At 37.2% G+C, this 288,358-nt stretch overlaps 2 protein-coding genes and 1 pseudogene across 2 annotated transcripts; 1 reads left to right on the plus strand and 2 right to left on the minus strand.

The window, feature by feature from the left end:
- Positions 1-8,413: 8,413 nt before the first annotated feature.
- On the minus strand, positions 8,414-49,684 carry Dhx36 (DEAH-box helicase 36). The gene is made up of 25 exons (XM_051198659.1): positions 49,378-49,684; positions 46,184-46,302; positions 45,122-45,356; positions 42,767-42,805; positions 41,392-41,562; positions 40,355-40,434; positions 39,411-39,485; positions 38,969-39,135; positions 37,348-37,429; positions 32,764-32,904; positions 32,406-32,508; positions 32,021-32,108; positions 31,022-31,077; positions 28,645-28,709; positions 27,434-27,577; positions 24,621-24,738; positions 23,684-23,782; positions 22,785-22,958; positions 22,532-22,618; positions 16,230-16,313; positions 13,911-14,010; positions 13,683-13,773; positions 9,839-9,959; positions 9,075-9,227; positions 8,414-8,645 (listed from the first exon to the last, which is right to left on the minus strand). The coding sequence occupies exons 1-25, from the start codon at positions 49,600-49,602 to the stop codon at positions 8,460-8,462; spliced, it is 3,003 nt and encodes a 1,000-aa protein (XP_051054616.1). The 5' UTR covers positions 49,603-49,684; the 3' UTR covers positions 8,414-8,459.
- An 8,148-nt stretch (positions 49,685-57,832) lies between these two features.
- LOC127232564 (histone H1.0-like) lies at positions 57,833-58,435 on the plus strand (annotated as a pseudogene).
- Positions 58,436-62,152: 3,717 nt separating this feature from the next.
- Gpr149 (G protein-coupled receptor 149) lies at positions 62,153-134,669 on the minus strand. Its single transcript, XM_051198664.1, has 4 exons — positions 133,283-134,669; positions 132,205-132,397; positions 120,504-120,952; positions 62,153-62,781 (listed from the first exon to the last, which is right to left on the minus strand). The coding sequence occupies exons 1-4, from the start codon at positions 134,258-134,260 to the stop codon at positions 62,212-62,214; spliced, it is 2,190 nt and encodes a 729-aa protein (XP_051054621.1). The 5' UTR covers positions 134,261-134,669; the 3' UTR covers positions 62,153-62,211.
- Positions 134,670-288,358: the final 153,689 nt, after the last annotated feature.

The raw sequence follows: 288,358 nt of genomic DNA on the forward strand, positions 1-288,358 counted from the left end.
CCGACATTACATAGAGTTAGAGACCTTGGGACTCTCAGCCTTAAATAGGAGGTCTCCATCAAATCCTCTCCCTCTCTCTCCCAGAGATCAGGGAGCCCTACAGAAGAGAAGGTACCACAGAGCTACAGGGGACAGAGGATTTAAAGAAAAGGCCTTCTAAATCAGTATGAGTAAAGTTCTTATCTCAAGAGACTGAAGCAGCAAGCACAGGGTCTACACAGGTCTGCAGCAGTCCTCTGCATATATAAACTTCCAGTGTAACATTTTGGTGTGATTCCCATGACTGCCAATGAGTAGGTCTCTGATCCTTGTGCCTTCTCCTGTGCTTTTTCTGATTGTCTTGTTCAATTTTGGTGTGATGGTTTTTATCTTATATTTTGTTGTATTTTTTAAAAAATGAATTAATGAATCACTGGACACTTAGCCACTAGGGTAAAGGTTAACAACTGAATTGTCACACCTGCTGGGACAGAGAAAGTCAGTTTTCCGCAATGAGTGACGTTGTGTATATCCACCACTACAGGACAGGCCTTATACTCAGTAGTTGACCAACATATAATGGACTTCACTTTTTTTGTGTGCTGTTTGTTGCAGTTTGGTGGTTTTTATTGTTTGTTTTGTTGGAGGGGGGTTATTCTGTTATCTTGGTTTGGGGGATATGTTATACTGGTGTTTTGATTGTTTTAGAAAGAATTTAGGTCGCTGGGCATTGGTGGTGCACACCTTTAATCCCAGCACTTGGGAGGCAGAGGCAGAGGCAGGCAGATGGATCTCTGTGAGTTCAAAACCAGCCTGGTCTACTGAGTTCCAGGACAGGCTCCAAAGCAATACAGAGAAACCCTTTCTCAAAAAAACCAAAAGGAAAGAAAGGAAGGAAGGATGAAAGAAAGAAAAAAAAAGGAAGGAAGGAAGGAAGAAAACTTGGTGGGTGTGGAGGAGAGGTTCTGGAAGGTTTTGGAAGGTAAACAATATGATCAAAATATACTTAATGTTAAAAAATGCTTTTAATAAAATATAAAGAAAAGTTTCATCTGAAATATACATGGAACTCAGATTTTAACTCAAAGATCAAAAATGATCTCAACTGTAAACAATGGCAAACATCTGAATAAGTCACCAGAGCTCACATAGAACATAAGCCTATGAAAAGACATTTGATGTCAGAGCTGCAGGAATCGTCAGACACAGTGAAATGATCAAAAGGGAGCCAGCCGGGATGTGGAACCCAATAATCCCAATCTCAGCATTGGCGAAGCAGACAGAAGTGGATCTCTCTGAGTACAAGGTTAAGACACATATAACCCTAAACCAAGAGGAGGAAACAAAAACAGGAACTGTTACTGCTGGTGGAAATACAGTAACCTCCTGGGAATGCAGTTTGGCAGTTTCTAAGAGAATCAAACATCTCTACCATATGACCCCACAATCACAGGCCTTGGGTTTTATCCAAGTTAGTTGAAAACACTCATTACAAAGAAATTGTGTATAAATGCTTGTAGCAGCTGTTTCCACAATCACCACAACTTGAAAGCTCAGTAAGTGAATGGATAAGCTCTGCAGACATCCATTCTTATCTTAAAGGAAAACAACTGACTTCCAAGAACTGAAAATAAAAAGAAAAAGGCTATTTTAAGAGGCTGACTGGAAGCTATGGCAAAGGGTAAGCAAAGAAATTTGGAAAATAATAGTTGACCCTAGAATAGCAATGTGCCGCATAGTTGACATAAGCTAGAGTCATTTGAAAGGGAACCTCAAATTGGGAAAATGCTACTGTAAGATCCAGCTGTAGGGCATTTTCTTAATGAGTGCTTGATGGGCAAGGGCCCAGCCCGTTTCCAGCAAGGAACCCAGCAAAGGTTCCATCCTTGTGCTGGTGGTCCTGGGTTCTATAAGAATGCAGAATGCACAGGCCATGGGGAACAAGCTAGTAAACGGTCCCCTTTCTTGGCCTCTGCAACAGTTTCTGCCTCTCTGTGAGTTCCTGTTCTGACTTCCTTCAATGATGGAGTACAATGTGGGATCACAATCAACTTAAATCCCTTCCTCCCTGACTTGCTTTTGGCCATGGTGTTTCATCACAGCAATAGTAACCCTAACTAAGTCAACCACCACAGTACAACTCTCAAGTTGAAAGTGTAAGTTTTAACATGCTCAGTCTTTACCCACTAGCAACCTGGGTTTTCTGGAAGCAAGCTCATCATAAGAGCCACCAGAAGTGACTGCAAGGTTGCCATAGTACAGCATTCTTTATTAGCATGATCCTACTAGTTTTTAAGGTAATACTCTACATTTCTCTGTACTCTAAAGTCTTAGTCTAAGTTTATATTAGATTTGTACATATTTTAATAATTATGTACATCTATTTTATGCATTGACATACTTTTTAATAAAACTTTCAAAAGTTCTAGGTCATAAAATGTGCACCTTTATCAAATCAAATCTTCCTGATGCCCTGACCTATGGGACCAGGCTGGTGGGAAAATCTGCTCATAACATAATGGCGCTGCAACATGGACCAGAGAACTTTCACTTAAAGCTTAACAAAAGCTTAAAAGGGGGTTTTATAAACAAAAGAACAAAGACAAGCAAGGCTTCTTGGTACCAGCATTTTTCTTGGTTGGACTCTGTTTTGCTGAAGACAAGCAGAGATTTGCACCTCCTTTAAGGGAGGTTTCCTGACTCCGCTTGTGGCAAAAAAAAAAAAAAAAAAAAAAAAAAAAAAACACACACACACTTTTAAAAAGCACTACTAACAATTCAATGGTGAGTATGAACATAAAAAGCACTACTAACAATTCAATGGTGAGTATGAACAGTTGGTTTAATAAATAAATAAGTAAATTAATTAATTAAAAAAGAGAGAGAGTAGCTGGGACATTGGTGACACACACATATGCCTTTAATTCCAACACTTGGGAGGCAGAGGCAAACCGATCTCTGTGATTTCAAAGAAAAACTAGTGTACAAAGTAAATTCCAGGGCAGCCAAAGTTACACAGAGAAACCCTGCATCAAAAAAAAAAAAAAAAAAAAAAAAAAAAGGTTACGCAGAGAAACCTAGACTCAATAAATGAAAAAATAAAATCTAAGTAAAAAAAGCCACATTAAGATGAAAAACACACAAAGAATCTGTCTTTAACTTACTCAATTGCTAAGGAAAAAGTAATTGCTACAATACACTTGATTATCAATGCTACTAAATTAACCCAATTTATATATTTTAAAAATGCTTTGACTTCCAAATTTACGACTAAGGACAAGTTACTGGGGAAAAGAATTTCTAGTTTTGTTTTCAAAAAAAAAAAAAAAAAAAAAAAAAGCTATGGATTCCTTCCATACTAACAGGGTTTGATCAATCCAGACCCCTTAAAACAGTGTTCCAGGTGATCCAACATTCAAAACAGCTGGGACAAGACAGCCTTACAGACCACTACAGCCATGATTTCTGCATCTTTTTAGTATCCCCATGACAGCGCCCCCTACCAGCAGGAAGCAGTTTGGAAAGAATATTGTTTATAAATATTTGTTTTCATTTAAATGGAGTTGGTTATAAATGACCACAACCAATCTTTTTAAAGGTAAAAAGGGGATTATGGTATAGATATGAATACTTTGCTTTTGGATGGATTTTTATTTATTGATACAATTTAAGGTCAATTTTGTGATATGCATTATTTCTCCTCTTGTTTAGGTATTGAGTTTATATAGCTCATTTAGAAATGTAGTATATAATTTAGTACAGATTATAGGTAGTTATTTATAAAAGTCAAAACTTACAGTGTTGTTTTTTAGATATACAGAGATGTATTTGAGATGAATAGGCATTCTTCAAACCTTTCAAGACCTATACAATATGGCATTTAAAATGGTTTAGGGTTTTTCTTAACAGTAGAGTCACAACTGTTCCTGGTAACACCACCTGCGTCAGAAAGGAAGATCGACATTAAAGAAGCACATTATGGGGTTTGCTTTCAATATGGCAAGACTAGCCATTTGGGCAAGATACTGCTCTTGTCTGGACTGTTTGACTTTATGCTGTATAAACTGGACATGCAGGACACACAGGAAAGTGTCGACTGATAGAAGATGGACATAGAGCTACAGGGTTCCTGCTTCATGCAACAGTCTGCAGGACACAGAGAAAAAGGACTGACAAACTGCTAACACAGGTGGGGCATTTTGAAATTTCTTGCTTTGCTGAGAAGTCTGCCAAGACACACAATGGCCTAGAGGCTGAAGATGGAACATTACAGAACTTCAGGTGACTGACCAGGTAATGAGATGTCTCTGTCACTTCTAGAGTTTATATATTATCCTTCTGTGGTCTTTGATGGGAGTTGAAAACAGATAGTTATGATTATAGTTTTCCTTAGGATTAAAGTCAAGTTACATATAGAACTTTAGACTCACAAAGATAGGATAAATGATGGAATATTTTCTTTAAATCCTGCTAAATATTAATGGACTAAATATTGTTAACTGTGGTTCTTATTTGGTAAATGTTTTGTTATATATTTTGCTATGTTAAAGTTAAAAAAGTTAAAAACTTTTTTTTTATTTAGACAGAAAAGAGATGATAGGAGATGTCATTCTGTAAATATGTTTCTCTTAGTGGTTAATGAATAAAGCACTGTTGGCCAATAGGAAAGCAAGATAGGTGGGACGAGGAGACAAGAATTCAGGGAAAGGTAGGAAGATTCAAAATATAGGACTGAGAACTCCGGACCCTCTCTCCGGTAAGATAAGACCTTGTGGAAATACTTAGATTAATAGAAATGGGTTAATATTTAAGACAGAGCTAACCAATAAGAAACACTAGTAACAGACTAAAAGCTTAATATCTAATCAGCGTCTTTGTGTGTTATTAGGCGCTGGCGTGGCTATGGGACCAGGCCGGTAGGAAAACCTGCTCATGACACTGATTCTCCAAGATAGGTCAGTGAATTCATCAAATTCTTCACACCCATGTTGTTCAAGGGTCAGCAATTCAGGGAGAATGCCTAGAAAAAGTCCCCAAAGCTCTGACTTGCCTATCCATGCTATCTTTGTTTTCAGAGAGAACTCACTCATTCCATCCTGAAATTAATTCATTCTATCTTGAAATTTACTCGAAAAGTCCTGACATGAGTCAAATTTAAGAACGAGAAAGTTTAAAAGATGTTCCTTCACTCGGCCACACTGGCTGGACTCCATTCACAGTGCAGAATGGTTGTGCGATGCTTCCAAAGCAGTTGCTCTCATGGTGTTTGCTACACCAAGTTTTATTCTCATTCTCTACCCTTCACCTCACTGTTGGTATCATTTTCTCCTGGCACACAAGATCAGTTTCAAGGCCAAGAAACAAGCACTAACAGCATACCTAAAGTGACTAATCTCCCTACACAGGAATACTTTAAATCCCATCATTTGACATGAGGTGAAGAAGCAAAACACTCCAAGTATAAGACAAAGAAGCAACTAAGCACATGGAAAGATGTTCACTACTAATCATAGAAGAAAAAAATGAATTAGAACATTCCACTAAATGTGAAAAATGAACTAAAAACCAATGGATCAATGGAAAATAACAAGTACAAACAAGACATTAGGCAAGCAGAAATGGTATAGCCACTTGAGGAAAGTTTGGTAGTTTCTTAAAGACACACTGTACCCAGGTGGCTGGAGAAATGACTCAGTTATCTGAGTAAGGGTTAAAAACCTTTACAGAAGACTTGAGTTCAGTTCCAGGCACCCACATGGTAGCTCACAATAACTATAATTTCAGCTCCAGGGGATCCAATGTCCTCTTTTGGCCTCCAAGGATATTTGCATACATGTGATGCATACAAACTTACATAGGCACATAATACACATGAATCAAAAAAAGGGGCACTGTACAATCTGATGTAACCATCTTAATCCAGGATATTTACATAGGAAGAGAAAACATGGAATCATATGACAACCGTATACACATTCAGAGCAGCTTTATTCATTAACAGCAAAAATGCTGAAAATACGTGAAATGTCCACCAAGTAGTAAATGGATACAATGACATAACCATAAAAGAGAACGCTAAACAATAAAAATTACTATATGTACAGTGGGTATATATGTTATCTTGATGCTTTATATTAAGTGAAAGAGGCTGGTCACACAAAGGCTGTGTGAATCCATTACTGGAAATCCTAGAAAAGGCAAAGCTATTGATAAAAAGCTGATCACTGGGTGCCACAGGGTAGAAGCAGGACAAGGGCAATTTTGTCTGCAAAAGCAACAAGAAAAAATTTTAGGTTGATGGGAATGTTCTACATCAAGACTGTGGTGCTGTTAGCTACATTATTTTTCACAGTAGATAAAATACACTAAAACTATAATCTTAAATTGGATAATTATCTATAATACCTTAAAGCTTAAAGAAGCTATGGAAATATATCAAAAACAAACTGGTAACATGATCTTTACTGGACACATTTTCAAATATTCTCCAGTCAATTTTTTTTTTAAATCAGAGCAAAAATGCTGTTTAACAAATAGGATTATTACAAATACACGGATATACAACATAATTATAGTTTCTTAAGAATAAATACAAGCTCACTGCTATGAATGAGGCGAAATGTGCCATCATTTACTTAGTCTGGGTACATGGATACTGAAATAATTTTAAAGTATACTTTGTTTTCACCAATGTGGCAAAATACAGTTGCAATTAACTTAAAATTATCTAGAGTTTTTTTTTGCTCTAGATCAGTTCATTAGGAAGGTATCATATGCATGTACTTAATGCTCTTAAAGTATTATGCAGCTGTGTATTTAATTTCTCTTAATAAGTTTTTCCGACTTATTTTTTGTTGTACAAAGTGATAAAACACACAGGCTTTCCTTCTTGATGACCTGTTTTTAAGACACTATAGAACATATCACTTTGAGGCTGGGATGCCTCTGTAGTCCTAGTATGACAGCAGGGTCTTCAGAGCACCTGCAGTTCACCCTCCACCCTGCCTGGCTGTGACAGACACATTAACAGGAAACAGTTCTGAAACATGATTCCATTGCTGTGGAGAATAAATACTGGCTTAAAACACACCTTGACTTTAGGAGCAAAACTAATATGCTATATAGTACTGACATCACCATTACTATAAGAGTTCAGGGAGCGACATAATTTTGGTGAGACAATCCAAAACAACCAATTTCAGATGGAGTACATTCAAATTTTTGTATACAGTGCCAGGTTACATACACTCAGACACAGGAGGAGTAGCTGAACCAGTGCAGTCAGCAAATCCATAACCATAGTATGCATATGTCCTAGTCATCTCACTACTTATGAGGGAAATAAGGCCAAACTTGATAATCTTACAACGAGAAAAGCAACATCATTAAGGTAGTGTTAGGGGCTCAAACAAGAAATCAAGAAGGAAGTCGAAACAGTAAAAATCAGCTGCTCTAACAAGCCTAAAAACAGCATGTTTTGTCACACCCCACGAAGAGTGTAAAGATGTGTAAGAATGTTATATTATAGGCTGGGGATGTGGCTCAGTAATCCAGCACGTTGTATAGCATGTGTGAGGAGGCTCTTGGTTCAACCATCTCCAGGATCCTCAGTATAAAACATAAATGGTAAGGTAGACTACTAGATATTAAAACTATTTAATTGACAATATTAGCAAAGCTATGTGAGGATTCTATGCATCAGACACTAAGTGTAAGTCCTTTACACGTATTAGCATGTTTATTCCTCACAACCTTTACCTGTCCTCCAGATAAGAAACCTCCATCATATCCAGACATGTGCTTAGTTGCTACATTGTGCTACACAGGGCAGTAAGGTGGTATAAGAACACTTTTAAAAAGGTAGAAAAGAAAAGAAACAAACAAAAATAACAACTAAGTGAGTCTAATGATAGGTAGAACTCCAGAAAACAAACCAAGAAGTTAGCTGAGATTTACACAGTGTACATTTTATTAAATACTGGGCTTTATTACAACAAATTTACTTGTAATAGAAGTTCATTTTAAAAAATGTGGTTTTATTAAAATTCTTACTTCATACTGCTTTTTGGCCAAATATTCTATTTTTACTGTCTCTAGACAGTCACTATGGACAGAGAATTAATTTTGCATAATGGCATAAAGGAATTTCTCAATATTACAACACTTAATATATGGAAGAAAATTCTCCCGAAGCATGAACATCTCTACAATAGAGTATATGATCAGAGAGCATACTGCTTTTTCCAGTGTCTTTACAGTAGCTAGACGACACTGTTTAAACATGCACATAACTCTTTACTACCCACTGAAAATTTTTATCTTACACACAAAACCAATTCATAACCCAAGGCTTGGCGTTTTTGCCAAAAACTAAAAAACAAAACAAAACAAAACAAAACAAAAAAAAAAAAAAAAAAAAAAAAAAAAAAAAACGAGAAACATGGACATCAGGATGAGTTTTTGGCCATCATGGAAAGCTGTCAGCTGTAATAGCCCTCCTGTGACCGTGGTGGCAAGTTCCTCTGAACAGCCTTTTCCTGTGTTTTGATCAAGTCTAGAATAGCTGACAGTACTGCACAGTCTCTGGACTTAGTATTGTTCCAGTCTACAGGGTGAGGGCATTCAATCTTCTCCTGCAGAAGGCTATCCAGTTCCTTTCTCAGCCCCTAAGGTTGAAAGAAGCAAACATGCTCATCAGGGAAGATGAATTTTTAGACATCAAATAATACAAATATAACTTTAGTGGCAAAAAAGATTTTCCTAAGCTATTAGAAAAAAGAGTAGTAAAATATCTGTAGAGCAAGCAACTAAAAGTATAGTTTAAAGATTCAAACTTTAATCCTTAAAAGCCTTTGGAAGAGTTTATTACTACATCAGAAAGAATTTGTAAAACTAAAATTGGTCAGCACTACTGAGTATTTTGCAACAGAGCAATAATCATTCTTTTTAAAATCATTTGTTTATCTTGGGGCCAAGGACAGTGCAGGTCATTGGGTCTTTATACTCAGCAGCAAGCTGCTTTACATGTTGAGCCAGCCACCTGGTGGCCCCCAAGACCACATATTGACTTGTTTACAACCATTAGTATCAGTCACCTTAACAAGATGGGCAATTCTTTCTGGAGACTGAAACACAATCCATTCATCTACAGCAATAACTTCCTGGCCATTATCTTTCTGGATGGAAATATCTCCCCCAAAAAACAATAGGCAGTATGGTGAAACTTCCGTACAGTCGTACAAGTAAATCTGAAAAAGAGAGTAAATGTAAATAAGTGATGAAGTAGGAAAGAACTGCTACCACATCAACTCAATGTCCTAGACATTGATGAGCTTCTTTCTAAAGTATTAGCTTGCTAACGAGACTCTGAAAATTAATTTTAAAGAAATAACATTTTAAATGAATCATTCTTTTTATTTATTTATTTAATTTGTTATTTTACATGTCAACCCCAGTTCCCTCTCCCTCCCTCAAATTTTATATTTTTATTGTAAAGCATATGATTTCCCTGGAACATGTTCTGAATGTCAAAACTAATGAAGCTTTATTTGTATATCAATATATAATACATAGAATTCCACTTACTAATCTGACCACTACTACACTTATTACGTAGATGGATATAGTGTGATACCAACAAATCTTTACACAGTGCAAACTCCTGAGAGCACTTCTTGAAAGCAGGTTCTCAGGAAAAACTACATAAACCAAGTAACTAATTACTTCATGAAAATATACAAAATACATATTAATCATAGAAAAATTTACCTCAGAGAAAAGAATAGAATTTTTAAAGAATAAAATTATAAAACTGTAATGCTGCCATTCAGATTTACAATTATGTTAAATGTTCACTCACACTGCTTGTCCTCATCTTCAGATGATAGATAAGCCAGTTATAATGGAAGTCTGTCTGCTCCACATTGACGGACTTAGGATGAATAGAAACTAGACCATCAGACTTTGTGTGAACTTTCACCCTGTAAAAAAGTTGTAATACAGTTAGTAAGTGTCTTCATGAATTCTTTTCTACATTATTATAAAAAATACTTTAAAAAATAATAGGTAGCTTAATAAAAATCAAACAAAGGAAGCAATCTTAAAAATTATACCACACGTGAGTTTAGTATATGTCTGCAATGTATGCACTTCAAAATCAGCTACTGAGAAAAGCAGCATTTTATTAAGGACAGGTGAAAGCATATGAGCAAAGTATAAACATTCCACACAATAAATCCAGTTAGAGTTTTAATAATTTAACACAGAAGATAGGTGGTAGACAATTCCCTAATGGTATTAGCACACAACACACAATGGAGGATAAAAAGGAAGCATGTGAAATGATTTGGAAGGATATTATTCTAAGAGTCTACACATCACTATGACCATCACCCACAACCTATACAGTATCTGAAATAATCAACTAAAAACTTCCATTGACACCCAGAAGAAAACAAAATTAAAAATTACAATATTTTGTAAGAGATTCTGCTAAAACTAATTTTTAAATTTCTTTTAAATTTATTTCATGTGTTTAGCCTGCATGTATACATGTACAGCACATGTGTGCTTAGTACCCACAGAGGCCAGAAGAGAACATTGAATCCCCTAAGACTGGAACTACAGACAGTTGTGAGTAGCCACATGGGTGTTGGTAATAAAACCTGGGTTACATGGAAGAAAGACAGTACTCTGTCAACCTACCTCTTCAGTCCCTTTAAAATATTTCTAAAAGCCTTCCATTCAATCAAATTTCTCAATTTCAAACTGTATATTTACTCTGAATTCTTAGGGGGCTTTCTTTTTTATTATAGTAGTTTATTTTGTGTGGGGGAGGGAGTGCATGTGTGATGGTGAGGTGACAAGGACTATTCTCTCCCTTTACTACATAAGTTTCAGGAACGGGGTATACAGAACTCAGGATGTCAGCCTTGGCAACAAGGGCCTGCCTACTAAGCCATCACTAAAATAAATCAGGGAACCATGAAGCAGAAAAAGTCCTCACTGCTATCTCCAACTGGTACTAAGGCTATGTGGACATAGATTCCACTTCTCCAAAGAGTGAAATTATAATTTCATTCAAATACCTGTAATAAAATATCCTTTTTTTTTAAAACAAGGAAACACACACACACACACGCGCAGTAATGACTGACATGTGAAATATTAGGATTAGTGTAAATGAAAATGCTGGATATCTTGTTATTATAAAAAGGGAAAATATCCTTCTGCTGCATACAAAAAACACACCTCAACTTCAAAGACAGATGTTACCTCAGAGTTGGGGTTCGGAAAAAATTTTCTAATCAAATGGACCTAAGAAACAAGCTGGTGTAGCGATTCTATTATCTAAAAAATTATACTTCAAACTAAAATTAAAGAGATGAAGAGGGTCATTTCATATTCATCACAAGGAGAAATCCATCAAGATGAAATCTTAATTCTGAACACCTAAACCCCAAATACAAAGGCACCCACATTTGTAAAAGAAACACTACCTAAAACTTTAAATCATACATAAAACCTCACACAACTAGAGTGGGAGAATTCAACACTCCACTCCACAGTCAACAGACAAAATGATAGCCTACAAAATGGGAAAAGATCTTCACCAACCCCATACCTGATAGAGGGCTGATATCCAAAATATACAAAGAACTGAAGAAACTAGTCACCAAAACACCAAACAATTCAATTAAAAAGTGGGGTACAGAACTAAATAGAGAATCCTCAATAGAGGAATCCAAAATGGCTGAAAGACACTTAAGAAAGTGCTCAACATCCTTAGCCATCAGGGAAATGCAAATCAAAACAAGTCTGAGATACCATCTTACTCCTGTCAGAATAGCTAAAATCAGAAACACCAATGACAGTTTATGCTGGAGAGGATATGGAGAAAGGAGAATACTTCCCCACTGCTGATGGGAGCCCAAACTTGTACAGACACTTTAGAAATCAGTATGGTGGTTCTTCAGGAAATTGGGAATCAATCTACTACAACATCCAGCAATTTGACTCTTAGACATATACCCAAAGGATGCACATTCATACAACAAGGACATCTGTTCAACTACATTCATAGCAGCATTATTTGAAATAGCCAGAACCTGGAAGCAACCTGGATGCCCCTGAACTGAAGAATGCATAAAGAAACACAATGGAGTACTGCTCAGTAGAAACAAACAATGGAATCTTGAAATTCGAAGATAAATGGATGGAACTAGAAGAAACCATCCCAAGTGAGGTAACACAAACAGAAAAAGACAAACATGGTGTACTCACTCATATATGAATTTTAAACATATAGCAAAGAATTACCAGCCTACAATCCACAACTCCAGAGAAGCTAGGTAACAAGGTCTCCCAGAGAAGGGGAAAGGGACAAGATCTCCTAAGCAAATTGGCAGCATGGGGGGGGGGTGGCGGGGAGGGAGAGGGAGTTAGGAGAAAGAGAAGGGGGGAAGAAGAGGGGGAAGGAAAACATGAGGGATCAGGAAAATTGAGGTGGTGGAAGAATATAGGAGAGCAAAAGATACCGTAATTGCGGGAGCCATTATATGTTTAAAGAGAAATCTGGCACTAGGGCAATGTCCAGAGATATACTAGGATGACCCCAACTAACAATCTAAGCAATAGGGGAGAGGCTATTTTAAATGCACTTCCCTTATCGTTATAGATTGATGACTACCTTATATGCCATCATAGAACTTTCATCTAGTAGCTGATGGAAACAGAAGCAAATGCCCACAGCTAAGCACTGAGCCGAATTCCTGGAATGTAGTTGTATAGAGGGAGGAGTGATGAACAAATGTGTTAAGACCATGCTGGGGAAACCTACAGAAACACCTGACCTGAACAACAGGAGTTCATGGACCCCAGACAGCTTGGAAACTAGTATAGGATGGAACCAAGGCCCCTGCACGTGGGTGACAGTTAGAAAGCCTGGGCAGTCTATGGGGACCTTGGTAATGGAACAGCATTTATACATAGTGTACAAATGGACATTGGGAGCCCACTCCCCATAGAGGGATACTCTCTCAGCCTGGACTCATGGAGTGGGTCCTAGGCTCTGCCCCAAATAATATTATAGACTTTGGTGATCCCACATGAAAGGCCTCACCCTTTCTATGGAGCAGAAGAGGGATGGGATGGGGGCCAGTAGGGGGATGGGGGCCAGTAGGGGGCATCGGAGAATGGGAGGAAGAAGGAACTGGCATATATAAAATAAGATTGTTTCTAATTTAAATTTAAAAAAATGCAAAACACAGACTGCCGAGAATGACCATCAATAGGATACCGTTTTAGGGTTGTGAATCTCAAAACATCTTTCTTTACAAGGAAAAGGAGGAAAAAAATACACACACACACACACACACACACACACACACACACACACACACACACACACAATCTATTCTAGTCAATTTCTCCTCTGGCATTGCTTTTCACACTACTTGGTCAGCTCAGCCTTTAATAGTTATAGAAGTTCCATGTTTTATTACCCTTGTTTTGTAAATGCGTGATCAGACAAGTGACTAAATCTGTGTTACGAGGGACAATTCCCTATGTTTCATCATCCTATGCATCTAAGTTATCAGGTAGCACAAAAAAAAAAAAAAAAAAATCAGCAACAAAAGTTGAAAATATGTTTCAAAGCTGAAGAAAGAGCTGCAAAGTAGTTCATAATAATCTTCAATGCTTACATTTTTCTTTTTTTACCCAAATTTAGTCGGATTTTAGCAACTTTGGGATATAAACCAGCACAGATGACAGCTTTAATTATCTTCTCATTATCTGTTGGGAATAGGAAAGAAGAGGAAGGAAAAAAGTAAAATACTAAGACAACAATTTACACTTTACACTGGTAAGTGATTTACACTGGTAAGTGATTTACACTGGTGTGTGTGTATGTGTGTGTTGCTTTGCTTTACCTGAATTTATATTAGCTTTTGGATCTTTAGGACTTCTACTGCTTACAAATCCAGCTCCAAGAAGATGCTCAGCAAACTGTCCCTTCATGTTATGCAGCATCTAGAGGGTAACAGTAACAAACAGCTAGAAAGCCTTTGTGCACAAAGCCTATAAATCATGCACACTTCAATTTAGTTTTCAACTTCTCCTGCTTTACAAAAACATCAGTACAAAAATGTGATGTATTTAAGATTTATTTTAATTATATGTATGTGTATATTTCATGTGTCTGTCCAGGTGCTGGTGGAAGCCTGAAGACTTCAGACTGACTTACAGCTGGAGTTAAGGCAGTTAAGAGCCACCAATGGCATGTGCTGGCAACCAACTTGGGTTTCTGCAGCAAGGACTTTTAACTGCTGAGCTCTCTCTCCAGCTCAGTTCTTCAATGTGATCATTCAAGGAGAGAACTGCTAAGCAACTTTCCGTAAATAAATTTTATTACAACACAACTATATTCTGTCTATTCTTTGTCATTGCTTTTGTACTCTAATAACAGAAATGAATGCCTTTTAAGATACATAGCCTGCAAGCCTAAATTATTATTTGATGGGGGAGGGGGACAAAAAAACTGTATAAGGGAAAAAAAAACCACTAACATTTAAAGAATTCATTTTTCAAGACACATGAGTTTCAGAACTGCCCTTTACTCTGTTGTTAAAAACAAGTAGAAACAACAATAAAAAACCAAAACAATTACCAAGATTAACTACTGTTAACATACTGGCACAAGAGTATTTTCTTAGTAGAAACCATGAGTTAAGCAGAAATGATGGGTGGCTCAGTACAGTGTGAGAAAAGTGTTTCCCACCTTAGTTATCCTCATATTTGGTAATATTGTACACATTTACTACGTATACACACCCAAGGAAGAAGGAAATAGAAGCATAGCTTAAGATGAAATTCGATTTGTTTTGTTTCTTACTTTTGTTTATTGGGATTTTGAAGGAGAGTTTCATACAGCCCAGGCTGACCTCACATTATGTATGAAGCTGGCTCTGTATTCCTGATTATCTTTGTGTGTCTTTTATCTCCTGAGTGCTAGGATTACAGGTGTGTCATACCACTTCCACCTTGAGATACATTAGCCTTGTGGTACAAGTCTGCAATCCAAGCAATTTGGGAATACCAGGACTGCCTGAGCTACAAACAAGACTGCTTCAAAAATAAGTTTTTATAAAGCAGAACTAACTTTAGCTCAAATTAAAGAAGTTTCAGAGAAATGAAAATGAATGGTACAGATGAATCTGTTTTTACAACCACAGAAATGTTTCCTAAGGAATTCCTTCAAGTTTAACAAAGAGATTATAAAACATAAAACTGGTTACATGCAAGTGTTTCTTGTGGCAAAAGGTGTAGCTTGGTTTCCCCATGTAATTCTTCTAAATGAATCTGATAGCAGCCACATCCTCCTGGTCAATAAATAGTATTATAATTTTAGGGAAACCACCTTTACATACAGCCCTCATTGTGTTCCTTTTGTATCTAAACAATTTCAGCATGCACTGTCAATCCTGGAACATACAAGCTCCACCTCTGAAATCTTCACTGATTCCTTGTCAGTAACTGCTTTCAGGAACTCAGAGGACAGAATTTCTTGAGGGCCTTGTCATACACTTGACATGTCTCAACGAGACATGCTATTCTCACAGATAACCTAGAGTTAGCCATCTTTCCATAACATAGAACATTTCATTTCTCCATTTCAGGGAAGAGTCACTGATAAGAGCCTGGGTAAGTCTCACTAACATAATTCCTATGCAGTGATACTCAGTGCACTGACGGATCAGTCTTGTTCTTAACATTCAGTTATCACTTAAATTTCATGATTTTCAGCTGAATCCATATCAAGAACACCTACAACTTACCTTTATGCCTATAATTTGCTTTCTACAAGTATCTGTTTTGTTGTGCTCTTTGGTTTTCAGTTTGGTTTATTAGCAGAGCCTATCCCTACCTCCCTCTCATCCCCCATTCACTATTACTGTCTCATTTTGTTTTCTTTGTTTTACTGAATGAATTATCTTTTCAGTAACCCTATACTATGAAACAGTTGTTAAGGTATTTCTACTGAAATATGCTATTTCCTTCATAGTTTTTGGCTGTTGCTGTCCTATCATGTTCCATTCTGCTCACTGGACATTTTTTTATTAGAATGTTAATTTCTTGACACACCTATTAGTCTTTGTATATAGTTAATTTTACTACAGATATAATTGGGCAAAACGGAAATATATATACTAATATACTATATATGATTAGTGCAAATCTTTCAGTATTACCTGTAGTGTGTTTGAAGACAGAAAATATTCCCAGCAGTAGTCTTTTTCATATCTGAAACCACGTCGCTTAGCTTCTTCCCAACCCTATTGAACAAAGAAATGACAAAACCACTTACATAGTTCTTTACACCAAAGACTACTTAGCAGTTTCCATCTTTATTTTATTAACAGTTTAATTCACTGATGGGCCATGTTCTCTGAAAAGATATTAAAGAACTTTTAAACTTATGACGAAAGATCCCAAGCTCTTTATCATCCCACTATCGAACACTGTTACTGACATAAAATTAGTACAAGTTATAATAACATATTATATATTTTACACAAAATCTTTACACTGTATATCAAGTATTCATCAAAAAAGAATATGAATAAATAAATTTCAATGTTATACATTTTCAATTTCAAAATCATAGGTTTTTTTTTTTATGTAGAATAAGAAGGGGGGGGGGAGAGACTGAGTGCTTAAGAGTACTGGCTGCTCTTCCAGAGGTCCTGAGTTCAATTCCCAATAATCATATGGTGGCTCAGTCACCTACAATGAGATCTGATGCCATATTATGGCACACAGGCATATATATACAGATACACATACACATAAAATGAATGAATGAATGAATCTTTAAAAAAAAAAAGAAGAGGCAAAGGGTTGTCAGCAAGATGGCTCAATAGGTAAGTCCTTGCATCTCAGCCTGACAACCAGAGTTAGATTCCTTGATTCCTACACTGTGAAAAGGGAGATGGAATTCTTATAAGGTGCCCTTTCTGTGCTTCCTGCATGCTGTAACAGGTGTACCAACATCACACTTCCCCAACAAAAATAAATAAAACTAAAGAAGGAAAAGAAAACAGATAGATTAAATGAGTTCTGGCCAAGCCAGATCCTGCATATCCTTTATGAGAATCTAGTCCATTTGACCTTGTCCCCCATATACTCTCCTCAAACCCCTAGACTGAGCACAGCCCTGGCCTAGTTTGACTACCACTCTTTGTGTGGCTCCCCAAACTCCAGAATCCAGGAGAGACATACTCATCCACCATCAACCTGCAGGCCCCATATATGTGCCAGGATCTAGTCTGTGAGTCTGCCCAATTCTTCCCTCTATGCACCCTCTCTGACCCCCAGGAGCTACACAACTCTAAGCCTGGGCTGGGACACATATCCTGCACTCCAACCCAGTCCCCAGTTATCAACCCAACTTAATTCCATCTACTGCACCAACATGCTTTGCCCACATCAGACACTTTACCAGCAAAAGAAGTCCACTTGCCTATATCTTATCACAAAAAACAAAACAAAACAAAAAAAAACAAACAATATGAAAGATCAAGGCAGTATCTTGTCCCTCAAATCCACCAGTCCTATAGAACCATTTGCTCATGAGATTTACCTACATGAACCCTAGGACACAGAGTTTAAAAGAACAATCGAAAATATTAAAGAACTTAAAGAATGTAAAGACTTAAGGAAAGTGCTCAAACTTACTAAGAAAACACAAACATCAGGCTGATGGAAATGACAAGACAATCTAGGACTTAAAAAATCATATTCAACAAAGAGAGAGAAATATTGGTTCAGGCTGAAATGAAATGTAAAATTGAAAACTCAATAACCCAACCAGCAAAGCCAAAGGAAAGCCTGACAAGCAGAATGAATCAAGAAGAAAACAGAAAGGCTAGAAAATAAAGCAGGATATAGACCAAATAAAAAATATGAAAAAAACTTTAAAAGCACAAAAAGGAACATGTAGGAAATGTGTGACACCATAAAATAGATCAAACCTTGGAACTATAGAAAAAGATGAGGGAGAATTCCAGGGCAGCTGCTAAAAAAGCAGATCATCAGCACGATCACAGAAAAAAACTTTCCCAAAACTAGGGAAAGAGACACACCCACACAGATCCAACAAGCACACTGAACACCAAAACAAGACTAAAAAAGAAGATCCCTAGGGTGTATCATAGATAAAACACTAAGCATACAGAACAAAGAAAGCATATTAAAAACAGCATGAAACAATTACAGAATTCATATATAAAGGAAAACCCTTCAGAATGACAGCTGTTTACTCAGTGGAAACTTTGAGAGTCAGATAAGCCTGTAACAGCAATACAGTCCACATTCTAAACGATTAAGACAGCAAATCTAGACTAATACACCCAGCAAAGTTAATCACCATAGATAAAGAAGGAAAAACTTTCCATGTCATCAACAGCCTAACTAAAAATGATACTGAGCAGACCAAACCAAGGAAAATACAGGAACCAATCTGTTGGGTTGAAGAGAGGAGTAAGCACAGCCAAGAGAAATCACTAAAGCAAAAACAGCACAACACCATTAAAAATTAAAAACACAACGGCTGTAATCAACACATACCTTTCGGTAATAACCATAAATATTAAACTATACTATTGGAATTAAAGGCACAGACTAACATCGATCCAATAATAGTAGGTGGTTTCAATACCCTACTTTTCCCAATAGATAGGTCATTTGGACAAAAAACACAATAGAATACATAAATACGGAAATAACTTCATGAATACTATCTGACCACAATGTTATCAAATTTAAAAATCTACTGTAAACAAATCTTTAATAAGTAAATAAGCTCATGATGATCAAACAAATCATTACTGAATGATGAATGGGTCAAAGAATCAAAAATTTCCTAGAATTAAATGAAAACGAAAACACAACATAACAAAACCCCTGGACACATGAAAAGCAGTTTTACAAGAAAAAAATTGCAGCTTGAACTGAGTACTTGAAAAAAATCTGAGCATAATCAAATGACTTGATGAAACAAAGTTTGAAAAACTAAAAACCAAATCTAGTTGATGACAAGGAAAAAAAAAATCAGGGACAACATTATAATGAAGAAGTAACAAAGAAAACAATACAAAGAACCAACAAATCTAAGAGATAGCTCTTTGAAAAGATAAAACTAAAAGATCATTTATTTGTCCAACTATCAAAGAGAGGACAAAAACTAAAAGAATCAGAAACGAACATTACCACAGACAACAAAGAAAGTCAGAATATTATAACAAAATATGTTAGAAATCTGATTTCACCAAATTGGAAAATCTAAAAGATACAAAGAATTTCTAGATCCAACAAGAACACCAAAATCAGGAAAAGCTCTACAACCTGTAACAAATGAAGATGAACAAAAACAGTAATTAAAAAGCCGTCCATCTAGAGAAGTCCAGGCCAAGATTAATTCACAGCAGAATTCTATTAGACTTGTAAACAAAATCTATAGTCTCCTTAAGTCATTAAAAATACAGAAACACAATGAGTATTCCCAAACTCCTTCATAGAGCCAGTTTCATGCTAATACCCAAACCAGGTAGGTAAAGGCTCAAAAGTAACAAAAAGACTCAGTAACCTCAGTAAAATACTTGCAAGCAAAATAAAGACATACATAAAAAAGATTACACCTCATGACCAAGTTGGCTTTATCCCTGAAATACATGGATAGTTCAACATATATGAGTCAATAAATATAATAAAGTATAAGAACGGACTTAATGACAAAAAGAAAATCACATGGTCATCACAACAGATCAGAAAGAGCTTTGAACAAAATCCAACGTCTTCACAATTAAAATCCTACCAAATATAGGACTAAGAAAAAAATACCTCAACATAATATAATCTACATATGAAGAACCCACAGCCAGCATCATCCTAAATGATGACTTTAAGTAATTCCACCAAAATCAGGAATGAGACGAGGCCTATTATCCTCACTCCCCACTTCTTTTCAATAGAGAGAAGTCAAATTATTCCTATTTGTGATGATATGATAGTATACATAATTGTTCCTAAATATTATAACAGGAAGCTTCTGGAAGCAATCATCAAGTTCAGCAATGTAACAGAATAAAGAATCAATATACAAAAATCAGTAACTTTTCAATAATATTTCTATACACCAGGAACAAACATTCAGAGAAAGAGATCATGGACACACTTGTATTCACAATAGTACCCAGGAAAATAAAATACTTAGGAATAACCCTAACCAAGGAGATGAAGGACCTCTACAATGAAAACTTTAAATCTCTGAAGAAAGAGAAAGATACTAGAAAATGGAAAGACATCTTGTGCTCATGGATTGGTGGAATTAACATTGTGATAATTACCATTCTACCAAAATTCTTTTGACAAATTTAATGCAATCCCAATCAAAATACTTAGCTAATTCAACATAAATAGAAAAGCCTCCACTAAAATTCATATGGAGCCACAAAAAAATCCTAAATAGCCGAAACAGTTGTGAGCACAGAGTCACAATAATAAAATATAGTACGAACAAAAAACCAGACATGTAGACCAAAGAAACAAAATTGAAGCCTTAAATATGAGTACATATAACTCCTGTCATTTAATATTCGACAAGATGTCAAAAACATAAGCTGGAGGAAAGAAACCATCTTCAGCAATTAGTGCTGAGACACCAGACTGGATGTCCACAGGCAGAAGAATGAAGGCCTGTATCTATCACTTTGCACAAAAACTAACCCTAAATGGATCAAAGACCTAAATGTGAAACCTGAAATGCTGAAACTATCAGAAGAAAACACAGCCTATATCCTACAGAATACAGGTGATGGAAAGGACTTTCTGAATAGGACCTTCTTTACTTAGGAACTGAGGCCACCTCATAAAGTTTAAAATTTGTAATTTAAAAATATGTGTGGTATTCATAAAAAAGGAGGGTAAAATAACCATTATAACAACAGTCAGAAGGTCATAAGGAAGCCTGTTATTTTTCTATCTAAAATTACACATAATACATATAAGCTGGTGTATACATATACATGTACAGTCTAAATAAAATTTATCACATAGGAAAACAAATGTTTTCCTCAGGAACCATAGTCTAACAAAACCCATCATAAGAAATATCACTTTGGGTTACTGATTAAGGCTGTCCAAAAGACTTTCAAGACAGACTATTGCTGGGTGGCCTCTAGGGGTTGAAGGTAAGCCCTCATCATTAAAGGCAACCATGTACTTTGGACAGAGAACCCAGGAGACTGCAACTGGTTCTGGACTGAATGAAAGCCTCTTCCCTGAGGGCTAGCTTTCATGGTATTATAAAGTGCTATGCAAGGTTCCAAGAGAGACAAGCAACCAAAAACTCTACCCAGCTATGATGCCTATGAACTGAAATAATGCATGGCACATATCTGCAAGATTGCAACAGTGGCATTCATACCTTGGTTGTAACCAATGCTCTCTAACTGAACTTATGTCTGATCAACAAGAGGGAAAACATGCCTGCTACTGGAAGCCTACCAGTGAAGTCATCGACCTGGAGGAGAACCTACAACCACCTCCTCAGCATAATTCCCACCTATATTATAAGTATTTATCTTTATACCCAAAAAGTATAGGTCTCATCAAAGAAAATGTCTCTTGTAAACAGAGACCATTACAGAAAACCACATACAATCAAAGGCAGAAAATAAAAGGTGGTGTGCCGCCCAATCTGATAAATCTACAAAATAATACCTGCGCCAACAGTTAAGAAATCATAGCAGAAGAGGGAAAATGATTATAAGAGCTGCAAGAACAGGAAATCTGCTGTGTGATTTTATTTCCTAGAAATGTCAGAGAAACTATGTCTATGAAGTCTCACCAAGGTTGCCTAAATAAGGTTGCCTGAACATGGATAACACCCATAGAGAAACATGGAAAGGCAAAATCTCACCGGTCCTCAAGCCCTAGACAAACAACTACAGGCAACTAAGGAATACTGAGAATGAGAGAAATAGTCTTCCCCAGTGAAAAGTCCCCAAATGGTTATCCAATACAAGTGGTCAGCCCTAAAAATCATATACGAATATATGTGTGTGTGTGTGTGTGTGTGTGTGTGTGTGTGTGTGTGTGTGTAACATTATGTAACCTGAGGTTGAATTTATACACACACACACTCTATACACACATATACATGATTTTGATATACTATCAAAAGGCTGTATCACTGACTGTAAGAGCAGAGTATTAACAGAGTGTCCTGAAGATAAGACAAAAACACAAACAACATTATATATGAAAGACAAAATAAAGTGATCATCTGTTTCAGTCTACTTTTTATTTAAGACTTTCCCCAAAAGATAAAAGATAAGCTATTGTATAACAGCAGAAGTTCATTTTTATAATACATTCACCAAATTTTAACCATTTCTAAACAATTTATTCCTAAGCTATAAATATACTCACAAGTATTTTAAAACATGCTCTTGAATAATCTTTTATAAGCAGAACAAGGTTCTTTTCTTACCTCAAATGCATTCACAACTGTCAGGTGATCACTTCTAGTTTCCTTTGCCAACTCCTTTCTTCTTGCATCTGCAATCTTTTCTTTTCCCTAAAAAACAAAACAAACAAACAAACAAAACAACAAAAAAAGTTGCTTAAGTGTTTCTCACATTATAATAATGATGATTATTTTACTGAAATTATAATGAAAAATACATGTGAGCAGTAAATAATTTTAGTATTAAAAATCCCAGCCTTTTTTCTGTCTTTCTTACCAGTGGAATGACAAAGGGATCTTTAAAGCTGAGGCTGGCAGCAATAGTGAGTACTGGATCTAAGCAACAGAATAAAGCTCCAAAAAGAATCATTTTTCCAATATGTGGCTCAACAGGTAATCTGGCTAAATGGACGCCAAGAGGTGTCAATTCTTCCTGTTTATCCAAAGCACTCTGAAAGGAAAGAAACTGCTCTTACAGTAGGCCTAGCAAAGCATTCCATCAAAAGCTACTGTAGCTAGCTGTAAAACATACAGGCCACTATTATTCTCTTAAGCCCCAATGCCCCAAGCATTGTTTTAGATACCTTCAATAAAAAAATAAATTCTAATGTCAGCAAAGGCTAGTGATTTATTCAAACAAACACAATTAATCTACAACTTGGAAATGTTATGCCAGAAAATTAGAAAAAAATCACTTGTGGTAAAGCAGTTATAAAAAGGCAACAAGTGGGTGAAATGCACAGTCCCTACAAGTGGGTGAAATGCACAGTCCCTAGAGTCTAGTTTAGGTGCTACAATGCAAAAGGAGGAGGATCATACATAGAAATGACTTCTCTTCCAATTCCCTGGGTAATCTGATTCAAATGAGGGCAGCTAAAAAGTATCCCGAGGATGCCAAGAAAATATAAGGGCACAATTGAACAATTTACAGTGCTATTTTAAGTAGTTTATTATTTAAAAAGCCCATCTCAGTGCTACAAAATCCAAATTCTTAAAAAATTGTTTACATGGATAGCTTCCAAACCTGTGATAAACAAAAAATCAGTCTTGCAATCTCTACACCAGAAAAGTGTCACATCAAATCTGATAGCGCCCTACTCTGGAGTAATAAAAGCTTTCAAGTAGCCAGTATACATACTGTAACATGCTAAATCCAAATACAAGAATCAAAATTACCAGTTCCATCAGGTGTTTTATGGAGAGCAATACTGCCTCATTGGATGGTGGATCCATTAACCTACTCAGAAAATAAGCAATTCCACCTAGCCTTAAAATCTGCAGAGACAAAAACAGTTAAATCAGAATCAAAAAGAAAATGTTTATATAACATTTTCTAAGAGCAAACTAGTGAGAAAAGAGATCAGATTAAAAAAAATATCTCAACAAGTTGATTACTGATTACCTTAGAAATAGGAGCACACACACACACACACACACATACACACACACACACACACACACACACACACATATATATATGTGCTCAACTACACACATATAAGATCTAACCAGTCAGGTCTGGTGGAACAGGACTATAATACCAGCTACACAGCAGGCTGAAGAAGGATGATCAACAATTCAGGGTCAGCTTGAGCCAATTACTGAGACCATCTCAAAGTTAAACAAGAAAACAAAAAATCCAAAATCAAACAAAAAAAAAAAAAAAAAAAAAAAAAAAAAAAAAAAAAAGGGGGGCTTCGAGAATGCAGTTAATTCAGTGGTGGAGAGCTTCTCTAGCAAAAAGACATGGGTTCAATCCTCTGACCCACAAAAATTAAGTAACAGTAACTAACATTTACTGACTATTATATGTCCAACACTGGTTTAAGAATTTTACACAGGAATTTTACATTAAGTTAAAATTCGGTTCAATGAAGCAGAACAATGTTTCCAGATAGAAAGTGAGAATCAAAGACAGGTCTCCTGATCCTAACATTAACAAGTGTTCGATACACATCAGAAATTGTTCAAGGAGTTTGTTTCTTCATGCAAGCAAAATGAAGTTCATAAAAAGCCCTTTTTGTAGGGTCATACTATACTTTCTTCTATTAAAAATGTTGAAAACTATAATACCACCCTCCATTTAGTTTGTTAATTTTCCCAACTAATATACCTTTATTTGCAAACAAAGTTCTTCCAAGGGAGTTCTCAAAATTTCTGGCAGTTGGTAGTCATCTAGAAGACTTGCTCTCAGGCCATTATACAGATGATAACAATGACCAGGCTGAACTCTTAAAAAGAAAAAAACATTAACAAAAACACAACTTTTAGAATGCCAAAGAAAGAACAGGAAGAGAAAGTACCCAGTATCCATTTCTTACAACCTGTTACACACAGAATTATTTCATGCTTCTTGTCTATTTAGAAAGACCCTAAACCCATGTTCAAATTTTACTTTGTTCGTGCTGTTCTGATTTCTCTTTTTTCAATTAATATATTAATAATTTTAAGTATAGAATAATATATTTGAATATATATATGTTCATTGATTAGATCAGTCCATTTGCATTTGTTATATAAGCCTTCAAGCACCTCTCTTAGTCCTTGTAAAGTATGTAATATATTACTCTGAAGTACAGTTGTCCCTTTGTACTACAAAATGCTAGAACTCATTTCTATGCCTTTGGGTAGCTCTTATGCTCCAGTTTTAGAAAGCAATGAAAGACAGTCCCATTTACAATTTGCTCCCTATTTCTGCAATCCCTCCAACCTTGCTCAAATTGCAGCAATCTACTCTTGTCAGATTTAGAGCTATAATACTAAATATACCTTATAAGCATCCTTTATAAAAAAAAAAAAAAAAACCTGCATTATGTTAGCCTGCATTTATTAATTAAAGAACACATTTAAATGTATTCTATCTAGTGAGCTCTCAGACATTGGAAATTCTTTTATGTTTGTGATTTAGTGCCATGACTGATTCAACAGAATTAATAAATTTCTAAACAGAATATTTCAAAAGGCTATGGCCAAGTTCTAAAACTTTCAGGGTTTTTTTTTTTTGCCTAACTCTACAAGACTCAGTATTTATTATCTAACATCTTTCTGGTATTACAGACCTAATACTATCTCTCACCTCATAGAAACTAATCATATTTCTAAAGGAGACCACATGGTACAATAGTATTTTTTTTTTTTTTTTTTTGGGTTTGTTTGTTTTCTGGGTCTCCAAAATAACCATCAATCTAACCAGGCTTTGAGAAGTATCAACTTCACAATACATGAAACTGTCTGAAAATTGGAAAATAGGGACAAACTGTAAAGGTTATTGCAAACAAGACAGAGTTTTATAGATTGAGCACACTTTTAAAACAAAGGGATGATATAAGGGCCAGGGAAGTTTTCTGCAACTTTCCTTTTCTAACATGAGTCCATAGGTAAGACCGGTGACTTTTTATTTATTTATTTTTACCTTTAAGAGGTAAAGGAAAAACTTTTTGCAACACCAGACATTATTCTGTTACCAACATGAGTAAAGTATGAATCAAAAAAAAAAAAAAAAAAAAAAAAAAAAGCAGGAAGCACAACTATGTGTAAAGTTCAAGGCAAATACTGTTCTTATCACTAAACAGATGTTTTCATTTCTTATTACCACACCGATGGAGAAAACATGCTTCCCTTGGGTTTTCACTGGTGATTAATGGTCAGAATCAGTACTGCTTAAAAGGACAATGAACAGAAGCACAGATAGCAGAGCTAGGCTGCTTGGATTCAAATTCCGTCTCTACTATGTACACAGCTCTGGGACTCTGAAGGAGTTATTCAATTTCTCTATAATTCAATTTCCTTATTCTTAAAACACGCAGTTGATACCTCAGCTATGAGGTAAGAATTAAGCATATACAGCATTTAAGAGAGGAGCTGACACTCAGTTACTATTAGGTAACATATGCTTTAAGGACATGGGAAAAAACTGTATGTAACAAATACAGTCTATTAATCTTAATTAACTAGACTAGGTTGTTGGAGAAAACATACATGAAATAAAAACTTGGCAAAAATTTTCCAAAAAAGTATGAAAAAAATTATTTTCTTATTTAAAAAATGTGTTGTTGCAATAGGTCGACATGGGAAAATGCAAACACAATCTACACTGAGATCTCATCCCACCTCCTCATAATAGTTAACATCAGAAAACAGATGTTAGTGAGATGTGGGAAATGAAAAGGAGCACTCAGGACACAAAGCAAACAAATAGGAAGGGTTCTCAAAAAACTACAGAGAACTACCACATGACACAACTGCGCTATTACACACACACACACACACACACACACACACACACACACACACACACACACACACGGAATCTAAGTCAGAATGCAACAGAGGTACTCGAATAGCCTACTGAGTGCAGCTTTTATCATGATAGCCAAGATACACAATAAGACCAACTCAACAGATGAACTGATAAAGAAAATGTACACACATATGCAATAGAATTTGACCACTGTAAAGATGAAATTATGATACCTGTTAGGTCAGCCATTCAGAAAGGCAAATACCAAATGATCTCCCTATACAGAACCTATATGTAAATGTATATATGCACAAGTTAGATGATGGTTAGACAGGTAGGTGGATGGTCATATGAAAATATAAAAGGGATGGTGAGTAGTAAGAAGGAAGAAGTCTAAATGCAACAGGCATGGGAAAAAAGAGAAGAGGGTATATATTATATGGAAAAGGAACTATCCGAGTAAAGGAAAAGGATAAGGGGGAAGTATAAGCATACAACTGCATAAAAATTATACAAACTGATTATTTTATATGCTAATTAAAATCAAATACCGTCGCTCCAAAAGTGTTGAGTTCAATATAATATACAAGGAAACTCTCCTATTAAAACTTCTACATCATAGCATTATAATTTGCTCACATATTTTTCCCATGTTCTCAAGGTTCTGGACAGCATTTGCATCTTACCTTCCCGCTCTTCCTTTCCGCTGTTTGGCATTAGCTTTACTAACCCACTCAGCAGACATGGTACTGATGTTGTTTTGTGTGTCAAAGTGCGTCTCTTTAATTTTTCCTCCATCTATTACGTAAACCACATCATCTATGGTGATGCTGTTTGGAAAATATACATAAAATATCAGAAGGACATCAAGAGGATTACTAACTTATACCAAGCCTATAGATAGGTTTTTAATACTTTTAAATTTATTTAAAATACTTTTTACTGGATCAAATAGGGTTTTAGTAGCTCAGGACTCTCACTACTCTTCTTACATTTTCCAGTGTTCTAGTACTCAAGCACCTATAGTAGGCAGCGTCAGGATGTAAGCTGTAGTACAGTGATTCGATTACTTGCTACATTCTTATCTAGCCATAGCCATGTTCTTAGCATTTCTACTTCCTTATGAGAGCCCTAAAGGCCTAGGGTTTAACAGTAAATTTGTTTCAGCAACTGAGCTATATGAATTTCCAACAGAGCATTAAAAATATTTAAGGCTGCATGCAATTAATTAAAATCATATTATCCCTAAGTGGAGAACAGACAAAAGGACTAAACCTATATCAGCTCCCATGATTCTTTAGAGAAATTTTGAAAAACATCTTTTAAAAAAAAAAAAAAAAAAAAAAAAAAAAAAAAAACAAAACAAAACTTTTTTTTGAAACAGGGTTTCTCTGTGTAGCTTTGTAAACCAGGCTGGCCTCAAACTCAAAGAGATCCACCTGCCTGTGCCTCCCTGGTGCTGCGCAACCACAACCCAGAGAAAAACAACTTTTTAAAAAAATTTATTTACTTATTTTTATTACATATACAGTATTCTGTCTGCATATTTGCCTGCACACCAGAAGAGGGTGCCAGATCTCATGATAAATGGTTATGAGCCACTATGTGGTTGCTAGGAATCAAACTCAGGACCTCTGGAAGAGCAGTCAATGCTCTCAACCTCTGAGCCTACTCTCCAGCCTAAAGGTCCACTTTGAAAAAGAGAACTAAAAACAGTAGAACAGCTTTAAAAAACCCAAAACTAGTTTATATTGCCACTATGACTAATGTTAAAAAGTAAATTTCTAAAAAAGGGATTACAAAGTATCTTATAGAACAAAGGTTTAACTATGCTAATAATGTATGGGGCTCAAAACTTATATAAACACTAATAGCTGATATTTAAAATAGTTTTTACCTAGTCTCTGCAATGTTGGTAGCAATTACTATTTTCCGAACGCCAGGAGGAGTTTTTTTAAATACCTGTAAGAATAAATACATCGACAGTATACTAATTTCTGACATACTTTTACAATGCTACTTCTTGAGATAGTGTGGTCAATTTTAGCATTTGTTTCTTTAATAATGCATGTTCCTGTTTATAGGTCTATCATTAACATACACATTTTCCACATGAGAAAATCCTCCTTTGGCAAATCAGCTCCCACAGATATTACAAGTCAAACAGAGTCACTCCAACTTAGCACATCCATAACAAAAGCTGAAGAACATAAAGTAAAGGAAAACGCTTTAATTGAGGACAAGATTTACAAGGCCAAACAAAGAAGTATCAACCAAGGCAGAAATCCTGCCCTCAGAATGGAGTCAAGTGCTGCAGCATGGTAGACTAGCTTGAGATGAGACTGGAGTAAAACAGCCTCTTCAAATGCCAAATACTACAAATAGCTCTATCCCTACCACGGTGGAAGGAAGAGAGAGAGAAGCAGTCAAAAACCACTGCTACAACGCATACACATACCCAAAAGAATGAATTTATCCTTGACATATAAAAAACAGAAACCAGTAAGTAGTAGGCACATATTGTCTAGCAAATATATGCATACTCTACTAGGTTAGGGTGTCAAAGACAGAAGAACCTTCATATTAGATACACTTTATCAATTATTCAATAATAAAAGTTCAGTCTTCCTCATTTTCTTCCATTGCACAGCATTCTTCTAATACAACAGGCTGAATTTTCCATCAAATTATCACCACACAGATTGAAAGAGTCATAGTATTTTCTTATTATAAAAAAAGAAAGAAAGAAAGAAAGAAAGAAAGAAAGAAAGAAAGAAAGAAAGAAAACTGGAAGGAAAGAAAGGTAGATTTTGATCTACTTCATTTTATTCTACTAAGGTCTGAAGACACTGTAGTATCAGAAATTATCATTCTCATTAAGAAAACCCTGGATCTGACAGAGCCAGAACAGTTGTAAAACATTAGGTAAAACAGGAAATCTGTTTCTACCCTAATTGTGAAATCAAAATCTCAAACACCAACATACACTACAGAGTCACTTCTAGGTTGGATTTTTTTTTTTTTTAAAGTGGTATTAATATGCTTTTCTCTTTGATTAAGGAAACCTAAACAAGTTACTGATGAAGCCACTTTTCAAACTTTCCTAACTAACAAAACTAATCTGATTGGTAATTTATCCTAGTTAAGTTTATGTAAATCATTCTCCAAAGTAACGGTTCTTTATAAGTATTTTTAAAAACATGGATCATTACTTTGAAGGCAAATGACATAATACAATAAGCTTCTGAAAACATACCTATAGTTTAAATGAAATTTTATCATATGGGATGACAATGCTACCCCCCACCCCAACACACACACCAATCCCCAGAGACATAGACGTCAACTCGGGTCTTAGAAAACCTCTTTTTGTTTTGAGTTGCTAGTCAGGTCAGATCTGTCTAAGAGACTCCACTATTGTCTTGTCCTTGCTTTCTCCCAAAGACTGAAGTAGGTACCTACTGTTGAAGACACCATGTACTTCAGACACAGAACCCAGAGGACTATAGCTGGTTTGGACCTGAAACCCTCCTCCCTGACAACTAGCTTGCATGGTACCAGAAGACACCATCCAGCTTCCAAGGGAGAAAGAAAGGGAAAGTTCTACCCAATAAGATGCCTATAAACTAGCACAGTCCCAATTGTTACATCTACAACACAATTCTTCCTCCTAAGCTTCATAGATCATAGCTGAAAATGGGGTGGAAAGATTATAAGAGTCAGAGGAACAGGAAATTAGCTGTGACTTTCATCTCCTAGAAATGTCAAAGAAGCAACACTTCTCAAATCTCATCAAGAGACTAACAAGACCTGATGAAGGGCAACATCAATAGACATGCAAACACCAAAAGGGGAAAGGACTTGAGGTCCCAACCCTAGAAAGAGAACCGGAGGCACCTAATGAATACTGAGAGAAGGAGAAAGAGCTATTCCTCAGGGAATAGCACACCAGTGGATTAACCAATACCAAGTGGTTAGCCATAAAAACTCCACATACATATAAGTAACATTATATGAACTCAGCAGGTTATATTTATATATTTAAGAATGTATGTGCACATACACACACTACCAACAACAACACAGAAATAGAGGTCATGAATTTGAAAAGAGCAGTTTACATGTGGTGCACAGGAAGGGTTGGAGGAAGGAAAGGGAAGGGGTTGGGGGTGGGGAACAATGTAGACACATTTTAATTTCAAAAATAGACAATACACAGTTAAGTACTTATAAATTTTGCCTTAATCCAAGACTGAACAAATTTAGAAACATACCTGTGTCTGGTTTACTGTAGGCATCAGTGAATGTAAAGGTATAATAATAAACTTATCTGAAAATTAAAAAGAAAACTAAATTAATGATCTATTAAACATACATGTACATGTATGGAACAATATATTCAGCTGCTGAATCACACACTTCTTAATTTATATTTCTACATAGACCCAAACTGAGTTTTTCTACAATTGTTTTCTGAGCATTCCAATGAGTTCCAGTTAACACTGTGTTAATCTATTTTATATTGATAAGCTTGCTTAAATTGAGTTTTTCTACAATTGTTTTCTGAGCATTCCAATGAGTTCCAGTTAACACTGTGTTAATCTATTTTATATTGATATCCTTGCTTATCAATTCTTTTCAAAATTAAAACTTTTTCTATTTATGTATGTGTTTCTATGCGTATGCCATGTGTATGGGTGCTGTAAGGGCCAGAACACTGAGATGGATGCCCTGGAACTAGAGTGAGAAGCAGCTATCAGTCACCTGATGTGGAGCAGTGGGAACTGAACCCAGATCCTCTGGAAAAGCAGCAAGCATTCCTAACCACTGAGCCAGGATTCCAGCCCCTGCCCAAATTCTTAGAATTTATAGTGGTAGGAGTCATCACTCTAAATCACATTCCTATGAAGCCATTAACTCCGCTCTGACTATTAATTAAATTTCCAATGGGGGCGGGGGGACTGAAAGTCCCTAAATACCGATATTTTAATTTTAAAGTTCAATCTTATTAAGGAAGCTCAGAGAAGGGGTAAAATAATACTCATAAAATTAAAAAGCTTTGCAATGTATGTCCCATCTTCACTTACGATTCAGAGCTTCTAGAAAACATTCAGTTTCTTAAAATAAAAAACCCAACAGGCCTTAGCCAAATCCTATGCCAACCTAGCCCCATAAGTAACAACTTCTTCTAATTAAAAAGGGAGAGGAAAACACATACTAAATGAACTCAAGTAGCAGTCTTGGAATTATAGTATAATACATTTATAGAATACCTGATTTAAACATCACTTGTGACATCAAGAGATCATGTAAGGTACTGATATTGTCCCAGCCTGGTAGAAAGACCAGTATTGCACCATCCTATATAGACAGGAGATCAATAATCACACCAACAATCAATTCTATGCACACTTAAATCCTCACTAAAATTAAGTAGCTTTGAATTTTAGCTACCATTTCTATGAATACAGGTCCCCTTAAAAATTCAGATTTACAATCAAGAAATAATTTGTTCAGTCTTTTAAGAGGTTAAATCCTTAACTATGTTATTTTGAGTTTTTCCCCTAGTCCACTTTTTAAAAAGCATTTAGGAAAGTGAGTTTTTCATGGCTCTGATATGTTAATAAAATTAAAAAAGAAAAACTAAACAAAACTAACCTCTTCTTCCAAAACAATGTATCGAATAAGGGCAGCAATCAAATTCAGATCAACTTTATCATCATCCATCCTTTCCAAAACATCTACGGTACTTGCAGAGTATCTACCAAGATTACACAGAAAGTCATGAAATGGTTGGTAAATTTTCTATGGCTTAATCAGCTATAAAAACTTAAAGTTAACTCAGCTTGCATATGAACAAACAATCTATAGATAAGAGAAAGTTAAAATTATTGGGATAATAAATAACAGGTAAGCCAAATCAGCAGTGTTCAGGTAGAATGAGGTTCTCTCCTTTCAAGTACATTCTCAGTTTAGCAATTCAGCCACTGTGTTCTTGCCTCAAGCACACACTTACCTTGTTCGCAGTTCCTTTATATAAGCTGGCCAGCGTTCTTTATAGATTGCCTCTTTTTCTTCTTTCTCTTGTCTATTTACATGGCCCTGCATGAAACCCCTCTTGAACTGGGATCTATGTTCTTTTTGTTCTGGAACATATCTAAAATAAAAGAGTATTATGTATTTTTCCACATATGAAACATTATGGCTTTACGTATATCTGATTGTTTTACATTGGAGATTTCAAACTAGATTCTAAGAATGTATTTTCCCACATTTGAAACATTATGGCTTTACATAATACTTGATTGTTTTACACTGGAGATTTCAAACCAGATTCTAAGAATATTTTCACTATAGTTTCCAGCAAAATACTAACTCACTTTGTTAATACTAAAACTTCACATTTAAGATAAAAAGTATTCCCCATTAAAGCATATAAGATCTATGTGCCATCTAAACAACCTAAATGAAAAATGATTTCTGAGCTAACTTTTATCTTTAATTTTAAGCTTGCTCCAAAATAAATTTTAATAGAAGGGCCAAGTAAGCTTAAGAAAACAACCTGGACTTTGAAAAATTTTCCAAACAAAATTGAACAGAAAGTAAGAGCATATAAAGATTCCTAAAATGCTAGCAGTATGATTTAACCCCAATAACTTGAATTATAAACTCCATGAGTATTGGAACCATGCTAACTGCATAGTTCTGATGTCACAGTTACAGCAAAAGGGAGAGCCAGTATGTGTCCTGTCTAGTGCTATAGTGACACCATGGTGTTGTAGCCATGGAAGTACATGTGTCCAAGAAGTGTTCACTTGCATTGTGAACTCAAGAGGCAAAGGAAAACCGAAGCTACCTTAACCCCAAGGGCTCTCAGAGTTCAGAGGGAGGATACTGTCTAGATGGCCTGGGAGAATGAATGGAGTCAGACAGAAACCATGCCCAGTACTGCCACTGACAAGTTGTGGTCTTTCAGAAGGTATTGACCTTCCAGGCTCTAGTCAGATTTGTACAGTTCATACTCTAACCACATTACTAGCATGAGACTCTAAAAAGGGTGATAAAATGCCTGGCATACAGTAAATACCAAAATGTGGTAATCGTCTTTCCTATTCAGTACCATTGTCCAGGGTCTCCCTAAGTCTTTAATACACACACATAAAGGCATCAACTTGAGGTACAGTAACATGAGACTGACAAAGATCCTGATTGGAAGCATATGAAGAGAGTTGGTCCCCTCCCCTGTATCTTCATAAGATCAGAGGTAACCTTCAACTCACAGTGCAGTCACAGCCCTCCACATCCCTCTGTCTTATTCTTCACTTAGCTGTTGTGATTCATCCCTCTTATTTTCCTGCTGTGCTTCCTTCTCACGGAAGGAAGCAACCTGGGATTCTGACAAAAATCTCTACCCAAAAGACCATCCTCCTTCAGCTCCCCAGATACTGAAGCTGGCAGAGGATGGCGACTGCACAGAAACCTTTTTGTAATATCAGTCCCTTCTCTAGAGTTCCTTGATCTTTTCTGCCTTCCAGCAACCTTAAGAAAACAATTCATTACCAGACATAAAGCAAAGTAGAACCAGCCTACAATCCACAACTGCAAAGAAGCTAGACCCTCTTCCAGAAAGAGAAGGGAGCAGGTGTGGGGATCCACAACTAACCATTGAGCCAATCTCCCAGAGTACAATCCAAGTGAGGGAGGAGCAATGAATATGAACAAAGGAGTCAAGACCATGATTGGGAAACCCAGAGAATCAGCTGACCTGAGCTAGTGAGAGATCACTGACTCCCCACTGTCAACTGAGAAACTGGCATAGGACTGAAATAGGACACCTGAATACAGATGACAATGGTATGGCTGGGAAAATTTATAAAGCCACTGGCAGTGGGACCAATACCTAACTATAATGCATAAACTGACTTTACAGAGCCCATTCTCTATGGAGAGATACCTTCCTCAGCCTAGACATGAGGGTGGGGGAGCATCTTGGTCCTGCCTCAAGGAGGATGGGACAGACTTAGCTGACATCCCGGGAGACCTTATCCTCTCCGAGGAGCAGATGGGAAGTGGGATGTGAGGAAGAAGGGGAGAGCAGGAAGACAGGAGGGAGGGGAACTGGGATTGAAATGCAAATAAATAAATAAATAAATAAATAAAATTAATTAGTTAATTAATTAATTAATTAATTAAAAGTAGAAAGCAATTCATTATGAAATGTAGATTGCTGACACTCCATCATTTTAACATTGTCAAGCTGTTGTATATTATTTCTTACAAAGTAACTGATAAATATAGCATGGTAGAAACTAGACAGCAAGAAACTGAGATGCAATTAAGTGCATAAAATGCTTATGGCCAGACCACAAAACCAAAACACAGAAGACAACTGTTCTGTCTCCCTTTAGAACATTCCATCTTCCCTCTAAAATATACTTTCCTTCCTTTCTACCAACTTTCACGGCTTCCCTCACCTGCCAAATCTAAATACAATATGGCATCTCATTTCTTACACTTTATCCCCCATACTTTACATAACAGCTTTACCTCTGCCAAAACACAAATTTAAAGGGCGTACAAATATCAGGTCTTCCCTTTTTTTGTTAATACTCACAAGGTGAAGTGTAGGCTTAATGTATATTAAGTAAATGTCTAGCCAAAATTTAGCTGACTTTTCCTCATGTAAAATAAATTGTAGATCTTTACTCTTTCCATTCCACTATCAATTTTAGTTTTAATTAACAAGTGGGGGGATAAAGTCTTCAAAAAAAATTTACAAGTATATCTACATCTATCATTTGCTTATTTATCTATGTGTGTATTATAAGCTAGGCACTGTGGTGTACAAATTATCAAGATGAGTCAGACAAAATCCTTGATTTTAAAAACTTCAAAATCAGCCCGGCACTGGTGGCACACACCTTTAATCCCAGCACTCGGGAGGCAGAGGCAGATGGATCTCTGTGAGTCTGGGGCCAGCCTGGTCTACAGAGCGAGTTCCAGGACAGGCTCCACAGAAATACAGCGAAACCCTGACTGAAAAATAAATAAATAAGTATCTTGTGCAAGAGGCAAATACACACTACAGTCATGATAGCCAATGTACAAGTTATAATATAAATAGTGGGAGATGTGAGGAAATTGGGATTTTTCTTACTTAATGATTTACAGATAAAATTAAAAAGAAAGTATCAAATAAAATCTGAAAGAAGTAACATTAACATATAAAGTCATGAAGAAACAGCCTTGATTGGCTAATAGGAATAATACATTTAGTAAACTATAGGAAACACACCACAAGGAAATGACACTAAAAACAAGAGGCAGGATAATGACTAAGCATCTGGAAGCCTGTGCTTTCCTAGCCCTTTCCCATTAATGAACACATACAACTTAGTTCAGTTTGCTAAAGGGTATTGCTGGCAGCTTAATGGCTGGTACTGGTTCTCAGAGAGTACTGAGAGGCAATAAAATGTGGGCTACTTGAGGCACTCTGGTATACAACCTAGTCAGACTTTTCTCAGAGAAGTTTCACATGAAAAGATATCCTGTGGGGGGATTTCACATGGTAAGATTTGTGAAGACAAAGTAAAAAGTATCACAATACCCAAACAAGCCATTCCAATCAAGCTGACAGTAAGACCCACTTATACAGAGAAGAATGAGAAGACATTTGGGACACAGCTCACAGAAGCTAGATGTGTCAGGGAGCAGGCACAAAATGTGGTATAAGCTGGTCACTCAGCACAGAAAGGAAATTATTGCCATATTGACAAAGACTATCTTCTCAGATTTACAATCTAGCAAACTAGGTAGAAGATTCTCATTAAGCATGAGAAATATTTGGCAAGACACACTGTTTTATTTGTGCTGGTGGTAAACTGTCAGTAATCAAAAATAAGAATGATTTCAGTTTGGAATCTCTCCGATATAAGGTGTCTATGGGAATATTCCGGATTAAAGAACTGCTTGAGAGTTTAGGAAGTGTTGTAGCTACAGTACTCAGATGTGAAAATATAGAACTATGGCCAGAGAAACAGACAAGATTATACAATGAAAATATTAAAAACTGGGAAAAGTCAGACATGGTATCAGATACCTTTATGCCCAGCACTGGAGAGGCAAAGGCAAGACAATTTGAGTTCGAAGCTAGACTGATCCGCATGGTGAATTCCAGGCTAGCCAGGGCTGTATAGTAAGATCTTGTTGAAAAGAAACAACAACAAAAAACCTGGGAAAAGCACAAGAACCTTAGTGGGAAATCTGTTTAAAAGATGGGCAACAAGCTAGAAAAGAATGAAAACCAGGCCGGAGACTAAAAGAAAGGTTCAAGCACTACAGAGAAAACCAAACCTTACTGTCCAAGGATCTTTAAAAAAACCATCCACACTTGGAATTATTAGTAAAATACAGAGGACAAATGACAAATCTGGATTTTTTAAGACATCAAGTTATTTTCATTTGTGGCCAAGTTTAGCAATCCATGATAAGTAGACTTAGGAGGATTTTACTTTGCCAATGACAAATGATAAGAATAAATCTGACACAAGAAGAGTGGTATGTTAGTATTTTTTAACTAATTTTACTGCCTAATGTTTACCTTATTTTTTCAATGATATCTTCCAAAAGATATTCCACAACTGGAAAAGTAAAACCAGGTATATGTATCATTGGACAGTTACCTATAATAGACAAAAACATAATCATGACTTTGTACCCAATATTCAAAATTAAAAATCAACACATTACCATTAAAACAACACAATAAGAAACAGTTCTGCACTATATCTTCTACTTTTCCTACCCAACTTAAAAACAGTCTACTTTTAGTAGTTATTTTACTTCTACAATCTATAAAAAATGCTCATAGTTCTAAACAATAACACTGTATAATAAACAGAACCATTTTAGATTGAACTCAAAATACATTAAAAATCTATTCAAGATTGTAAAACGATAAATCCTAGTTTTACTGACAAACTAAACAAAAAGCATTACTCTTTGTGACACTCAGAATGGGGGTTGATAGAAAGTTAAAACAGGAACTAATCAAAAATTAAACTGTTTCCATCTTAAGCTCACTAACAATTATCTCTGCCAGTGAAATGCTATTTGTCTCCCATAATAAATCAAGTACACAATAAACAAACGCCAAGCAGCACCAGAGATCAGAGGACCTGAGCTACTGCCCTTGCTGTATATCTCACCTGTATTAACACTGACTTATTCACACCAAATCTAGGTACCTTATTAACAACCAGAAAGGCAATACCTGCCCCAACTATATCATAATGCTATGAAGAATGAACTGGGATAGATTTTATAAGCATTTTTAAAAACAAAATAATTAAGAATGCTGATACTACATTTCAATTTCTTGTCCTTCCCCAAAATAGTTCTGTTATTATTATAAGGAGGAAAGACACTGAGGAATATTCTACAGAATGCCTTTTTTTGGAGTAGTCAAGTCCAGTTCCAGAATCTTAATTATGCAATGATAATCCCTGTTAATTATGCAGCCTTGGATAAGTTACATAACAGTTCTGTGGCTGTATTGTCATTTGCAAAGCTGAAGCAATAACAGCATCCACCTGAAAGATTTTACAAAAAATAGTGAAGACAGACTAACTACTACCTAGCACACTGACATCACTTCCTAAGGGAGCACTCTTATTTATCATTAGCAAACTGTAAACCTAGCCTGTGACAGTACATAAATACCACAGAGGATTTGCATGCACAAACACAGAAAAGTAAAGTTAAAAAAAAATTCGCCAGGTGTTGGTGGCGTACGCCTTTAATCCCAGCACTCGGGAGGCAGAGGCAGGCAGATCTCTGTGAGTTCGAGGCCAGCCTGATCTATAGAGTGAGCTCCAGGACAGGCTCTAAAGCAATACAGAGAAACCCTGCCTCAAAAAACCAAAAAAAGGAAAACAAGAAAAAATTACATCCCTACAGTTTGATTTCAATGATGCCACCTCATTGTCTGGTGACAGCACCAAGAAACTAGATATCTTAATAGTGAAAGAAAAGTGATGCTACTATTTTTAAAAAGCAGGCTTAGGTCTTTCATCTAGAAAACTAGAATATACAGTTAAAATACAGCAAATTAGTAGACATTCAATTTTATTATAACTGGTACTATGAACATTTTTTTTTTTTTTGTTTTGAAGTTACCTTTTCTGATACCTTTTCTAGCATAGTTACCAAATTTTACTCACCAAAATATTCTGAAAATTTCTCAGCATTCAACGTTGCACTCATCAATATTACTTTCAGGTCAGATCGAAAATTGAGAAGATCTTTAATAATAGTCATTAAAACATCTGACTGTAAATTCCTTTCATGAATTTCATCAAGTACAATATGGCTAACACTGGACAAACGCCTAGAAGACAAATGTGAAATTTGTGATTCAGTTTAAAAGTGAAAACAACCATTTTTAACAACACAGTCATGTTTAACAACTACATCTTTGGGTATCTGTGAAGTGTCTGTGTTCATGTAACTTTGAAGATGGGTGAGAAAGTCCCTCATGTAGCCAAGGCTGGATGTGAGTTCCTGAGCCTCCCATCTTCACCTCTCAAGCACTGCGGTTATAAGTGTAAACTAGTACTCAGTTCTTTGCTAACATTTTTTATTTCTTTAGTGAAACATACTCACGAGTCTGACTGGAGCCACTGGAGAATGATTCCTGTTGTGCAGTATAAGATAGAGCCCTGTTTCCTTGGCAACCGACTGTGAACAAAGATACAAGTTATTAATTCTTGGTTTTCCTTTCTAAGAAAGTACTGAGTTCAACAAAAGTTTGAGAACAATCTTTATACTTAGTTTTTAATTATAATGGCATCTACCACAATGAAGTAAAGGGAAAAACTACCCTTAAATTTACTTTGATGCTAAAATTATTTCTTTTTCACAGGTATAACCTTTAACATTCAAAGGTTCAATGAATTTATGGGCCCTAAGTTTCTGGTTCGGTAAAGAGAATTCTGTTCATTTAAACAGATTAAGCAACTTCAGTTCTAGGAAAGGACTAAAGAAGTTTAGCAGAGAGAGATAATGGAGTTATTGACACAAATATCATTAGTAGAATCTATACAGGGTTAGACAAGTGGTACAGGACACCAGCTCATTTAATGGGAATAATGATCCCCTACTAAACATTCCTTAATGTGAAAACACATTTTAAAAAATGGTACTTTTAGGGTTCAAAGATAAGTTTATGGTAGCAAGCTAACTAATATGGAAACTGCTTTAAACATTAATTCTAGGGGAACTCATTTTCTAATCCTCAACCACCTACACCATAAGTGTCCTTCAAACACTTATGAAGGGGTCTGTGGACCCTAGTTCAATCCCCAAGACTCAGATGGTAAACAGAACTGACTCTTGCATGTTTGTCTTCTGAAAGACACACATACACACCACATGCCATGGTACATATACACATGCATACATACAAATAAATATAATTTACAATATTAAAATACATGTCAATTCTAATAACAAGAATCAACATATAAGAGAGGGGAAAAACTCTCAATTTCAACACTTCACTAAAATCTACCTGTATACAAAATGTGAACCAAAGAAACACTGTTTACCTCTGGAGACGAATCTGGTATCCAGTACTATTACCATTGCCGCAAGACTCTGCCCTTTCTGCAGCTACTCTCTCAGCAACCTTTAATTAAAACATAGTTGTAAATAAAATACAAATTCCTTTAAACAGATGTACTTAACTGTCATGAAAATCTGGGGTTGTTAAAAAGTAGCTGATTTTCAAATGAGGTTAGAAACTAGACATTTATTGATGTCCTAGGTACCTAAAACCATGTGGTGTTTTCTTTGAGCATGGTACACTACCAACTTCTTTTGTTTAGTTCTCATTTATCCTTATAAAGACCTTCAAGACCAAATTCTTTCTCATTTCATCATCATTTTTCAAACATCTTTCTTTCCATGAGATCCTCCAATTACTTTCTTTTTGACTTGTCTGCAATAGTTGAAGACCACAGTTCAAATTTGAAAATTGTAATTTAAAATCAAGTACACACTGATAATTTACTTATTTTTCTATTTATTGTTCTTTTATGAGCAACAGGTGTCTAAATCCTAGTCCTTGGCTGGTTATTTTCAAAGGTCATGACTACCAAAAACAAAATGGAAAATGAAACAGAATTATAATCATTGCTAACTTCTATCACTTCCTGCAATAGTAGGCTAACAGATTATCTATGCTAAGCAATAGGGCAACAAAAGAGACATCTGAAACAATGTCTATTTCCACCCTGATATGCTTCCTCTCTAAATGCTGACGGAACAGACCACTGAAAAGAACCCTAAGTTAAAGCATCCCATGAAGAAGACTGTTCGCAGCATCTCGTCAAGTCTATAAACATTTTGTTGGCTTTTCACTGTTTAGATTCGTATTGGAACTAATTAATCTTGAGCTTGTGAGCATCTACTATTGATGAAAGAGATATCATCCACTCTTTAGGTATTCATTACCAAATATTACTAATTAAGCATTTGCTCTCATGGGGACACTTCCTAAGTATAATAAAGAATCATTGCAAATCTTAAAAGCCAGTTAAGTTCAATCAAAATTCCTTAGAGGAGAGAGTGAGAGTTTACTTACTGAAATGGCACTAATCCTTCTTGGCTGAGTACACACTATTCTGCAGGCAGACCCTTTTCCTCTTTCAATGTAGTTATCCAAGATGAACTGTGTAACCTGAGTGGTTTTGCCACAGCCGGTTTCACCACTTATTACTGTTACCTGGTGGTTATTGATTAAATTTACCAGCTCCTAGTGCAAAAGAGAAATAAAAATGAAGAGCAGCACATACTGACAAGTCCGAAAAGTAAAATTCTCTCCAACTGAAGTAAAGATAAGGCAAATAGCAAATTATGTATTAGAGAAACTAAATCTTAAAGATGTACATTAACATTGTTCATACTAATAATTCACTGTATTAACAAAACTGTCACCCTACTATGTTAAGAATGTTATATATTTTAATGTAAATTTTTAATACAGATTAAAATATTAATTTAAATATTTCCTATCTATTCTAACAATGTATATATATCATGAGAAAAGTTTCAAGTTTAAACACTAAAATAGCTGGTAAACATTTGATCCTCAAAACCCATGGCTCTTGCATCTATAGAAAAGCACAGATGCAAAGTTTTTGAAGAGAAATTACATCTATAATGAACTTGTCATAATTGCTTAAAGAATATAGTGTATTACTATACAGCATTTACATATATTATTAGAGGTATTGTGGGTAATCTAGAGATGATTTAAACCATAAAGAAGATTGTGTATAGCTTATATGAAAATATAACAACATTTTATATAAAGTACTTGGAACATCTGAGGGTTGTGGTACCCAAAGGGCCTAGAACCCATCCCAACAGAGGGAATATGCTCAGCAATGAAATGTAACTCATTCATTCAACAAATAGTTTCTGGTTGCCAATTTATCAGCAGGTGTTGTTCCAAGTTAAGAGATACAGATAAAACAAAACACACCCTGACCTCAAAAACTTACATTAGACTAGGAGGGGAACACACACAGATGTCAGGTGGTAATAGGTGCTATGAAAAGCAAAGGAAAAAAAAATAATAAATAAAGTTGGGAGGACACAGCCAGATAAAGGACTGTGTTATCCTATGAAGGGGGTGTGTGATGAAATGGGATCAATCCATTATAGCACCATTCTTGGTAGTTCCTCAATTTTAACTCAAGTGCTTGGTATTCAGTTAAGTGCACCATAATCTTTCAGAGACACACGGAAATTCTACTTTTTAGACTCCAAACAATTTAATAGTCTTTGGACAATAACAGAAAACTGCTTCATATATTTTTTAAGAGCTCTAAAGCATTCATTTAACGGCCCCATGGAAGAAGGTTCACTAACTTTTATTCCTTCTCAATGTGGAGCTTTTTTTTAAAAATATGGTTAACTTTTGTGCAAATCAAAGAGTACAAAGTATTTTTTACCTTTTGCATTCCATATGAAGGCAATTTTTTTCTGAAATGCTGAAATTTAAACAAAAAAACATTCTCAGAATAAACATCACCAAATTATAATCAGGACAGATCATAGGTAAATGTGTTAGACAAAGAATATTTTAATTATTTTATAGTATATGTGAAATACTATGACTTACAAAGAATCACAAGACATTTACTAGAAGTGTGTTCTTCAAGGTTAGAAAATGCTTCATGACCCATGACCTAGTAATACAGTAACAACCTCTAAATTCTTTTATCACATTAATCCTATTTGTATTCTAATAGTCATCATAGATTTGATGTCTCAATCATTCTTTTCCCTATTTATTCATACACTATTTACTAATGCAACAGGCACTAGATACAATGATCATGATCATAGAAAAGCTAGTATTTTATTTTATTTTATTTTTTTTAAACAGAGTTTCTCTGTGTAGCTTTGTAGACCAAGCAGACCTCAAACTCACAGAGATCCAGTGCTGGGATTAAAGACATGTGCCACCATCACCTGGCCAGAAGTGTAATTTTTGTTAGTCGATTTCTGAGCATCAACACCTCATGGGTTATATTTCATAGGGTTGCCACAGAGCACATTGATAAATCTTTATAAATATAAAAGTAAGTTTTTTTACACACACAGCTTCTTGAAAAATCTGGTACATAGCAAGCAGATTATCAAAAAGAGCAAATTATTTGATTAGTGTGTATTTTCTTGTGAATTTCCAAAACTATTCTGAACCCTATATTCATACTAAGAAGTACCAGAATTTATGTTCAAATAAATGCATCTGGCAATAGGGACAACAACTTCAGCAGCATAGAAACAAGGTAGTTTCAACATCTTTGTGATTGAAAAACAAGAGGCTTTAATTTAAAAACTAGTATTTGTCCAATGGTGGCACATGAGTTTAATCCCAGCACTCAGGAGGCAGAGGGAAGATGATCTTTGTGAGTTCAAGGCCAGCCTGGTCTACAGCATGAGTTCCAGGACAGGCCCTAATGCTACACAGAGAAACACTATCTCAAAAAAACCAAAACACTAGTATCAATACATAATAATTAAAGTTGGTAATGTTCTAGGTAATTAAGGACATTATTAACACATTTATGGTACGGGTTTTTTTCAGTCAATGTGATGGATTAAAATTTTCAGCTCAAGAGAACACCACGCCCTTTTTTAGCCGCCATGGGCACCTGCACTCACAAGCCCTGGTGCTGCCTACAGACATTCTCATTCTCTCTGATACACACAAATAAATCTTCAGAGCATTTTAAGAACTAGGGGAATAACTCCAGTATAGGTAAAGTGCTTGCCTTGCCAACATGAAGACCTGCAGTTAACCCCCAAAACCAACATTAGAAACAAGAGCCAGGTGTGCTGTGCTAACATTAAGGAATAAATGGGCTTACTGGCCTGCCAATCTAGCTTACTTGATGAACTGTAAAACAGTGGGAGACCCTTTTTTAAAAAGGCCAAAGTGCTGAATTTTAAATACAGCTAATTTTTAATAGAAATGAAACATTTATTAGTGATTGGGAAAGAAGATTCTTTTTCTTTTTTTTTAAAAGCTAAAACAGTCATCTGTCTAAATTGTGTGCCTTATACAATGGAAAGAGAGACAGTAACCAAACAACTACACAATTTGGACCCCAGAAATTACCTTGATCAAAGCAGCCAATGGGTTAATAATGCTTTCTCACAGATTTTTGATAGTGTGCTTTCTCAAAATGGCAATATATATTTAGAAGATATGAACCCCAGGATACCCTTGATATCTCTCTAAATATGTATTGTGCACATTTGAAGATTTTATCATATCTATATCTAGAACACCCAGAAATCATAGCTTTATGTATTGATTGGGGTAGGGGACTGTAAATAGCTTGTCTGACACAAATAATTCGTACAACTTCAGTCCCTTTTGCAGCAGTACAGTTAAATGCTAGTAAATATAAAAGGATCTAGTTTTTGAAAATTAAAATTTTATGATCTATAAAAGGAAGGCATCCAGAGCTGGAAGAAATGTCACAATTCTGACATTTTAACTGTCTGAATTCACATTTCTCACTAGACTGGCCTAGAAGACTGTGTTCCCAAAGGCATTAGATTATCAAGCATTTCCTCTCAACACATATGCATCTGTGAATGAGATACACCACCATGGGTTGTATGGAATTTCTACCCTGTTTTTTTCTGCTACTAAAGAAAGTCTTGGCACAGAGGTATCTTGTTGAGGAATGGCACTCAACCACACCAAGGACTCAACCTTCAACCATAATCCCACTTCTCTCAAGGGAGGGACAACAATGACTAATGTTCCACCATTGGTTTTCCATTACCTGCATCTCTATATACCGAGGATCAGTTTTTTTCTTTTGTAAATCTTCCAATAATTGCTGGTCTAAGCCTACATTTGGCTCATTTTCTTGCAATAAGTACTCAGAATCTCGGTCAATGTATGATTTGTCTGTGATCCTAAAAGTCTTTTTTTCTTGGTTCAGTGATTTCTTTTCCTGGTTGTCAAATTTCTTTTCTGAGTTAACCTTTTTCTCCGAAGACACCTCTGTACCATACCTATAACAACAGAATAAAGAGCAAAAGGACCAGATGAAGAGCAACTCAGGGCCTGGAACAAAACAAAGCATTATGATCTCCAAATACTTCAAAATCTCCAACACTGAAAGCAAAACAATGTTGTTATGAAATAAGCTGAAATCTTATAATACATTTGGACTTTTCCCTATCTTTACATGTATTATTACCAGATAATTAATTCCCTGAGATACTTAAGAAATTAAAATCCACACCGTCATTCATTCTTTGCAGTCATTTCTACTGTTTTTCTTTTCTTGATTTTTCAAGGCTTTGGTTTATTTTACAACTTCTTTTTTTGCCTGTTGCCCTTTCTGAAATGTAAATGAAAGGCTAAAGTACATAGTTTCCAAAATACTTCTAATTTTTCCTATAAATAGTATGGTTTGACAACCATCTGAAACAGCAGCAATTTAACTCTATGTAGATCTGTCCCACAGGAAGGAAACACAAGTAACAATATCTCACTCTAAAATTTCTCTTTTTTGGAGTCAGGTGTAGGAGCATACACCTTTATTCCCAGCACTCAGGAAGAAGCAGCAGGCACTCTCTGAGTTCAAGCCTATCCTGAACTACAGAGTGAGTTTCAAGACAGCCAAGGCCACACTGAGAAATTCTGTCTCAAATAAAACAACAAATCATTTTTGTCTTTCTTCAAATCTATTTGCAACACATTTAAAAAGACTAAATGTGACTCAGGGAAAAGACTAAAGATGGTAGTTTTCTTTTTCTTTCTTTTCTTTTGTCTAGCCAGTGCTATAACAAATTTTTACTCTTTGCTATTCTTTATGAGAACATGTTTATTTTACCCATGATCCTCAGGAGCAAACCAGGATATCTCTGAATCTTTATCATTCTTAGCTTGTACGGAATTCAGCAACTGCACAATTTGCTCTTCTCGTCGTTCATCCATGTGTACTACAGCTCTCTATTTTGTAAAAAAAGAAATTGTTATCTCTTAATACAAACATAAAATTACATCTAATCCTAGGCCAAATTTACAGAAATATTTTTGTGTGTCCCTCTAGACCTTTTGGCTTACCATATGTCTATAAAATCAGCTCTAAAGATGGCTAGCAAGAAGAGCATGTTTGTGTCTTACTCTCAGGTCCCAAACAGAAAGAAAATAAACAGTCTTTAATGCTCAATCTCATCACCAAAAATAAAAAGTAAAAGCATCACTTCAATTTTTCCACTCCTAAAGCTAATGTTCTAGTTTTCCTTCTTTCCAACAAACCTGCTGCCAAATGCTTCATTTCTTTATTCTTCCATTTCTCAACGCCCTACTGCAATGTCTTACTAACCCATCTCCACAGCTGGCTTTCATTAATATCTTTATGACACCCATGCACTGCCTGCCACTTTCAATTTATATACTCTTCTTCACACCTCTGGATATTCCACCTCTGATTTTTTTCCCCCAGCCTTCTCTTCTCCTAATTATCAGTGTCACACATGTTACAGACCAGCAGTACAGCATCATTTGGAGTCCTGTTAACAAAGCAGACTCTTTCAGGCCCTGTCTCAATCATATATTTTGACTGGGTACCAGGTGAACCCCATGTCTATTCAAGCTTAAGAACCAAGATCTGTGAACTTCAGAACTAAGTGTTCTTTTCATTATGTACCCCCACTTCAATAATATCCATGGGTGCTTGTACTGCCAAATGGTAACTCTAATCCCCAATATTTCCCTAGGTCAATGGTTCTAAACCAATGGGTCTCAACCCCTGGAGTCCAAAAACCCTTTGACAGGGGTTACCTAAGACCACCAGAAAATAGACATTTACGTTATGATTCTTAACAGTTATGAAGTAGCAATGAAAATAACTTTATGGTTGGGGGGGTCACCACAACATGAGGGATTTGTATTAAAGTGTCACAGCATTAGGGATGTTGAGAACCACTGCTCTGAGTTATCAGAGCCATCCTGAAATCCTCATTTGTATGCCTACTATCATCAAACTGTCTCTTTTAAGATTCTTTCATTTGAATACAAAGTCCATATTCTCTATATACTAACAATGTATTCTGTCTATGGCCCCTAGACACTTCTCCCTCTCTGTAAATTGGGTACTATATATTATGAACATTATGACTAAGACATCAGTTCATAAAAATTAATTTACATATCTGCTGAAAGAATAATGAAGCTCCACTGGAGTATTTTCATTTTGTAAGTACTAGGTTGTTGTTGTTTTTAAACATAAAATATACAACTATAACAAGCTGAATCTGGTGAAAAGAAGAATTACACAACTGAAAAACACATTTAAGGATAATCATAAAAATTAATTTACATATCTGCTGAAAGAATAATGAAGCTCCACTGGAGTATTTTCATTTTGTAAGTACTAGGTTGTTGTTGTTTTTAAACATAAAATATACAACTATAACAAGCTGAATCTGGTGAAAAGAAGAATTACACAACTGAAAAACACATTTAAGGATAACTCAATGACATATTTTAGAGAGCAGAATAGTATAAAACTTAATAAAGAGCAGAAACAAAAATGTTAATGGGACCATGATTATATCAGACTCAGCTTGAGCTAAGAATGATCAACTCAAGGAGCTATGTTAAACCCATATTCCCAGGATTCCCAGAAAACACCAATGAGCAAATGGCAGAGGTAGCATGGCTTCAATGATCAAGTTGCAAAGTAAAGAATAAAATGACCTAAAGGTCCCTTTTAAGAGACCACCTGTGTGTGTGTGTGTGGGGGGGAAGGGGATATAATTCAAAGAGTAGTTTAGAGGCTATGGAAAGAAAACAAAATACTGATCAAACCCAGAAAGCAGAGCAAACAGATCTGCCAAAAGTAAAGACAAAAGTCAATATTCAATTCCAGCTGACAAGTGGATAAACGGCACTGAGATTTGCTAAAATGGAAGTTTGGGAATGGGGTCTGAGTCAAGAGTTTCACTAAATAAAAGCCCAGCTCTGAGACTCACACACATGAAATCCCAGCAATTGGGTCAGCCTGCACTACATATTAATATCCAATGCATATAAGTTCAGTGCATCCTTCGTACATATGGAAGAAAATAACTTTCACTTATTTAACTTACTTGTTTATGTATTTCTTTCCTGCTATTAGAATGTGCTATTAGAATGTGTCCCGCTCCCCATAGCAGCATTCAAAAACCATGTATGCAACAGGGTCCAAAAAAAAAAAAAAAAAAAAAAGCTTGTTCTTCAAATAGAAGAATGTAAAAAGGTATTAAGATAAATTTTAAAAGTCCCAAGAAACCTATAAAAATGAGGTTATTAAGGGGAAGAATAAAATAGTTTATGTTTTAATTATATTTCCTATCTATTATAACTGGAGCTTCTCATTAAGTCACTAAAATGCCATCCCAAAAGCTTCTCTGCAATGATTTATTTCTTTCACGATAACAGGTCATTCAAAAAACATGATGCTTCCTATACTACAGATCTACAAATCAAACTGACAATCCCCTTATGAGATGAGTGAAATACTGCCCTACAGAGTCTTCCTTTCAGGGACGGTAAGTTTCCCTCCTAAAGAGCAGCTACTATTCAACAGAAAATTCAGATACAGAAATGAAAACAAAAGAAAAGAAAACAAAACAAACAAACAAACAAAAAAGACGAGCATGTGATGCATTTGAATGCTAATACTACTACTAGGTAAACTACTTTTTCCTCGGAGATCTACATTTTAAGAGCGTGTTACTGCTTTTGTTGACCGCTCCACGCAAGGAACGTAAAAGTGACAGTGAGTCTTCTAAAGGAAATGATGACATCCCCAATAAAGTCGGCTTCGGCTGGAATCTGAAGTTAGCATCCATGCCCAGTTCTCAAGCCCTTAAGCAGAGCGTGCATGCACCAGGGCTGCAGGAGTGATGGCTCGGGTTAGGAAGCCGCACACCCGTTACCGGAGGCTCGGCTGAGGCTGCACCTAGCTCGAGCAACCGCAGCCAAGGGTCGGGCTCGGCGGGAGCAGCGGGCAAACGCGCCCCGCCTCGACCTCCATACCTCCTGCCTCTCAGCCTCCTTGTTCTTCTGCGTCTGCTTCTTGGCGTACCACAGGCCGATCTCGCGACCCTTCAGGTGTCCGGGATGCCGTCCCCGACCACCGCGGCCCCCTCCGCCTCCTCCGCCGCCGGGGCCCCGGCTCCCTCCGCCGCCGCCGCCAGAGCCCTGGCCGGAGCCCCGCGGCCCCGCGTCGCGGCTCCAGCTCTGATGGTATTCGTAGCTCATCGTCCCGGCCGACCACTAGCCCTAGCAAAAAGCAACCGCTGAAAATGGCGTCCGGGCCCGGAAGCGGGCGCACATTCGCGTCTGCTTTGCTTCCGGCGCCCAGCGCGAGAGGGCGGGCCGTTGAGAGTCACAAGCAGGCATTTCCGGTGACGCCATGGACAGATAAGGGAGGAGAGTAGCGCTCGCGTAATAGTTTTGTGTATGGTTCTCCTTGGATGACGGGCGGGCGGCCCGGAGATGGCGGGGTATTTAACTTGGCCTGGAGAAGTGCGGAAACTTGAGTAATTTTTATTCCTTTTGCAAAGGGTTAGTTTGAAAAGCTGTGGATAGTAAATGCATACCCAACAAAACCGTGAACCAATGTGTACCCTTCCTCAAAGACCAAAGAGGTTCATCACCTGTCTTAGAAACTGCCCGGCACTTCTTTCAGTCATGTTAGTATGCACACGAATCTGCTTTCTTTAAAGAATCTTCAATACAGGGTGTCACCTCATTTGATAAGAGTGCCTGCCTGGCTTGCAGGAAGCCCACAGTGTAAATGGTGTGATGTTGGCCTGTAATCTCAGAAATGAGGAGGTGGAAAGAGAGGGATCAAAAGTTCAATGCCATTCTTAGCTACTAATGAGTTTGAGGGCAACTTAGGATATCTCTGTCTACTAATGATAGTAATAATTATGGTCTTTATTTACTACTTTACCTGTAGTATAAAATAAGTATATGTCTCGGGATTCAAGGCAGAGCACTTGAGAAATGCAAATCACAGTTGAAAATTCACAAACTAATTTGAAGCCATATGCTGCTTGTTAACAAGGCTAGTCAGTGCTTTGTGCCACTTACTATAAAGTAAGGAAGTAAATGAGCCATGAGGTTTATAACTAGAGGTTCTCTAATTTGTTTAGACCTCTGAGTTAAAGGTCACAGATATATTTGGCCAAAAACAAAAATCATAAAATTCAAGGTATATATGAGTTTTTAATTGCTTGATTGTTTTCTTTGAAGGAAAGAATAATAAACTTAGAAAGAGAAATTTTATGCTGATAATAATAAAATAATAATAATCCACTATGACCTAATTTTTTTTGAGTAAATACATTTGAGTTCTCTTATTATGTAAAGGCAAACCTCCCAAAGAAAAGGATTATGAATGGGAAAGGTTTAAGAGGGTGTGCAACAAGATTCCTGCCCTTTACTTCCTATGGCTCTTAGTTCATCAGGACAGGATGATTGATGGCTTTGGAGTGCTTGTGTTCAAGGAGCCATTATTTAACTTAATAATGACTCCTTCCCATAATGACTACCATAGTAATTGTGATAAAAATACATAACCAAAAGGGAGGCTTGAAGTGTTTAATTTAAAAAGAAAAAGTGAAAGCCCTTGGTTTGATAAGAAAATTATATGCAGAGATTGCTAAGATAAATGATAAAAAAAAATCTATCTGTGAAATTGTGAAAAAGGGAAAACATTCATGATAATTTTGCTATTGTACTTCAAGCTTTGTATTATGGCCACAGTACAAGATAAGCTCTTAATTAAGATGTAAAAGGCATCACATTTACATATGGAAGATAGGAACAGAAAACATGTTCTGATTGACCAGAATGTAATAGGCCAAACACATTGAGCCATTCTTTCAGGAAGCTATTCTGAGAAAGAAGGAAGAAGACTGGGAGAAACACATTCACATAAAAATAATTACACTTTTATTTATGTGTGTGTACATGAGTGGAAATTAGAGGACAACTTGGAGGAGTCAGTTCTCTTCTTCCATTAAGTGGAGTCAGGATATAGAACTCATGTTGTCAGTCTTGGCAGCAAACACTTTATCCATTGAGCCATTTCACAGGTCTCCACATTCACATACTTTTAGAAGGTTTTATTGGTTGTTTATTAATATCTTATTGTGTCTACTTTGTTAATTAAACTTTTTATATGAACATTTGAATGGGAAATATCAGTTTATAAAGGTTCAATGATATCTGGAGTGTCAGGCATCCATAGGTATTTTGGAATATATCATACACAATGGGGGCACAATGGTCAAAGTCTCAAATTCGACCCACCTCCTCAAGTCACTTTCCACCCCTCTAAATTTTATGTGATGCAATTATGTGCATCTTTTTTTGTTTCTTATCCATATTGTCACTTTAATCTGCATGTCATCAAGTACTGAACAAAGAAGATTTAGAAACTGTTTCTTTTTTTTAATAACTATGAGATGTTACAGAAAATAAAACATAATTGGCAATAAGTAAAATTTGGTATCCAGGATAATGGGTTTGAAAGAGAGTGTTATACTAATATGTTTTCAACAGCCTACAGTGCCATCCTTCTCAAATGCTGTCTTTACTGTTCACAGGATAGGGCATGGATGCATAAATACTGTATTCAAAATGACAATATCTGGTGTCTACTTCCACAAACATCTAACCTCCACATCCTTTACTCACTAATTAAAATGTAGCAAGAGTGGGTCACAGAGAATCACAGGATACAGTAATAATTGACACTACATAGTTGAGTTGGTGTCAGGAAATCTGGCATGTTCCATAATCTTTATAACAACACACCAACCCATTTTTTCACATTGACATGAAGGCCCAGGAGTAGGGTTTATTCTTAGCATTCTCCTTGAAAATCAGAACCCTTAATTTTCTTCTTTCAGGTCATTATGAGGTTTTACTGTTAGGCTTTCCTTCTTTTTAAGATAAGACTTTATGCAAGAGATCTGGGAGATTTGTTACTGTAGAAAATAGTCCTTGCACGTGTGTTTTAATCTCTAAAAGTTGCTCGTTTGATATCATATTTAGGCTCATTAACAAAATATATGATAGTGAATCCTTGACTATCAGAGTCCATTGAGTGTGTCCAACTAATTCATCCTTGTTTCAGCAACTGGTGTTATGACTGTCGTTTCTTGTCAGCTTACTGGCATAAATTTCACTTGACTTTAGCTGTATGGGTACTTGACTCCATCCCAGTAATTTCTGTGCCACCGAGCAACATCTCTTCCCTCCTTTTCTCCTGTGTGGTATAGAGGATCATCTGCAAACTTTCTGAACTGTTAAAGAGTTGAGGAAAGTTTTGTTTTTACAATTTGTATTAGGGAGTTTTGTGTCAACCTGATACAAGCTAGAGTCATTTGGGAAGTAGGAACATCCATTGAAACAAATGTCCTCTTCAGATTGGCTAGTTAGGCAATACTGTGAGGCATTTTCTTGATTGATGATTGATGTGGGAGGATCCAGCATCTTGTGGGTGGTGCCACTCCTGGGCTGCTGATCTTGGGTTCTATGAAAAAACAGGCTGGTTTATTCATAGTAGCCAGAAGCTGGAAACAACCTAGCTGCCCCTCATCTGAAGAACAGGTAAAGAAAATATGGTACATGTACACAATGGAGTATTACTCAACTGTTAAAAACAATGACATCAAGAACCTTGCTGGCAAATGGATGGAACTAGAAAATATCATCCACAGTGAGGTAACCCAGACCCAGAAAGACAAATATGACATGTATTCACTCATATGCACATATTAATCATAAAGATAACCATGATACAACCTACAGACCCAGAGAAGCTAAGTATCAAGTATGGCAAGAAAAGGATGCATGAAGAGCACTGAAGAGAAATAGAAAGGGCATTACCAGTGGATGGGAGGAGAGATCTAGAAGGAGGAAAGGGAATGGGAACAATAGGGATCAGGTGGGGAGAGGATGGAAGGAGAGAGTTCTGGGAGAGACAACTGGAATCTGGGTGCATATCTGAGATGAGCTAGAAACCCAGAGCAATGGAAAGTCCCAGGAATATATGAGAGTGACTCCTAGCATTTGGGGACATGGAGCCTGAACCAGCCATCTCCTGTAATCAGGCAAGACTTCCAGTCAGGGGTCTGGGACACCAATCCAGCCACAAACCATTCAGCCTACAATTTGTCCTGCCTACATGATGTGCTAGGGGTAAAGATGGCCCAGAAACTGTTAGAGTGACCAACTGATGACAGGCACAGTTGGAGACCCATACACTGAGAGGGACCCCACCTACTGAGAGAGTAAGGACCCAGAAGTGGGATACCCCAGAAACCCAGGATAGAACAAAACACGAATGGCAAAAAAAAAGTCAATGAAATGACTCCTAGTGATCATATTGGTGCCTAGCCCAACTGAGAGAGGCTTCACATAGCAACTGATGGAAACAGATACAGAGACCCACAGCCAAACATTAGGTGGGGCTCTAGAAAGCCTGCATAAGAGTTGGAGAAAGGATTGTAAGACCCAGTAGTGTCAAGAGCATCATAATAAAACCCACAGAACCAACTAACTTGGGATCATAACAGCTTACAGTGACTGAACCGACAAGGGAACCTATGTGGGCCCAACCTAGGTCCTCTGCATATATGTTATAGTTGTGTGATTTGGTATTCACATGGGAGTCCTAGCAGTGAGAATAGTGTCTTTGACTCTGACTTTGTTGCCTGATTTTGGGACCCATTCCTCCTGCCTGATTGTCCAACCTTAGTGAACCATGAGAGAGGCTTCAGGAGGAAAAAATAAAAAGCAGAGGGCTTTTACTTTAGGTGCATTTGTCCTGGGATTGTTCTTGGATCTGATGCCTTGTCTCCTATGACAAACATTGACATCCAACTTTTAAGACATGCTTATTCTTTCTGGGTGTCACAACATAGCTATAGAACCCAATCTAATTAGTTTGCCCTGAATCTAGATATGGCCCTTGCGCCTTGCTTTCATGCATTCCCAGATACAGTCTATAGTACATGTCAGGCAAATGTGGTTCAATTGGTCTGTCCTGAGAAAGTCCTGGGAAAGGACTGCTCTGTTAATATTTAATATGTGCTTATTGACATTTATGTTTTCCTGATCATGTGTTGCTGATCCTGTTGTTTTGAACTCCAACAACCTTCCTTGAATCTTTACTCTCTTCCTTACAGCCGTGTATGAAAGTACACTAAAATTAAAGTAAGGCTGTGTACAGCATTAGACTGTAGTTGGCCCTGTTCTTTCAGGTCCTCTAATCCCGGTCTCAAAGTCAGAGCTACATAGGTAAACAAAAGTTGACAGTATCTGTTATTTGAGCAATTGTACAGTCATGGCTACAGTTTGTTTCATGGAAAAATGCACATTAAAATCAGCCAAGGACATTTATGGCTGTTGGGATGTGGGGAGTCACTTTCCTTTGGGGATGTAGTTGCTGCTGTTGCCCATGCACCAATGGATGTACCCACATCAATAATTGTACACAGTGGATTTTTATTTTTAAAGAAAACATGGAAATGGGAGGTGATGTATTGAAGAGGCTCTGTGGGACATGTGATGGGGGAAATTGGAGGTGGTTATGAACAAGATGTGGTATACATACCCAAGTATGAAATTTTCAAAGAACTAAATATAAATTTAAAAAATAGGATGAAAATTAAAACAGGAGAAAAGTACACAAATAGAATCAGCCAGGGGAATAAATGAATAGAACAAACTCCAGGAAAAGTTCCAAGTATGAAATTGTTATTGTACTTTTCTCATGGAGTCATGAACAGCATTCCCTTTCTATGTGTGACAACACACACATGGGGAAACCTTGTCGAGCGCTATTGCCTTGCCTGCAAGAACGACACTCAACAACAGGATTCTTCTGCAGCTATGTTTATTGCGCAGCTTATTACAGAAAGTTGAGGGAAGACCCCGAGGAGGAAAAAGGGCTCTGCTTATATATGCTCAGAGGAGCCGTGTCCGTTACTGACAGTTGCAGCCCGCAACGCTTGTAACAGTCACCCCATGACATGGATGGCGCATCTGCGCCTTGCTGGCTTATGGACAGGAAACCGGTGCCATCTTCGGGAATGGCACCAGTGGCTCTCTACAAAACCTCATTTGAATGTTCATTCTGGCTCCATCATAGGAAGAACAGAATTGGGTCTGATAGGTTGTTCAATTGACAGATGCAAGTTTCTAGTCATTAGGTGGTCATGCTGATGAGAAGACCCAAAAACTCTCATTACAAACCAGTTTGTTCAGGACCAGAGAAAAGGGAGACAGTGAGATACAAGTAATAGAATGTACCTATACATTATATGACTCTGTCTGATGGATTGTGGGACCTGACAGCAATTCAGAGAATCTTCTCAGCATAAAATTGGTATTAGGGATGAGGCAATGTTATATGAACATATTCACTAACTTTATACTTGGCTTAAATTGTCACATGTATACTTGTATATGTGTTTTGTTTTACTTACACTTTTAATTCCAAGTAGTTAGAACAGTTTATGGTATACAATAGTCACCAATTATAATGAAAAATGAATCAAATAAGCTGAAAGATATGAGTCAGAGAAAATGTTTATGAAATCTAATGTCAGACGAATTTATCAGAAGTTATGAAATAATGCACAGGCCAGTTCCCCTTTCCCCTTGTGTTCTGAGAAATGCAACATGCTTTCCTGCTTTACAATGAATTGCCTCTGCCAAGATCAGCTGTCAGAAGTATGAGGGATTATATAGTAGAATGTATTTAAATTATTTGATTTTTCCAGGCACTGTACATCTGCAGTTGGTAGAAGTCACCACCAGATGGTGACACTAACAAGGAACCCGTTTTTTATCTTCAGGTGTATGTTTACAGACAAAAAGAGATAAACTATGCCTAACTTAGTATCCATTAATATTGAGAAATTTACAACTTTATCTTACAAGGATAACTTAAGACATTTAGATATAGTACAAAATATCAAGATATTTCCTGTGTTAAAAGAGGAGTCATACAGGGCTCATGGTTAGAATCACTAAAGAGTAAATAAACTTGAGAAGGTGTATGTAATTACATCTTCCCTCTTGTTACAAGGATTTGCAGGTGATATTTATGCTTCTTCGTATGTAATTACATCTTCCCTCTTGTTACAAGGATTTACAGATGATATTTATGCTTCTTCGTGTCCCAATTTGTGCTTTGTTTTTTTTTTTTTTATCAATTCAATACAGATGGCTCAGAATGCTGTTATACTTTACTTTTAAATTTGTTGTGTATAGGTGTTTTGCTGTCATGTATAGCTCTGTACCACATGTGCAAGCCGTGTCTGAAGAAGCCAAAAGACAGACAGCATCAGGTCCTCTGGAATCGGGTGTGGGTGCTGAGAATTCAACCCAGGTCTCTGCAAAAGCAGTCAGTGCGCTTAATCACTGAGCCACCTCTCCAGCCCATGTGTGACGAATTTTTAACATTCCTATTAGCCTTTTAAATTACGTCTCAGATGATTAACCCCAGTACTCTTTAATACAGAGAGTGTATAAAGTATAGCCCTTGTAAGAAACAAGGATAGCTAAATAGGGTTATACTTTATTTTTTACTTTTTGGTTCTCCCAGCCTAGTTTATCCGTTGAAAAGAAAATGGAAGATAATAACACATCCAGATATTACTGTCTTCTAATCTTCTAAGCCTTGATTTCTAACATCTCATTAAAGGCTCCATCCTATCAAAAGGATTTGTGTACATTCAAATCTTTATTGTGTTCTTTTTAAAATATCCATATAGCCAGAAATTATATTTAAGATGGATGTAAGCCCTTCTCCTTAAGAAAACTAGACGTCTAGATTTAGCAAAAAAAAAAAAAAAAAAAAAAGTCTCTTCTGAAGCACCGTTGGAATGCTCTGTTTGATCTTGCTTGCTCGCTCTCCTTCATTGCTTCTTCTTCTTCTATTTTGAGGACAGGGTTTCATTATGTAGCCCTGGCTGGCCTGGTACTTGCTTTGTAGAACAGGCTGGCCTCCAATTCTGCCTCTGGCATTTTGGGATTAAAGGGGCGTGTCACCACACCCATCTCAGTTTTTCTTTCTTAGGAAAACTTCTTTCTTTGTACACAGGATCTCATGTATAACAAGGTTGGCCTCAAACTCCAGGGAGTAGGGAATGACACATACTGGGAAAGATTCTACCAATCCTGCTGCATGCTAAGCAGACAGATATGCCCAACTGCCACTGTGTTCAATAGCTCTCAAAAACAGTTTTTGATAAAACTTGTTTTTAAAAAAGTAAAATATATTTGTAATAAAAATTTCTCCAGGGATAACAGGAGCCACGTGTCACCTGCATCTCCGCAGCCACATTTTTGTCTGGCCTGCTAGTCGAGCAGGAGAACAAATCCTGAGTCGGGTTGTGCACAGCCACCTATGAGGGGCTGGCCTTAGAAAGGCTCCTTCAACTGCAGGAGCAGGCCGGCCACCATGACCTAGAACTCCACACCCACCCCTGCAGCGAAGCCCAAACGGGACAAGGCCTCCAAGAAGTTCACAGGACAATCCCAAGTATCCAGATATGATCGTGGCTGCCATCCAGGCAGAGAAAAACAGTACTGGGTCCTCGCACCAGTCCATCCAAAAGTATATCAAGAGCCACTACAAGGTGGGTGAGAACGCCGACTCCCAGATCAAGTTGTCCATCAAGCGCCTGGTGACCACCGGTGTACTCAAGCAAACCAGAGGGGTGAGTGCCTCGGGCTCTTACAGGCTGGCCAAGGGTGAAGAGCCCAAGAGGTTGGTGGCTTTCAAGAAGACCAAGAAGGAAGTCAAGAAAGTGGACACTCCAAAGAAGGCAGACAAACCCAAGAAGGCTGCCGCCAAAGCCCCAAGCAAGAAACCCAAAGGCACCCCTGTCAAGAAGGCCAAGAAGCTGGCTGCCACGCCCAAGAAAGCAAAAAAAAAAAAAAAAAAAAAAAAAAAAAAACCAAGATTGTCAAAGCCAAGCCGGTCAAGACAACCAAACCCAAGAAGGCCAAACCTGTGAAGCCCAAAGCCAAGTCCAGTGCCAGGAGGGCCAGCAAGAAGTGATAATTTCTGCTGTGACACTCTTCCTCCTGTTTTCTGTAAATACATTTCTCTCTTGATCTCATCTGCAACCCTTTGCCCTATTCTATTCTGACTTTACAGAAAGGATAGTTTGGATTCCTCTGACAGACATTGTGGAACGACTCTCTTTTCCTTAACCCATTGTGCAAAGACAGCCTCAGATATTATCTTTGTAATGATGAAGATGTACCTTTTTTCTTGATTTGATATTTAACCTTATGGGGTTGGGATATGTGTTTCATTGGGTGGTTTGTTTACTATGAAAGCAAATGGAACTGATAAAGTTCTGGCTAGATGAGGGGACCTAGGAACTGAAGTTTGCCTTTTTAAGGCTTTAAGTTGCTCATCTATCCCTTGTGAGAGCTTCAAAACTGTTGGTGCAGAGCAGAGGGTGACACCCCACCTAGCTGCCAGGGAGGGAGGAAAATCCCTGGGCTGCCCTCAGCAGTGGTGAGCAGTTGGGGACCTGGGGTTTCCTTTTCACTTATGCCCTAGTGTCTCCCCATTGTCTAGAAGGGGAAAGGGGTCCAAGTGACAGCTGGTTAGAAAAACCATTGCTTCTTACAATCAGGATCTAGCCATTGGGGAAAAGGGGGGGGTGCTTTTCAGCAGTCTCTTGTTAAATGGGAGTGGACTTAGTGGGAGGGTGGGGGAGTCAGCCAAGTGTGCCCATGGAAGCTTGTTTTTTTTTTTTTTTTTTTTCCCACACGATTGATGAGTTGTGTCCTAGGAGGTCTTGTTCCTTCCTTTTTCCTTCCTGTATAAGATGTGGCTTTGCTTGGTGTGGCTTCTCTTCAATCAACTGCCACATGAAACCCCTCCAATTGCTTTTACTTTTTGAATCTTTTCTAAGTAGCTGAGGAGGAGGAGTGGCAGGGAGTGGACAATAAGGTTGATTTGAATTTGCTAGGTATCTTTAGAGAGCCAGGGTTGTGTGCTTATGTGTTATGTATACATCCATATCTAAGACTAGTACTTAGTCTCACTTTGGGCGCTGGGAGAAAAAAAACCTGTACAGTTGTCTTTCTCTTATTTTAATAAAATAATAGGAAACTTTAGCCCTTTTCCCCCTTTTAAACAATTGTTATAATTGCCGGGAAAAAGTTGCTGTGGTTATAACTTTAAACTTTAAAATAATAAAACTGGAAAAAAAATTTCTGTGAGTTTAAATTTATATGCTATGCCTTGTTATAGGCTTGCTCTAAAAACATAAGTTTCTTAAATTTAGACAATGAGATATTGAGTAGTTATGAGAGGTGGAAAAAGATCATTGAGATCATTTCATTAGGATTTTATGATTGTTCTGACAATAAAATAGTAACTAATTAATATTTTAGGCAGGGTCTTACTCAATAGTCTAGGTGCCTGAAACTCTCTGCAGAGTACGGGCTTGATCAAATTTGCACCTCTCCTCTGGTTTCTCCCAAATGCTGGAGATTAAAGGCATGAGCTGTCACAGTCACCACTTATTTATTTAGAGGTACTCATTTTCCAAGTGTCTTTTCTTGATGACAAATACTCTCCAGAGAACAAAACAATATAAAAGCACAGGTGAAGTAAATCCTAAGACTTTTGATGCAGTATAATGAAACAGAAACCAATATAATTAATCTGTAAATAATATACATTCGTGCCATATAGGCTTATACAATCTCAGAGCACATAATACAACAATGACTTTGTAAATTAATAAATATTTAGGTAACATATTTAGTATGTATATAGAAAGATTAGAATAAAATAATTTTTAAAAGCTCAGAGTTGTTGAAATATACATCGGTGGCGTGCTGATAAAGTGATTTGGAAAAATTAATCTTGCCTGTATTTCTCTAATGAAGTACATGTTTGAGATAATAGATTGATTGCCTTTAGGGAAGAAATCTTAAGGTTCTTAATCTTAAAAAAAAATTTTTTTTTATGCTTCCAGAATGGCAAAGCAAGTTTGCACGCAGGTGCAAAGGACCCCTTTAAAAGAAATTTCCCTTCCTACTTATGTTCTTTCCCTCCCCTCTTTCCCGCTGTCCCCCTGGGGCAGACAGGACTGTTCCTGACCTCTCTCTGGGTGTCTCTTTACCACTTTTCTCTCTTTTCCCTTTGACTTTCTAATAAAACTTCTCACTAAGCTCTGTCTGCCTGGTATGTTTGTCCCTCCACCTCCGTCACCCTTGCCTGCCATGGGATTCGCCAAGGTTCTCCTCACGCTTTATCATAACAGATATGATTATGACTGGCTATAATTTAGACCCACAGGTTAATGTCACAAGTCATTGTCCCAGGAGAAGGGTAAATGGAGGTGGGGCCAAGTAGGAATGCCTTTAGGTCAGGGGAACATGTTCTAAAAGAGATTATGAAACACCTTGGTCCCTTTCATTTGCTCTCAAAAGGTGAGAGATTGTGTTCTGCCCTGTAGCATTCCATCATATGACACTTTGCCACAGCCCCAGAATCAACAGATTGGACAGATCATGAGTGTTGTTTTTACTCTTTTGGGGGGGGGGTCCTGCCTCCAAGCTGTTAAATAATCACATTTGGAGACTTATTATTACTTAAAAAATGTCCAGCCTTAGCTTGGCTTCTTTCTAGCCAACTTTTTAAAACTAATTATCCCATCTATCTTTTGCCTCTGGGCCTTTACCTTTATATATATATATACCTGTTTATACATCTTACTCAGTAGCTTGCTGTGTAGCTGGGTGGCTGGTCATTGATGTACTACTCTCCTCCTCCTTTTCTTATTCCTTGATCTCTTCCAAGATTTCTCCTATTTATTCTCTCTGCCTGCTAGCCCTGCCTATCCTTTCTCCTGCCTAGCTATTAACCTTCAGCTCTTTATTAGACCATTCAGGTGTTTTAGACAGGCAAAGTAACAAAAGTTTCACAGAGTTAAACAAATGGAACAGGAAAGAATACAACACATCTTTGCATCATTAATCAAATGTTTCACAGCATAAACAAATGTAGCACATCTTCAACTAATATTATGCAACAGGTGAGTACAAATAAAGCACATCCCAGTTATTTGTTGGGGGAAAAGAAACCCAACAAGAAGCTTTTCCCAGAGATGTTTGAGTTAAAGATTACTTCAAATGCCACTTCAATATACAGAATATTTAAGAATGATCTTCATACCCTGGAAAGGGAAAGAAACACTTCTGATATATTCAAGAAACACAAACAGGACTACTCACAAAATTACTCATATTTTTATAACAACAAATGAAATAACAAGAGGCCAGGGCTACACATATTTCTAAATGTCCATGTTAGAAGCTAATTTGCCTCAAGACACAGGAAAAAAATCCTAGGCCACTGAAGGGCTAAAGCAGCAACTGAAAGATACTTGTTTGGCTAGACACATGTAGGTAAATATGTATTCAAATACAACTTAGAATTTTGGTGCATATTTTTTTCCTATTTCTACAACATCTCTTGTAATAAAAAGCAGTATGTATGCAGAAACCCATGCACAAGAAAAGCATATTCTTTTCCTAAATAAGAAAAATATTAGCAAACTAGGTCAAGATTTGGTTTAGAAAAACTAGACTATGTTGTTCAATTACCACAGTGTATGATCTGTAAGTAGTGCACAGAATGCACTTTATGTATGAGCTATAGCAAGTCACTCCCAAAAAATAATAAGCAGGAAAGCTTATGTAAGCCTATGATTAGAAGAGAGTGGGAAATTCGTCTCAACACTAGGGCAAGTTTTGCAGTTCCAGGCTGCAGAACTGTTCTGGCCATGTTAGAGCAGGAATTCACTAATTACCTTCACTTTGTGCCTCTCTTTTCCTGTAGGCTTTGTTTAACAGCTGGATCTCTTCCTGGTAGCCTTCCCTGTCCTGATGCTGCCGCTTACTGTTCTGTCTGTGTGCCTCTACAGTGTCTGGAATGGAGATGTTGATGTCACCATCAGGATCACTTGTGGGTAAGAACAGGGAGTATGAGGCAGTTTCTCCTAAATCGCAGGAAACGAATCTGTTTTCCTTCCGCGAGTAGCGCAAAGAAGGAGACCTGACTTTCGTAGAAGACTGGCTGATGTTGCTGATGATGGACACAGTGTCCAATGCCTCATCGTTGTCACAGATTTCAAGAACCTCCAAGTGTATTTTCACACTGGTGTCCGCAAACGTGGAGGGAGACTCCTCTGAGTTCGGTTCATGGCCAACACTTTTCGATCGATAGACTTCTATTTTCTTAGAGGCCGGGGTTATCTTTTGCCCTTCTGCACTGACCTCATAAGTAGAAAGAGAGAGGGTTTTCCCAGTAGGTGCTTGGAGAGACACGGTTCCCTGGAATGCACATAAAGGAATAGCCAGCCCACTGGAACGCTGGGGACAGAAACAAAATGGTTATATTATTGAAATCAACATATAGAAATTCATTTTATGCAACAGAATGTTAAGTTTTCTACTTCTGATTTCCCTGGAAACTATTTACAGATTAATGAGATTTTGCTTCTGTCACTGAGTTTCTCTGAAATCAAATATACCTAAAAGAGTGCAGTCACTTAAGAGAAGGCAAAAGGTATTTCCAGAGTTGAAAGAGAAATGATTGCACTGATCGGAAGCAATAAGATGCAGGTTCCTTTCCAAGGGTAGGACTTGGGCATAAATTAAATGCATATTTGCAGTGTGGAATTTCTTTTATGTTTCTCCTACTTATTCAGTTAAATTTCAAAGCGTACATAGATCATCAAAAATGGAGATTGTGTTGTCAGCATGCAGTTTCTTCTCATTGGTGTATCTAACAGAGAAAATGGTTATTGCAAAGCTATGATGCAAATTAAACGCAGAGGATATTTCAGCTGTTAGTTCCTAAGAGGAACCAATTGTCACCAGTGAATTTGCTTCCCACTGAGAGACAGTCATTAAGATAAACACAATTATAGAGAACCCTATTGCTCTAGAAATATCTTCCCCAAAGTATAGACCTCTTTCTATGAAGCATCATTGAGAAACACTTAAATAAAAAAAGAAAACTGATCCTCAAACGGTCTATAATCTTTATTGCACTTTCATACTTTCAACTGACCCCTTTTCTGCTTCCATGTTAATGTTGGAAGGACATGGTAATATATAAATACTCAGAACTCTCCACAACAGATCACATCAACATTATCCAGGAGCTTGAAGGAGGTAGCAGATTTCTAAGCTCTACCCTGGAGTTAGCCAAGAAGAAAGTCACTTAGTAAGACTCATGCTGAATCCACTGTATGGTAAAGTTTGAAATGCATTGCTCTAATTAAAGCATGTTGTAGTCCATAAAAATAAGGGGAGGAACCAGGCGGTGGTGGTACATGCCTTTAATCCCAGTACTCAGGAAGCAGAGGCAGGAGGATCAATGTGAATTCAAGGCCAGCCTTGTCTTCAGAGTGAGTTCCAGTACAGCTAGGGCTGTTACACAGAGAAGCTCTGTCATGAAAAACAAACAAAAAAGCAAACAAAAAAGCAAATTAAAAACGGGAGGGGCAGCTGGGTGTTGGTGGCACAAGCCTTTAATCCCAGGACTCAGGAGGCAGAGACAGGCGGATCTCTGTGAGTTTGAGGTCAGCCTGGTCTACAGAGCTAGTTCCAGGACAGGCTCCAAAACAATACAGGGAAACTGATGGGAGATGTCATTCTGTAAATATATTTCTCTTATTGGTTAATGAATAGGAAAGCAAGATTAGCGGGATTAGGAGACAAGGAGGATTCGAGGAGAGGTAGGAAGAGATTCAACATGTAGAGACTTGAGAGAGCAGAACTCCGGACCCTCTCTCCTGAAATATAAGACTATGTGGAAATACTTAGATTGATAGAAATGGGTTAATATTTAAGACAGAGCTAGCCAATAAGAAATGCTAGTCACAGGCCAACAGCTTTATATCTAATACAGTGTGTCTGTGTGTCATTTGGGGCTGACGAAGCTCTGGGACAAGGCTGTCGGGAAAACTGGCCACAACAAGAAACCCTGTCTCGAAAAACAAAAAAAGAGGGGGGCCAACTTGACAGATAATTTCATACATGCACCTATGGAAAAAGACTGGAGTTACCTAGCTGTATTTCTAGGTTTGCTTCTGTGTGCTTTATCAGTTCAAGATGGCCAGACTTCTTAGTTTTCCTGAGCCCATCTCAGTTTTAGCATTGAAAAAGTTTCACATCCCAGAACATTTCTAATTTCCAGGAAAACTGTAATGGAGGGATGAACCCAGGGCTGTATTCCCACTCTTGGAGAACAATGTGGATTCTCTTCTATTTAGACAAAAAATTGTAACCAAATATTTCAAATAGCTCAGCATTTTTCAGTGTTTTTAAAAAATATTAATTTTTTAATCTTATGAGTACTTGCTTACGTGTGTGTATGTACATCATAAGAATGTCTGGTGCCTAAAGAAGCCAGAAGAGGGTATCAAATATTCTAGAACTAGGATTACACCTAGTGTAAGCTTTGTGGATGCTAGGAACTGTATACTAGTCCTCTGCAAGAACAGCAAGTATTCTAAACTGATGAGCTATTTCTCTAGCCCATAGTTAGAGACTTTTTAATGAGAATAAATTATAAACTTCATGGGAGTAGGTTTTTTTAGTTGCCTTTAAATATTAATATGTTTTGTTTTTTAAACATTAATAATTTTGTTATTTAACAATTTCATACATAGGTACAATAAATATTGTTACTGTCTCCTCTCTCTTTGTTCCCTCCCACTGTTGTTAATCTCCTTTATTCCTCACAAGTCTCTTTCCCATATTTATGGCTTTGTTTTGTGTCCTTTAGTGTTGAAGGTCATCTGTGAGACCATGAGTATGGAACTATCCGTCCAGTAGATTAACAATTAGATACATTCCTCTCCCACATCTGTTAGTCACCAGTAGTTCAATAAGTAGATAGAGCCCAAAGCCCTTGACATTGGAGTTGTTTTATGCTCCACTTTTCCTTAAATTTAAGGACCATGAAAAATAAAGCCTAAGATATGTGAGACATTCCTGCATAAATTATTCTTGATGGAGGAATATTGACTTCTGTTTCTACATAAAAGTACCTGGGATGCTAACTTCAGGGGTCTGCATTCTAGTGGGCCTAGAATCTTGAAAAGTTGCACTGTAAAATTCAATTTAGCTATTTATGGAGGCAAATAATATCCTCAATTTTACATGATGTCCATAGCCTGTGTTTCTGTGACTGGTCATAGGAACTATGCATGTTGAAATCTGAGAGTCATGTTGAACCACACACCTTTCACTGTTTCTGAGATGGCTGGCTCTGTCTTTCCTTGGATACTGCAGCAAGAGAGCTGGCCCTACCCCCCATGGGAGAGTTGCCTCCCACACTTGGGAGAGATGGCCAGATTCCATACCAGGGGCATGGTAGAGCTGGCTCCTATGACATAGGCCTAGAAGAACTGACTCCAAACCACACCTGAGGGGGGCATTTCCAATGGCTGGGACCAACCAGCTCAGCTACCACTCTGACTCACATCCTAGGCCTAGGGTTGATCCACCCTAACATCTACCACATCTATGACCTGCTGGAGTTCATGAAGATACTGGTCTTGAGGAATTATAACTACAATATCTCCATGACTCAGGGCAAAGCAGGGTATCCAAGAGAAGTTTCAGTGTGGGTCCAGTAATAATGGTGTGCTAGAGGACTTGATCAACACAAATGACTCATTGCAATGAACATTTTGTGGGTGGGGCTGATTGGACACAAGGGTGTACTGTGTGACACACTGTAGCTCCCAATGCCAATAGGATAAATAAGAGGTGTTGGAAAGATGGAGGAGAGAGGTGGGTTTTGTTTTGTTTTTAATTGAATTTGGGGGGGGAGAGGTTTTCTTTGGGGAGATGCTGTGGGGTGAGAGAAGGATATGAAGGGACTGAGAGGTGAGCAGGATTGGGGTACAAGATGTGAAAGTCCCAAAGAATCAATAAACAATTATGTTTAAAAATAATAAGTAAATAAAAGACATGGCTCCCTGTCTTTTTTTTTGTATTCTAAAAAGTAGCTCATCTGAAAGCTGAATTCCTTTAAATTATGATTTATTATAAGAAAAATGCCCTACCCTATTTCTTCAATAAATCACTTCTAAGGTATTTTATTTGACATCTTACATTTTACCACCAAAATGCTGTGTATTATACTAATTTAAAACAACAAAAATCATGAGAAAACTGAGTTATCAAACAGATCAAATTGATATAAGCATGCTTATATAAAGAGACATTTAATTGTATTTCCACATGCAACAATGCTACCACTGATAGTAGTTCATATGAAGCAGATGAGGGTTCAATGGATCAACACATAAAGGCATTAACCTTGCAAGTCAAGTGACCTGTGTTTGCTCCCTGGAACTCACATAGTGGATGGAGAAAACATACCCCTCCTGTAAGTCATTTTATAATCTCTGTACACAAGCCATGCCGTAAGCACATGACACCAAACCTCCAAAATCAATCATAAAAGTTAAAGAGGTTAAGAACACTTGCTGCTCTCAAAGAGGATCCAGGTTTAGCTCCTAGCACATGGAGGCTCAAAACTGCATGTAATTGCAGTTCCATGGACCTCTGTGGGCACCAGGGATACATGTGGTATGATGCATACATGCATGGAAGCAGTCATACATACAAAATAAAGATAAATCTTCAAAAATATTTAAAGTGAATGAGGTTGGGAGCCTTTCTTCACCGCTCTGTCAGGAAGACATACTGCAGATGTCTTTAGCTTCCCTGCATGAACCTTACCACCATATGAATGGTCGTTATTGAGTTAGCGGAGGACCGCTCAATTCAAACTGACATTTGAGAATTACATATTACTAGAGTGTGGCTGAATATGAAGACTGATTTTTTTTTCTGAAATAGCACACAAAGTACTGGGTTATTAAAACAATTTTTCAAACATTTCTATTTTAATAGATAGTCTACAATTGAGAGCTACAAGAGCAAAAACAGAGATAAAAAAAAAATCAGCCTGACTAATGTGCAAAGAACCTGAACAGGGTTTCTTTCTTCCTTCCTTCCTTTCTTCCTTTCTTCCTTTCTTCCTTCCTTCTTTCCTTCCTTCCTTCCTTCCTTCCTTCCTTTCTTTCTTTCTCTTTTTTTTTAAAGATGCACATGTGTCCAGAAATGCACATGGCAAGATGCTCAGCATCACTCATACAGCAGCACAAGTCAAACGTCCAATGAGATTCCACTCCATTGGGGCACTACTGTGAAAATACATAGTAGAAGGGCAGGTTAGCTGGTCTCCAACAGTGAGTAAAGAAGCACTCACACTTTAAGAGCACACGAACTACAGATCCATTCAATCTTGTAAGCAAGAGTAGTACATATGATAGCCAATGTTGGACTCAGGGCTATCGTGGGAAGGGATACTTAGCCTAGGATCAAGCATGGCAAAGAGAGACCCGAAAACCTTCCTAAATCAGGACTACATCTTCAAAGATGGTGGAACTTTCTGGCATCCAATATATCCAGCTCTGCTCTGAAGGTCCTTGCTGGGTGGCCATGCAGAAAAAGAAATAAGAAGCATAAACACTGAATAGGAAGGAACAAGGATAAACAACTAACTGATGAATGCAAGTGTTTCCTATCTAGACATTCTAGAGAAAACAAATCTAAGAGAGAACTAATGACAGAATCTAGTAAGGTGGACGAATTCTAAGTAAAACTAAGAACATGGTAGCTTCTGCCAATCAAAATGTGTTTTGTAAAAGTTCCCATTCCAGAGTCTAGAGAAATGGCTCAGGCTCAGCAGTTAAGATCACTTGCTGCTCTTACAGAAGACCCAGGTTTGGTTCCCAACATCTGCATAGTGACTCAAAACTATCCATCCCTAACTCCAGTCCAAGGGAATATGATTTGATGCTATCTCCTGGGCCTTCACAGATGGGCACCAGACATGGACATAGAGCACAGACACATATCAGGCAAAACATTTGGACACATAAATCTTTAAAAATCATCTTTAAAGTAAAGAAGGTTTTATATCAAGCAAGAGTTCTATTGTAAAACCTGACAAGACAATGCTGCTATAATAAAAACAGCAAAGACAAACAGAAGACAAGAGAAGTAATATTTTATTTAAGGAAGATGCATTGAAAATCTGATCATTTTCTTATATTTATTATTTAATATATTTTTTAAATAAAATTCTCCTTTGTAACAAGAAAATTTTATAAGCTTGTGAATAAGCAAAAAAAAAATATGGAAACATACTAGTGTAGTAAAATTCTAAACATTAAAGCTAGAGTAATTCATTCCAGATGTTAATGGACAGTTGAAAACCAGGTACTGTATATGATTAAGGTGTCATTTCAAAATAAGTAGGGTAGCTGAGGCTGATGACACAGACCTGTAATCTCAGCACTCAGAAGGTAGAGGAATAAAGATCGTGACCATGAGGTCAGTGTGGTTTACAAAGCAAGACCCTGGCTCAAAACAGCTACAGATTAACAAGAGCAATAACAAAATATGGGGTAACTGCATCTTAAAAGCAAAGTAGTATTATTGTTCAGTATATATTTTTGCCTTTTGATTGTGCTGTGTAAGAGGTGTCAGTTATAAGTGCATGGGGCAATCTTCCCAGCATTTTCTTTGCTAAAACTAAAATGTATGGACTTAATTAGACATCAACTTTATTGCACGATCAGAATAATCCATTTAAATAACATGAGGCTACTCATTTCATAATCTATGCTTTCCATTTTAAAGTCAACGACTTAGCATTTGCCTGGGAATAATGATAGCCCATTATTTCAGTATACTCAGAAGTGTAGGTGGTTGGGAGATTTCTTTCTTTCTTTCTTTCTTTCTTTCTTTCTTTCTTTTTTTTTTTTTTTAATGAAAAGCATTTCTGAACCCTCACAAATACTTCAGGAGAAGAGAGCTTGCCACGGTAAACACATTAGCACAAATAATCTGTGATAATTGATTCAAACTTGATGACCTTGGATATACCGAATGCCTTTTATTTTTTCACAGTAAGCTGCTAGGTGAATTCGGGGTGAAATTATAATATAAAAAGAGTCTCTCAAGATGATTATCCTAACAAGGCAAAGCTTTCTGTTGCTTGTGTGAATTATTCAACTTAAGCAAGGCATATTACAGCGGGAAGGATCATCATTTTACCCAAGGCCACAGTTTGTCATGAACTCTCTGCACTGGAAGCTGGAATGTACCATTAACTCCTGAATTTCAAAGTGAATGGCAAGTTTAAAAAATTCTCATTTTGATTACTTTTCAGTGACTTTTGTCCTTTAAAAGTATATACACTAAAGAGCATAAATCCAGCAAGACTTAGAGCAATTTGGAGAAGATGGAATAGACACACTATCTAGGCAATAAAAACCAAAGGGGGGGGGAAGAAACTAGTGAGAAAACTAAAAATTAAAAAGAAAATTGCTTTTGGGCAATTCAGTCATTACAAAGGCTACATAGTTTCACATATTCAGCTCATCGGGTCATTTGTCCCACCATGTCCTCTTTGTATGATTAGTGAACCAAAGTATAACGACACACAAGAACTGATCAAGACAAGAAAAATCTGGGAAAGGAAATAAAGACCTTTAATAAAAGACTTTCACATGAAAAGATGTGTGGCAAAGTTTTCTCTCCGACTCCCAGCCTGTGCCTCATATCTTTTCTTTTTCTTTTAACTTGGATGTGTGTGTGTGTGTGTGGCAAAGGCAGCTTATGTGTGCACAGGTGGAGGCCAGCAGTAGATCTTTCTCAACCACTTTTCCTTCATTTTTTTTGGACAGGATTGAAGCCTCACTATTTTGACTACATTGGCTGGCCACAGCAATCCTACTCCTACTCCGGGAGCACTAGGGATTACAAATGTCTTTGAGTACAGCTTTTTACGTGGGTTCTGGCTCTCCATACTCAGGTTTCAGGCTTGCACAGCAAGTATTTTAATCACTGATCCATCTCCTCATCCCAGGACTTCTTACTGGTGAAAATCTAACCATGAAGACTGATACTCATTATGACAAATACTGATCCTGCTCAGCATGAACCACACTTCCTGGTGGGTATTTTCATTTCCACACTTAATATTCATGTTAACTTGATAAAATGAAGGCCCTAATTATCAAAAACTTACAGATGATATAATTGAGTTGTGGGAGGTAGCACAAGTAAGTGTAAATCACAAATCAAGTGCAACATCACCCATCTCATGCCCTTTGTTCTTAGTGTTCTTCTACTCCAAGGCAGAGTGGAACATGTTACTCTGTTTACATGTCACTCTGCCCATTTTCTTGCAACCCTGAAGTAAACAAGGCTAACATTTCACTCTCCTAATTTGGGCATAATCTACATATTCGAGGGAGAAGGATTTCTTCACATTAGCAACTAAAAGAGTATTTAGAGAAGCAACTGTAACACAAAGGCTTTTAAATGGACCCTGCATGGATTATTTTAATAGGAATAAAAAATGGGGACAGTGTGTTCCAGGAGTATAACAAACAGGTGGGTCCATGAATAGAGGAAACCAAGCTGACAGAGGTTACATTCAGGTCCAATAGCCCTCAACACCAAGATCACCTTTTTAGTTTTGTGCCTCATAGGCAAGAGGAAATGCTGACTTTTATTTCTATAACTCTGAAGGAGAAGAGAATGAAGATATGTAGAATATCCACTGTGTAGACACAGTACCGGGCTCTTTACACTTGAAATTTAGTTTAGGATAATCATGAAGATAGGGAAATTGTTAACATTTTACAGACAAATGTCAAGGTCTACAGAGCTATATCCATTTACTCAGGTTACATAGGAAGGTGGGGTTGCACTCCAAACTCAGCTCAGATTCCAGGTCCTTGTGCTGATGTATTATTTATGATTTAATAAAGCATCAGAAAGCCTTGAGTATCAGAAAGCAAAGGCAGCCACATTAGTTAGCTGTAGAAGCTGTGCAGTAGTGGCACGCACCTTTAATAATCCCCGGACTCAGGAGATAGGCAGATGGATCTCTCTGAGTTCAAGGCCACTATGGCCTACACAAGAGTGAAGAGTAACAGCACCTGGATCACATGCCTTTAATCCCAGCACTAGGGAGGTAGAGACAGGAGTGATATGGCTTGTTGGAGAAAGAAATCAAAGGAGGAGGAGATAGGAACTAAGAGCTTTTATCTCTAAGAATTTGTGGAGACAGGATTTTCATTTAGCTTGGCAGAGGTAAGAGCTACTGGCTTGGCTGCTTTGCTTCACTGGTCTTCAGCTTGAAGCTTGAACCCTAATATCTGTCTCTGGGATTTTATTTTGTGTTACAGATTCTCTCAACTTTGCTACTCAAATGTTGGACAGATGGATTGAAAGAAAGTGAGTGAGGTGCCAGGGAAAGCAAATAAGAGCTGGTTTAAAATCGTATGTGCAGAAGAAAGAAGACTTGAACTTGAGTGCTCATGCAGGAAGCGGCAGACAAGGAACTGAGGGATACATAGACAATTCTATGGCAAAACTTTAAGTTCTTATCAGGACTTGGGAAATAGAGCTCAGGAAGATGTAGAAAGTTCAATGATTTGTCTACATTTTATCTCCATATGAGACTATTCCTTCAAAGTACTCTGTGTGGAAGAACTAAAACAGCCCTCAAGAGAGCCAGAGAGTGACAAGTGGATTAAAAGTAACTACATTATGCAATGTCTTTAAAAGACTTCAGCTATAATGGGATGAATACATTAAAACAGATAGATTAAAACATATATGCCAAAAAAAATAAATAAAGGAAAAAGTAGCTATATTAGTAGTGAAAAATACAGGTTTTGTGAGCTAGAGGGTGGCCCCATGGTTAAGAGTGCTTACTGCTTTTGTTGAGGACCTATATTCAGTTCCCAGCACCTGTGTGGTAGCTCACAACTATCTGTAACTCTAGTTCTGGGGTATTTAGTGTCCTCTTCTGACCTCAAAAAGTTCTTGTACTCGTGTGATACACATACAATCACGTAGGAACACACATATACATATAAAAAATGAATCTTTACTGTATTTAGACTTTCCAGTGTCAGGAAAGATTATTACATGGTCACAAAAGGATCAATCCACCAAGAAGAAACAGCAGTCTTAAAATGTACACAGCAAACCACAGAGCTGGACAATACATGAAGCAAGACTGATAATACTGAAAGGAAAAATTATCCATACAGGTGGCAATGTCCACACTGTATCAACAGCTGAGAACTAAGCAAGAAATCAAGAATAAGAAAACCTACCATCGATCAACGGAATCTATTCAATCTGTCAACAATTTTAAGAAAATTTCACCCAAACACAGCAGAATAATATTTTCTTCAAATGTTAGTGAAATGTGCACAAAAATAACCAATATCTGGGCCATTGAACAATGCAGTGTTACATTTTTTTTATTAAAATATTTTTTGAAACCCCATCCCCAAGACAACTCTAGGCCGACCTCTGAGCAAAATTAATAATGTCCATTAAGATCTTTTAAGACTATCTACTTAACCATCTCTACCATTGTGCACTCAGCCTATTTAAATTTAAACTGCCTTTAAGAGAACAATGTAACCAACATGACTTCCCTTGGATTTTCCATACAACCAAGCTTGTAAACCTAAGATAAATGCCAAGATTTATCTTAAATTCTGTACTCTTCCTTGATCCTGATTCGGATTAATGTATGTGTGTGCTGTGATAATCATTAGCTGTAACATCCAACAAGGTAAAGCATCAACTTTAAAGCATGTATCCATCATAAGTATTGAAAACAAACATAGATATAGCTTATCATCTACTTATAGGGTTGTCTGCTGTTCTGAGTCAGATGGGATCAGTCAAGTTTCTTCCATTGAGAACTCTGCTACGGGTTTCTATATAGAATCTCCATCACTTTCTGTGCTATGTTTTCCATGATGTTCAATAAATACAGGGCAAAGTCCTTTTTTGTGGACAGACACAGGGATGGGCAGATTCAGACACGAACATTCAGAGACAGGTGGGACAAGGACAGAGCAGACTCACAAAACAAAGAGCTCACACATAGGTCAGTAACCATGGACTACAGACTAACAGAAGGCCTAGGTAGATTAGAGAATTCGAACATGAGCTCAGTCTTGGTCCCATCAATCCAAGAGGAAGTGGCTTTGTTTTCATTTCTTAATGTGATAAGGATGCATTTTAGTATTCTCTGAGGTTATCTTTAATTTATTAAGTGACTCATAAGAAACTGAAATACATTAAAAAGGAATAAAATTATACAGAGTATTTTTCTCTCTGTGATATCAGGGTAATTAGAATACAATCAGAACATTTCCAAACCCTTACTTCCAAACTAAGCAAACACCATGAAGCAGTCCTCGACTCAAAGAAGAAATGTTGGGGGAAATAAAAGCACATTGAGCTGAATTAAAATAAATGCAGCATATCAAAATCTGTGCTAAAGCAGCACTGAGAGGAATTGAAAGCACTAAATCCATGTATTAGAAGACAGAAGCAGTCTCAACTCTAAGCTTTCAACAAGATTTATTTTAGAAAAGCAAAAACAAAATAATCCAAAGCAGTAATGAAGGAGAAAAATAAGAGAATAGAAATCATGTAAATGAAAGCAACAGAGAAAGTCAGTGCAAAAAAGTTTTATTTTTAACAGACCATAACATTGACAAGTCTCTTGAAGCACTGACAAAGGAAAGGGAGAAGATACAGATGACCTTCATCAGGAAGGAACAGGAGATAACCACGGGTACCAGGAGAATGCTGAGGCATGATACACAAATCACACACTTGAAGTCAACATCTTACATGAAACACACTAATTCCCTGAAAGCACAAAAACTACCACAGTGCATCTAAAATTAAACAAGGATTGAAGTCCACTGAAACTACCAAGGCATTTGAAACCATAATTTCGAATGTCAAAGGAGAAATGCCTTAAGGCCTGGATAATTTCACTGGAGAAATCTACCAACTTAGAGTTGAACTAATAAAAACCCATTTTCTTGCAGGAAGTAAAAGAGTGAAGACCATTTTATTTCAAATATTTGCTTTTGATCTACTACCAAAACTAGACTGATAGTATCAGGAAGCCTTACAGATTGGTATCACTCATAAATACAGGCGCAAAGATCTTGAACAAATATTGATAAGTAGAATTCAGTCATCAATAAAAAATTATACACTATGACCTAGTAAAGTTTCTTACAGAAATGATAGGCTGGTTTAGGATTCGAAAACTGATTAATATAATTCACCACAGTTAAGGCAGACAAATTTCATGATTGTGCTGGCAAATTTTATGTCAACGTGACACAAGCTAAATTAATCTGAGAAGAGTCAACCTCAGTAAGAAAATGCCTCCATAAGAACAGGCCGCTATCAAGCCTGTAAGCCATTTTCTTAGTTATTGGTGGGTGAGTATTCAGCCCATTGTGAGTGGTGCCATCTCTGGGCATGGTCATGGGTTCTATAAAATAATGTAGGCTAAGAAAGCCATAGGGAGCAAGTCAGTAAGCAGCACCCTTCCATGGCCTCTGCATCAGCTCCTGTCTCCAAGCTCAAGGCTTACTTGAGTTCCTATCCTGACTTCCTTCAATGATGCACTACAAATGTGGAAGTGTCAGTGAAATCAGTGCTTTCCTCCCCAACTTCATTTTTGGTCATGGTGTTTTATCACAGCCACAGAAACCATAACTAAAAAAATGATCATATTAACTGCTGCAGAAAAAAATTAGTTTTCAAAATCAAATATCCATTTATGATTAAACAATATGAAAGGAGAGATGAAAGAAATTCTCCTCACTTTGGTAGAATCTGAGCTGTATAGCTCCCTGCATTTGATGGACAAGGAAACTTTTCTCCCAAAAGCTGTTCTGGTATGTTCAGCACTGTTTTAGCATGGCTTAAAGTGAAGAAAGGGAACAAAAATTATATAACCAGAAAGGGAGACATAAAACTGTGGTTTGTAGGTGACATGATTAATTCCTACAAAAATCATAAAAAAAACCCCTCAAGATTGATCAGAGATCTAAATAAGATTGTAAGATAAAAGATAAATGTGCAAGATCATTGGTGGTTTTTTAAAAAATACTAACAATGGATATGTGCCCAGAAAAAAACTGAAAATATACTAGCATGTACAATTGCTCATTAAGTTAAATATTAAGATATAAATCTCATATATACAAACTTCTAAATGAGCAACTGATAAGATATTCAAAGAAACCAAATATCATGGGATCTCAGTGGTCATCAGGCACACATATGGTACACATACATACATGCATGCATATAAAACATTTAAGTGTGTAAATAAAATTAAAAATAATTTTTTAAAAGAAGAGACACTTATTGAGTACCAAGTAGCAGTAAAAGAACATATGGAATCCTGCATATAGGTGGGTGGTTACATAAGTATATGTATATGTTTATTACATATTTCTGCTTATAATGATAGTGTTTATAAATTTGTAATTTCTTTTTTCTGATGGTAAAATACTACATTACTCATCATTTTTAACTGAAATAATTTTAGTTTATAAAGCAAAATATCTTTATTCATCAATGATGATGCAATTTAGAATTATAACATACAGTAAAAACCAAGTTTTCAAATTTCTGAAATTCTGCTTTATGAGATTCATGGACAATGCGTCAGATTGTTAGAACTATGCTTAAAATACCATAATTTTGAAGACCCTGAGAATACATGAGAATCCTAATCTATCATTCTTGAATCATAAAGAGTAACATTAAATAATAATTTGAGGAGTTGGAATATGCAGCAAGCATTCCTTTGGTTAAAGCACATTAAGGATGACTTCTACTTCCATGTGACTATAGCATTAAATGTCTTTATCTCTATGGTTAAAAAAAGATTCATCTCTAAAATCTATAAGAATCTATATGGTTCATCTGTAGAGTCTATATGTGTTATCTAAATAAATGAAATCTTTTCTCTTTTCCTTTTGCAAAATTAACCTTGCAAAACAGAGAGAACTTCTTGGCATCTTGTAATCTATGAGACCTATTTCATAAAGCTAACACTGGCGGCATCTAAAAGGCATTATGCTCAGATGGTTTGCACTTTGCTTAAATGAAATGGAAATCATCCTTCCATAATCCCCTTCCTTGTTTGCTTCTAGAATAGAATTGGGCAAGAGAAGAATTTGTGTGACATGTGGAAATTGGACACAATATAGAGTCCAGAATTCCATGGAGATCTTTTTTATGGATAGTCAGGGACAGACAGAAGAATATGCATGGTAGAGGCTGTAATGTTATTCTTCTCCACAGTTCTTTTGGAGTACTGGTCTTTGTGGTCAACTGTGGCCTTAGCTCTATGTGTAAAGTTTAGCTATGAATTCAAAGAGGCTGTTATTATTCGGAGATATTGTTTTCTCTTCTTTATATTTTTAGATTTATTTTGTGTGTATGAATGTTTTTCCTACATGTATGTATATGCATCTGGTACCCTCAAAGGTCAGAAAAGGGCTTTGGATCTCCTGGGACTAACATTACAGATGGTTGTAAGATGCCCTGTTGGTGCTGGGAATAAAATCTGGGTCCTTTGCAAGAGTAACCATTGATTTTAACCTCAGATCCATCTCTCCAACCCCTCAAATAAACTTTTCATAGACAACTCCACAATTCCTCTTCATTGTATGACTTTTGTGTCTAGGAACACTTGGATTCTCAGAATGAGAAAACAGAACTCAATCTCTAACCCTCCAAATTATCTTGAAGACTCACTTTCCAGATGTCCAAAGAATTCTAAAATAAATCTCTTACCCCATAACACTAATTGTGGGTTTTTTTTTTTTGTTTTGTTTTGCTTTGTTTTTGGTGTTCTAATTGATACAGGCTGCTACTCTGCTACTCAAAAAGAAGAGAAAACCCAAACATAGTAAAGAAAAATTGATTCTTTTCCTCTTCTCTGGGATTGTAAGGCCTTTGTGGTATGTGCTTTTACCTGCTGATCCTTCTGTCCAGCCCGAGTGACCCAAGTGTGCTCATGGATGAAGTGGGCAGAACATAGTCCAATCACAGAGAACCTCTATCATACAGTTTAGAAAGAACAGCTATGGAACTAGAAAAGACTTCAGTCTCATGTGTAAACTTCTAAGAGTGGTGTTTACAAAAAGAAAAACAAACAAATGAACAAACAAAAATTCCATCCCTGCCAGAAGATGGCTAAACAAGTCAGATGGTTTCAGCTACAGACTCCATTTTTAAGAGGTGGTTTGGGGGCATTGGTACTCAAAATAAGGACTGCAGATATCAAACAAGTCTTGGGGGCTGTGCCAGCTGTTGAGGCTTTCTCTGTTGTGTTCACCACATAGCTGATCACTGATAGTGCAAAAGCAACAACCAGTGAAGTGCATATATGAGCATGAAGGAAGTGGCACAACATTCAATGAGAAATCACTGTATGTTTCATCACTACACATGATGAGTAAAAATAAACCAGGAATCACACTTTTAAAACTGCTATGGGGCTGTGGTTAGGAGAATGCATGGCTATTCCAGAAGACTCAGTTATAATTCTTAGCACCATGTTGGCACCTGTAACTCCAGCTGTAGGGGGTCTGACACCCTTTTCTGGCTTCTGAGGACACACACACACACACACACACACACACACACACACACACGAAAAAAGCCTTTGATAATGGAGAACACTATTTTCTGCATTTTTTTTTCTTTTTAGATGAGAAATCTAGGACACCTTTTTAGACAACAAGTGGGAGAATCAGGATTCAAATCTGACAGAGACAGATGGGGGAAAAGCATCATACACTGTGGTTCATTATCTTATATTTTAATTGAGTACCCATTTCCATGAGTGAAGCTACAAAATAACTACATTTGTCCCCATGCCATTGCTACATGCAGAACAATCTGTAGTTCTTTCTGGGTGTGTCAGTTAGTTTGTTCATTTTTCTCTTCTTAGTACTTTCCTATATTGCTTGAGTTTTAAAAAGTAATGAAGATGCACCATTGTTATGTAAAATAAAGTCATTATTCTCAAGACAAAACTAAATGCAGATCATTTTGCTTTTGAACAAAACTGAAAAGTAAAATTCAGCTCTTGAGTCAAAGAGCATGAAAAGCTCTTTTCTCTCACTCCTGAACCATCTTTTTTCTCCCACTACTTGCACAGCTACAGAATGTGAAGCACAGAAATTGTTTTCTAAAACTAAAATTGATTTAGGAGATAAAGTTTGCCTAATCCTACCAACTGGGCAAATATTGGAGCAACCAATATTTGGGATAGGGACAGAGGAGGAGGGGAGGGTGAGGGAACTAGGATTGACATGTGAAACAAGCTTGTTGCAAATTTAACGAAAAAACAAAAGCACTGACATTATTGGATATCATACAAAGGTGTACATAAATGATCAAGTTATCTGTGACACCTCATCCACAGGCTACATAATAGTGAAATAGTCAACTGCAGTAGTTGCTATGTATCCTTGGAGGAAACGTGTAAGATCTTCACAGAATGCTTGGCCCACATATAGGGCTGAATGTGAAATGCCATACTTTCCCCATATGCATAGCTATGCAAACTGAATGCTTTCTATCTTAGTCAAGCACTTACAGATCACCAAGGCAATAATATTTATAGCCGGGGATGTGAGTGTTAAGACTATCATGGATGTCTTCTTTCTTTCCTAATTTCACAGACAGAAAAATGTATGCTTCCAATAGATCATCAGTCTCAACATCCACCCTCAGCACACACTCTTCTTTATTCAAATAAGAACATTCTCCTTTTCATTAATATCACTACTTTTGTATTTGTGTTATCATCAAGTAAGGAAAGGACTATTTGAACACAAGGATTGGTAAATCACAGCAAAAGACATGATCACTGAGAAAGCTACAAAGTGAGTAACTATACATAAAAGGACAGCCTGGGAGGGACAGACTAAATTGCATCACTACTCAAAAATGAGTTTTTTTTTTTTTTAAATGAGTTTTTTTTTTCTTCACAAATTTCCATTATGTTTTCATTTAATGTTTTAGACTGTGCTTGAGTACTAGTAACTGCAACTCAGGAAAGCAAAGTGTTGTTTGCTTCTTGGTTATGACAAAATATCTAACAAAGCAACTTAAGGAAAGAATGGCTGATCTTGGATCACAATTCAAAGGCCACAGTCAATCATAGCGGGGAGCTGATGACTGAAGATTGAGGTAACTCACACATCCTCAGGTAGAAAGCTAGGAGTAATGGATGACAGTGTTCATCTTCCTTTCTCACTTTTATTCAGCCCAGGACTAGATCCCAGGACCACTCATAGTTAAAGTGTTTTTTTTTCCCCACTTCATTTAATGTTCTATAAATAATCCCTCAATGGGTGTAATGGTTTGAATGAAATATGACCATATAGTCTCAGGCATTTGAGTTTTCAGTCCCTAATAAACAATATTTGGGAAGCTTAGGAGGTATGACCTTGGAGGAGGTGGTTTTGAGAATTAAAAGATTCATGCCATTTAAAGTTTGCTTGTGCTTCCTGTGATGTGCTTTGCCTTGTGATTTGAAGATGTGAGCCCTCAGTTCCCTTCTCCTATTGCCTGGACTTCACTTCTCATTATGGAACATTATCTCTCTGGAGCCAAGAGCCCAGTTAAACTCACTCTTTCTTCTATAAATTGCTTTGATTATGGAGTTTTATCAGAGCACATGAAAGGTAACCAATACACAGGCATACTCAAAGGCTAATCTAATCTAGATAGGATTTCACAGGGATGGCTAACAGCTTGTCTCCCAAGGGGTTCCAAGCCCTATTAACAATCAATATTAACCTGTACTGAGGATCACTATACTGGTTTATTTCAGAGAAGAGAATAGTAAACACACTTGTCACAATGTCTGGAATAGAAAATTGACTGTATGTTCAAAGTAATCAAAGGTAATAATATCCCTTACCAAGAACATAATCAACCAAAAGAGAAAAGGCAATGATGGACATGAAAGAGTAAGGCAACAAAGAGACAGAAATAATGAAGAAAGAACAATTTCAAATGATGGAAGTGAGAAAGATAATAAGACAAATAAAAAACATTCACTAATAGAAAAATCATCAATAGAATGAATCAAGGAGAGACAGAATATCTGAGCTTGTGGATCAGGTAAAAGAACCCACACAACCACACAAAGAAAAAGATAAAATAAAGGTATGAATGAGAATTCCAAGATATATGTGGCACACTTCTGAAGAGGTCAAAATTCTTCACCACAATAAAGACAGAAGAACCTCATTCTAAAGGTGATGAAAAAAATATATATTTTTAAAGAATCGTAACAAAATTTCCCAGAATTAGGAAAATACACGACAATCTAGATCAGAAGGCATTTAATAGACAGGAACATAAATTGGGTCTTATCATTATACTATGATTAAAACACTAAATGTATTCAAAGTGGCAAGAGAGAAACAACCAAGTGCAGGCCATAAGAATACTAGCAGATCATTCAACTGAAACATTAAAAACCAGAAGAGTTTGGAATGATGTATTTCAAGTTTTGAAAGACTTGAACCATGACTTCTATATTTAGTAATGCTATCTATGTACTTGGAGGAAAAAAAAAGTTTTCCAGAACATAAACAAAAAAATAAATCCAGGACCATTAAATTAGTTCCACAAAAGATAAACAAAGGCATCCATTGGACTGAAGAGAAAACCATCCATCCTTGAGGCCACAGAAAGAACAAATTATACCAGAATACTGGTATGAGAGAAGAAAAAAAATTATAAAATCAACAAAATATCAGGAATCAATAAATACTTTTCAGTTTCTCTGAATATTAATGGTCTCAATTCCCCAGTAAAATGATGTAGATGAATAGATTGGATTAAAAATCAGGAACCATTTATTTCTTGCCTCCGAGAAATGTATCTCATCAAGATGCAAAGATGTATGCAAAAGACAGAGATATTTTCTTACAGTGAAAGAATACAACTAGGTGTGTCATCAAGGAAATGGACAGAGGAAACAAGCAGGAGTCCCTGTTCTAATATCTGACAAAATAAACTTCAAGCCAAAATGAATGGCAAAAGACAAGGAGACTGTTGATACTGTGAGCAATTCCATAATTGGATACTGCATTTGAAACAGGAATGCTTAGCACAGGTGCAACCAGATTCATAAAATAAATACTGTTGTATATAAAATCATAGATTAACCTAATAGCAGTGGGTGACTTCAGTACTTCAATTTCTGAAATTGACAGTTGTTCCCAACCAAAAATAAATGGAAAAATATGAAAAAATAAGAGGTGTCATAGATCAAATGTGCTTAACAGGCATCTATGGAATATTCCATCCAAAACCACAAAAACACATTCTTTTGTTTTCTCAGCAGACGAGGAGCTTTTTCTAAATTAGGTCATATATTGGGCTATAAAGCAAGTCTTGACAATACAAGAAAATCAAAATAATTCCATTTACCATATCTGATCACAGTGAAAGAATACAAATCAACAGCAAAAGAAATGCTGGAGCATGCACAGATCATGGGAGAATAAAAACATTTACTTTTGAGTGGTAAATGAGTCCTTCAAGGGATTGATAGAAAAAAATTAAACCTGCGATTCAAATGAAAATGAACACAGGCATATTAGATGGTTTGGATTGGTATTGTAAACTCAAAGGTCAAGCTTTTGGTAAAATCATTCCTAGAAAAATGGAAGCAAGGGAAGACTGAAAAGTTGTGAGCACTGGTCCTCAGTGCAATGTAATCAAACCATCATTAGAGAGGTGACTTTTGTCCCAGAGGGTCCTTGACTTCTCTGACAACCACCTCATCTGTTCTAGCAGTCTGCTATGTGGTGACATTAGGAGCTGGTTTCTCTGTCTAGACTTTCAAGCTATATGCTGTCATCAAGCTTAAGCAGTGATAAATATTTGGTTTTATTAAACAACAACTTTTGGTAGCGGTTTGTTTCTTAGAATTCAGGTGACATGTTTCTTAGGAAATATCTAATATAAAAGGTTAGCTCAAATGTTCATCTAGGAACTATTTTTTAATACTGCTTTTTTCCTCTTTTATTTTCTTAGTAATGAGCACTGCTGTTCTGCTGTTTCAATATGCAATATTATCTGAAATAAATAGGAGACATGACTTTAAATATTTAGTAATATTTGAGAATATCTTCTCAATTTCATAAAATGCTAAATTTTGTAAATATTGTAGTTTTCAAATGTGTTCATATTTTTTTCTACAAGAGTTTGTCTCCTTCTATTAAGTTGATTCAAGGCAATAAACACAGTTTACCAAAGGGCTTGTCTGTCCATATTAAATCTGTGTAAATTCCAGCACAAGGTCTTTTAGGCTGTTTTGTCAACCATTAACTAGAACATTATTTTCACTGGAAGGCTAGCTGTACCTGAATATTAGCTTTTTAATATGCTGAATGGATCATAATTCTTTATGTTATCAAGAGTTAAATTAAACTATCATAATTCATATTCTTATAGTAACCAGGCTTAAACTTCATATTAGATGAATTTTTCTGATAATGAACAAATGTTTATATTATTGATTGTAAAAAGTGGATACCACACTTCCATTTCTCTGTTCTTTGAGCTTGAACAGGGACTGAGCCTGTTGGGCCAATGCTAAGGACCTGGAACTCAGGCTGCGGCTGATAGCAGCTGGCTTTTCTTCTTTTCGGGCTTTTCAGGTGACTACGGACATTGTAGGCTGACTAGGTTCTTCTTCACACAAGTGATATCTCCTGGGACTTTCTGGTTTGCTATATAGAGGGTGAAGTTAACACGGTTGTGGCCAGGGTTTTTTCTACCATAGATTGTTGTCACAGTCACTTAGCATACATAGGGAAGAAAACAAAATCAGTAGGAGAAAGACAAACCATTGTTTGCAACAGAAGTGTATCTACGTGGCTTATTCTTACATTTATGCCATTGCATTATTATACCTGTGTATTGTCAAAATAAATCAATATCATTTCACCTAAGGCAGTGCTTCTCAACCTGTGGGTCGACACCCCTGGGTTGTCAAATATCAGATTCATAACAGTAGCACATTAGGATTCATAACAGTAGCAAAGTTACAGTTATGAAGTAGCAAGGAAATAATTTTATGATTGGGGGTCACCATGGCATTATGAACTATATTAGAGGGTCACAGCATTAGGAAGGTTGAGAACCACTGATGATAAGGTATTTTTAGCTTTCAAATCACAGAAATAACAGTAACACCTTCATTGACTTCATGATTATATTCTTTCTCACTCCAAAGTGCCATCCCTGAATAGCATGCTTGGATGGTATCAGGGATCACATATGAATACAGTGACCTCACAGAATATACATGGAACATATACATGGAGCCCAGAATATCACGCACAAGCACAGAGATCCAGATATTGTCATTATTATTATTATTATTATTATTACTATTTTTTTTGAGACAAGGTCTCACTATCAAGTACCAGCTGGTCTGGAACTCACTATATAGATCAAGCTGACCTGTAATTTATAGATCTGCCTGCCTTTGCCCCCTGAGCACTGAGATTAAAGGTATGAAGTACCATACCTGTCCTATCTTTATTATTAGATCTAGGTGTCTGAGGAATTCAGTGTAACTATTGCTGAGTGTTATAGCACTTGGTGGTTATTCTTGTACCTTAACTAAAATGTAGAGACAGTCATTCACGAAAGATAAAACTAAAGAAAACATTTGTACAGGTAAGAATCCTGAAGCCTAATCTGGCTTGGGAAAATGTTCCCTCATCCTGTGTTTCTGAGTTTGAGATCTCTCTTTCAGCAGAGTCCTTTCCCCTCTCTTTCCCAGGCAGAGACTGGGGTGAGGAGGAAACATGGCAGGCAGGGCAGGGAAGGGGTAGAGTGCACATAGAGGTGGGTGGGGAATCAACTAAAGCAAATTCTGTTCTGCCTTGATAATACTTTAGACTTTGTACCAACACTTTCAAAATTAATAAAAGTCACCATCTAAATAAACCATGTTCAAATGGCCAATATCTGATTGTAAAAAGTAAAAGTATTTGATGGTTAGATTATTCATGTAGAAGATTGTTAAAGGGTATTTGATGGATGGGATTTTTTGTTATGTGTATCTTCTTTTTTAAAAGAAGGCTATTAGATTAAGCACTTGTTATTAGGCAGACATGAAAATCAACTTCCAGCAAACCCAATTTTGAATTAAGTCAATGTCAGTGATGAGATTTAAAAACAGGAATAGCCAGGCAGTAGTGGCACACACCTTTAATCCTAGCACTTAGGAGGCAGAGGCAGGTGCATCTCTTTGTAAACCAGGGTCTACAGAGCTACAGAGCAAGTTCCAGGGCAGCCAGGGCTACACACAGAGAAACCCTGTCTTGAAAAACCAAAACCAAAACCAAACCAAACTAAACCAAAACAAAACAGAATAAAAACTCCAGGAACAGCCAAGCCAATGAATAGGCTCTAGAGACAAAACAAAGAAAAATTCCTATAGCTCCTTCTCTCCCATCACCTTCCCTCCTCTTCTCTTTCCTTCCCTTCCCCTCCCCTTCCTCCCCCTACCTTTCTCCTCATCCCTCTTGCCCCCCCTCCTCCCCTTCCCTTTCCCTTTCTGCCCTGATCTCCTGGGGGCACAGGACACCCTGATGAGTGAGCACCTGGCTTTAGCTCAATTGCAGCTCCCAAGAGCTTGTTCCACTCCCACAATATGACTGAAAACAGGCAGAAAAGTGGACTTGTTCCTGTCACTCTTTGCATAGTAATTTTCAGATGACTGAACATAATAAAGGTTGCCAATCAACAATTGCTCTATCACTTCAATCTGAGAGATTTTGCCTTTTTAGACAGCACTTTCACAAAATTAGTTGGTACTGATTGTTCTGCTATATTTACAAATTAGTTCAGCTATGTTGGTCAAGTACATAGAGTTTACATTGTCGTATAATGAATGATTATTTTAAAGTGTTCTAGGCCACAATAATTGCTTTATTTCATATAAAAGTCATTGAAAGTCATTTCATATAAAGTCAATTATTTGCATGCCCCAAATAAAGAGCAGACGATAAGATATAAGGTAGAAAAGATGTCAGCTTCACCATGTTTAATTGGAGAAATGGTGATGTTGAATACCATCAGTGAAAGAAGTTTGAAAGTTTATTACTAAGACATATGAAGTCAGAGAGATGGGGCCTCCACAAGTTCAAGACGGAGTCCTGTCAATGAACAGTGGACATTGGGTCCTGTCCTTTACCAAGATGTTATTTGTACTTAGTACCCACTGGCAAACAGAAAATCCCAGCACTGGGAAGGCAGAGGAAGGGAGAGCTCTGTGATCCAAGGCCAACCTGGTATACAGAGTGAGTTCCAGGACAAGATCCAAAGCTACAGAGAGAAACCCTGTCTTGAAAAAAAGAAAAACAAAAAAATGCAAAAACAAAACAAACAACAAAAAATTTTTCTTTATAAGAGTTGCCATAGTCGTCTCATCATCACCTCCCCCCTCTCTGAAAGATAAAAAGAGGAAAAAGAACATTAAGTTGGTTGGGTAGAGAGTGGAGATGAGCTAGGAGGAATTGGGAGAGAAAAAAGTTAGTTTGACCAATGATCCAGGATCAAAATAATAAAACTCTGAGTCTGATGGATGGTCTCAAATGCACTCCATTAATGATCACATTTTGTGATCAGTGTTAGTAATAATTTCTATTTATCAAATACCAAACTAAGTTAGTTCATTTTCCTTTGAGCATGTTCTGAAGCTATAGGTTCATAAGAATATTTATGCTAATTCAATATATTCAGAAGGGTATATTCTTGATCACACTTAAGCAAAATATATCTTTGCATATAGTCTTAATTTCTAACATATCCAAGATAATTAAAAAAAATTTAAAAGTGATGTTCCTTAAAATAAATTGCTAGTGTATTTAATCAGCTCAGCAATTAATCTATTACAAATTTTCCTTTTATGGAATTCACTTTGGGTGAACTAGTCAGTCTCCTATGTGGACAGAATGGGGGACTGGAATGCCAAATTCTGTGCAGAATGGCTCTACTTTTGCTTAAATTAAGGCAACTGTGGTGGTTTGAATAAAAATGGCTCCCTTAAGCCAATAGGGAGTGGCACTATTTGGAGGTATGACCTTGTGGAAGTAGGTGTGACATTATTGGAGGAAGTATGTCACTGGAGATGGGCTTTGAGGTTTCAGAAGCCCAAGCCAGGCCCAGTGTCACATTCTCTTCTTGCTGCCTGTGGATCCAAAAGTAGAACTCTCAGCTAATTCTTCAGTGTCATTTCTGCCATCTTTCACACCTTGACAACCTCTGAACTGTAAGCCAGTCCCAGTTAAATGTTTTCCTTTATAAGAGTTGCATGGTCTTTATGTCTCTTCACAGCAATGAAACCCTAAGACATCAACTCAAAAAATAATGCCTATGCTCCATATTTGGGGTCAACCTGTGTAGAAAAAAAAGGATCCTACAATAATTCAGAGAGATAGAAGCCTGAGTCTGTGGCTAAAGCCCAAATGGCCAGACTAGATCTGCAGAAGATGAAATTAGACCCAGCTTGGGAGAACGGTGGAGGGCAGAGACTGAAAATGATGGGGCTGAGAAGTTGTATGCAGAAGGACACACCAACCCACCATAGACCACATGGTAAGTAGTCCGCTCACAGCCCCTGAGGTCAGGTGCCTACTTGCATATAGATTTCTTCTGAAGAGAAGAAGCAATGTTTTGTATTTCTGATTTTGGCTGAATCCCTCACAGTGAATATGGACCACAATACTTGTAAATGACTTTACATAGTTATGTGGGTTGTTAAAAACTTTTTTAAAGTCACGTGTTTACTCTCTCATGACAAAGTCCTGATTTTTGCTCTGTATGGGGTAAGTCACCAGTTTTCAGGGTCTTATATCACACTAGTAGTACTACAGCCATGACTTGATCTCTAAAGAAATGCTGTGTGTCATCTATTGCTTGCCTTTTCCTATTTATATGCTGAAATCCTAACCACTTGGATGATTGTGTTAGAAGATGGTAGCTTTTGAGGAGAGGCTTGCCTCATGAATGGGATTAATACCTTTGTTAGGAAGGCCCAAAGAAACTGAGTTGGCTCTTCTACCATATGTGGGCATGGCAAGAAACCAGATGCTGAATCTGAAGCAATCTAACTTGTGTATCTCAAATTCTACAACTGAGAAATACATTTACTTTATTTGTAGAATTTTGTTATATCCACCCAGGCAGGCTAAGATGGGAAGAAAGAAAACTATGGAGTGATGCTTGATGAAGTCAACAGTCTTTAAGCATACCCAAGTGTCCTCAGGAACACTCTGTTATAATTATGGATGGTGGAGAGTGATGGGAAATGTCATTCTGTAAATATGTTTCTTGTATTGGTTAATGAATAAAGCACTGTTGGCCAATAGGAAAGCAAGATAGGCAGAACTAGGAGACTAGAAGGGGAGAGGAAGTAGGAGGGAGAAGATCCAAGATGGAGGACAGAGAGAGAAGAATGCCAGGCCCTCTCTCCGGTAAAATAAGACCACGTGGAAGTACTTAGATTAATAGAAATGGGTTAATATTTAAGACAGAGCTAGCCAATAAGAAACATTAGAAAGAGGTCACCAGTCTCTGTGTATTATTTGAGGCTGGCACAGAAGTGGGACCTGACCAGCGGGGAGGAAAAAACCTTACTCATAACAGGAGAGTACTGAGCACTGTGGCTGAGAAAGGTTACAGGGATGCCTCAAAGGCCTCCAATGAGATTAAACTTCAAAGAGAAGGTTGTAAATAACTGTTACTAGTTAAGCAATGATACAATAACTTCTTAATTCCATCAGACTTTTTTACCTTATAAATCATTTAGTAATGCTTCAAATATAAGACTAATTATTTAAAACTAAGTCTATTTGCCTTATTAATAACTTCCTCAGGAGCACCGCTCTATAACAGAAAAAAGCAGTTTAAATAATACATACCAAATATATTGTTTATAATAGCTGTATTACAGATTAAAATGTAGGCTCATTTGACAACAGTGGGAAAATCTTTATTCATTAGAAAGAATCTTGAACTAGGTTCTGGAGAGTGTGTAATGCATGAAGCAAATATCAAACTATGTTAAGCTGGGAAAGACCTGGGATTGTCAATTGCAGTTTTCCTTCCTCTTCTCAAATGTCTCAATTTTTGAACGAGAAAACAAAGACAAAGAATCTATCATATTATCACATATTTAAACAGACCCAGAGCCAGAGTACAGCCCAATTCTACAAGGCAACAGAGAAGCCATCTGAGATTCCAAGGCTTCTGTGCCTCGATACACTCAACTGTGCTAGAAGACAGCTAATTTGGTGTCTGTTTTATTTATGTACTCAGGGCAGCCACTCATGCTGGGTGGTAGTGGCACATGCCTTTAATTGCAGCATTTAGGAGACAGAGGCAGGTGGATCTCTGGAGTTCGAGACCAGCCTAGTCTATACAGCTAGTTCCAGGATGGCCAGGGCTACACAGGGAAGCCCTGTATTGAACCCCAACTCCCCGCAAAAAAAAAAGACAGCTACTCACTGACAGCCACTCACTTTGCCTATTGAACAGCTATAGAAGAATTAGCTACCCTTGTTCTGAATAGCAGAGAATGAGGACTCTATGTGAATCATTGCTTTCTCTTTTTCTAGTTCTCTTCTGGCATCATTAATGGACATACTCTAAAAGGTCATATAATTAGACTGTGACCCCTAAGAGGTATTATCTAAATTGTGAATATGGTTGAGTACATTTCTGAGTTTAAGAAAGAGATATTATTAATAGTACAAGTACCTTTACTAAAGGCTGTACATGCTTAGTGTATATTTGGTCCATGAGTTGTATTTTAATCAGTTTGTTCTTAGATATCTTTAGCTAGAGTTATTACTTGCTAAAGAGAAATACAGTAAAGTATCCTGCTATATGCCAAGGACAAGGTTGATGAGTTTTGGGGTTAACTGTGTCTGGTTATCATTCCCAATCTCTGGAGTTTTCATACTTCTCATCCTTGTGAGCACTAAAAACCTTGAAACTTCAAAGAGGAACTATACTAATGGCATAACACCACTATTATGGGTACAATGTTATTGTATAATTTCACTACTGTCAAGTCTGGGCAAAGCTATTCTCAGGGAACAAGCAGGATATGAACAGTAGAAAGTCAAGAGTCAGACACTGGGTAGAATTTGACCATGCTATCTACTAACTTACTGTGTGTGATGAAAGGAGCCCTTCACATCAAGACTACATATGAACTCTGTCCCTAGGAGCTCCTTAAGGGGCCAGCATAAATTTCAAGGTTTCCATTGTAACTCTGACTAATTTCTGTAACTCAGACTCGTCTAGTAACTAATGAGGGCAACTAATGGCTCATAGAAATGTTAACTCTCTGTGTACAAATGCTTATGGTTTTAATAACAACAATCTAGTGTTTGAAAACAACATCATTTTAGCTTGTTTCCTCTGATTGCTGTAGGACATAAGTGTCCTTTCAGTATTTTTCAATTTAGGGAACTGAGGGACAAGAATGAGTCAGACACATAGCTGTGGATCAGAAGTGGAAAAGACCAGCTTTACAGTACCCATGTCTGAGTTCAAAGACCCCCAATCACAACACTCACAGTCATGAACAGAGATACCATTTGTGAAGATACAAGCTAGGATCAGCCTGAACCTGTGACAGAAACACAAAGACTCAGGTCCACTTTCAAGAATAATACACTCTACCAGGAAATGAGTGTTAGTATTTCATAGTGTAACTCAATTATCTCCACAAAAATCTTTTAAAATAATTATTTTAAAAGAGATCAGCATCCCAAGCCAAGCCTCCACTCTTTTCCTTATTGCACAGGCTACCCTTTGTAGTGTAAACCAATTTCCTTTGGCAATATGCATGTGATCTCAGGGGAGACCACTTCCTTCTGGTTCCATTAGGCCATGTCTTGGAAAGCCTGTCATTGTATATAAATAAATTGAATGTATGAAAGATGTGGAAGATGACAAGTATTGGGGACCTTCTGAAGAATTTGAGTCAGATATCATAAATTACTTCCCTTGAGAACTATATCTTATTAAACTTTAAAAAAAAGCAAGCCTTTCCTACCTCATAGCAATGTGGGAAAGAATGAGACACATCTAAAGAACCAGAGTTTTTTTTTTTTTTTAGAACATGCCATCAGTATAGCAAGCTCGCTTCTGGCACTTTTCAGAGTATTGATAAATCTATCCTGGGAAGAAAAAAACTGATACAAAACCGGGAATTATTTTTCTCTACCTGTGATACAAATGTATGAGCTATTATTATATTCTATATGCTTTGAGAACAGATGTGACTAAATTAGATCCACTTTTGGATATATAAAAAGAAAATGCATCAGAAGGAGTTGAGAAGTGATTATTACAGAAAGTTGGAGCAGTATTTGCCTTCAGAAAGAACAGTGATGTGAGGCTTGTCTTAGTGGAAAGTGTTGCCCCCCATTCATGATATCACAACCCCTAAACATGTAATATTAAACACTAACAGGACTGTAGTGAGAAACTGATAATGATAATGATGGGAATTTCAATATCTAAGTTTCAGTAATAGGTAAAGCAGTTGAACAAAATTATCAATTAAAAAAAATATGCTTTAAGCAATGCTATAGATCAAACAGATCAATAGAACTAATCACAACACTCCCTCAACAACAGAGTATACATTTCTCTCAAGCACACATATGGAGTTCTTTATAATAAATCACATTTTAAATGACAAAACAAGTCTTAACAAATCCAAGAATCAGACTAAATGTCATTTTAAAAAATAGTGGAATAAAACTAGAAGTGAATAACAGAAGCAATGTTGGAAAACTGACATAATGTGACAATTAAACATACTTTTAAGCAACTAATGAATCAAAAATAAAACCACAAAATACCTTGAAACAAATGAAAATGCAAAGTATTGTACACAAACATATTAGACACAGTAAAGCAATAGGTGTTTATGTTCTGAAATAACACAGATTTATGCTTCAAGCAACTGTGAAAAAGAAGAATGAAACAAGACCAAAACTTGAAACGGAAAAAGATAATAAAGTTTAGTAATAGTTGGAATAGAGAATAGAAAATTAGAAAAAAATTAACAAAACAGATTGATTTGTTTGTGTGTTTATTTATTTATTATTTTGTTCTGGGGAGTTAGCATTGCATGCAAGAGCTCTACAACTGAGTTCCAATCTTAGCTGCCTGAGAGATTAATGTTTAAATATATAAAGAGAGAGAGAGAGACATAGAGGAACCATTAGGTAGACTAAGAGTAAAGAAAGGAGAATAAAAACTTACAATAAGGAACTATAATAAACAGCTAAACACCAATAAATTTGAAGACACTGAAGAGATGAATAAAATCTCAGAAATAAGTATCCTATCAGCACTAAATTGTGAAAAATGCATAATCTGAACCAAGTTATAATTAATGGAAAGATTGAATTAGTAATCAAAGTATTCCATCAAAGAAAGCCCAGATGGCTTCACACTAGTGAATTATGGTAAGCATGCAAAAAAAAAAAAAAAAAAAAAAAAAAAAAAAACTAAAGCAAAACTTCTTAAGCTTTTCTAAAACACTGATATGTTTTGAAATTAATTTTTTATGAATCCAGAATAACTATGTCAATAAAGTCAGACCAAAACACCACAAGAAAAGTATATTCCAATTTTCTAATAAAATTAGTTTAAAAATGCAATTGAGTGTGATGTTTTATTTTAATTTTTAAATTGACACAACATAGAATCACCTGGGACGAAGACTCAATAAAGGATTGTCTAGACAGATTGTCCTGTGGGTATGTCTATAGGGGGATTTCTTGATTGCCTTAATTGATATGAGAAAACCCCATCTGAAGGTGTGTGGCATCATTGCCTGGTTTGGGGCTGTGGGCTGTATGAGAAGAGTGAGCTAAGTTATCAACATGAATGCATCCATTTCTCATTGCCCTAACTGTTACATGAATAGCTGCTACAAATACTAGGCAGACTTAACCTAGAATTGTTGTAGGGAAAAAGGACCAACCTAAGAAACTAACACTAACCCTGAAACCTCAGCTAGTGAAAGAAACCCACCCTGGCCCTGAAACCAGAGCCAGTGAATGAAACACACCCTGGCTCTGAAACTGAGGTAGTGAAAGAAACACTGAACCCAGAGCCTAAGAAACACACCCTGACTCTGAAACCAGAGTAAAAGAAACATACTTTTGGTCCTGGAACCAGAGCCAATGAAAGAAATGCACCCTGGCCCTAAAACTAGAGAAAAAAACCAAACCAACCAACCAACCAAACAAACAAACAAACAAAAAACCAAACCAAACCAACCAACCAACCAACCAACCAAACAAACAAACAAAAAACCCAGTGTGAAGCTGAAACCAGAGCAAACTCTGCCCCTGACCAGCTGAACATGAAACCAAGCAATACCTGAGCAGGAAACCAACCAATCCCTTAGCAGGAAATCTACCATCCACCCTTGAACCCAGAGCTAGTAAAAGAAACACACCCTGGATCTGAAACTAAGCCAGTGAAAGAAACACTTTACCCCTGAACCCAGAATCTGAGAAACACACCCTGACTCTGAAACCAGAGCTAAAGAAATATATTTTTTTGGTCCTGGAACCAGAGACAGTGAAAGAAATGCTCCCTGGCCCCAAAACTAGAGTGATCAAACTAAAAATACAAAACAAAACAAAACAAGACCAGTGAAAGAAACATAGTTTGACCCTGAAAACAAAGCAAACTCTGCCCCTTACCAACTGAACTAACCAATCCCTGAGCAGAAAATCTCACTGGAAAAACTCCATCATTAAGAAGCCCTATATAAGTCCCTCTGCTGTCCTTTCCCATCCTGGAAGAGAGAGCCATTCTCCTGGACTTCTTCCTAAATAAATCTTTTTCTTAAAAGCATATCTTTCACACCAGCATAGAACAGAAGAACCTTTGCTGAGGCATTCCCTTAGGGTGGCTGAGTAGAAAAAGCAGAAGAAAGAATTACATCTTCTGGGAAACTCCCTTAGCGGTGGAGCAGGAAAAGTAACTTTTCACCAGAGCTAGATGAGACTGCTACATCTTTCACCCTCTTCTGCTTTAGCAGAGTGAAGCAGAAGAAGTAACATCAGAGCCAAAACTGAGCCCAAGAAGAAATGGGTAGTTATGCTAGGACATTCTTTTGGGGGGGGGGGCAGAACAGAGCTAACCTGTACCAGCTTTCTCTAGGAGAAAAGCAGGGTTGTTACATTCTGTGGGGAGACCATACCCCACTGCACCACAGGTCAGGTATAACCTGACTTTCTAACAAGTCATTATACCTTTCTCTTCAGAACCATCCTGTTGCAGCTTCAGCCTCCAGAGCTGTCCTGTTGCAGCTCCAAATATAGCCTGACTTCCCAACAAGTCAGGATACTTTTCCTTCCAGAGCTGTCCTATTGCAGCTCCAGCCTCCAGAAGGCTCCTTTGCAGCTCCAGATATAGCCTGACTTGCCAACAAGTCAGGATACCCTTCCCTCCAGAGCTGTAACACTTGCAATTGTGAGCTAGCTCCTCACCCCTGTTCCTCCCTTAACTTGCTTTTCCTTAGGATATTTTATTATAGAAACAAAAATGAAATTGGGATATTGGGCATGGTGGTGCATGCCTTTAAACCCAGAACTTGGGAGCAATAATGAGAGAGCTGACATGAGTTTGAGGCCATTGGGTCTATAGTGTGAGACATACTTAAGAGTTCATTGCTTTCATTGCATTTAATAGACAATTTTTTTTCCAAATACTTTCCTCTAAGATCAGCAATGACTCAAGAGTGACTACTCATACCACTTCTGTTGAAGATACAAGATATTCCTGGCCAGGATATTCAGATAAGAAATAGAAATAAAATGAAGAAATAAGCTTGCTTCTGTTCTTCTATGTATTGAAGGAATGTGGCTGTATTGCAAGAGGCAAATGATGGGAGATGTCATTCTGTATATGTTTTTCATACTAGTTAATGAATAAAGTACTGTTGGCCAATAGGAAAGGAAGATAGGAGGGACTAGGAGACAAAGAGGAAAGAGGAAGTAGGAAGGAGGGGTCAAGATGGAAAGTATGGAGAGAACAGAACCGCCGTTCCTCCGCTCTTGGTAAGACCACATGGAAATACATAGAAATGGGTTAATACTTAAGACAGAGCTAGCCAATAAGAAACTTGTAACAGGCCAACAGCATTATCTCAAATACAGAGTCTCTGTGCATTATTTGGGGCTGGCAGGGCGGCGGTACAAGACTGGCGGCAGGAAGAAAAACCTTACTCCTTACAAGCAAACTCAGGTCAGCTGACTTGACAGGAACTACTTTATCTTGCTGGCCCAGTACTTTAAAACCATAATGATTTATAATATAATAAGACCATAATGATTTAATGAATGATAATGAAATAAAATAAAATAAGCCTCAAAGCTCACTCTTCATCAATTCCATAATATTTCATGATTGTCTGTTATCTTGACATATTTATCCTGTTGTACCTCTGTGTTAGGATAGGTGCTCATACGAACCTATTATTCAGGAATGTCTCACTGGGGCCAAGAAACTAACTAGAGATACAGTATTTATGCCAAGAAATTCACAAAATGGTGTAAGGTAGAGCCCATTTACTATAGTATTGACTCTCTAGGATTTAGAAAGTACTGCAAAAGTGTTATTAATGTATGTGAAGTGAAAAATATGTTCTGTAGGTAGCCATTATGTCATGAACAACATGGAAAATTGAGGTTCTGAAAGCTATTTGATTCAATAAGAAAATTGTATCACTGAAAAATGAGTTTCATATGTGTCTTTGTTGATTAATTTTCATTTCATTCACTGGTATCTGAAAACATTAACCAGAACTCAGATTGTAAATTGCAATTGTATTGCCTGCTTGTGTATATGACATTTTGATAAAAGTTAATCAAAGTATTTATGGAAATGAAGTAATGATATGTAGTTTACAATAAAGAGTGGTATATACTTTAACACTATTTGTAGGTAATGTACCTTTTATATGTGAACACATACATTTTATCACAGACGCAGTTGTCCACACTTTGGATTGATGGTTATGTTCAATTTATCTTTTTAGGCTGAAGGTACATCACTCACTAGTTAGATAAAAGATAAGACTAGGTAGCACATATGAAATGTTTATGTACTATTAAGTATTAAACAAGTCACAAATTGGTTAAGATACTACTTTCCTTCTCCTCCAGGTTGTCTTCCATAGGAAAGAACCTGAATTCTTAAAAAGACTCATTGGAGAAAAGCATTGCTTCATAGAGCCAATAAATTCATAGGGGATTCTTCTACCTGATATTTCCTTGCTTTCATTAAATGAGCTTTTTCTTAAGTGCCCAGATAGATTGATTGTACAGAATCATTGACTCTGTCTGCATTTGAATTATATGGTCTCCCAGTATATAAGGCTGAGACCAGGAAGGAGCTTCAATACTGCTTAGAAACATAGAAGCATCAACTCTGCATATGATGGGAAGGTGAGATAGAATAATTATTAGCATTGAAATCTGGCTCAAAGGACAACTCCAAGGGCCAGCTCCTCCTATATTTACCCCTGGATCAAAATATGGTGATTCATCTCATCAATGTGGGAACTAACTCAGAGGAAGCAATATTATTTGTTCATGGGTGATCATAATTACCACTGCTGGGTTGACTTAGTGGAGCTAAGGGAGATCAGATGAAGTCAACCTTGCTTAGTTCTCACCATTTGATCAGATTAAAATGTGAAACATCTTGACCTTATCACAGAGCTCAATGTGACTGAAATAAAAATAAGCCGAGAAGGAAGGGATCTAGCTAGAGCTAGTTTTCTTTTCATTATTTTACAATGTTGGTTTATAAAACAGGGACTAGTTATATTCAACTTTGCCAGCTCATTGGGAGCAATTATTTATAAAAAGCACCAAATGCTAGATCGAATGGGCCAAGAGTAGCACTTGTTTAGTTTGAAGTGGTCCTGGAGTTTACCTAAGTTTTATATTATCTTATGCAATTTTAATGCCCAGATGTAGATAAGGGCCACTAGCTGGACAGTAAAATTTCTTTTTAGTTTAGTAGGAACTTCAGAGATCAAGCTTATAAACTACAAGTCAGAGAGCCAATGCATAAACTCAATTTCTCATCAAAGACTCAGGCTATAGTGATTTCTTTGCCACTTCTATAAAAAGGAAATTGATAAATAATACGAATTCTCATGTAACAGTTAAGCTTAAACACATTAAAAATCCAAGGATTTTTTTCTGTAAAATTAATAGTTTGGGTAGTAATACATATTTTCATATAATTTATTAAAGCTTGCCTAAGGATTCAGAAAGCTAAGTAAGCCACAAGCTATAGAGGTCAGGCAATGATGATACACATTTTTAATCCCAGTAGTCATTGAGCCAGGCAATGGTGGCACATACCTTTAATCCCAGGACTCAGGAAACAAAGGCAGTTGGATCTCTGTAGTCCAAGGCCACCCAGGACTACAAGAGATGAAATCAGTCTAAAAGAGTGACAGAACTCACGCCTTTAATCCCGGGACTCATGAGAGGTTTTAAGACAAGAGCAGGGCCTCCGAGCTGGCATTCATTCTCCAGTCACACTGAGGAAAGGCAACAGTCTGAGCCTTGGTGAGAGCTGGTGGAAACAGGATCAGCCCCTTCAGCCTGAGGTAAAGGTAAGAGCTAGTGGCTTGGTTGCTTTGCTTCTTGGATCTTCAGCTGGAAGCTTGAACCCCAATATCTGTCTCTGGGTCTTTTATTTTTCATGCAATAAATTTGAAAATAAAATCACCAGGCAGAACTTATCCTTTCTCAGGAACATTTAAAAATTGTCTATCAGCACTTGGTGAAATCATCCTTAGATGAGACTAGAATCATTTCTGATCATCCCAGATCTTTTCTTGAAACTAAAGTTCTTCTGGAACTGTCATCCCCATAGTGAATCAGAACCCACTGAGAGTTCAGTGTACTTCCTGGGCTATTGGCAGATTTCCACTGCCACATAGATTAATGATCCATTTATTTTCTAAGCCTGTTAGAAGCATTTGAAAGAATGATGTAGGTTATTATTGAGGTAAAATTATTGAGAAATCATTTGATACCCTGAGTTTTTTTTAAGTAAATACCAGGGAAGCCACTCAGTTGTTAACATCTAAGTCACCTCTATATTTGAGCATAATAATGTAGTTGCTTTGACTGACATTAATTCATTCAGTCAACAGAACTTTTAATATGATATCCATATTCATGCATATGGATTTCCTTCTGATTCTCCTATAGGTATAATTTATATATTGATAGTTGTATGCATTTAAAATAAATTAAATAAGCAACAAATCCTTACAGTAGTATCATGAGTTTAACAAATGTTAGAAAATTTGTTGCTTCTTAAGATAATGTTTTATTATACACTGTGGTTGGCCAAAGCACAGCTTGGGGGTGGGCTTTAAGTATCTTCATCAATATACTTCCCTGGTGCTCTGAGACACCTCAGTGAACATGCTGTCCAGTGGACACCAGTGACCTTTCCATACAAACTACTATAAGGCAATTCATATTAGCATCTCTTCTGTAAAACTGCTTTGATATTTCTATGTATAAATCCTGTAGCCATTCTTGATGGCACATTAGTATATTCTGTCAAATAAAGATATTATTTCCATGTGACTTCTGCTTTATTGTTTACTTCAATGAATCAGTAGCTACAAAGCTGCCTTCCTAAGGGCATAGTATTAAGTCATATGTAGACGTTAGTTTTACAAGCAGTCTTGAAGTACTCAGAAAAACTGAACTTATTAGCAATTTGAGGAAACATGCGTAGGCTGCCTGTCTTCTTTTCATTGTTCTAACATTAAGAGATGAAGGAGTTGTACAAAATGCTTAAGCGTGAAATCTCTTCAAGAATTTGTCCTTACTAAATCTTAATCATCATTGAGCTTCAAATTGAATACTTTATATTCTTGGAAGCCTTTTCTAACTTTCCTATCAGACTGTACCATATACCTATAAAAATTTCATGTCTTTAAATTTCTTCATTAGGGCTGAGAAAATGTCTGTTTTGTCAAGAGCTCCATTGCTGGCACAGTACCTGATAATGTACACTCAGTGAATAGCTGATTAGTACAGGAGTAAATGATAAACATAACACTGTATATTGCATTATTTGACCTGTGTTGGCTTACATAACTGAATCAAATTATTTATATATCACTGTATATTGCATTATTTGACCTGTGTCGGCTTACATAACTGAATCAAATTATATATATATATATATATATATATATGTATATATATATATATATATATATATGAAAATTCAGTAATACAGAGAAGATGAGCCAAGATAGAACGCAGGTTTGCTAGCTAGTTTCTGAAGCCATTACACTGGTCACTACTGCAATGAAAATACAAAATAAGCACTGATTTTGAAGATGCATTTGTTATGATTTGGACACAAAGTAGTCCCTAGAAGACTCTTGTGTTATAGGTTTGGTCCCTGGCTTTTGTTGTTTGTGAATTCAACCATTAAATGGTAACTAGATTTTGAGTGGCCTGACATAATCAGTGATATTTTATTATTAATTATTCATTACTAAAGAACTTTACAATTTAATGATATTCTACTAGGTGTTGGTAGAAATTAGAAGGCAGAGTTAGTTAGAGAAAGTAGGTCCTTGCCTTTCTTTCTTTTACTACTCTGCTTCCTGATTGCCATAAAGTTCGTAAACTTAATCACCATCACAATAATGGCTGTCTCAACACCTCAAATCCACAGCAATGATGCCATCTGATCATGGATTAAAACTTCCAAAGGTATGACACAAAATAAAACCATCTTTCCTTCTTTAAGTTAATTTCTCTTAGAAATTTTGTCATGGTGATGAGCAGCTAAGTTGCCATGCTAAATCAATCTATTTTGTTTAATGCTTATTCCCAAATAAATGGACACTGGTAAGATATATATTGGACACATTAAAATAATGTAAGTTCTCTGTTTCATAGGATCATGGCAACTTTGTCTCCATTGATTTTACTCAAAGTTGTATGATCTCTGGCAGGAAAGAACTGCTCCAAATATTATGTTTTTTTCAAATGATAAAATATCCAAAAATAGTATTTTCTCAAATTCTGTCTTTTGTTTTATGTAACTGCATAAGACTCTCGGGTTTTATCATGAACTATAATAATCGTTGGTTGGTGAAACTGGTTTTCTGGGCGTGTAGGTAGTTTTCTGGCTTAGCATGTATTGCTATTCAGTGGAGTGTAGAACTCTAGGTTAAGCTTACAGTGTGAGAGGATGTCTCATGGACAGAGACAGAGAGCTGGTTCTGAATACAGAAGAATCTGCTTGCCCGGAGGTGAGGCAGCACTTCCAAGTTATTCTGCTTGAAGGTATATTCAGCTATAAGCAGATCATCAGGCTTATTTTTACCTTCCTTGTGTTTTGTCTATCAGGGTTGAGGAGACAAAGAGAACAATTTAGTTCTTTGTTAGGCCAACAAAGCTGAGATGGTTGGACTCCTAAGGAGGAAAATGAGTACTTATACCTGGACTGCACAAGATCAGGATTATGACATTGTCCACTGGAAATAGGGTACCTCTAAGCTTTCATAGGGCAAATTTGGGGAACGAAAGAACAGATTCCTTCCTTGGTGTTTAAAATTGTGATTCTGGCATAATCATAGTGATCCAGTTACATAGTTACGGAAGATATGTCTTAAAATTCCACATAGGTCATTTCAGGCTTAAGGGGGACCTAAGTTAACCCCCACTGAAGACAGTAAAATTGTTCTTAGAGAAACTAAGTGAGAGACAAAACAGCCTGCAAAGCTAGAAAAGCAATAATGGCGATGATGATAAAAAGTCTTTGGAGCATATATTCACATCAAAAGATCACAGAAGGGAACAGGTTCACTATTGACACCAATCTCATTGAGTCAAGGGACGGCATAAAAAAAGTTATTTTCAGCAGCTTGTTGCTTCTTTATTCTTGGAGGAAAAATTTTAAATGTTGAGAAAATATTCATGAAAATAAAGGTGTCAAAATTAGTGTAAGAAGTCATAAAGGAGAGCCTAGCTAGTGTGAGAGATCTTAACATCTCTTAGACATCACATTCAGAAGTGAAAAGTTGTTAATAAACAGAGCTGTCCATAGCCTTAAGGGAAGTAGGAGAGAGATTGCATATTCAAAATGTAGAAATGTTTGGTATGGAAAGAAGTGAACATTACAATGGAGACAAGCAAAGCTCACAATTTTCTTTTGAATGGTGCCAAGCTCCACAGATAAAAGGAATTTGAAAGACAGGAGCATAGGGCTTCAAGAGGAGGGCACAGTGTGAGCTCAAGATAGCAGTGTCTTAGAAGACACTTGCTGGAGGCTGCTAGCTCCATTTTCCCATCTCCTGAGCTTACAATGCCTTATATTCATTCTCCACACTCGTTTTCTCACTGAGATGCAGCTATTTGCATGCAAGTGAACTGCCCACACTCATGGCGAAATGTGGGTGACTGGAAGGCAGGGGTCTTGCAACTTCATATAGACAGCTGTACTGTGAAAAATGCTCACTGAATAAACAAGCAAATTAATGATGCCAAATAAATTCACTACTATATTTATACCAATATGTTACCAATGGAATCATTTTGTCATAAAAGAGGGAGGAAAGCTACATTAATTACAAGGAAAACTAAGGGGATTATAATAATATTATAGTTTGATTTTTACATTTATTTTAATTGAGAGAGACAGACAGTCAGAGAACTCATGTCACACAGATTTGAGGTTCAGGGGAAAAATCTGTCGGCTGGCTTCAGTTCTCTCCGTTCACTGTATAGGTTCTGGAGAAAGGACTTTGGTTGTCAGGATTAGCAGCAAGTGTCCTTACACATCTTGCTGGCCCACTTACAGTGTTTTTAAATGAGGTTAAAAAGAATGATAAGTCTTGTTTATAAGTGTGCATTAGAGTTCTCTCATTGGTGTGTCTACTCCATATTACTTTCAAGTTGTTCATATGATGAAATATAAGATGATAATTCAATATTCATAAACAGAGTTTAGATTCTTTGTCAACATAAACATTAGTTGTTGCTTTGTGCTGGGAACTTTCATTCTCCATTTACCTTTTATGTATTGTTTGATAAACCATTTTGAGCTACAGCAACTCTACTGTACTGAAGAACACTAAAATTCATTCTTCCCATCTGACTATAAATTTCTGTTATTTGATCTCTTCCTTCCTCTCCCCACCTCACTTTATATCCTTAAATCATTTTGTTTCATTGAATTGTATTCATGTTTTACTGATTTGTTGGTACTCTATTCTTTACTTCTATAAAAATCAACTTTATTTTTCTGCTTCAAGTTTTAGTGGAAAATGTTAGGTAACATAAAAGTTAAGTTCTTAGATTCCTGGGTGTCATAAATTTATGAAGGATAATATAGGAACCTAACCTTAAAATCAGTGTCTAAGAACATTCTCCTTGGTAGAAAAGGCTGTCAGAAGCAGTGAAAGTTAACTAATAGGACCAAGCTGACTGAGAGAAGACACAAATGGGCTTAAACAACAGACAGCATACATAGCAAATGGATAGTTTTGTGGTTAAGCAACAGAATTTGTGGTTAAGCTTAAGAATTGGGCTGATAAACACATCATGATCATAGAAGAAAATTTTCCCAACTTAAAGAATGACATGTCAAAGAAAGAACAAGTAGCTTATACAACATCAAGTAGAGTGGACCACAAAAAAGTCCTCTCTCCACATACTTATCAAATGACCAAACACACAGAATAAAGAAAGACTATTAAGATGAGCAAAGGAAAAAAGGCCAAGTAACATATAAAGGCAAACTTATCAGAATTATACCTGACTTCCCCATGAAAACCCTGAAGGACAAAAGGTCTTGGATAGATATGCTACCAACACTACGAGCAATATAAATAGACCCATAACTCCTAATAAAATTTAAGCAGTCACCAAAAATCTCCCAACCAAAAAAGCCCAGGGCCAGATGGTTTCAATTCAGAATTCTACCAGAAATTCAAATAGCTAATATCGATATTCCTCAAAGTATTCCACACAATAGAAACAGAAGGATCATTGCCAAACTCTTTTTATGAGGCTACAATTACCTTTGTACCGAAGCCACACAAAGACACAACTAATGAACAATGATGCAAAAATACTCAATAAAGTACTGGCAAATCAATTCCAAGAACACATCAGAGAAATCATTTACCATATCAAGGAGGCTTCACCCAGGGATGCATGGATGGTTCACCACATGAAAACCATCAATGTAATCCACCATATAAACAAACTGAAAAAGAAAAACACATGATCATCTCACTAGATGCTGAAAAAGCCTTTGACAAAATCCAATGCCTCTTCATGATAAAGGTCTTGGAGCAATCAGGTATAACAGCAACATACCTAAACATAATAGAAGCAATATATAACAAGCTAACAGCCAACAGCCAACAGCCAACATCAAACTAAATGGAGAGAAACTCAATGCAATTACTCTAAAATCAGGAACAAGACAAGGCTATCCACTCTTTGCATATCTCTTCAACATTGTACTTAAGTTCTAGCTAGAGCAATAAGATGACAAAAGGAGATCAAGGGGATACAAATTGGAATGGAAGAAGTCAGAATTTCACTATTTGCAGATGATATAATAGTTTACATAAGTGACCCGAAAAACACTACCAGGATACTCCTACAGCTGATAAATACCTTCAGCAAAGTGGCAGGATACAAGATTAATTTAAAAAAAAAATCAGTAACCCTACTATATACAGACAATAAATGGGCTGAGAAAGAAATCAGAGAAACAACACCTTTTACAATAGCCACAAACAACATAAAATATCTTAGGGTAATGCTAACCAAATAAGTGAAAGACCTATATAAGAACTTTGAGTCTTTAAAGGAAGAAATTAGATACCAGAAAATGGAAAGATCTCTCATGCTCTTGGATAGGTAGGATCAACACAGTAAAAATGGCCATCTTATCAAAAGCAATCTACAGATTCAATGCAATCCCCATCTAAAAACTTGCACAATTCTTCACAGACCTTGAAAGGCTAATACTCAACTTTATATGGAAAAGCAAAAGACCCAGGATAGCCAAAACAACCATGCACAATAAAGGAACTTCTGGAGGCATCACCGTTCCTGAATTAATGCTCTATTGTAGAGTTATAGTTCTGAAAACAGCTTGGTCTTAGCACAAAAACAAACAGGTAGACCAATGGAATCAAATTGAAAACCCTGATATTAACCCACATACTTATAAACACCTGATTTTTGACAAAGAAGCTAAAAATGGAAAAAAAGAAAGAATCTTCAACAAATGGTGCTCTCATAACTGGATGCTGGCTTTTAGAAGACTGCAGATAGATCCATATCTATTGCCATACTCAAAACTTAAGTCCAAATGGATCAAAAATCTTAACATAAATCCAGTCACACTGAATCTCTTAAGAAGAGAAGGTTGGAGGTACTCTTGAATGAATTGGAAGAGTATACTGCTTCCTGAACATAATGCCAGTAGCACAGACACTGAGTTTGACAATAAATGGAACCTCCTGAAACTGAGAAGCTTCTGTAAGGCAAAGGACACAGTCAACAAAACTAAATGGCAGCCTACAGAATGGGAAAAGGTCTTCACTAACCCCATATTTGACAGAGGGCTGATCTCCAATATATTAAAAGAACTCAAGAAGCTGTTACTACAATACCAAATAACCCAATTAAAAAGTGAGGTAGAGAACTAAATAGAGAATTGTCAATAGAGGAATCTAAAATGGCTGAAAGGCTCTTAAGAAAGTGGTCAATATCCTTACCCATTAGGGAAATATAAATCAAAACAACTCTGAGATGCCATCTTACTCCTGTCAGAATGGCTAAAATAAAAAAAACCAAAGACAGTTTATGCTGGAGAGGATATGAAGAGGGAAACACTTCTCCATTGCTGGTGGGAGTGAAAACACCTATAGCCACTTTGGAAATCAGTGTGTTGGTTCCTTAGGGAAATGGGAATCAGTCTACTACAAGATCTAGCAATTCCACTGTTAGGTATACACCAAAAAGATATATATTCATACATCAAGGGCATCTGTTCAACTATGTTCATAGCCAGAATCTGTAAGCAACCTAAATGCTGCTCTACTGAAGAGTGGATGGAGAAAATGTGATATATTCATACAATGGAGTACTATTCAGCTGAAAAACAAAACAAACAAACAATGGAATTTGAAATTTGCAGGCAAATGAATGGAACTAGAAGAAACCATCCCGAGTGAGGTAATCCAGTCACAAAAGGACAAGCATGGTATGTACTCACTCATATATGGATTTTAGACATAGAGCAAAGGATTACGAGCCTACAGTTCATACCACCAGAAAAGCTAGAAAACAAGAAGGACCCTAAGAGAGACATACCTGGTCCTCCAGAGAAGGGAAAAGGGACAAGATCTCCTAAGCAAATTGAGAGCATGGTGGGAAGAGAGAGAGAGTTAGGAGAAAGAAAAGGGGAGAAAAGGAGGAGGGAGCAGGAATATTGTGTCATGGAAAGAATAGAGGAGGGCAAGAAAAGAGATAGCATGATAAAGGGAGCCATTATAGGTTTAAAGAGATATCTGTCATTAGGAAAATGTTCAGACATCTACAAGGATGACCCCAGCTATCAATCTAAGCAATAGTGGAGAGGCCACCTTAAATGCCCTTCTCCTATAATGAGATTGATGACTACCTTATATACCATCCTAGAGCCTTCATGCAGTAGCTGATGAAAGCAGAAGCTGACATCCACAGCTAAACACTGAGTCAAACTCCTGGAAACCAGTTGCAGAGAGTGAGGAGTGATGAGCAAAGAAGTCAAGACCATGTTGGCCTGAACAAGGGGGAGCTTATGGACCCCAGTCTGATAGCTCGGAAACCGGCATAGGACTGACCTGGACTCCCTGAACTGGGCAGTCTATGGGGCCTCTGGTAGTGTGTCAGTATTCATCCCTAGTATATGAATGGACTTTGGGAGTCCATTCCACATAGAGGGACACTCTCTTAGCCTAGACACATGGGGCAGGGCCTAGGCCCTGCTCCGAATGATATGACATACTTTGAAGATTGCCGTGGAAGGCTTCACCCTCCCTGGGGAGCAGAAAGGGAATGGAATGGGGGTTGGGGGAGGAGGGGAGGAGAGGAGGAAGAGAGGAGAGGAGGAAGAAGGAAGTGGGATTGACATGTAAAACAAATTTGCTTCAAATCTAAATGAAAAAAAAATTAACACGTCAGGAATTAGTGTGCTGTGTCTTCCAAAGAAATGAATTTAGATTTAATATGCATTTAGAGAAGCTTTATACTTGAGTTTCTTCAAGACCAAAGACAACCAGAAATTACTTGTTTCTTGGTTTCAGAGAGTTTAAATAGCCATGAGCAACTAAAAGCAAGCAGAGCTATCATAAAAAGAGCTGTAGAGAGGAACAATGTTTAGCACACATGTGAAATGCTGCCATGAGTGGCTGGGTAACTGTTGTCTTAACAGCAAGTATGAGAGGCAGAATGGTTCTGGTAGGCCAAAGACAGAAGACAAAATAGTGAGAGACCCAAGGCTGCAGATGCCCTTTAAAATCAGCTTTGCAAATTTATTTATTCATAATTTATTTCTTTAAATTTTGAAATTAGGGGCTTCAGAGGTGACTCAAATACTGAGGTCTCTTGCTGCTCTTCTAGAGCACTTGAGCACCCCCCACACACACACGGGGGGGGGGAACGAAAGAGACACACACATACTAAAATCTTTAAAAGATAGTGAACTCCAACACATAAGCAGGGGGAAATTAAGCATAAACTTTCAGTTTGTGAGAGCATAGTAATTCCTTGAGATGAGAGAGGGGATACTGTCACATCTCTGGGGATCACAGGTGTGCTTTCTAGGTCACAGACCATTTCTACAAGCAAACACTTCACAGTGTTTTGATAATCACCTCCAGCTATCCCTCACACTTTTATTACTTTCCCATGAATCCTCAAACTATTTAATTTATTGTGTCTGCTTTCAAGCGCCACCAAATATTACAGAGTCAATGTTTTTATGTGTTTTTTTGAAAATTATATTTGCAAAACTCATTTCATTTGTGTAGATTTACTTTCAGTTTCATTGCTGTTTAAGTAGGACTATAAGCAGAGTTTGAAGAGCCTGAAAGTTACATTAGTTGTATTCTTTAGGAAAAAGAATACAGACATCCCTTCAATTAATTTTTAAAACTATATGCCCTGTGAATATAAGTTGAGGCCCTGTACCTCCCTGAATTGATCAAAACAAATATAAGTCCCCAAGTTCAAGCTGTCATGGATTAATGGAAAATACCCTTCTATATGCAGTTCTTTCACTCAAAGCTTTGGTTTGTTCATTCTTATGTGTGTTTCTAGTGCTAGTGCTATTAAATCAAAGCTTCCAGAAACATACTTGTGTTCTAGGGTAAGGCTATATGGTAGATATACAGCAATCGAAATGACTTGCAGTTGGGTTGTTCTACATGGTGGCCACCTGCTGTGTTTGGATAGTGAACATTGAACTGCAACTAGTGTAACTGAAGAAATAGATACAAAATTTAAAAAATAAATAATTTCATACTTGATAAACCACATATGATTAGTATCTACAGGAAACAGTATAATTCCAAGCCATAAAGGAAAAAGTGACTGCTGAAGTATGAGACATTACTCATCTCATTTTTGGAGATATTACCTCCCTCTTTTTCAAAGGAGTTCAAAATTTTTTCTCAGTAAGAGTTCATTTTTTTAAGATTCATTTTTATTACTTTAAAGTCTCTCTTTTTCTCTCTCTCTCTCTGTATGTGTGTGTGAGATCAGTGTGAGTATATACATATGTGTATGTGTGTGCAGGTGCCCTTGGAGGTCAGAAGATGGTTTAAGATCCCTGGGAGCTGAAATTGCAGACAGTTGTGAGCTGCCTGGTGTGGATGCTGACAATTGAACTCTGGTCTTCTGAAAGAGTATCAAGTGCTCCTAACCACTGAGCCCATCTATCCAGCTCCTCCAGTAGTTTACATGACTCTTTACTTTTTAACATTCTTATGCTGTTTAATTTTGTCCATTCTGTGGGTCTGCATGGTAATAAACAGATTAAAAAATCATGGAATGATGGCTCAGTGGGTGAGAGAGCTCCCCCTGGAAGCATGACAACCTGTGCTTCAATCCATAGCACTCACACAAAAGCCCAGGCATGGCTATGAATGCTGTAACCTGACACCAGGTAGCAGACATATATAGATTTTAAGAGTTTTCATTGATCAGTTGGCCTAGCAAAAAAGTGACCTTCTAGTTCAGATACCCTGTATCAAGGTAGTAATGCAAAGAGCAATAAAGGAAGACATGTGATGTCTTGCTTGGGTCTCTGCATGCATAGACGTAAGCACTAGGCAGGGGCAGGAATACACACACATTCACATGCATGTACCATGTACACTGTATAGCATGCATCCTCCCATACACATTGTCCATGGTGAAAAGAACAATAAACCAATAAAAACAGAATTGATAAATGTTTTTAAAAAATTTCACAGTATACATCATGGATAGAGGACTGTTATCTAGTATTTCTAGAACTGCTATCTATCTCTTAAAATGGGAAAATAAATTGGGCAATGGTGATGCACACCTTTAATCCTAGCACTTGGGAGGCAGAAGCAGGAGGATCTCTGTGAATTTGAGGCCAGCCTTGTATACAAAGGAAGTTCCTGGACAGCCAGAGCTACACAAAGTAACCCTGTCTTGAAAAAAACAAAATAAATAAATTAAAAATAAACAACTGAAACTTAATAAAAATTAAAATTAAAAAAAATAAAAAAAATCATTAAAATATATGTAAACTATTAAACTGATAAATGTTATTTGGAGAAACCAGGCTTATTATTTCTCATATACTATTAAAAGTGTGACACTAGATTTTTTTTTTACCAGGGTGGTGAGAAAAGTACCTTCTTTCATAAGTTTTTGGTGCTGAGAATGTCAACTTTTATGATACTTATAAAGGACAACTTGGCAATTCCTAACATAACTGTAATTACTCTTTGACACTGATATCTTAATTTTAGGAACTTATCCTGAAGATGCATTTTCAACAAGTATGTATGTTTGTGTGTGTGTGTGTGTACACATGAATTATATACACACACAGTTTTTGTAGTATTGTAGTATTGTGTTTTCATTGCAAAATGCTAAACATAACCTAGAGAGTGGTAGACTCAACTGTCAGTCTGTATTAGATTATTAATGCAGCTATATATTATACAATAAGGATCCCTATGAATGGATTGGGATCTAGGATATGCTATTTCTTAGTTAGTGTTTTTACTACTGTGATAAAGCACCATGAGCAAAAGCAACCTGGGGAAGGAAGGTCTTATTTTGTTTGAATTTTTCAGGTAAGAGTTCATCACTGAGGAAAGTCTGGACAGGAACTTGGAGTCAGATTCTGACTGGTTGCTTATTGGCTTGTTCTTTATGGTTTGTTCAGTCTGCTTTCTTATAGTATCTGGGTCTACCAGTCTGGTGTGGCATCATGCCCTATGGGATAGGCCTTCCCTCACCAAACAATTATCAAGACTGTACCCCACAGACTTGCCTGCAAGATAATCTTATTGAGGTATTACTTCAACCATAGTTCCCTCTTCTCATTAACACTAGCTTGTGTCAAACTGGCACAAAATTAGCCAAGACAATAATATTTTATTGTGATAAAATATAATTTAAATAATTACAATAAAAAGCAAGCACAAGTCTTGCCTGGTCCATACACAGCTGTCCCCCCTCCCAAAGTATCCCAGCCCCAACTCCAGCAGAAGGTATCCAGTTCAACCATAGGATATGTTTCTAATCACCAGAATAGCATGTAGCCTGATCTCCCCAGCACTGTCTGTCCCCATTCAATGTCAACAAAGTTTATCTCCAGTACCCTATGCTACCCATCACCATATCCCAGCTGGATCAGAGGTCACACAGACCATCAGAACTCCAGCTACAACTTGAGTAGAGTCCCTCTAATCATATCATCACCCACTCTGACGAGAAGACCAGAAAGGAAACAGAAACCAATGAACAAAACACCCATACAACAAAGACAAGCTCAGAAATCTGTTCCTAGACCTATAATTACCCCACAAACAAATGCTTACACACCAGCATAATCAACTACAGCCAGATCATTATGTCACCATAAGAGCCCAGCTATCCTACAACAGCAAGCCCTGATTATTCCAACAGAGCTTAAGCACAAGGAAAAGTGATGGGAGATGTCATTCTGTATATGTTTCTCATACTGGTTAATGAATAAAGCACTGTTGGCCAATAGGAAAGCAATATAGGTGGAACTAGGAGACAAGGAGGAAAGAGGAAGTAGAAAGGAAGAGTCAAGATGGAGATTCTGGAAAAGGCAGAACCTCTAGCCACCTTTCCCCGGTAAGAAGACCACGTGGAAATACATAGATCATCAGAAATGGGTTAATACTTAAGACAGAGCTAGCTGATAAGAAAGTAGTAACTGGCTAACAGCATTATATCTAATACAGAGTCTCTATGTGTTATTTGGGGCTGGCGTGGCTGCGGGACAAGACCGGCGGCAGGCGGAAAAACCTTATACCTTACATATGGTGTCCATGTGGCTAATAAGAACTTCCACTTAAAATTTAACAAAAGCTACAAAAAGGGTTTTAGAAACAAAAGAACAGAAACAAGCAAGGTTTCTTGGTAACAGCATTTTTCTGGATTGCACTCTGTTTTGTGTGAGACAAGCAAAAATTTCCATGGCTCCTTTAAGGGAAGATTCCTGAGTCAGCATAAGCAGCAAAAAACTGTATGGCTTTAAAAAAGCACTGCTAACAATTTATTGGTGTGTATGCAAGATGGCAATGGCAGTGACCACATCTCCAAGCCGGCAGCATGCCTGCTGGATGGCAGCATTGACCAGGGCAGTGACCACAGCTTTCATTGCTGGCGGTAAAGGTACCCACAGCCATCTTTGATAAACCGCAGCAGGAACAACTATGACTTTCATTTCAGCAATGTTGTTGTTTACCTGATAAAAGACTCATGGCTAAAAAAGATAAAGATTTACAGTAAAGACAGATTCACATTAATAAACCTCTAAAGGTTTACAGTGTATTCTAAAATATATGTAGGCTTGGGAGACAAAAGAAATAAAATGGTTTTAAAAAGACAGAGAACAGCTGGGTGTGGTGGCACATGCCTTTAATCCCAGCACTCAGGAGAGAGAGGCAAGCAGATCTCTGTGATTGCAAAGTAAACCTTGTATGCAGAGTAAATTCCAGGACAGATAAGAGTTACACAGTGAAACCCTGTATCAAAAAATGAAAAAATAGAAGAATAAAGAGAATAATAGTAAAGCTACATAAAAATGAAAAGCTCAGAGAGAATCTGTATACTGTATGGCATTATATTTTCTTTACATCATTTGACTGTTAAAGGAAATACTGCTGGATTAATTCAATTCATATATTTTAAAAATGCTTTCACTACAAAACTTAAGTTCAAGGACAAGTTACTGGGGTAAAGGATTTCTATTTTTGTTTCCACAGGAAATAAAAAGCTGTGGTTTGAGCAAGCCAAATCCCCTAAAACAGAGTCGCTGGTGATCCAACATTCAAAACAGCTTGAACAAGGCAGCCTTGCAGACCACAGCCAGGATTTCTGCGTCTTCTTAGGATCCCCATGAGAGCGCACGCTACCAGCAGGAAAGAACGACGCCCAAATTCCCAAATATTGTTTATAAATGTTTGTTTTCTTTTAAATGGGCTTGGTTATAAATGGTTAATGACCATAACCAATCTTTTTAAAGGTAAAAAGGGGATTATGATATAGATATGAATACTTTGTTTTGGAATGGATTTTCATTTATTGATACAATTTAATGTCAATTTTGTGATATGTATATTTCTCCTCTTGTTTAGGCCTTGTGTTTATATAGCTCATTTAAATATAATGTATAATTTAGTACGGATTTTAGATAGTTACCTATAATAGTCAAAACTTATAGCTTGATGAGTTAGATTTTCTAGATATACAGAGATGTACTTGAGATAGATAGGAATTCTTCAAACCTTTCAAAGACCTACAAAATATGGCATTTAAAATGGTTTAGGGTTTTTCTTGACAATGAGGCACAATTGCTCCTGGCAACAGAACCTGTATTAGAAAGGAAGATGGACATCGAAGAAATTTGTTATGGGGTTTACTTCCAGTATGGCAACACTAGCCATTTGGACAAATACTGCTCTTGTCTGGACTGTTTGACTTTATGTTGTATAAACTGGACATGCAGGACCCACAGAAAAGTGACTGCTGATTTAAGATGGACATTGCTACAGAGTTCCTGCTTCATGGAAGGGTCTGCCAGACAGTCTGCATGACATAGAGAAAAGTGACTGACAAACTGCCAGTACAAGAAAACAGTTTAAGGTTTCCTGCTTAAACACACTATAGCCTATGGGCTGACGATGGAAGATTACAGAAGACCACGTGGAAATACATAGATCAACAAAAATGGGTTAATACTTAAGACAGAGCTAGCCAATAAGAAAGTAGTACCTGGCTAACAGCATTATAGCTAATACAGAGTATGTGTTATTTGGGGTTGGCGCGGCTGTGGAACAAGACCGGCGGCAGGCAGAAAAACCTTACTCCTTACAGAAAAGACCTGAACACCAACTTTATGAAGAAGATAGAGGTCCTTAAAGAGGAAATGAATGAATCACTTTTTGAAAAAATGAGGAAAAGAAAAACAAAGAAATTGGGGAAAATGAAAGTCAAGGTGAAACAGACAGTTGAAGGAAATAAATAAAGCCGATCAAAACCTGAACAAGGAAGCAAAAGCTATAAAGAAAAAACCAAACAGAGGGAATCCTGGATATAGACATTTTAGGTAAGTGCACAGGAACTACAGACACAAGCATGACCAACCTAATACAAGAGATGGAAGACAGAATCTTAGGTGTTGAAGGATATGATAGAAGAAACAGATACACCAGGCAAAGAAAATGTTAAATCTAAAGTATTCCTGATCCAAAAATTCAGGAAATCTGGGACCAACCTAAGAATAACAAGAATAGAAGAAGGAGAAGAATCTCAACTCAAAGGCCCCGAAAGTATTTTTAACAAAATCATCTCAATAGCATAGACCAAATTACTTCAGAGTAACAGATTGGAAAAATATTTTCCTAACAAATAGACATAAGAAACAAGCTGATATAGCCATTCTAATACCTAACAAAACAGGCTAAAAAACAAAAATAATCAAAAGGGACAGGAAAGAATATAACACTCAAAAGGAAAGACCCACCAAGATGATTATTCAATTCTTAACACAAGAACACCCACATTTGTATAAAAAACACTACTAAAGCTTAAATCACAAACTGATCCTCACACACTATTAGTGGGAGACTTCAATACCCCATTCTTATCAATGGATTGGCCATTCAGAAAAACCTAAACAGAAATGCTGAAGCTAGCAGAAGTTAGGAACTAAACAGACCTAGCACATATCTACAGAACATTTCACCCAAACACAAAAGGATATAACTTCTTCTCAGCACCTCATGGAACTTCCTCCAAAATTGACCATGTCTTGGTCACAAAGCAAGTCTCAACAGATACAGAAAGTTGAATTATAGCCCTGCATCCTATCATACCATCACAATTAAAACCAGATTTCAAAAGCAGAAAATGTACAAATTTATGAAAACTGAATGACTCTACTGAATGACTACTAGGTCAAGGTAGAAAGAAAGAAACTAATGGCTTCTTAGAATTCAATGAAAATGAATGCACAACATACCCAAATTTATGGGACACAATGAAAGTAGTAGTAAGAGGAAAGTTTTAGCACTAAATACCTACATTAAAAAAATTGGAGAGATCTCACACCTGAATGCACTAGAACAAAAGAAGCAAGCTCATCCAAGAGGAGTAGATAGCAAGAAATAATCCAAGAGCTGAAAACAATAAAATACAAACAAAGAGAAATACAAAGGATCAGTGAAAGGAAAGGTTGGTTTATGGAGAATATTAATATGATGGACAAACCCTTATCCAATAGAACTAAAGGATGGAGAAAGAATACCAAAAATAACAAAATCAGAAATGAAAAGGGTGACATAACAACAGACACCAAAATAATACAAATAACTAGGTCTTAGTTAAAAACAAACAAACAAACAAAAACACAAGTACTGCCAAAATTGGAAAATAAAAAAAAAAGACAAATTTCTCAATAGCTCAATAGGTACCACTTACAAAGGTCAAAGGTCAAATCAATATTAGACAAATACAGACCCAATATAGACCCCATAATCCCAAAAGCTAATGCTAAATTAAATGGAGGGAGGCTTAAAGCAATTCCACCAAAATCAGGAACAAGCAAAGCTATCCACTCTCTTCACAACTATTCATACAGTAATTGCAGATTTAGTTGGAGCAAAAAGACAGCTGAAGATCAAGCAGATACAAACTGGAACGAAAGAAGTTTATCACTATTGGCAGATCATATGATAGTATACATAAGGGACCCCAAAAATTCTTATAGCTGATAAACACCTTCAGTGAATTGGCTGGATATAAGATCACCTACAAAAAAATCAGTAGCCCTTCTATACACAAATGACAAATGGATTGAGAAAGAAATCAGGGAAACAACACCTTTCACAATAGCCACAAATAATATAAAATATCTTAGTATAATTCTAACCAGGCAATTAAAAGACTTGTATAACAGAAACTTCAAGTCTTTGAAGAAAGAAATTGAAGAAGATATCAGAAGATGAAAAGATCACCCATACTCATGGATTGTAGATTCCTACCAAAAGCAATCTACAGACTCAATGCAATCCCCATCAAAATTCCAACACAATTCTTTAAAAATCTTGAAAGGACAATACTCAACTTCATATGAAAAACAAAACCACAGGATAGCTAAAATAATCCTGTATAATAAAAGAACTTCAGTAGATCTTACCATCCCTGATTTCAAGCTCTACTACAGAGCTATTGTACTAAAAACTTCATAGTGTTGGCATAAAACCAGACAGGCGGATCAATGGAGTCAAATCCAAGACTCATATGTAAATTCACACACCAATCTGATTTGATAATGAAGCCATAAATACACAATAGAAAAATGAAAGCATCGTCAACAAATGGTGCTGGTCTACCTGGATGTCAGCATGTTGAAAAACACAAATTGATCCATCCTTATCTATCACCCTGCATAAAACTCAAGTCCAAGGGGACCAAAGAACTCAACATAAAACTAGATCCAGTGAAATTAATAGAAGATAAAATGGGGAATTACATTGAAGTGCCATAGGAGACAACTTCTTAAACGGAATACTGGTAGTATAGACACTAATAACAATAATCAATAAATGAGACCTCATGAAACTGAAAAATTTCTGCAAGGTAAGGGACACTGTCAAGAGGACAAAACAGCAATCTACAGATTGGGAAAATATTTTTGCTCACTCCACATCCAAAAGAAGGCTAATATCCAAAATATATAAAGAACCCAAGAAATCAGACATTAACAAACCAAACAATCCAATTTTTAAAATGGGGTAAGATCTAAACAGAATTCTCAACAGGTGAATCTCAAATGGCCAAGAAATTCTTAAAGAAATATTCAGCATCTTTACCCATCAAGGAAATGCAAATCAAAACTTCTTTGAGATACCATCTTACATCTGTCAGGGGTTAAGATAAAAACATAAGTGTCAGCTCATGCTGGCAAGGATGTGGAGCAATAGGTATACTCCTCCCTTGCTTGTGGGAGTGCAAACTTGTACAATAGCTATGTAATCAATATGGTATTTCCTCATAAAGTTGGGAATCAATCTACCTCATAATCTAGCTATCCCATTACTGGGCATATACCCAAAGGAAGCTCCATCCTACATCAAGGAAACTGGATCAACAATGTTCAATGCTGTTTTATTCATAATAGCCAGAAATAGGAGTTGAAAGATATTCTTGTGAATTAATCAATTCTGGTGAATTAATCAATATAGATTCCATAACAGCATATGTGGCATGTTTGTCAAAAGCAAAACTGCGTTCTAGGAAAAGAGCTTGATATTTATAGAACAAAATAAATGCTTCTTTAGTTTGGATGGTTGGAGTGAGAGTATTTTCTAAGTGATATGTGATAATTCCATATTATTTTTATGACACTAAAGCAATAAAAGCTACCTTTATTAGTGCTGTTTTTCAGGTCTCTGACCTCTGAGTGATGAACTAACCACTTCAAATGAATAGAAGTACTTAAAAATAAAATATATAAACTCACAGAAGTCATCTGCACTGGAGTGACTCAGTAGAGGCTCGAGATAGAGGTAGAAATGGATTTTCTTTGACTCTGGTAATTTTAGTTAGAAATGTCAATAGTTATTACTTGATGAGTTTTAGCTTTTGGAGTTATTAAACTCTCAGTGTCACAGCAAACACTGGCTTCTAGCTTTTTAATAGTTTATTTTAAAATGTGAACAGTTGTACTTTTTCAAGAGTAGAAAAAATGTTTATCAGTTTATTTTCCTGTAGTATTATTTAATTGGTCATTCATTAAATGGAATAATTAATTTGTTCATTCTTTAGTAATTAGAGCCCAAGCACTTGTATTTATGTATTATATTTCAAATATTATTTGTATTCTTTTACCTTTTTACTTTTTATAGGAGGTTGTTGTGTGGCCTTGACAGGTCTGGAACATAGGAAGAACATGCTGGCCACAAACTGCTGACAATCCTCTTGTCTGTATTTCAAGTGCTGGAATTACAAATGTGCACTCTACCATGCTTGGCTAAAGTTTCCCTTCTCCTCCCTCTTCTATTTATTGGCATTTGAGCAACTTGGGAGTTTGATTTTGTATGAGAGAACTGCAGTTATAATTTTCACAGGAACCCCATGGACGTCCATTTATTGTCTCAATATGTTGGCCCCCAATTTAAATCCACTCAATCCCAATTTCTCTTTTACAAGTATTCAACATGTGCATTGACACTCTGGCCTACAAATCTATGAAAAATTTTTAGCAGAACAGTAATACTGAAATATTTTAGGAACACATGCTGTTACTGAATTTTGTGTCTAAATGACAAAAATGTATTTTTTCCTTGAAAGCTACACAAAATAAGAATATATTTTGACTGATTCACAAGTGACTTTAAAATAAGTTCTTATCTGAATCTGATGCTATTGAGCACTGAGCCACATCTCCAACTGCTTGCCCATTTTGTCTGCTGAGTATGTGATGTGGTGGGTCGTCTGTTCCCTCAACCCTCAATTACAGCCTTTATGATGAAAAGAGGTTGATGTGGCTCAAGAACCAGAAGACTGGGAGGACCCAGAACTGTGCCAGAGTCCAGAAGGGATTCCACATGGTACAGTGTCTAAAGGTGGAAAGATCAGGGAGCATGTGGGTAGAAAAAGGGAGGAGATAAAGCCCTGGTACTGGATTGCAGTGCAAAGACAGGCACATGTAGCCCATATGTATATTTATTATTTTTTGTTTGTTTGTTTTACATATAGATCCCAGTTCCCTCTCCCTGCCTCCCATATCCTCGACCCCCCTCCCATCCCATCCCCCCTCCACTCCACAGAGAGGGTGATGCCTTCCAGGAGGGAACATCAAAATCTGTCATATCTTTTGGAGTAGGGACTAGGCCCTCCCTCCTGCCTCTAGGCTAAGGAAGTATCCCTTCATGGGGAATGTGCACCCAAAGTCGATTTGTACACCAGGGATACATCCTGGTTCCACTGTCAGAGGTCCCTTAGACTGCCTAGGTCTTCTAACTGAGACCCACTTTCAGGAGGTCTGAGTTGGTAGATTGCTGGTTTCCCAGCTATCAGTCTGGGGGTCCATGACCCCTTTGTTTAGGTCAGCTGTCTCTGTGGGTTTCTGTAGCCTGGTCTTGACCCCTTCTCTTATCCCTCCTCCATAATAGAGGAAGCCATTATGGAGAAACTAGGATACAAGGAGGATTCTAAGATTCATATAAGGTCCCTCACAGAAGGGGAAAGGGACAAGATCTTCTGAGCATATTGGGAGTGAGGGTGTGTGAATGGAGAGGGAGCTAGGAGAAAGAGAAGGGGAGGAGATGAAAGCACGTGGGACTAGGAAGATTGAGTCAGGGGAGGAATAGGGGAGAGAAAAAAGAGAGGGAGAGTGAGAGGGAAGGAGGCAGAGAGAGAGAGAGAGAGAGAGAGAGAGAGAGAGAGAGAGAGCATAAAAGAGGGAGCCATTATAGGTTTGAAGAAAATCTGAATCTAGAGAAATGTCCAGAGACCCACAAATCTGACCCCAACTAACAATTTGAGCAACAGTGTGAAGGCTATCATAAATGTCCTTCCCTGATAATGAGATCGATGACTAACTTATCCACTATAATAGAGCCCTCATCTAGTAGCTGATGGGAACACCCACAGCTAAACACTGAATTGTTTCAGAATGCACTTTCTGTATTTTTCCTGACCTAAGAAAATACTTTCAGATACTGTAGTGAACACATTAGACATGTCATATCTGTAGGATATCATTGTTTCTGATTTATAAGAACAAATGAGCAAGTGTAGAACCCTAAAAACATACCAGAACAAAAGAAAAGTGGAGTCATAGGTAATTTTAAGAGCTTAGTATTTAGGGAGATGACACACAAACTGCTAAGTGATTTCACATTCAGTTTTTATAATTCATAAGTGATGGGATTTTAGGTCTGGACAAGCTATCATTTTGTTCACAAACAAAGTTATGCCATTAAAATTTTTAATTAAATGTTTCAGACATCTCTGACTCTCCCTTCCAACACATGAAGAATGAACCCCAGAAGATTTACATGGAAGTCCAACATGAAGCAATATTTTACTCAGGTTTAACACTAATTTCAGTGTTATCTACAACTGATAAACTAAGCCTAAATGTTTCAATAGGTAAGGTTCTCATATAGCAACTGCAGTGTTTTCTAATCTCAGGACATCACTCTGTAAACTATTAAGTTATTGTTTTCAAAGCAAAGAAGCTACTTGGAAGAAAAGGTTAAAAATGGAAATGTCAGCATCTACATCCATGTGATGTTATTAGTAAGATGTAAAAATATAAAACTTAGGGAAAAAAAGTTCTGGTAAGCCCTCCACCTCCAGTTGTATTTTGTTGACATTTATAATAAAAAATTTAAAATACTTTACAAAATCAAAAATGAATATTTTACCTAATGTTAATTCTGAAAATCAAAATTAATTTTGTGAGTATATGGTCATGCCAACACATCCATCTACAGCATGAGTGTTTCTTGTTATTTTAAAGTTTGACAGTATTATACTTGATGTCAAATGGCTTTTTTTTTAAGCCTTGTATCACCGACTTACTTGACCATCAATCATCTTTCTCACTGTCATTATTTTATATAAATTTCCTAAGGTACTTGCTTATTATAGATGTCATAATGTTAATATGCAACAGCAAATCTTTACAACTGAAAGCTACCTAGATTCATCAAATTTCCACGTGTAATTTTACTTTTTAAAGAGTGCTGTTAGTAGGATCAAATGGATTTGGTCTTTCATTTTTTCTAGATATAGACACTTGAAGTTCCTGTAACAAAATCTTATAAGTGATGGCTGTAAACTGTGATATTTGAGATAATTTTTAATATTTTGACAGCATGGAAATTAGAATAGTAAATAATTTAATGTTTGCTGAAAACAAAATGTCATATTGTCTGGAGAAACTTAAACTTAGAAAAAGAAATATCATATTGTATTGGAAAGACACATTTGTGATAAAATAAGACAACAAAAGACATGAGTAAGATCCATGACAGATTCTGCACTGAAACAATCTGGCCCTGAGTTTTTATTTATTTATTTGTTTGTTTATTTATTTATTTATTTTTGAGACTTTTGATGACTGCTTCTATTTCATTAGGGGTTATAGGTCAATTTAAATTGCTTATTTCTTCTTGATTTAATTTTGGTAAGTGATAGTTATCCAGAAATTTGTTCATTTCCTTTGAATTCTCAAATTTTGTGGAGTACAAAGGGGAGCTTATGGCCCCCAGTCTGATAGCTTGGAAACCAGCATAGGACTGACTCAGACTCCCTAAGTCTATGGGGCTTCTGGTAGTGGATCAGTATTTATGCATAGTATACAAATGGACTTTGGGAGCCCATTCCACACAGAAGGATTCTCCCTCAGCCTAGATACATGGGGGAGGGCCTGGACCCTGCTCCAAATGATATGACAGACTTTGAAGCTTGCCCATGGAAGGCCTCACCCCTCCCTGGGGAGAAGAAAGGGGATGAGATGGGGGTTTGTGGGGTGAACAAGGCAGGACAGGAGGGAGTGGGAACAGTGTTTGACATGTAAAACAAGCTTGTTTCAAATTTAAATTAAAAAATAATAAAAAAAAGATCCATAACAGATTGTTCTAGTATGCTTTTTCTCTTGTGATAACTACCATGACCAAAACCTGGGAAAGAAAGTGTTTATTTGTTGTACATTTTCAGGTAACATTCACCACAAGACAGAGTAGGCACTCAATCAGAAGTTAAAACAAAAACAATGGAGGAATGAATCCTGAAATAAGGCATGTTTGTGTGTGTATGAAAAATTAAAACACACATGTTAACTAATTTAACCAATGGACGCAGGAGCTTTAGCTCTGGAGTACAGTCTGAATTTAACCAGATTACTTGAGGTTAAAATAAAATGCCTTATACTTCCCAAAGACTTCATGTATATCTAGTGACACCAAAATATGTAAATTTTGACTGGAAATGCAAAACTAAGAAAAATAAATAAATGGGGTATTTCAAGGGTCTTGGAATAAAAATGAGATGTGGAAAGCAATTGAAACAAGTGAAATCACCCTTGGGTTTGATTAAATGAAGGGGTAAACTCATCATCTTTACATATGGCTCTTGTTTAGGTTTTTAATTTGCTAGGTAGGAGAGCCTTTAACTTACCTGGCGAGGTGTTCTTTCTGACTTACTCCTGCACCACTCCCAGTCTGAAAGATCTGGCTTCTGATTCTCCTCATGAGACAGCCGTCTTTCTGGACCTTCAAAAGAGGTGGTTTCTTCATAGTTAATTTCGCTTTCTGTTTTAACAGGAAAAGCACTCTTTTCCTCAATCAAGTCTTGTTTGGCCTCTAGTATGTCAGTATTGGTGTACTTATTGATGCCTGACAGCGTGTTGCTGTCCAAGGGTGGCATGGTGCTGATTTCTACTGTAATGGCATTGAAGACATTGTGGTTGTCTCCTCCAGGCTCCTTGGTAGCTTCACACTCATAGTTCTTCAGGTTGTGATAGGATATGACATTTCCATCATCCTCACAGTAATCTGCATGTGATATTTTATAGATTCCATAACTTTGTTGGAATGACAGATTGAATTCAAAGCCTTTCCTCTTTGCTGAATGAAAATAATAAAATTCCACAGTTAGTTGGGAAGATATAAACAACACTGCATGTAAATAGTGAGCATGAATAGTCACTGCATTTACTTTATTACTCAGAGTTAAAATGTCTTCAGTTACTTATTGTAATGTATGCAAAGTCATATGTTTTACAAAATTCAATTGTCTTATTACTCTCGGCCCAATTTCTCTTACATTGTGAGTGGCTTGAAAAGTAGCCATCTAAAAGACTCAGCCTTTAAGGTAATTTCATACAACTAAAATTTAACTGTGACTAAGAAAACTCTCAAATATATTTAGTTTTATCAGTTCACCATTTTAAAAAATAATTTATTTAAACTTATTTTATGCACATTGCTGTGAAGGAGCCAGATCCCCTGGAACTGGAGTTACAGACAGTTATGAGCTGTCATGTAGGTGCTGGGAATTGAACCAAGGTCCTCTAAGAACAACCAGTGCTCTTAACCATGGCTATCTCTTCAGCCCCCAGTTCACTCATTCTATAAATTTCTTTACTTTGGAAAGCACTATAATCTACTGTCCTAGAAATGCATTACAAAATAGCCTTAATAAATATTATGGTCTATTATGAAGATATAGTCACTTCAAGAATTTTTATCTATACCACTTCTGACATTTATGTCTACAAATGCACACATTAAAAATTAGATCAAGGTTGACCCTTCCTGCCACTGAATCCCCTTAGAGGGACCTAGAGACAGAACAAAACATCCAGCATTGGTAGCCATTCCTATCTTGCTCTCTACCCTCCATTAGAGAGGTGAGTACCAGGGGCTCTTCCAGCCCACCTTTCCCTCTTCGAGTCCTTTAAACTGTGACCATCAGACCCTTCCTGCCCCCGAATGCCCCAGAGGGACCTGGTGGCAGAAGAAATCATTCAGCATCAGCCACCATTCCTGTCTTAACCCTGCACCCTCTGGAAGAGAGGTGAGAATAGAGCCTTGAATCCATACTCATCAGGAGAGGGAGAGACCCCACTTGTACCCACTGGAAGAAGAGATGGAATGATGACAGGATAAGAACACATCCAACAATAGACAGTAGACCAATGGAATCAAATTAAAGACCTGTTAACCCACACACCTACGAACACATGATTCCTGACAAAGGAGCTAAAACTATACAATGGAAAAAAGAAAGCATCTTCAACAAATGGTGCTGGCATAACTGGATGTTAATATGTAGAAGATTGCAGATATATCCATATCTATTGCCATGCACAAAACTTAAGTCCAAATGGTTCAAAGACCTCAACATAAATCCAGCAACACTGAGCCTCTTAGAGAGAAAGGGAAGGTATTCTTGAATGAATTGGAACAGGAGACTGCTTCCAGAACATAATGCCAGTAGCACAGATGCTGAGATTGACAATTAATAAATGGGACATCCTAAAACTGAGAAGATTCTGTAGGGCAAAAGGCATAGTCAACAAGACAAAAATGGCAGCCCACAGAATGGGAAAAGATCTTCACCACCACCACATCTGACAGAGGGCTTATTTTCAAAATATATGAAGAACTCAAGAAGCTAGTTATCAAAAACACCAAATAGTTTAATTAAAAAGTGGGGTACAGAACTAAAGAGAGAATTCTCAATAGAGGGCTCTAAAATGGTTGAAAAACACTTAAGAAATAGTTCAACATCCTTAGCTATCAGGGAAATGCAAATCAGAACAACTCTGAGATACCATCTTACACCCATCAGAATGGCCCAAATGAAAAATACCAAGGACAATTCATGCTGGAGAAGATGTGAAAAAAGGCGAACACTACTCCATTGCTGGTGGGAGTGCAAACTAGTACAGCCACTTTGGAAATCATTATGGTGGTTCCTCTGGAAAATGGGAACCAGTCTACCTCAAGATCTAGCAATTCCACTCTTAGGCATAAACCTGAAGCATGCACATTCATACAAGGACATCTGTACAACTATGTTCAAAGCAGCATTACTTGCTTCCAGATCCTGGAAGCAACCTAGATGCAACTCAACTAAAGAATGGATACAAAAAAAAATGTGGTACAATTACACAATTGAGTACTACTCAGTGGAAAAAACAATGGGATCTTGAAATTCGGAGGCAAGTGGATGGGAACTAAAAGAAACCATCCTAGGTGAGGTAACCCAGTCACAGAAAGACAAACATGGTATATATTCTCTCATATATGGATATTAGACACAGAGCAAAGGTTTATCAGACTACAGTTCACACCTCCAGAGAAACGAGGAAACAAGGAAGACCACAAGAAAGGCATACATGGTCCTTGGGGAAGGGGAAAGGGACAAGAGCCCCTGAACACATTGGGAGCATTGGGATATGTGGGATGGAGTTAGAAAAAGGAGGAGGGGAGAAATGGAGGGGGAGGAGAACATGAAGGATCAGGAAGATTGAATGGGAAGATGAATAGAGGAGAGCAAGAAAAGAGACACATCAATAAGGGGAGCCATTATAGGTTTAAAGAGAAATCTGGCATTAGGGAATTAATTGTACAGAGAGACACAAGGATGACCCCAATTAGGAATGCAAGCAATAGTGGAAATGTCTTAAATGCCCTCCCCTAAAAATGAGAATGATGACTACCTTAAATGCCATCCTAGAGCCTTCATTCAGTAGCTGATGGAAGCAGAAGCAGAGATCTACAACTAAGCACTGAGCCAAACTCCTTGAATCCAGTTTCAGAGACAGAGGAGTGACCACACTGGGAAAACTCACAAAAAACAGCTGACCTGAGCCAGTGGGATCTCATGTACCCCAGTCTGACAGCTAGGGAACCAACATAGGACCAAACCAGGACCCCTGAATGTGGGTGTCAGCTAGGAGGACTGGGAAGTCTATGGGACCTCTGACAATGGAACCAGGATGTATTCCCTAGTGCATGAACTGATTTTGGGAACCCATTTCCCATGGAGGGATACTCCCTTAGCCTAGCAATATGTGGGAGAGCTTAGGTCATACCCCAAATGACTTGACAGATTTTGATGATCCTTCATGGAAGGCCTTACCCTTCCTGAGGAGTGGATGGGGATGGGAAATCAGTGGGGGGGGTATGGGAAGATGGGAAGGAGAGGGAACTGGGATTGATATATAAAATGATATTATTAATTTAAATGAAAATTATTAATTTAAAAAATTGAACCTTGGTTTGCCATGTAGCTTTTAAACTCCAAATAAATAAATAAATAAATAAATAAATAAATAAATAAAACTTCTCTCTCCAATTGTCACTAAGGCTGCTGTTGAATTTTATAGGTTGCACAGGCTGGCCTTGTAATATCCACCTTTATGTCTCAAGTTTGGAGCTATAGATGTGAGTCACCATATTTGGCAACATGTACATTTCTCATAACTCAGAATATATATATTTCTAAACAATGAATGCATATATAATTCTATGAAAGGAGGCCTTTTTAGAGTATTCATAAGTCTGAATAATTACAGTAAGTTTGACAAGGATATATAATTTATATTACTTAAACAGTCAAAAGAGCAAGCATTCCAAATATCACACTATTAATTGGTGGGTATGGCTCAAAATCTTGGAGGAGAGTGTGGTGGCAGAAAGTGGTACATTTTTGTTTATGAATATTAGTCAATAGTAGATAATTTTCAACTATTAAGAATTAAGTTATATCACTGAGTGGTGGTGTGCACCTTTAATCCCAGCACTTAAGAGGCAGAGGCAGGAGAATCTCTATGAGACAGCCTCTAAAGCTAGAGAGAAACCATGTCCAAGTTATATCAATGTGGTACTAAATGCAGTTAGATGTTAGATGTTTGTTTTTCACTTTTTAAAACATGGTTTATTTCAAGAATACTTTCTGTTTTGATAGCTCAATGCTTTATAGTTAGGCAATTAGCTATCTTTGGTGGAAAAATGGTGAAAAGCTATAAAGTTTTTATGGAAATAATACATAAATTTTGATTTACTTTGCAATACAATCTAGTGGCATTCACATGCTCATTCTATTACTGAAATGTTCCCAGAGCCAAAGATTTACAGCCCAGTTTTTCTTTCTGAGAAATAGAATTTATCAATTCCATTCATTTTTGTGTGAGTCAGAACACAAATAAGAAAAATTTGTTTCAAAAATTGAAAGGTAGAAGATGATTATATTCTGTATACTGTGACATTATAAATTATACTTTACTTTTCCAGTAATATATTCCAGTAAAGTTAAATTATAACTTGTAAGTTACTTTAAGAGTGAAAGCTGAGGAACTACAAGGATGACATAATTATTGAGCTGCTCCTCCAACTCAAGAAATATAAAGTGGCAAATTTAAAGTCTAGAACTGCTAAGAAAATAAGGATTCTCATAAAAACATGAATTTTGTGATTTCTACGTGGCTGTATAGTATCAATGTATTGCAACTGACATACAGACAGTAAAAAATGTGTAACACTTTTAAAGGCATGATCAGAATGTGCTATTGAAACATCTGCTTCCAGGTCAGGAACATACAAGGAGGTCTGAAGAGACAAGAAATGGCTCACTCAGTATATAGACATGTTTGTCATTCAAGTCAGATGGCCTGTGTTCTTGTCCTCACTCACACAATAGAAGGAGAGCACTATCTCCCAAAAATCATTCTCTTACCTCCACACTCTTACACATGCAATCACAAATACATTAGACATCACACATACAAGTAATTAAGGTTGCCATAGTCACTATGAGGTAATAGATCAGTCATGTTTTATCGTAGAACTACATAACAGAAATGCTATCCATCCTCTTTTGTAGAGAAAAGCTACCTTTGATTACTTATCTTACAAAATGATTCAAATTTAAAATTAACTGGCCATAGAATTCAAGTGATTTCCTCCATATGAAGTCAATTTACTGTTGCTCAAACTTGTGAAAGAAACATAAAAATGGCAGCAGAGAGGCATGGCATGACATTTCTAGGTCAGAGAGTCTGTCCATGTATTAAAACAAAAAAAAAAAAAAAAAAAAAAAAAAAAAAAAAAACAAACCAATGTTTTGCACTTATTGAATTTTTGTTTCTAAAGTTTTTCCTTAACACCAATGGTAAACCCTGGCTGAGGTAACTGATAGAATACTGAACAGTTGACATTGTTTGAGTTAAAGACAAAAATCAAGGGGCTGGAGAGATGGTTTTGTGGGTAAACTGTTGCTTAAGTATTAGGAGCTGAGCTCAGATCCATGTGATAGCTGGGCACCAATGATGCTTGTCTATAATCCCAGCACTGGAGTTTTTCTCTGTGAAGTTTCCTGGCTAGCCAGTCTATCCAAAACTGTGATTTCTGGGTCCAGTGAGAGACCTTGCCTCAAAATGTAAAACAGAAAGCAAAAAGAAGACATGAGAAATCAGCCTCTGGTCTCTATATGCTCATACACAGACCAACATATTTCCATCTTCACATGAACACAGGAGAAATAAACACACACACACACACACGAAAAAACAGTTAATAATCAAAATTATGTGTTGGCTGAAATGTTAGCAGATAGATTACCTTCAGTTTCCTTAAGCAGAAAAATTATGTCATTTTTAAATTATAAATAATAGATAGGGAAAAATTTGAATGTCTATAGGAGCCAGTTAGGTAAAAATGATAATTGATAGTCTAGTGCAGTATAGATAATGGGGCACTCTGAATCTCATTAGGGTTCCTCAGTTCTGGCCACTTGTTGGGGAGTAGCACTGCCAGCTATTTTTAGTTTTCAAGATCAAACCACATACACATATTTGATTTAAAAAAAAAAAACATGATCTTACGATTCTGGGATTTAACTAAAAATTGGTTTTTTTAATTATTAAAGACAGATCAAAAGTTATACTTCAGCTTCTCAAGGAAAGAGAGAGTTAATTTTCTTGAAGGATATGGTTCCTGGTATGTCAACTATTATACAGAGACTGGTCCGACACTCAGGAGTACATGGGTAGCACAACTTGAACTCAATGGGCTATTTAAAAAAAAAAAGCATTAAGTTGAGGGAGGCTATGAAGGTGGGAGTAGATCTAAGAGGAGTTAAGATAATGAGTGGGGAAATATGATAATAATAAATTCTCAAAGAATTAATAAAAATATTATATTTGAAAAGCCATGTCTTTGACCCAAATCTAGTTCACAGGTTATTAACTTGGGATTTTTGTACCTTACTCAGCATCCAAGCACAGGGATACGAACATCATAACCACTTCCTTGACAGATGACTGTGAGTGGGTGGAGCAACATGTAGAAACCATGCTGGAGATGACTGGAATGTTTGGTTCAGGAGGGCCTGACTCAGTGATACCAGTTGAATGAAGTATGATTCAAGAGGAATTTCTTCATTTGAAAGTTGTAGAATGTCTGGCCTTTCTCTCTCTCTCTCTCTCTCTCTCTCTCTCTCTCTCTCTCTCTCTCCATATATATATATATATATGTGTGTGTGTGTGTGTGTGTGTGTGTATAAATATAATAAATGTATGTGAGCTGCTTGTAAAGGTTTTTTTTTTTTTTTTTTCCAGAAGACTTAGTGGGTAATGGCACTCCAATTCCTGGAAAACATGAAAAGATGGAAGGAAATAACAAAATGCACAGTTGTTCTCTAACCTCCAAATGTGCACCATGGCATGTGTATGTGCATGTGTGAGTGCACACACACACACACACACACACACACACACATATCTGCACACACACACCACATATATATACAATATAAACATTTTTAAAACTTTTGAATAAAGAAGCTTTAATTGATTAATAACTTTCAAGAAGCTTGAAGATTAGAAGAATATAGCCTGATACTTGAGAAATCTGTAAAAGAACACCTTTGTTGTTTTCAAACCCTGGACCAAGTGTCAATCATCTCTTCCCAACTAAAATTTTATAATAATTATATTAGCTTATAAAATAATTTTCACCTATATTACCAGGCACTCTGATTAATGAAGAAATAAGCTGAAAATATGACATATGAAAATATGAGTTTAAAAATCATATCTACACTATATGAAATTGCTATGTTAAAATTTACATAAAAACTTTATTTTGAGATAATATAAAAACTCCTTTCCAAAACAGAAGAGAATCTTTGTTTCTGCTAGCTATTCTCCGGCTGCTTGTCTTTCTGCCCTCATTTAGTGAAACAGGCATATACTCACATCTTCTCATATTGAAAGATATGAGTATCTTTAGTATGCTTGGACGAATAAAGGAAATATTTTCCACCCTTGCCTCTAAAGTTCAGTGATAAAGAATATAAGCAGAAGAACATTTTTCTTTGTTAAGAACAAACAATTAAATATGAAACTTCCAATGAGTTCATACATCTGGCCAACACCTGTTCTGCCAAAGTATAAGCCACAATAAGGGGCACAGAACGCCTAGCAAAGAAAACTCAGTAGTGGTGCTTCCTACCACAAGCACACATTCTTACTATATTCTCTTTGGCATTGTCTGGATAGTAAAAGGTAATGGAATTATTTGACTAGTAAGTGTCTAAATTAGAATTTCTCTAGCAACATTTGGGGGTTTGTTTTTACATTTTTAAAATTAAAATTATTTTAAATCCTGACGAGTTTCCCTTCCTCCTTTCCTCCCATTTCTTCCCTCACCTCCCCTTTGTCCCCCTCCCAATCCACTCCTCTGTTTCTGTTCAGAAAGGGGCGGGCCTCCCATGGGTATCAACAAAGCCCGAAATATCAAGATGAGATAGGACTACTATGAGGAATAGGTTCCTAAAAGCCTGCCAGAACATCAGGTCCCATTCCCACTGTTAGGCATCCCACAGATAGACCAAGCTAGACTACTAGTATGGCACATATGTGGAGGACCTAGGTCAGTTCCCTGCTGACTCTGTAGATGTTGGTTCAGTATCTGTGAGTTCCTGTGAGCCTAGGTTAGTTGTCTGTATGGGTTCCCTTGTGATGACCTTGACTCCCCAACCAGTCATACAATCCTTCCTTCTTCTTTTCAGAGACCCAGTGTTTGGCTGTGGATCTCTATACCTGTTTCCATCAGTCACTGAATGAAGGTTCTCTGATGATAATTATGGTAGTCACCAATCTAATTACAAGAGAATATCAGTTCAAGCTACCTATTCAACATTGCTAGGAATAGGTGGGGTATTCCTTATAGATTCATGGGAGTTGAACCTGATAGAAGAAAAAGTGGGAAGCAAAATTAGACACAGTGGCACAGGAAACAACTTCATGAGATCCCATTTATTAATCGCTTCTCAGCAATTAATTGCTACTTAATCTCAGGAAATTGAAAAGCTTCTGTAAGACAAAAGATACTGACAATAAGGCAAAATGGCACCCTTCAGAATGGGAAAAGAGCTTCATCAACCCCACATCTGACAGATGGTTGATCTCCATAATATATAAAGAACTCAAGAAACTAGACATAAAAAAAAAAACCAAATAATCCAGTTAAAAATGGGATACAGATCCAAACAGAGAATTCTCAACAGAGGAATCTCAAATGACCAAAAGACACTTAAATAAATGTTCAAGATATTTAGCCATGAGAGAAATGCAAATCAAAATGACTCTGAGATACCATGTTACACCTGTCAGATGGTTAAGATCAGAAGTACTAATGACAACTTATGCTAGAAAGGATAAGCAAGGGGAACATTCCCCTTGTACAGCCATTTTGGAAATCAATATGGGTATTTCTCAGAAAAGTGGAAATCAATCTACCTCAACACCCAGCTACACCATTCTTGGGCATATACTCACAAAGGATACTTCATCTTACTGCAAGGACTCTTGGTCAACCAAATTCATAACTATTCTATTTATAGTAGCCAGAGACTGGAAACAACCTAGATATCCCTCAAGAGAAGAAAATGTAGTACATTACACAATGGAGTATGAACTGTTAAAAACAATGCTATCATGAAACTAGAAAAAAATTATCCTGTATGAGGTAACTCAGACCCAGAAAAACAAACATGGTATGTATCCACTTATAAATGGGTATTAGTTATTAAGTAAAAGATAACCAAGCTATCATCCACAGCTCCACAGTGGTTTTTAAAGCCACTGTATCTTTCCTTTTCTTTTTTTCAGTAAACCTTCTTCAGGGATTAAGGGGATGGCTCAACACTTAAAGCATTTGTCACATAGCAAGAATATCTGAGTTCAGAACCCCAGAAACCACATCAAGCACAAATGCTGGGTGTGTGTAGAGGCTTATCTGGGAGTAGAGACAGGCATCAGTCTGACTAGCACTAGTTGTATTATTGGCAAATTCTGGGTTTGACTGAAAACACCTTGTTTAAAAAAAAAATGGAGAGAAATCAAGGACTGTTCCCAATACCAACCTTGGGCTTTCACAAACACACATGTGTACATGTACTTGCAAACTCATGTGAACATGTATGCATACACACATGCACACTACACATGTGAAAAGAAGAAAAAGAAAACATGCCATGTGCCTTCAAAGCTAACTTTTTTCTTTTGGAATTCTAAAATAAACATTAACAAAATAATAGTGATTTTAGGGGAAAGTGATTATTTTGGTCTTGAAAGGCTTGTTTTTATATCCAGTGTGGTGCTAATGTGACTACAGATTTTGCAATCTTGGCTATGGACTCTCCCAGAATGTGTAGTGTGGATGATGCAATTGTTACTTGGTAATTTGAATGAGAAGCTAGTAACATTGCTGTGATATTAATTAAATCTGATAAGGCTACTTCCCAGATCTTAAATACATTTGACTAACCCACTTCACCAATACTTTATTTCCGTGGGCATGAGCTTACTTCCCTCACAATCTTAAATTTTATAAGGAAGAATCACTGCACTAATGTAATAACATAGCAGTAACATTTGCCAACTGTTAGAACCAGCTTGTTAATAATTTCTCACTGCTACATACCTTTGTAAATTGTGCATATAATTTACAATCGGTTGTCTCTGTGGTTATTACTTTAGCTATTAAGCTCTAAAATTACATCATTATTATGTTATACAGTTACTTTAAAGACAAATAAATTTGCCACCTTTTACTAATAAAACAATGATATTTTTAACAATGGAAATATATTCATCAATTGGAAATATCTAAATATTCAACAATTTAATATAATCAATACATGAAGATGGTCAGCAATTAATATTTGTAAAAATAACCTTGTTATTCAATTGGTTACAGAAAAATACTTTGATAGTCTCCAATTTTTACAACCGTAAAATAATTGGAAATGAACTGTTTTAATTTAATCTTTGTTCTCTGTTAAAGAAAATATACTTGCTTATTCAGTGAGAGGGACATTTAACAGAAGCTAATTGATCACACACTAAGGAATCATCCAGTTTTTTTTTTTTTTTTAGTCTAGTATGTATCTTTCATCCAGAATGACAAAAATGCCCTTTCATTTTTAGTAGATCAAAATGCATAGGCCATTCGGGGTCTTGTCCTGTTTTCTACCCATGTCCTCTTTTCATTGAGAGGAGTAGGAATCATACTGTTTCTTTTAAGCAAATGATATGGTCAGGCTTACTCTCTCTAATCCTGCAGCCTCTGAAATCAGCAACAACTTCCTTCCTTTTCTCCTTGTAACAACATAAACAACTTCTTATGGGTAGAATCTTGGGTGCAAACACAAGAACCAGAAAACCCCACCCTCTTTTAAATTTGGGGATTTTTGCTTATTGATAGGTGTAAGGGATGCAATGTGTTTCTAAGAACCTGGGAACAAAGTTAGCATTTACTGGGAGACTATTTTCAGGCAAGGTAGTTATATACTGCAAAACTTTTCCAATACCTTAGGGGAAAATAGGCATCAAAATAATGAAAACACCTTTCTTACTGTTCTTTTGAATAAGAGTGGGTTATAGCTCAGGGAGGGAGTTTTAAGCTCTTTGAGGAGTTTAATCTCTTTTCAAACTCAGGCTGCTCAGCGATTCTGCTCCTCCTATGGAGACTTGGGAAGAGGGATTGATTTTCTACTGTAGGATGAAAGTGAGGAAGGAGCTAACATATAAGGATGTATGTTCACATCAAAGAGCTGAATTGAATGATCCTCCTTCACACCCCTGTTCTTAACTTAAAAAGTCATGAATGAATAAATACTTCTCAGGGTTGTTTAAAACTTACTCCAACACTAAGCTAAAACTTTATCATTTCTTCTGGTTATTTACCATGTGCATCTGTCCTAGGAGCCTTGCCTCCCACCCCTGTAACTTTCCCAATAGACCACTTTGCTGTGTTTGAGTATAGGCATGGTTCCCCCTCTGCCACTGTGGAGGACTTACGCTTTTTCCCATCGAATGCAATGGAGTAGGCATCTGGCTGGCAGTTGATGATGCAGCCACAAGGCAAGTGGGTCCAGCGTTTGGACAAGACAAAAACTGGGGTTACAACGCTGGCCAGCAGGGTTAGAAGAAAGCTGAGTGTATCGACCGGAAGGCTCTGAAGCTCCACCACGTGTTTTACCACCATGTGGATCTGAAAAGCAAAGAACTTCAGACTTAAGCCATTCCTCTTTCCCACTTTCAAAGCCTTCCTCGCAGCCCTCACTCCGTTGAAGCCCCCTTTCTTGATCAATAGCAGCTCTGCTTCTGGGCTACACCCGGGACTTTGGTGGCAGGATCGTGGGATGCATGAGACACCTCGGTATGCCAGAGCAGAGCCGGTGTAGTGTGGTTCCTTTCTCAATGCTGGATCTAGACCTGCTGGCCTTTGAAATCTCTACCCTGGGAGGCAGGCGATGGATAACCTAAAGATGCACATCGCAGGGAAAGGGGCAGGTACCTGTGGGACCTTTACTGGAAACTCAGTGGATTTGTTACTTCTGGTTTCCAGGTCTCCACCCTGGTGCTCTGGTCGCAGCAAGCGTCACTGTCACCTTCCTCCCACCTCACTCCAGGAAGCCGGGAACAAAAGCTAATTTTCTTCCTCTCTCCCTCCTCCCCCCTATGTTGGGTCACACCTTTCTGTCTCTTAGTGCTGGATGTGGGCGGTGTCCCTACCAGGCAGGAGGAAATAAGGGATAAAACTGGGCTAGAGAAGGTTGAAAGAAAAATCATTATAGTTCCTCCCTCCCTTTCTGAATACGCCCAGATTTTGCCTGAAGAGAGAACATCTTAGACCATGATCAAGGAAAACCGAGTCTCCTGTGATCGAAAAGGCTCTCCACCCTTCTTAGATTGAGAAATACTTAGTAGGGAAGGCTTGGTGGCTAACTAGTCCCCAGATGAACTGCTTTTCTCCAGGCGTGTCTTCAGCTCCAACAGATGCATTTGGGAGCGGACTTACCCGTGCATCTTTGGGTGGCTCCCCAAACCCTCGTCTGGGCTCAGCACACAGACCCGCGCACGGTAATGCACTCACCATCATGGGCAGCCAAAGGATGACTTTCGTCAGCGCTAGGATCAAAGCAAAGCGCTTCTGTGCCAGGCTCACTGGGAAGCTGCTGGTGCCAGGGTGAGTCCCGGGATTCTCTCGCCTGCTGGCTCCAGAGCCGGAGGCAGCAGGCTGACCTGAGCCAAACACCGTGTCGGAGCTCGGGGAGCATCCCCCAGCACATCGCAGAGCTGGGATAGCAACATCCTCTGGCGACAGACTGAGCACTCTTCCCCCAGCAGCAGGGGTCCCAGGAGTGGAGGCGCCACGGGAAATTTCCTGGTAGTTGGTGTGGAGTCTCGGTGGCTCCTCCGAACACAGCAGCTGGTGAGTGAGAGGGACAGAGAGAACGGCCAGGAGCCCAAAAGCGGAAGCGTACACCGCGAAGAGGAGCAGGACATATGGACTGGAGCAGTCAGTTAAGCAGCCCCAGGGCGTGCGCACGAAGAAGCCCCAGCCACACAGTGGGAGCGCGGCCAGCAGCAGGCTGACTGCCCACACAGTCAATGCCACACCAAGCACCTGTCCTGATCGCAAAAAAGCTGACTGACTCGCCACTGTCCTGTGCATTGTATAAAAGTTGTAAAAGACTATAAGAGTCGCCTTCAAGTTGCTGGAGAGGCCCTGACACAAGTACAGTAAGGCAGAGGTGGTACACAGAGACTGGGAGTAGCCTGGAGCCTCTTTTGGCCACTGCAAAAACATGAAGATGGCCACTGACAAGACACTCAAGAGATCATCCACGGACCAAGAAGCCACAAGCATGGATAAGACAGTTTTGTTTTGCATGGTCAGCAGGGAAAAGAGAGAGAAAATGCTGCCCACCAGAGCTGCGAGAGTCATTAAACAGATCAGGCAAAAAAGAGAAAGAGTCAGAGTTGCTGGCGAATTCACAAGGTCCGTAGAATTATGACTTACTTTCCACAGGTTAGAGTCATTTGTTAAGTTGCTGAGAAGGAAAGACATTGTCCTTAATATTTTAATTCCCCTCTTCAACGAGTCTGATGATTTTCTCAGAGCGCGAGAGTTGCAAATCAGATGTCATTTCTCCTGTCAAGTTTCTCTAGATGCTCCCTGTGTTCGTCCAGCAGGAAATGGTCGGACATATCTCAGTTACAAAGATCAGACTCAACCCATATTTTAAAACTGGCACCCATTTCAGGCATCAAAAAGAAACTTTTCAATATTTTAAATAAATAAATTAACGAAAAACTTCCTCCCACCACCAAATTTTAGATAAGAAAGCAGAAACTCCTCAGGCAGATTGCACCTGGGTGCTGTGGGTCCTTCACAAGGAGCATCTCTAGCTTAATGCGATCACTTGGGAGAGCAATAAAATGATGCATCTGTTTCCAGAGCTGGATTCAAAGGCAGAGGTTGTCAGGTAGGTTTCAGCTCGGCTGGAGAGAGAGAGAGAGAGAGAGAGAGAGAGAGAGAGAGAGAGAGAGAGAGAGAGAGAGAGAGAGAGAGAGAGAGAGAGAGAGAGAGAGAGAGAGAGAAAAGCTCCAGTCATAGGGAGCCTGCACACAGGCTCTCACCAAACCTTTGTGTTCTTTAATCAGTCTGCGATCCTGGGAGCTGCAGGAAGGAGGAGTCAGCTGCAAAGCAGGAGACAAGCAGAGAGGAGAGAGTTCAGTGCTTCAACAACATGGATTTGGAGCTTCTCTTCTCAGCTTGGCTTATATGAAACAAGCCTTTTGATATGCAACAAGCCTTTATAAGCCTTTTGATTTTGGCAAATAAAACCAGTCCAAACACTTGCTGTGGCTTGATGTGAACTGTGGAAATCACCACCTAGAGGTCTAAGCTATACCAATAGTTGAAATCCTTATCCTTTATCTGGGCTTCTGTTGTGTGAGAGGCCCTCCCCTGGAGAGATACAACACACTCATGTCTACTCACCCCACTAAGGGAAACCACAGCAGGCCAAAATAATGATTGCACCAAAGTCCAACTCCGTTTTTAACTAGTGACTAGTGAGTGTTTATTGGGGTTACTTATAGGAACCGGGTGGCTCCGGAGCAGTTGCATCATTGAAAAACCCGTCCCAACACAGGTGACCAGTACAGCTTGTAGGCATTCTGAGAATCTTCTCTAGCCAGCCTCCTCTCTGGCAATTGTTTCTTTCTTCTATTATGGTAAGGAGAGGAGCATGTGAGTCTTAGAAGTTTCATCTTTCTTAGAGGTATAGAAGTTGTTTACCTCCAGAGTGTCCAGAGCCTCGCTCTGAAGGGAATGTTTCAATTCAGAGGAATCCAATATACATCTATACAACACTCTATCTCTTTTGTGTATGACTAAGCCTGGGCCACTATGCCACAGTAACAGTCACTTAGGATTTTCACTGGTGGTTATGAGTCTCTGAGGTACACCATGTATTGCAAAAGGAAGTTTCCCTCCATGATAGATCTCCACTGAAAGCAACTGCAAACTACAGGCATAAGCACAAATTTTTAGATGACAGTTTGGTGGGAATATCACATTTTTTTTTATTAAAATAGTAACAGTTGTTTCCCCACTGGAGCATATGACCTCCCCAGATGTGACAGATGTGAAGTTCCAAATTGTTTATTGTTCCGAAGGCAGTTGTACCATTGTGGCACAAACAGACAAATCCTTTCTGCTTTTTCTATTTCTTGTTCTTCTTCTTGTTTTTCTTGTTGTTGTTGTTGTTCTCCTTCTCCTTCTCCTTCTTCTTCTTCTTCTGCTAGTACTGTATCACATAGGATACATGTCAAACAGTACTTTTGGTGACAATGTGCTCCCAGCAGCTTGAATAGTACCTTCTGGCACTATAAGCCTTTAAGGAGGGAGCTTATAGCCCAGTGCCTGCTTTATTTCTCCACGTCCTATAACCAAAGTGTGTTGTGTCTTCAGCAATAGGTTCTTATTATCTAGTGGCATTGCAGCTGACAGCAACAGCAATAGCATTGATGGTTTGTAGGCCATCAGGGCCTACTTAGTCAGCAACCTGTAACAAAGTAACCTACCTCAGGAACTAGGATTTTTATTCAACAAGCTTATGGTTTCTAGGAGTGCCATTTTCACTGGTATAGGGTGTCCACTATACTTAAATGCTCCTCTCTTTATTTTTAAAAAAATATATATATAATATTTGAAATTAATTCTTTGAGAATTTCATGCTTTCATTCAGTATATTTTATGATATCCACCCCCCACTCCTTCTAGATCAACTTTCCACCTCTGAACTGCCTCTTTTTTGTGTGTTTTTATTTTGTTGCTACCTCATTGAGTCCAATTTGTGCTGCTCATGTACTCATGTATATGGGACCATCCACTGGGGTGCAGTTTACCTACCAGGGGCCATCCCCTTCATTAAAGCTGAGATTCCCTTCTCCACAAGTCACCAACTGTCAATAGTGCCTCAGCTAGAGTTGGGGGTTCATGAGTCACTTCCCCTGCATGCTGAATGTTGACTGGTTTATTATTGTTGGGGTCTTGTGCATGTAACCAAAACTGCTGAGAGTTCATGACTACAGTGGTCCTGTTATGCTCAGTCCTGACTTTTATAGTCTTTCAAATCTCCCTTCAGTGACGGATATGATACAGTTGTCCTATTTATGGTTGAGCACACTGATTCCCTGAACTTAACCCACTGTGAGTTTCTGTATTAACTGCCATCCACTGTGGTGAAAGACTTGCCTAGTGAGGTCTAAGAATTGCACTATCCATGATGAAATAGAATTTAGAGGGCAACTTGATGCTGTGTCCATTTTACCAATTGTTGTTTTAATAGACCATTCTTTCCTTCAATTAACAAGGCCCCAGGGGTTGTACGTAAGGTAGAAATACCATTGTACCTGGTTGTCTTTACTGGAGTTCTGCAAATCTGATATGACTAACCCCTGTGTAGTGGGTTGAAGAAATTGGCACCCATAGCCTCATAGGGAGGGTAGCCCAAGCCAGGCCTAGTGGCTCTCCTGCTGTCTACTGATACAGATGTAGAACTCTTAGCTACCTCTCCAGCACCATGTCTGTCTACATGCCACCATGCTTTCTTCCATTATGAAAATGAACTAAACTGTAAGCCAGTGCCAACTAAATGCTTTTGTTTATAAGAGTTACTGTGGTTATGATATCTCTTCACAGCAATAGAAACCCTAAGAGTACCAGAGTCTGGGGTACTGCTGTGATAGGCCAGACCATGCTTTTGTTTGGAGGAATATGGAACACATTTGGACTTTGGACTAGTAAAGCAATTAGGCACTTTAAACAGACCTTAATGGGCCATACTAAGTAGGAGCATGGGAGATAGTAGGAGGTGAGAGTGACTGGAACTGTGGGCCCAGCTTAAGATATTTCAGAGAAGAATATAGCCTATGGATTGTTCGTATGATATTTTGGTGAAGAATGTGGCTGCCTTCTGCTCTTATCTAAAAAAGCTTAGGGCCAGGCATGGAGGTCCAAACCTTTAATCCCAGCAGTTGGAAGGCAGAGGCTGATAGACCTCTGAGTTCAAGGCCAATTTGGTTAGCAGAGCAAGTTCTAGAAAAGCCAAGCTTAGATAGCAAAGGAAATCACTGAAAACAGAAAGCTGGTAAAAAATATATGTATGTATGTATGTATGTATGTATGTATGTATGTATGTATGTATGTATTATATATGTATATATATAAAACGGGGCCATGGTCCAGCCCCAGCCAGCTTCAGCCACATTTCTGGCCTTAGAGTCAAGGATACAAGAAAGGGATTATGGAATGTTCCTCTGCAAATAAGGGAAGCTGCTGAGGCCAGGATATGTGAGGGATATCCCTGAATGTAGGTCAACAGAAGCCATTGTGTGAAGCTGTGAAGTTGAAGCTTGGATTGCCTTGGAGACTCCAAAGTGTTGGAGACCACAGAGTCATGGGATATCTCAGAGGAAAGCTGCAAAGAGGGTATGGAACCAGATCAAAAGAAAGAAGTGTGTTGCAGTCAACAAAGCTGAAAGGAGTTGGAGTCTGAAGAGTGCTTTGACATCAGACATGGAGAGATGTAGAGTTTGGAGTTTGCCCAGCTGTCTTTTGGTCTTGCTTTGGTCCAGTATTTCCTCACTATGCTCCCTTTCCTCCCTTTTGGAGCAGTAATGTTGCAAGTATGTGATCTGCTTTTTTTATTTTGATTTTATGGAGGTTACAGTTAAGAGACTGCCATTAGTTTCTAGACTTTTAAGCAGGGTTGAGACTGTTATAGACTAGGAGGACTTTTGAAGTTAGACTAAATACATTTTGCATTGTGATATGGCCTTAAGCCTAATGGGGGGCCAGGGAGTAGAATTTGGTGATTTGAATGAAAATGACTCCCCATAGTTTCACAGGGAGTGGCATTATTGGAGGTGTGGCCATGTTGGAGCAGGTGTCGTCTTGTTGGAGGAAGTGTGTCACAGGAGGTGGGTCTTGAGGTTTCAGAAGCCCAGGCCAGGCTGAGTGGCTCACTGTCTCTTCCTTTTGCCTGTGGATCCAGATGTAGAATTCTCAGCTACCTCTCCAGCAACTTATCTGCCTGAATGTTAGTATGCTTCCTATCATGATGATAATAGACCAAACCTGTGAACTGTAATCCAGCCCCAGTGAAATATTTTCCTCTATAAGTGTTGCCATGGTCATGGCATCTTTTCACAATTAATAGAATTCCTAACTATCTTGTCACAATCAATTTTCCATGAGTGGCCATATGTAACACTGAATTGAATGAAACCCTTGATGGTGGCTGCTCTTTTGCACAGGGATGCATGTAAAGGGCCCATAGCAGTGTTCACATATTTGTACCCCTGTAACGCGTACAGTTTTTCCACCTGCCGCCCGGTCTTGTCCCGCCACCGCGCCAGCCCCAAATAGCACACTGAGACTCTGTATTAGATATAATTCTGTTGGCCCCGTTACTTGTTTCTTATCAGCTAGCTCTGCCTTAATTATTAACCCATTTCTGCTGATCTATGTATTTTTCTTACCTGGGAGCAGGCCAGCATACTGCTTTCTCCCGACTCTCCATCTTGGCTCCTCCTTACTCCTCCCTATTTCCTCCTTGTCTCCTAGTCCCGCCTATCTTGCTTTCCTATTGGCCAACAGTGCCTTATTCATTAACCAGTATGAGAAACATATACAGAATGACATCTCCCATCATACCCCTAAGCAATGGGACTAGCCCCTCTACAGTCTATATGCCAGTCCGTTAAGGGAACAAATTGACTTATCCATGTATTCCTTCAGCATCTGTTGTCCCCACTGAGCTAATGGGGCACACAGTTTAGTCTGTCCTGCAGGGATCTTAGCCTGGTCCAATGTGTTTTGATCTTTTCTGCCTTTTCACCATCTAGCTCTCCCTTTATCAAGCAAACTAGCAACTTGGTCAAGGTGTGATATGAAAGTCCATCAGTCTTACAAGAGCTTCAAGGATGCCTGCAGCTCTTTTATACTTATAGACACAGCCTTCAGTTGAATATTAAAAATAATTTTGTCAAGTGTCATATGCATCTTGACTATAATACTCCCAAGATTTCACAGCTGTGCCTGGTCTTTGTATCTTGCATGATCTGAGCTCCCATTCCCAGAGGTTAGTATTGTGTCACATATGTAATGCCTTTTTAAAGAGAGTAGGCAGGATAATAAAGATCCAGGGCCACCATCCCCTAACAAATATCAGGGCTGTGAAGGTAAGAGTTTAAGAGTCCTTTGAAGGTTTAGTGTGCACCTATTCAAGTAATGTACATTTCTCTTAAGATCTATCAGCTAAAAGAACACTAAAAAGAAATTAATTAGCAAAGTCTAATACCGTAAGAAAAGATTTCACCAGTTGTATCAGTTGTTTGATTTCCTCATCATGGGGAGCCTTCATAGGGCCTCTGTATATTTGCTCAGTGCTATGGGCTTGGAAGGGCTGGTTTAAGATATGTGGTTTAGCACACAGTCAAGAGAAAGCAGATTTGTTTGTCTGCTTGCTGTGCTGAACCTGCCTGACTACATTCTATCCAGTGTCTGGCAGACTCTTGGCCTGAACAACTGTAGCCATTCACATTGTCACTCACTCTCTCTCTCTCCCTGTCTCTCTTTCTCTCTCTCTCTCCATCCTCCCCTTCCTCCCTCTCTCTCTGTCCCCCCCCCTCTGAGGCCTCTGTGTGTGTGTGTGTGTACACTTACAGGCTTTCTTTTTTTAGATTTATTTTACGTGTACTATTGTTTTTGCCTGCTTGTATGGTTTCTGTGTACCATGCACATGCCTAGTACCCACAAATGTTGGAAGAAGGAGGTATCAGATCCCCAGAACTGGTTGTGAACTACCATGTAGGTACAAGGAATTGAACCTGGGTTCTCTGGAAGAAAAACAGTGTTTTTAGCTGCTGAGTCATCTCTCCAACCCTGATGTTTCTTCTCTCTCTCTCTCTCTCTTTTTTTCCAGTAAATAGTGTACACAATTTACTCCAAGGGGACTATTATCTCCACAAGTTTGGTCATGTTTAACTGTACTATTTTATCCCCATATCCATCCACTACAGCCATTGTCCCTGGTGCTTTTAGGGGTTGCCAAGAATTAAGGTACATTTGGCCCCACCAAATAACCCAAGTAATTTGACTAATACAGGGGCAATTAGTCCACTATTTGACATGTGGCTTCTGATCACCCTCACTTGTTGGCATCCTTGACCACTCTGACAGAGAACAGCTGGATCAGTTGCTACTTCAGGAGCTCCTTCCTCCATAGCAGAAGGGACACTGGAGATAACCTGTACATTCCTATCTTCCATTCCTTTAAAAAAAATCCTTTAGGGAAGAACTGGTCAGGCTTTAAATCCTACAAAAGTCACAAGCACAGCAGTTAGCTTTCTGTCAGTTTCTTCCCTTGGAACTCCAGCAAAATACAGATGTTGCTACATTGATTTTATAGTAACATCGAGGGGACCCATAGTCTTTTTTTCTTCTTTCCTTTCAGGCCTAGCAAACTCTCCTCCTACCTCAGAAAGATCATATCCTACCAAAATGACTAAAGTGTCATCTTACTTCCAGCATCCCTGTTGAATCAATTTCCTTAACTCTCTGGTGAATACAGTTCTGTTTTGCTTGGTGATCACAGCTCTGTCTTGCCTGGTGAATTGAACATCACTTCTGCCTCATCTTTTTAATATCTGTCCCATTCACGAGATTTCTAGTTTTTGGCTTTTTTTGACAGAGATCTAACTTGAATTGTTTTCTTGTATCTTGCCAGCTCTAAGAAACATCAGACCAATATTTCTATCCCATGCTCTCTCTTCTTTGCCAAGTTACTAACTCAGTTATCTACAGAGGATAATACCTGCATCTCCTTTACACAAACAAATTCCTCAAAATAATTTCTTACTATCCATTTCAGAGCCCAGGCAACTACTGCTGAAGCTTGCAGATACTCTTTTCTCTTATTGGCCACAATCACAGCCAACAAAATTTGCTCTAAACCTTCAGTCTTTCTCAGGATGTCTCTGTACTCACTCAGCACACATACCACATACAGGAAGAAAGCCCTACCAGCATGGAAAATCTCCAAGGACTTCAAACCCATCATTTCCCTCTGGATAGAGGATTCAGCCTGTGTTGTGTGTTTTAGAACCATTTTAGGACCATTTTAGAACCATTTTAGTCACACAACATGGCCATAATGAGAAAGCATACCATTTGGAGAAAGGTAGCCATATAAAGTTTTCCCCTTGAATGCTACCTCCTTATATGGGTCAGCATCAATGGGATATCTTTTAACATTAGCAAGAATCATGAAATTACTCCACCCCAACCCACCTATCCTCTGTTAGGTCCCTGTTTGAACATCGGGTGTTGTATGAGAGACTTTTTTATATGGAGACATAACACATGCATCTATCCATGCCAGGAAGGGAAACCACAAAAAGCCAAAGGAACAAAAGTCTGAACTAAAGAGCTTTTATTGGGGTTAATAATGGGAATGTGGGGGAGAGGATACTTATAGGAGCAAGGATGATGCAAAATGAAGAAGGTTGCTGAAAAGCCCACCCCCTGCAGGTGAGGCCCCATGGAAGCAGTATCCCAGGGGGTCTCTGCACAGCTTGCAGGCAGCTTGAAGGTCTGAGTGCCTCCTGTCTGCAGTCCCCCACCCCCAATTAGAATCTCCCTCCCCAGAAGGCGTGCCCTGCTTCTCTAGCCCTGTGGCTAGGGGTACTCCTCAGAAATCCTGCAAGTTTCAGTTTTCTCATACATAGAGAAGTTTGGTTACCTTCAGAGTCTCAAGAGCTTTTTTAGCTCCCTCCTGGAGGGAATGTTTTAATTCAGAAGAAACTACTCTCTGCCAATTTTCCATTAAAGGAAAAATATCAGCAAATTCTTAGAAATGAATAAAATATGCCATATTTCTTTTATAAACATTGTTCAGAAGGAAAATGACAGGAAAAGTTATCAGGACACCAAAGTCTAAGTTCTCAGCACAAAGGAGATTTATTTGCTCCAGAGGGACAGGGGGCAGGGATAAGACAAAGACAGGACACAGAGGACTAAGGAGAGGCAGAAGGGAACAAGGGAGATGGGACAAGGATATTTGTTCAGAGGGACAAAGGACTGCCTCTGGGTAGAGAGGAGACAGACATGGCACATTGGAAAATGATGGTATATAAAGGTTAAATGCCCCTCCCCTTAGGATGAGGTTTTTAATTTTAATTGGGTATGTTAATTAGGTGAGCCAAAGGGACTTCAGATTGCTGGACCTCAATACTTTGATAGCTTGACCTTCAGCCCCAGGAGAAGGAAGTGGTGGATAGCTTTACAAATATAATCTAATGGTTTTTAGCAAGACAAAGGGTATGGAAGAGAAGGGTGAGGCCTGCTAGAGCCATGCTTGCCTTGCATGCTCAAACTGGGTTAGAGTCCCTTCAGAAGGTTTCTGCAAGCTCACCCACTTGTGGAATCAAAACAGTGTGGAGCTGGAAAGCAGGGTATAGAATGGTGGTTCCTAGAGGCAAAGGCAGAAGGGAAAGAGGAGGTGTAGAGAGGTTAGATAATGTACATCGAAACACAGACAGATGGGGATGTTCTAATGTTGTCTAGCACAGTATGTAACTGTAGACTATTTAATATATAGTAGTTAAAAAGAGCCTAAAATTTCCACACGTGGAAATTACGTGTTCAAAGAAACAGAAATGACAATTTTTCTGATTTTATGGTATGGACTTATTGGGTTATCACAGCATACCCATAAACACATACAGAAATTATGACATTTAGAGTTAAAAAAGATGAATTTATGAATGTCATTATAGTCCTTATTAAGATAAACAAATTTATGCTGAGTCATTGGGTAGGGGTACAGTGTAGTAGCTTTAGTTTCTGTTTTCTGTCAAGTCATCATGTAACTAACTGTCATCTGAATGAATTGCATTTCCAGTCATTCATAAGTTTATGTGATATTATGTAGATCCTGAAAGAAAATCCAGTCCAGGCAATACAACAACAACACACGTGTTTAATCAAAGTGTTTGGAATGTTGGGGATAATAGCTGTATTTCTGAATTGACTTTTAGGCAAAATGGGAAGACAGCTCAACCAAGGAGCTGAAAGCAGTATAATTCTAGTCCTTATTTATTTCTCAGTGCTTTTAGGGCACCATTCATGCCTAATGCATTCCGTTCTCTGTATCAGAGGGTCAAATGGAAGTAGCAGAAGGGAAAGGGCAATGGCTTAGGTAAATGACATGACCACAGATAGGACTGTCCTCTGCCATCATTCCTGTCATTTGTGAAATAACTGAAGCAACACTCTGAACAGGAGTCTGTTCAAGTGGGAAATAATTGCATTAGTCTTTACCAGGCACACCCTGCAATAAACACAGCAGGCAACTCAATTATTTTGGCACTCTGATTGTTTAATTTTGCCCTTCAGTCAGCAAAAGGAATCAAGAACTACCTGGAGCATCTAACTGAGCCTTCTAGCTCCCCCTATTGGCAGCAATGCACCTATTATTTTACGTGTTTTTGGAAAATATAATACACTGTCTTAAAAACATGGGTTCAGGGGCTGTTTCTGATTCCTTTGCCTGTTTGGGGGACCTTTTTACTTCTAATGGGTTGCCTAGTCCAGTCTTGTTATGAGGTTGTGTGCCTAATTTTATAACTTCTTATGCCATATTTGGTTGATATCCCTGGGAGGCCTGCTCTTTTTTCTGAAGGGAAACAGAGGAGGAGTAGATTTAGGAGAGAGGGAGATGGTGGTGTTGGGGGACTGGGGAGGATAGGAAGGAGGAGAAATTGCAGGTGGGATATAATATATATATATATATATATATGTGTATATATATATACATTTATACATATTGTTATACATATATATTTATATATTGTTATATTTATATATATTGTTATACATATATATAGTTATACATATATATGTGTATATATATATATATATATATATATATATATATATTTTTTTTTTTTTTTTTTTTTTTTGCCTCTTTCACAGACCTTGTCTTGTTAAGGCATAAATGTCATTTTTTTTTTAATGTGACATTCAATTTTGGATTTTAGTTGGTTTTGGCGGTAAGCATAGTGTTGTTAAGAAACGAGTAGAAATTAATAAACAGCTGCTACAATATACTTTTAAGCCTGTGGCAGTCTCACTATCATCACCATTAGTTCTACATTTTCTGTTAAATACAAATTTAGAAAAGGCACACCCTACTGCTATACTGCCCGGTGTCTGTATGTTACAGGCAAGGATGTACAATATACTTCCAAAGGTTGGCCATGGAGCCGCAGCTAGGAGCGAGCTAGAGGCACCCTTGACTTTGACCTCAAACCCTGATATCACAGGTGGATAACTTAAGGAATATTTAAATTTTCTCTGGGTGTATGCTTCTACATTGTAAACTGGTAGAGAAAGCCTTTGCAATTTCTAAATTGGATGCTTTTTTAAAAGATCAGTTTAATTTTTTTATTTTATTTTCTTCCTACTTTACAACAATGAGCAGTGTAAATATGAGAGAGTTAATGCTTGTGTTCTCTGTGCTTTCTGTCTGTAGTGATGGCTTGTTTAAGCAGTGTAGACCATTAAGATAATGGTGAGTCTATGGTGTCCTGGAGAACCACGTGGACCTGTCTGTGGAAAGCTTAGCATGAGTGGAGATGTTTATGTGAGCTATTGAGTTTGGGGTTGGTCATTACTGGATGGTCCCCAAGCTCATCTTGATATGCTGACATATACTATTGTCCACATTTCCTAAGTGAGAAGACAATCACAAAGAAGCTAACTTATCTGTCCCTGGCCACTTGCTTAGTAAGGAGTGGAGACAGTCCTTAAAATGATAATTTGTATTTTTATGCTCTTTTGGTTTTTCAAGGAAGGGTTTCTCTGTGTAGCTTTGGAGCCTGTCCTGGAACTCACTCTGTAGACATGGCTGGCCTCAAACTCACAGAGATCTGCTTGTCAAGTGCTGGGATTAAAGGTGTGTACCATATCACCCTGCAGTTTTTATGTTCTTAATCACAACTGACATACATTTTCTAACAATCCTTTTGAGCAATCCCTCCTTGGGTACACCTTTGATCGATGTGGAGAGTCATGAAGTCTTATTTCTTCTCTAATTCTTGGAAAGCATCTTTGATATACCTAATTTTCCAAAATTTTGATTGATACAATTTTGCCAACTTTCATGTATTTAAATAAGAATGTTTATAGGTTTTATAATGAATTGTATCTATATTATAAAATAATTTGTGTGCATTATAAGACCTTATACATATATTACAAACTCAAAAGTTTCATATAACATCATGTGTGAAATGTATTTTACAATCCATTAAATACTGTAAAGATTTCCAATGAAATTTTAAGAAGTTTAGTTTATTTTTTATTAGTACATGTGTGCTTTGTGAAAAGAAGTGCTCATGGAGGCAGATAAAGGTGCAGGATCCTTTGAGCTGGAGTTACAAGCAGTGGTGAGCTATCCGATAAAGGTGCTGGAATTCTAGTCTGAGTCCTCTGGGAGAGTGGTGCAGAGTCTTAACTGCTTAACTGTCTTATCTCTCTGGCTCTGTATCATAAAGACATGAAATTAATCACAAAACTAGGAGTTTTAGGAGTATAGGGTTTTGGGGCCCAACCTAAGATGTTTACTAACTAATCTTCACAGTTATAATGAAAATCCTGGTAAATTATTCAGCTTATAGGTATATACATATGACATAAAATTCTGAATTTTACAACTGTAACTATATTAAATATATTTGCAATACATAACATATATTATATTAATAACAATGATATATATGATACATATGTAAAATATATTGTTACTATGACATTATATTAATAGTTATTAATATACAATATACTGTATGTTATATGTATGGTACAGTATATAATTCTTTGTATATTTAGATTACATAACATGTAGCGTACTATGCCTCAGCTGACTTGGTTTATATAATAAGAGGGCTGGAATGCTATGGCTTATTTTCTTGTCTTTCAATGTCTCATTAGAATCCTATGATTCAGAGAGACTAGTTTGATGAATCTAAACACACTGTTAAACCACAGGCAGCTCTAAGTATTCACAAGGGTTGTTTTAAAGGCCTCTTGTATGGAAAATTCTACAGTTTTTCTGCTTGTTATATGGATAAGACAAAGAACAAGGGTGGGGTACTTGTACATTTGTTCTTACATATGTGCATATATATAAATGGATGTATACATATATACATATATATGTAAAAACAGGTAGACAGAAAAGATTTAGCTATCAGTAGTCTCTGTTATTTCTGGGCATAGATCCTGACTGTGATAATTATGTGATTCATACCTGTCCACATAAAAAATGTAATTACTTGGAGGAGTGTTTTCTTTGTGGCTTTTCAAAAATAATTATTTTATTTTTTAATTATATATATAGATATGTATCTGTGTGGATATAAGTCTATGAGATTAGGTGTTCTCAAGGATCAGTGGCATCAGATTCCCTGGTACTGGATTTCTATGTGGTTGTATGCGAGCAAATGTGTGTGCTGGGAACCAAATGTAGTTCCTATGAAAGGGCTGTATGATCCTTTAGCTGCTGAAACAGCTACTAAACAGCTATTAAAATCATATTTATTTGTGTTATGTGTGGGAAAAGCATGTGCATTAGGTGTGTATGTGGAGGTTAGAGGACAATTACGGGGACTCAGATCTTTCCTTCTGACATGTGGGTCCCAGATGACTCAGGTCATCAGGCTTTAGTACGAGTATCTTAACCACTGAGCAGTATCTCAGGCCCTGGAAGAATGATGATGATGATGATTAATTATTATTATACTTATTGTGTATGGGTTTTCTGTGCACATGTGTGTGGTGCCCATGAAGTAAAAAGGGGTATCAGAACCCTTAGACTGGAGTTACAGATGACATGAGGTGAGCTATCATGTGGTGTTGGAAGTTAAATGCAGGTTCTCTACTTTAGCAGCCATTGCTCTTAAACACTGAGCCATCTCTTGTAAGGAGTAAGGTTTTTCCTCCTGCCGCTAGTCTTGTCCTGCCACCGCGCCAGCCCCAAATAACACACAGAGACTCTGTATTTGATATTATGCTGTTGGACAGTTACTTGTTTCTTATAGGCTAGCTCTGTCTTAAGTATTAACCCATTTCTATGTATTTCCATGTGGTCTTACCAGCGAGAGGTGGCTGACGGTTCTATTCTCTCCAGACTCTCCATCTTGGCTCCTCCTTCCTACTTCCTCTTTCCTCCTTGTCTCCTAGTCCCTCCTATCTTCCTTTCCTATTGGCCAACAGTGCTTTATTCATTAACCAGTATGATAAACATATTTACAGACTGACATCTCCCATCAATCTCTCTTGTTCCTGGAGAAGTGTTTTTATGTGTGAAGTCATTGAGTAGATTAAAAGTGGCTGAATATATTCTATAGTATAAAGATTTAAATAACATGTAGTTATTTTTACTATAACTATGTATCCCAAACATTAACTCATTATTCAACCTCTCTTTGAATATTAAAGTTCAGAGATATGCATTTTGTAAACAGAACATTATAGTGGCTGCCCTTGTGAACCTGGAAGTCAGTTTTCAAGCTATCAGATTCAAGGTCCCGACTTTTTAATAATCTCTAGCCTCCATGCATTTATGATGGTTACTCATGACTCTCAAGTTGAATGAGTTAGGAGGTACCTCGTGGCAGGTCTCGGAAGACCTTTCTTGGATGGTTTAAGTGAGGAGAGAAGACTGTCCCCCAGGACAGGCAGCATCTTCTTATACAAAGCACTGTGTTGGTCTGCTTGCCCAAGTTCACACCTTGGTGATGAAGGCATCTATCCTCTTACTGTTGCTGCTGATGCTGACATTGGAACTGGCTTTTTCCAGTTTTCAATGTGTACTGAAGACCAGTGGCACTCCAGGAATCCTTCAAGCATTCAGCATAAGATTGGTACTGCTTGGGCATTCAGCTCTGTGGACTAGGAAGTTAATGGACAGTCTGGCTTTCTTGTGTGTGGGCAGTGTTGTAAGACTCGTCAGTTCATATCATGAAAGCCAATGCAGTAAATCTCCCCACTGTGTTAGATAAGAACTCTATTGGTTCTGTTCTTTTGGAGAACCCTGACTAATACAGAATTCAATACAATCAGTCTTTAATGATTGAGATGATAATGTTTTGATACTAAACAAAGTAATGTGTAATGCACTTTGTTTTCACATGGCACATTTAAACTGAAAACTTTCAGTGATGCTATCTTATTATATCCAAATCTGAATAATAATGCAAACTAAATGCTATCACCACAATGATACACAGAGGAGGTCTGATATTAATTTTTTGGGTTTTATCTTTTTTTTTTTTTTGAGCTGTAAATACTTGTAGTCATAGCCAACTATATGAATTGGTCTTTGTTCCAATCTGGTGTAGTTTTCGCTTCCCCTTTCATGTTTTCATTTCTTAGACGATGTTCCTGCCTACTGTTCTTGCCCACACTGGGGCATTCTGAATACTGCTTCCCTTTGTACAAAAGAGTTTTACATTTGTAAGCCATCAGTTTTAAGAACTAAAACTTCATCAAGCATGTTCTCAGAAGTAAGTGTTCTTTATCCTTCACAGAATGGATGCCACTCATCAGCGTGGGGGTGCCACTCTCCATTATGTTGCTCATCTTTGTGCTCAGCATGATGGCTTTGTTGCCCAGCTGGCACTCTGTCTCCCATCTTCAGGGAGTAGCATCCTCTTGTCCTGAGGAATGTGATAATTGGAAATTTTTTTTTGGGTTGGAAGAGTAATTTTTAAAATTAAAGCCACATCTTTCCATCTTTCCTCACTGGATTAAAAATAGCAATTACTTTGAAAGAATTCTTGATTTTATTTTATTCTGGAGACTGGCATACTATAGACTTTTTCTAAACAGACTTTTTTTTTTTAAATCTTTTTCAGGGGATTAGAGATTTTTTTTTACAGAGCCATATTTGAGTGACCATGGCACAGGGATATGGAGACAATTTTTATAAAGTTTTTAAAGATATAGAAATTAAAGAATGTCATAAAACTATGCATTTAAAATACATTATTGGGTACATCAGAGAGATGGTTAAATCAAGATTGAGGGAGCTTTTCTACAGGCTGTTGATATGATCTATCTGGTGATATTCTTAACTTGTGAGCTGGAGGAAGCTAGCTGGATGCTAACTTAATAGATTCCAAAGGTTTTCAATCTATTAGTCAAAGCATGTTAATTCTAACAGAAAGGTGAGCAAGGTATGGTGGTTCATATTGATAAAGGCAGCCTGAGATAGCATAATTAGCTTCTGGACCAGCAACATTCCAACCTCCCCACATCATGGGGAGTTCTAATTAGTCAGTTGATTTTTTAATCCTGGATAATTGTACTGTAGCAGTCTCTGAAGAGGGCTTCTTCCTGGGAGTTCTAGTTCACAATGTCCCTATTGATCAAGCATTACATTTTTTTTCTTTTTCTTTTTGCATGTGATGGGAGCACATATTATTTATTGCATATGAGATTCCTCTAGCTAGGAAGCTCATTCCTAGGATATGAAGTAGAGGAGGCTGAGAAGATGGCAGGATGGCAGTCTTCAGGAGAGAGGCATAAACTGGTAAAGCCATTAAGAAAAAAACTTCCTCCTGGATTATAACAAACCACCAGCATCATGATCCAAAGCTGCCGTTTTTCTTATTTCCTCAGTATCTGACATAGCATTTACATCACATTAGGCATATAATAGGATTATGAGACCTAAACTTAAAATAATAAAGAACATTATTTGGCCTAATAGAGTGAAGGTAACAGATGAGGGAATCCTGTACCTTAACTACAGTTTACCTGTTTTTTTTAAAAACCCTAGATTGTGTGTTTCCACTATATTTACAGCTTACTCTATGAACTGTTTTTACATTTAAATGTTAGAGACATGAATGAGACCCTGGAAGGAGTCACCATGTGATTGCATTGTTTTATTAGCAAAATACAAATATAGCTCAACTAATTTTTTTTTGCTTTTTTGATACAGGGTTTCTCTGTGGTTTTGGAGGCTGTCCTGGAAGTAGCTCTTGTAGACCAGGCTGGTCTCGAACTCACAGAGATCCACCTGCTTCTGCCTCCCAAGTGCTGGGATTAAAGATGTGTGCCACTATTGCCATGCTTAAATAATTATTTTTAATCCTTGATAATTGTACTATAGAACATTGTAGATACTAATTAAATAAAAAAATTCAGTGCTCAATTTATAAAACATAATGAATGTTGTTACTGCAGAGTCATTTCCTTGGTATGAATTGTATAAGAAGAGTTAGGCCAAATCTTTGGCTATCCTAGCTAAAGCAAAAGGAGTTAAAGTTCAGTTTAAATACTAAATGATTTGTGTCATACACAGTATAATAAATAATGAGAAAAAGTATGTATACACATACATTTGTATAAAGACAATGACAACATGAGTGTTTAAGGCAAGAAAACTGGTTTTGAATAGGGTACAGGTTTAGAGTAAGCAAACTACTAAAACAAAAAACAGCTAAATGAGAGAGTATATCTTCCTTTTTTAACTTCATTAAAACCAAAATCAGTATTATTTATCACTTAGAAACATACCTGGTGATATATTATATTTCATAAACAATTTAAAATATTTTGGATGTGAGAGTGAGATGAATGTTTGCTTCCTCAGGGTACTCAATTGTCAGAGGAGTTGAAATGACTTTTAAAGCAACACAACCACGCCCATCCATTTGTGTCTGTTAATGACTCCTTTCATTTAAAAGACAGAACAGAGTAATGAGTAGTTACGAAAGAGACTGCAGGAACTACAAAGCCAAATGTCTGTACTACACAACACTTTTCAGAAAAAATAAATGTTTGTATGAGATTTATAATGTCAGCCTAATTCTGGTTGGTTAAAAACTTGGAGTCATTTGCAAATTAAAGTACAACCTTTTTCTCCTTATCTATTACCAACATAAATGAAACACTTTATTGTATATTATACTTACATATAAATCACAAATAATTGTTAATGATATCACTGGCATTAGTAATTATGATGTCATTCTTCTGAAATATTAACATATATTCAGGAGCTGAATTTCACAGTCTTATCATATGATATCAAGTTTAATGGCCTTTCCCCCCCACAAAGGTACAGAGGCAGAAAGAAAGTCACATAGGCAGTAGGTGAAGGAATTAGGACTGGAACCTGATTATACAGAGACAGAACCAGGGCTTCTAGAGATATATATTCTGAGCTTCATTTTTTCCCCTATTTACTAGATTTCTTGGCTGTGCGTACATGCTGTCAGCTGTAGTAACTCAGAGGAATTGCTAGAGAAGGTCTCCTTGAGGCAGCCCACATTTCATCCATCCTGCATCAGTCAGAATGTTGTTGATGGCCTCCTGGAGTACTTTTATTTAGTATCACAGAGCTTTAGAGAGTTTAGAGAAATTACTTCAGTAACTCTTATTTCACTAGGGGGAAGTGGGGTTTCTTCCAGTGTTTACAGCTGAGAAGTTAGAGCACATACAAAAGCACTTGTTGAAGGTAGTACTTCAATTCAGCAACTGGGTTGAACTGCCCTGTTTTCCCATTCCGTATGCACCAGACAATAGCCTAATTGTCTTTTGACAAGTACCATAGAGTTTGGGATATATTTACAGTGAAGTGATTATTCATGAAGGACTTTTAAAATCCTGAGTGAGAACTGGGCCAGGTGCTCAGAATGAAAACACTTGGGAGTATTAAAGCCAGCTAGGGTTGCTTAGTCAGTTCAAAGTCAGACAGTCATTACTCATTTGGATTCTGCTTGAAGTCTGTAAAACTTTGGAGCTATAGTTTGACTTGCTAATCTCAAATGGCAACCTCTTAACTCATGGAGAAACAGCTGAGGCTAATTTTTGTGTTACTAGAAGCAACCACATTTTGATGTTAAAAGCTGTCTGAGTTTATGCTGTTTTTCATAGCAATTTTATCATTATATTATTTGATCACAAAGGAGAGATGACGAACTGATGGAGAATTTACTAAGAAAGAATGACTACTGTCTTGATGCTTGAAACTAAACACGAGGCTTCATATACTCTACTGAAGGCTACAGCTGACAGGGTTTATTATTAAAAATCACTTTATATTACCAACTGCAAAAGATTGGTTTGTAGTAGTTGGTAGATTCAATTCTTGAAGAATTCAATTTCTTGAAGAATTACTTGGGAAAATTAAGACAAGTCTACCTTTAGAGAACTGTAATACAATTTTTACTTGCACCCTATTCCTATGTTCTTAGAAGTAGTTTCCTTTTTATCATAGTTATAAGTAATAAAAAATATGCTAAAAATGATGTTCAATGAAAACAGAGGCCAAAGGAAAACAGGGGCTGCTACCCTATTATCAGATAAAATATATGTTAAATCTGACAAGACTTTATAAGAACCAAACAGGCAAAAGGGGCATCTGTATGTTGATAAAAGGTTAAATCTTCAAGAAAATGTAACAATAGTAAACACTTACATAAATAGAAAACCATGCAAACACATAAACAAAACTGACAGAATTAGAAGAAACTTCAGTTGTAGACTTCGACACACTACTATTTACAATGGTACGTAGATATCCTCTATCAGATAGAAGATAAATAAGGAAACTGGGCCTAGAATTCTATGACAGATAAACAAAACAGTTAACTCAAGGGCACATGGCACATTCTTCAGGACAGATGATGTTGAGTTCACATGAATTTTGAGCAGACTAACATTTCCCTGAGAGAAAAGGTATCAAAGAGGGAAAATAAACTACAGAACAGTATCTCATATAAACATTGATTTTAAAAAAGAAAAAAGAAAATATTAGCAAAGCGAGTTAATCGGCATAATAAAAAAAAAGTATTACAGGACACACACAAGTAGAATTTCTTTCTTTCTTTTTTGGTTTTCATTTTCTTTCTTCCTTTCTTCCTTCCTTCCTTTCTTTCTTTCTTCCTTCCTTCCTTTCTTCCTTTCTTTCTTTCTTTCTTCCTTCCTTCCTTCCTTCCTTCCTTTCTTTCTTTCTTTTATATAACCAAGTTCATTTAAATGAAAACAAACATTTATAGACAATCTTTGGGAATCTGGGCATTGTTCTTTCCAAACTACTTCCTGCTGGTAAGGGGTGCTGTCATGGGGGGATTCTAAGAAAATGCAGAAATCCTGGCTGTAGTCTATAAGGCTGCTTTGCCTAGCTGTTTTGAATGTAGGATCACCTGGTACTCTGTTTCAGGAGGTCTGGCTTGATCAATCCACATTAGTCTGGAAGGAATCCACAGCTTTTCATTTTCTGTGGAAACAAAACTAGAAATCCTTTTCCCCAGTAACTTGTCCTTGAACTTAAATTTTGGAGTCAAAGCATTTTTTTATTTATTATTTTACATGTCGATTCCAGTTCTCTCTCCCTCCCTCCCTTCTTCCCTCCCTCCCTCTCTCCCTCCCTTCCTCCTTTGCTCCCATACATAAACACCAAGTCGAACTAGAACCCAGATGCAGATGGAGAGGACAAGACCAGGCAGCAGAAACATACAGACAGCTTACCTGAACAAGGAGGAGCTAACGGGCCCCCAGACTGATAGCTGGGAAGCCAGCATGGGACTGACTCAGGCCCCCCCTGAATATGGGTCTCAGCCAGAAGGACTGAGCAGTCTAAGGGACCTCAGACAGTGGAGCCAGGATGTATCCCTGGTGCACAAAAGGACCTTGCTAACACATCCTCCAAGGAGGGATAACTGCCTTAACCTAGAGACAGGAGAGAAGCCCTAGTTCCTACTTCACATGACCTGTCAGATCTATATGACCCCAACTGGATGACATTCTCCTACATATGGAATTGGGGTGGGGGGATGGGAGGGGAGGGTGGTTAGAGTGCATGTGAGAAGGCAGAGAGGGTAAAAGGGAGGGAAGGAGGGAGGGAGAGGGAACTGGAATCGACATGTAAAATAATAAATAAAAAAATGCTTTGCAGGAAGTAGTTTGGAAAGAACAACGTCCAAATTCTCAAATATTGTGTATAAATGTTTGTTTTCATTTAATTGGACCTTGTTATATAAAATAAAATAAATAATAAAAAATGCTTTGACACAAGTAGAATTTCTTCCTGGAATATAAGAGCAATTCACTGTTTGAAAATCATCACATATAATTCTATACATTGACAGATTAAAGGGGAGAAGCACCTACTTATTACAGTTTATTAAAAAAATTACTTGGCAAAATTCAGTACCCTTTTATCTTTAAAAAAATTAATATAAACACAACAAACCAGGGCTATAAGGACTCACGCACTCACATGCACACCCACACCCCCCCATACACAGTCCACAGCAAACATAGTTTTGAAAATTGTTTGATAGTTGTTGAAAGACTCAAAGACTTTCCATGTATCACTTTTGTTTGATACACTACTAGAAGCTGTACTCAGAAAATTAGGCAAAGAAATGGGCCAAATCTATAAAAATCTAAAGGACATAAAAGTATCTCTATACACAGGTAACATATTATACAGCACCTTATAACGTCTACAAAATTCTGTTAAAACTACTTCATCAAAATATCATGATACAAAATCACAAAATAATTTGATTTCTGTACAAATAGGCAATGATAAATGAAAAACCCAAGTCACAATAACATCCAAAAACTAAAATATTTGGATATTTACCTTAACCAGAGATAGTTCTTGTCTAACTGCTCTAGGAAGAGCTTCTAATATGTTTAAAACAGAGACTTAATTCTGATGTGAGGAAGTTCTTGACCCTTTCTTTTTATCATGAAGTATGAAAAGTGATGAAAGACTTGAACAATATATATTACTGAAATAAATTGAAGCAGTCATATAAATAGAAGCGTATCTTATATCCATGGATAGCAAGACCTAATAATATTGGCAAGATGTCAGTACCACATAATATGATCTAAAGACTCAACACAAAATCAGACACAGAGTGCTGTTTCAGGTCAGAAAGTCTATGTGGGTTTTCAAGGGACACTGAATAGCCAAAGTAATCTTAAAGAGGGGCTAAGTTGGAGGGTTCATACTTTCTAATTTCAACACTTGCTTCAAAGCCACAGAGATTAATCACTGTAACACTGGCCTAACACAGACATATAAGTCAAAGGAATAGAATAGCCAATATCACCTAATAGGAAGAGGGCAGTCTTTGTATCAAATGGTTTTGGAAAAACTGGATATCCATTATGATGGTTATTTTTTAATGCTATTTTTACTTTATTCAAGTGTTTCTAATCTACAAATATTTTTGTTACAAATGCACAAACAAAAATTACTTAAAAATATTGGGGGCACACCGATCTACTTAAAAATATTGGAGACATATTGATCAACAGAATAAAACTGACAATACAGAAGTAAGCTTGTAGATTCATGGTCAATTGCTATTTTTGCATATGATGTATATAGTATAGGTGTGTGTGTGTGTGTGTGTGTGTGTGTGTGTGTGTAACTTCAGGATTGGCATCTGGGGTTCTCATTTATATCCCCATTTTATTTATTGAGGTAGGGTCTCTCAAAAGAGCTTGAAACTTGACAATCTGTTAGTTTGAACAGCTACCCTGCCCTGGGGCTGTCTGCCTCAGTTTTCTGGTACTCCATGCAGACATCACAAGTGCCTACTAGCCTTTATGTAAGTTCTGGGAACATAAACTCTAATCCTCCAAATGCTGGGCCTCATGTTTGTGCAACAAGTATCTTATCTACAGATGTGTCTCCCCAGTCCAATGAGGCGATTTGTAAGAAGAGTACCAATACAATTCAGTGAAGGAAAGATCAGTTCTTTCTAGAAGTAATGCACTCACATACACAAAAATTGATATTGAACTTATTTTACAACTTAGACAAAAATCAACCTGATAGAGATAAAACATATGAACAGTAGAGGTATGATGGCTATTATTGGTTGTCAACTTGACTACATATGATGGCTAATTTTGATGGTCAAGTTGTTTATATTAACAAATATATGGGCCTTATTGCAGCATGACTTTGGACATGGTTGTGAAGGCAGTTCTAGAGAAGTTCAGGTAAGAAAGTGACATCCATCCTCATTGTGGGTGGCATCATGAGTAAAAAGAGAAAGAGGAGAAAGTCAGGTACCTGCCTGTTATTCCACGGTAGCTTTTAAGGCAGACAAGTGAGATTATTTCCCTGACTTCTGTCCCTGTGTGTGTGTGTGTGTGTGTGTGTGTGTGTGTGTGTGTGTATGTGTGTGTGTTTATTGGTATGTGAGACTACTGGCCTTTCTTTGGCCATTTCTCTGAGAGTGCTACTGGCAGAGTATTTAGGGCCCCTTACATAGAATCATATTTGTAAATAAGGACACATTGACTTTTTTCTGTTTGTATCTGTTTTATTCCTTGTCTTATCCCTTTAAGCTTTCATAGGTTATACTCAAAGAGTGATAAAAGTAGACAGCTTAATCTTGTTCTTAATTATATTGGAAACACTTGGAGTTTCCTCATTTCAAATGATGTTGGTTTTAAGATTGTCATCATATCTAGCCTTTATTGTATTTAGATATTTTCATTCTATTCTCAGTTTCTTTAGGAATTTTATTGTAATGGTTTTTTTTCATGAATTATGTCATACCAAAGCTTTATTTGCATCTATTATAATCATGTTATTTCTGTCTTTGAGTCAATTTATACGATGAGTTATTTGTTGGTTTGTTTGGTGTACCATCTCTGCATCTCCGGAATAAAGACAACCTGACCATGCTCAAAGGTTCTTTGTTTGTTCTGTCTGTCTGTCTGTCTGTCTGTCTCTCCCTCCCGCTCTCCCTCCCTCCCTCACTCCTTCCCTCCCTCCCTCCCTTCCTTCCTCCCTTCCTTCCTCCCTTCCTCCCCCCACTACTGAACAGCCTGGGGTTTGCTTTATAAAACAGGCTAGACTAGAACTCAAAGAGATCTTCTTGCTTCTGCCATTTGTGTGTTAAGATTTAAGATTAAAGCATGTACCTTTTTGATGAACCCTTGAATTGGTTGCAAGTTCATCATTGATAATGGCACCTGGGTTAACCATGGAGACAGTTCTGTAATTGTAGGTGTTTTTATTTATGGTTTTGGCAGCAGGAGAATTGAAGCATTTATCTAAATGTTTTCATTACCAAAACAAAATTTTGAATGATCAAGAAAGTGGTGGAACAATCAGCTGAGCTTCCACATTTTTTTTTCAGATCCAAAGGCCTGTGAATCTCTCCAAGCCTCTTCCTGTCTCTTCCTGTGACTCTCTATTTGAGCCTTCCAAAATCTCTATGGCTAATTCTAGTCAGCCAGTCATTTACTCCACCCCCTGATTCATGGTTAACTTTCTTAGTATTCTTGGAGTGCAGCAATGTGAACAAATATCCTCTAACAGAGAATACTAGCTTTATAAAACAACTTAGGAAGCATTCCTTCATTTCCATTTTGTGAAATATTTTGAGAAGTACTGATGATAGCTTTCCTTTCAAAGTTGCTGGTGGCCATGTCAGAGGATCAGCAGATGGCAGTTGACTTCATTGTATTAGTCTTGGATAGGCAAGGCTGGGAGACAGCAGACCCCAGGGTGTCTTTTGATTTTGCTGTACCTTTGTGATTGCTGCTGCCATCTTTCTCTGGAATCTGGTATGGTGTGAGTGGGTGTGTGGAGAGCCCCACTGCCTACAATGAAACATCTTCTTCTACTGGGAATTTTTACATGTGGATTATTATAAAGACGATTTCTTCCTAAGCTGTACCATCTAATTGATAATAATAAGGTTAGCTTAAATAGAGTTTAGATGAGTAAAAATATAAACAGGAAAGTGTCACATAGCTAGAACACATGAGTTTCTATTGATGAGCTGTATTGGCTGTGGTTTAAGTTAGTGATTAAGGAAAACAAATGAGTTCCAGTGTAGTGAGATATTCACTTTGTCTGCACCTGTGGCAAGACCACGCCCATTGGGAGTGGGGACAGGGGCAGACATTACCTGGGGGAACTAAGTCTGAGAAGGTGGCCCCCTGGGAGTCTCTTGCTTGAAGCATCCAGAAGCATCCTTGGGGCCAGGAACATGTTGGTGTTCATCTGTCTGTTGTAAGTTATTTCTCCCTGAATAAACATCTATTCGGCTTATTTGTTTCTCCTGACCCTTATTAAACCTCATTATCCTAGTAGCCCAGTTAGTTTAAATTCTTTTAATCTTAATGTGGGGAGGTGTGTTCACAGGCTAAGCAGTGCATCATACCTGAAAGTAAAGCTTTGAAAATAACTTAAAGTTAGACTAAAATGTTTTTGTTAAATAGATTTGAGGAGAAAAACCAAAGAAGACAATCTAAAGTTTTAAAACTACACATAGCTGAGGGAGGAACTTTTTAAGTTAAGGAACAAGAACAAAGCAGCCTAATTATCATTAGCTGATATGCCTTTCTTGCTAGGATTGGTTGATGGCCAAAGGTGATGATTAATTCCTTATACCCATTTCTGCCTCCAGTTTGTTGATATAAAAAGCTATTGATGAGTGGCTATGTACCCTAAATAGGCTGACTGATTGCTTTTCATGTATCAACATTTAGGTTTGTGATTTCTTTAATATTTCTTATAAGGTTATCTTTCAAGATAAGCAATAAAGTGATTGATCCTTTCTTTGCAACTGCAAAACACAGCCTGCTAGTAAAACAAGTTGTTTGGGTATGAATTTACATGGGTTCCTGGGACAACTTGTTTTTCACCTGTAATATATGAATTGTTTAAAACCATGTTAAGGTATATGGAAAACATGCTGGTTTTCTTTTACTTGTACTCATTGTATTTATTCACTTGAAAAATAGAATGTTGGCACATTGTAATTTTTATATTGCTTGAAAGATTTTGCTGAGGTACATAAGCTGTAAGGGAAAGAATAATGATAAAGTTAAAATGAGTAAGAAGGAAAACACCAAGAATGAGAGTTAGAAAAACAAGAAGGAAAACATGAAGAATAAAGATAAAGTTAGAAGAAAACATCTAGAATTAGAGAATAAGGAAGAATAAAGGTAAAAAGAGATGGAAAACATCAAGAGAGACACAGGGGGCATTTCTGGATAGAGATAAGAAAAGAGAATATAGAATACAGAATCAGGATATGAAAGAAGAATAAAGAAAAGGTTGGAAGGAAACCATCAGGAATATGTGAGTGTCTTTTCCCTTTCCCCGCAGTTAAAAAGGTCACAGTACACCCACTTTGTGGATTTCCCTTTGAGCCCTGTACTGCCTCATAGGCATCAAAACAAGGTTAGAGGAATTCAGGAGTGACTATATCCATTGAAATAAATTAATGCATTTGTATTGGTTTGTACTCATTCCATCAATTCTTGCCCTGATAGTTATTATTTTTTTTCCATCTACTGAATTTGGAATTGGGCTGTTCTTATTCTTATTCAAGCCCCTTAGGGATATTATTAAGTTATTTATTTGAGAGTGCTGGGATTAAAGGTGTGTATTCCCACACCCATTCCAAAGTGAAATATTTGTAATTCAATAGAAGCATGACATGAATACAAGAAAGTTTCCAAATGGCAAGTGTACAAATCAGTAAATTCTCTTGTGTGTACATAGCTTCTATGTAAAAAAGAAAAAGGGTGAACCCACTGCATCTGTAGAAAAGTTGGTACCTGGATGTCAAAGACCATGTTGTGCCTTTTTCAGTCACTGCTTCCCCATCTCAACCACTATACTGATTTTAAAAAAATGTCTAAGATTAGGTTCTAGGAAGGATAAGATGTGTGTATAACTTCATTCGTTCAGTACAGTGCTTATTAGGTTCATTTATAGCTTTGATACAGTACTTTGTTCTTTCTATTTACTGACAGTATTTAAGTTTATTAACATTTTACTGTTTATTTACAATATCATGCTATGTGTATACCTATGCTGTTATCATTTTGGGGCTATTACAAATAAGTTTTGTAAAATTTCCTATCTTATAAGATTTTAAGTTTCTGTACAGAAGATATGGGAGTCTTAATTCTAAAACAAGATAACAATATCAGTAGACTTTTTTCCTACCAGTTTTGCAAGCCTTAGTTACCATAGTATCTATGTGAAGGGTCAGGTATTCACTTATCTGAATAGTAGTGTTGTTGCTGGAGAGGAAACCTGAGTTTAGGCAATACAATAGTGAGAAGTAAGCTCCTGAATGAAATAATGTGCAGTATGCACATGTGCCTTTTACTCTAGAGGGAGAAACTATGTCTTCCAAGGCTGCCATTCAACTTGCCCTTTATTTTGGAAGGAAATAGTTTCTTTATTTTCCAAAACTTGTTTGTTTGATAAATAAAACTGAACACAAATTTTAAAAATATAGGGATTCATGTCTTTTCTAGCAAAACATCCAGGAACTTGAAAGATTCATGAAGAATTATCTGCCTCATAAAAAAGAATATCCACTGCTACTATTGTTGTTTAATATATCCCTGGGAGCCCTAGCAAGTACTGTGAGGACAGCAGAAGCTAGATTTAGAAGGCAGGAGGTAATGGAAGAAACTGTTACAATGTGTATGAGACATCATAAATTAAAAAGGAGAATAATCTACATTCAAAAGATTATAACAAAAAGAATTCAAGTCATACAAGATCAAATATACAAACAGCAGCAGAAACAACCAACCATCATGAAGCATAAATTATACGGTAAATATATTACTGAAAAATTTTAATGAAATTAAGAATATATGCTCAAAAGAATCACTAAGGAAGTTTATGAAGAAATAAAAGGGGAATGGTTTTTGGCATTTTGAGTAACAAAGAAAAACACCCAATTAATATTCAGTTGAAGAAATCTCTCTGACTCTCTGAATTGTAGCTTGGTTATCATTTACATAGTGGCTAATATCCACTTAGAAGTGATACATATCATATGTATCTGGGTCTTGGTCTGGGTCAGGGTGATTTTTTTTTCTAGTTGATTCCATTTGCCTGAAAATTTCATGATGTTATACATTTTAACAGCTGAGTAATACTCCATTGTATGAATGTACCACATTTCTTTTTCCATTCTTTAGCTGAAGGATATCCAGGTTGTTTCCAGTTTTTGGCTATTATGAATAAAGCTGCAATGAACATGGTTGAGCAAGTGTCCTTGTGCTAGGATGGAGTGTCCTTTGAATACATGCCGAAGAATGGTTTATCTGGGTCTTGAGCTAGATCAATTCCTAATTTTCTGAAGAACTGTCATATTGATTTCCAAAGTGGCCGTACAAGTTTGCGCTCTCACCAGCAATGGGGGAGTGTTTACCTTGCTCCACATCTTTGCCAGACTTATCTGTCAGTTGTGCTATTGATCTTAGCCATTCTGACAGATGTAAGATGGAATCTCAAAGTAGTTTTGATTTGCATTTCCTGATATCTAAAGATATTGAACATTTTTAAAAATATACTTAAAATATAAAAAGCATTTTTTTAAGTGTCTCTCAGCCATGTGAGATTTCACTCTTAAGAATTCTCTGTTTTCCACTGCGCTGAACTGGGATCCAGATGTAGATAGGGAGGATAAGACCAGGCTACCGAAACATATAGAGACAACTGACCTGAACAAGGAGGATCTAATGGGTCCCCAGACTGATAGCTGGGAATCCAGCATGGGACTGACTCAGACCCCCTGGACATGGGTCTCAGCCAGAAGGCCTGGGCAGTCTAAGGGACCTTGGACAGTGGAACCAGGATGTATCCCAGGTGCACAAAAGGACTTTGGGGGCACATCCCCGATGGAGGGATACTCCGTTAACCTAGAGACAGGAGAGAAGTCGTAGTCCCTACTCCAAACGACTTGACAGATCTAGGAGACCCCTCCTAGAAGACATCACCCTACATGTGGAGGGTGGGTGGGAGTGAAGGGAGGTTGGGGGTCATGAGAGGGTGGGAGAGAGGAAAAGAGGGAGGGAGAGGGAACTGGGATCGATATGTAAAATAAAAATAAAAAATAAAAAAAAGGAAGAAAAAAGAATTCTCTGTTTACATCTGTACCCCATTTAAAAATTGTATTATTTGGGTTTCTATAACCAGTTTCTTGAGTTGTTTATGTATTTTGAATGCTAGTCCTCTACAGGAAGTGGAGTTGTTAAAAAATTTGCCCATTCTGTTAAGCTGCTGTTTTGGTCTATTGCTATTCATGGTGTCCTTTGCTTTACAGAAGCTTTTCAGTTTCATGAGGTCCCAGTTATTAATTGTTGATTTTACTCTTGTATTATCAGTGTTAATTTCAGAAAATGGTCTCCTGTGCCAATTTGTTCAGAACTAGTCCCCACTTTCTCTTCTATCAGTTTCAGTGTACCCGGTTTTATGTTGAAGTCTTTAATCTACTTAGACATGAGTTTTGCGCGGGGTGAATGTTTTAGATTTAGCATTTTCTTTGGCTGGTGTATTTATTTTTCTATTGTATCTGGTGTATCTTCAGTGTCTGAGATTCTTGCTTCCATCTCTTGATTTCTGTGGGTGAAGCTTGCCTCTGTAGTTCTTGTTCAAATTCCTAAAATTATCATTTTCAGAATTCCCTCTTTTTGTGTTTTCTTTATTGCTTCTATTTCCATATTCAGGTCTTGAATAGTTTTGCTCATTTCCTTTAACTGTTTTTTTTTCTTAGTTTTCTTTAAAGGATTTATTAATTTCCTCTTTAAGGATCTGTATTCTCTTTATATAGTTGGTTTTAAGCTTTGTTGTAATATTCAGGGCCCTCTGTGGTTGGATAGCTGGGCTCCAGTGCAGATATATTGTCCTAGATGTTACTTTGTTGTTAAACTGGTGCTGAGGCATCTAGAGTTGGGGTGATTGTAGGTCTAGGTACTGATTTATGGGTTTGTCTTTATTAGTTGGTGTTTTGTTCCTTGGTTTCTATTCATTCTTTGTGTTTTCACAGTGTCATGGCTGTATGTTGCCTGTTTTTTCTGGCCTGCTTGGCTATGTGTTCACAGGGAATTCCTGCTGGTGCTGCAGTTTAGGAAAGAACCTGAGGGATTTGGTCTGGGGAAGTGAGAGAGTGGAGAAGGTCTGCAGGCAGGCTACCTGGTTTTCAGGCAGGTGTGATCTATGGTTGAGCAGAGAGTGTCTGCCTGAGTTGAGCATAGGAAAACAATGACTAGTAGGGGGGAGGGATATTAGGGGGAGATGGTTTGTGGGGTCCACAGGAGATGTGGACCAAGGGGAAGGGAAGGTATAGGTAATTTTCTGTAGCAGCGATACAAATAAGCCTGAGAGATTGAGTCTAAGGGAACAGAGAGAGTGAAGAAGGGCTGTGGCAGGTTTCCTGGTCTTCTAATTAATTCATTTTTATATTTTTGACAATTCTGTACATTAGTAGTGTATCTATATCACCTTCATCACTGTCTCTCTCCATTCCAAGTACTCCCTTGTCCTTTTTCCCATTCTCTTTCAAATTCATAACATTTCTTTCTTTATTATTGTTATATGCACATGTGTATGTAACCCACTGAGTCCTCATAATGTTGATCATATGGTCATGAGGCCTGATCACTTTGAGTTAGATAAATAACCAGGGCTCTCCCTGGAGAAAACTGATCTTTCCTCTAAGCAGTGATTGATTGATTATAGTTCTTCATCCATAGGTGGGACCTCATGAAATTTTTCCTCACCCACATTAGGTAGTCAATCAGTGGTGTCATTATGCACAGGTATTTAATTGAGGCAGGGAAGAGGGGATACTACGCAGAGGGAGATAGAGAAAGCAGAAAAATAACACGAAGGATGTTTGAAAAAGCCACAGGAAAAAAACATTTTAAACCTTACCAAAAATACACACAAGCATATAACAGTGTCTATATGTACATATAGTCTAAATGGAGTTATGTCACACAGGGTGATCATGCTTTCCCCAACACATATAGGCTATCTAATAAAATCACCAGTGCTAAGCATAAAAACAAACAAACAAGAAACAAAACAAAACAATAACATATATATATATATATATATATATATATATATATATATATTTGGTAACTCAATCTGGCAAGGAATTCATAATGTCACCAAGCCTGGACTCAAACCAAACATTCTGCTGCCACAGCCTTTCAAGAGCCAGTGCTTTCAGTTGTGTGTGGCTGCATGTGGTTCTTTGTAAAGACTGAGATACTCAGTAAATTCACTCAGGTAGCAGGGGTTTTGTTAGTATGTACAAGAGTCATTTGTAAGTTGTGAGAACTATAAAATCAATTAATTCATGACATTAAACTTTGGTGTTGTTTGGAAATATTTAACCTGATGAATCCTACATTTGAAATGACCAACACCAAATATTTGTGAAAACAAAAAGGCTTTCAGTTTCTGGAAATTAATTTCACATTTTTAGAGTGTTTACCTAAAGTTTATGTCCATAGAAACATGTTTTATAGTACTTTGGGGATCTTGACAATTTAAACAATATTCCTTAAGGAGTTAGAAAAATGAACAATCAGTTCTGTCTCAAATTTGTGGTTCTGAGGCTGGGCCTTTTTCATCCCCAGGAGTAGGTAGACTGGAGTAATTGTTGAAGGAGATCTGGAGGCATGCCTGTGCTTTGGAAGTGTGGCTCAAGGCCTTAGGAATCTAACTAACAAAGAATTTCTCTGAAGTTATCATAAGACCCAATAGGATAAATTTTGTGTCAACCAAAATTTTGTTTAAGAAATATCAGGTATGGAGCATCAGGAGTTTAATGAGTGAATTCTCAAGAGGATGATGTCTTCTTTACAGAGTTTGAGTAAGGGATTCAAATAAACATAGGTAAGTGCTTTCATTATTAAAAACTGAGTCTGACACAAATCTATCTCTCTGTCTGTCTGTCTGTCTGTCTGTCTATCTATCAATCATCTATCTATCTATCTTGTAAGGAGTACGGTTTTTCCTGCCCTCCGCTGGTCTGGTTCTGCCGCCGCGCCAGCCCCAATTAACACACAGAGACTATGTATTTGATATAATTCTGTTGGCCCATTACTAGTTCCTTATTGGCTAGCTCTGTCTTAAGTATTAACCCATTTCTGTTAATCTAGTATTTCCACATGGTCTTCTCTTACCAGGGAGCTGGCCGGCAATCTATTTTCTCTAGACTCTCCATCTTGACTCTTCCTTACTCCTTCCTCTTTTTTTCCTTGTCTCCTAGTCCCTCCTATGTTCCTTTCCTATTGGCCAACAGTTGATGGGAGATGCCATTATGTATATGTGTTTCTCATACTGGTTAATAATAAAGCACTGTTGGTCAATAGAAAAGCAAGATAGGAGGGACTAGGAGACAAGGAGGAAAGAGGAAGTAGTAAGGAGGAGCCAAGATGGAGAGCTTGGAGAGAACAGAACCGCCATTCCTCCGCTCTCGGTAAGACCACGTGGAAATACATAGAAATGGGTTAATAATTAAGACAGAGCTAGCCGATTAGAATCTAGCACCTAGCCAATAGCCTTGTATCAAATACAGAGTCTCTGTGCTTTATTTGGGGCTGGCGGCGTGGCAGCAGGACAAGACCAGGCGGCAGGCGGAAAACCCATACTCGTTACAAACAGTGCTTTATTCATTAACCAGTATAAGAACCATATATACATAATGGCATCTCCAATCATCTCCTCTTTTCTGTTTAAATAAAAAGAAGGGTTTTATCCTTAGTATAGCAAAATATATCACATAACCGTTATCAAATAAGAATCACATTTAACATTATTTAGTCCATTAACATTTAGCAAGATTTAAAGACAATATTCCAACATCTACCCTATTTTTGTGAGTCTGAGATCCTATATATAACTTATCTTTAAGCCTAACTAAGGAAAATTATAACCATAACTATCTGTCTTCAACTCCTTCAAAGACCACAGAAGGATAGTATATAAACTCTAGAAATGACAGAGACATCTTGCCTTGTCAGTCACCTGAAGTTCTTCTGTAATCTTCCATGTTCAGCCCATAGGCCATAATGTGTCTAGCAGACTCTTCAGCAAAGTAGGAAACTTTAAACTGTCTTCTTGTATTGGCAGTTTGTCATTTTTCTCTGTGTCCCGCAGACTGTCTGGCAGACCCTTCCATGAAGCAGGAACTCTGTAGCATGTCCATCTTGAATCAGCAGTCATTTTTCTGTGGGTCCTGCATGTCCAGTTTATATAGCACAAAGTCAAACAGTCTAGGCAAGGGCAGTATCTTCTCCAAATGGCTAGTCTTGCCATATTGGAGGCAAACTACATAATGTGTTTCTTTAATGTCCATCTTCCTTTCTGATGCTCCTTGTCCCTTTCCCCTTCTTCAGGGCACCATGTATGTCTTTCTTAGGGCTCTCCGTGTTTCCTAGCTTTTCTGGCCATGTGAATTTTAGGCTGATAATTGTTTGCTCTATGTCTAAAATCTATATATGAGTTGAATATATAACATGTTTTTATTTTTGTGACTGGGTTACCTCACTCAGGATGGTTTTTTCTAGTTCCACCCATTTCTGTGCGAATTTCTGGATGCCATTGTGTTTTTCCACTGAGTAGAAAAAATTGTGAAAATATACCACATTTTCCACATCCATTCTTCAGTTGAGGGGCATCTAGATTGCTTTCAGGTTCTGGCATAGGAATTTTGGTCTTAACCCTTCCATTCTTGCTTACAAAGTTGATTTTTAAAAATGTCTTTTCCTTACAGGGTTGTGTTTTTTTTAATGTTTAAAAAAATATTTCTTTTAGATTTTGAGACTGTAATATAGTTGCATCATTTCTCTCTTCTCTTTTCTCCCTCTAAACCATTTCATATACTGCCTTTCTCTCTTTCAAATTCAAGACCTTTTTTTTAATCAATCACTGGTGTTACACACACACTTGCACACATATGTGTATGTGTGTGTGTGTGTACATATACATATACATTCCTCAAAATATTTTAAAAATTAAAATATAGTTATATCATTTCCCTTTCCCTCTCCTTCCTCCATGTCTTTCTGATCTTCCACTCCTCTCAAATTTATGGCTTCTTATTATTTAATTACTATTGTTATGTATTTATGAGTAAATGCATAAATACAAGTCTATTTAGTGGTGCTTGTATGTATATATCCTTAGGGATGACCACTTGGGATTAGACAACCATTCCGGGGGCTTTTCTTAAAGAAGACTAATTCCCACCCTCTTTCGTAGGCATCAATTCCCTAGGGTGGGGCTACATGTGACTTCCATCTTGCTTACACTTCTTTGCTTGCCTTGATGAAATAAACAGCCATGTTGTGACTTGTCATGTGGAGATGCACATGTGACAAAGAACAGTGAGTGACCTCCCACCATAACCTAGCACTGAATATTGTTCCAAGTCCAACAACTGAGAGAAACTGAACCCATCCAACACTCACATAAGTGGATTTCCTCTGGAATCCTAGCCTGAAGCCTCAGCCTATACCGTGAGGACAAGAAGATTAGCAAAACTTGAGTCAGAAGACCCAGAGTTCTCAGTCAGATATAGTGAAAGGATGAGTACTGTTTGTTTTCAGTGAAGGTAAGTGTCCAGAGGGACAGGGAAAGACATAAACTTTCCTGGAGCTGGAGTTATATGTGGCTGTGAACTGCCTAGTATGGTTTCAGAGAGGCAAACTCCTGTTCTTTCCAAGTGCAGTACAAGCTTGTAACTGCTGAGCCATCTGATCCAGCCCCCAAACACTTAACTCTGTTGTACCACAACTTTTCTCTTGTCGTTAGCTAAGAGTCTGAGATATAATTTTAATAGGTTTGTAAAATAGAATACAAAGTTAAATTTGACAATTTTTCTTTAGATGTTTTCATGCTTAATTATAGTGTTGCAGTCCAAATATTTAACTTTGGCATAAGACAATAAATTGGTCTCTACCAAATTTATCACATTGGATAGAAGCATGTTGTCATACTTTTATTTTTAATGTTAAAGGAGATAACACACATAAATTGCTTAATATACAGTTTGATACATAATAAATATTTAGATAGTACCAATATTTAACAGCCATTATCATTCATTGAATGTATTATCAACTTAGAATTGAGTTCTGTATATCTTCTTGGTAGAAATTCTGCTTGTTGATGGCAGTGAGCATGATGGACTATTTTATATATGAGAGACTATAATGTAAAATGAGAATTTGAGTTTTTATTTACTAGTTTTGTAAAGTTGCTTGGATTCCTCATCTGCAAAATAGAGGTAATAATTTATATTACATGATTATTTGGTAATGTATAGAAAAGGACTAGTAATGCAATTGTTTAATAACTTGTGCTTAATATTAATGAGTTTACCTTGAAAGTTCATTAAGATATTCTCTATGGCTTATACATATACTTGCTATTCAGTCGTCCTTATTTCTTGCACTTCAAGTTTATGAAAATGATAAAATATGTTGTGAAAGTTGAACTATAAAACTAAAGTGAATTTCATCTTGAAGGAATCTAACAAAGATCCATTTTAAAAGAATTTTTATTCTGGGCATCTCATTGTGTAAGTAAAAAAAGTATACAGAATTCCACAGTGCTTGTCTTCTTTGAGAGTGAATTAAATAGGGACAATATAGCCATTTTCCTAAAAAGGTCATGTCTTTTGTGGACAGCACACTTCAGCCATTTTCTTTAAAGATTTCTTGACATAGCATACGTGTCTGTCTTTCTGAAGACTTTATCATTGATTCCCATCTTCACTTTCAGAAGGTTCATCTTCACTTTTCATTTGGTTTTGCCAGATTCCAACAGAAAACATTCACATGGAAACTGTGTGGGCAAAAACGCTGACATGTCTATAAATCATTGTATGCTAATTAAATTCTGTGTTATTGGAATCCTTTAGTCTCTTTTTTACAGGAAGATATCTAAAGATAATTGAAGGAAGTGCTACATTCAGAGAAACATTTAGGCTTGTGTGTATCATCAAAGCAGTCTGTGGCATCGATGCCTTGTCTATAAGGGAAAAGTTGTCATAGATCCTTGAAAGTTTATACCTTTAATCAAAAAGTATTTTATTTCAATAAAACTGTTAATTAACTGGGAGTTTCTCAAGCAGCATGAATTTACATTAATGGACTCTCACATTAGATGCCTGAGTATTTCAGATGACAGTATTTTATAAGCTGTTGAGCATGCAGCACAGTGGGTGTCACCATGTGTGGTGGCAGGAAACACAGGGCGGATTCACTGGGTAACCCTGCCCACTGGATCTCTTTCAAATGGGAAATACAATGACACTTACCTTAAATTATTTTTTTAATTAAAAAAAGCCCAAATAATGATGTAATCATATCATAGCTGGTGGCTTGCTCTTTGGAGCTCAGCTCTCTTGAGTCAGAGGAATTCAGATCTCTGTGAATTCCAGGCTAGCCTGGTGTACATAGGGTGTTTTAGGTCAGCTAGGACTACACAGTGAGACCCTGTCTAGCAACAACAACAAAAGGAAAGAAAGAAACAAAGGAAAAAAGAGAGAAAGAAGAAAATAAAGGAAGGAAGAATGAAAGAAAGAGAGAGAGAGAGAAGGAAAGCATACAGTCATTTGCACTGAGTGCCAGGATTGTAAGTGCTCAAAGTTAACATTTATTCCATTACTATAATTTATGGTCCCACCATCACAGATAGTTTCTGGAAAGCCAGCCTATCAATTTTTTTTAATGCCCCCCAATGGCATTTCTTTTCACAATGCTGAAGATATTGAGGTTCAAAACTGAACTCTGGCTGCCAGCCTCCATTCAGGGGCCTTTAGAGGGTTACTTCTAGCCTCACAATGGAGGAACTTGGGAAGTTGGCTTAGTTGTCTAAAGTAACGGCTTTAAGGTTGTTTGCTATCTTTTAAATGCTATAAATCAATCCCTTACTAAAACAGTCCATGAAACCATATTTTTTTAAATAATGAATATGACCTACATAGCTCATATAATGTTATTTGGGTGTTTGATTCCAGAGCTGGCCAATATATACATCAGTATACAAACATATAATTAAAGAAATGGAGGGTATGAAATTAATGGGGGTAAATGAGAAGTGTTGGAGGGAGGAAAGTGAATAATTATATTTTAATAAATAAACAAACACATAAATAAAAGATAAAACTAACAGTACTATGCTATCCTTTGAAGACAGGTAATTATATGTGCAAAAACAGTCTAATATTTGTTACCTATTCTGTCAAACTCACTGATAAAACTACATGAGAAATACATTTAACTTGGAGAAAACTCTGATTCCCTATGTGGAAAGTTTGTAGCAGCCTTTTCTTATAGAGAAGGTCTTGGACACACAGCAAAGTTGTATATACACCCTCTAGCATCACTCTGGGCTTTGCTTTCTAGCTTCCTCTAGATTGTGCTTGCTCTGTATTCATAGCAACAGTTCTGTTCTTCTGTCACTACCCAGATGATGTGCACTGGAAGGCTTTCAACATGACTCTGGCTTTGATTTAATGTGGTTTCTCTTTTAGTTCCTTCTACCTTGGTCTTGTGTTCTACCACTAGCCAAGTCTGCCCCTGACAGCAATGGCTCTGGGAAGTCATATGTCCCAAGACAATGAGTCTGTGAGAACCCAATAACTTGTGTGTTCAGAGTCTAAAGAGCCCATTTTGTAAAATTACTTTTTAAAATTTCATTTTACATTCCAACCACAGTTCTAACTCCCACCTGTCTGACTACCCTCCTTGCTGTCTCCCCAGCTCAACTCCTATCCATTTCTCCAAAAGGGAAAATGGAGAGTCAACAAAGCCTGGCACATTAAATTGAGGCAGGAGCAAGCAATAAGGCTGAGCATGGCATTCCACCATAGGGAATGAACTCCCACAAGGAGTTTATGAACTAGGGATAGATCCTGGTCCTAATGCCAGGGGATCCTCAGATAGATTAAGCTACACAACTGTCTCCCACATATGGAGAGTTCAGTCCCCTGGAGTCCCCACATCTTCCAGTCTAGAGTTTGTGAGTTCCCATGAACTTAGTTCAGCTGTCTCTGTATATTTCACTGTCATGATCTTGACCTCCCTTACTCATATGTTCCTATCTCTCTTTCATTGACTGGATTCTCATTTGGCCTGGTGCTTGGTTGTGGATCTCTGTATCTAGTTCCATCAGTTACTGGATGAAGGCTCTAATGATGACAGCTGGGATATTCACCAAAATGGAAGTAGCCTTAAATTCATTGGTATAGGAGACCACTTCCTAAATATAACACCAGTAGAGCAGGTACTAAAAGCAGTTATCAATAAATGGGACCTCCTGAAAGTGAAAAGCTTCTGTAAGGCAAAGAACACTGCCAATAAGACAAAACAACAGCCTACAGAATGGGAAAAGACATTCACCAACCCTAATCTAACAGAGGGTTGATCTCCAAAATATATAAAGAACTCAAGAGGCTAGACACCCAAACACCAAATAAACCAATTTTAAAACATGAGGTGGAGAGCTGAACAGAGAATTTTTAACAGAAGAAACTCAAATGGCTGTAAGACATTGCTCAACATTCCTAATCATCAGGGATATGCAAACCAAAATTACTCTGAGATATCATCTTGTACTTGTCAGAATGGCTAAGATCAAAAATACTGAGGACAGCTTATATTGGAGAGGATATGTGGTTAGAGGAACACTTTCCCACTGCTGGTGGGAGTGCAAACTTGTATAGCCTCTTTGGAAATCAGTATTATAGTTTCTCAGAACATTGGGAATCAATCTACCTCAAAATCTAATGATACAACTTTTGAGCATATATTCAATGGATGTTCAATCATACTATAAGGACACTTGCTCAGCAATGTTCATAGAGGCGATATTCATAATAGCCAAAATGTGAAAACAACCTAGATGCCCCTCAGCTGAAGAATGGATAAAGAAAATGTGGTCCATTTACACAATGGAGTATCACTCATCTGTAAAAAAACAATGACATCATGAAATTTGCAAGCAAATGGATGGAACTAGAAAAAAAAAATCCTTAGTGAAGTAACTAAGACTCAGAAAGACAAACATGGTATGTACTCATTCATAAGTGGATACTAGATATAAAGCAATGGATAACCAGGCTACAATTCACAGCTCCAGAGAAGCTAGGTAGGTAACAAGGAGGAACCTAAGAAGGACATATGGATAGCCCTGGAATGGGGAATTAGATGAGATGTCTTGGTTAAACTTGGAGAGAGGGGAAGCAGAAGAGGGGAGGGTATAAGGGGTGAGATCATGCCCATTCTTACCTGAAGGGACACAAAGTTCTGTGGAGTCCTGAGAGATTGACATAGGCTCCTGTGATACACAGTTTTCTGTTACTTTAACCAATATATGAGACAATAAATAAATAAATAAAGTGGTATATTTATTTTTGTCCCATATTTTAAAAGTTTTATTGACAGTTGGTTTGGCCACCTGCTTTGGGTTTATGGTGACATATTGTGGTAGATGTGCAATTGAGCAAAACCACTCACTTTACAGTTGGGAAGTTAAAGAGCATCCAATGAACCCCATTAAGAGCACCATTACCAGTGACCTAAAAACATCTCATCATGTCACCATTTCCCAAATGTCAATTCTTCAACGGCCAAGGACTTTAAGCCTGTATCACATAGACCTTTGGGGGAACACTTAAATTCCAGGCTACAATAGCTTGAGTCAGAAGTAAATGGGAGCTGGTCCTTGGATTATGGATATTGTATTAATCAATGTTAATAGGAGCATAATGAATTTCATAAATGTCCTTCATGACTCTAGGTTTTATTTTGGAAATATACAGGTCTCTTTTGAAATATTTCTGAATATCAGGTGCTAGAGGAGACATGCAGAGATGATGTCCTTATTAGATGAGATTTTTTTCGGGACCATTAAGTTCTCTGGACCAGTCTTCTTGCAGCTCAGAGATTCATGGCTTAGGAAATTTCTGTCTTAACATTAATTGGCTTCCATGGGACATGACTATGCCAGTTTAAGACAATACCAATATCCCAGTTTATAGCTCTGCTGTCCCAGCCTGAATTACTGGAGTCAGTTCTTTAGGAAAATGATGTCTACCTCAAATATTACATTCTTAGTTTTTGTGAGGAAAAAAAAATAAACATTCCCTGACCCATGAAATGTCAGAGAAACACATGACAAATCTGTTTTTGTGTGTCCCCCCCCCCTTTTTAAATCTTGTTGTGGAGTGGGATTTGGTTTCACAGAGCCCGAGAAACACAGATAAGCTTTACTGGATACTGTGAGAGTGTGCTTAAAATATCAGCTTCAATGTGATGTTAGAAAACATTGTATTCCATACTTTCAAAATATTATGATTCAGTGCATTTTGTAAATACAGCTCACATAGTTGTGATGGAGAGTAGTTGAATATATTAGTGTATTTTTCTAAGAATCATGAGACAAAGAAATAGCTTCTCATTTGGTAAAGGCTGACAAGAGTATTTCTTACAATTTGTTCCTAGAAATAAATCATCTTAAATGATAAAGGAACCCTCATTTAAATAGTCAAAGTTTTAATAATGTCAGGGAATAAAAGAAGCCTTGGAAAACATAACCCTCTGAATTATTGGTCTTTAAAAACTGACAAAACCCCTTTGAATGATTTCTGAGATCAGTGTTGAATCACAGCTGAATATTGTGTTCATGCCTGTGGTCCCAGCTACTCAGGAATTGAAGATGGGATCTCTGAGCTTAGGAATTCAAGGTCAAAATAAGCACACAGAAGGATCCCATCTTAAAGAAAGAAAGAATGAAAGAATTTCATCTCCTCATACACTATATAATCTATATCTTCACTGTATGAAATCCTAGATTTAGAAAGATATATATATATATATATATATATATATATATATATATATATATATTTTAAAAATCCAAACATATGGGAATATGCAAGCCTAAAATATAGTGGAAATTTTTATAGGCTATATCTCTTTTTAAAGTTCATCCAGAGACATATATAGCTCAGTGTTAAAGTGCTTCTTTAGCATATGTGAAGTTATAGATTTGTTTCCAAACATTCACAGACACATATATACACTCATACACACATACGCGTGCACGCGCGTATACACACACACACCGCAAATTAAAACAAAACAAACCCCACAAAACCTCAGTCCATTAAATCCTTTGATAGTTAGTAAACATTTAAAGATGTATTATTATTACTTAAATTAGATGGAATTAGAAGAAAACACAAATCAACAATTAGTATAAGAACATAATAAACATAATCTTCCCATGTAGGTATTTTAAATAAAACAAAAAGCAAATGGAAAGTAGTTAAAATCTTGGTTTAAAAATTAAAGTTGAATTATTTATCTTTACGTAACTGAGATCTATTTTTATTCTTGTTTAAATTCTGTGTGTGACATTGATGTTTCTGAACTTGAGAATATTAATTTTCCTTGAAAATAGTAACCAGAAGTTCAGTAATTAAGATAGGCCTGTCCAGGCAGCCTCCTAGTGCAAATTGTGTGTTTGGCAAGTCTTAACATCTCTCTGACACCCAGTTTTTCTAATATATCCTGTGTGTTCTCCATAGTTCTATTGGGAGGGTTTTTAAAAATCAATTTACATGAACTAGAAGTGGAAAACCACAGGTTACAATGCAAATCTTCAGTCACTGTGGATCATAAACCACTTTTTCTTTTCTTTTCTAAATTCCAGATGTTTGCAAGGTTGGCTTCTTCTCATCATTTAGGTTTCAACTTACTATGTCTCCTTCTCAGGGATGGCTTTTCGACCAACCAACTGAATGTAGAAAAGCTGTTCTTACTGCCAACCACTCTCTGCTTTACTGTTGTTTTCACACCTTGCACAGCGTTCAGAAACCAAACCTCACTGTGCTGCCTACATTGTCATATGTCAGCCTCCATAAGGGCATGTTACTGTTCTTTTCAGGACTGACTCCCCATTCCAATGAAGAGTTTTGCTTGTAGGATGGTGTTTGCTTCCCAACACTGTGACTGGAATGAACTTAGGTCTCCATGCATGTCAAACTGAACATTTTCATGCAGCTTCCTTGTAACGAAAGATCTCCTTACTGCAACTGGTAAGTGGTCTGAGCTCAGTAACAAATTCTGTTTGGATAATTGCTTTCTCACCCTTTTCACTTTGGATAAAAGACCCCTCATGCTAAATGTTGGCTAGAATTTGTCTATCTGCAGAGGACCAGAAGAGAGATTCATCTTTTGATTCTCACTTTGAAATAGTCAAGGTTATTTGAGGGCACTGATTGGGTACTCTCCTCTCTTTTGAGGACTGTCCTGAAATTGTGCTTGGAAAGGTAGATGCCCAGCCCATTATTCTGGGAAATGTGATGGTTAAAAAGCTAGATGGTTTGTTTCATTCTATAAAGAATCCTAAAATTCACGTGACCAAGGCAAAATCCCAGTCTTTTTGCCATCCATAAATTTTTGCACTATCTGGCTCCCTTTGTCTTTTCTGGCTTAACGCCTACTGCTCTTCAGCCACACTGGCCTCTTGGCTGCTTCTGCTTCTTTCAGATTCTCCTTCCACAGGTAGACACAGGGTTGTCTCCACAAAGCATTCAGTCTTTTGCTTAAATGATGCAGAGTTAGATTCTTTCTCACCCCTGCAATTAAAATCAGAAAACTGCTCCATCTACCATACCATTTCCTGGGTTTCTTAATTTTCACCAAAGCATTTATGTACTTCTTAATAATTTTTTTTGTCTCTTCCCTCTCACCAATATCCAAGTTACATCAAAATAAGAAATTTTTGAATATTTACAACTAGGTAACCTAAGCAGTACAACAAAATAAGGAGTTGATAAGTTCTATTGAATTAATAATTGAATAAAAGAAAAAAAAGTACACACACACACAACAACCTCATAAGATATAAATAATTGAATTTAAAACAATTCATTAAAATTAACTAGATGACTTCTACAACACTGAGAACAGTGTGGTAATTAGATTAGCACAGAAACAAAAACTCTAGGCTGTTTCAGGACATAGGATTTTACTGCATAAGACTTGGGGGTGGGGTAAAGGAAGAGGGCAGCCATCTGTGCAGTATTCTTGGAATGCCACTTAACTCTCTACTTGCATTTATAAAGTATATATTCAGTCAATGTCTAGCACACAGAAGACTATATAAGAGACATTAAGATTTATTTTCATGTGTATATTTTTTATCAGGACTGTATTTTATCTGCTTTAGTACATATGACTTTGTGTGCATAGAATTTATATTTAAAATTATGATTAGAACATGAGGTCACCAAAAATTCTTATGTTAATCACTGTTGTAATGAATTTTTGAAATATTTTAGAAACACCATTATTCTTTTATGAGGCATGTTTAGAAACAAAGAGGTACATGACATTCTTGAAAAAGTTAAAATTAGAATATAAAAAGGTGTGAAAGGGATGACCAAAAACAAGTATAATGAAAACTCAAGGAATGATGACAATGTTCTATGTCTTGTAGATGCTCTTATTGATATCTTGATCCAGGTCATTTTACTTCCTAGTACATAGTCATTCCTTTTAAGAAAATTACAGCACGTAGAGAGAGCTCTAATAAAAATTTTCTGTTCCTCCTGTTCTATAACTTGGTTGATCCTCTGGTAGAAAACCTCCTTCCTAATACCTGAAGGTATATGGCCACAGTTTGAGCTTTGGTCTAGGTTGTCCCCTTTACAGGTCAGAAAAAGCCAAGTCTTATAGTCCCAGGCTTGCTGGATTAGCCTTGATGATGTTTCTAGCATCAGTGAAGAAGATGGCCCTCCTCAGGTCATGGACAGTGCTTTTAATAACGATGACACTGACGGATGAGATGAAGCAAATGAGGGGGATGTATTTATGCATTGTGATGATAATGAGCAAGACAGCCTTGAATGATCTGCTATGTCTGGAAAAGTCAAGAAGATAAAGAGGGTAAAGGAGCTGATTCATCTTCAAGCCATGATGCTTTGAATGGCAGGCCAGCATAGAACAGATGAGGGTTAGGAAGTAGAGGGTTTTTAGAGGATGATTGTGATGAGTCTGAGGCAACAAAACTGTCAATGAAGTTGCTTGAAGAGAATGCTCATTCTTATGGGGATCTGCTTCTTCCTCACAGCAGCAGCTGTAGTCTTGCCCCAGTTGGCTGCTCCTTCCAAGATACAAGCACCTTCCAAAGCCAAAAACACAGGCTGCTGAAACATCATCTGTAGAACGTTTACAGCTTGGAACTGCCTAGGGCCTTCTCTTAGATAACACACAGGGCTGCATTCCCGAAAATGCTGGAATGTCAGGAATCTGAGGAATCCTTTACCAGGTCAAGACTATCACCAGAGTTACCTTTTGGACCTCCTCAGTCCCAATCTCCAGTCATATTGCCTGGCCCTCCCTTTCAAGGATTCCCACCAAGGCTATTCCCTTTCATATCCAGCCTTCCTTCTACCTCATCTTCAATCCACCTCATGATATGCCCACCTTTGGTGCCTCTATTCAGACCTTTCGTGTTTGGAATTCTCTCTTGATAAATTTGAAATTAAGTTTCCCAACCAACTCAATTCAGTAATCCTAAGTGGTACATATGCAAGCAGCATTGAAAAGAGAGTCACAAGAAACACAGGCCATTAATCCCAGGACAGAGATTGCTTAACCACGACCCACTGCACTGAGGATACATGAGAAGAGTCTGGAGTAGGTTGCTGCTATTCACCAATGGAAGTCAGACAATGACTTTGCTGTGCCTCTTAACAGGGCAGCCTCTATACCTGGTCCTTCTGGTCCCTGCTTCAGTGCAAACTAAGGATGACATTGAAGAAACTTCCATGAAGTGGATGGAAGGGCTGCTGTGACAGACTCTGATGCCAGAAGAGGCTTCTACTAAAAACAGAGGCCTCAGTTCATGGTAAATTGAGTCAGCCTATTTTGGGCAATAGCTCCTAGCCATAGTTCCAGTGAAATCCACTGAGGAAACAATATGCCCAGGAACTGACAACAACCTACTCTGCTCCTAGTTAAATCATTAAAAAGTAGCTGTAACTTCCTGGTGGCTGTATGTGTGTGTGTATGTGTATGTGTATGTGTATGTGTATGTGTATGTGTATGTGTGTGTGTGTGTGTATGTGTATGTGTATGTGTATCGATTCCAGGCCCTCTGAGTACATTCAGCCTTCATTCAGCAGAAAGACTGTTGTTGTTCCAACAAAGCAGTCTCAAACAGTGAGTTTCAGTCTGTCTGCTTCTCTGCCTCAAACTTTTCTTACATATAGAACAAGAAGTGTTTGCTAAACTTAGTGAATGGGCTACTTAGGGAATGAAGGTATTTTGAAATCTCAAATTTTAGAGACTTCCTTAAATGTAGCCATACTTTGAAAATGAGTGATTAGTGGAATTTTAGTTAAATTGTTTTCTTGTGTCCTGGGAACACTAGACTAAAGTCTTTTGGGAAACAACAGCAAAATGCTTATTTCTTGGCTTTTGTGTTTGGGTTAGTTAAAATATTTTCCTGTAAATAATTTACTTGTATTGACTGGATCACAATGTCATTCCTAATTCAAACTAAGATATGTGACTAGAAAATATACAAATCTTTAAAAAAACCAAAACAACCAAATATTAAAAAAACTTGCAAATAAAATACATTTTACACATCAAAATTAACCAGATCAAAATTCTACATATCTCATTGAACTTCTGTTTAGTATGTATAATTCTTTGAATAAATTATTTTCTACCACCATAAACTGAATGCATGCAAGAAAAAAAATAATCTCAGTTCATTTCAGAACAATGGTTGCAGACACTATGCTACTTCATCCTTAAATGAAAATCATTTCTTACTTAAACATAATATTATGATTAAGTTATTTTTCAAATATCTATGTCTAGCATAATTGTATGTTTAGCATATATTCAAATTTTGCCTAGGTCCCAAATCTTATCTGAAAGCCTATTTTTGTAAAAATTAGAGTTCAGTCATTACCCTTATGTCCTTACTATGCCTTAAATCTAAACCAAGTCTCTCACACTCCTCTTTTATTATGTGAGTTATTTAAGAGAAAAAAAAATACTTACTGAATGTCCCACTTTTTTTTTTTTTTAGATTTGTCTGTAAAATTGTTTAATTCATGTTTAACTTTGTGCTAATGAAATTAAAGCCTGGTTACATTTCTGTCACCTATTCCATTGTCTTACAGATTTCATTATTGTGTTGGGAAATCTGTTTTCGATCTATTGCTGCTCTTTTTATATCAAAGATTTGCAATCTGGCATGATTTCTTTTTCCCCACATTCCTGCACCTCTTCTCTAACACAGAACTTTTAGCAGCATCTGGAGTCCATTTACGTTGCTTCAACCTGAGCAGGGTGTACTGCCTTTGAGAGCTTAGAATGTCTAACATTCTTTTCTTTCCCTGCAGTTTCAGGACAATATTTCTATGTAACTTTTGTTCTGTTCAGGATTTAGTTTCTGTATGGGTTGCTATAAGTAATTAGTTTTAGAAAAAAATCTCAGGCGTTATCCAGTTACTGGTAGCACCATAGAGTTTGCTATGACTTCAGCAAGAGAAGGAGATTAAGTGCAACCAATGGTTATAACAAGTGTTTTGAATAAGACTGCCTCCCACCCATAGGCTCATATATTTGAATGCTTATTCATCAGGGAGTAGCACTACTTAAGAAAGATTAGAAGGTGTGGCATTGTTGGAGGAAGTGTTCACTGGAGTTGGGCTTTGAGGTTTCAAAAGCCCAAGCAGACCTAGTGGCTTTCTCTTCTTGCTGCTTGTGGATCTTGATGTAGTCCTCTCAGCTACTTCTTCATATTCCCCACCTGATGGTAATGGACTAAACCTCTGACACTGTAAGCAATGCCTAATTAAATGCATTCTGTAAGCAGTTGTATGCAAATAATTGGTATTAATAAAATGGAGGAGTTGGCCTTATCTGAGATTTTAACTGAGAATGCATAGATTTCTAAGTACTCTGTAGTGAGAATTAATAAAACTTTTGACCTTGAGTGAATAGAAGAAAATATCTGTATTTTAGTTAATATTTTTAAAATAGTAAATGCAGCTGGCAAGTCAGAATTGGTGCTCTAATAACTATCTTATATATCGATGAGAATCAATCACATTCTATATTTTCAACATCATCTTCCATAACACCTTGATAGAGAAATATTCTTCCCCATATTAAAATTTAAAAATATCTTTATGTCTGACTTTAGATGTAAATATTTCCTTTGCATTCTTAGACATTTTACCTTACGCATTAAGAACAGTATTCTTAAGAACAGTATGATTAAGAATCATATATCCATAGACTCTTGGTACCAAAGGGATTTGCACTGGGTGGGGAGGAGGCAGAATCTCCAGGCACAGGACAAGTTTGGCAGATTTGTTGTTTGAAGCTGGAAAGGGATTTTGTGTATGTGCCTTCCTCCCCACCCCCACCTTTTCTGCTCATGGTTTCTCAGTGAAATATGAGGCAAGATAATTAGGACAAAGGGAGAGAAGGGCAAGGAGATAATGGAAATTTGAACATAAGAAAGAAGGTGCGAATTGGTTTTCTAAGTGAGGAAGAAAGCTAATTTTGTAGGAGAATGCAGCAGGATTGCTGAACAGTGCTTACAGCCCACTGTCCTTTCAAATTTGAGCAGACTGCACTTGTGTGTCTGAATGAAGAACTGAGGTAAGTGGGGCTTTAGGAAAGAGGATGAAGGGAGAATGGAGCAAGACACTCAGTGGCTTGAAAGGGAGAATGGTGCTAGAGATAGGTTTCGGACGTTCAGCCAGATGAAGATGGAAGTAAGAACAAGAGGAGTGCTCTGCCTAGTGATGGGGTCAAAGTATATGATTTCCAGAAAGTTCATAGATACCAAAGTATTACAATGAACTAGATACGAGGGGGTGAATTAGAGGGAAAGATCGAGAAAAATCGTTTTATGAGAAGTCACTTAAAGTATGCGTTAAGGGAATGAGCAGCAAACTAGCATTTCAGGGAGATTAATGAGCTTAAATTTTGAAAATGTGTTGTATGCTTCTTAGCATGACCAGCTTAAAAGTAGAGTCATGGAACCATGATCTAATGTGACAGAATCCAGCCTCATCCTCCTCTACCATCACCTCCTCCTCAATCTTTTTCAATCTTTTTCTATTTTCTCCCTTTTATATTTCCAAACTTAACAAACTACACACCTGTTCCTCTGCTTCCTCTCGAAGTTTTCTTCCTATTATATCTGAAAGACTAATGCCTGAGTACTAGTTTGGAATACAAACCAAGTTAGTAAAGACAGTGAGTGGGAATTAACATAGTCCTTGTGTTCGCTGTGTGGTCAAACACTAGGCACTTGCTGCATGCTTTTTAACAAGATTAGTGAAATATAGGAGTTACTGGCTAAAGCTAGGAAAAATATAAAGATCTGTCTGTAAACGTTTGGTTATTTTTTCATGTTGTTACTTTGACTGTCTTATTTTTCCATCATATGAAGTTTATGTTCATATACAAGCTTCATTATGGTCATTATTGCAGGCTACTAGGAACCATCCTCTTCTACTATTATGTAACATCAAACATAAATCTAATTTAATTTTTTCGTAGTCTAGTAAATCAACTGACATTACACTTTCCCTCCTTTTTTTGGCTATTGTTTCTGAAGTAGCAAGCATAAGAATTTTAGCAAAGTTGAAAATGTTTATATAAAATATTCTTCACATGCTTCTTATCTAAAAGTATTTGAAACTTATTCACACTCATTCCTTCTTGCACACTGATCTTGATGTTACAATTTCTATGCACTGTGGTATAATGTGTTCTTTCACAGTTCCAAAAATAACCCATTGATTTTGAAATCCATTGAAAAAGAATTAAATTATTTCTTTAACTATATACCTATTTTGATATTAAAGTTCGGGTTGATTTGTGTTGCATGAATTTAGCCCATGTATTATGAGGATAATTTAGTTTAACAAAACTTCCGGTTCAGCTACATATATATAACCATTCATTCACTGTGTGTTCATCCATTGATTTAGCATACTTATAATGCTTCAGAAATATTTACTGAATCCATGCCATCATCTGTGCTTGACATTTCTTCACATTGTGGCACAGTGCAAAGAAGACTCACTTTTGTCCTCCTCAAGTATACTTCAGAAGGTAGGGGGAAGGACTGCCAAAGTGGCAGGATCTTTAGAGTAATAGTGGAGAGTGCTTGCAAGTAAGTCAGCTTGAATTATAAACATTCTTCTCAGCCTAAATTAAAATTTCATGGGTTGGTAAAATGATATATAAGAAACTGTGCTGTAGAGTAGCCATGGAGAAGTTATTAGAAATGTCAGTGACTTCATAAAAAATGATGGATCACACTTGTATGTATTTTTATTCATTAGTTCTAGGGTAAGGTCAGGTAGATCCCTTTATGGTCTACCCAGGACCTCTGTGTCAAAGAAAGCAGCATTTGTCTGATGAGTGTAGCCCTGTGGTGGAACTGTTGGGCTGCCAACTGACTTGCTAGGGTATGCTGTCCCTTACTGTTTTGGTAAACAGGGAGGATTTAGTCCTCTTCTTTCTTCAGGGTCTAGTGTGGATAAGGTACATATAGGCACCTGGAAACAGTTTCTATTTATGTCTTCAGTGTTATAAATGCCCTTCCTAAGTGGATCTTACTCATAGCACCCTGTTTACCCAATCAGTGCCTGTATTTTGGTTATTAGGTCAGACCCTCTGATTTTCCAATTGAATGTTGTCTTAGTCTGTTTTCTGTGGTAATAATATAATACTATTTTGGATATATTTTGAATAAGAGAGGTTTCAGATTCAGGTTCTGTTTTGTAGCTGATTACCAACAACTGGTGAATAACTGTTGATGGCAGAGACCTCAGGAAGCACAGGTATATGGACAGAAGAAGCATGGGAAAGCATCAACATCAGTTTTCATACACAGATCCATCTCAGAATAATTCATTAACTCATTATTCATGGGAGTGATCAGCACATTCTTGAAGGTAAAGCTGTGATTACCTCTTAGAGGTTCCACCTCTTAATAATGGGTAATAAGTAGACTAAAGTTTAACATGATTTTCAAAGGAGAGGAACACTGTCTAAATCATAAGAGATGGTTATTGTCTACCTATGTAGAAAATTGAGTCACCCATCACCATGATGCCATGTGTTAAAATATATTTTTCATATGCCCATCATTCTTGTACTTACAAACTGCACACATCTTTCAAGTTGTCATCACAGAATAAAAATAAGAGCTTTTAGGCTACTAAAGACAAACTTAATAAATGTGTTTCCTGTTCTGAATGGATCACTATTTATGGGGTTCTGTAATAGTCTGTGATATCAGATACTAGGGAACAAAAACACAATATTCCTGGCAAAATTAGCACTCAGGAAGAGCAACAAACAGGATTGCAAAATTTAAACTACATTTGTATTTTGAAATTTGCCATGCTATTTCTAGAAAAAAAAGTTATAGGTTATATAGGTTTAGTAACAGAACAACACATTAGAATTGATCAGAGACACTACCTAGATTCTTCTACCACATGTAACAAAATGGTCTTGAATTCTCAGAGGAAGAAAATCAAGGCTAAGTAACTTTTAGATAGTGGGTTACTCTTGAGTTCTTTGAGTAAGACAAAGATAATGGGTTTAGAAAGTAAAAATATAAAAACCCAAAATAGCATTCCTTTAAAACAGATCCAAGTGTAGTTTTGAACTTTGAGAAATGAAGCCAGAATTCAAAGGAGAGATAAAGGCACTGAAAGCAGCTAATAACATTAGAGGAAGTTACAAAAATGAATCTGTAACTGAAATTGGTCCTAAGACTTGAGCATAATAGCACATTATTTTCCACAACACCTTGATACTGGATTTTTCCTGCTTTACAGAATCTTCAAAGGTATTTCATGGTAATTATTACTGTTCTATCCCAGAGTTTCAAAATCACTTATCTACAGATTGGTGGTGGGAATTTTAGAACTTGCTTCCTCATGCTACCATAGTCTTTCTGTATGAATGGTGGCGAATGAACAAGTGCCTTCTTCAAAAGGGTAGTTTAAGGTGCAAGATCAAATGAGGAGTCAGAAAAGCAGCCATCACAAGGCTTGTTAAAAAGCCATCTTTTCCTTCATTTCATGATATCCGTGAAAGAACATAGTTTGCCTTTACAGACCAAATTTATCGCTATTTCATAATATTTTTATCTTTCACAACACTGACCACAGGTTTCCCATATGACCTCACCTGTTATTATTTCTTGTCCTGGCTCGTGGAGTCAGTCGACAGGGACCCTGAGGGAGGGAATGATAATGAGGAGAGAAGTGATGAGAGAGATGGAGACAAGACAGTACTCTGACCAAGTCTCATTTAATGAATATAACCACAGGGTTTAAGTAGTGGAGAAATGAGGGAATGGGCCAAAGGGAGGATGTGAGGGAGGCAGAATGTACTTCCAAGCAGGATGCAGGTGTTCTGCTATAAGATAAGATAAGTTGCTAGCAGATGGGACTCTTTCAGGGTCAGGCTGCATTATATGTTTAACAAGAGACCAGTCATAGGAGAATAGAAAATTACCAGTATCTAAGAGAGTAGTAGGAAAGATGGCTGTGAAGATGCTAACATTGCTCTGGGCTTCCCCACAATTTCTGTTTTTCAAATCTCAAAGACATAGTGGACAGTTATATTTGAGTCAGAGACTCTCTCTCTCTTTCTCTCTCTCTCTTTCTCTCTCTCTCTCTCTCTCTCACACACACACACACACACACACATTCTATCTTAGAATAAACAATACTATCATTACCCTTATTACTAATGATAACATTTACACTGTTTTCTGCAGGTGCTCTTCCCATTTCACCCCTCTGCAGTTATAAGACACTTACGTAACTTGAACTTTATACCACCATGTTCTATCTTCTCTTTTGTGGCAACCATAGGTAGCTTGCCTTTACCTATGGTTGATTAAGATTCAAGGTCCATGAGCATGCTACATCATTTGACAAATTGTTCTAGGTTGGTGCTATTTTCTTTCCTGTTGAGATATGTCTTTGCAGAATCTACTACACTAGATTCGGAAGTAGATTTTAACTCACCATACACTTTTAATAATAATACATAGAAGAAAATGGATATAAAGGAGATTATACCTGTTAGTCATCATTATTTTGCAGATTGCGAAAGTGGATTTCACTTGATTTATGTGTGCATTGCAGAGTTGATAATACTCTCAGCCATCCCACAGTGCTGGGACAGTAATACAGGGAAAATGGGTTCAGGAAATTAGTGGTACTTTAGACCTGTCCATGGCAAATAATTTACCTATACTTAGAAAACAGACTTTATGACAGTCTTCTCATGAACATAGCAGAAGAATAAAATAATTTAGTCATCTGAAGAGGGCTTGATTCTGAATGCTTAAATGTTTCCTTTTGAAATACATTTATGTTTCCAACTTGTGGAATATTTTGAAAGGAAAGCTATGAGAGCTATTTCAAGGTTCTTTTAGAAATAGCAATGTCAGGGAAGACAGAAAGCTCTAGGGGATTGAAATTACCCTGCTGGTTGTCAGAACACCATTTGGGAAATCACTGACATTACTGCTAAAGAGATTACCTCTCCGAAGAGGTAATGAGGCATCTAGGAGAGAGGGGCAGAGTGCAGTAAGAAGGGTGTGAGAGATGTCAGATCTGCTTCAGATCCTGGTGTCATCATTTGTTGTCATTTATACTCTTAGGTGTATCTTTTAATTTATTTGAGCCTTGAATTTTTCCCTGCAAATATCCATACAAATATATGAAGTTTGTAACAACATAGAGTATGTTGAGACATTATAAATGCCATTATTATATGAATACTAATTCCACTTCCTGGAAGCAGTTTATACATACAGACCCTACATCTGATTTCTCAAATTCTGTTTTCTTTTTTTTATGAGGGGATGTATTATGGAAGAATCATGTTGTGTGGACCGGCCTTGTATAGTGTACAAGGTCTTTATGCTTACAGATAAATACTAGGAAAACCAGGGGTTGTATCATCAAAGGAAGATATGTATAACCTGATTTTCACCCAGCAGGCTTAGAATGGATAAAGTTAAAAACATGATGACCTGTGCTATCTGTAGGTTTATGCCATACCTGATGCCCCAGACTCTTCCTCCCTAGATCTTCATCATGATCACTGTTTCTTAGTCAATAAAACCCATACTTATGGGACATGTCACCTTTAATTTACACAGGGATCAGAGGTGCTTGATAACCTAGTGATGCTGCACTATCTATATGGCCATGCTACATGTGGCTCCCCCAGAATCTTATGTTTATCTCAGTCATTCTCCCTAGACCCTTATCATGAGTATTATTTCTCAGTCAATAGAACATATCTTTATGGAAGATGTCATATGCACTCTGTTCTCATGTCTTAAGTTTTATTGTATAGGTGGGATTGAGTTAATTATCATCAGGAAACTTTTTTTTTTCCCTGAGACTGTGCTGTGCTTAAATATAGCTAAAATAAATCCTCCAGTGTCAGACTCTAGAAGTTTGAACCAAAACCAGCTACTGAGTCATACTGAACTTAATTTCCTTCTTACCTTACATGGATTGACACTCTGCTTGCCATGGTGGCTCAGAGACTACCCTCTTACCCCCCAAACATACACACAAGCGTAGTTATGACTGTAGTGCTAGCTAGAGCTATATATCTGTCTTCTAGTCATTAGTAAATGGTGTAACACTTGCCCAGTTTCCAGGGGCTGGAGTCCTGAATATCTTTTCCTTTCTACTGACATCCAGCCAGTTACCAGGGCTGGTAAAACCTGCTTTGTGATGATTTCTCAAATATACCAGATTCTCATGTCACCCATCACCACTACACTATCATTCATACATTCAGGAGTCATTAAAATTATAGTATAATTATAGCTATAATTATACAAAGGACCTGTAGAGTAGATAGAAGATAAAATATAGAAATAGGGGGCTGGAGAGGTGACTTAGCTGTTAAGAGGACTAACTGCTGAGTTCAATTCCCAGGAAACACATGGTGGCTCATCTATATATAATTGAACCTGATGTTTTCTTCTAGTGCAGAGGCATACATGCAGATAGAACACTCATATACATAAAATAAATGAACAATAAATAAATCTTAAAAATAGAAATCAAATAAAAATTATATGATAATTTAAAAATGAAACTAAATTTTCATTTGTAATTGGTTTGGTAATCAGTTGGAGATTACTTAAAGGTTAGAGAGAGAGAGGCATGCATCTACTTTTCATTTTAGTTCTAGAATCTCATCAGGTGCAGAGCCTTTCAGGCCCTTAGCATGTTGCTTCAGTCTATGTGATTTCATATACAGCTTGATCCTGTTGATTTAGAAGGCCTTGGATGTGTGTGTATATGTACACACATGCACATGTGCACACATATGTGTGTGTTCTCCATCCCTTTTAGTCACCATTGACACTTCATGCCATCATTACACTAGTGTATTTTGCAGGCAGGGTGGTACTGGTGTAGCGCAAAGGTTTTGTGGTTGGGTTAGTGTTTACATTTCTCCTTTGGTATTGTACTGAATACCTTCCTGTACCAAAGATGATATAGACTAAGGGATAAAGGCTCTTGATAGGCATCAGCTCAAGTCACCCATGTTGTATGAGTTGTGTATGTTTTGTGTATATAACAAGGGGAGCTAGCTCTCAGTTCATGGAGAACAACCTATAGCATTGGCAACAGCCTAGGCTGTTTGGGGGTTCTCATGGGGCCTCTTTGGGTAACAAGTCAATTAAATGTAACCTAATTACAGTGCTGGAAGCTTCATTTGGGGACAGGAGATGATCATTTGGGCCTCTGTGTCCCCTGTTATTTGCTGATTTAGATCACCTTCATATATGTATATATTTCAGCAAGTTTCTACTGTACTAGGTTTCCATAATTTTTGCTTTCTCTCCCCATATTCCCTCATTTGTCCTCCATTTCCTCTCTCCGCTGACCCTCTGATTCTAGTCTCACCCCCTCCACTTATCCATAACTACCTATTCTGTTTCTCTTTTCCAGGGAAATCCATCTATCCCCATCAGTTCCTTACTCTATATATAACCTTTGTGATTTTATGAATTGTAGTTTGGTTGTAGTTGACTTAAAAGCTACTGTCCACATATGATTAAGTAAATACCATATTTATCTTTCTGGATCTGGGTTACCTCATTCAAGATGACCTTTTCTAGTTCTATCCATTTATTGTGAATTTTCTGATTTCATTCTTTTTAACAGCCAAGTAATAATTGTGCAATTGTACTATAATTTCTTTATACATTCTTCTCTTGAGTGATATCTAGGTTGTTTCCAATTTCTGACTACTAGAATAAAGAAACAATGAACATTACTTAGCAAATGTCTCTGTGGCAGGATGTGTGTCATTTGAGTATAACTAACAGTGGTATGGTTGGATCTGTATCTTGAGGTAGATTGATTCCCATCCTGCCTGATCACCACACTGATTTCTATAGTGACTCTACAAGTTTCTACTCATGCGTGTTTCCCTTGCTCCATATACTTGCCAGCATGAGGTGTCACTTGTTTTATTGATCTTAGCTATTCTGACAGGTGTAATATATAAATCTCAAAATAGTTTTGATTTGAATTTCCCTAATGACTAAGGATGTTGAACATTATGTGTTTCTTAGATTTTTAAGTTTCTTTTTTTGAGAATTCTTTATAGATCTCTATACCATTTTTAACTTGGTTATTTGCTTTTTGCATTCTTTTTATATTTTGAATATTAATGCTCTATCATATGTGCAGTTGGTAAAAAAATCTTTCCCCATTCTGTAGGATGACACTTTGTTCAAATGGTAGTGCCCTTTGCTGTGCAGCAGCTTTTCAGTTTCATGATGTCCCATTTATTGCTGACACGAGTGCCTGTGCTAAGAGTGTTCCTCTTAGAAAGTCTTTTTTGTGCTGATGAATTCAAGGCTGTTCCCCACATTATCTTCTGTCAGTTACACAATAATCTGTTTTTGTGATGATATCTTTGATCCATTTGGAGTTGAGATTAACTATTGAGGTGATAAGTATGGATCTATTTGCTTTCTTTTACATATAGCCATCCAGTTTGATCAGTGCCATGATGCTGCCTTTTTCCCATGTGTATTTCTTGATTTTATATGCAAAGTCAGGTGTCAACAGGTGTGTGGGTTCATGTCTGGGTCTTCAATTAGGTTCCACCAATCAACATGTCTGTTTCTGTGCCCAAACCATGCTGTTTCTATTACCATAACTCTGTAGTTCAAGTGGAACCAGGGATGGATGGTGATACCTCCAGCAGTTCTTTTATTATTCAGGATTATTTTGGCTATCCTGTTTTTGTTTGTTTGTTTGTTTTGTGTGTGTGTGTTATTCTAATAAGTCTGCCTTTAATTTACTTGGATTTTCTCCCTGCAGCTTTTAATATTCTTTCTTTTTTCTGTATATTTAGTGTCTTGATTATTACATGCCATTGATAATTTCTTTTCTGGTCCACTCTGAGTGAATAGGAACCTAGACTCACTCTGAGGTATTTTAGCTACTGTGAAGTTAATGTGGGTATATGTAGTCTGTAATAACTCAGAGTTTTACAAAATATTATTACTTGTTCTAACTGCTGTCTTGTTTTATACTTTTTCTGTTTATTTTTTCATTTATTTTATATGCCAATTCCTGTTTACCATTCTTTCTCTCTTCCTGTTCCCTCCCCTGACCTTTGGAAGTCCCATCTACTTCTCTGTTCAGAAAGGGGCAGACTTTCCATGGGAGTCAACAAACCATGGCATATCCAGTTGAGGCAGGACTAAGCTCCTCTCCCTGCATCAAGGTTGGGAAAGGTATCCCAGCATGGGAATAGATTCCAGATGATGAATTGTATTCTATTCCAAATAAGTATGAGAAGAAACATATGTTTTCCTGATGACCGATATCACCTTGCCATATATGTCATTTAGGTGACAAGTTACATTCAGGTTACAAATGTGGAGAGCTTAATAAGTAGCATACTATAGAACCAAACCACAAATTAGTAGGCATGCTTGTTAGTGTTGCTGTTGTTGTTTTTGCTTTGGTTTTGTTTGTTTGTTTTCCAATTTGACATCTGTGAATAGGGAATCTTAATTGAGGAATTGCCTCAGTGATAGATTGTGACCTGGGAGTTGGAAGATGAAATAAACCCACCCCTTCCTACCTAAGCTGCTTTTGGTATTGGTGTTTATCATAGGAATAGAAAGCAAACCAAGAAAGTGGGCTGCAACTGAAGTCCAGGTAGTTGGGTAATTCATTAAGCAAAGACCTTCTTCACAAAAGGGCAGTGACTCTAGTAAATGAGAGTGCATGGTACTTCTGCAGATGCCTCTGTGGGCTTAACCGTTGGATACCCGTTTTTGTGTTTAAATGAAGAACAGTTTCTGATAGAATTGGTTACCAACACTCGAATTTTGTCTGTCTTCAATTACTCTCACAACTTTCTCCTAATTCAGTAAAATTTCCCTAGGCAATTTTCTTCTTAGGGCCTTTTTAATTTTTTGTAACACGCGATAATTTTGAATTCACTCTTTTACATCCTCTTCGACATTTGTTTTGTTAATTCTCCATCTGTATGTATTATACATTAATAAAACAGTGTTAGCTACTGTTGATACCTACAGATTCTATGTATTAAACAGTAGGATAAATATTTCATACATAATGGGTAAAAGATAGCATTTTCCTACTTCCACTGATAGAGAAACTCAGGAACAGTTAATGTCTTATGGGTAATGGTAACCCAGGAAGTAGTATAGAAGTATATCAATATAATATGAACTAAAGGATGAGGTGGGGATGGCATGGGAGAGGTCTTCTTTTCTTGGGATAACCACATACCCTTAACTCTGCCTTGACTGTTTCATATACATAGTGAAATAAAAATAAATCAACATAAAAAATTTTTTTCCATTGAGCTCTATAAATTACACTATATTTCGCTCAGGTGCATTTATCTTACCTTTTCTGTTATGCCACTTTTTAAAATGCAGAGGGATAAAAATCATAATTTGTCTTAAAAATTTTTTTCTTCCCCCAGCTGTTTGAGTCAGTGCTAGGTCCCATTAGCAGAGCAGAATGGACTAGTTAAGACTTTGCTACAAACTGATAAGGAACAGGGAACATTATCCATTGGAAATGATGACAAACAGGTTTGTACCAGTGGTAATGATAGATGGTGTTTTTGAAGAACACAGGCCTCTATAAAATTATGAGAATAATTAATGGATTTTTCATCTCTGTTTACATGGAAGAATTTGAAGTCCATTATTCCTGGCCTTTTCAATAAAAGCTATATTTAACCAGACTCATTTAGTTTATAAAATGGCACTGGTGATGTTTGCATTGATTACTTGAAAAATGTTCATCGCTATGGATACCAAATGATGTAACAAATTATATATAGAAAAAGGTCAAACAAAATGACACAGTCCTCACTTCCATAGGTGAATATAATTCTAGTAGATGCAAATATAAAACAGATAATTTTGCAAATAAATAATTGCATAATTATAGCGGTGACAGGCTGTCAAGTGGAAGGCACGGGGTTTATGAGATATCAGGGAGACTAATTTTCATTTGAAGGTTAGAGAGGAGACATGAGGGCCAGATCATACAAAGACTTTCAAGCCTTTAACAAATACTATTTAGAGAAATTCAGAGTGATGTCAAGCTGGAAGAATAATAAGATAGATATCCTCAACTAGAGCCTACTGAAATTATCATGGTTTTAGAATATAGGGTCCTTTCTCTGTGTAGTAGACTCTGAAAAATGAAGATATGTAAAAGAAATTAGATAGGATGCAGGCATGTGGTGAATGCCTGTAATCACAGCACTTAAAAAATGAATGCAGAAAGTTCAACAATTCAATTTGAGACTAATTTGGGCTATTTAAGATCCTGTTTCAAAAAATAAAATGAAAGAAAGGCACTTAAATATACATAAGGAAAAGGACCAGATTTTCCCAATACGTATCTACAAATCCAGCCCTACAGAAAGTATTGGAAGGAAAACTCCAACCCAAGGAAGGTAACTACACCCACAAAAATGTAGGAAACAGATAATTTAACTACACCAGAAACCAAGGGTAAAACAGAACCAAAGGTATATTCACAATACCACTGCCAACAACAAATCAAAAACAAACAAGCATCAACAATCAATGGTCCTTACTCACCCTCAACATTAATGGTCTTAACTCACCTATAAAAAGACTCAGGCTAAAAGAATGGATATGAAGACAGAATCCATCCTTCTGCTGCATACAAGAAACACATCTAAGCTTCAAAGATAGACATTACCTCAGGGTAAAGGGTTGGGAAAAGATATTTCCAATCAAATGGAACCAAGCAGCAAGCAGGTGTTGCTATCCTAATATCTAACAAGTTAGACTTCAAACCAAAATTAATCAAAAGAGAAGAAGACGGTCATTTCGTATTCATCACAGGAGAAATCCATCAACACAAAGCCTCAGTTCTGAACATCTATGCCCCTAATAGAAAGGCACCCACATTCGTAAAAGAAACACTACTAAAACTCAAAGCTCATATAAAACCTCACACACTTATAGTGGGAGACTTCAATACACGACTCTCAACACTAGACAGGACCACAAATCAGAAACTCAACAAAGAAACAAAAGAACTAACAGAAGTAATGTCTCAACTGGGGTTAACAAACATCTATAGAACATTGCATCCAAACATAAAAGAATATACCTTCTTCTCTGCTCCACATGGAACCTTCTCTAAAATCGACCACATACTAGGTGGCATAACAAACCTCAACAGATACAAGAGAATAGGAATAGTCCCCTGTTTCTTATCGGACCACCATGCCTTAAAATTGGAATTCAACAACAACACAAATAGCAGAAAACCTGCAAACTCATGGAAACTGAGCAATGTGCAATTGCACCACTCCTGGGTCAAAAAAGAAATAAAGAAAGAAATTAAAGACTTTCTAATATTCAATGAGAATGAGGATACAACATACCCGAACTTATGGGACACCTTGAAAGCAGTGCTACGAGGGAAGTTCATTGCACTAAGTGCCCATATGAAGAAAACAGAGGATAGTCACATAAAAGAATTAACAGCGCAATTGAAAGCCTTAGAACAGAGAGAAGCGAATTCACCCCATAGGAGTAGACACCAGGAAATAATCAACTTGAGGGCTGAAATCAACAAAATAGAAAACAGGAAAGCAATACAAAAAATCAATGCAACAAAGAGTTGTTTTTTTGAGAAAATCAACAAGATAGACAAACCTTTATCCAAATTAATGAAAAAGCAGAGACAGAACATGCAAATTAACAAAATCAGAAACGAAAAGGGGAACATAACAACAGACACAGAGGAAATCCAGACAATTTTCAGGTCATACTTTGAAAACCTGTATTCCACAAAAATTGAAAATTCAAAGGAAATGGACAAATTTCTGGATAACTATCACTTACAAAAATTAAATCAAGAGCAGACAAACAACTTAAATAGACCTATAACCCGCAATGAAATAGAAGCAGTCATCGAAAGCCTTCCAACCAAAAAAAGTCCAGGGCCAGATGGATTCAGTGCAGAATTCTACCAGACATTCAAGGAAGAACTAATACCACTACTCCTCAAACTGTTCCACAAGATAGAAACAGAAGATTCATTGCCAAGCTCTTTTTATGAGGCCACAATAACCTTGGTACCCAAGCCTCACAAAGACACAACTAAGAAAGAAAACTACAGACCAATATGCCTGATGAACATCGATGCAAAAATACTCAATAAAATACTGGCAAACCAAATTCAAGAATACATCAGAGAAATCATCCACCATGACCAAATAGGCTTCATCCCTGGAATGCAGGGATGGTTTAACATGTGAAAGTCTATCAACGTGATCCACCATATAAACAAACAGAAAAAGAAAAACCATATTATTATCTCCCTAGATGCTGAAAAAGCCTTCAACAAAATTCAACACTTTTCATGATAAAAGTCTTGGAGAGGTCAGGGATATCAGGAACATACCTAAACATAATAAGAGCAATATACAGTAAACCAACAGCCAACATCAAACTGAATGGAGAGAAACTTAAGCCAATTCCTCTTAAATCAGGAACAAGACAAGGCTGCCCTCTCTCTCCATATCTCTTCAATATCGTACTGGAAGTTCTAGCTAAAGCTGTAAGACAACAAAAGGATATCAAGGAGATCCAAATTGGAAAGGAAGATGTCAAACTGTCTCTATATGATATAATAGTTTACATAACCGACCCAATAAACTCTACCAGGGACTCCTATAGCTGATAAACATCTTTATCAAACTAGCAGGATGCAAGATAAACTCAACAAAATCAGTAGCCATACTTTTTTCAGACGACAAAGAGACAAGAAAGCAATCAGAGAAACATCATCCTTTACAATAGCCACAAGCAACATATAAAGTATCTTGGTGTAATGCTTACCAAACAAATAAAATACTTATATAATAAGAAATTTGTGGCTCTAAAGAAAGAAATTAAAGAAGATACAAGAAAATGGAAAGATCTCCCATGCTCTCGGATAGGTAAGATAAACATAGTAAAAAATGGCAATCTTGCCAAAGGTAATCTACAGATTCAGTGCAATCCCCATTAAAATCCCACCACAATTCTTCACTGACCTTGAAAGGATAATAATCAACTTTATATGGAAAAACAAAAGAATTAGGATAGCCAAAACTACCCTATACAATAAAAGAACTTCAGGAGGCATCACCATTCCTGTCTTTAAGCTCTGCTACAGAGCTATAGTTCTGAAAACAGCTTGGTATTGGCACAAAAATAGACAGGTAGACCAATTGAGTCAAATTGAAAATCCTGATATTAACCCATGTACACTGGATTTTCATCAAAACAGCTAAAATTATACAATGGGGCGAGGACAGCATCTTTAACAAATGGTGCTGGCACAATTTGATGAGGGTGTGTAGAAAACTGCAGATAGACCCATGTCTGTCGCCATGCACAAAACTCAAGTCCAAATGGATCAGCGACCTCAACACCAACCCAGTCACATTGGACCTCTTAGAAGCGAAAGTAGGAGGTACCTTTGAACAAATTGGTATAGGAGACCATTTCCTGAACATAACTCCAGGGGCACAGACACTGAGAGAATCAATTAATAAATGGGACCTCTTCAAACTTAGAAGCTTCTGTAAGGCTTCTGTAAAGCTTCTGGGAAAAGATTTTCACCAATCCTATATCCGACAAAGGGCTTATCTCCAAAATATACAAAGAACTCAAGAAACTAGTCAACAAAACACCAAATAACCCTATTAATAATGGGGTACAGAACTGAAGAAAGAATTCTCAATAGAGGAAATCAAAAAGGCTGAAAGATACTTAAGAAAGTGCTCCATATCCTTAGCTATCAGGGAAATGCAAATCAAAACAACTTTGAGATACCATTTTACTCCTGCCAGAATGGCTAAAATTAGAAATACCAATGATGACTCATGCTGGAGAGGATGTGGAGAAAGGGGAACACTCCTCCACTGCTGGTGGGAATGCAAACTCATACAGCCATTTTGGAGATCAGTATGGCAGTTCCTCAGGAAAATGGGAATTAGTTTACCACAGGACCCGGCAATCTCCCTCTTATGCATATACCCAAGTGATCCATATCCATGCAACAAAGACATCTGTTCAACTATGTTCATAGCAGCACTATTTGTAATAGCAAGAACCTTGAAGTAACCTAGATGCCCCTCTATTGAAGAATGGCTAATGAAGATGTGGCACATCTACACAATGGAATACTACTCTGCAGAAAAAAATAATGGTATCTTGAAATTTGCGGGCAAGTGGATGGCACGTGAAGAAACCATCCTGAATGAGGTAACCCAGTCACAAAAAGAGGAACACAGTATGTTCTGACTCATATATGGATTTTAGACCTAGATCAAAGGATCATCAGCCTATAATTCACATCACCAGAGGAACTAGGATACAAGGTGCATTCTAAGAGATTCATAAGAATTCCCTCACAGAACCGGGAAGGGACAAGTCCCCCAGAGCACAGGGGAAGGGGGGGCAGCGAATGGAGAGAGAAGTAGGAGAAAATGAGGGGGAGGAAAGGAAAACATGTGCAACCAGGAAGATTTAGCCTGGTTAGGAATAGAAGACAGGAGAGAGAGAGAGAGAGAGAGAGAGAGAGAGAGAGAGAGAGAGAGAGAGAGAGAGAGAGAACATAAAAGAAGGAGTCAATATTTGTTTGAAGAAAAAAATTGAACCTAAAGAAAGGTCTAGAGAACTACAAGACTGCTGCCAACTAACAATTTGAGCATCAGTGGAAAGGCTACCGTAAATGCCCTTCCCGGATAGTGAGATTAACAAGTAACGTATCCATGGAGCCCTCATCTAATACCTGTTGGAAACTGGAGCAAACACCCATACATATACACTGAGTAGAACTAGAGCCCAGATGCAGATGGAGAGGACAAGAACATGCTGCAGAAACACATAGAGATAGCTGACCTGAACAAGGAGGAGGTAATGGGGCTCTAGATTGATAGCTGGGAAGCCAGCATGGGACTGACTCAGGCCCCCCTGATTATGGGTCTCAGCCAGAAGGACTGAGCAGTCTAAGGGACCTCAGACAGTAGAGCCAGGATGTATCCCTGGTGCACAAAAGGACCTTGCTAACACATCACCCATGGAAGGAAAACTGCCTTAACCTAGAGACAGGAGAGAAGCCCTAGTCCCTACTTTACATGACCTTTCAGATCTACATGACCCCAACTGGATGGCATTCCCCTACATATGGAATTGGGGTGGGGGGATGGGAGGGGAGTATAGTTAGGGTGTATGTGAGAGGGAAGAGAGGGTAAAAGTGAGCAAGGGAGGGAGAGGGAACTGGGATCATATGTAAAATAATAAATTAAATTAAAAAAAAAGAAAAAGGGCTGTATTTTTTTAAAAATGGATGTGCTATTGACATATATCATGAAATGTAGATGAGGAGAATTAACTTTGATTTTCTTATTTACTCATCAATTTTTCATGACCTTAGAATCTAAGGTCTCAACCTTAAACTCAATGTTTCTCAACATTTATAATGCTGTGATCCTTTAATATAGCTCCTCATGTTGTGTTGACCTTCAACCATAAAATTATTTCATTGCCACTTCATAACTGTAATTTTGCTATGATTATGAATTGTAAAACAAATACCTGATATGCAGGATATCTGGTATATGATGTCCCCAAATGGGTTTTACCCAGATATTGAGAATAACTTCCTTAGAGTATTCACAAGAAATACCCAAAGCCATTATCAAAAAGCCATTAAAACAAAACAAAAACCCTAACCTTACGTCATTATTTAAAGCTTTAATTTAACTATGGTGCACACATAAACTCAACAACACATCTCTTAACCTTAAGGTTGAAAGAACTTGAGCTAACTTAGCTTCTGCAACACAATTGTTTTTCTTAATCATTAACCTAAAACAGTTAAGCAAAGTATGAAAGAAAACTTTCATCCCCATTTCATACCACCCATGAACATCATTTAGATATGGAGTATAGTCATAAGTGCAAAGGTTCTAGAACCAATGGACAAATTAGAATGATTATAAAAATTTAAAATTCCCCTTTAAAAGAAATTGCTAACAAAATGAAAGGTAAACTATAGATTAGGAGGTTTTGAAAAATGTGTAAATGTTCCTCTTATGTCTCTGATCTTGTTTGGATTAGTTTTTAAAAAAGATGTAAGTTTAGTTTATTTTTCAAAATAGCTTATTTATTAAAAGTTAAGATGTTTATTTAAAAGTTAAGATGTTATGGTTGGAGAGATGGCTCAGTTTTAAGAGTGCTTACTGTACTCTGGAGAAGTGATTCACAACCTCTTGCAACTCCACTCTAAATGGAAGAAGGAAGGAGAGGTAGAACACTCCTCCCCCCTCCCCCCACCTCACACACACACACACACACACACACACACACACACACACACACACACACACACACACACACATCTAAAAAAATGTAAGTAAAGTTTTCAAAGATAAGGTGCCTGATATTCTAGCATCATTTGAGGGTAAATTGTTAAAATATATACATATATTTCTGCTGCCAGCATTTAACACCCAGTGTAATTAATCTCCAAGTCTGGCTGTTGAATATTCTTTTTAAAAAAAAAGAAAAAAAAAAAAAAAAAAAAATCAAAACCTGGAAAAATGGGTTCAGCAATTTCATGTAGTGACCATAAGCTGTCACTGGGCAGTGCTAGCCTTGTTCATTTGGGTCATGTCCCAGTACCTCATTTCTGCTGTCTTCTATGTTTTAGCCTCAATCCTTGCATCCCCCTACTCCCTGGCTTGTATGGACATTTGAAGCTAGGCTGACAATTCTCAAACTTTGTATACATACAGAACCATCAGAGGCGATAAAGCCTATGAGCAGCATCCCTCAATGTCTGAGTCATCAATTTGATGAGTTGGATCATCTGAATATTTCTGAAGCATAACGCAGACCATGAATTCAACAGATGTCAGAACCATACTTCAAAAAGCCCTGCCAGGCTAGTATTCACAACACTTCCACCTTGGAAGTTTGAACACTAGTTTCCAACCTGGAGACCACTGCTATGACTATGAGATGTCCTTTAGCACATTATTCTTAACCTAGAAACTTACTGAAGGAGTCCTACATTTTATCTAAGGGCTCCTAACAGATATTGCTTAGTTTTGTTTGAGGGAAGTAATGTCTGAGCTAAAAATCCACACTTATTATCCTCTGTTGCAGCTATGAGTACCTACATGGTGCAGTCTGACCAATAGAGTATAGGCAGGAATCATTGAAGGATGCATCTAGGAAAGTCTCATGAAAGGCCATGAAAAAGAATTTATTGGATTGACATAAAGTCCCTCTCTGCTGTCTGTCTGAAATACAGATTCATATTGTACGCTGAGTACTAATTTTTTTTGAATACTTAACAAAAAAGGGCAAAGAGTGTAGGCTCCTGTGACTTTGAACTTATCTGATCTTGGAAGCTAAGCAGAATCAGGGCAACTTAGTATTCGGGTGATAAAATGGGTAAAGATTATAGGTCTCCTTGTGTGACAAACAAACAACTATAAACAGAGCAAGCATTTGGATTTCTCTAATGATATATATAAGGTCCTTAGAGGTAGAAGGTTTGCTGACAACTCAGACACTGATATCATCATGAACCCAAAGAACAAGAAAATAAAAGTATATATAATATTCTATATGATAAAATCATTTGTATTTGCTGGCCTTAAGGGATAAAGTACAAACAAACACATAAAACAAAAGCAGCAAGGGCTGCTAAGAGAAATGAAGCTGATGGGTTTCACACTGCCAATTGTGTGTCATGGTATTAATACTGTTGCTGTAATTCAAACTTTCTCAATCATTCTTAACTCTTTATGAAAGTCATCTGTAGGAACAAGTGAAGTGTTTCAGAACAGTGGCATATCTGGATTTCACATCTGAACCAAAGCAAAGAAGATGGCCACAACAAGTGTAAAATCAGAAGTTGCATACTGAGGAAACCCTATAAGAACCTTGGAAAGCTCAAGAACCTCTCTGAAGCATGAAATTAGTTTTATCAGGAACTCTGTCGTCAGAAGATTTAGCTCAGTGTACACTCATACATATTACCAACATGATCAGATCTCAGCTGACATCTGAGGGTATCATATATATACACATTGCTAACTCTAAGTGAGGGGTAAAATGGCATTTGTTTCATTATTAATACAAAAATGGATCAAAAGAAGTAAACTGTAATAGATACTGTCCAACTGGTCATCACAACTATTTCTTCTTCTTTCTGGGTGTCTAGTTACATTTCCTGGCCATTTTTGCAGCTAGGTATGGCCATAAAGAGTCTTTAGCATTAGAATTTAATTAGAAATGATACCAGCCCTCTCCTATCTTTGCGCATAAAATTTCTTTCTTGTGAAAATTCTTCATATTTTTTTCATATGTTCTCTTTCTATTGCCAAGTGATATGACATTGAAAATTCCAATAACAATATGGAAACACACACACACACACACACACACACACACACACACACACACACACGAAGAAAAATCAGTACCTCCAAACCAGCAGCTAAAAGAATACTGTAAAATGATGACAGCACACAGGTTCCATTGCAGTATAGACTCATCTATCTAGTGCCGCCTTAGTTCCAAGTGAACTCTTTTATATTGCCGTAAGTGGCAGGGTCCTTTGTATACTTTTGTTTGTTGTTGTCACTAAAATTTAAAACCTTGCACATAGAAAATGGTGGAGGGGTGCTGAGGAGGAAAATGTTATGCATCCTGGTATTCTGTGTACTCATTCATCAGCTATTTTGATGCTTTTAGCCTTAGCTGTAATGCATGTGGAGTCAAAGCAGATTCTCCTGATGGTTTTGTTGCAATTGTCTCTGAAGAGACATTTTCCTATCACCAACAACTCTAGAAAGCTGCAAGGTCTACCATACTACCTCTGCTGTTTAGTGGTCATGCCTTTCTCAGAAACACAGTTTTACTAACAGTGACTCCCCTCCTCAGAGATCCATTTCAGTCTTACAAAGGCAGTGACTATTTGCTATAACTGTGATTCCTGTATTCCTATAGTCTTTGTGTTCTCTCTTCTGAACTGGACCAGCAGGCCACTCTTCAGTGACCAGGTCCTATGTAAGAAGGCCAGAAGATCAGATGATAAGAAGGTAACTATGAAATATCCAACTTGGTGCTGAGAACAGAACTTTGGTCTTATGAAAGAGCATCAAGCAATCTTAACTGATGAACCATCAAGTAGATTAGTTATTGCTATGCATCTTTTCTCTCCCTGTGAACTCAAGACTGATGCAGTAAATACAAACACACCACACTTGCTAGACATTTTTAGGATAAGTTGTGATGTCTTGCATTGCTATACTGATTTATCTTTCATAAACATGAACAAAATTAGCTTTAAAAACATTTATTCTAAAGCATTTTAGAATCTCTTAGAACAAATCAAATTTCTCTTTGGAGCATATCTATACATTGATGAACTATTATGCATATGAGAAAATCCAACACATTTTTTCTTTGCAAGAAAATGGCTATTAATGTACCTTTTCATGAACAGATTGTCTATCACTATAATCTGTTTCAATATCTACTAATATATAAAGTGCAGGTGTGATTTTTCTCAAAGTGAGAGTAATATTTGGTAAGATATATTTAATATTCAGGTAAATTTATTTTGCTAGACACTTTATTTTCATTCATATGTTAGAATTTTAAAATGTTTTCTAGCATATAAAGAACTCAGAGGTAAATGTTTACTTGTTTTATTCTTATGAAAGTATTATCACACACTTTTGTCTTTAAGGGAATAATTTGCATTTTATTTCCTCTACATATCAAATAGCTGCAGTTCATATCAAGTTATTATAGTTATAAATACCTCTGAATCATCTCACTCTAGTACTAGTGCTATATTATAAAGTCCTAGAGACTTACCAATTTTTTTAAAATAAAACTATAAGAGTGAACTTGAAGATATTAAATCTGGAATGTAAGATAAACATCCTGCACTACCTTATTTCCACTCTTCAAAGTCACATAAATACTAATGATGGTCAAAACACATGGTATTTTATTCATAAGTTATTTAAGTGATTATTCTACAGTGAAGCATGGTCATTGATGCTTTGGAACCAATAGCGAGTGGTTATGTTATATATTACCAATTCAATGGTTTAAATCTAGGAAATTGAACATATGACTTGGATTTATATTCTTAAATCAATACATACCTGATTTTTTCATTGATCAATTATTTAGCTTCATGATAATTGGGGCAGAAGTTTCTTATGTAATATGAGATGTTTCATATGTTTTATGAATGTAAAATGTTTCTAAAATAATTCATACTGTTTCCCTTGGCCTGCAGCATTACTGGCAGTCCTAGCCCTGCTCTTTCTGCTCTGTTGGTTTTCCCACTTAATGCTATCTGGCAGGCAGTTGACCATGGTGAATGTTTCTGGAATAAAATTATAAGACATCTCTCATGTTTTTCCTAGTGACAGCAAGAATGAGCATAAGAAGGCATATAGACAATTAACCAAGGAATACTATCTTGATTAGAATCCAAATGCTGGAGACAAATGTAAAGAGGTAAGTGCTGAATATCAGATATGAAGAAGTGGGGATTTTAAGGCAGAGATGGAGAACACGATCATTAGGAAGATAGTGTGGGGGGGAGATGATGGAATTGAACGTATTTTCTGTCACATTTGTGGATTGTTCGGCTTCATGGACACTAAGAATAGAAGTGAAATGGCAGAGATGGCAGAGGAAGAGAAGTCGTGATACATCCACTGATAGTATCTTTGAAGATGCTTACAATGGCAAGAAAACTAAACTACACCTTAGAAAGAATGCACCTTCTAGGCTTTTTTTTGGCTAAGGTAGAAAGTCTGGAGGTTTTCAGAAATGTAGCTCTTGCTGATCTTCTTGGTCAGACAACTGGCTTCAGTAATGGTATGGCATATGCAGTCTGTGTACTCTCACTGTAATGGAAATGGAGGAGTAATTAATGAAAAAGACCATTGTAAAATATGTGAAGAGATGAATGATTATGGAAGTCAATATTCTGGCCATCCATGCAGATGAAATCATGAAACAGATGGAGAATAATATTCACTAGGGAAGACTAGCAGGCCCAGTTTAGAGCCTGAGGCACTGTTCCTTTGCTAGAAGAGAGAAAACATGAAGTGTTACAGAAAGATGTGGGTAGTAGTCACATGACATATAAGATGGCACTTGCTGAAGCTCTGTGTGGATTCTAGCTTACACTAATGCACCCTGATGCCTATCAGGTTTTAGTCAGAAACTGCTGGCTGGCAAAGCAGTTGAACCAAGTTGTACTCCTATAGTTCAACACACAGGAATGTCACAGCATTTGAAAGGGAGAGATTTACATACAGTTTGATATGCAGTTTTCCGAATGCACCTGGCTCAACCCAGACAAGTATTCTAAATTAGAAGATCTGCTGCCACTGAGATCTGAAGTTCACATTATAATTGAAGAAACAGAGATGACAATACTTCGGAAATTTGATAACACAACTATCTCTGGAGGTTCTCTGTGGTGTGCAGACTGTAATGATAGTTTTCATTAAAAAAAAAAAAAAAGTAGCAGCCATCATTGACCTGGAGTGAGTGGGCACACCAGTAAACTGCAGAGAAGTTTCACAGGTAGATTTACTTTCCACATGTGCCAGCCTTGCCAGCTGCTGATCACTCCAGATGAACTGGTGGAGGTCTGTTGATCTTTGTATAACTTTTAAAACCAATGTGATATCCAGAAAGTGTATCACTTAGAAGAACCACATGTTTTATGTTTTCATTTTAATTTCCATGTGTCAAAGAAAACATGAACAAGGTGTGGTGGTTTGGATGTGAATGCCCCTATAAGCTCACATATTTGAATACTTGGTCCCAGTTGGTAGAACCATTTGGAAATGGTTAGGAGGTGTGGCCTTGTTGGAGGAGGTCTGACATTGAAGGTAGACTTTGTGGTTTCAGAAGCCTACATTATTCTCAGTTAGCTATGTCTGCCTCATGCTTGTGGATCAAGATAGAAGCTCTCAAGTACTGCTTCCATGCCATGCTTTCCTGGACACTACCATGCTCACCACCATGATGGTCACAGACTCACCCTCTGAAACTCTAAGCCCTCAGTAAACTCTTCTGTAAGTTACCATGATCATGATGTCTTATTACAGCAATTAAAAGTAAGACACAGGAAAACAACTAAAGCACTCTTATACATGCCTTGTAATTTTCTTTTTTCCTTTAAAAGTTTTTTTTTTGGGGGGGAAGGGGTGTCTTTTACTTGTATGTATTGTATTTATTCAGTTCCATCCCTGCCTTTCCTAACTCCAATTCCTTCCATGACTCACACCCCAAATTCCATCTCAAATTTATGAGCTCTTCTTAAGTAAATGTGATGGTTTGAATAGTCTCAGGTATTTCAACACTTGGTCCCAGGTGGTGGTGCTCTTTGGAGAATGTTAGATTATTTGGTCTTTCTGGAGACTGTGTGCTTGTTAGAGAGAGTAATAGAGACAGTGCAGTGCAGTGGCTCAGGGGCAGAGAGGACTTGTTGACATTGTGAGTTCACTCTCCAGGGTCCTGGGTAGTGAAAAGAGAAAACAGACTATTGCAGGGGAGATTGTCTTCTGGTCTTCTCACATGCATCATACACACAGACATACACATACACACACACACCACACACTCGCACATCACATACAAATACATATATGTCATAAAAATTAAAACCTTCCTCGTTTAAAATTTCTAAAAAAATCTAGATATGATCTCTAAATATCAATCCAGGTATAAAGGAATGATATCCATACCATTTTCAGCTCACCTCATGTCAAGATTGACATCTATGTCCTTAATTCATAGACTTATTTTAAAAGAAAAAATTTCATATAAACATACCAATGACTAGTAATGCCTTAAACTACAACATACACTTGGTTTGTGTTTGATGTCAAATGTAATGGGGATGGTTTTGTTTTATAAGCAGTCCTTTAATAATTTTGTGACAGGTGATCTGCCTGTCAGATAGTAGTTATTTATTCACTGTTTGTATTCAGATACTCTTGACATTTAATAACACTAAGAACATTTACTTTATGTGATTTTCAGCACACTCCATTTCCACAACTTAAATATTCTAAACTCCCCTAGGAATAAAAAGCAAAAAACAAAAACAAAAAAAAACAAAACACCTTGCTCTTTCTTTTGTGTTTCATTTCATTTTTGTTTTAATCAGTTTTTTAATGTAGTATTTTTAATGTAGTAAGTAAAATTCTACTTTTAGTGTATACTTCTGAGTTTTGATTTGTGCATATAGTTGTATGAGATGTATAACATCATTGTCAAGTTGTAATACTTGAATAAAACAATAAACAACAAACTGGCTAACTGACCACCTGGCTAAGGTAAAGCTTATCTGTAGTTCCAGAAGGTCCTAGGAACTCTGTCTATGTCAACTACTCATTTCTCCCTCTCTAGCCTCACAAAGAAAATCAAGTTTTCAGACTCTTGAATCTAGCCTATGGCATATGCGCTTGAGACTTACCCATGCTGTACCACTAGTTTGTTCCCCTTCGTTGTTGAGTCGCCCTCCCTTATAGGATGTGTTGAGGTTTATTCATGGACTAGTTAGTAGACATATGGGTTGATTCCAGTGTGGGATGGTTACGTATAAAGTTTCTGCAGACACTTACATGCTGGCTACTCTCAACAATTACTTATTAACTGAAGCAAAAAATTAAAAAATTTAGTTTTATTTCTTCCTAAACATATTAGACTGTTAATATTTTGAATTTGCAAATAGTATGTGAAACGTAGTGAAACAAAGTTGTAATTTACTCACTAAATCAGGTAACAATATTGAAAAGAGATAAAAGAAAAAAGATAAAGAGATTGACCACATTTAAGTAGAGCTGCTTCCGTTTTCCTAATTTAGATACTTGAAGACTTGAGTTGTTAATTTTATCTGACATTGTCAATGGTCTGTTTATTTCTTACTTCCTCCAAATCTCAATTTCATTAGCTGATCTCCCTTGATGTAAGGTGAGTTAGAGACTAATATTTGTGCAGTAGTTGTTTTTTAAATTCTAAATGTAATATAAACAGTGAAAAATATTATATGTTATATTGCACTGTATAGCCACCAACTTTGATGACACAGGCATGAATGTGTTTGGATATATTTGCATTATTCTGGCTATACCACAAATCAATAGTACCTGGTTACAGTTCTGTCCTAAAATTTCTTATTTCAGTTATAAATGATTTATCAAATTCATTAGTTTCTATGACACTTACAAAGATTTTGAATTGAAGTTATGCTTTGAATTTCTTTTAAACTCATTCTCTATACATTTGTAAAATTTGAATCTTACTCTCCATTTATCTGATGATAATCATCTAGACACCTATTATACCTCAGTACTCAACATAATAAAGCATGTTCTGCATTTAACAATCTGCTCACAGGATATTACTACTGTTTTAATCCATCCTCGTTTCATTTGGGCTGTTTCCTACAATGTGAGGATGCCAAGGAAGGCTTCAACTCAGTGTTGGCTATACTTTTTAGAATGATAGATGTTGAATGTTCTGTTAGATTACTGTGGGTTAACAAATCTGTTTTTTGGATTTGTAAGGCCCCATTAGCAGGGGCCCATTAGCAGGGGAGAACTCATGGAGCATTTCTAAAGGGCTTCAAGTGAATTTGACATGAAGAAACTTCCTGGCCTTTTGTATTACAAGAATGTTGGCTTCCGTTAAAAGAATTTGAGATATATTATCAATCTCTGAATACTAGAGGCAAAAGCCGCCTTCTGGTTCAAGTGAAGAACTGGACTTTACTGCAGCTAGTGGCGGTCTGCTCATCTGTGCACAGTCAGAATGTTGGGTACCGCTCATGCACAGAGATGGAGTTTGGGGACTCTGATAGCAAAACAGTCTTGAGAATATCAAATGTCTCTTTCTACATTCAATCGCCCTTCTGTCTATATTACTATAACCATGTCTCCTAGTATACTATTCTGTCTGTGTGTAAAGGTGGGATTTATCTCAGATTTGAACACCCCATCCATTTAGGGAATTGAACCATGCCTTGGTGCAATTATATTCAATATAATGAATGTCAGAATCTCTATATGCAAACTTCTTACATTAACTGAACAACAACAGCAAAAACCCACCAGCAATCAAGTTAATTACTTTCTAATGAGCTGAGTTTGAATTACAGAGAAACATGGAAAAGGCTGTCTAGCAGATGTGATCCTCAGAGCCTGGGGGAATCCACTCTCCCAGGAAAGTGACACTGTGATTATATAGATCCAACCTCCTGCTCTGTGATACTTTTAGTATTTGAATGTTCATCTGGACATAGATTCAATAATTGGATAATTAGATATATCTGAGGGTAACAAACTGCTGTGGTTTACAGTAAATACCAATGGCAGATACCAGAAACGGGAGACCCAATATAAGAAGGAGGAGAGGCTGACATGTTGGCATGTTTTATTTCCAGGCTTTAATATGTTTAGTGAAGGAAACTGAAGAGGAAGGAGTTCCTTATTCTGCACTCCTTTCTCTTCTTGGATCTTATTGTGGGCAAGTCTATGATTTTACACTTCCATAGTACGGATGTGTCTGAAATACTTGTGTGGTCACTCTTATTTATGTTTTAAAGTTTTATATAACTGTTTCATCCAGTGATATGGTTTTCTCAAATTTTAATTTTATTGATCATTCTTTTTCTGTTGAATCCATTCTAGCTGCTGTATCATGCTCATTTGTTTGAGGACATCATCGCTTTGTTTTGCAGCATACTCACAAACATTTAGAAAACCTTGATGTCTTCATTATTTTAGAAAGGTTGCTAAAAATGCATATCCATATCTCCTGCTTCATTGTGGGAAATCTCACTGAAGAACTATGCATTCATGCTCTGCTCACATTCCATGTGTCTGGCATATCTACCATCTATGTAGTTGATGCTGACACTCTTTGTGGAAGTCGTAAATGTTTTCTTGAGGGATGACAACTCAGACAGATAAAAGCATATTAATTCTGAATTTATTTTTATCAAATTAATGCTTACAACTGGTTTTATCTGAATCAGCTTCTCTCCTGGATAGTAGATTTCTCACTGATATTTTAACCAGCCCTTTTCTTTTCTTTTTTTTTTTTTTCGTCTTTTTTTTATTTATTTTTTTTATTTAATTTTATATAACAAAGTCCAATTAAATGAAAACAAACATTTATACACAATATTTGGGAATTTGGGCGTCGTTCTTTCCAAACTACTTCCTGCTGGTAAGGGGCTCTGTCTTGGGGGATTCGAAGAAGATTCAGATATCCTAGCAACCAGCCCTTTTCTTATTATTTTCAGTGATCATATATTACTTCATAACAGTTGAAGCTTAATCTCTATAGCAAAACTTCTCATGTCCTAGGAGAACACAGAGACATTCCCCCTAACATTTCAGGGGCAATGTGGCTAGGGCACTATTTGGATCTGGCTTTCTAAAATCTTGTCTTTTCCTCTTGGCCTAGCTCCTCTATCCCTGGCCAATTGCAAGGATAGGTAGGAAGAAGCAGAGGTTGGCTCACATGGCTTGTCCTCTGTGGGTAGTTGAGAACTGAGTAGTGAGTATTTTCTATTTGCTTGCTGTGCAAGTTTTCTGTCTCCTATTGTGTTTTCTCTCTTTACGATCCTTCTTTTTTTCCCTCTGCCCTTTACTTCTCCCTTCTCCTCTGCATTCTTTTTCTTATCTTCTTCCTCCTCTGTTTCAGTATACTTCATCTCCTTCTCTTCCCTTAGTTCTTCTTTATTTTTATGATAATATTTTTTATTTAAATTTGAAACAAGCTTGTTTTACATGTCAATCCCACTTACCTCTCCCTTCCATCCTCCCTGTCTCACTCCCAACCCGCATCTCATCCCCTTTCTGCTCTCCAGGGAGGGTGAGGCCTTCTATGGGGGATCTTCAAAGTCTGTCATATCATTTGGAGCAGGGCCTAGGCCCTCTCCCATGGGTCTAGGCTGAGAGAGTATCCATCTATGTGAAATGGACTCCCAAAGTCCATTCCTATACTAGGGATAAATACTGATCCACTACCAGAGGCCCCATAGACTGCCCAGTGCTCCTAACTAACACCCACGTTCAGGGGGTCTCATTTTCTCTCTTTAAACAATTTCATTGTGTACATTCTTTGCACATTATACTGTTACATAAAGACATCTTTATAGAAGCAATAAATATACATCGAGCATATTGCCACTCATATCACCCTTTTCTTTGTTCACATAGACAGTTTTGTTTCTACTTTCATGTCATATATAAGTACATATATATATATATATGTCTCTATATAAATGTATATAATAAATATAAGTTTAAAATTCAGGTGCTACAAGTCAGAGAAAACATATATTTGTCCTTCTGAGACTGATTTAATTCATTTAATCATCTCCAATGATTGCAAACACCATCACTGTTTTATACAGCTGAAAAATTCCATTGTGTATATAGTACATTCTTTAGTCAACCTGCCCTTATAAAATGAATGTAAAGTGAGGTTTGTGGTGAATAGGATTGTTTTCTTGATTTATTTGCAGCATGTTTGATAGTATGTAGAAAGCCTATTGATTTTTTGTGCTGATTTTGTGCCCTGACAAGAGGCTGAAAGTGTTCATCAGCTGTATGCATTTTTTGATGGAGTCCTCAGGATTTCTTATATAGAATCTTATCTGTAAATAAAAATAATTTGGCTTTTTCTATTTCCCCCATTTATTTTCTTTGTGTTACTGCTCTGGCAAAGACATCAGGCACTGTATCACATGGCAGTGAAGAAAGTTGGCACCACTATCTTATTCCAAATTTTAATGGAAATGCTTTGAATTTCTCTCTATTTACCGTAGAATTGTCTATAAATTTATACAGTTAGCCTTTATTATGTTGAGATATGCTCCTATTCACTTCAAAGATTTTATCATCTAAAAGTTTATGTCACAACTCTACAGAATCTATTCAGATAACTATGTGTTTTCTATTCTCAAGTAAATTTCGAAATATATGACATCTGTTGAGTTACTTAAGTTCAACTAGTCAATTTGATCATAGTGAAGATATATTTTATATGTTCTGGATTTCCGTTTCTAATCACTTTATTGAGACTTTTTGCATCTGTGTTTCTTGCTGACTAACTTCTTTTTTGATGTATTTTGGTACCAGATTAATGATATATCCTAAAAAGAATTTGGTAATATTGCTGCTTTTTATATTTATGGAATAGTTTGAGATGCATTGCTTTTAGCTCTTTAATAGTCTAGTAGACTTCCAGAGCAAATCCATGTGGACATGGATATTTTTTATGTTGGAAGGTTTGTTTATTATTGTTAATGGGAATTCAATGACATCACCTGTTACAGATCTGTTTAAATTGTCTACCCCATCTGATTTCAATTTTGTCCCATTATTTGCCTCTAGAATAAATTTATCCACACAAACACATATTTACATGACACATATACATGCACATATAACATTTTTTTCTCTAAGCCCTGTTGAAATTTGAAGTTTATATTGGGAAATCTGCTATTACTTTGATAGGCCTGACTTTACGTATGACTTGCTGTTTCTCTGTTACAATTTATTTGTTCTGCAAACTGTTTTTCAACCTATGTTCTGTCTTGAAGAGATCCTTCTCTGATTTTGTCTGTTTGGCAATCTAAACTTCTGAACCGGAATGAAATATTTTTCCTTTGATTTGTAAAATTTTCCTCCATGTATTTATTGAAAATATTTTTCTATTCCTTTAGTATGGAAGTCTTCTTATTTCATGTCTGTTTTATATGTATGGTCTTTTTTTATATAGCTCACTGATCTCAAATATTCTGCTCATATCATTATTGATTTATGTTTTTTTCATTGTCTGAATGTTATGATTGGTTTACCTTGCCTTTCAGCATGATTACACTGTCCTTCCTTGATGTGTTATACTGGTTATTTTCTACAGAGCATTTACTTGACTTCTTGGACTTTTCATTTCCAGTTTTTCAATGTGATATTTTTAAGCATTTCTATTTCATTATTGAATCCCACTTTAATATTCTATGTTGGTTTCTTTATTTCTTTCAGCTGTTTCTTTGTGTTCTCTTGGAGTTCATTCAGGAATTTATTTCTGTCCTCTTTGATTTCATTGACTATACTTACAATTACTCTTTTGAATTTCATTTCTAAGATCTCATCTAGTTCATTCTCATTGGAGGACATTTTTGTGGGATTAGTAATTTTTGGATAAGCAATTTTGCCTTAGTTTTTAATGTTTCCTGTGTTTTACTCATTGGGACCAGAGTATCTGGGTTATGTCATTATGTGAATTATTTTTAAAAATTATAATTTTTTCTTATAGTTCAAGAGTGACTCTATTGTAGGACTGTGTGTTGATACATTTTTCTGAAAATATCCCTTGCACACAGAAAATCTGAACTTTTCTTAAACATGCCACCCAAGTTGATAATGTCTTGAGACTAACTAAAAGTATGTACTTAGTCTGTTTAAAGTAACTGCCTTTAAGGAAACAAATAATGAATTTTACTATTCCTTCAACCAGCTTTTACAATCCAAGTCTGTATAGGTTTTTGTTTGTTTGTTTGTTTGTTTTTAATCAATTGGTGTGGTCTTTGGAGCCAGGGATTCTCTGTGTAGCTATGGCTATCCTGGTACTTGATTTTGTAGACCAAGCTGGTCTTGAACTCAAAAAGATCTGCCTGCCTCTTCCCGAGTGCTGGGATAGAAGGTATGTACCACCACCACCGGGCTTAATGGTTTAGTAGTCATTTTTATTTTATGTCCATTGATGCTTTGTCTACATGTAGTCATATATGAGGATGTTGAATCCCCTGGAACTAGAATTAACAGACAGTTAAAGATGGGATTCACCTGTGATTTTAGAAGTCCCACTATCAGAATAAATAGAAGCCTACATATGTCTTCTCACAGTCAAAGGCCGACACTGCAGATATCAAGGATTTTTGATCACTTCTTTGTATTTTGAAATGTGTCACTGTTGCTGCTGTAAACACTCCCTGTGCGATTTTTTTTCTTTGTGCCTTGTTCTTATGAGGGTTTGGAGATTTGCAAACAAAATGTCAAGTGCCCAGATCTTTCGCAAATCATCAGTAGACAAGCTTGGCTTGTGTAACAGAGAAGAGACAGCAGGAAGAGCAATAGAAGACAGATGAAATGTCGTGGGCAGCAGAGAAAGTTTGTCCTGGGCAATGGTTACTGTGGTAAAAGTACTAAGAAGAGATCTGCCTTTGAAATCTGTCAGTGCTGTCATCATCATCATCATTATTCCTATTGTCACTAATACTATTACTCTCTCTCTCTCTCTCTCTCTCTCTCTCTCTCTCTCTGTGTGTGTGTGTGTGTGTGTGTGTGTTCACAGAGTCCCTTTCTTTCTGCCAGGAATTGTTTCATTGGAAATTTGTTCAGTTTCCTTTGGCAATGGTTTCACCTAGACGAATTGTGATTTTTCCTTGTTGAGTTATTGTATCTCAGTTCTAGCTGAGTATTAGAAGTGTTCATTTCAAACCGTGGGAGTAACCATGTTTTAGACACAGAGAGATTTCTATTGTATAGACTCTGCTGCAAAGGCAGGAGGCTGTTATCTACCTGCTGAGGTGCTGTGTGTTGTTACTTTCCCCAACTTTGTGCATTCCATGCTAGCAAAGGCTGTTGATTGTTATGTTCATGTGCCCTTCAAGCTCTGATATAGGATATTTTCATTCTCTTATTCACTCTTCCTTGGCTTTTCTATGATTAGGAACAACTTCCACTTCACAAAGGGGCAGTTGCAAATGGTAAAACTACCCCAGTTCTTTTTCTCATCCATTACTGACTTTGGGATTGGGATTTGGATAAAGCTCCATACTGATTCTTTATGTCAGAGTGAGAGCAGAGTCTCACTATACTTTTAAATTTCAAGGACAAATAACTTTGAGATTGGAGGAGAAAGGAATACCATGTTACCATCTAGAATTCACCAGAATCTAATAATTTTCTCTTTATCTCTATATATACCATATTTTTTACATGTATACCAAAATGTATAATTATACATGGATTCTGTTGCAAGTAGGTTTTTCCCGCCAGCCTGGACCCTCTGTAGCACCAGCCCCAATTAACACACTGAGACTCTGTATTTGATATAATGCTGTTGGCCATGTACTAGTTTCTTATCAGTTAGCTCTGTCTTAAGTATTAACCCATTTTTATTAATCTAAGTATTTCCATGTGGTCTCATCTTACCGGAGAGTGAGGCAGAGACCTCTGTACTCTTCAGTCTCTACATGCCGACTCCTCCCTACTACTTCTTTGAATCCTCCTTGTCTCCTAGTTCTGCCTATCTTGCTTTCCTATTGGCCAACAGTGCTTTATTCATTAACCAGTATGAGAAACATATTTAGAGAATGACATCTCCAATCAGGATTGTACTAATCTTACTTATGTATTGCAATTTTGAGATTCACTGGTAGAATTATAAAGACTAAGGGGTACTGTTTTACCTTCATCATAGTGGCTGCACTTTAAACAATTAGCAGCCTGAATCTAAGGCCTTAGACTGAGGGGAATTCTGTTCCCCCAGACAATGGCTCTCTTGTTGTTCCTTAAGGTAGCTTTAACTAAATCTCTATTGTGCTAATAAAACTCAAGATTCAAAGAATAGGGTGAAAACCTGTGATTCCAGAGAGTTAGAGTAGCAACTGGCTAGCTTTCTCCCTTTGCTGGCATCCTAGAAGCTTCTCTCCTTTGACAAAACCCCAACTGAAAAAACCCAGCTCTTTCCTGCTATGTCCTGTCAACTAGTTGCTCACCCTGCCTCTTGAGGTCGGGTTAATTTTATTTAGTTACTGAAAATGCAACACATCTTTACACAGTAAAACAAATATTTTACAACAAAGAGGCAGGAGATTTTTTGCAATGAGCAAGAGCTATTGCTCTGCAAACTTGAGGTCCTAAGTTCAAATCCCCAATACTCATATAAAAAAACCATGCACAGCTATGCATGCATGTAAAAATCATCAAATCAGGAGGGTGAATAAGACAGACAGATCATAAACACTTCTTGGTAAGCCAGTCTAGCAGAAAGGTTGAGTTTCTGGTTCAGTGAGTGATCCTGTCTTGAAGCATTTGAAGTCATGCTCTGGCATCTGCATGCACAGGTACACATAACTACATACTCATTGCATTAAACACACACACACACACACACACACACACACACACACACACACACACATGTTGGGAGGAAAAGAACATTAGATATCAGTGTGACCTAATGTGCTTCTGTAGTTTGTTGAGAAGTATGAAGAAACATGTACTAGCGATGTTCTTGGATCTACAACCCCATTAATAGATGGGACATATATTACTTTGAAAGAAAAGAAACAGAAGAAAGAATAAAACCTTACTTGTGTGGTATCACAATTTTTGTAACTTGATAGCTTTCTTGTAGCCAAGTCTTACAGAATTTCAGAAAAAGTGGGGGCAGGGATAGTAAAGCATTAACTTTGTTACTTGGGATATATTTTGCACACTTTACATAAATATGGGTAAGCACTAGGTACATTTTGTTTTATAAACCACTCTTCACTAAAAGCAAGGTGCTGATGATTCAACAATACAATCACCATGGCTCTTTGTCAGCCTTTTAAGATTTATAGTGTGTCTGTTCTGGGTTGTTCTTTTTAAACTTTTCATAGTCAGTTGTTGACTGATGGCATACCCATGAGTAATACTGATAAGTTTTAGACTGATGCTGTAATGATTAGTCAGTTGGTTTTTTGACTAATTATTTGAACAAACTCTAATGTTCTTTATGAAAGGCACGTGCAAGGAAACTAGCAGGAATAGACTTTGGACTTGGTAGTTGTAACGAGTATTGTTTTTCTGCCCGCTGCCGCTGGTCTTGTCCCGCCGCCATGCCGCCAGCCCCAAATAATACACAGAGACTCTGTATTAGATATAATGCTGTTGGCCCTGTTACTTGTTTCTTATCGGCTAGCTCTGCCTTAATTATTAACCCATTTCTGCTGATCTATGTATTTCTCTTACCGGGGAGCTGACGGCATACTGCTTTCTCCAGACTCTCCATCTTGACTCCTCCTCACTACTTCCTATTTCCTCCTTGTCTCCTAGTCCCTCCTATCTTCCTTTCCTATTGGCCAACAGTGCTTTATTATTAACCAGTATGAGAAACATATATACATAATGGCATCTCCCATCATCTCCTCTTTTCTGTTTAAATAAAAAGAAGGGTTTTAACCTTAACATAGCAAAATATATCACATAACAGTTATCAAATAAGAATCACAGTTAACAATATTTAGTCCATTAACATTTATCAAGATTAAAAGAAACTATTCTATCATCTATCCTATATTTGTGAGTCCAAAGTCCTATTTGTAACTTATCAGTAAACCTAACTAAGGAAAACTATAACCATAACTATCTGTCTTCAACTCCTTCAAAGACCACAGAAGGATAGTATATAAACTCTAGAAATGACAGAGACAACTCACTGCCTGTTCACCCGATGTTCTTTTGTAATCTTCCATCTTCAGCCCATAGGCCATAGTGTGTCTAGCTGACTCTTCAGCAACACAGGAAACTTTAAACTGTCTTTTTGTATTGGCAGTTTGACAGTCACTTTTCTCTGTGTCCTGCATACTGTCTCGCAGACTCTTCCATGAAGCAGGAACTCTGTAGCAATGCCCATCTTGAATCAGCAGTCACTTTTCTGTGAGTCCTTCATGTCCAGTTTATACAGCACAAAGTCAAACATTCCAGACAAGAGCAGTATCTTGTCCAAATGGCTAGTCTTGCCGTATTGGAAGTAAACTCCATAATGAGTTTCTTCAATGTCCATCTTCCTTTTGACGCAGGTGTTGTTACCAGGAGCATTTATGTCTCATTGTCAAGTAAAACCCTAAATCATTTTAAATGCCATATTCTGTAGGTCTTTGAAAGGTTTGAAGAATGCCTATTCATCTCAAATACATCTCTGTATATCTAGAAAACTTAACTAACTTAACTATAATATCTGACTATCATAGGTACTTATCTATAATCTGTACTACATTATACATTACATTTCTAAATAAGCTATACAAACAAGAGGAGAAATATACATATGACAAAATTGACCTTAAATTGTATCAATAAATGAAAATCCATTCCAAAACAAACTATGCATATCTATATCATAATTCCCTTTTTACCTTTAAAAAGAACTGGCTGTGATCATTAACCATTTATACCCAAGTCCATTTAAATGAAAACAAACATTTATAAATATTTGGGAATTTGGGCGTCGTACTTTCCAAACTACTTCCTGCTGATAGGGGGCGCTGTTATGGGGATCCTAAGGAGTTGCAGAAATCTTGGCTGTAGTCTGCAAGGCTGCCTTGTTCAAGCTGTTTTGAGTGTTGGATCATCAGGAACTCTGTTTCAGGGGGTCTGGCTTGCTCAAACCACATTAGTCTGGAAGGAATCCACAGCTTTTTATTTCCTGTTGAAACAAAAATAGAAATCCTTTTCCCCAGTAACTTGTCCTTGAACTTAAATTTTTGAGTCAAAGCATTTTTAAAATATATAAATTTAATTAATCTAGCAGCATTTCCTTTATCAGTTGTTGTTATTTTCTCAGCAGTCAAACAATGTAAAGACAACACAATAGCATACAGTAACCAGATTCTCTCTGAGCTTTTCATCTTTATGTGGCTTTATTATTACTCTGTTTATTTTACTTTTATTTTTTTATTTTTTGACATAGGGTTTCACTGTGTAACTCTTATCTGTCCTGGAATTTACTCTGCATACCAGGTTTACTTTGCAAATCACAGAGATCTGCTTGCCTCTGTCTCCTGAGTGCTGGGATTAAAGGCGTGTGCTACAACACCCAGTTCCTCTTTGTCTCTTTAAAACCATTTTTTTTCATGTCTACGTATATTTTAAAACACACTGTAAACCTTTAGAGGTTTTTCTTAATATGAATCTGTCTTTACTGTAAATCTTTATCTTTGTCTGGCCACAAGTCTTTTATCTGGTAAACAACAACTTTGCTAAAAATGAAAGTCATAGCTGTGTCAGCCGCGGTTTACCAAAGATGGTGGTAGGTACTTTTACCTCCAGCACGGAAAGCTGTGCTCACCGCCTTGGTCTGCGCTGCCACCCAGAAAGCATGCTGCCAGCTTGGAGATGTGGTCACTGCCATTGCCATCTCTCATACACACCAATAAATTGTTAGCAGAGTTATTTGAAAGCTGTGCGGTTTTTTTTTTTTTTTTTTTTTTTTTTTTTTGCCGCTTAAGCTGAGTCAGGAATCTTCCCTTAAAGGAGCAGCGCGTGAATATCTGCTTGTCTCTAGCAAAGCAGAGTTCAACTGAGAAAAATGCTGCTACCAAGAAACATTGCTTGTCTCTGTTCTTTTGTTTCTAAAACCTTTTTTTAAGCTTTTGTTAAATTTTAAGTGGAAGTTCTTACTAGCCACGTGGGCGCCATTTGTAACGAGTATTGTTTTTCTGCCCGCTGCCGCTGGTCTTGTCCCGCCGCCATGCCGCCAGCCCCAAATAATACACAGAGACTCTGTATTAGATATAATGCTGTTGGCCCTGTTACTTGTTTCTTATCGGCTAGCTCTGCCTTAATTATTAACCCATTTCTGCTGATCTATGTATTTCTCTTACCGGGGAGCTGACGGCATACTGCTTTCTCCAGACTCTCCATCTTGACTCCTCCTCACTACTTCCTATTTCCTCCTTGTCTCCTAGTCCCTCCTATCTTCCTTTCCTATTGGCCAACAGTGCTTTATTATTAACCAGTATGAGAAACATATATACATAATGGCATCTCCCATCAGGTAGTAATTATTGTTGGAGAATTGGAATGTGGCTGCAAGCATGACAGTATTGAAACTTGACTGACTTTCTCATTGTTTGTCTATATGAAGTGACTGGCAGCATATCCTTTTGTTCTTCCCTAGAATTATCTGTTGACAGAGTGAGTGTGGATGATCTAAAGCACTTACATTTGACTTGAAGATGGTTTCATGACTCAGGGTACTTAGAAGTTCTGTTTAGATTCAACTCCAATCATCCCTCAGCTGAATCATTTTCTAAACTTATTTTAAGCAATTGATTTTTTACAGCAACAATACATTAATCTTTATGATGTCCAAGCCATTATTAATAATAAAGTCTTTGTACACAGTGTTCCGAGTAACCTACAATTCCATTATAAGATGAATGGCGCGCACAGTTTCCCTGTCGGTAAGACAACACATGAAGAAAATATGTGCTTTTCTGTTTTCTCTTTGTAAAAAAAATATTCTCTCTGTGTATTTGAAAAATTCTGTTTAAGATTTCAACTGTTCTTTCTTCAAATATGAATAACTATGACAAGAAATTTCTTTGAGCTATTGAACAGTATGATGCAAAATCCCAGAGAAATACACAAAATGAGAATGTATTTCACTTTCTAGTTCAATCATGAAAGAATGATACATGTGTTTCTAAACAATATAATTAATCCTTAACATTTTTTTTTTACCTTGAGGCTTTTCTGAAACCTTTAGTTATGGTCTGTACAAAGAAGTGATTGAAAATACAGACTTTTTTTCTAAAGGGGGGAATTTATCTACTCATATAATGATTCATGCTATCCATGGTTAATATTAAGAAATGAAATAAAATCTAGAAAAACTCACATTTCTCAATGTCTCAATTGTTGGTAGTTTTTAGTAATGAGCATGTAACAGTCCAGTCACTCTGAAGTTATTTATTCAATGACTCATTGAAAATGGGACCACTTCAGGTTCATGATACTTTGTCACTTTCAATGTCCTCAACATAATGGATTTTATGAATTCTTCATGTATAAACACAGAACACTGAAGTGTGTTTGTGTGTGTGTGTGTGTGTGTGTGTGTGTGTGTGTGTGTGTGTGTGCGCGCATGTATTCAAAACATTCTGCTTCTACAGTGCTTCATGTTGCCATGGTTTTAAAAGAAGTACTTGAACATTCACAGTCCCTTTTCTGAGCAGTTCATGGCTTTCAAAAAGTTCAGCCTGACTGTGGCAGTGGAACCAGTGCTCATCAGAGCTTTACTTGTGTCATGCCCAGATTTATTTGAGTTTTCGCTGCCACAGAGCAGCTGTTGAATATTTATACAAAGAAAACCCTGGAAACCCAGAACAGATTTCTCTCAGGCAGATTTCAGAATTCATGTTTCAACTAGCTTGTCAATTTTAAGATTGATCCCAAATACAAAGCATGCATATCAGCTTTGGGAAGGCTCTTTTAACCGTTCTTTCTTGGTCCTCACTGCATCATCCTTATGCACTTTGGATGCCTTTAGGATGCATATCCATCATCATGAATTTCTTCCCTGAGGCATGCAGCTAGACGTTATTTACCTGTGTGTTTTCACTGCCTATTTGGGACCTGAACAATTGTGAGGGAATGCCTGTGCCTTAAGTCAGTCATCAGTTTACATTCAGGAAAGAAAAAATTTCCAGGGAAGAGAAGCAGTTAACATTTGAGCATCTGTATATAAAGCATCAACTTTCTTAGATGAGCCACTAATTGTCATCTGTTTGCTCTTACAGCTGTTTTCATTCTTCTCTAAAAACTTTTGATTGTCTACTAAAGTCTTCTTGAAAACAGGGAATGGACAAACATTCCCAGACATTGTAAAAAGGATTGCTATAATTGTTATCTTTCTTTGAAACATTATTCTTTATTATTTATTTATATTCTGCTTGTGTATTCACACATGTGTGCAGGTGTCAGTAGAGGCCAGAAGAGGGTATCTGATCCCCTGGAGCTGGTGGTTTTGATTACATTTAATCTTAAGATATGTAAGACTTAGGTGGAAGAAGCCAGGATCTAAGAGATATCTATTTATTGTCAAAATACACAATGCTTTATAAATATTTTGAAATAAGTAAGGCTCTCATTATTGTCTAGTAGTTATCTGTCCTCACTGAGGCTGTAATTCTGTTTGACCTTAGTGAGGCAACCTCTAATCTAATTGTTCTGCTGATGGTCATGATATTGTTATAAGTACAGAAGTAAAATGTAAAGAATTAAACCACGGTAACATTTAAAATAATGTTTAGAGATTCAAGAGTATCCAAGCATCTGCATAAATGGGTGATATTTTAATTTTCATTTGAGGAACAGATCTTCAATCCATCTGGTTAGTGGACATCATTATCACTTATTCACTAGACAATGTAGGCCATATATGAATCAAGTCTGTTTCCTGGATGTTCCTTTCATTATAATTTTCCTGATGAAACTAGGTAACAGCCAATCAGGTATGCTGCAGTCTAGAAGGAATTTATGGCCAGGTTGATTTGAATATTGTTTTTCAACCTTGACTCTCCTTCTATCCCTCTTCCTCCCCCACTCTATCCTTTTTTTCCTAAGCAGTATCCTGTATGCCGAGCTGAATGAGAATTTGCTATACAGCCAAAGATTACCTTGAACTTCTGATCCTCCTATTCTATCCTTAATTTGCGGCTTGTTAAAATGCAAAACATGTATTGTAATCATTGTACCACAATCACCGAGAATTTTTTCAATTAATTTTTCAGGACATTTTTGGCAGGATTTTATAGTTAGTAACTTCAAGGACAGTGACTCCAAGGACAGTTGCCAGCTGCAGTCTGAATGCATTTAGCACACATAGACTTAACCAGGTACTGTGAGTCTTAAGGGCCCACTCTCCTAAATCTCACAGATGACATGGCAACCTGTTGAAGGGAAAAGTAAAAACTTGAAAAAAAATATACAGGTAAATTGCATGGTAATTTCTTCACTCTTAACTGTAAAAGGATGTGGATAATTTTCCTGCTGTCTCCCCTTTCTTTTCTTGGATACCGTGACCCTAGGTTTATTTAATCTATTGTCATCAAATAACTCATAATTAATATTTTTTAAATAATTGGCATTAAAATGATGACAATGTTATTCATTTGTAGTTCTATTTCCATTTAAGATTTTTCTGAAATTATTTTGTAGAAAAAAAAAACAGATGTAGTCCCTTAGTCACTTATATATAGAATTACACATGAGAGATCCATTGATAAAACCAACTTGTAGTTTTTTATTGTCCCTGAAAAATTTCTTTGATAATTAAATCAATGCATGGACAAAACCATGGTGGTCTGACTTTGGTGAGAGGGTTAGCCCTGGGCCTTTTGGCTCCAGCTCTGTGTTTGCTCTGCTTGCCCGAATCTACCCAAGGACTAAACAGAACTGGGATAATGGAGTGCCAGGCTTGAAAGCTTCTTCAGAAATAAAACCATTGTGCTGGCAAATGTGTCTGTCCATTTCTAAAGCACTGAATCCAATTTGTAGGCCTCGAGATGAAAATGCTCTATTCCTGGCCCTGAGAATGTCTGTGATGAAAGTTAACTCCACAGGGGCATTGGACCAAATGCTGGGGAACAATGCTCTTTACCACATAAAACTATGTCCCCAATTCATCCACACAGAGCTTATTTTTAAAAATTAGGTTTCCTAGGCCAAGGTCACAAAACTTTGTGATGTCATAGGGTAATTCATATAGTACCTTCAAAAGGCTACTTTTTCATATAAGGACACTATCTGGAAAAAAGAAAATATGGTGTTGATCAACTCATTGTTTTTCTTTTATGTTGACTTCAGAAAGGGAAGGATTGATTAACCTGAAATCAAAGTAAGGCAGGTTAGGAATGTGGCATCCCACCGAGAAAAAGATTTTTTAAATAGGTCTTAAGTTTTTTCAGAGTGGACGTTTTCACCCAGAATCGTAAGAAAACATTACTGTTCGATGTGAAAGCCAATTATAATTCAAGAAAAGATCACCCCTGTATTTTCCTGAGAAAAGTGAAAATGGTTTTCATCTGCAGTGAGGCATACCACTGGAAGAGTGTCTTGCTTCTTATTTCCTAGAGAAAATGTCCCAAAGAATCTACGATTTTTTTAAAATTAATTTGCCTACTTAGAGAAAGAGGCATTGCTTGTAAAATCTTTGTCACTTAGACTGGTGGTTCTAGAAAGAGATGTTAACCTGGGAAACATACAAAGATTCTGGGGGCTCATGCATTGTCTGTTATGTATAGAACTATTTAAAAATGAAAGCATGTAGATTTCCAGAAGAGATGCTGTGTTTAGACTGTGAGAAGCTGACTTCATGCTAACAGGGAAAAGAGGAACAGAGTCCAGCTCTCTCAGCCGAACAGGAAAATGATTCCAGTGGTTAGCCTGTCCTCACTGCATATCTCTTTCCTTTCCTTCCTCACTACTATCTCATTCCAGAAAAGGAGGTGTTTGATGATGTTCATGAAGCCAGGGCTCTTTAATTAAAATGTAGTTCACATTCTTAATAAAACAAAAAGCAAAAGCAAAACCATTTTTAAGGATTCTGTCAGTTATGATCCTGGGAAGAAAGAGATAGTATCCTCAGAAGGGCAATTGATCAGACACAAGGACCCAGGTTCAATTCCTAGCACCCACATAGTGACTCACAGTCATCAGTAACTACAGTCTCAGGTGATGCAATGCCCCCCTTTGGTCTCTGCAGGCATCTTTGTGATGCACAGGCAGACCACAGGCAGAACTTATACACATAAAATAGAAATAAAAATAAAGGTTGAAAGAGAAAGAAAGCTTTTGAACACAAAGGGTCTATTTACAAAGAAGAGAAATAGGGCTGAGGGAATCAATAAGAAAGAATGAAAGGCCCAGGGGCTGAGCCATTACCATCCTGTGGCCTGAAAGGACAAGCAAAGTTCATAATTATGACAATCGCATGAGACTCGTGGTCCTGCACTGTGGTTAGGTAAAGGGAAAAATAAAGGAAACATCTCCGTCTACCTTGGCCATCTCCTATTGATTCCACAGGACTAGAAATCCAGTGTGGTGGTCTGAAAAAGAATGTTCCCCTCCCCCTCACCAGGATCATATATTTAAATGCTTAGTCATAAGGGAATGATATAATTTGAGAAGGATTAGCATGTGTGGCATTGTGGGAGGAAGTGTGTCACTGGGGTGGACTTTGACATTTCATAAGCCCACACCAGGCCCAGTCTCTTTCAAACCCGCTCCTGCCAGAAGCTCAGAATGTACTTCTCAACTACTTCTCCAATGCCACGTGTGCTGCCACGCTCCCTGCAATAATGATAGACTAAACCTCTCAAACCGAAAGCAAACCCCCAGTTAAGCCATTTCTTTCCTAAGAGTCGCCTTGGTCATGGTGTTTCTTCACAGCAACAGAGCAGTGACTAAGACAGAATGTAATGGAGCTTGCTGAAGTAACTTTCTAATTTCCCTTCCAGGGCACAAAATAGGACAGAAGCGGCTGCATAATGGAGTCAGTAGAGCACAGAATATCCAGGCATGCGTAGCTAATTGGTTCCCAGAAACCTTGTTAGTGTTACTATTTGAAGTGTTAGGATAGGAAAAGGACATAGCACAGAATTTACAAATTTGTGGTGCTAGAACCCCAGCCTCGTATCCAAATCTCTCACTAAAACATTCCTTCTCATGAACCTCTCAAAGAAGTGGATTTGATAAAATTCAGGACATTATGAAGTTTGGATTTCTTCAGCTAGGGTTAAGAGTAGTATGTGGAAAATAGGGTTATTTGAGCTAGTGGACACACATAAGAGAGTGTGCAGGCTGTGTGCAAATATTCCTAAGAAACAAACCCTTGTCCTGCATGTGATCAAACCATCATTTGATTTACGCAGCCTGGATCACACTCAGATTTTACCATTTCATCAATGTCAAGGTTACTCTCAGTTGCTCAGGTCTGGTGTTGAATTAGTTCCCAAGCCTCCTTCTTATGTGTTCATGGAACAGTATTATTTTATTTATAGTTTGACTTTATAGTCTTTATTGTTTGATTTTTAACTTTGCATTTCCTCCAAAATAGCTGAATATGTGGGGAAGCAGACCCCCATTAGCTTTGTAAGCAAGGGCAAATTATTTATTTTTTATTTAAAAAATATCAATTCATTTGGAAATTCAGACACTGTACTTTGAGCACTTTTCATGTCTGCCTCTCCATTAACTTCTCCTAGATCACCCCCATTGTGCCCCAGTGCTCCATCCCTGTGTAGCAGACCAACAAAGAGGCTGTCATCAGGACTAAGGAATTTGACAGCTATATGACATTAGGATACTGCCAGATACTAAGGCAGCATTGAATATAAATTCACTGTTGGTATTATCTCTATGATGCAGAGCATCTGTATTCATTAACTGTAAGACAGAATTGAACTCTAAATACAGGCTTCATTTTTTATCTCATGTGATTTTACCCAGTTAATTAAATTTAACTTTGGATTAATTTTGTATGGTGTATTTTTAAAAAGTTGATTCCTTGATAAAAGACAGAGCATGTTGTATTCTAGAACTGACCATTACAGGCATGAGAAGTAAAATTCCTGTTGGAGAAGGTCTCATAAATAAGGAAGATGGCTTAGAAGTGGCTTTAGTTTGTCCACCAAAGGTTCTTGAAAACTTGACCTTTGTTAGGGGGATTTTGATTGTAGGACAGACTTTGGAAGAACCCAAGCTCAGTGGGCAAGTACTGAGGATGCTGTGAATCAATTGAATCCTGTGGGATCTTCAGTTAGTTCTTATGTGAACACTCTTATAAAAGGTTCAACCTTGCCCTTGGATGTCTTTATGTGGTTTTCTGCAAGGTAATAGCATGAGATCTCCACCAGAGTTAAGGCAATGAGGAGTGCCATGTTCTTGGCATTTCACACTTATAAGCTCTCTTCTTTAGTTTCAAGCCTCAGGTATTTAATACAGCAACAGACAAAAATGAGATGAAGTGATAAGATGTAATAACTTCTCTACTACCAATATGCCTAAACTGTGATGGTAAAACAGAGAGTGTCAGTTTTCATTAGCAGCAAATTAGCCTATGTGGCTCCTGAGTTCTTATGGATATATGCTTGTATATTTTGTTATGAAATATGAATTTGATGAATAAAAACATCTACCTATATCTAGATAAAAACAAAGGATATGGGATGTGACACAAATTAGTGTACCTTTGTTTTGGTGCACAGAACTAAACCAAGGGTCTTGTACATTCTAGGCAAGAGCTCCTTGCATTCATATTGATTTTTAGTATATATATATATATATATATATATATATATATATATACATATATATATATATATCCAAGTAAAAATGCAACATTTAGTTTATTTGCTTTAAGCCAACTACTTTGAACTAAATAAACACTAGAGAAATGTACTTTGAGTGAATAAACATACAGCTAATGATATAATAACATTATTTTTCATGTGTATATGACACAGCGTTCTATAATATTTTCAGACTGGAAGTTGGGCTGCTTTCAGATATCTTTGAACATATTTGTATAACTTAACAAAAAATTTAACTAGGATCAAAGCCTAGAAGCAAAATTTTATGTTTAAAGTTGTATATTTTATGAGAGCATATATTTCAGTTGTTTTTCAGAAAAAAAAATTATGCCTCCTCATAGCATTTTGTCTATAGTAATTAAAATTATGTTCTTTTCTATTTATCTGGCATTATATTTTCACAGTAAATGCATTTTCTGTCTTTCACGTTAATATGCTAGTTTTCTTCAAGAGACTTCTGCTATTTTTGTAACATATTCATTGCATAGCTTTAGAACATGATCCTCCTTGATAATTACTTAGCATATCTTCATCAATTTAAAAATACTGAATTGTGTGTTGACATATTGCTTTTATTTTCCTACTTGATGAGGAGTAATTTGTCATCATGTTTATTAACTTATTATATTAAGTAATAAATTTTTAATTTTTTCAGTGTTACATAATAATTTTCTTATTACAATATCTTTAATCATTCTGTGTGCCAAAGTACTTGCAGTAGTATCTATTTCTCACAAAAGTATGAACAACTACACATACTTTTTTAGCTTTCTGATTCAAACCTCTTCTAAACTAATAACAATAATCTAAAATAAAATCAAGCAGTTAAATGCTTCTCATGTCCTGATATGTATTTTCTTTGTATTTTATGCTGCATTTCATTATGTTGCCTTTAGTGCATTAAAATGATGAATGCATGAGGTAGTTGAGAGTCACTGCCTCAAACCTTTTTGTTGATGCATGTGTAAGGTGAAATATTAATTTTGCTATTGAAAGGAGACATGTTACATTTTCTTCCCCCCTTTTCAGGCTGGGCCACTGCCAAGCTATTGGAGATTCTTTTGTTACATTCTGCAAACCCATATTGTCTTAGTTACTTTTATTCTTGTGAAGAGATACCATGACCAAAGGAACTCAAAAAAGAAAGTATTTAATTTAGGGTCTTACAGTTTCAGAGGGGGATTCCATGACCATCCTAGTGAGAAACATGACAGCAGACAGGAAACATGGTGCTGTGGTAGCTGAGAGGTTATATCATGCTCCATGATCATGAGGCAGAAATAAAATACTGGGAATAGCATGAGTATTTTGAAATCTCAGTGTTTCCCCTCCCCCCCCAGTGGCACACCTCATAATCTCTCCAAATTGTCCCATCAACTATGGTACAAGTATTTCAATATTGGTCTAAGGGCCAGGGTCATTCTCATTCAAACCAATACACACACTAATTAATCTTTGCAATCCAGAATGCTGCCCAATAAATGCTGGAAAAAGATGGTGAAATTAGAATGTGTTCTTATTCTGCACTTATCAAGTCTTAAGCTCTTGACATTTTAAAATGAATATATAAAACCACGTATCAGGGCTAGGAGAGGTGGTTGGTTGCTTAAGAGTGGCAAGTACTGCCTTTGCAAAGGACCTGAGTTCTATACCCAGCACCAGTCTTGAGCAGCTTACGACTGCTTGCCTCAGAGCTTTCTGATACTCTAGCCTGTGCAAATACCCACACATATTCACACCATTAAAAATTAAATAAATGTTTAAAAATTAAAATATTGCCTCCATGCAGAGATCAATCAAACACACATAAAAGCTTGAAAGATAGCAAATAAGGTTTTTAGCAGAGGAAATTAATAATTTTCACCAATTTTATCAGTGGATTTTTCATGGTTTTGCTCTGACATTTTTATCGTTCTTAAGCTATCATTAGCCTTCTGAACTTATATGAATTGACAACAAAAGACAAATTTCCTCATCCATGTTTTTCAGTGAAGAAAGTGCCTTGGAAATACAAGTAGATTATTTTTGATAATTTTTCAAAGTTATAATTAGACATGAACCCACGAGACATTAAGTTATTATGTACAATATATGCAGATTGGTCCAGAAATTGAATGTATCTCCTCCTGCTAAGGAATTAAGAGACAGTGTGTGTGCACGCGTGTGTGTGTGGGGAGGCATTTACAAAGAGATATAATGACTCACCGACTACAAACATGTCAGAAATGTGATGACTCCAGTCATAGGGTGACATGAAAGAGGCCAGAAAGCTGATAAGAATCACCCATAGAATAAGGTAGCCAAGGCCAGTGTGAAAAGGAAGTATGCTCACAGACATCGAACAATAAGGGAATCAAGCAGAAATGCCACTAGTGTGAAATATCGAAACTGCATGTCAGATATGAGTCCATTTCTGAAATCACTCATATAATTATTTTTTTCTTAAAATTTCAACAGTATCACTGGAAGCTTTTAGTTATCCAGATCCATTTAGTCTGAGTGTCAAGGATAACCAATGAGGAGAGGATTCATAGGATTTCAGTAAAGAACTGACAAGGGCTGCTTCATATGCTGACAAAAGAAATGAACGAGAGGATCACATGCCATTTTTTTTTTTTATGAAGAGTTATATCATTGCTGTAGTTATTGAAGATATGATGTTTTGGTGACTGTTGACCATGTAAGTGGGCATGAAATATCCACTGTAAATAAGTCACTAAAGAGGATAAAATTGTAAGAAATGATTTCATAAAACTAAATTTAAGAGCTGAAGTTTATTTACTGAATTTTATCCTAGCTACCTGAGAGGATAATTTGAGACTACTAGTGGGGCTGAACATCACATGCACTACACTCAGGTGACATGGAAGAGATGAAGGTATTGGCCGACCCTTAGAATGTCTCTGCAGGTTTGAGGTTGCTGTGCATTTTTACTGTTATCAACTGCAAGTTTAAAAGCTCTTTAAACAAGTAGTCCTTATGCAGTTAAAGAAGAGAGTACATTGCTCTTTGTCTGCCAACAGACTGGAATGTTAGGTCAAAAGGAAACCCCCACCATGGGAGGCAAAACAGCTATCTATAGTGCATATTGGCACTATAGGGAAAGGTATCTATTGGAACCAAACAGACCCAGATCTATCAACAGGTAGACTCATTAGCTGAAATAGTACTAAATATGATAGAGTACTTGACCTGCTTCACATACAACAGAGTAGTGTTAAAAGAAAATTGTTTCTATATAAGCTACTCAGGAATCATTAGAGATAATGTGGCTGTAATTAAAAAAAATTTCAGAAAAAGAAGGTATGTGGTGATATATTGTTTATGATCTAATAAAGGTTGCCCGAAGATCAGATTGCAAGACCAGCTATACTAGTTAACTATAGAAGTTGGTCACACACCTTTAATCCCAGGACTCAGAAGACAGAGGCAGATGGATCTCTGTGAGTTCAAAGCCACCCAGGGTTAGATGAGAGTGCTTTAGTCTAAAAGAGAAACAGATCTCATGCCTTTAATCCCTGCACTAGAGAGGTATATAAAGAAGAAGCAAACAGTCTCATGTGAGATTCAGTTTCCAGTCACAGGGGAAAAAAGGATCTCCCCAGCTGAGGTAGAGGTAAGAGCTAGTGACCTGCCACTTTGCACTCCGATCTCCAGGCAAGCTTTATGAGATCATAAACAATATATCACCACAGGGAGGAACCTGAGTTGAAATAAATAACTGATCCCCATTCTCATTCCCAGGCTCCTTATAGATAGTAACTCTGATGTCATCCATCACAGGGCCTTTGACCCTTCTGCTAATTGCTGCTGACTCTTTCATCATTTATGCCTTAACTAAATGATAATTCCTGTCTAGGGATTAAGCTGATGGTTATTACATCCCAATATAAGCATGTCTCCATCATAGAATCAAGGATTGACTTAGGATACAGCTCAAGGAGGGAATGTGAGAACCAGAGTTACATTTTAAATCTTAAAAGATTACTGTGCCTAAGAGACCATGAAACAAAATGCCTCTGATGTAGAAGCCCCTTGTTCAAGGACACATATATCTTGAAATTCTAAAGGCTATTGTTTATATGAGATGGTAAGCCACATGTTTTCACTCACCTAAACAAGTTTCTTTGATCCAAGTATACCCCATGGGCTTCATCACATGTGGGTGTGAGGTACAAAGGCAGATGTATGCTTGCCTCTGATTGGACCTGATGGCAAATGGGAATTGTCAGTTCAGCCTTTCTGAGCTTCTGCAAACCCTGACTCACGACCATTTTCTAGAATCCAAGAGATGGACCCAGCCAGAGAGTCTATCCATCTGGCCAGTTTTTGGTTAACACTTGCTTCAAATTTGGCAAACAAAACAAACAGCAGCAACAACTAGTCCTAGGCTAGTCATGGTGATATATTCCTTTAACACGAGCACTTAGAAGGCTCTGGGGGTAGGTGGATCCCTGTAAGTTGAAGAAAAGTCTGGTCCTCAAGGAGAGTTCCAGGCTAGCCAGAGTTATATAATGAGATTTGGTCTCAACAAAAAAACATTCCAAAACCAAAAACAAACAACAAACAAAAAAGTAGTCTTTATCATACCAGCTTAGAAAAATGCGGGCATGACTGACTATTTTCCAAGGAAAGAAGAGTTTGGCACAAATATTCCTTCAGAGCTGACTTACTGCATGGAAGTATAAGACATAGATGGTGTAGACACTAAACGAAACAGGAAACATCAACTTGGTGCTAGAAAAAAAAAAAAAAAGTCCTTTTGAGCTACAGTGTGAGAGGATGAAATCACCTTACTTCAGTTCCAGACCTAGCTCTTAAAAAGAGAAGCTGCTCTTTAATTGCATATAAAAAGCCATCATTAAATGCACACAGTCCCAGAAGATAATGAGTAAGTGCGCTTGATATGTCAAGGACACCAATACAATTGACAGCATAAAAGATCCATGGAGTATTGTTGAATGATTAAAACATATTCTTTTCTTCCTCCTCTCTATGTTCTATATTTTATCCAGAGAAGCAGAACCACTCACAATGAAACTTGAGAGCTTTCTGCATTACTGTTAAAAAGCAAACCCCATCTGTTAAAATGCAAATGTCACAGCAAGCATGTCAACCGTGCTCAGTGTGCATAAAGGGGAGCCACTATCTGTAAACTGCCATGCTCTGGGAATTCTGTCACATGGGTTCAAGGTGAAGCAACAGGCACAGTTTTTCAACTTTTTCTTAGTTCATTATGAAAGAAATAAGAAAAGCCTCATTAAATATACAACTAATCAGACTATACATCAGGACTAACGGAAATGCTGATAGAAGAAGGGACAACACACAAATTACTTTGTGACAGGTTATATGAACAACTGGGAGGGCCCAAAAAAGGGACACAGATATGGCCTGGCCACTCACCAGGACTGAGGTAAATGGATGAAAATATTTTCCTGCTAAATAAGCCTGATGGAGTCAAATTTGACTTTGGAATTAGCATGTTTATTTTTTTTTCTTGGTGATATTCTTTTTCAACATGAATAGGAACCATAATGTCTTATAAAATTCAGTGTTCTTTGTTACAAGCTTTATTATAGTTTGTTAAAGGAACTTCAAGGCAAAGAGAACATTCAATTATTCATAAAAATTGTATTATATAAATCAATTACATGTGTGACTATCATAATCATATGATGTCCAGTTTTGGTTCCATGAAAAATTATAAAGGTGATTGAATATATATAACTTTGCTTTTTAAAGGCTATAAGTTGGGTATAAATTTAGCTGCAAATTTCTATTATTAACAATCAAGGCAAAAGTGAAAATGACAATATAACTGTTGGATTGTTTTCAGTTAACTGTATGTGATGCAGATGAAAGATGAAAATCATAGCCTAAATTATCAAAAAAGAAAGTTCCAATAAATAGATGAAACTAATAAAGAGATAAATATAGCTTTGGGCACTGTAGCTATATGTGGGATGTGTGTTTGACATTTTCAAAAATGTTGGAAGAAAGCCTCTGAAGGAGCCAAAGTAGAAATCAAAGAGTTAAAGACAGGAAGCTCTCATATAATTCCAGTAAAAGTACTGCTTTCACTCATCCATTATCATGTATGTTCTCTCAATCCAACAGACAATCAGTAAGCATGAAGCAAAAATACACATTAAAGAAGCATATACTTTAGTAGAAAGTAGAATTAAAGTGTGGGTAGATATTGACTATTTTGCACAATTCTATTCAATAAATAATCTGAAGATTAAAAGAAAGTTAAACTCCAGATGTGATATCAACAACAGTATTTTGTGAGACCTAGGTTTGATCCATGGTTTGATCATCTACTGGCAATGTGATTTTATAGTTAACAGGAGATTTATGTACCCCAATTTCTTGTTTGTAAGGAGGTGATTCTAATGTTGGGTATTTCATAGTTTCCAAGGAGAATGTTTGTTTGCATTTGACATTTACTAGAAACTTGACTTGTGATTTGGCACACTGTGTTAACTTAGTATCAGCACTGATGCTGATGTGCTATCACAATGAGCTGGGTGTCTTTAGTGACAATATCTTATCTCTTGCCTAGGTACAAGTTTGATTCCTTTTGTAATGGCTGAACAAATACCACCTATCACGATTCAGTCATCCAATCCCATAGCTTAAAACAAAACAAAACAAACAAACAAACTGTGACTATTGTCTGGGATCTTTCCTTGGTGTCTTCTAGTAAACCACAACATTTCAGCATGCACAATATCAGGGCTTGAACAAAAATTCTTGAGACAGGAGAAATTCTGCATCCTCTGTGATTTGAGAGGCAAAGAAAGCAGTGGGGAAAGGGGACTACTTGAAAATGACTGAAAAGAAGTAGGGTGGTTAGGGACACACCTACAAAAGTGTCCAGGTTGTTTGCATCACATTTATTCTGTGCTTAAAGCATGCATAGACATTATGATTATACCACAGAAACTTATGCCTACATATCTACAAGAATCTTTTAAATAAAAATGTCAGTAATAAACCTTTATGATAGTTCAATTGGCAGGTTTGTTTCCTTAGCATCACATAAGAGAGTATTGCTATCTGTGGCGACTTAGGTTTAATAAAATTTGGGACTTAAGGTGGGCAAGGTGGCTCACCCTTGTAGTCACAGCATTCAGGAGGGTGAGGCAGGAGGATCATTGTAAGTTTGAGTCAGTGTAGGCTACAGAGACAGGCCCTGCCTCATATAAACAACAAACAAAATAAGGTATTTTAAAGAGCTAAAGAGATGACAAGAAAGACAAGTGTGATTTACAAGAGCTGAAAACAATGAAAATATTTCAGATGACTGAATGAAAGGATACTGTTAAAAATGTGGCTGAGGAAAGAAAAAGACAGATAGGGGATTGAAATTTGGAGATATCTATGCCAAAGCACTCTTTGCAAATGCAGGTTTTACCCTGGCTTTCATTTACACCATCATGTGCCTGCCTTTTCCTGCTGCCAGTCAGTTGTGGAGTATGCATATGTTTAGTGTGTGCAAGCTTAGTGTTCATCGCCAATACTTACAAAAATGCTGCGGGTTGACACAAAGAAGGGATGAATGATGAGCATCATCATGTGTGTTTGTTCACTGAGTCAGACAGCAGGTCCCTTTAGTGTGTTTGTTTTTACAACTTCCATGTGAAATGTAAATGGCTGTTGGCATTTTAAGTGACTATAAAATACATTCGAATACTAATACTTATATATTTTCAATTTAATTGGGTCTAAAAGTAATTTAAAAATCAGTTAAATTTTGTTAAAAGCAATATCTGTTGTACATTTAATAAATAACATGTAGAGCTTATATTTTTTAAAACAGCCATAAATGTTTAGTTTCTCTTAAAATTTTCTTGAACTCTAAGCTTCATTTATTATCACATTACATATTTTCTATTTCAGAGTTTTTATGTGTCACATGTGTTGTTTTCTTTAATTTCCTGTTTTTGTCAGAGTTTAAATTATTTTTTGTTAAACCTGTTAAATTATCGTAATTTAAAAGTTCTAACACTATATTATTCTGTCTTCATCTAAAGACTAGGGAAATGCTAAGTATTTTACTTTGAAGAAAATATCCCCAAGTCTTTGAACTATGCCTTGGACAAAATTGTTAAGTATTTTCACTTTTATGTGTTCTGAGCTGGACTTCTCCTACAATGGTGGCATATAGCTCTGCAAATGATAGGTTAAAACAACACAAGTCTTAGCTTTATAGTGTTAGATTAGTTAATACATTACTTAGTTAAGATATAGTCATGTATTATTCTACACAGTTAATATAGAATAGTATATAGTTAGTAATCAGGAAAACAACCCTGAGAGAAAATCCTTTCAAAATATTTTGTTGAATCAAGTTTGGAAAGGATATTAAAGATCACACTATCAAAAATCTCAGTTTGGAAAGTTAAATTTACATTCACAGCACAAAGCTATTTACATATTTAAAGCATCTAACAAAATAAAAGCATGCAGATATAGTTACTACAATTCCATGTGATATCAGAGGAGAGACTTCACAGGAAACGAAGAGTCAGATCGCTAGGAACCTTGAACATTTTGATGGATAAGTGAGTATCCTGGAGGAGTGTGATGAACAAGGTGCTTCTGACCTAATTTAGTGGAATATTAACTTACTAAATCCTGTTTGTTCAGATTCTTCTCTGTCACCCTTCGGTGTCTTCAGAAGGATCAGTATTTCTCTCTTCCCTTGAAGAGAGGCTCCTTTTTGAAGGACAGACTTCTGAGACCCTAGCAGAAGGACGCATAATACTCTCATGACATTTTAAGAGGAGAAAGGATGGAGATGGTCAGAGAGTCTTTGCTGCCCTACAAAATGTCAAGGTGCTACATCTGGGAAGAATTTGAGCTGAATCCCACAATATGATTACTTGTTCAACTCTTTAAGAAATCCTTTTATATTCCTGCTATTTTGTTACCTGAAGTCCCATCAGAAATCTTTTGTCTCTTGTAATATTTTCTCTATATCTTTTAAATCTTTGAAAAATGTCTGTCTGCTGTAATCTAATTCTAACCTCCTTAGTTTTTCTTCCATATTCCTTTGTTCATGGAGTCATCACTGGGGATGCTGCTTGTCATACAGTCATTGTTATATAAATTACAGTGAGAAACAAGGACCCTGATGGAGCTTACATCCAATGAGTTCAATTTTCCACATATAGCTTTTTTTCTTTTATCACCATTAAGACAATGCTCTGTATTGGTGATTGTCTTTCTTAATATAATATGATAGAGATACAAGCTACCAGCTTGACTGGTGACAAGCACCATGTTGTTTATTCACCTAGAAGTATTCTCCATGGAAAACAATCATATTTCCCCAAATAAGTTCACTTCATACGCTATAACAAAAAAAGTCTTAAAATTGTGACTAATAGCATAAAGGACTGCCTAATTATACTTGAGATACTATTAGAAATTTGCCTAAGAAACAAATTTAAGGCCAGAATTCATAATACCAAGGGGGTTGTCAGATTGCAAAAATGTTTAGGTTACAATTTAGTAAGCAGGTATGTATCACAATTAGCGTTTAGATCTTTATGCAATTGTGTAGATGTTAGGGCTAGTCTTGGAGATGACTTGTCAATTAGATGACTTAAAGGTTATCTTTTATTATAATTAATCTTATAAAAAGATATATTTTCTGTGTTTACATAGCATAAGGTAAAGCATGGGGGTACATATTCCAGCTACTAAAAATTAAAGTGAAATTATGAAATGTGATCCATGTCTTCAGCGATGGGCAGATAATTAATGGTCTAGTTATGTTAGGAATAGAATTTGCCATTCCATTCCTACCAGGGTTGAGATCACACAATCTGCTTTTCTTTCACTTTCTTTTTCTATTATCCAGTATCCTGAGCAAAGCTTGCAACTCATAGGTTAGAATGAACCAAAATAGGAGGGCAACTGGGTGAGAATTTGGAGACCTGCTGTCTCTGATGCGGGAGAGAGAGGACAGTTAATTTTAAGTGGCAGTTCTTTGCTTTAGATTGTTGCTGACTGTATTAAGAAACCTCCTGGGAAATAAGTGGAAGATTTCACACTTTCCCGCAGGTACAAGGGAACCTCATCTGTTCTGCTCCTGTTTCTGTGGCAGTGCTGTAAAATAGAGAAGTCTCTGCTTACTTCCTCAAGGCGACATTATTCATCTCTTGAGAAAATAACTTCTTCAACTTTCTTATGAAGCAGGCTAGTTCTTCCCCTATAAGGCTGAGTGTGCAGAGGGCTTGCTCCACTGTAAAGTTATTCACATTATGTGCTTTACAGGTTATGTTGCAAGTATCAAAATGTTTTGGCTTGTCCTGAAACCAATTATATTAGTTTTGTGGCAGACAAAATTGTACTTTCCTTAAGGATTCATAATAATGCTTTTTAATACAGTTCTAAACTTCAGCTCTGACAGGTGGATGGTCACTCCATGGTCCATTTCTCTGTATTCTTGTAGCTGTATTCTTGTAGTTGATAGTGGCCAATTACTGATACCTTGAATATCCTTATAAAAGATAGCTGCTCTTACTGATCCATAAATTCATTTAAAATTATTTAGTGAGAATGTACACACAGAGAACAGTGATAAACCACATGGAGAAAATTCAAATTAGAGATATGTAGGACAGGGCATAAAAAAATGTGCATTCATGGATAATGCCTGGGCAGCAAAAGGAATGGTTCGGATCTGGGCTGGAGAGCTAAATTAATGCTGCAGTGTGAACGTGGCAAACACAGGACTTAATGGTTTATTCACATGAAAGTGGGGGCTCTTATCAAAAGTAGGAATTTAAGATTAGATTTGGATTTTAGAAATGTTACTTGTGGCTGCCACACAGAAAATGAATTACAAAGAACCTGGAAATATGAGACTAGTTAGGAAGCTGTTGTAATTCTAGCAAATAGGACTATGTGGAGTATGGGGGAGTGGGAGACTGCTTGTAGACAGTCTTCATGAGAGAAGGGGGATATGAATCTAAAATTCTTAGGAAAACAAAATGAAAAAGATAGAATGAGGAACAAGAACCCATTTTGAAAAAGTTGAAAAGAGGTAGGGGCAATATCTGGGCCCAGTTCAGGGGAGAAGATACCAAAACCAAATGAGTCTGTTCTACTTGTGTATCTGGCAAGGAACAAGCTTTGAAGTTTGTGCCACATAAAAATGAAAGCCATTTCTAACTTAAAGCAGAAGGTACAGAGTAACAGTAACAATAAAGTCCCATTAAGGGAACATTATTTCATTCAACAGAATGGAATTTCTATCCTCAGTGGAGATCTAATATTCCAATTGGGCAAGTCAATCACCTGACAAGAACTCGAAGGCAAGTCCGTTCACGCCCTAGGAAGCTGGACCCACCTAAGGGTACACTAAAGAGATTGGAGGAATAATTATCCTTTTGACAAGATCACAGGCTTTTCTTTCCCATAATTCCCTGTCCCTTTCACGCACTGGCCTGATTCTAAGTATGCTTTCTCTGGGAATTTTGGGCTCTTTCACATTTTCCCCCCAGAAAATGACTGACTTTCTACTATGCACTTCACAGTTGCTGCTCCAACAGTATTGCCTTTTCTTTCCCTTCTCCATCTTCCTCTTGGTAAATGTCAGGATTTACAACCTACCTGCCCTGAGGTTTTTCTTTTAAAGTCTAATAAATTTGTCCTCAAACTTTCTTCTGAGTCTGTTCTTAAATGCTTTATTATTTAGACTAAAAACCTCAAGAAAGGACTCCAGATATCACTAATGGGATATTTTTGTTGAGGCTCACCCAGATTTCCAGATTATGTTTTCTGCACACATTCACTTGGACTTTTAAATATTAATACAAAAATTTAGGTTATTTCTGTTATATTGTATATATGTTACAGAAATGATAGGATAAAAAGGAAGAATGCTAAATCTATTTTTAATCCCAGAGTGCAACTGCTAGTCCTAAATATTCACTTGGACCACAAGACATTTTGCTATCTTTCTGAGCTGCACTATCTTTGAGAGTGTTTTATTGCTGTGAGGACATTTCATGACCACAGCAACTCTTACAAAAGAAAGCATTTAATTGGGACTTGATTATACTCAGAGGTTTAGTCTATCATTGTCATGATGGGAACCACGGTGGTTCATAGGCAAACATGCTGCTGGAGAGGTAGCTGAAAGTTTTAAATTGGACAGGAGGCATCAATCAGGAAGAAAAAGAAGAACTGGGCCTGGCTTGGGCTGCTGAAACCCCAAAGCCTACCCACAATGATACACTTCCTCCAACAAATGCACACCACAAACTCTAAGAAGGTCACACTTCCTAGTGCCACTCCCTAATAACCAAGCATTCAAACCTATGAGCCTATCGGGTCATTCTTATTCAAACTATCCTAACAAGCACCCAGGGAAGCCTTTCCTGCTACTTTCATGGGGCTAAGGCATTGCAATCCTTGACATAGCTGTGACCATGACTTCACTCATCCCCTACCCCTGAGTCATGAGGGCTTATTACAATTCAACACTAAGACTCAGCTTTAACAGTCTAGCACAGTCTGTTTAAGTTTGAGGCTACTAAATCCCAGCAGTTGTTCCCACCAGATGCCAAACAGAAATAACACTGCACTTAATGCAAGTCAGAAAAGCAAGCCACACTTCTGCTTTCCCAAATGTTCACTTGAAAACAACAGCAGCAGAATACAGAAAGGGCTGTGTCTCATGAAAACCTATATTTCAAAGAACATTTTAAAGTCATCATCACATTTTTGTTCACAGCTTCCAATCATTGTGAAAAATACTACTTTATTTTTCTTCTTTTTTTGTTGTTCATCCTGCTGTACCAGAAAACCATAACCTAGGTAGCCTAAACAAGTCTGAGATAAGGTTCTTAGTAGGTCAGGTTCTTAGTGATGGCTGTCATTCTTTTCAGGTGATCTCTTATGTGACTTCAAATAGCAAAGAGAAGAAGGCTTTTTCTCTTCTATCTGTTAAATACCCTGAACCCTTCATAACGGTCCTTTTATTATAGTCTTACCTAAACCTAATCACACATCCCCCCCCACCACAGACCTCACCTTCTAATATCATCCCCTAGGGTGGTTTGGAAGAAACCACAGAAACCCACAATTTACAATGATTCCCTATACCAATGAATGTCTTACCACAATCCAATGAAGTCAGTATTTCCAATATCTTTAGTTAACCAATAAAGGACCATAACACCTAATGCTATTCTATAGAAGCAAAACTGGTCACAAGCATGGGCCTTTGAGTCTTCTAGTGATTGGTCAGTTAGCTTTCGTTTCAATGTGTGCATGTCTATCTTTTTAGTGTAGAATCCTGTCAACAAAAACCTAGATGAGATTGCCCCTGTTCCTTTTCAGAGGCTTTGAAATGACTTCTCAGAAATTTCACAACTGTACAAAGCCTATTTTAAATAATGTGGCCAAGAGAATCTCTCCTGTTTGGATGAATTTAGTTTTATACAAAGGAGATAGAAAAAATTAACATGTTATATCAACGGATATTTTTAAAATGTTTTATATTTATTGGTCATACTTCAAAGTTATCTGAAAAAAATTAAAGTATATTTATACTATCATTTCTAACTTAGAAATAATTTTAGAGTAGCAGGGACTTTGCAGAAGTAATTCAGGAAGTTTCTGTGTTCTTTTCATCCAGCTTTCTACAGTGTTAACATTTTATATAACAAGATTAAGTACATAATCTTCCTATGAACTTGTATACCACACTTATTCAACCCATAAAATTGGCATTGCTGTATTGCCTTGAACTGAATTATATTTCATTTCTCTTTTCATAAGTATCTTCTACAAATGTCTTTGATGTGCTCCAAAACCAAATGCAGCCACTGGGTCTCCTCTGGGATCTCCAATCTGTGTCACTTTCCTAGTCTTCCTTCTGTGTGACATTGTTACACAGTAGGGTACTTGTAATTTGTTTTATAAAATGTTGCTCAGTTTGTTTCTTTCTTTTCTCATGATTATGCTGATGTCATATGTCCTTGGCAAGAACACCACAGAAGGAAGTGGTACTGTGCCCTTTTTAGTAAATCACATCAAAGGGTTTAGGGGGTTACTGTTATATTACTTGTTATCTTGACCTTTATTTCCAAGTTCAGGTGATGTCTGCCGGTTTTCCCACTGCAAAGTCATTGTTTTCTCACTTCATGATTAATTTATAGATATCTTAGAGTAAATAAACTTGAGAATATACAAAAACATACTTCTCTTGAAATGTTCATTCAATAATTTTAACACTCATTGGTAGAACTTTCTCAAAACAGTTACTGCTATGGTTTAGATCCCATGGTGATTTTCCCTCATTCCTTCTGCATTTATTATTAAAATCTGTGTGGAACTTGTGACCTTTTTCCAGTTGATTCATTCAATGATTCGTATTTATCAGTGAGGATTCAGGGATGCTCATTGTATTTTGTGGCTTATAATGCAAGATATATTGCCATTCATTATTCAAATAGTCCCAACTCTGCTTATGCACAGTTCTTCCAGATTAGCTCCTCTGATCTTTTGATGTCCTTCATACCCCTTTTAAAGCACTTTTTACATCAGTATGGAATAGATTATGCTATAGTGTATTCTCTTGTTCACTTTAGCAATGTTTATAAAGAAAACCGGGTCTTTTTCTTGCAGAAAACTTAGAAATAAAAATCTCCTTGTGAGGGACATGTAATTGCTTTTAGGCCTGTGTCTGAATCTTGGACTTATATGGACCTATGCCTTCATAAGTATATAGATGACATGTGATCACATAGTCATACTATCTGTGTTTCTTTCTCTATCTAAATAGCAAACACATACAAATACACAGTGGTGTCTCAGCCCACTGTCTGTAGTCAAGCTGATCACATAAGTGCTCTAACTGGAATCATTTGAAAATGAAACATTTTAAACCCCCAGCCACAATTCCACTAAGCTAAAGTGAAGAATCTGTTCTGCTTCCAAACTTGTCAAAATTCTCTCTCCTTAGCCACCAACTGAAATGGAAAGGTAGGATAGCAATGTAATCAACCTTGTAGGTGTGCCATGCTACAAAAATATCTCTGCCCTCCCCCTTTTAAGCCTATGTTCTTCTATTTTTCTTTATATCGAGACTTCTATGCATCTATGCAAGTCCACTCAACTCCCCTCAACACTGCAGCTAGAGTAATCTATTAAAAAAGAATTTGGGTTGCATTTCTCTTCCTCAAACTTTTCAGTGACTTCTGTATCCATAAGAAATAGTGATGTGATAGACTTTGATGGTTCCCCCCATGAAAGGCCTCACACTTTCTATGGAGCAGAAAAAGGATGGGATAGGGGTTCGGTAAGGGGCACGGTAGGATGGGAGAGAGAGGGAACTGGGATAGATATATAAAATAAGATAGTTTCTAATTTAAATTTAAAAAAGGAAAAAAAACCAAACAAACAAACAAACAAAAAAAAAAAAAAAAAAAAAAAAAAAAAAAAAAGAAATAAGATTTAAGAACATGGCAAACAATACCTTCCAGGATCTGAATCTTTCTTCTCTATGAGTTTCACCTGTTTTTATTTTCTTTCCATTTTTTAATGTTTTAATATGGGTAACTACTTACAATTCTCTCCAAGCTTGCTAACAGCAGTTCTTTGATTTTTCTGATAACACTGGGCCAGGTTCTGATGTAAACATTCTTGCCTCTTTTAGCTCAGTGTTCTTCAGCTTTCAAGAACCTATTTGGTCCTATGCATCTTCCAGCCTTGCTGCGTGATTTGAACAAAGTGCCAGGGCAGTTTAGTCAGTACTTTCTCAACTTGATAAACTGCTGGTTCTTTCTGTCAATATGTCCTGCTCACCTCTGTCACCAGATATCTGAAGCCACTATAGTTTATTTATGATTGCATTCCTTATTTAAGATTGTTTGATAGAAGGTTTTCCTGCCAAATGCATGAACATTTCTTTTAAGTTCTTATCAAGGTACAGAGAACTAAAAGTTGGAGGAGATCATTGGTGAATCTACACAGAAAGCCCACAAGGAAGCTTCAGAGTGGCCACAGCTTAATGGAGGGAAGACTCCAGCAGAGAAACAGGTGGGAAGGTAAACAAAGATCATCTCTTACAAGTGTCAGTAGTCAAGAGTTCAAATTCATTCTGAAAACAATGTACAGCAGTGTAAAAGGCAAATAAGGAAGGCAAAGACTTAGTTCATAGTTTAGAAACATGAATGGATTTTGCAAGACTGAAAAACAAGCAAAATGAAATAAGGCAATAGTGGAAGGAAGAGAAATTAGGTGCTACGTAATCCTGGAATAATACTTCGTTTTGGGTAAGTTAAGATAATGAAAATGGAGAGAGCAAAGTATAGTAAAATTAGTATAGTACAATCAGCATGATTGCATGATGAATTAGAAGTGAGGATGAATGATCAGAAATAGCATATTTTTATTAAATGATAAGGAGATTCCCTGAGGTTGAGGACATGGAATGAAAGAGTGGCTTTGAGAGAGAAAGATGAGTTTGTTCCCTAGTTGTTATCGGCTGCTCAAAGGGCTTTAAGATGGAACAGTCACCTTGGCAGCTGATAAGCCAGTGCACTGCTGATTGAAGAGAGCTCAATGATAATATGTCCTGGAATACCTATCACTTGAAAAAGGAGCAAAACTTGCTGCTCAAGAGCTCCTTTCTCATTACTTATCCAATTCAAAGTGATGCAGGCTTCTGCTTAATCCCTGATGCCTTAAAGTACCTCTGCTTTAGCTTGGCTCCTTGAGATATCTCTCATGGACTTTGATTTATTTTACTAGTCTTCAGAAAGTTAGGGTATCTCAACAGTCTAAGCATTTGGGGGTTATTAAACCCTTAAACCTAAGTATAATTCCAACTAAAGATAAAATAGTTTTTGAAAGTACAATGTTCTTAAGAAATAGAAATTATTGAATTGCTATTGAAGTTGAGATAGTAATTTTCTTTCTAATAGTAATATGCAGGAAAGACTAAACAAACTGTAAATATGAAAACTATCTTTCATGAAAGTCTTGGAAAAAATGAATATTAACTCAAGATGTTTTCTTGAAGGTATCTGGGTATAGGATAGAAAGCTGTTGTCCTGAGATAAGCATGAGAAAGGAAGAGGAAACAGGAAAATTGTGTGCTTCAAACCACATTTCTGATGCCTTTAAAGAGGTTAAAAGTCATGGACTATGATTTCCATCAGACACACTGGTCAAGATGGCAAGGAACCCTTGTGAGTACCTCCTAACCATTTGGCAGCACTTGTGATGACATATGCAGCAGTCCTTTAATGAAGGCAAAAGTGGCTGGTGGATTTAGAGAATTGATTAAGCACTCAATACAGAAATATTAGGTGCTTTTTATTATGCAGAGAGATGCCAAGGAAGAAAAGTTAAACTGCAGAGTGGCACAGCAATTCTTCAGTGAGATGTACGAAGAACAAAACCAATAAAATAAAGACGGGGAGAGAAAATATCTAAACTAATTTTTTTCTTTAAAATTTTTGTGAATAAAAATATTTATATAGTTGAATAAATGTTTTTCTTTTTGCTACATTAAATATTACTTTTCTTTATGAAATATCCAGATTTTTTTTCTCTTCATACTATCAAAAAATTCTCTGAAAAGTAGAGGACAAATTTAATTCAGATACTGTTTGTGATAACAAATCAGGATGGGGAAAAAGGGACTAATATCCAAAATATATAAAGAATACAAGAAACTTGATATCAAGAAAACAAGCCAATTTAAAATAGGGTAGAGATATAAACAGAATTCTCAATACAGGAAATCAAATGGCCGAAGAACACTTAGAGAAATGTTCAACATCCTTCACCATTGGGAAAATATAAATAAAAACTGCTTTGAAATTTAACCTTACATCTATCAGAATGGCCTAGATCAATTAAACAGGGGCCGACTCTTCCTGACAAGTGTGCAGAGTAAGGGAGAACACTCATGTGTTGCCAATGGAGTGTAAACTTGTATAGTTACTATGAAAATCAGTGTGGTGGTTGCTCAGGAAGATGGCAATCAATTTACATTAAGATTCAGGTATACCACTCTTGGACATATACTTAAAGGATACTCATCCTACCACAGAGATACTTTCACAACAAAGTTTGCTGCTGCTCTATTCATAACAGCCAAAACTTGGAAACAACAATCATCTCTCAACAGAAGAGTAGATAAAGAAAGTATAGTACATTTAAAAATGCAGTATTATCCACCCATTTAAAAAAATGTCTTGAAATTGGCAGGAGAAAAGAATGGAACTAGAAAAAAAAATTATCCTGAATGAGATAGCACAGACTCAGAAAGACAAGTATAATATGCATTCACTTATATGTGGGTATTAAGCCAATAATAACCAAGCTACAATTCATAGAACCTCAGGGGGTATATATAAAGTAAGGTACTAGAAGGAACAGATCTCTTTAGGAAAGGTAAATACATATGAATAAATGGAGGCCTGGAATGGGAGAATAGAGGAAAAAGAAGTGGGGATTGTGGGAAGGAACACATGGAGAGACAGCTAAAATTAAGGAGCATTTGACGGATAGTATAGAAATCTAATGCAGTAGAAGCTTCTTAAAATATATACACATGAAGATGATCTAAGTGAAATTGCCAAAGAGTTGGGAGACAGAGACCCAACTGGCCATCCCTTGTCTGCAAATAAGCTTCTAGTACCAGGATAGGGTTATATCTAATTGAGTTGTTGGCTAAAGGGGTCCCACAGGAATCACCAGAGACAACAATTTGTTGTCCACAAACTGACAGTAAGGGTCCATTGGTGAACTCAACACCTATACAACTCATTGAAAATGGAGATGTCAAGCCAATGCATACCTAGAGGCTTCACCCCTATGTTCCAGTGTCTTTGGTACAAAAAGGTACTCTGCACACTATCAAAAGAGAAACATGAACACCAAGCTAGTCACAAACCCTTTACAATGGCACACTACCTGCACGATATGCTAGTGTGATGGTGACATAAAGCTAATGGGAATAACCAACCCCAAACTGATTTGACTTAAGGCCCACTCCATAAAATGGAACCCATACGCAACACTGCTTGGGTAACCAAGAAGCTGGGTCTAGATAGCCCAGGGACCTGGGGGGGGGGTAAAACCAAATAATACTGGTATGAAAAAAGTTGTAATAACATACTTCCTAAAGACATTCTGCTATACTCATAGATCAGTGCCTTGTTCAGCCATCATCAGTGAAGCTTTCTCCACAGTAGATGGGAACAAATATGGAGACACACAGCCACATACTTACTGTGTAGAGAGTGAGAGACATGGGAATACTCATCCCTAGAAAGAATGTTTCCATAAAACCTCTCCCTTCAGAGCTCAAGGAACACACAGAAGAGAAGAGAGCTAGAAGGTAATGAGGATACCAAGAAAACAAGGCCCTCTGAGTAAACATGAACAAAGCTCACATGAACTCACAGAGACTGAGGCAGCATGCCCAGGGCCTGCACTAGTTTGCACCAGGTCCTCTGTGTAAATATCATGGCTTTCCGTTTAGTGTGCTTATGGGATTTCTAAGTGTGGGAATAAGTAGGTCACTGATTCTTGTGCTTTCTCATGGTACATTTCTTTCTGTTGGTTTGTGTTGTCCATTTCGTGTGGTAGTCTTTTGTCTTATTACAGCTTATTTTGTTATATTTTTTTAAAAAAATGAATGAATGAGTGAGTGAATGAGTGAATGAATGAATGCATGAATGAACAAAAATCTTGCCACTGGGGTAAAGGTTAACAACTGAACTGGCTCTTATACATGCTGGGAGAAGGAAATCAGTATTTTCCAATGGATATATCAGCCATTCCAGGACAGGCCTCATGAGAAGTATTTGACCAACATATAATGCACTCTACAGTTACTTGTGTGCTGTTATTTGGTCATAGTGTTGTGGATTTTTTCTTTCCTTTTGGGTGTGGTTTTGTTGGTTTTGGAAGTTTTATTGTTGTATTGGTTTTTGATGTTGTTTATTGAGAAAGAGCTTAAAGTTTGGTGGGAAGGGAGAGGGAAAGAATCTGGAAGGACTTGGGAGGGGGGAACAATAAGATCAAAAAATATTTAAATTTAAAATTATTTTAAACAATTAAAATTTAAATAAATTTTGTATGGAAAAATTACCTGTGAAGGCACTTTAGACTGAAACATAACTTTCTGCACTTTCCTAAGTGTAGTAAAAAAAAAAAAGCTTAAATGTTAGAATTTGGTATTCCACTAATGTATCAACTGTAATTTTAAGAGTAATGATAATTAAGACTTTGCCAAGTGTGAGTCTTCTTGGTACAAAGAAGCACTTTTCTTGATCAGATAAAATAGCAATTACTTCCATTTAAGGCTCTTTTTAAGTTTTGTGTCTGTGAGAATTAGTCCTGGCTACAATGAAGCTTCATCTAACTAGGTAACTGGTATAAAAATTCCTAATGATTTCTTTAATAAACATGAGCATGCAAAATAAAATTACCCATAATCTCTTTGGGCATGTGGAAGGGATATTCTAGTTTAAGTTAATTGACATGGGAATACCTATTCTAACTATGGAAAACTGTCCATGGGAAAGAATCCAAGATTGTATAAAATCCTTCCTCCCAACAGACACATGATCAGCTGCCTCAAGCTCCTGTTGCAATGACTTCCCCATCATGGGGGACTGGACTGTTGAACTGTGAGATAAAATACATCCTTCCTGCCTCAGAAGGCATTTGTCACAGCAACAATTCTGTTCTTGTTGGAAGGATAAAACAGTGGATGAGACAAGGCCCTGCTACTCAATAATGTTACATTATGTAGAATGTCTATGTAAATTAATGTTATTGTACAATGAATATGCAAATTAACATGTCATAATGCCAGGTACTAATAGGTACTGTAATGAAAAATGAAGCTGGATTTATGAATAAATAGTAAAAATTGGTTACTTTAGCAAGGAGTATACGTATCCCCAATGGGTATCTAATGTTACTGTATAGTTAAAGTATGTGGAGGGTTACCATTCTATGACACTGCATATCACAAACTGTGTAACATGACATACAGTGTTTATTTTGAGATTGCTGCCAGATATCTTCAACGCTATTTGATAGACAGTGTGAGTCTTAGAAGCAACATCAAGTTTCCAATAGCTCTAGACAAAAGTGGGAAGAAAGGAGTAAAAGTAAGTTTTATGATAGCCTTTTTCCATTCTCAGTTATTGAAAATGCAATTACAACATGAACTTACTGTCTTATTTTATACTATTTTGAACTTTGAGGACTACTTTAAGCTAAGAGCATTTTTAACTTAAACTTGCCACATTATACATGCTCAAAAGTCACATGTAGCTAATGGCCAACACAGGTCTTGACTTTCTTCATGTATTAAGTCAATCTTCATTTTCCTTGATACTTTTGTTTTGTCCTGGTTCTGTTTAAAGCCTCAGATACTGTTAATATTTTGAAACACAGGTACTTACATCATATGCATTACAATCACAAAAGATATGGTATCAAACAGCCTGTGTTACTCATCTCTTCACCATTTACTTACCTTTTGTCTGATAGACACCATAAGCAACCCAGGTTTGAAAATAACTGAACAATAACAAAATTATTGATCCAAGGCATGTACTCTGTATAGCTAAGCCGTGTCAGTTGTCAATGGCACTCCAGAAACATCTGTTTAAGCATCAGTGACAAAATCAAAAAGTAGTCAGAATAGACTTCCTGCCAGGTTTTTGCTTTCTTTGTGTTTAAGTAACCAAAAAGGAGGTAGTCAGCGGAGAGTCAGGAAGTTCTATAGCCCAGTGTGGGTGCCACAAATTTTATCTGGAAAATACTGTCATTTCAAGACATAGCTATCATGTTTTTCTGTGTCTCAGACCCTTAATTTGAAATGTCCAAGTCCTTAGATAAACATGTGGGAATGTGGTCATACTGGCTCACATAAGGTGTTTGCTTCTGGACTGTTCAGTTAGGGCCACAGGACAGAGGAACTGGAGGTCCAGGCAGAGGACAGGGGCTTTGGAGGTGTAGGCAGAAGACCTGCCTTCTTCTCTGATAAACAGGAAATGCTGAGGATAGAAGTGCCCCAAAGAACAACAGAAATAGTAAATATGATTGTAAATATAATGTTTATATGGCTAGATTACTGCTTTAACCTTTACTAGTCATAATATTAGCATATTGCTTTTGAGTTTATGAACAATAGAATTCCTAATAGAATCAACAGCATGCTTAGTTCCTCTGAGAGTATCCAGCTAGTTATATTTCAGAATAATTCAGAAGGGAACTTCATTAAAAGTAGACTGAAGAAGACAAAAGATTGCCAAATGAAAAAAAATTAACATAAGAGCATAACATGTGAAAAATATTAAAGACCATAGAAAGCTCATGGTTGAAGTACAGTTCATTGTAAAGGAGAGACTTCTGCTGTTGGAGTGGATTCTTACTTTTCCCTTCATTTCGATAAATGTTTTTATTTTTGTAGCAGTTAGGCAAGTTGATGTCAGAGTTATATTAATTACATTCTGTTTATTGTTTTCACATTCCACTAGCATTTCAAAGCAACAACATTAGAGCTTGCTGCCAAGCACCAGATCTCTGAACCTAGAACAGTGTCGGACATAAGCGTGCACAAAATGAGTGTTAAGTGAATTAAGGGAAACATGACATTCATTGAATTTTGTTGTTAGGATGAAGCAAACATGGTATGTGGAGATTTAGAACTACAAGTAACCTCAGGAATTATCTATTATTTTTTTACATTTATAACTGAAATGAGGTCCTTCCAATTGCACCCTTGACTTAAGAAAATACTAGAAAAGATGTAGGAATAAACAGAAAGCCACCTACAAATGATTTCTTTTCAGAATTTGAATGTTCTCTACTAAGGTTAAGTAAGTCACACAGCTATTCATTTGCAAAAAAAAAAAAAAAAAAAAAGAAATTATATAACCACTATTTCTTTTGCTTCAATTCCCTACCATACACAGCCCAGCTCTCAAACCACTTGAAGTACTGAATGTACATGTGAACATAAGTATAAAGTGTGAGCATTAAAGTGCTTATTCAAAATTTGGAGTTGAATTTGGAGTGTTTGAAATATATATTCTGTAGAGGCTTTTAATGTAGGATGGAACATAAAATATGTGCATTTTACATTTGAAGGTTTTAACAATCTGTGAAATTTTCATAGGGTCAACACATGCTCTCTGAATTTAAATGGGTCCACCTGGACAATGAAAGATGGCCCAATCTTGAAAGGCTTAAATGAATCACTTCTGCAAAAATTTTCTTACTATGTTGGGTAACAATACATACATATGGACATGTTCTGGGAGCGGAGCCTAGGAGAATTGTCATCAAAGAGACCAGAGAGATTTAATCTAGCAACGGATGGGGACAGACACAGAGTCCCACAGGCAAGCATTTGGTGGAGCTTAGGGAGTCCTGCAGAGGAGGCTGAGGAAGGATCAGAGAACCAGAGGATGTAGGAACACCAATGAGAACACAGCCCCAGAATCAGCTGATTGAGGACTTATGGGGGATTGCAGAGCTCATGGATCCTGTAGGGGGCTGACTTAGATCCTCTACATATATGTTATGGCTGATTATCTTGGTATTCTTGTGGGAGTCCCAACAGTGGAGTCAGGGACTGTCTCTGACTCTTTGGCCTTCTTGTGGAATCTTTCCTCCTACTAGATTGTTTCATTCTGCCTTCATACATGGAACGTGTCTGGTATTATTGGTGTTATGCCAAGTATAGTTATTGTCCCTAGGAGGCCTGCACTTTTCTGAGAGGAGATGGAGGGGGCTGTAGATCTGGGGTAGAAGGAAGGTGGGCAGAGAGACTATAAAAGGGGAGGGAGGGGAAACCATTATCAGGATGTAATGTAAGAGAGAGAGAGAGAGAGAGAAGAAACAGCAATATGTACATGGGCTTGTTAGATTAAGGACAACATTAAAGGAGAAGGTCATTACAGTGTCTGCCATACATCTCTACAGTAAGAATCAAGTTAACCTACTCTTCAGATTGGATGATCCTGTCAGTGAAAATTTAAACCTATTGCTGAATGTAAAGAACACTCAAGGTCAGCATGTTGGCACACACCTACAATCTCAGCACTCAAGAAACATGAGAGATTTGCAAGCTTGAGGCCAACTTGGGTTATATAATAATCAATGGTTCAACCCTTCCCATTTCCACAAACAAGCAAGGAAAACACAAGGCAAAACATACCCAGGATTGGCCTCCAGTGATTTACAAGGGTTAGACAATGTTTTTGTTAACCACTTGCAATCTAGTGTATAGGTATGTTTACAGTCATTGAAAATACCAGAAAAGAGAAAATTTAGAGCAGTGCTTCTCGACCTTCCTAATGCTGTGACCCTTTAATACAGCTCCTCACATCGTAGTGAGCCCTAACCATAAAATTATTTCATTGCTATTTCACAGCTGTATGTTTTTAATCATAATGTAAATATCTGATGTGCAGGATATCTGCTATGTGACCCTCAAAAGGGTTATGACCTACAGGATGAGATATATTGTTTTCAAGAGTTAGATTAGCATTTGGAAAAGGAGCTCTGGCTTCAATTTACTATATATTTTTTTTCTGTCAAAAGGGCATTGTAGCTCTGCTGTCAAAAGTATCCAGTGACCTCTGTCTTATTCCACAAAAGGACAAACTGAGAAGGGCCTAAAACCCTCAGTTCACCCTGTCTCAAAGCTTACAGAATGGCATGGATAGTGTTCATAAAATACCTCCAGGTCATATGAAGATATTTTAACATTTCCTTTGGAAAGACTTCTTTCAAGAAAAGGTTTTCAGCAGTTAAATGGTTGTGATATAAAGCTCTATCTCCTTTTCGAAAGAATCACTTTCAGTAAAAGAGTTAACAGTGTTGGAGGTGGGGAACTGCCACTTACATTGGAAATAACTATTTTAATATTCTTCATGATGAGTGGCTTGGTTTGTAACCTGGGTTAGAGCAGAAGCTTTCATTCTGTTCACTAAATGTTGTAGCTTCACCTTTTTAATTGGATTAAGACCAGTTGGTAATTATACATATAAATACTTTAAAGTTTTAATTAAGTGGATATAAACTCAACATCTTATAATGAGGATTTATGAATGACAGCAATAAAAACGCCAGGGCAGCAATGCATACTATTTTACTTTGTACCTGTTGTCAGTTTACCACATTCACATTTAAAGTGAATGCCTTGTGTTGCATCCACTTACTTCTATTTTTTTATTATTATTAGTTTTAGTTTTATTTTACATATTGATCCCAGTTCCTTCTCCCTCTCCCTCCCTTTCTCCCTCTTTCCCTCTCTCCCACTTATCCATTACTCCCAACCATGCTCCCCTCCCATCCCCCCCCCACTCCACATGTAGGGTGATGCCTTCCTGGAGGGGTCATCTAAATCTGTCAAGTCATTTGGATTAAGGACTAGGCCTTCTCTCCTGTATCTAGGTTAAGGGAGTATCCCTCTATGGGGAATGTGCTCCCAAAGAATTTTTGTGCACCAGGGATACATCCTGGTTCCACTGTCTGAGGTCCCTTAGACTGCCCAGTCCTCTAGCTGAAACTCATGTTCAGGGGGTCTGAGAAGTCAAACTTTCACTATTTTCAGATAATATGATAGTTTACATAAGCCACCCAAAAGACTCTACCAGGGAACTCCTACAGCTGATAAACACCTTCAGGAAACTAGCAGGATACAAGATAAACTCACAAAACTCAGTAGCCCTACTATATACAGACGACAAAGGGGTTGGAAAAGAAATCAGAGAAACATCACCATTTACAATAGCCACAAACAACATATAGTATCTTGGGGTAACGCTTACCCAACAAGTGAAAGACATATATAGCAAGAACTTTGTGTCTTTAAAGAAAGAAATTAAAGAAGATACCAGAAAATGGAAAGATCTCCCATGCTCTTGGATAGGTAAGATAAGTATAGTAAAAATGACAATCTTGCCAAAAGCAATCTACAGATTCAATGCAATCCCCATTAAAAGCTCAGCATCCACTTACTTCTTAATGAGTCTCGGTGAAACTTGTTCTTGTGGCCCTAGTGAAAGCCTGGCTGCCTTCATCGATGCTCTTGGAAATAAGTGATTGGTGGTGAGTACTTAGCAAGGAGAGCACAAGGAACCCATGGCACTTTTCCTGTTTCCTTTCATAATGCAAGAAGCAAGATGAGTGGCCAGCTGTGTGCATGCTGCTAGCTAGCAGAGCTTTTGAGTACCAGACACCATAAATCCCTTATCACTCATGCAGCTTGTTACCAAAGCAAATGTCCTGGGGGGCCCTTGAGTAAATACCCGAAACACTGGTTTAGCAGACAGTTCTTGGATTCACTTGATAAATATTTAATCATTGGGCTCTTGGAGAAAAATGTAAAAATGCTTTGCTAAAAACTCCATTTAAATTATTAGGGCTTCTTTACATTTTTTCTCCTTTCTTTCGTTTTAATATGCCTCATGTATGGGTGTTTTGCCTGCATGCATTTAAGTGTATCATTTGCTTTTGTGATGCCTGTGGAGGCCAGAAGACAATACTGATTCTCTGCAACTGGAGTTAACAGTGGTTGTGAATCTCTATGTGTTTCCTGGAAACAGAACTGGATCCTTTAAGAGCAGCAAGTGCTCTTAACTGCTGAGCTATCCAGTCCTCTTGTATATTCTTGTTTGGAAAGTCTTTAAATTTATCATAATAAATGGGTAGGGAAAGAAAATATATCTTTAGTCTGATATGGGGAGTTATGAGATTATTGCTTTTTAGGTTAGTGGACAATAGGTGTAATTGTTTTATTACTCCATGAAGGAAAGAACCTCAACATCTACTCCTGGTGCAGGTTGGAAGTGTTCTTCATTCTTGTTCGCTTGCTCAGACTGCTGCTGGTGGTAATGAACATTGTCAATTTTAATCAGCCATTTTAATCAGCATATTTGCATTTCTTGTTCACAAGATTCTTACAAATCTACTGCTTAGAACCTTTGAAGTGAAGGACACATAATTAGATAAGGGGAGAACAGGGCTTCCATGTTCTCTTTTCCAAGCAAGCATTCACTGAATTTAGCCATGTGAATGTGTCTGCCTATAGCTAACTACTCCTCCGCTCTGCTTCTTCACTCTGACCCTGTGCTCAAGCATGCCTCCTTTCCAGGTTGCTGGACTTCTCAATGGTATTTGGAACAACAGTACTTTGTCCATCCGTCATCCTACTCTGTTCTCAAAGCAAAGGAAACAATCATGTTTCAATACTTGAAAGAGTTGTACAAAGATTAAAAGAAATAATTTTGAAGGGAATTAATGTTGCTTATCTGTCACATGAAATATTCATTTGCTGTATCAGGAGTTATTTCTCCTCTTTTATAATGAAATAAACAAGAAAGCCCAGGGAGGTGGAGAGACATAGTTCAGCTGTTAAGACCACTTGTTCTTGCAGAGAACATGAGTTTGATTCCCAGCACTAACATAGTGACTCAAAACCATGCATGACTCCAGTTACACATGGATCCAGGTGATCCAACACCCTCTCCTGACCTTCTCAGGCACCATACACCATGTGGAATACACAGTCATACACACTTTCAAGACTCACTTAATTGTATTAGTAAAGAAAAGATAATAAGACTAGAGAAGTTTAACATGGTTATTCCTCTGGACTTCTTTGGCAAGTAAATTGACAGTTGGATTCATTGCAATAAGTTTGTCATTTGTTGAACTAATGTCTATGAAATGAGAATAAGTACACGAGTAAAAGCAAGAAAACTATAAAGATTTTAAAATTGTTGAAATAGAAAATCTCAGGTAAACTAGGTTAAATAAAAACAAACAAAAAAGATCAACTCATTTATACAAATAAGTAACTCTGTTCAAGTCGTTTGTGATATAAATATTAAAGTTAAGAGCATTAAGGCAATTTCTCAGTGTTAAAAAAAGAATATTTTTAACAAATCCATCTAAACTCATATAGAAAATGAAATTTTTTCCAAGATCAAAGTAAAACAAGACACCCACATTTGGCAATATTATTTAACAATATTCTAGAAGGTTCAGCTAGACAATGAAGCAAGAAAAACACATTTAGATCCAAAAGGAAAAAGTAAAATTATCTCCTTTAATAGAAAGCATGGTACTAAGTATAGCACATACCAAAGACTCCTCAGTCAAACAAATAAAAACTATTAGCTAATAAAATAAGAGATGTTACATGGAATAAACAAGGAACTATGTCCTATACATCAGCAAGAAACCAAAAAGGATTAAAAAATTGTATATTTGCATCCAAAAAAGTTCAAAACATTTGAGAATAAATTTAAACAGAGGGAGTTTTTCTGTTCATTTAGGCCACTATAACAAACTGCTAGATAATATAACTATATATACTTATGTTACTTAGTAGCAGTGACTTAAAAAGGTAGACATTTGTTTCTCATAGTTCTGGATGCTCAGATTACCATGATTTTGTGGTTGGGGATGACTTATATAAAGGGGGAAACTTTATTTCCTTTTTGATCTGATAGTCAACATAAAAAACTTCTATGGCTCTGTGTGTGTGTGGGGGGGGGGCTCTATGTATTCAGCAAGTCTTTAGTCTACCAATGGATGTGTTATAATTTAATTCAAGTTTGACACTATAAACCAAAAAAAAAAAAAAATCAGAACCCACAAGTTCAAGGATTCAGTGCCATAAAATTTCTCCTATTTTATATTGCAGTAAATATGTATGTTGTCATCTGAATAAGACAAGGATTGGCAGGAAAGAGGCTATGAAGCTCCAGTTCTCCAGTGCCCTCTCTTGGAGTGCCACCCACCAAAACTCCATGTGTTTAAAAACACTAACTCTTACTTAGAATATATATGGAGCTTGATTTCCAGTACCATTGTCTAACTCCAGTTCTCTGACCACTTGATCTTCACACATCTTCACACTGACTATGCCCAATCTAAGTCTACAATAGTTCTCACTCCAAGCAACATCTTTAGCATGACTGGAGTTATCACAGAGGTTCATTGTGTATCATGAAAACTATTCCTGTCAAGCATAAAATTCCAGTAGTTTCAGGGGCTCAGCGATAGGAGTCAGAAATGTTTAGCTATATTTCACATTATACCATAGCCTCTTTACTGTTTCATGGATCACACGTTTTGCTGCTTTTACCATGTCCGCATGGTGAGACAAGGAAGCAGCTCCTTGGTGTTTCTTTAATATGGATTCTAATCCTACTCCTGAGTACTGCACCCTGTGATCCAATAACTTCTCAACATCCCTCTTTCAATACCAAAACATGAGTGATAAGGTCTTAACATACAAATTTTGGGTAGAGAAATTCAGACCACAACAGAGGTGGAAGAATTGTGTGCTGACAATTACAAAATATTGTTGATGAAAATTGTGGAAGATCTCTTTGACTGGAAATCCAACCAACGCTCACACTCTGGAAGACAACGTTGTTGTGATGGCCAAATATGTACAACTCAATATAAACTCTGCCACATCCACACTGAACCATATTAAAACGAAAGACAAAATAAGTGTACATGCATTCATATTTTAAAACTTACAAAGAAGTATATTGAAAACACTGTGACTTTGGCTTAGGATGAACATGGGTCATTTCGATAGAATTGAGTCCTAAAATAAATCCAAACAACTATGATTAAGTGATTTTTAACACTGGTGCCAAGACCATTCCAGTGTGTGTCTATTTCAGAAACTAGTTTCTTAAGCAAATGATGCTACAACAACTAGACATAAATAAAAATAAATATTTTTTTTAGAAAAAAGACCAGAAAGAAACTATAGAATGTGATAGAAGTATTCAAATACTTAAAATATTGTCTTTTTAATTTTGTAATTTATGATTGGATTGTGAATCAAACTATAGTAAAATACTTCTTTGTATTCCTGTAAATTTTTTTCTTATTTTTACATTTTCTATTTACTCAATTTAAGTGTCAGTCTAAAAAAAAAAAAAAAAAAAGGCCTTAACTGAAAAACAACAACAGAAACAAACCAAAACTGGAATGAACCCTAAATATCACTGTAGTAGTTTCTTTTATTGTTGTGAAAAACAACAAACACACAAAACAAAACAAAATTAAAAAAAGTAACTGAGGGAGACAGTTTTATTTTTGTTCCATTATGGTCAGGAAGGTGTAATGGCAGGAGCAGGAGGCTGGTCATATGACATCATCAGTCAGAAAGGAGGACCCAGGAAGGAAAACATTGAATTTTGAAGTGTCTTCAGTGATCAACTTCCTACAGTAAGGCCCCTCCTCCCCAAAAGTCCTGATCTTCCTCAATAGTGCCACTAGCTGGGGACCAAGGGTTGAAACATGTGAACCTGCTTCATATCTAAACCACAACAATTACCCAACTCAATTCTCTCAGTTTACAAATGAGGAAATTCTGGTCCACCCAGAGGCCCTGCTTTTACATGAAGACAATGGTAATTCCCTTTTCTTAATTGCCACTGGTCCCCAGCATTCTTTCAAATTTCAGAATGCACGAACACTGAAAACATCCTAAAGCTATGCCTGTGCTCCTTAAGAAGCCAGTAGTTTAGTAACGCAGGAAAATTTCCAATTGTTGATGGGGCTCACTCTGTGTTTACAGATATCCAAAACAATATGTGAGTTGGTATAAAAAGAAATACAAATGTAAACTCATAAATCAATTTAATTGCCTTGAGAGAGGGTAGGTTTTTATTAATTAGATTTCTAGAGGTTATTGAAGGTGGCAAATGTGAGGGCTCATACATCTCTATAACCTTTTTCCACCATTAGTGGTTAATGTCACCAATAGTCCAGCCATTAGAAACAGGACCAACAAGGGTACCCAGTCAATTCTATTGAGTGGGAGGTTTTCTTACTCTATCAATACAATCTTTTTCATTCTGGTGTTTTCTTGTTAAATAATTTTTTGAATCCCTCTAATTCTCATGAAAACAAAACAAAACAAAAAATACTTCTCAATGACTTTGGTGGCATACAATGTTTATGTGGTGTGCACTTCTTTCAATTATTCCATCAGCCAAGACTCAGCTAATTAAATGTTCTATAAAAACCTACATAGTTCTCAACTATACGATTGGGAAAAAGGTCAACATTCTACAAGAATAATTCAAACGTGGTGCAATGTAATACTGTAAAGTAAAGGCAACCAGACATGACAGAATAAAAGATGACTAAGAAGCTACGTTGTAGTGGTCTCAGCAGATTGTGAGATGATGGATCAGTGATCCTGGGTAAATCTGCAGAGGTAAAGCTGCAAGCATGGTAGGCAATGCATTTTGTATCCACCACTCAAAAGAAATTTAAATGCATATATCATGGAGTGCTAAAACCATTTTTATTTGTTTCACTTGACAACCCCTGTCCCTCATTTGTATTCTTTGGGCTCATTAGTGTTTTCTTTAAAGTACAGAGTTAACTTTTCCATAGTATGTGGTGGAATGTGTTGCCCTCAAAGAGGTGATCTAGGTCAGTAAAGAATTGTCACCGGCTGGCCTCTGGCTGATTAAAAGACAGGCGAGATAGCAGCAGTCACCTGTCTCCAGGGTGAAGCCTCTCTTTCCAATCCATTCACTCCTGTGTTTTGATTTTCTTTTTCAAATTGTGATTCAGCACAGAGAAACAGTGTTGCTAGGTTTCCAGGCCCTATAGGGTTTAGGAGGTCTGGTGCTTCCTCATCAGGAGGCTTAATTTGAAAAGAAATGAAACTGGAATGGATGTCCTCAAAGGTCACCTCTCAAATATATAAGCACTTCTCTTTCATCTCTTCTATCACAAATGTGAATTTGTGGGCAAGGCTATATTTTTTACTGAAGAATTTTTTTGTGTTCTTTTAAAATAGTTAGTTCTACTTGTGATGTAAACTATAACATATTTCTCTCCCACGTGGCTCATGGTGTATTTTTAAATATAGTGTTAAACATAACATAAAAATTAGCTATCCTAACATTGATTAAACTCAGTAAAAATGGTAGGGAAAGGGACAAAAAACAGATTGCTCAAGGGAGAGATTTGTTGTAGTTGTTGTTGCTTTGTTTAGGACTTGTTTCTAATTAAAACTTGATTTCGTTTTGATGTCAGTGTATACTGTATATGTGTGTATATATTTGTGTATGTACAGATACACTTGCATGTGCATACATTTGTGTGGAGTTCAGAGGTTGGTACTGGCTATTTTTGAGTGCTCTTCACCAAATTTTTTGAGACATTTTCTCTCTTTTTTAAAAGATTTATTTATGTGTTATGTACTCGGTGTCTGTTATTGAGCTGGTAGCTCTCTGAGTAGCTAGCCTGTCTGGGCTCAGCATTCTCCTATCCACACCTCTCTGTAATTACAGGTTTGCCCACTAGGCATGGCATTCTAAATGTCCGCTGAGGATCTGAACTCCAGTTTTCATGTTTGTGTGGCAAGGACTTTCCCAATGGAGTCATCTTCTTGGTCCCCTAAATGTTAAGCATAATGTGAGGGAGGTTAACAGTGCACACTTGCCTACCGCCTTCTCCAAAGTCTTAGATGTGTATTGACAGTTATGCCTTGTGGTCCCACCTGTGCCACGACCAGGAGTCCTGGTGCTGGCAGTCAGGCACCATTATGGTGAGGGAGTGCAGGGTGGAGAAATGGAGGAGAGAGAGGGAGAGAGAGAGGGGGAAGAGGTTGTTCTGAGAGATGGGTGTGCTGAGGAACAGGCTGAGGCCTGGGCTATTGACAAGGGGGCCTGTGTTGATGTCTGTGATTCCTATAACTACTTAAGGCTCTGCAGATGCCCAGGGTCTGGTCAACCACCTGAGTCAGTATTGATATCTGAGTGCCATGCTGCTTTAGGGCCATACTGATCAGGGTGGCATGTGCTGTCACAGGAGCCATGGTGGCATCTGGGCCTGAGCTACTGCCAAGGGCCATATGTGGGACCATGATCCTGCTGCAGCTGGGGTCTGTGATGATGCCCATGGCTCCTGATAGCACTGAAGGTCATTGGAACCATGTTGTGCTAAGCCAGCCCCGCCCTTCACTGGCTCTGAGATAAGTAACCCTGCCACTGGCTGGATAAGGCTACAGGAGAGCTGACTCCACCTCTCAAGAGAAAGCTGGCCACACCCCTCACTACATATGTGCACCTTACCTGGGTATCACACTAAAGGTGACTCTGTGGTAGGGACACAGGTGAGCCAACCTTGAGGGTATGAGAGCTGATCCCACCCCTGTCATCTGTCATCTGCCATTTGATGTGGTGGCATGGATAACAGAAAGCTGTCCTACTCCTTCTACCCCCTGCTACTTGTGGCAGGTGTGAGAGTTGGCCTGGAGTCATGAGAGTGAGAGAAGGAGCCATGTCCCTCACCAGCTGTAGCACACAGGAGAGCAGGCCCTGCACCCTACCTGGGTAGCACACTAGAGCTGACCCTGTTGTGTGTGTGTGTGTGTGTGTGTGTGTGTGTGTGTGTGTGTGGTGGGGAGCACAGGTCAGCCAGCTCTGAGGGTGTCAGAGCAGGAGAGCTGACCCCACTCTCCCTTGCATGGCTCCTACAGCAATCGGGAGTGAGGGCCGCCTTGTACCTTGCCTGGGCAAAACAGTAGAGCTGTCTCTGATGGTGTGTGTGGGTGAGCTGGATCTGAGGACCTGAAAGCAGGGGAACAGAGCTCACTCCTTGCTGTAGACTGCATTGGGTGAGCTCACCCAGGCAGTGCTGGTAAGCTTTGCTGGGTATGATCAGGAGGGAGAGCTGACAGGCTGACAATTCCAGCAACCACCCAGGCCAACATCCATCTCATCTTGTCAGTTCCTGAGGAAGGATTTCTTCAAATCTCTGCTTTGGACACAAACCGGAAACAAACCCCAAATTTTACAGAAGATGGTTAGGTAAATAAATGCAGTCCCCCCAACAATGGAATACCTCTCTACAGTAAACAGAAGAGCTAGAATTGAACGTGACTTGACGCATTCTGGACTGTATTACATGAAAGATGCCAAACTCAAAAAAGTTCATTTGCATAACTCTTTTTATGTGATGTCCTAGAAAAGAGGAAACCACAGGGATGGAAACAGATAGAAAGTTTCCAAGATTGGTGGTAAGGAAAAGCTTGACTAGTGTGGTAGAAACCTTTAAGAGTGACACATTGTACCTGCCTCCTCACTGGTATATCTGATCATATGATCTCATACACCAAAGAGCACATTTGTGGTGTATAAAAATATTAAAACTTATTTTTAATGATCATACAATAATTTAAACTATTAAACTTTCTTTTGTAAGTACAAAAACCTATAAATATGTATCCATTTATGGAATTACTTGTATTACAGATTTTCTTTAAAACTAAATAATTAATGCACAGGAAATATGAATCTGGGACACAATATAGGTGAGGGATGTTTATTCGGGAAGGATGCTCCTGGATGCTCTCTGTCTCTGAACCAGGAAATAAGAGAGGGAGCTCGGGTCCTGGATGCCAGACCTAGTCTCCACAGGTCACACCTGCACCTTTTCCCAAACCCAAATGGGCGTGGTTAGTGCAACAGGTACGGACAGGCTGGATATCTCACTACATTTAATAGTGTGATTCCTTGTGCCCTTTTCAGATGTCTATATTGTTATTTATCTACATCTCTTCTCCTATATTTACCTCCCTTTCCATTCCCTTAGGAACATCCTGTTTTCTCATTTCTTCCGTTGCATCTCTGCAACTAACATAGTGAATTATAGGCAGCCATGAATACATAGGGAGACTTTGTTTCAAAACTAAAAAAGATTGGCTAACCCACCTGCACTAACAGGGTTGGCTCCATTGTGCTGCTCTAGTGAGGTGCAGGGCCTCCTTGCCTGAGTGTTGCAGATGGTGGGGGTCAGGAATGGCTCTACTATTCTTATGACCATAGGGCCAGCACTCCCATATGCCTCAGATGTTGATGCGTGGCAGGAAGAGCATCATTCAACTACCCATGCCACCACAAGAGAGATGCGAAACGGGAACATATTTCCTATGCTCAAAACTTCAGGGCTGGCTCACACACACTTCTGATAACAATGTCTCATATGTCTTACAGCTGCATGGGTGAGGGAAAGATGCCCCTCCATTAATGTTTGGGCCAGGTAGGAGAGCCAGACCTGTGGTCATAAGAGTGGGAGAGCCATCCAAGACCTCCACCTGCTGCAACACTTGGGAGAGCAGGCCCTACCGATCACCAGGGCTGCATGGGAGAGCTGTGCCCAATATCCATTTGTCTTGTGGTGGCATGATCAGGGGAGATTTCATCCCCTACCCCCATCCACACATGGAGCAGGTGGAAGAACAGGCCCTGTGGTCATAAGAACTGGAGAGCCAACCCTGTTAGCAAGCGTATGGATGACCCAGCCCTGAAGCTGTAAACATGGTAGAGCTGTTCCCATTTCTCATCTGATAGACCAACCTTACAACTGCTCAGGCCCAGATCCAGGGTCTGACTTGTCCCACCCAACATCCACCCCATTTATAATACATGTAAAGGAACCTGACCTTGACCTAAAGTTACAGGATCTCCACAACAACACAGGGATACCCAGGTAGAGTCCTAGTGAGGGTTCAACAGTATTGATATTGTAGTAGAAATAGCATCCCCAAACAAAACCAGTGACTCTTTTCCGTGAATACTCACAAGAAAATCTGTGTGGATAAAGGGGTTTACTGTGTAACCCAGTGGGTGGGTCACATGGCAACTTCCATAGTGAGATTTTTAAATTTCCAAGTTTTACTTTTTTTCTCTTAAATTTTGTTTTATTAGGAGGGTGTGAAGGAATAGAAAGTGAATAAGAATGACTGATGGGAGATGTCATTCTATAAATATATTTCTCTTATTGGTTAGTGAATAAAGCCCTGTTGGCCAGTGGGAAAACAAGGTAGGTGGGACTAGGAGACAAAGAGGATTCTGGGGGTTATAGTAGTGGAGAGTCAAAATGTAGCAACTTGAGAGAAGTCTGGACCCTCTCCCTGGTAAGATAAGGTCACGTGGAAATGCTTAGATTAATAGAAATGGGTTAATATTTAAGACAGAGCTAGCCAATAAGAAACACTAGTAACAGGTCAACGGCTTTATGTCTAATACAATTGCATCTCTGTGTGTTATTTGGGCTGACACAGCTATGGGACCAGGCTGGCAGGAAAACTGCTCATAACAAAGGGCAGTGAAATAAGTGGGATCAAAATACATGCTGTAAGGCATTGCCCTAAATGATGTGACAGACTTTGATGATCCAGTGGATAGGAAGTAGGAGGGGGAAGGGAAAGTGTTGGTGGGGAGCATGGGAGGATGGAAGGGACAGGGAACTGGGATTGTTATGTTAAATAAGATTGTTTCTAATTTGAATTAAAAAAGGAAAAAAACGATACATGTTGTAAAAGACACTAAATAAATAAATAAAAAGATTATTAGTATTAAAATGTTACAAAAACATTCTCCCTGAGTAGCAAAAGCTAAATGTAGGCTGAGCCATTAAAACAAATCATGGAAACCATTTTCTTTTAAATTTTTTTTTTTGCATTTATAGATCTGGAATCTTGCTAACATGGAGAACCTGAGACCATGTTCTGAGGTACAAGCTGAGATTCTACTCTTCTCATAGGTTTCCAGGTGATCTCAATTAGCTAGACATTCTACCACATTTTGGAGTTCAAAACAACTAATATGTTTACACACTTCCAACACAAGCTGAAGAAAAACCACAGATTAGATGGTTGATGTTAACATTTGTTATAGTTTATGTTTTGGCTTGAGTAAGAATGGTCCCCATAAGCTCATATATTTGAATGCTTAATCACCAGGGAATGGAAATTGTTTGAAAAGATTAGAAGGATTAGGAGGTATAGCCTTTGGGAGGATATGTGACCTTGTTGGAAGAGGTGTCTCACTGGGATTGGGCTCTGGGACTTTAAAAGCCATGTCATGTTTAGGCTCTTTCTGTGCTTACAGATTAGGATATAGTCTCTTCAGCACTTTTTCTACCTGCTACCATGGTTCCTGCCATTATGATAATAGACCAAGCCTCTGAGACTGCAAGCAAGTTCCAAATAAAATGCTTTCTTTCATAAAAATTGTCTTGGTCATGGTGTCTCTTTATGGCAATGAAACAGTGTGGACAAGACACCTTATAATAACTAAGAGATTAGGAAGCTGTTCTCAAAGCTATTATTATCAAAAAATTAAAACATTACACATTCAGAATTCTACTATTTTCCATATCATTGCAACTTTCCAAAGAGACTATTATTCCTAATAGAAAAACTGATGAGAGTGAAGTATTAACTAGAAGATTGAACATTTAAATCTTGAATTATATATGCAATTGATTAGTTTTTCATTTTATTTTTAATCCTTTCTTAGTGATATGGTGATCTTAGTGGATAAAAATAAAAGCTGATCTTGGGAAACAGGATAAAAATGTATTCACTTATCTGCTAATTTGATTGTTATTTTAAGAGATATATATCTGTAGAAATACTAATATACAAGTATGTTGTACATATTATATATTTGAGACTCATTTAAGTTATAAATTCATAATGTGATATTAGGCCATTAGTACCTAAACTTCTTCTAAAACATGCCGTGAACTAAGAATATTTAGGATATTTGTCAACCTTCATCTTTCATATATTCTACATTTTCTAATTTTGCCACTTATAATTTATTTGTTCTCTAGAGTCAATACTAAGCATGTTTATGGACACTTTTAGATATGACAAGGCAGAAAAAAGTAAATTAGTTACCCAACATGTATTTCCAGACAATGATAATGGAGTCATGCTGTGCCTTACTGCTTTAGCAGCTACTTTTCATGAAGGTAATTCTCACAGTCTACTCATTGCCAGGCCACTTGCAAACTTTTGCTGTTTATTCATGATGTATCTGCTAAAAATGGTGCCCATGGTGAAATGCTGTCTAGAATTCTTAGCCAAAGAAGGCTATAATACTCCATAATGACAAAAGCTGTACTCAAGCACAAGTCATGGTGTTGTTATCTCTAGGTTCATCGTTAATAATGAAATAATACATGTTTGACAATGATCTTCAAGAAGAAACATATATTGAATAAGGTTTCATTGGTTGATGATAATAAAGATGGAGTCTACATTATCTACTTTTCTGTTTTCCTTAGGCGTGATGCTTCAGAATTGAATGATTCCGTATTGAAGAAGGACTTATAGAACACAAGTAACTAGAAGACAAATCATAGACTAGGTTAAAATTGTCATAAACGGTCATATAGGGAACAGTAAATACCATCATTTGCATTATGGACCAGACAATATCCATTCTAGGTTCAGTTATTGCCTGTACTCCTCACCTTCATTCCCCCATGCCTGTAATTGTAACAACAGATGGAGACACAACTGTTCTCCTCAAAACCTGAAATTGTTTTCTTATTTCGTTCAGAGTAAAACCTGCAGCTCTGACTTTGGCTCAGGCTGTGTTGTTTCTCCATAACACTAATTTTTCTATCTGATCTATTTTCCACCCATTGTCTCTCTTTGTGCACTCTACTGTATACTCTCTGATTCCTTTCTTTTTCTTCAGTGAGACCATCTCTCCCCCTTGATAATTTCCATGATATAAATTCTTTCATTGACTTATTTTCAACGAGGCCCAAGTACCCTACTCAAAACTAAAATTCTTTCTACCTGCTTACTCTTTTGGTCCCCTTTTCTGTTTCTGTTTTTTTTTTCTGTAACATTTTTACTTTTTTATTTACATTTAATATCTGTAGCTGAAATCTAAAAATTATAATATTTACTAAACAAAAAAATAACCTTTAGTTGCTTCTCATGTCTGAATAATGTTGATGCTCAAGCAAGAATTAGATTCTTTAAAGTTCAATAGCTTTAGCTCTAGTAACAAAGAACTATTATGAAATTCAAATAATTAATTCTTTCTCAAATTAACTAGAAAGCATAAAAGTAGACTCATATCTAGTACACATTGTTCAAAATTAACATTTCAATTAACTCTTTAAAATATATTATGATATATAACACACATTTGACCTTCCTTAAAAATACCTGAAAATTTAGATTTGGTGAATTGAATAATCACTGTGTTTATTGCTTGCAGAGTCCTACGTCTGAATCTCATGTCATGTCAGTGAGCACCATGCAGCTCTGGATTTATATAACAAGATATTTAGTGGATGATGTCATTTGGAAATGTCATAGTCAGCTCTACTTCTACACACCCTTAAATCTGTCTGCCATATCCTATAACTCATATATTCATCTCTCCTACTGAATAGCTATGTCAATTGACCAGTTGTTTAAACCTCATGTCTCTCGGGAAACTGTAGATATCGTCATTTAGCCAAGCAAACACAAGTTCCTAGAAATATATTCTCATTCAGTCCTCTTTTCTCCATCTTGGGTAAGGTCTATCTTTGGTCCAGGATCACCTCCTTGACTCTCTGGAGTCCCCAATCAGCACTGTGGGTTTTAAAACTTGTATTTACTTTTTCTTCTTATTTTAAAATTTTACAGTGTATTTCTTTGTGTTTTACCAGTGATGGCACTCAATCTCCTATTACAAAGTAAATAATTAGTAGAAATTAGTTTTCCTTCTTAATTGCTCTTTTCTTTTATCAGAGTAAACTAAATCTTGACTTCCATTGGCACCAGAATTTAGCTCATGCAGTTTCATTTGCTTGAATAAAACCCAGATTCCTCTGATACATATTATTTACTATCCTACAGAACCTTCTAGTCTCAGCTTAAATGCAGCCCACAAGCCTGGACTGGGCCACATCTTCCAGCTGTGTTCCACAAAGATCACTGACCATGCTAAGTAGGCTACTTGTTGAATATTAAGTTCTCTACCAACACAAGCAGTCCATTAGTTCCATTTCAATGCTTAGCATATTACCAAATAGATATTAGACATGGCATAGATTTAGTTAACTGAAAATAATAGAAAATTGTAATGAAAATATATTAAAATATATTATTTTTTAGTTATTTTATATAACCAAGTCCATTTAAATGAAAACAAACATAGACAATATTTGGGAATTTGGGCGTCGTTCTTTCCAAACTACTTCCTGCTGGTAAGGGGCGCTGTCAAGGGGGATTCAAAGAAGATGCAGAAATCCTGGCTGTAGTCTGTAAGGCTGCTTTGTCTAGCTGTTTTGAATGTAGGATCAACTGGTACTCTGTTTCAGGTGGTCTGGCTTGATCAAACCACATAAGTCTGGAAGGAATCCACATCTTTTCATTTTCTGTGGAAACAAAAATAGAAATCCTTTTCTCCAGTAACTTGTCCTTGAACTTAAATTTTGTAGTCAAAACATTTTTTTTATTTAATTTATTATTTTACATGTCGATCCCAGTTCCCTCTCCCTCCCTCCAGCCCTCCCCCATCCCTCCCTCCCTCTTTCCCTCCCTTTTACCCTCTCTGCCCTCTCAGATGCACTCTAAACACCCTCCCCTCCCATCCCCCCACCCCAATTCCATATGTAGGGGAATGCCATCCAGTTGGGGTCATGTAGATCTGACAGGTCACGTGAAGTAGGGACTAGGGCTTCTCTCTTGTCTCTAGATTAAGGCAGTTATCTCTCCATAGGGGATGTGTTCGCAAAGTCCTTTTGTGCACCAGGGATACATCCTGACTCCACTGTCTGAGGTCCCTTAGACTGCTCAGTCCTTCTGGCTGAGACCCATATTCAGAGGGGCCTGAGTCAGTCCCATGCTGGCTTCCCAGCTTTCAGTCTGGTGGCCTGTTAGCTCCTCCTTGTTCAGGTAAGCTGTCTGTATGTGTTAAAATATATTCTTAAAGAATATTTGATGAGAAGGGAAATGTTTAGTAAAAGCTATATGCAATAAGAATAGATGGTGTAATTTTGACTTTGTAGAGTATGACAAACTGATGATCTTATATTGAAAAATTTAAAACACAGAACATTAATAGTGAATATATTTTGCTGACAATTGTATGATTATATTCAGGAGGACCTACACATTGGGAAGAGTCTTTGAGTCTTATAGCTTCCTTCTACTTCCAATTCTCTTTCTATGTTCTGTGGTAGATAAAGTATGAACAGTCAGATTCCTATTCCTGCTGGGATCCATGATTTCTCACCATCCTGGACTCCCCCTGCAGAAACATAAGCCAAAATAAACTATCACCTTTTGGCCATAGTGTTTTGTCAGCAACAGAAAAGTAACTAATGCACCTTATTTCACTCTGTCTGCTGAAGCCACATTAACCACTTTGCTGTTCTTGGACTATTATATTTCCACATGGGGTAATGTAGAATTTTGTCTTGATCCCACAGGACATCTTCCTCACTCCCTGTAAGTCTTGACAATGTATAGGCTTATATGAAATTTCCTTCATGAGTTGACTATCCAATTTGCATCTAAACAGTCTCAGTTGTGATATTTTGCCCTTAGTTTTATTTTTATCTGTATTATACAGCATTACCTTATGTCTAATTATTTACTGCCCAACCCCTAAGATGTAAGACTATTCTATAAAAATATTGGATACATTTATATAAAGGCTTTGCACATATTAAATGTTAAGAAACATTTAACAAGGCAATAAATCTTGTCATAATAAAACCGTAGTGTTTATTAATTCAGAATTTGAAATATTTATTTCTAAGTTCATTTAAAATGTATCTTGATACTTTCTTATTAAAATGAAGATTTATTTATAACCATAAACCTTTTTTAAAAGTTATAAGAGAAAAGAAATACTAGCCTCCTTTAAAAAAAAACTTTCAGCAGTACTTATTTTTTAACTGAATTTGCATGTAGAACATGAATAAAAAGCTTAATTTCAGATTAAAATTCCTGTTTGTAGTTTTGGCAGTTATTTGTTGGTACAGTTATATGTTAGAAAATTGCATTTACTTTAAATTGGTGCATTCTTTCAAGTTGAATTAGTTTTGGGTGGGTCTTTATGGCTACTTACTCTGTATTAAACACCAATTATATATTACTAAAAAGCTAATACATAGATATAAGATGAGTATTCCAAGGGTGCATTCTTCAGCTTTATAAAATCTGATATTCTAAGAGTCTTTGGTGTCTGGTGGAAGGCACTAACAAGAGCATTTAGTCTCCCTAATGGCTGAAATTGTTCTGCTGGAAAGGCATATTAATTATTAAAAGTAGCTGGTGTGCTCTTATTTCCCTAAGCATTTCAGTGACTTTAGAAAGGGACATGGAAGCAGAGTGAGCTACAAAAACTCTGTGACATGAAAAAATATCTGTTAAACCTACAAGACTCAGAAAATGCCACAGGTATTCAACATTATTAAAAACGTTTTCTCCGATTAAATCTATGTGTTCCCTTCATTGGACTATTAAATGTGTTGGAATTGTAAGTTGAATTGTTTGTTCTGCATTTTGTCAGGTTACTGTGAAGTCTGCACCTTAGGCAATTCCCAATGATGGATTTGTTAGATAGTTGGGAAGGTGTTTAGTTTAGTCTTTGGGCATAAACATTTTTTTAAACTTGAATACAATTTTTTTTTCCATACAATATATTTGGATCGTTGTTTCCCTTTCCTCATCTCCTCCAAGATGCTCCTCACCTCTCCACTCTTCTAGCTCCAAGTGTTCTTTCTTTCTTTTAAGAAAACAAATAGGCAATTTAAAAAATAAAACAAACAAAAAAACACATATAGCACAGGAATACATACACACACACACACACACACACACACAAATACATACAAACAAAGTATATGTAACCACAAAATTGGAAACCATAAAATACACACAAAAGACCAGTAATATAGAAAATGCTGAGATAAAGCAGTATGACATTTTTTTTTTTTTAAAAAAAGTGTTCCACAAAATGATGTTCAGATCACTTTGTGTTATATAGCTAATTCTGGGTGTGATGGTCTGAATGAAAATGGCTTCCCTAGGCTATAGAGTGGCATTGTCTGAAAGGATTAAGGCATATGGCTTTGCTGTATTGATGTCACAGGGGGTAGGCTTTGAGGTTTCAGAAGTTCAAGCCAGGCCCAAATGCTCATGATCCCTCTGCTGCTGCCTGATGATTCTGATGTAGAACTCTCAGCTACCTCTCTAGCACCATGTGTGCCTGTGTGCTGCCATGCTTCCTTCCATATTGACAGTGGACTAAACCTCTGAACTGTAAGCTACCTCCAATTAAATGTTTTCCTTTACAAGAGTTGCTATGATCCTAATGCTTTTTCACAACAATAGGACGCTAAGACATTGGGCACGAGGTCAACCCGTAAGTGTAGTTTATATTCCCAGGGAGACTTCATTAGAGAAACTCTTTTTTCTTTTATGAGTGGTTGTCAACTGGAGATAATTTCTTCTTTGAGGATGGGCACTTGTGTCTACTTCCATCTTAGCACTAGGACCTTGTCTGATCTGGACCTGTGAAGGTACCATGAATGCTGCCACAGTCTCTTTAAGATCATATGTGCATTAGGTACATTGTGTCTAGAAGGTCTTGTTTCCTTCATGTATTCCATCTACTCTTATAATCTTTCTGTTTCTTCTTCAGAGTTCCCTACACCTGAGGGGAGAGATTTGATGAAGACATTCTATTGAGGAGTGAGTGCTCCAAGGTCTTTTATTCTGGCATCTTGTCCAACTGTAGGTCCCTGTAAGCTTTCATCTACAGCGGGGGGGCGGGAGGGGAGCGTCTCTAATGATGGCCAAGTGAGACACTGATCTTTGGATATAGCAGAATGTTGTTAGAATTCATTTTATTGGTATACCCCTTTAGTAGAAAAATAGTATTTGGTTTTCCCCTGGACTCAGGTTCTGTACTAACCAAGCAGTATCGGAGATGGGATCCATCTTTTAGAGTGGCTGTTCAATCCAACCAGAGAGTGGTTGGTCACTCCCACAAATTTCATGTTTCTATTGCACCAGCATATCTCAGAGTCAGCCCACTATTGTAGACTGCAGGGTTTGTAGTAGGGTCAGTCTTTACTTTTGCCTGCTGGTAGCTTGCAGAGTACCTTCTAGTATCAGGAACACTAGTCAGCAGGGAAAAGGCTCTAGTTAGGCATCAGCTTGACTTCTCCATGTTCAATAAGACCTGTGCTTTTGTTAGTGACAGAGCCTTGATATTAGCTTGTAGAAAGCAAACAACAGCCTAGATGAGAGCCTGAGTATTGGGGTGGGATCTTTCACAGGGCCTCTTTGGCCAACAACTCACTTAGATATAATTTATTCTTGGAACTGAAGCTTTCTCTTGGGGTTTTGTCACCCCTGTTATTTGGTGACAAATATTTAGTTTTCTTTCATATCTATATATTTTCTTATATATTTATTTATTTTAAAATACATGCTTATGTTGAATATATATTTAAGAAGCTCCCTTGTGGTAGGTTTCACATGATTCCTCAAATGTGCCTTAGTGCTAGGTTCTCCTTTTGCATTCTTCTCTTATACTCCTCTTTCCTCTCATCCGTTTAATCCCCCCATTCCTATTTCCTTTATCTCCCTCTGACTATATAGTCTTTTTACCTTCCCTTAGGAGATATTCCCTGCCCACTAGTTCCTTATTCCACACTGAACCTCTATCATTATGCATGCCTATTGAAGACTTAAAAGCTAAAATCCAGATATAAGAGAATACACATTGCTTTGGCGGTTTGGGATTTTTTTTTCCTAGTTCCATGCATTTGTGTGCTAATTTCATGTTTTTAATTGCTAAAAATACCCAATTGTGTACATGTACCATTTTATTTTTTTAATTGTTATTTATTTATTTTTCTTATTTTACATATCAATCCCAGTTCCCTTTCCCTCCCTGCCTCCCTCTCTACCACCCTGCCATGTCCCCCAACCACCCTCCCAAGCCCCCCCCCTACTCCACAGGGAGGGTGATGCCTTCCAGGAGGGGTCAACAAAATCTGTCAAGTCATTTGGAGTAGGTACTAGGCCCTCCCTCCTGCCTCTAGGTTAAGGGAGTATCCCTCCATGGGGAATGTGCTCCCAAAGTTCTTTTGTGCACCAGGAATACATGCTGGTTCCACTGTCCAAGGTCCCTTAGACTGCCCATGCCTTTTAGCTGAGACCCATGTTCAGGGGGTCTGAGTCAGTCCAATGCTGGATTCCCAGCTAACAGTCTGGGGGCCCATTAGCTCCTCTTTGTTCAGGTCAGCTGTCTCTGTGGGGTTCTGTAGCCTGGCCCTCCCTCTCTGCAACTGGATTCCAGGAGTTCGGCTCAGTATTTAGCTGTGGGTGTCTGTTTCTGTGCCATGTTTTCAATATCCATTTGCTTGTTGGTGGACATCTAGGCTGTTTCTGATTTCTGGCTATTATGAATAGAGCAGCAATGAACTGGAGTTTTGATCATAGTTCACTTTCATGGAATTGGCATCCATTTAAAAGGGAACCTTAGCTTTGCTTCAGTGCACTTGAAGAAGTTAGCATTGTTAAGGAAGAAGACATGGTGACATTACAAATCTATAATTTTAAAGATCCAAGGCTCCCCGACTCCTCTGAAGAAATTATCTAACTGCTAATGGGCTGTGAAGAGAAGCTTTCTAAAGTGCTGCTGTCTAATTAGTTCTACTAAAAATACACATCAGACTCTGAGAGGTAGATTTGTTATGTGAAAATTCTATAAACACAAGAATACTAAATGAACACAAGTAAACAAATGCCCATTTATCAAATTTGTTAGGGGTAACCAAAAGAGCATATTAGTATATTGGTTTTCCTCCTTAAACTGCCATACTGTCAGGAGGTTTGAAATGGTGTATTCGTGAGCCCTTAGCTTCAGATGAGAAGGGTATGTGTTTCACTCCACTCCCTATTCTGTGATGTTCATTTAAATTTTCAGTTCTCAAAGATATTTCAAACTAAGCTGATGTTTTTCCTATCCCCTTTCATATTTTCATAAATTAGTGTGTGACATGTATGAAATGATAAGTATTAGCTAGCATAATAAGGAAGCAGGAAAGCAATTTGCCGTTCACAGTCTCATATTAAAAAAATGAAAACAAGAAAACAAAACAAACAAAAAAGAAAACAAACAAACAAACCAAAAAAATGGTTATAAACAGTGCTTTCTCAATCTTTTCCCCATATCAAATGAATTTGTGTTCTGAAATTTGAGATTTGAAGAGCAGTTGCAATATAAGCTGCAAATGACAAATATAGGTTTGGCTATGAATTAATTTAGCTGAGCATTTAGCCACCTGCTTCCATCACTGCTAATTAAATGAGCGCAGATTATGTTGGATATGAATAACATATGCAATGTTGCCACGAAATCTTTAAGATGCCTTAAAATGAAGAAAACCTATACACTATCAGGGCCCATTCTAGAGACACTGTGGACTGAATCCTGATTTTGTCAGGATGTGTTCTATGTCACCTTTTATAACCAAATCTTTTCTCAGTTTCCTCATCATGGTACAGATATGGCAAAACCACTTTAGGAGTAGACTGTGTGCAGCTTTGCATGGACACCATAAACTTAGAAGTCATTCACCTTGCTCTTCCACAGTGGCTTTTTAATGCAGAGACCAAGGATAGATAATAATTACTTTCTAGTATAAGGGCCAAGTGTAGGGAGAATAAGACAGGTGCACTAAATATCACAAAACAAAGTGATTATGTGGCTGTATTGGCTGGTTGTGCTTTTAAAATTATTACTTCATTTACCTATGTACAATTCCTATTGCATAAATATGATTTCAGTGGAAGAAATATTTTAAGGAGTAAGTGGAGTGTGTTTGTGTTGAAGGGATTTAAAACTCTTGACTAAATTATAGGAATTGAATAATTCTCTTTCTTTGCATATCACTGTCATGTGGTTTCATTGTTCTGATTAACATGAAAACTTACACGAAACACAGAGGGATAATACATGTATTGTATTGTTGTGTTTGTTTGTATATATGTATAATGTAAATGTATAATGCATGCAATTCCAGTTTACTTGGAAACAGGGTATGTATGTTCTATTTTAGTTACAAAATGTTAACTTTTATTGCCATATGAAGAATAAGCCTCTTAATTGAGTTGACATTAAATCTAAATAATGTATCATTTCATTTATGCTAAACTTTTCCCATTATCCTTATATATTCAAAGTTCTTTCATAGAACATACAAAGCAAAGCAATCAAATAAGAAAACCACCCAAATTCCTTTACTGAGTACCAATATCATCACACTCAATTGCAACAAAAAGCCTAACTCAGGCCACACATCACAAAATGGAGATCAGGAATGCTACCATTGCAGTATCAGAAAGATGCTATTTCATATGGAGATGGGAGATAGAGGCAAAAGAGAGTAGTAATGGTTTAAGTTTCTATGACACTTTCTTACATAATATACTACTGAAACATTAAGAGAGTACAACATTCCTTAAATAAATATTGACTTTATTCAGATCCTATTTTTAAGTACATGAAATAAGTCAGCTATCATTTTATCATTGTTATTTTATTTTATTTTATATAGCAAAGTCCAATTAAATGAAAACAAACATTTATACACAATATTTGGGAATTGTGGGCATCGTTCTTTCCAAACTACTTCCTGCTGGTAAGGGGTGCTGTCATGGGGGATTCGAAGAAGATTCAGAAATCCTGGCTGTAGTCTGTAGGACTGCTTTGTCCAGCTGTTTTGAATGTAGGATCACCAGGTACTCTGTTTCAGGTGGTCTGGCGTGATCAAACCACATTAGTCTGGAAGGAATCCACATCTTTTCATTTTCTGTGGAAACAAAAATAGAAATCCTTTTCCCCAGTAACTTGTCCTTCAACTTAAATTTTGGAGTCAAAGCTTTTTTTTTTTAATTTATTATTTTACATGTCGATCCCAGTTCCCTCTCCCTCCCTCCCTTCTTCCCTCCCTTTTACCCTCTCTGCCCTCTCACATGCACTCCAACCCCCCTCCCTTCCCATCCCCCCACACCAATTCCCCATGTAGGGGAATGTCATCCAGTTGGGGTCATGTAGATCTGACAGGTCATGTGAAGTAGGGACTAGGGCTTCTCTCCTGTCTCTAGATTAAGGCAGTTATCCCTCCATGGGGGATGTGTTCGCAAAGTCCTTTTGTGCACCAGGGATACATCTTGGCTCCACTGTCTGAGGTTGTTATTTTTTATATTTGAGATTATAATTACATTTACCTCTTCCCCTTTCTCCCTCCAAATCCTCTCATATATTCCTCTTCACTTCCCCTCCCCCTCAAGCTTGTGACCTTTTTTTCTTATTAATTTTACATGCATATATGTAAATACATATATATTCCTAAATGCAACCTGCCCATTCTGTATAATGTTATTCATATATATGTTTCAGGATGGAGTGTTTGGTATTGGATAATCAAGAATTGCATTCTTTTCTGGGGAAGACTGTTTATCTGATTCCTAGCATCTCTGAGTACCAAGAGTTCTTTATGTAGGGTTAGAATCTCATGGACTTTCCTTTGTCCTCTTTGTCATGTGTCATTCTTGCAAGCTATCATTTTTTTTAAAGAAGATCTATTGTTACTATACAAACTAGGGAAAAGGTTTTGTTTGATAAAGAAAACTACTTTTGAAGACTTTAAATTACATTCAAGAAAACAAGTGGAAGGACCAAGGTTTGGATCATAATTTCAAAATTGGTAATAGTGTTTTTTTCCATGTAGTTCTACTAACAACTGCTTAGCCTAATACATAGCATTATTATAAGTAGCAAACTAAAATGTGTACATTATGAAATTTTTACATATACACTAACTCTAGACATGCTATTCCTACCCTTTGGGGGAGATTCATGAGAAAGTAGATCATGTAAACAATTTGTTCTAATGAGAAGAACATAGTTTTCTTATCAAATTAAGGATAGAGGTAAGGTCCTGGATTCTCTGTCACTGTGAAAAGAGAAGCATAGTTTGTGGCTTGGGATTTCCTTCATTCACAATTGATTGGTTATAGATAAATCCTACTTATGAATCAAATCCTAGTCTAAATTCTCAGAGACCTCTCCCTGAAAACCCATTTACTACTCTCATTAAGCTGCTCCCTGTCATGTCACTCAACTTTGACATTTTGTTATTGTTTTATGGCTGCCTTCTTCTGGGGATTGTGTTTTTCTTGTTACATCTGCATGCATACTTTGTTTGAAGCCTCAGTTGTACCTTGAGTTAACTAGTTATATGATACAGAAAAAAAATTACTGAAATTCTTTGGACTTCAAAGATTTCCTCTTTTTTAAAAAATAATAACAAAACTAAATACTAAGAGATAATGTCTAGCCACGTGCACAACTGTCCTGAAAGAAGAAAATAGAGAGAAGCTGAAAGTACACAGATCTCTTTCATGTCAAAGTTTGTTGAAGTCTGTGGTGGAAAATTTTCATGGTATGGGTAATTGCATAGACATATGTAAAATCCATTTTGGAATTAGGGATAATTATTTATGTTTTCCTATGTGCAGAATTAATCCTATTTATAATATCAGTATTTTGACCTTTAAATTTGGTAGCCCAGGAGACTTTTTGAAGTTGCACTGTATTGGACTTTTAATCTCAATCCATTGAGACTGGATTGAAAGTGGCTGGAATCATGATGAACAAAGACTTAAAGAGAGCCATCCTTTGGCTGTCCTTTTCCATCTCACTTTTATTATGACTTGGAGTCTATTCAGAGAGTCTTCACTCTCTTCTTGCGCTTTCTTTCAATCATAGTTATTGTGCTAAGAACCTTTTCAAAATCAAATGCAAATCATCAAGGAAGTCTTTTGTTAGGATAATATCCTGCTTAAAACTAATTAAACAAAGTAAGGAACATAGGAACTTTTGAACAATGATTTTACTGAAATAATTGCAAAGGGGCATTTCAGGACTGAATTAGAGCATCATGCCCTCAAAGAAGAAAAGACCATGAAGGGGCACGCAACAAATATTATTTATTTCAATATTTACTTTTTAAGTCTCCACTACTGACACTGCAGAGTTTAATGTGTTATTAAGCAAGATTTGCATTACACTCCTTTTAATGTCTTCCTTTTAAGGTCTTAAAAGCATCTGTGAAAAGAAAGCCCTTTGAGAGAACTACTTCAACAGAAATTGGGTTTCTGTTTCCAGAAATTTCTCAGCTTAAACATTTTTAAAGGTTTCGGTGTTCCCAAGAATAATTTAAGTTTTGCAAAACTAGGTTAATGCTTTTTATTTGGTCACACATTTGCATTATTGGTTTCAATAGTCTCTATTTATTCAGTTAAAAGTAGCATTAAAGAACCTGTTACCCCACACAAGAGACTAGAATGTGTGTGCTTTACTACCTCCTACAAATCTTGTTCGAAAAGATTTCAAATCTATATGTTTTGTGTTTGTCAGTTGTCACCTCTAGTATCTGTTACTTCCTAGTCTGACTTTCATCTTTATCATAGCCCTCAGCCTCTTTCATTACATCCAGTTTTACAAAGTGAATGAACGGCTGTGTTTCCTTAGAATCAATAGAAATGGATGATGGTTAAATCACAATTAGCTGGAGCTTAGCCAACTTAATAGAATTAAACAGAACTAACTATATTAAGTTGATTCTAGTTAATGAGAATAAAGTATAGTATTATGATTATAAAAAACCTTAAGTGATGGGAAGAGAGGGTAAGAGGAAGGCTTATCTGCTCCTGCCACCCACCAGCTGTGGCACTGGGGAGAGCAGGCACTGCAGCTCACCTGAGCACCAAAATAAAGCCAACACTATTGGTAGAGTTATGGGTGAGCCAGTCCCAAAGCTGAGAGCATGGGAGAGTTGCCCCCACTACTGGTCTGTCATGGGGTGTGCACAGAAGAGAGTTGCTCCCCTTTCATCACACCCCTCACCACCTGTGACAGATGAGGGAGCCAACCCTCCCCCTTACCAGCTGCAGCATTCAGAAAGGAAATTTGGTCCTTATTTAGGAAGCACAGTAGAGCTGACATTTTTGGCAGAGATGCTGGCCAGCTGGTGCTGAGGGTATGAGAATGGAATAGCTGGCCACACCCATCCTTATCTTCCATGAGGTAGTAAGGGTGAGGACAGGTACCCCTGCCACCAGTGATGGGTGAAAGAACTGACCTTTCCCCTTATTAGCTGTAGCACTTGGGAAAGTGGAACCTGCTCCTTTCCTGGGCATCACAGTAGGGCTAACCTTATTGACAGGGTGTGGATCAACCACCCAGAGAACGTGAGCATTGACTCTTTGCAATGAACACTTGAAAGAAAAGATATATGAATAAAGGGTTTATTGTGTGACTCTCTATGTCACACTACAAATTCCATGAGAAGATTTTAAGTTTTACTATTATTTTCTCTTAAATTTTGTTTTATTTTACTTTTGAGGGGGGGCGCTGCAAGGGCAGAAGACAGATATGAAGGACTAGAAATAAGTGGGACAGAGATGCACGATGTGAAATGCCAGGAGCGATCGTGGCATAAACCCTAGAGATTGCCAGCCCATTGAGTTAGAAGATGGCTACCTTCAGTCTCAATCTACTTTCTCCCCTATCCCCAACATCCTGAGAAGTAGAATGTAGGCCTTACAGACATGCATTTAGGTTTCTTAGTAACCCCTCCTTATGCAGTTTTTTAGCGACTCCTGAGACCTCTTCCCCTGCTAACAACCTGCTTATCTCTGCCTGCATTTCCTCTTAGCAGGTATCATGCTCACCTTTAGTGACCTATTATTAAGAACTTCAGGTGGTCTGGTTACCAAACAATGACCTCCCCCCCCATTCTGATTCCCCACCTTACCCAGCTTCCAGCCCTAACCACTAAATAACATGCTTGAGAAAAATAAAATTTTGGAGCTTGGTCTTGCTGCTGGTTTCTCGTGTCTCCTGTCCTTCATTCCAGGTCCTTTGGGGTTCAGTCCTTCCTTGCTGCCCGGCCAGTCAGGGCAGGGAAAGGCACAGAGAATAAATTTGAAAAAAAGTTAGAAATAATTCGCAAAAAGAGGCAGGTGTATAGGACAAAACCCAGAAAAAACAGTATAAGAATCACATAATCATGTTGATTCTCTTGTGCTGTTGAGGACATGGTATAGGAGAAAATGATTCCACTCCACTTCTAGTGAGTGCATGTCTGGCTTGATTGGAGCAGTGCAGTGCTGGTAGCCTTTGGGGCCAGCAGAGCACCTTGATGGGCTGTTTCTCCAGACTCTCTCTCTAGATTGCATCTGTTGGAGACAAGAAGACAGAGGTTGCTTCTCTTAAAACAGGGAAATGAATACTGAGGCCACAACCAGCACAATTGCTCACTTACATACTTTATTTATTCCAAGTTCAGAGTAGTAAGCTTAACCAATTGTACAGGCCTCAGCTGAGTTCAGTATTGCAATTGTTCATCTGGAGTTTAGGGCCTTTTGTTACCAATACTATTCGTGTTTAACTGTATGTAGTTACCAGTTTTATCTGCAACTCAAAAAGTGATCATTTCACATGACTTAATATATGTGCGAAAGTGACAGAAGCCACACAGAACATAATAACATATTTCTTCTATTTGTTACAGGAGACTCTTAAAGTCTGTTATTTTATTCTTTGAATTTGTGCCTTCTACAGTTATGCTTTCTAGCTTGCTGTAAACATCTCAAATAAGATAAAAGAATATGATAGGTTTCTGGCTTACACAGATTTGTTTCTATGTGTTCATAATAGATAATGACTATGTGGCATGAGGGAAATACCTTAATTTGCCTAAGCCTTGATGTTATAGTACTTTGTGTGTGTGTGTGTGTGTGTGTGTGTGTGTACTATAACAGATTTTTATAGAATATATATGTAAATATATATATATATGTATATATATATATCAAGAAAAAGAAGTATATTTGGCTCATATTTTAGAGACTGGAGTCTAAGAGGATGCTGCTGGGATATTTTGGTACTGAATACCATGTCATCATATGGCAGAAACTTTGGTGAACACAGATAAGCTAAGAGAAAAGGACTTAAAACAAATTAACCCATTCATCTTGATAGCATTTGGTCACTTACCAGTATCCTGTTGATCTGTTCACTTTTTAAAGAGATATCTTTTAGTATCACAGTGGCAAGTCAGTAAGGATTTTGGAGGGGACATGAAAACTGTAGAGAGCATTTCTGTTCTTTATCTATTAAACAGGAACAACAAAAGCCTGTTATCCCACATTACTGTGAGTACTGATTGGCATTAAAAATTTTAAAACACCTTGCATCCAGCCATGTACAAAGTCTGGGACTGATGTTGTTTGTGTCTATTGAATAATGATATACATAATCTGCACATTTTAAAAATTCTCATAATAAAACTATAATCAGCTCTGCTGATATAAAATATAAAATCAAGCTTATTTGAAGAAGACACCCCCTTTACTCAAGAATAAGCTATATACCCTACTTCAGGGAGTCCTTTTTCAGACTGAGAATTTAAGTGTTTCTTTTAGCAAGAACAGTGCTGTCCACAGTCAGAGAAATATGTGCATCCATGTGAATCACCCATGGGAATGCTTTTTCTTGATGTTGGTGTCTAGTTCTGGCTTCAAAATGCCTCAGTTGTGTTTGGGAGCCAAGCTTTTGCTCGTCCAAAGTTCAACAAGTGCCAGTCAATTCTAACCCTTAACCATATGAGTGTTAGGCATTCATCGCTGGTCATAAATTTTGGGCTGCATGCATCTCCTTTATCTGTTGAGTCATTTTGCCTGCTCAGGAGTGATGTTCATATATTGTAAATCACCACATATAACTAAAATACTAATATGTTTTCAGTTATATTTATGTTGTGCAGGCCAAAGGAATAAGAAGTAGCCAAGAATATGGAGTCTAGAGCCAGACTGATGAATTTGAATTCTCAGTCCATCACTTTAGGCAAAGGGACTTGGTTTAGAGTGGCTTGTTTTACTCAGCTATGCACTGAAGATAATGTTAGAACATTCTTCATGTAGTTGTTCTTAGAACTAAATGAACTCAAATATGAAAAGTAATTAGAACAGTGTCTGACATAAAATTGATGGCATATAATTATTTCTATTAATATTATCCTGCTTGTTAAAGAAGATACATGAAGTCCTACTTTTTTTAAACATGTATTTCAAGACTTGTGATTACTTACGGTTTGCAATACATATTTATATTTTAGGTTGTCCTGTGATTTAATGCAATCTGAATGTTCCTCTCTGGAAGTGCAGCCAGTGCTCTTACCCTCTGAGAGATCTCTCCATCCCTGAGTGCTTTTCTCTTTAAATCTTATTTGCTGTGAATTTTCTGTCCTTTGGGGGTTAGATCATTGCCTACATTTTTCTTATTTTCCCCCACATGAATTGAAACTAGTTTACCATTTCTTATATTTTTCTCATTTATTTTTGTATTTTATTTTGACAGAAGAGCACAAAGACCTGCCAGACTAGACTAAGTCCCAGCATCAATTCCCGGTTTACTTTCCAACCTGAAAGATTCCTTTGCATAGTGAATGAAAGCCCCTGCTGTTGAATCAATATGAAAAAAAATTCAAATATTTGTTCAGTTTTCTTTCTTCAGAAACTTTGCTACTGACTTTGTGGCTATAAAAGCCTCTCAGAGGTTCAAACCTCCATTTCTCTGTAGTGAAAGAGTGCCATTTCTTTGCACAAGCAAATGAGTAAAGGAGCTTTAGTCATAGACCAGTACATTTAGGTCTAACAACAACAACAAAAACAAGTGAAGATAGGATCTCAAGAAACTTTTCACATAATTTCCTAAAAATGTGGCATCAAGGTTTTGACATTATAAGCTATATTTTTCAAAGTAACAAGGTATATTTTAATGTTTTATATTGTTTAATAACTTGATATTAGACGTGATAAATTGCTCCAAGTGTGTGCCTTTTATTGTTTTACACTGGTGACAAGAACTAGGGTGCATGTACATTATTTGTAGGAAGCTGATTTAGTAAAATGCTATGCTATACAAGTGTTAAAGTTTAACAAGTATTTGTCTGTATAGAGTACTGGATACAGTGAATTAATTGATCCAACATACATTCATTGGTTTTCAGCTATTTCTAGGCACTGTATTGAAGGTGTAGATGTCAAAAGAGGCCCTTATTTGGGGAGTTTATATTCTCTTGTGAGAGGAAGATAGTAAATGCTGACAGGTAAACGTATTATAGAATCACTTACTTATAAATGCTATGGAGAAAAATAGTACAATGAAATGGAGCATTGTTCTGGGAAGGGAGATCCATGATGTGCGTGACAGTCATGGGAGAGCCTCATAGGAAGATAGTATCTGAGAAGATGTGGAAAGAAAATGAGAAAATATACTAACTTCAATGAAGAACAGCCTCAGCAGAGGAAACAGTGTGTCCAAGGACCTTACATCCTCTAGGCCAAAGATGCTGGAACAGAATAGAGAAGGGGACAAAGGTTTGTGAGGAACAAGCCTTCATGATCCTTGTCAGGTATCACTAAAGCTTTATTGTCAGTGAGATGGAGAGTTACTGATGCTTTACATAGAGAAACAATATGAACTGAATCAGGTTTAAAAAATGTGTCCAGCTGCCGCTGGACTCATTAAAGGACAGAAAGACTGTAAATGAATATTATGAATGGTGGAGTGGGGCAAAGACTCATTCTGGAAAGCTACCAATGCAATCCCGAGTTTTTATTTCACTTACTCCCTAAAAATATTCAAATATTTCTTACAAAGGTCAACATTTTGATATTAGAGCATTAGCTGCTATCATCTTAGCTAAATTGAGACCACACTTTCTCTTAAAAATATGAGTGATTCTAAATGTGTACCCTTATATACACCCTTCGGATCCTAATGTTTATTATTATCTTTGTAACCAAAATTTTAATTTAATTATTTTATTAATTCCAGTATAAGCTAGCTTGTTGGAGCCCATTCCCTGTTGTGGGATGCCATGCCACAGGCCCTGACCCAACCTATTGTGCCAGACTATGTGTGACTACTCATGGGATCTCTTACCTATGAGAAGTAGTAGATTGGGAAGGGGGGAAGTGAAGGAGGGTGAGAGGAGGAAAGTGGGGGTGGAATTGGAGGGAGAACTGTGGTTGGAATGTAAAATGAAAAAAAAATAAAAATATTTTAATACATTTCTACTCTCTCTGGTACAATACTGGATACTCACAAGGAAAAAAAAATGCCCTAGGGGTTATTGCATAACACAGAAGAACTGTTTTCTAAGTTTGACGTTTCTCTTGCTGTTTATCATTTGGGGACCCTATTGAATAATTAAATTTGATTAACATTATCAGAATACATATTTGTTAATGACCATGTTAGATGCCAGAGTGATGTAGAGAAATACTCTCCAGCTGTTCTTGGGGATGTTACCATGCCATGTCTAACTAATGCATTGTATAGGGCATGTACAATTACTGTGAAAATGTCAGATTCAGAAAAAGGTTGGACCTTGGCTTGGTCAGAAGTAATGAGGACATGACCTAAAATATAGAAATCTGAAGAATGTAAAGCCTTTCAGAACTTGAAGCTATAGAGAATAGAACATTATCACGATCCTTGCAAGTAGTAAAAATAGACAAGGTTATATAAGCACCATAGTAACTTGATATTAGCCCTTCAACCCCCACAACCTGCCAACCTTCCACTGACATGACTGCTGGATGATGTTTTCTGGTGGAAAATCAAATAGTGTGCTGCCAGGGGTCTTTGCAGAATTTTCCACCCTTACCATTTGTCATTTTTCCTGAGCAGTAAAATTTGGAGTGCAGTTGTCCTGATAGGTCTACGTGTGAAAACAGTTTGTTAACACATTGTTTACCCAAGTGGCTAAGATACACAATAACACAGATTATATATATATATATATATATATATATATATATAAACAATCTTTTTGTAGAAACTGTAGGAAAGCCAGCAGAAAAATAATCAATCACAATTACTCTAAAGTGGAGTTTCACAGTGTTTCCCTTAGGCTATGATCTTCGAGTTCTCTGAGATCACTGACAACATCTTACTCATCTTTGGTTCTTTCAGTGCCCATGCTAGAAAATGGTGAGATGAAGATTTGTAAAACATAGACGCATGTTCCTAACTGCTAAGGAAAATTTAAAATTGCTGTGGTTTGAATGTGAAGTGATCCCATCGTCTAATGTCTTTGAATACTTGAATATGTACAGGAAACACTGTTCTGCGACACCGTTGAGACCTTGGGCAAAGTGATTCACTGAGGGTAGTCTTTGCCCCTCTCTGAATAGAAAACAGCTACAAGTTCCCTTCACCAGGGACCAAGTCACTAGCACTTTCACACCTTCTCATCTCCAGGGCCCAAGTCACTTCCTGGCTTCCTTGCTGTCATGATGGACCAAATTCCCTGAACCATAGCAAAAAAGTACTCCATAACAGGACTTTTTGTCAGTGCCAGAGACACTTAACAATTATGAAAGCTTGGCTGATAGCTTAGACTTGTTTCTAATTGGCTCTTATGCCAATCCTTTTCTATTAATTTACTTCCTGCCTCATGGCTTTATTGCTTCACCTCTGTATTGCTCACTCATACTGCTTGCTCTGTGTGTCATGGCATCTCTGCCTCCATTCTTCCCAGCCTCCTCTGTGTCTGAACTGAACTGCAAAATTACATCTCAAAGAAGCAAAAAGAGCAAAGCAAAAGAAGGAAATAAGACAAAAGCAAATAGATTCTCCCCTCTATTATTTATGCTTTATTTTCCCAATCATGGAAACACAACAGGAAATGGAACAACAATTCCCTGTCATGCATGAGACTTTCTGATTCTTCAATCTTTTAAAAATCTATTCCCCTCTCTGAGTTCTAGTATCTCATCTTCTCCCATGAAAATTATCATCTTTTTTCTATCACAGGGTCCACAGAGTGATTTGGAAACACACACACACACACACACACACACACACACACACACACACACACACACACACACAGATTGCTCTGTGGCCCCTTCACACTCTTTTTCATGGTGCACCTATCTTCCTAGCCCATGTTTCTTAATTATTCTGGGTTGGGCTCAGCCCCCAGTCCTCTACACTGCATGCTCTAGACTCTTAGGAACTATCTGAACAATGCTCTGGCTTTCTCTGATCTTATTGATTACCTGAACCCTCCTTCCTCTAGATGACTTCTGCACCTGCTTTTAAATTCAAGCAAAGCATGGTTTCTTTTGTGATTTCCCCTCCCAATTTTTACTGTCATTTCCTTTCCCATTTCTATTATGGATTTAATTATTTCCTGTTCTGAGCTCACAGAGAGAGGATAATGGAATTTATCACATTGCTTTATCATTTTTTAAATTTAATTTTAATTTTTTCTGTGAAAATAAGTATGTCTCTACTTTGATTAAAATACTGTAGATGATAACAAAGCTCACTTTGATTGCTTGCCTCGATTCCATTCTCCTTTATGTTGCCCCACATGCATGTCTCTTTTGCTTCATGGACTTATCTTTTATCTAATGAACTCTAAGACAGGGGTACAGTTCTTCATTGGGTTCCTCAGCAATAATAGTTATTTCAAACTCTTATACTATTAGATAAAATATGTGCTGATCTTGCCATTGTTATTCACTTATGTGTAGTAGATATCAAACAAAAAATTACATAATAGATATAAGTTTAAAATACATGTGCAGCATCTATTATTATCTGAAATTCTCTCATAGATATCATCAATTCAGTAGTGATGCAAATAGATCCCATGTTGCCATAATTGGAAATTCAAGTCTAGTAGAACAAGTAGATGGTAAGTGAATGAGGCCATGGATACATATAGAATTAGGTACCATTACAAAATTCTATTAAAAAAACAAAATTCTATTAATAATGATAGCTATAAAATTCTGGTAGATCTTTTTTCAACAAACAGGTCTTTGCTTACATACCATTTTGCAGGTATGATTTTCTTTGCTCTTCTTATCATCAGCACACACTGCCACCATTACTCTGCTTTAATTACCCTATCAATTGATGTTGTCTATTACTTATTGGCTGGATGTTCATTTCCACCTTCATAATTGGAACTCTTTCACTTGTCATCTACAATTTCTTGACTAGAGTAGATGGTGGGTTTAAAGCTAACTGTTCTTTTTCTTCATTTACTTCATTTACTTGTATATCCATGGCTAAGCAACAAACACTAGGGGATATAAGTTTTTAACAAGTATAGTAACTTTATAAGGAGAGAGGCTCTTTAAAATGTGATTAAGAGTCAACATGGGAAGATTGCTCTGGATTATTGCTGTGGACCCTGGATCTGGAGTGGGAGTGTCTCTGACTCTTTTGCCTGCACTTAGAATCCTTTTCCACTTCCTGGGTTGTCTTGGCCAGTGTTTGTGCCAGTCTTATTGGAACTTGTTATGCTGTGTTCATTTGTTATCCTCCGGAGGCCTGTTTTATTCTGAAGGGAAACCGAGGGGGTGTGGATCTGAGGAAGAGGGGAGCTGAAGGGGTCAAGGTGTAGTAGAGAGACAGGAAACTGCAGTCAGGAGGGCTGTTATGTTGAGAAAAGAATAAATAAATAGGTAAATAAAGAAAAGAAATAGATTTTATGCACAAAGATGTGGAAGACATCATATCATATCATGTTCATTGAGACAGACACCAGAATGATTTAGCTGCAGACAAGAAATGCAAGGAGCTATTATAAGCTAGAAGATGAAATGTTCAAAGCCCTGCCATTTCTTGATTTTTTTTACTGAGCAAAAACGATTCTAGACTACTGGCTTCTAGAAGAACCTGAGAATAAATGTTTGTTAGGTTAGACCAACACATTTGTGGTCATAAACCACAGGAGACTATGAACTTGGTGCTATTATCATGATCCCCATTTTTTTTCAGTGAGAAAATTAAGACACAAAAGAGTGAAATAGCATCTACATGTACTTGTTAAAAGTGGAATCCAAGCTTTTACAGTTCGAGAGATTTTCATTATGCTGTGGATTCTAGATGTCCTCTTGAATTCACTGAGAGCTGGAAACATAATGTGAAGGCTGGGTAGGAGTTAGGAAAAGAACAGTGAAGACAAGCACACCTAAGATAGGGAAAGATGACAGTTCCTAAAATGGACTCATAGCTGATCTGTAAGCTTGTAGGACAAAAGAAGACTTGATCATGCCATGGAGTTTTGATTTTAATTTTATTCCAGTTCTGTAGAAGGGAAAGTCTTCATCGTAGAGGTCACATGAACAAATTAAGCAAGTCAAGGCAACAGTAGGATGGGGGACATCTTCAGGAGCTTCCCAGAATTCCATGCAGGAGCAGTTTCACTTGGTCTGAGATGATGAAAGTTGAGAGAGAGAGAAAAGTGTACACATCTGAGGGCAAAATATAAGCTAAGTTAGGTCTGAGAGAGCGAGAGAGAGGTATCAGGAATGACTTCTTGGTTTCTAGCATTAGCACCACACATATGGAATTGTAAATATATCAGGAGGGAAATGTTGTCAGGGAATTATGGTTGAAAAGAATGAAATACATGTTTGTTGGAGTTTGCATGTCTGTGAGACAAAATTAAAAATAGAGAGAGCATATTGGGCATTGGCTAGATGGGACTGCTGTAAAGAGAAGAAAGCTACATGCCATTTGTTCAGAAGAACAAATTAGGGAAGCTTTAGGATGAGAAAACAGCTTTAGACCTAAGCCTTGAAATCTGGTTCAACCAGACCTAGAAATTAAAACAAACAAACAAACAAACAAACAAAAAAAACAAAAGCCAGATGAGCAAAGAAAAGTGAGTAGAGTTTTATATAACTTGAAACAACAGGCTCATGAGAATCTTATTGTCAACTACACTAAGCAAGTATCATTGAAAGACAAAGCTATGGGACACAGGAGTGTTTGATAGCTGCATCAAATAGTCACTTGGTACTCAAATCAAGTATTTCTTCTTTGAGATTCATGTTCAGAAAGTCACAGATCATAAGCACCCATAGGAATTCCTTACACAGTAAGGACATAGAATAAGATGGCACTTTTTCCTGTGCAATACTGTAATTGATAACTATATAAATATTATAAGAGCTCTATCTCAGGCTGAACTGTCCATTAGCAAGGGCAAAGATAGTGAATCCTGAGAAGTTTTAAACTATCATCATTTATCACCTAGTAACAAACAAAGCCAGAGAGCCTACAGCGCAGAATGACCAGAGGTCTGTAAAACAGTAATCTATGAACATAAGGCCTCTAACTTATATCATACATAATCTGTATCAGGAGGTAACTGAAACATTTGGCCAAGCTTGTATCTCTTCTCTTTATTTTTGTCTAGAAACTTCCACAGAGAGCAAAAACAGAGAGGGAAGTAAGTCACTCAAGGTTTCTGATAAGCTGATCAACATGGATGGGGTTCTGTTTTGTCTGGAACCTGACATGCTCTGAGAGAGATGTGGAGAGTCAAAACAGTAATATGGAGAAGATTAGGGCACCAAGCTCATTCCCCCCCCCTAGTTTCTAGCCTAAAAGCAAAAGATTCCTTTTCACCTCTCTAAGTTGATTTAATACAAAATAATATGGGAAAAAATCTTGGGTTATTAAAATAAAGGAATAGGTAAAAAAAAGTGCAGAATTATTAAAAGATGCATGAAGTGGCCTAACCAGGAAGAAATGGGCTGCATTTATGACATGTATTAGTTACTTATATTATTGTGGTGACAAGTTACCTAATGAAAGCACTTCAAGTGTGATATGATCAGTTTGGGAGTGTAGTCTATAACAACGGGGAAGTCCTTGTAGCAACAGATTGAGACAGCTGGTCATATGAGGAAGCAGAGAACCCTGTATGCTGATTCTCAGCTCATTTCTCCCCTCTTGTTCATCCTGGGACTTTAGCCCATAAATGATACTGTTCACATTTAGGGGAGATAATCCCACTTTAATTAAGCAAATCTGAAAACTCTTATTCATGGCCCAGGGTCCATCACCTAGATAACTCCAGATCTTTTCAAGTTGATGGGTCCATTACAAGGACCATTACAAATCCATTCCTTGACAACTCAATGCACAAATATTTTAAAGCCCTAATTTTCAATTCCTTTTCCCCAGAGGCTCATAATTAAAAATGCATTTAGTCCAAATGCTCAAAGTTTCAAAGTGGAAAGTTTTAGGGTATTCTCTTAATGGAGAGTCTCTGTACAACCAAAAAAGCAGTTACAAACCTGGGGAGAAAGTTGTATGGGTAAAAGCATTCACTGATCTTCTAAAAGACCATAGTTCAATTTCCAGCACCTATGTTGTGTAGCTCATATATACCTATAACTCCATCTCTAGGTGACCACTGTCTCTGGTTTCTGTGGGCACTAGTTCTCAAATACCCACAAAGAAACACACTCATATACACAATTAAAATCTAATTATATTCTTCCTACATACAATGGCACAGAATAAATACAGGGGGTGCATCCAGGAGCCCTACCCAGCTGTGTTGCATATCAACTACAATAACCAGCAAAGGAAGATATCACTAAAGGGGAAACAGTAGCCATCACATCTTAAAAGTAAACAATAATGTCTAACTGGACTCAAAGCCCCCTCAGCAAGAGGGAAACCATGCCTAGTCCTGGAGACCTACCCAAATTTCTAGGACCTGTGAGATCATGAACCTTAGAAAAGAAGCTTCTACTGTCTCTTGTGGAACATTGTGGAAGAGGGAACAGGAAGCATGTAATAGCCATAGGATTGTGAAGTCTGTGTGTGATTGTATTTCTTAGAAACAATAGGGAGCTACACTCATGATACCTCAGCATATAACTTCCTAAAACAGGACCTGAACAATGACAATACCAGTAAACATACTAGTAGGTTTCTATTACTTTAAATAGACAAGGAAAACATTTAATTGAGGTGGCTTAAATTTT

This window comes from Phodopus roborovskii, unplaced genomic scaffold (assembly GCF_943737965.1).
Source record: "Phodopus roborovskii unplaced genomic scaffold, PHOROB, whole genome shotgun sequence".
Classification (NCBI taxonomy): Eukaryota; Metazoa; Chordata; class Mammalia; order Rodentia; family Cricetidae; genus Phodopus; species Phodopus roborovskii.

Excerpts from the sequence above, each read along its gene's own strand:
- Gpr149 (XM_051198664.1), bottom strand. The coding sequence starts at position 134,260 with ATGTCTTTCCTTCTCAGCAACTTAACAAATGACTCTAACCTGTGGAAA. Across the intron at positions 132,398-133,282 it reads TCCTTTGGCTGCCCATGATG|ATCCACATGGTGGTAAAACA; the intron begins GTGAGTGCATTA and ends TTTGCTTTTCAG. Across the intron at positions 120,953-132,204 it reads TGCATTCGATGGGAAAAAGC|CAAAGAGGAAAGGCTTTGAA; the intron begins GTAAGTCCTCCA and ends ATTTTCATTCAG.
- Dhx36 (XM_051198659.1), bottom strand. The coding sequence starts at position 49,602 with ATGAGCTACGAATACCATCAGAGCTGGAGCCGCGACGCGGGGCCGCGG. Across the intron at positions 40,435-41,391 it reads GAAGGATTAGTGCCATTTCA|GTTGCTGAGAGAGTAGCTGC; the intron begins GTAAGTAAACTC and ends TTTTAATTAAAG. Across the intron at positions 32,109-32,405 it reads ACATTGTTTTGGAAGAAGAG|GATGGTGCAATACTGGTCTT; the intron begins GTTAGTTTTGTT and ends CTGTCTATATAG.